Raw genomic sequence first — 243,793 nt, 5'->3', positions numbered from 1 at the left:
AGGCTGAAATTTCCACGCAGTAAGAACATTTTAATGACATGTGATTCTCAAAATCAGTGAAATTACAGTGAAATATTTCTATTCCTAAGACAAAAGAGGGGAAGGAACTGAACTCTGCACATCACAGGAGGCGCCATCTCAAGCAAATTTCAGGTTATTCCATTTCATTCCCACAAATGCTGAGTAATTAATCCACACTTTTAATCAGAGTAGAATCAAAGAGATCCAGAAATAGAGAAGTACAGTATTCCCAGAGAGAGAGAGAGGATTTTCAGAATTTTATTTTACTCTCTCTGCTTATCCAGTGGCAACCAGAAAACCTCCAAGTTGCGTATACGTTTGTTGAAAGGGAACTTATTCCTGAAGATGACATTTTAGAGGCATAGAGCTGATGAGATGAGTCCTGGCTATGGTGGCCAAAAGACACCTCAAAGCATGCCTAAGGCTGTAATTTCCTCATAAATTAACCCTGCCTGCCTCCTTGCCTCTCTCTTATGCTGGTGTTGGTGCTCATCTGATCCACAATGTACCAGCTCAGGGACTTAATCAAGCAGAAAAAATGTTGGTTTTGTGAACTGGATCTCCCCAGGTTGAGCCATGCAGCAGTAGTAGCACAAGGGAGGGAAAAGGGGTGGGAGGGGTGAAGAGCAAAGAGTTGCAAAATTGTGATGAAACTTCAGCCTAAGTGAAAGTTAAGACAAAAGATTGGTAGTGTCATATTTTGTACTCGCAGTTACAGAATCACAGAATGGCTGAGATTGGAAGGGGCCTCTGGAGTTCATCTGGTCCAACCCCTCTGCTCAAGCAGTGCCACCTACAGCCAGTTGCCCAGGAACATGTCCAGAAGGCTTCTGTATATTTCCAAGGAGGCTTTTCTTCTGTAAGTATGTAAAGAATAATTTTTTTTATTTCCATATTAAGCTTTCTAGGAGTAAAATGAACTCCTGGGAAGCTGACAGATAGATGATATGTTGCCCCCCTGAAAGGAATGAGTATGGCCATTACACGAAATGCTTTGAATGTCTGCCGGAATTTTCAGATTTGGGACTCACAGAAGTTGGGCTTCCCCTTACATGGAAAAGTACTGACAACTGAGTAGACCAATTTCAGTTATGGAAAATTGTCCCCAAGGATCTAGATTTTAATCCAGATGATGATGTCTGGAACCCAAATCAGCCTCCTCTACAGAGAAGGGGGGGTATGCATCAGAGAGGCTTTTTTTAAACTCTTTTTAAAGGTTGTGTGTTATCCAGAGAGCCGTGCAAAATGGATTGTCTGATTACAGCCTGAAAAGGGAACAGTTGGCAGATTTTAACAAAGTGATGGCAGGCCAAGCCATAGATTATAGAATATTTAAGATGATTCTATTGAACAGTTGTCCATCCTACATGAAATATCTTGGCTGAAATTCAGAGATCTCAAAAAATTAAGAATTTGAGTCATGTAAATCATCATCTCATAAACTTGATGACTTTTTAGAAAATTACTGAAAGGGTTAATGATTAAAATACATTAGTAAACCTGACTGCTGAGGATCAGGTCTGAAAAGCTTTTGACGATGTGTAGAAAGAACCTTGAACTTAGGTATTGAAAAGTCAACAGTGAAGGCTTTTTTGTATATGAAAAACAAAGTCCTTCACTAAGTAAAGAAGACTGGGGTAGGGCAGTGACTATGGCCAGAGCATCCCACATGTCAGGATGAGGGCCCTCCCGGCAAGCAAAAAGGAGCACCTCTTGGCAGGAGGATGGAGAGTGAGCACACGATACCCCATTAACCCATATTGTGCCCTGTTTGCCCAAAGATACTGATTCATGTTCCTGACTGCCATTAACTTGTGTGGCAGATTTATTCTAACCTCTCAATGTCTGTGTTCCCCATCTGCTGTGAATCAGTTAATTAAGAAGTCAACTGTAATCTGTTCCATGCTTTAAAAAGCTAATATGATATCTAAATACCAAATAATATGAGAAACTTCCTCTGGGATACTTTATAAAACTTCTCCTAAGATAACAACAGGTTCTTTGTGTCCTGTCAGCTAAAACTTCAGGTTTGTCTCAGCAGAGCAAAGCCTGCCCAGCAGGCAAAATGTCCATACTGAAAAGGTCCCCAGTGTTGGCAATGTCTCCCTATCAGGAAGCTAAGAATGCCCAAACCGGTTGTTTTTAGCGTTAGAGGTAGGTTAGTAGGTAGGCATGGTTTCATTTCATTTCAGACATTAAGGCTGCCTGTGGCTTGCTCCCTCTTTTCCCTCGCAGCAGCTTCCCATGCTGTCGTCATCTGCTGGGCACTGAGGTCTGGCTGTATCTGACTCCATTCAGGTCCCAGTGCTGTCTTCCTTTTGCACTATGGCCTTTCCTTTAAACCAGTCATTTTCATTTCTAAGGCAAAAATGTTTTTGTCAAGGCAAGTGTAAGTAAATCCCAAGGCATCCAATGGATATCATGCTTCTTTGGACAAAATTCTCCTCAAAGTAATTTTCCTGAGTGAAAATCAAAAGAACCAGTCCTCAGATGCTGCTATTCACATTTTCTTCTCCCTTGGTACCAGTTTGAACTATTTTTCAGGAAGTTCTTTTTATCTGAATGTTTTTCATTCTTCTGCTCTGGTGATAAATATATAATCAATGCCACTTTCCTACTCCTCAGATCCCTCCTTTGTGTATATTTGGTTGGTGACTCTTTACTGAAGTGGTTAAAACATTGTTACAGTGCTTCTCTATCACCTACAGCACAGAGCTCACCTTTCTGAAAGAACTTCTAGTGTGTGACCAGAACTCTTTACTGAGGTCCAACCCAGTTAGTTCACCAGGTGAAGTCAGTGAGGGGCATCATGCTGCAGAACTTTTAGTGTCAGAGGTAAGTGGGGAAAAGAAAAGGAATCTTCAAATTGGAGGCTGAGTTCAGAGATTGATCATTACTTTTAAACTTGAGAAATTTTACCTGGAAATCATGGAAGATGTGTCTGCATCTTTATGGACAGCTTTCAGGATGAGATTTTTAAAACTAAAAATTTTCTATTAATGTGGAAATCTGTTATGAAACTCTCCAGGATGGTGGTGAAGCTTTTAGAAACTGGAGCTTTTAACTGGTTCAGCCATCAACCTTAATTCCTTACGCTCATGTTATTTACATGGCTGTAAATTTTCACATGTACCCTATATTCATCTTATATTTAACGTATCTATCCACTTTGTTAGTCTGTTGCCTAAAATTGTTAAAGCATTGTTGTTGAAACAGTTGGGAATAATCTCGGGACTGCAGTACAGAGAAATTACTTTCTCCTATAAATTTTATAGGAGGATCTTTTTATATTTTCAGTGTTTATTATTGCTATATTCATAATCTGTACTTAGGTATTACTGCTATTATTACCTAACAAGTGGTGTGGTATTTGGAAGAATGTTAAGAATTTAGTATATAATTTCCCTGTGCACCAGCTGGGATACTCTAACACTAGACAGCAAGTACTGTCAGGGAACAGTGTCTCAGGAATGGTGTCTGTGATACTCCTAAAACATAATGAAGAGCTGACCAGCGTATCTTTCCATGCATAGGAGAGAGGGAGTCACATTTCCCTCTCCAGCTTGTTAGGGCTAACCACAGCACAGAGCACTCCTTTACCATACACTGTGCTTTCTGACATGTAAGTATTATTTTCTTCATAGAAACCAAATTAAGATGTAAAAGACTACATATATTTTTAAATAGTTCCTCATGCTAAAGATACTCTGACTTGGCTTTTTTCCTGCTTTTCCTTAGAGACTGTTGGAAACAACAAAATTTCAGACTTCTTGGAATGCCTAGAGAAGTACATATTTCTCCTTGAGAGATTTGCTTCAAGCTAATACTACTTTCTGCCAGTAAACATAATGAAGGACAGAGCCAAGAGGAACCTGGTAACTGATCAAAAGCATCCCAGTAATGGATGAGAAAGCAAATTAATAAAATACTGACATGATAAGTCATACAAATTGTTTATTTTCTCTGAGCGAAAGGGGAACCATGACTTGCTATCTGGCAGAGGAGGTCACTTTGATGGCGTACTTCATGACACCTGCTGTCCCAGCAGAAGTTATTTGATTTCATTTATAAGATAATGCTTGTTTCAAAAGAACAATCTCCTTCAGGGTTTCTCTGCTACTCTTTTTTTTTTTTTTTTTTTTTTTAATATCTAATGCATAAACCTCCAAAGTAATTTTCTTGTCATAAAGAGTGTGCAGAAGAGGAGAGAAAACACCCACTGCTTCCTCCCTTGCTCTTCTGAATATTATGTACTTGTCTCTCCTCCATTTCCCTTTTTGTGAGATCTTTCCTGCAAGTCCTTCTTTCCGACTCATGTATTTGTGTGTGTGCCTAGTTGTGCAAGCAATAAATGACAAGGGATAATATTTTCTTGTAGTTTTGTAATGGTGCCTTAACACTATTCTTTGGTGGTCTGATAATGATCCTGAAATATAGATTCTGCCTGACAATTAGTGAAAATAGTTGACCCGTTTGCCATGTGTAAGAATGGCTAAAGTCTCTCCATTGCAATATTCAGCAACAAAAACAATGGAGAAAAGGACACAAAATATCAAGTTACATACTGGAGTTTTCTCTGCTTTGGAAGTAGAAGAGACCCCACAATCTGCCACAGATTTTCTTTCCTTCCCTTCTTTCCCAGCAGGACCTGAACAGAAACCATGTAGTCTGCAAACCATGAGCAGGAGGGAAATAGTTTCTTGCCCCATCACAAATATGTAAGCATGTCTGATTTTTTTTTTTTAATTTTCTGTGAGTAAATATTTGTTCTAAACTGACAAGTAAGGTCTGCAATGATGAGTGTAGTGTTGGTCCAGTGTCACCAATACCCTGGCTCTGTATGCAGCAAAGTCTTTAGGCCTTGGAGCCTTTCTCTTCTGTGCGGTGGTAGTTTAAGATATTTCTTAAATTTGAGCTCAAAACAAACTATAGTTATTCAAGGAACTGGAAAACACACTGGAACACATGAATATTTCATTTGTAGACAGTCTCTGTTTATCTTTGCTTCAAAGCAAAACAAAACGTCTTGGCTTCCTTGTTGTCTTCTTCAACATAGGATGGGAACTCTGCCTGAATTTCTGCAGGACTGTGCAGTACCTAACATCAAAGAGCTGATATTTATATCAATATGAAAACTCCTGCAGCACTGCACTTATTCTGCAGTTTGAAAGCTTCTCAGCTACCTTTTCTGCCTGCCTTGCAGAGGAAATGTGGGTGCAACTTCATCTGCAAGGGTAGAAACAGCGACAGCATAAGAAAGCCGAGGGCCAAATTAGCTGCGGTTTGTGGTGTGTCTTCTGCTTCCATTTGCTGCCACTCTAATCCTACTCACCTCACACACGTAAACCCATATGCTTTAGAGAGAGCTTTGGGCATATATCAGTTGTCCACCTGTGATTTCAATCCTTCCACCCACCCCTACAATGAATCTATTACCAAATCTAGCTAAATCACAGATAAGATGCTGTCCCGGTACTAATCACTGAAGCTTCTTTGACTTTAAAGGAACTATGCTTTTTTTTTTTTTTTTTTTGTGAGAAAAGGAACTAGCTGGGGTTAAGATGTGTTCTGTGCTTACAAAAGGCATTCTTTCTTGCTTATAGTAACTTGCATGGATAATTCTATAGCTGAATTCCTCTGTGTTATGTCAATTGTCAATCCACTCTGCTGGATTGCTGGATTTTGCTCTCATGGAAAATAAATACAAACTGGTTTCTTGAACATTACTAAAAAAAAAGTAAGAAAATAGTTAAACCCAACAAAGAATATACTAATATCCAATTTTAAGCTATTATAAATCACATTACTAGATTGTGTCATTTTAAAATAAAACATGAGTCATATTTTTTGACCATGTTTTTACCACCACCAAAAAATGGGGCAAGTCTACTTTCATTTACTTCTCAAAACAATATTTGCAATGTAAATTGTGCTGGTCCTAGCCCCGGCCATATCTGCCTTCCCAAGTCCTTTACTACATATTGAATATTTTTTGGTAGTGATTTAGCACAATGAATTTGGAGCAAACAAACTGCTCCAACCTAGAATGGCTCTTTTTTCACCATGGGACCACTAGCTTTCTCCAAAGCTGAATTCCTGGAAATTATCATGCTTCCCTAGTGAAACTGAGAGAAGCTAAAACCTGTTAGATCTGATAACAAACCTTGGAGATGTGCTGCTGAAGACTGCTATGAAGTTTTCAGTGATGTTGTATAATGATCAAAGCTTTGTCTGCACACAGGTCACATTGTTTGAACAACACTGATAATCCCTACTAATTAATCTCATACCAGGACTCTGGTTACTGACACCAAGCCACACATGCAGACTGAGCAGTATCTTATCATCCCCATGATCACCAGGAAGTGCCACCTCCACTGCTAAAGCTTACCAGAGAAGAAACCTTGGGCAAAGAGGTACCCCCTCAGCCCTAGAATAGCTGCAATTATTTTGTTTAGCCTACTTTTTAAAACCAGAATAGGCAAAGCACTACGATGTCTGAGGGTAGGAGATGTCATATGTGTAAAAAGGTGCTCTTATGGTGTATCAGCTTCTCCTAAGAACAGGAAATAGCCTACCTTTTCTAGTAAAATTGTTTAGTGCAAACAGCTGCAGCCACCTCTGCACCTGGATTACTATTTACATTAGAAGCAACACTACTCATCTAATGACAAAACATTAAAAACGAAATGTGTAGCTCAGGCCTCATACACAGGTATGTTCAGACATGTTCGAGAGCCAAAAGTTTTAGTGAACTGAACAAAACTGCTACCACAGCCTCACACTGGTGGCCTTGTGGGTTGCAGCTGCTTAATCCTATCAAAGATGAGCTCAAGCACAGGTTTGCAGCACACTGTGATGCACTCAAAACCCTTCCTCTTTATTCAGCTCTGCAGCATTTTATGTGGTTTCTTGGAGATGTCACTAGAATCTTTTGGTCATGTGCCTAAGCAGCTCTTACGCCGATTTTCCCTCTGCTCTCCTGAGAAATCACTTTCATTTTCTCTGAAATCCTTTGAGTTTTATTGAGTAATTACAAAGTAGTTAGATGGAGTTTTTCTTCATATCATTTGCTTTCTCTCCTTTCTTATTCTGGTGTTTACCAAGCTGACTGTTTGCATTTATTATATATAAAATAATATTTTAAATATCTACTGGCATCAGGAAAGTTTTTAGTAGTTAAAAGCAATTTGAAGAATTTACTTCATCTAATTTTCATTTTCTTACAAAGTATTTCTTGGAAAACGCGTATTTGTCATGCAAATCAAAACAATTCTAGACAAGATCGTTAGCTAGGTTAACAATTTCTCTAGCAGAACCACATCACAGTTTACTGAAACCTAAATATTTCAAGTTTTTTTACATTAGAATATAAAATTTCCATAAAAGAGAGACCTGATAGATTCTAACCCTCTAATAGCACATCAGGGTCCCATTTTAATTTTTTAATTGATTGAAATAGTAATATATTACAAAGAAGCCGTAAAGAAAAAATAATGTAAAATTACATCATCTTTGAGAAGGAAAATAAGGAGAATTTGAGACAGTACAGGCCACTCAGCTGAACTGCACTCCCTGGGAATGTTACAGACTGAATCTCCTACAAGCATTTTGAAGTGCAGAAAAGATAAGAAGGTGATTGGGAACAGCCAGCACAAGAATTATCAAGTGTAAATTATACCTGAATAACCTGATTGCCTTCTGTGATGAGATTACTTGCTCTGGGATGAAGGGAGGAGCACTGGATGTTGTGTACTTTGATTCTAGCAAAGCCTTTGATATGGTCTCCCATTATCTCCTCACAGCCAAATTAGTGGGGTATGGACTCTGTAAGTGGGTGATAACACGGGTAGAAAATCAGCTGGACCACTGTGCTGGAAGAGTTGTAATCAACAATATGAAGCAGAACTGGTGACTGGTTGTACAAGTGGCATGCCTCAAGGATTCATAGTGGGGAGAACACTGTTTAATAGCTTTATTCGTGACCTGGGTGGTGGGATGGAGTGCACTCTCAGCAAGTCTGTGGTCAGTATGACATTGGAGGGAGTACCTGCAGCTCAAAGAATCTGTACAGACTGGAGAATGATCTGACAGAAACTCATGAAATTCAAGTGCAAATGGGATCTGGGATCTTGCATCTGGGACAGAATAAATGGGTTGTATTAACCACAGCGTAGCCACTGCATTTATTCCCCTCTCTCTATTCAGCACTTCCGAGGCTGTATCTGGAGTGGCGTGTGAAGTTTGGGGGTACCCAGGAAAAGCAGGGCATTGACATACTGGAGCAAGTGCAGTGGAGAGCCACCAAGATGGTTAAGGGGCTGCATGACGTGCTGTGAGAGAACGGACGAGGTCTGGGTGTGTTTAGCAGTGGGAAATGAAGGCAAAAGAAAGGTCTTACTGCTGCTTCCAGATACCTAATGGGAGAGGAGCACAGAGAAGACAGAATCAGGTTCTTTTCAGAGGAGCCCAGTGACAGGACAAGCAGCAGCAGACACAAGTTTGACCATTTGGAATTCCTATCAGATATACTGAAAGATGTTTCCCTTGTGCAGGTGGCCAAATACTGGAAAGGTCACAGGATTTCCTTCTTTAGAGATTTCAGAACTGGCATGGATGAAGTCTGGATCTAACTGACCCATGACAAAATGGTGATCATGTGATTTCTTTAAATGTACATAGGGCTTTCGTTTAGATACTGTTGGATACATGCGAGACCTGGTTTTCACAAGGTTTGCTACAGCTTTAATATTCAGTTATTGTCAGTGGTCAGGGTCTTGGTATCTGGTGTTTTCTGTCCAAAATGGAGGCACTTAAAATAAAAGGATGTTTTTGTTAACCAAGCTTTGAAAACTTTGGATCTTACTTTTTCCTGACTTTCAGGAGATTTCCCAGGGCTAACCTAGTTGGTATCAGTGTAGCTTTTCAATGGCTCTGGCAGAATAATGCTACACAGTCCTAAAGCAACACTGAAAAATTGCACAAGCATAACCTCCTCTCAAAACGAAACCTGCAGTTCCAGAGGCACCTGTCTAAATTAGAACACATGGGAATGACTGTAGTTCTCTAGCAGCTCTTCAGCTATTGCAGTTCCTGTGATTAACCACAGTAAGCACAAAATCCTAAAATGGCATATGCTAAGGAAGCTGTATTTCTGGGCTACAAATTGAAAAGTCTTCTGAAATTTTGCAAATAATAAAAATAACAGCTAGAGGAAAATGGAACCTACAGTGTGGGGTTTTTTTTTTACAAAATAAGATAAACTCTGCACCAGGCATTTTTTATTAAAGGATGTGCAATTAAAGAATTAAATACTACATCTTATTTCTTAATCTATTATTATGTTGTGTGTCCTTTTATGTTTTAAAGGTTATTAAAAGCAGATAAAGGAAGCTTAAAATCTTTTCAATAAGATAAAGAGCATATTTGGGGGAGAAAAAAGCTTTTATATAGGCATGAGTGCAATCAATAGATAATTCAAAATTATATTTATTACCTGATGTTGAGCAGAACACCTTTCAAGTTGAAGAGTAAAAGAGATGCATGTACAGAATGTCCTTATTAAGCTTACATTTGGTGCCATTTGTAAAATATCATCATTTTAACAGTGAAATCTATTAATTTTGAGGTATTTGCTGGGAAGAAAAAATATTTATATGTTATTTTATATACTGCCCTCTAACCCCCAGCTGGAGTACCAGTGTACAGGAACAGTTCTGCCATTTCCTATCTGACTACACCTGATAAAATAGGAGTTGGATCAACAGAGAGACACTAGAAAAACCCAGTTACTCTCGGAAGCTGCACACAAACAACTCAAAAGGTCGAGCTGTAGGCCCTGTGAACCTACAAAGGGTTAAAAGCCTCCTCTACAGAAAAAGGAAGAGGTTAGCCCTTAAAGACTATATAAGCTGCAAAACCTGGCAGTTGTGGCTTGTTAAACTGCTGGGAGGTGGAACTGGCAGCTGTGCTGCGAAAGTGGGGAAGTCATAAAAGGGAAGCAGAGGGCCCCAGAGGGAGAGGGACAGTTGGGCTTTTGCGTTTCTCTGCCTGTGGAGAATTGACTTTGTTTGAACTAAAATGGACACTGCTCCCGCTGGATGCTGATCGTAGGGAGACTTTTAGTTGGCTTGTTTATGGAGAGCCGAGCCAGGTGAAAATAAGCTGTCCTGGCTTCCACTGTTTTTAGGATTGTGATTACAGGAGCTGCACCTGCCTGCACTAATTTCCCAAGCCTAGACTGAAATGGGATGCCTATTTTTTGACATTTAAAAAAAACAACCAAACAAAAAAAGAAAGCATCACTTATATTAGATGCCTGATTTCAAACTGGGGCTGATAGTCTCTTTGAGGGCTTTGGTTTTGGATTGTGCTTCCTGTTAAGGAACAAAAATAAACTGGTAGTGCTTAAAATGAAATGTCAGAATCGTTTCTGCTTAGGAAATTATTACATTTATCTTCCTAAATTAATTTTAACCTTTTTGAATTTGTATTTTAAATTGTTCCATAGACTGTTTGGAATCTTCTGTAATAACGTGAAATTCTATGAATCCTGTAGCTCTTGATGGCACATCTGAAAAGGGCAGGGGATGCTTTCTGCCTGTAAACATATGTAGCCAGTAATCATTCCCACATACAGATTGTATTTGTTCTTCTGAATACAGAGCAATTAAAGAGTCTGCATTTTAAACAGTTGGTAGATACTCGTTTTCTGTTTCTCCTTTTCTGTTTTGCAAATGAAGGAAAGTATTTGTCTTCAAAATAGTTGGTCTGGTCTTTATGTAATTCCAAAAAAAATGGTAATGGTTAATAATTTGAAATCCTTGTAGGTTTTGTGCTCTTGTAGAATATTATAACTCACTTCAGACATTATTTATTTTCATCATGTTTTTAAGCCACGTTCTTTAAAAAAAGAGGCAGCATTTTAGAACTACAGGGTAGATTTAAAGTAACCCAGTTTGGCTTGAAGTGACATGTGCCCAGACCAATTTATGGAGTAATGGAACAATTTATGAGTCTGCCTTAGCTGAAATTAGTTTCTATGGCAGTTGGCCCAGGGAAACTCTGTGAGCCTTCTGTTCTTTGCAGCTGCAGAAAATAATTGTAAAGGGAAATATCACCTTCCAGTAGCCAGGCAAAGCTTCACTTACAAACTTTGTCATATCCCTTTCCTTCCAATTGGAGACCCTAACTCACCAGCAGAATTGCTCTTGGTGACCAATGAGAGAAAAAGCAAGTTATTCATATATTTTTCATAGTGGAATAAAGTAACAAATTAGTGTTATGTTTAAACAACAATGCTAAACAAAACTTTGTGGCAAGCATCCAAAAGAGCAAATAGATTTTAGAAGTGAGCTTGCTAAGTCATGGTTAATCCCATGCTTTTCTTAAAATTCAAGGTGAGAGCTCACACTCTTTTTCAAATTTATTCTAACTGTTGCTGGCGTCACTCAAGGACAGCCATTTATTAGCACAGTCTTGCTAGATCATCTTTGATTCTTCTCTGTCCCTTGTTCACCAGTTTCCAGCTGAGAGCATCTTGCAGCAGAAGTGGGACAAAGAAGAAATTTTAGTACCAATGGCAGAAAAAAATGGAGCAGACTGGGCAACACAAAATCAATAGTTTTCCCCAAGCCTACCTTGGTCTCGTGAATTCTAGTCCAAGGCTCAACCTTTGCTTGGGTTTATTGATACAGTTGTGTGGTGGGTTGACCTTGCCTGGATGCCAGGTGCCCATCAAGTTACGCTGTTACTCCCATCCTCAACTGGACAGGGGGAGAAAAATATGGTGAAAGGCTTGTGGGTCAATGTAACGACAGGGAGAGATCATTCACCAGTTACTGTCATGGGCAAAACAGACTTAACTTGGAGAAATTAATTTAATTTATTGCCAATCAAATCAGAGTAGGATAATGTGATGCAGGAACAAATCTAAAAACACCTTCCCCCACTTCTCCCTTCTTCCTGGGCTCAACTTCTCTCTCAATTTTATCTACCCCCCTCCCTACAGTGGTGCAGGGAATCTGTGGTCAGTTCATCACACACTGTCTCTGCTGCTCCTTTCTCCTTCTTCATTTAGAGGTCTCCTCACACTCCTCCCCTGCTCCACTGTGGGGTCCCTCCTGTGGGAGGCAGTTCTCCATGAACCTCTCTATTGTAAGACTTTCCCATAGGCTGCAGTTCTTCACAAATTCCCTCAGCATGGTACACTTCCACAGGGTGCAAGTCCTTCAGGAACAGACTGCTCCAGTGTGGGTCACCCACAGGGTCACTAGTCCTGCCAGAAAACATGCTCCAGTGTGGGCTTCTCTTTTCACAGGTTCTGCCAGAAGCCTGCTCCAGTGTGGGCTTCCCATGGGGTCACAATTTCCTTTGGGCATCCATCTGCTCTGATATGGGGTCTTCCACAGGCTGCAGGTGGATCTCCGCTCCACCATGGACCTCCATGGGCTGCAGCAGGACAGCTGCCTCACCATGGGCTGCACCATGGGCTCCAGTGCCTGGAGCATCTCCTCCCCCTCCTCCACTGACCTTGGTGTCAGCAGAGTTGTTCCTCTCACATATTCTCACTCCTCTCTTCCAGCTGCTGTTTTTGCAGATTTTTTTTCCCTTCTTGGACACGTTATTCCAGAGGCATTGCCACCATCACTGATGGGCTCAGCCTTGGCCAGCAGAGGGTTCTTCTTGGAGCTGTCAGGCATTGGCTCTATTGGATATGGGGGAAGCTTTTGTCATGTTCTCACAGAAGCCATGGCTGTTGCCCCTGACTCCTCCACCCCGGCAACTACCGAAACCTTGCCATCCAAATCCAATAGAGACTAATGTTATGGTCAGGGTTAAAAGAAAGAGTCTAGAGCTGCAGTGAGAGTGGGGTTAGAAGGGAGGTGGGCTGCAAGGAGAACTTGGCTAAGATACCATTTTGGTGTGGGTATTAAAAGGGAGACTGCAGCATACAGTTACGTTTACATCAGGATTAGAGTTAGGGCTGGGAGAAAGAGGGAGCCTAGCATTCCAGAAAGAAGGGAGTTAGAGAGGGGCTTTAAAGGGGAACTTTAGTTCAAGGAGAGCTTGGCAAAGCTGCCTGGTCTGAGGCTCAGCCTGCTATGGCTGGAGTTACAGCTGGGATTATTTTTCACAACATGAGAGAGTCTAGTGCTGCCATTAGAACAGGCCTAGGACACATGGGGTGCGGGAAGAACTTTTTGTTTTGAATGTTACTCAGCAGTCCTTGTCTGAGGCTCACCATACAGCCAGTGTGAGGGTTAGGGCTGGTGCTGGGAGTCAAAGAGAGCCTAGAACTCCAGGTGGAGGGAGGCTTGAGAGCAGCTGCTAGTGAAAAGGCTGGGCCACAGGGATATCTTGGCTGCAAAAAGTTGTAGGTGGAGGCACTGGCTGAGGGGCCTAGTCCAAGACTCAGCATAACTTCCAGGTGTAGGGTGAAGTTTGAGGTTATGTTTGACAGAAGGAAAGAGAGAACAGCTGCAGCTGGCTTGGGGCTAGAAAGTGACTGTCTCAGGGAAGTGTAGGCTGCCAGAAGAACTTGGCAGCAAGAACTTCCTGGTGTGGGTACTGGCTGGAAGCCATGTCCGAAACCCAGCATATGGTTTGTTTGAGGCTTAAGGTTTGAGTTGAGTGACACAGAGGACCTGGAGGTGCAGCTGGAATGGAACTAGAATGGAACTTTGAAAACATAGGGTGTGAGGCAGACAAAATGTGGCAGGGACAACATTTTATTGAGGGCACTGGTTGGGGGTCCTGGTCTAAGGATCTGTTTTAGTGTTAAGGTGGGTATTCAGACAGAGAGACCCTAGAGCTGCAGAGAGAGTGAAGTGTAAAAGGGAACATGCCAAAGGAAAGGATAAACTGTGAAGAGAATGTGGCTGTGAGAACGTTTTGGTGTGGCAATGGCTGGGAACCCTGTGTTATGACTCAGCATAAGATTAGGTTTGCTCTCAGTGTCAGGGAGAGAGAGCCCTGGAGCTCCAGCTGGAGGGGAGTTAAATGGGGTATGAAAGGGAATTCTAGGCTGCAAGAACTGGATTGGAGAAATTTTTACTGTGGGCAGTTGTTGGAGGGCCTGGTCCCAGACTCAGCTTCTGTTTCGTTTTATTTTAAGGAATAGGGTTATAACTGAGGGAAAGAGACTCCCCAAGAGGAATGTAGGCTGCAAGGGTAACCAAGTTTTGTCTCTTCAAGCAACCCCTGTGTCCAGCTGCATCTATATCATGGGTTCGGATGAAAACCTGTGCCCACAGTGGTTCCTACAAGAAAGACAGGTACAGGCAACCATCCTGTTCTTGGTACTTAAAATTGGAGAGGACAAATCTTTGCCTCGGACCTTGTCATGAAGATAGCCCAGGCCCTTGGGGTTTTTTTAACTGTGCTGTAATGTAATGGTCAACATCTTCTGTTCCTCTGATAAAAACAACCTTCCTCAGTGAGAATTTGTATCTGCGGGGAAGGGCTCTTTAGAATCTAGGCCATGATGACAAGAAAGTCTCCTAAAAAAAGAGCAACTCCGTTCCTCAGCCTTCCCTATAACAAACCATGAAAATGTTTGTTATTTATTACTCATTTATAAACCAAAAGGCTTCACTATATGCATTTACTCTGGAAAGAAGACGAAAGGCACATATGTGACAGACATTAGCCATGTTGTGTTGCTGTATACAGCATTGTATGATGCTCAGATGTCCTGTTCTAAGCCCAATGTAAGGAATAAAATGGGTACTGAACTCTTCTGAAAGTCTGACTTCAAATCTATATTTAGGCATCTAAGTGACCTGCTTTTATTCAAAGGTGCTGACTGCAGCTGCTTCCATTGACTGCAGCAGAAATATAAGGGATTTTTTTGTTGTTGAATCTATTTTCAAGAACAAAGATTACAGTTTAGTCTCTCTGTAACTCCTAAGTAACTCTGCTCAAAAAAAAAAAAAAGTACAGAAACTGAAATATAACATCTTTATTTTCTGTTTTCTCTCACTCTCCATAAGATGCAGGAAAGAGACCATATAACAAATCCCAGTAACTATTTCTATGCAGGAGAGAGATTAAACACTACTGTTTTGGATTCCAGCATTATAGGTATTTTTGCTCTTGATCACAACAGCAAAAGAGAAGCGGAGAGGTGCAACAAGTTTTTAAATTTATGAGCAGCTGTGTAAGCCTGTGTTGGGGTCCCAGACTGATGTACTGACCTTGGTTGCCCTAACTAACCACACCTGGGAACACCTTTTGCCCAGGGCCTCCATTTTAGCTCAGGTAGGGCGCAATTTAGGTCTTTGCCTAAGCTGTGTTGTAGGTGTATCCATCTCAAGCACTGTGTCCTGGACAGACCTTGGGCCTATCTCGTAAGCAGCTTGCCTGCACCTCTGTTTCTGGCCCTGGATAGACCCTGTGCCTCCATCGTGCCTTCCTGGATGAACCCGCATCATCACCTCAGCTTCTCCAGGACTGCTGGTGTGTGCTGTTGCCAGCACCCTGCCCGCTGAGCGCAGGCCCTGTGGGGCTGTGCCTTGTCACTGAGGGCACTACCTGCACTGGGATGACTTTCAGCGGTGTGTTTGAGGCTCACCCTACGTCCTTGAGGATGACATTCACTCCATGAGGGTTTGTCCAACCTCACGGAGCAACCCTGCTCTTGCTTCTTCCTAAGGATCTGGTCACCTTGCTAAGTGTCAGCTGATGAACAAAGCAAAATGTTCAGCAGGCAGGTCAGGTTGTATAATTCAGGAGCTGATGGCTGACTTGCTGTGAATGCACAGGGGGTGTGTGCTCTGTGTCCCCTGTTTGTACTGACCCCGAGCAGTCAGGGCAGATGTCATGGAGGTTCCTCATTATACACTGGAGAAAGAGTACGTTGTGTTCGATGTTTCTCAGCTGGGCAGAATTGCCTCTGCAGGATGTCACTGACCACATCCTCTCGAGGCAGTCAACAAACATACTCTGCTGGGGGTACAACAGTGCAGCGAGGCCAACGGGGGTGCAATGCCAGCGCAGCACAGCCAGCTCTCCGTACGTGCTGCTCAGCGGCTGGGGGAACCGCCGTGCCCGGGGCGCGGAGCTGGGGCAGCTGGCAAAGCCCTGCCGCAGAGATCGCCCTCGCTCCCACAGATCCCTTCACGGCGGGGGCAACTGGGAACCGGAGTAACCATGACACAAACTGCACAAAGTCACGGTTGTGCGCGGGTAGCTGGGTACAGACCAGGGCGCTGGCAGGCTCTGCTTTCCCGAGGGCTGGAGCTGAGTGTGGGACCGCACAGATCACCCACAGCCGCCGCACAGGGGAACCTCCGCCCGACCCTCTGCCCCTCCGCCGCCCCCGCGCGCAGACGCAGCGCGGCCCGCGCGGACATGCGCAGTGGCGCGGCGGGGCCGGCGCTCGGCGGCTCCGCGCGGCGGGGCGGGGCGGGGCGCGCGCGGTGCGTGGCGGGCGGGCGGGGCCGCTCGGCGGGGGCGGAGCAGGGCGGCCGCGCCGAGCGGGGACATTTCAGCCGCCCGGGCCGGGATGCGCTCGGCGTGCCGCGCCTGCCCGCCCGCCGCCCCACCGCCCGCGGGGCTGCGGCGCTGACCGCCCCTGCCTCCCGCTCCCGCCCGCCGCTCTGCCCCCGCCGCCCTCCGCCTCTGCCGCCGGCAGCGCCATGGCGGCCCCCAGCAGCATCGTGCCCGTCATGGCGAGTAAAACCAAGACCAAGAAAAAACACTTCGTGGCGCAAAAAGTGAAGTTGTTCCGGGCTAGCGACCCGCTGCTCAGCGTCCTCATGTGGGGGGTCAACCACTCGGTAAGCGCCCGCGGCTCGACCCGCGCCGCCCGCCCGCCCCGCCGGGGCATCGCCCCCCGCGGGCTGCGGGGCTCGGGCGGCGCCGGCGGAGGTTCGTGCCGCCGGGAGCCCCCCGCCCGCCGCTGCCGGCTCCCGCCCCGGCGGGGCCAGGACCGCACTACTGGCAGCGGCTGCGATGCCCTGCCCTGCCCGGGCGGGGTGATGCGCTCCCGGCTGCCCGGGGGCGCGGGGCCGTGCCCGGTACCCGCGGTACGCGGGGTGCGCCCCATCGACCCGCGGGACCGCTCGGGGGCGGCGGACGGGAGGTGCCCGGGAGGGGACGGGGCTGCCAGCGGAGCCCGCGCCGCCCCGCTCCTGGCGCCGACCGCGTGCGGGCGTCGCATGGATGTGCTGCGGTCGGGAAAAATCCCGGTTATCAGCGGGAACTGGCCGAGTTCGTCCCGTGTTCGTGCAGTTCGCCTCGGCGGGCGTCCGCTGCCGGTGTGCGCGGGGGAGGGGAGGAAGGAGGGTTTGGTGTGGTAAGGCGGCAGAACTGCACCACTCGCGAAGTGCTCCATCACCCTGCGGGGACGGGCGGCCCGGGCTCCGGGAGAGCCCCCGGCCGGGCGCTGGTCTGCGTTAAAATTAGGAGCCCTGGTAAAGATGTCACATGGTTTGGGCATTATGAGGCTCAAGTCGCAGCTTTGCATCTTTAAATAGCCACAGTGGCAGGTTGAAAGTGTAGAGCCCAAAGATCGCCAAAAATCGGATGTCAGGGCAGTTGAGCCAAAAGTGAAGCGGAGCTCTCTTGGCGGAGCGAAGCCCGTGCGCCCCAGTGTCGGGTTTGCGTGGGTTACTGGTGCTACTGTGTAACGAGCCTGTAAGAATGTCCATGTGCAATTTGAGATTAGACTACAAATTTTGTAACAGCCACATGAAACCGCCAGAGCAGCCTGTAGTATTAACTCGCTATTCCTTTTGTTTCCTACACATCCGTATCCCACTAAGTTTTTATACTTTATGTACATTTCAGTAGTTTCTGCCCAAAACCTGAAGTCTCTGCATCAAGACTGAGCACTGTTAGAGCTGCGTTTAAACATCCCAGTGCCTGAAAGTGATGATCTAGGGCAAATGCTTTGGCTCTGTGTATCAGACAGAGGAGAGGCTCTAGTGAGGTTCAGTAGCCTGGTTAAGGTAGCCCTGGGAGTCGGTAGGAAATGGTGACAAAGGGTTTCAAGTGTTCTGTAGGTCAGTTGTAAGCGGTGACATCCTATGTCGTGGACAGATAAGAAAGTAGTTATCTGTCTACAAAGCAGAAGTATCTCTAATTGTGCATGATACAGTATTTACCAGAATTGGGCTTGAATACACAAGTTTCTTTTGCTCCTTCTTTAGTGGCTAGCATTATTCGTAGAAAAATTCTCAAGGAGGCCTCTAATGAAAGAAAGCAACCTGATAATTACAGGGTGAGAGACTTGTACTGAATGGCAGCGTGTGCTGGCTGTCGGCTGTCTCTCCCTGAGGAGAGAGGGAGAAGATTGCTGACGAAGACTGAGACCTTCCTGTTGCAACAGCTCATTGCTATGTATGTTCATACTGGAAATACCACTACTTTTAGAGGAAAGACCTCTTCAGCATGAATAATAACAAAGTAAACAGTAACAAACACAATACCATAGTGATAATCACCGTCCTGTGATCAATGTGCTGTGGCGTACATAGCTGTTCCAGTAGAAAATGTAATAAAGTGTATTGATTTATGCACGTGAAATTCAAAATTGCAGACAAAAAATCCTTTCCTTGGAGGGCCCAAAGAGCAGCTTCAGCAACAGAGCAGGCTCAGAGAAATGCAGCTTCGTGTTCACATGAAGGTGATGGTTTTAGGTGTGAATCTCTGTTGTGATGACTTGTAACAGCAAAGACTAATTCTGCAGATAGTATTTCATTTCTTTACCCTGCTGCAAGGTATAGGCATGAATAATGCTTGGGGGCCCTGCAGAAGCAAAATCCCTCTGAATGAGAGAGCATGGGGGAAAAAACAAGTTAATTTGATGCATCCAAATTTAAATATCTCTTCTTGGCCAAGAGTGCAGCATTAAAGTGTTGTAGGCTCCTCTGTTAGATGCTTTTTCTGTCATTTCATAATACTTGATGTGGCACTGTCCAGCAAATGAAAATATGTGTGCAGCATGGTTGAACTCTTTTTATCACACAGAATTTCTTGAGGGATAAACTACATGTGTGAATTAATTAAGAACAGGAATTAAGGGTACTTAGGTTTCTTAGCAGAATAAACAGAAATCTGTAAGCAAAGGCTAGACTAGTAGCTGAGCACAGATCATAGTTCATGGTGATCATAATTAAACTCAGAACAAAGTAATCATGTGAAAAATTATATTTAAGACTGCTTGCAGTGCATATCAATTAATGAGACAGTAGAAGCCTCTGAGTCTTACTGTCTTTGGGAATAAGTATATATTGAAATGGTGAAGCTGAGATTAAGTTCCCATGTTTCTGATGTTGCTGTGTATATTGGAAGACAGCACTTCAAAAATATAAAAAGGAAAAAGCAGATTTTTCTGTAGGTTTATTGACTTTTTAATCTTAGGACTGTACTTGATAGTTGAGTTTTGGAGTATTTTCAGAGTTTGTAATTGAATGTGTGAGGAAGCTAAAGAAGAAGTTATAAAAACTGTACTCTTAACTCCTGTCCTAGGAGGAAATATGACTCTCTGAAGGGAAAAGTTGAGCGTTGGTGTCACAAAGCTGAGGGCTTACAGAAGAGGTGTGAATTCTTAATGAGGAAAAAAATCTGCAGAGGGGTGTCTGTTATGCAGGCTTCTTATAAATTACCCCTTCATTCAAGAAACTGTAAGCAACTTGCTTTGGTGATATCAGTTGTTGTTTACATAGGAGTAGAGAGAAACCTAATATAAAATCCTGCTTGGTAATGCAGTAAACTTCAGTAATAACTTTGAAAGGCATGTGAGGGGAAAACATGTTAACATTACCCAAATGTCTTATGAAGTAAGAAAAAATGTGTTCACATTCAGAGCTGTAAATTCATTTCTCGGTATTCTGACATATGCTGTGGAATGAAACTTGCTGCTAAGTGAAAGGGAAAGCAACTGTGTCCCATTTTGTAGATCTGATTATAATACTGATGACTTGTAACAGCAAAGACTAATTGCCAGTGCTTGGATCTTGCAGGCATCTGCATCATTAACGGTTGATTTTATCTTGGTCTTTTACCCTGTGTCAAAGATAATCTGGTTGTATTACTGAAATAAATACTTACTTAAACTGTGGTTAGTGTGACTTAAAGCTATGTTTTTAACTAGTTAACATAATTGTAATATTTCATTTCAACTGATGTCTTTATTTTTACTTCTATATTGTCACTGTTGCCAGATTTCTAGTAATTGTGAGAAGGAGGAGAGGGAAGGTAGATAACATGTAACTTGCTGCCTAGTGCTTTTGAAAGTAATTCTTCCATCTTTGCTTTGTGTACCAAAAAATGAAACCCACAGATTCTGTGTTTTCTGCATCCTGCGGTGATCATCCCAGCCACAATGATGGTGAACCTGCTCTTGCTGGAGTTGGTTGCCTGCTTCTGTTAGGAGCTTGTTAGGAAAGCTGGGAATTTGTAGGATTAGGTCCTTCATGTCACCCTCAAAGATGGAAGAAAACTAATACAAGTGGATTTTTTTTTTTTGCATATCTAATTTCAGTGCAAAGAATAGACTGCTGGAGACCTTGCCTACTGTGTCAACCATTAAATTAAACATATTTAGGAGAAGAGAATGAATGCCTAATGAAGTTATTGAGCATACTGTACAAGTTAAGAAAAACCCACAACCAAAAACAAACAGCTCCCCCCCCCCAGCCCCTGAAATCTGTAATCGCCATCTGTTTCTTGGATGATTACAAGCTGATCTAAAAATTTGACAGTGCCTGACTTCTCAATGGCACTGGCTGCCTAATAAACAAGTGGAACAAGAATACATGGATAAATCCCCACCTCCGACATTCTGTAGAGTACATCAGAGTGTGGTTTTGGTGGGTGAAGAATTCAACACATAATAAACTCCATGACCTTCTTCAACTGCTCACTGTCAGCCTGATGCTACTGTTGCACTCTCGGTTGTAATCTCGCTTGATCTTTTTTTACAAAAATGGAACAACGTTGTGACAGAGTAATAAAAGGAGAGCTGCGGGGCTCCTATCTACAGGTGTACCTCCTGGATTCCTTCAACTTTAGAGTCAGAAGTTGGGAGGGGGTAACAAAAAGGCGTGACAAGTAAATGCATCTTTCCCCCTCCTGCACTAGGATGTTTGATTAAGAAAGCTTCTGTACCTCCACAAAAAGCTGTAAAATGTTTGTGTTATAGTCAGTTTTTAGTTAGGGTATGTTCTTAGCTAGCATCTTTGTCTTACCTGTTACAAACTTTATCCAGACAAATGAGGTTACCTCAGTTGATTAGAGCCTGGTGCTAAACACCAAGTTTGTGGGTTTGATCCCTGTACAGGCTAGGCCATTCACTTGAGAGTTGGACTTGATGATCCTTGTGGGTCCCTCCCAACTCAGAATAATATTCTGTGAAATACACAAATAGTTCACTTATTCATTCCTGTCCTTACATTTTATGGAACCTCTTGGTTGCAGCATAAATCACATTTTCTTAGTCCTGACTTACCCAGCCTCTCTCATAAGAACTTCCTGTCCTGAAACACGGTATGTGTAGGAAAATGACACTGTGAAGAGGTTATTGACTGGTTCCTTAGGAAGATGCGGCCTAAATAATTAAAAACTCTGTTGTACTCTCTGGAATAAAAACTCCATGTTTGATTGGTTTCCTTGAAAGAAGGGGCTGGGTCAATTGACAAAAACAAATGCACAGCGCTTACTGTCAGCAGTATGTCATCATAAGTTTCAGGAGTTGATAACTTCTGGGTCTGTATTTTTAATACTTTCTAGTGATGATGAGACAGGTGACACCCAGAGGTGTCAACCATAATGTTGACTTGTGGCACTGACTGTCAGCACATCTGGTTGATTGGAAATTGTCTTGAGATGGGGAGAGCTAGTCATCACTTGTGTTGTCAGCTACTATTTGTATTTAATGTAGAACATCACTGCTTCAACTGTGCTCTAAGTGGCTTTTCAAAACTGCGGCAAAGTAAAACTGAAGTTACTGATCTTAGAGTTTACTCAAGATTTTAAACTGTGAGCTTGGAGAAAAATTATGAATTGTTTAATGGAGGTGATGTTAAGACAACATGGGAGAAGGCTCTTTCTAAGAAGCAGGAAGAAAATGTATTAAGCATTGATTACATCAGAGCAGATAATAAAGCAATTAAAACTATTTTAAAATAAAGTCATCTGGGCACTGAGCCCAGATGTTTGTATATAGAAGGAAGTAGAACAGGAAGAGCTATTTATTGAAAAGTTGGTTCTTTTTTGGGTGTCAGCTGCTGTCTACTGCAGAAATTAATTTGATACTGCTTTTGCAACTGCATGGATGGACTAGTAAAAATACAAATCGTAAATATTTATTATGGTTAGGCTATGGCTAGTAAACATGCCTGCACGAAATACAAATGGAAGTGATATTTCATGTGTTTTTCTGAACTATTGAAAGGGACACATACAATAGGTTCTGTTAGGTATGAAAGGGGAAGAGCTATGAAAGAGCTTTTACAGCAGTTTCAAAACTGCTTTCTATAGTTTCTTCCACTCTACAAGGTACTGCAAAGGCTAGGGGGCTTTTTGCCTACAGGTTTTTGAAACTGAATTTCATTAACCACAGCAGGGAGGACTGCACAATGTTCCGTGTAGCAAATAAGCGCAACAAATTTGTTTTGCTGACTCAGCTTAGTTGTCTTATTTGAGTATCCTGCACCAGATGCCTTAAGAAGGAGTCTCTAGGGAATTATTTTTGAATTCTTTGCTCATTAAAGCAGACACTTGCATTATGCCTATTGGCCAGAGCCTGGTAGATATTTGTTTTCCTCCTTCAGTTTCAGGGTGGCAAACTTTGTTTAATATAATTGACTCACCCTGTTATGTAGTTCCTGCTGTACAGTCCTGTTCTTCCTTGAAAACACCTTGTGTTGTAGGGATTGGTAGGCTAGCTGTATGTTGGGTGACCTCGTGACAACTTTAGAGTAAGGTGAAACCACCCATTATTTACAGTTCTTCAGTGTAATCTTGCTAGAGCTAAGCACTCAGAGTTGTAGTGCTGTTGGCTTATGAATATAATGACTTGTTAAGAGCTTAGTCATCTTGGCTGTTAACTCTGACGTTTTAGAGGCTTGAAAGAAGAATGCATTTATCTCCTTACTCCAGTATGAATTCACTATTTTATGTTTGCTTCCAAGGCATATTTGCATGTTCTTCCACTTCTTATATGTGATCCTTACTATATAAATGTCTAACGCAAAGTTCTGATTTCTCTTCGTCATTTTCACTGTTGGTAGAGCATGTGTTTGCATTGAGCAAAACAGCTGAAGCAGTGTAAGTAGTTGCTGCCTCGGCTATGGGATGGAAATGACAAACCTTGTTAGTTTTCATGGTCTGCATCCTGGTACATGGTGAAACGAGTTAGCTTTTAATTGTTGAGATGGTGACTTCTTGCATGTGGTTTGCTATGTGATCATCTGTCTTATGATCTTCCTGTAGAGCCTGGGCTGTTCTATAATAAGTTAATTAGTTTTGTGTTGAGAGATTGCTTAACAAGGATGTTGTGCAAATTGTTTTAAGTAGCTGAATGCTGTAGTGATGGATCTCAAACTGAAAAGAAGACATTAGCTTTATCTTCAGAGAGTGGAGTTGAATAGTTTGCAGTAGAAATACTTAATAGTCATACACCTTTTAGAGTACTTATTTTTCATCAGGCTTGGTGAACAGCTACCTTGTGTACTGAGACAAGGTAATTAGTGTAATCCAGCTCTTCTGTGTGCATTGTAAGTTCCCAAGGCAACCGTTAATATTCTTAACACAGTATATGCATGATTCTTCTAGACTGTAAGACAAAACTGAAAAAAATCACATTCCTTATGTGCCATTATTAGCCTGTGGAGCTCCTTGGTGAGGCTGAGACTTACAGAACCACATGGCAGCTGTTTGAGTTAACTGGTTTAGTCTTTCACTTTTCCTCATCTCTCTCCTGATGTCTTAGTCATATGCTGTCTCACAACTCTGCTATACCTGTGTTTGCATTTTATCAATCAACTCTCTGCCATTCAAGTCTTCCTGGTTAACAAGTTCAGCCATGTGTGTTTTTCTTATCAGTAATTACCCAGCTCTACAGTAGTAATCCAGCAAAAATAATACATTTTGAGGAGTTTTTTAGATGGGCCATAATTCAGTGAAGTTCATGGTCCAGCTATGCAAGCAGCTGGGCCAGTAGAAGGAGTGTAGAGTTGATGTAAAAACAGAAGAGATGGAGGAAATAACTTCTTTGTATGGAAATGCCAGTTTAAGCTAACATAAGGTTAGACAAACCACTGTAGTACTGAGGCCTGCTGAAGCTAGAACTGCTGGACTTCTTTCTATTCTTTCTGGTATTGATGTGATCCTGTGGCAAGTTCGTTTGGGGAGATATACTAAAGGAAAAATAATGCAGAAAAGCGAATAGAGTAGGGGTTTTATACTACAAAAGGCCATATTCACAGGTCTAGTTTAAGAGGAGCTGCAAACACTGCAGGGAGTGTGGTGGGAAGAGTTGGATGTATGTGTATTTTAAGGTGAGTTTTTATAGTAGTGTAGGACAGTTGGAGGGACACACATAGCTCTAGTGTCTACTGTCTGACTGGCCAGTGATCTCCTATCTACAGCTCAGTTTCATATGTGGTACCCTTGAGTTAAGCTGTTGTCCATAGTAAAAAAGCCCACTTGAGTAGAGAGCTCTCACTGTGGATTCTGCAATTCCAACAGGGAGGCCTTTCTCAACTATTTTAACCTCTTGAATTTGTTGTGTATTTTGAAAGAGACAGAACTGTCTATTTTGTACCCCTTGGTTTCTGGTCATCTCTTCAGTCTTGGTTTTTGGAACATGCTGAACCATCTAACTTCATAATTTGCATATCCAGAGAGTCAATGTCTTGAAAAAAGTTGTAATGGCTTCTTAGGGGCTGAAGTTTTGGAGGTTGCTTTTAGAGGTAAATACTAACATTTGGAAGACTTTCTGAAAAATAACAACTCTTAAATATTCTCTTGCAGGCTGTCTAGCATGTGGCTGTAGCAGTTACTGAATTTTGGTTTTTTGCTGGAGGAAGAGAGGAAACCAGCAAACTTGGTTAGCCTAAGACCAGTTAAAGAAAGCAGCTTATTAATAATTTTACTATATTGATTTGAAATTGAGCGATATCTGATTAGCTTGTTGTGCCAACCCTCAATAGTTCTGTTATTAAGCTACCAGATCTGTTATAATGCCCTTCATCTGTGACATACCCTGTTGCAAAGTATACTTAAGGCTGGTTTGCTGAGTTTAGTTATGCATTGATCACATTGCCTATGTTTTGTCAGCCTTTGTTAAGATCAAGCTTTTTTGGTACAACAGGTTCTGATGTTACACTGTTGCTGGCTGTGTTTTTTATTTTTTCAGTGTACTTGTTTTCTCTCTTAGCCATGTCTGTAGTCAGTGTTTATTGGTGTTATGGTGTGGTGTGACCTTCATCGTGGGTTGGGCTCTGGTTGATTATAGCAAAACTCTACAGAGGAGCTCAGAGAGAAATACTCTTTTGAGTATGTGATTGTTTGGCCCCTTACAGCGTGCAAATCTCATGCATTATGATTTCCTAGAGCTGAGGAGAAGTCAGAAGATTGACAGAACAAAAGCAAGGTTGCTAATCTCTGGGCTTCCCACTTCTGTCTTTCTGACTTGTTGTATTTTGAGCTGAAACTAGAGCTAGTTTTAGGAGACCAAATTGCAAAATACCAAAAATTGAGAAAGCAGTTGAGTTGAGGAATGGTATATCTATTTTTACTTCTGGAAGAGGAAGGGCTTATCAACACATGCTGTTTCAGCTGGCTATTCAAAAGGGCTGGTTGTCTCTCTGGGAAAGATAGCAGTCTCAGATGAGCTGACTTCACTGGAAAGCCCATACCCAACCTCCTCCTCAGTCACTGCAAACTTGCAGTTAGAGGACTCGGAAATGATTCACTCGAACTGAAATGCAGTGTCAGATGCTCAGTGAGGTGCTGCAGCCCAGCACCACCCTCCTGTGCAGCAGCTTGAGGTTGATGCAAACTAGGAGTCTCCCTGCTGCCCTCAGTGTTTTCCCCCCTCTGTTAGCAGAGGAGAACTGAAAAGAAATTTTTCTGGTAATTATTCTTTTAGGTCTTAAGCAGAATTTTCAGATTAGTGAGTTTCCAGTCTGACTCATGATTCACTTTGCGGCCTGTGATATGTTAACCAGCCTTCTCCTGTGCTTACACAGTGGACAGGACCAAACAAAAAAAGCTTTCTGGATATTCCCTAGACTCACAGAAGACAAGTGGTAAAAGTAATTTAGAGAAAAAAAAACCTTAGTGCTTGACAACAAATCCATGTACCTGCTTGCAGGCAAAAAGCACTGCAACTGCTGATTTTTGGAACCTCTTGCCCATTCTGTTCCTGATATAGCAGTTTCTCTAGCTGTTATTTTGGGCTTCAGCTGATTCAACAATGCTGCTTTCTCTTTCCTACCTACAGCTGCAGGCAGTTGTGGCTGGTTATTTCATTTGAGTGAGCAATGTCCTTTGGGCTATGTTGGCTCAGGGATGTTAATAGGGTTCAGATGTCTCTGGGCTCACAAAATCCTGCACTCCTTGTCCCTCCTCCACTTGGTCTGTTGCAATACATCAAAGCAAAACAGTATTGAAATACTGAGCATCTTGAATCTTGGTAGTGCACTATGCCTTTTTCTTGGTGGGAGCGGGATGGATTTCTTTTCCTTCTCTACATCATCTTTCACCTCTTGTGTTGTTGGGTTTTTTTGCTGTTGTACAGTAATTATCTGTGGTTGGTATTGGTGTTTTTAGTTCACCTTTCAAGCTAATCACTCCTCAGATGTTTTTGTACTGGCTGAATCTTTCAGAGAAGGTATATTGCAAGTTTCTCCTTGGAAGGTGTTATTTGATAGGGTATTTTTAATATTCCTGTCTTGTTAAGGAAATCTCCTAGACTTTCATATTTAAGTCAAGTTTTTCATTTTCCTGTGAATGACTTCCTAAGGTTCCTGGCTGAACATGACTTGCTTCACAATTAAAGGCTGAGTACCTAAGAAGTTTCTGGGAGAGCCTGAAAATGGTTCTTCCTGCATGATGTATCGGTCACCTGAAAGGTGAGGATTCATTGGAGTGTAAAGGGTGATGACTCTTACAATGGGCTTGTTCTTGCTAACTAATCTGAGGTCTTGTTCATGACATTATAAATGCCCTTTAAAACGTAGAGACTCTTGAAAAGCCCTGTTTCTAACTGTTTTACAGTAATATGTATGTAATGATGGGTAGTTTAGAGGGTGTCTTAGTATTGCTGAAGTTGCTAAGCTATCCTTGTGTTATTTGGCATGTAAAAATGCTTGTTTGTCCATGTGTCTCAATTGTTATTAGGGTCACGAAAATATTCCTCTTGTTTGACTTTGTCACAAGATACATACTATTCTTCTGGTAGCACAATGCTGAAAAGTTCAGAAATTAAAAACAGAGAGATGAGGGATATAGAAATGTGTCTAGCTGGCAGACTGTAATTCAGTCATTGAAGTAGCTGTTGCTCTGTGCATGTGATTATCTCAATAGCAAGGCTGAAATTCACTTCAAAACTGCATTCACATCTTAAGAGATCCTTCGTTTCTTTATTGACAAGGTGAAATTGATTTAAACCATCACATTTTAACGTGTGTTACTTTGTGTAGTTGAGTTGGCCGAGGTGTCAGCTGAAACCCCTACACAAGAGTATAGACATCCTTGTACTCAGGTGATGGAAAGTAACACTTGAATTAACCTACTGGCTTTTATTTGTGGTGCCATGGGGCCCCTTTTGAACTGAAGACATCCAGGAGATCTGTGTCACATATAAATACATAACAGATTTCAGGATTTCTTGTTCTTCAGTCACACTTGGATTCTGACCAATAGTGGCCTTTTGATAAGCAAAAGTGAAAGGAACCTGGCTAATCTGTGACTTCTGATAGACTCTTGAAATACATATAGCCTGTTCCTCAAAAAAAAAAAAAGTGGGGGAGTTTAAAATGCTCTGTGAACATTGGACGTACTGGTCAAAGGCTTTGAAAAGTGTTAACTTGGGACACACTCATTTCTGAGATGGGAAGCATTGTATTTTTTAAAAAAATTAAAATCCTAGGCCATGAATTAAAGGAAGATCATAAATTTGGTTGCGTGGAGTTCTCAAGATGACCTTGTGTAGCTGCTCATAAAGACAAGTATTTTTGCTGCAAAGGCTTCTGCAGTTTTCTTCACCTGCTATTGAAAATGGACTCAAATAACGGTGCAAGTTGTCATGGATCATTTGGATGATGAAATTTAATACTATGGCTTCAAGTAGGTGGAAGAAGCAACAGAACTGAGATAGTAAAGCATGATCCTTGAGCTGCATTTTTTCTACTACTTACCATTGCTCCCCTAGTTGACAAGTTAGAGCTCAGAATTGGTTTGTCAGGTTCGTACTAGCTATGTTTTGTGCCATTTCCCCCTTTTTTAATGGATTAAAGAATTGAATCCTGTAAGTTTTTGCCAGAAGTTTCTGTGCAGCCTCCCCTGGCCGGCAGCTTTGCTGAGGGATGCAGACACTCAGCTTTCTGGGTACTGTGCAGTATATCTGAAGCTTTGCTCCATGCTTCTCATGCACCCTGCTTTTCCATATCAGACTGCAATATGGGCTAATAGTAGTTGTCTGGGTGGTCACATTTTTCCCTTTCCTCATGTGCTTGATATGTCAAATACTTGAAGTATAATTCTGCAGGCTGTAGCCATATAGGGTGCTTAGTTTATGGAAGTGATCTCTTGGGTGTTGAAATTTATTTAGTCCAGGAATGCTAAACCTTGTTACAGCATAGTTGTTGATGTAGATATGCCGTACAGCAATCTCTCTACAATTTGTGCTAGACTTCTTAACCACTCTTTGAAAAACATGCCCGTGTCTGACTAAACTAACTGCAGTTAGTTTTATTTAAGTTTTCAGATATGTCTAATGTCTTAGAACTTCGGGTAGGGTGCACAAAAGGGGCCAGACAAACCAGGAGTGAAAATGCTCAGCTTTTAGACTGCTTGAACATAAAATAAACAGTGTGCAGTGAGTCACAGCACTTCCACTGCATAACTGAGGGGAGCTTGCAGTTTATTTTTTTTTGTAGAATGAACTACTCAGAAGATTGGTATTGTTGAATTTTACTGTATATTTCAGGACAGAACAGCTGATTTCCTGTCTAATTAACCTATTACTTTTTGAAGTGTTTCCTAAAGCTTTGAGATCCTGTGCATTTACATATATTTGCATAAGTAATGCACAAAGGAAAGTGCTCTGGAGAATGTGACTGGGGCTTCTGGTGCACTGTTGCACTAGGAACCTGTTTCACAGCTCCCCCAGTGAGCAGACAGCTTTGCAGCTACCTTGGAGGGGCACGTTAAATGGAACAGTGATCGAAGCCCAGTCAAACAAATCCAGCCTGCAGCTCTGCTCCAAGGCTAGTCCTGCTGGCACAGGACACTGAAATCCTCTCTTAAAAGCATACAAGGTGACTGATCAGAGAGATGCTTATGCTGTGGATGTCTGAAGTTTTGGAAAGATAATTGCCACCAAAAATTTGAATGAAACAAAAAATAATGCAAGATTATTTCAAAGCAGAGGTAAGCTAACCACCAATGGAAAACTCCACAACATTGTTAATCATCTTCAACTATCCGGACCGTGATGGCAAAATTATTGCATGCCTATTGGAAATATAAAATATTTCCTGTGTGAATATACATACCTTTTACACAAGTGACACCTTCCTTGTCACTTAGCTCCAACAGTATGAAACCTAGGACATTTAATCCTCTTAATTTTTCTGTAGTGATTTACTAATGAACTATTTAAATTATTTATTAGCTCTTCTCCCCCCCCCCACACACTTCCAAGGTGTACTTAAGGTCAGGAAGCATGAAATAACTACTCCAATACCAGTAATGCTGCAGCGTAAGAGCTTCACTCCTTAAGATTTCCAGAGATGTAAAGCTGGCATTGCACCTTCGTCTCTCCATCTGGAAGGGGAAGAGCATTTCTCACAGGACAGAGGGGAATTTTGTTTGGGGGTTTACGTATTTTTAAACACTTATATTTCTCTGATTTCTGACCAAGTTGTTGTTAAATAAAAGCTTGGCTTCATCATGAGTGTGGGCCTGCCTAAAACCTGTCCTTCCTGTGGCTGAGCCTGGCTGCCAGCAGTGTGTGTGTGTATATCTGGTCAGCCAGGTCAGCTGCTCATCCTGCCGAAAACTAACTCTGTCTAGAAGCAGGCAGGCAGGGAGGGGCAGAAAGGACAGTAGTGGGATGCGAGTTGCTCTTTAAAATAATGATCAAAATGACTTTTTGTGACCTTTTTGAGCACTGCTGGGAACGGTGGGCAAGAGAGCACACTGGTAGTTGGGCTGTGTGATGCTGTGCTGCAGAGGTAAGGCTGTCTTGGTCTGTGCCAGCTGTGAGCCAGATCCTTTTCTGGACTGTGTTGGTTGCCCTGCATGGAGGGTAGTGATTTTGAAACTTGGAAAGTATTAATGGTCATCCTTGAGGGGAGGAGCAGTAGAAGAAAAACTGAAATTTCTTCATCGGCTGCTGCTTTGAGTTTCTGCTCCTATAGGTTTTACCAACAGCCTTATCCTAATAAGCCACTTTATTCTTGAGCTTGTCCTCTAGGAACAGACACCAAGTCTCTTAACACTTAATCAATATTATACTTTCTATGTCATGAAAAGAATCAGTAAAATCTGATGACTGATATTGCCTGTTTAAATAGCAGGCTCTTAGGGGAAATGTTTTTAGATGTATTTGCAGCAAATTCTAGGGAACTAAAATGTAAAGGAGATGAAGGTGTGGTCTCCGTGGGATTTTGTAAAAATCACTGTGGAATACAGGTAGTCCATATCCATGGTGACTTCTGGGGATCTTGAAAATGTTATTGTTTGTCCCAATGGGAGATACTGGCACCAATTTTAGTCTGTTGCTGAACCTAAAAATGAATGTGTTGGACTTAATCCATCTTAGTATTCTGTCTTTAATGTTGTGGGTTTTGCCGTAAGTGATAAGGAAATCTGAGCAAACTATTCCCCTGTGTCTTTGTCAAGAAATGAGAAAATTATTTTACTTCTTTCAATTAGTCCTGTGATGAGGCTCCTTCCTGGCATTATGTGAGACTATGGAAAGTCTTCTTTACAGAAAAGAAATTATATCCTTTTTTCCATGCCTAGAGTCTCTTCACTTCTATTTTTGAATGTGTATCACATCTCTGTGGCTGTGTCCCTTTCCAGTCTAGAGCTGTGTCTTAGTAAATCTTTCCCCTGAGGGACAATTTATGCTTACTCTGAATAACAATTTGCTGGATAGGTAATGCTACATTAGCTTGCTTGCATCTACATGTCTTTAGGGAATCTGACTATATGCTCCTAGGAGGAGTCTTGGAAGGGATAACTTGTGGTTCATTTTTAGATGTTACTTCACTTTCAGCAGCAGATGTTTTTGGTCTTGGTCTTGTTCTTTTCTTTTTTATTTGTTTGGTTTTTGTTTGTTTAGTTTTTGGGTTTGTTTTGTTTGTTTTCCACTCTTCTCAGTATTGTACCTTTAGCCAAGCTGTTTAACTTCCCAATTTAGCAGGAAAAGTATCTTCCTAGGGAGGAAGAGATATTTTTAGGAAATTAGGTGCTTAGTTTCTGGTGGGATCTGACAAGTACCTGAGCCAGTGCAAAAGGGACAGGCAGAGCTGCCTGGCAGGGTGCAGGGGTAGCTGGTCAATGAGTCTGTCCCTTTGTGATGAGAGCAAGCTGTTGGCTTCAGCATCAGGCTTGCATCTCTTCAGTCTCATGCACTTCATTCATATTGAGTCCACTGCTCACTCTCACAACGGTGCTACTCTATAGCTGTCTTGAGCAAGCAGGTATAATATTTACATGGGCAAAAAAGTACAAAAACTCTATTTCAAATTACATACATTTGTGTAGCCATGGAGCACTGCAGTGTATTTTGTATGGTACATCTGGTAGTTAACTGACTTCCTAAAAAAGACCTTCAGCATCTACTGCTGGTCCAACACACTGTTTTAATTTGTCTTTGTTCAGAGACTGATGTCTCTTCTCTCTGCCACATCAATAAGAAACATGCTTCAAATTCAAGTGGTTTCTCTCCTGAGTGACCTGTTTGTGTTTTCTTTCACAGTCTTTCTATTAGACTGTGTCCCATCAGTATGAATTGCAGCAGATCAGCAGTGCTACCTGTGGCTTAAGATACAGGGATAAATAACTCTGATCAAGCCCTTCTCAGCTGTGTCTGTGGCTTTAATAAAAGGAGGCCGAGTTCCTACTGCTTAGTTTATGCTGGCTCTAGTATTTGTCTGATCATCCAGTAAATCAATTCAGTTTGCTAAAAGACCAGAGACTAATCTGGCAAAAAGTGTGTGTTTTGGGCTTTTGTTTTGTTCTCATTTTTGCTGCGTTCATAGTCGGAATCGACTCACTTTATGATCGAAGGGGTTGGTAGAAAGGGGAGAAAGACTATTCCCACTTGCCAGGTGGCAAGTCGTGTAATTCACCTCGGCTGGGAAGCAAAAGGTGGCTGGCCTGAGCTGGTCTTGCTGCTGGCTACTGGCTGAGTAGGTCACCAGCTGAGCTCAACAAAAGGCATGTTGAATGCCAGAGGGGTCAGAGGCTGGATCTGGCTGACAGGCTGGCTCACTCTGCCACGGAGCTGCAGTCAGAGAAGGCGGTGAGCAAAGTTAATGCTGCAATGCTGCACTGTATTGAACAGCAGCCTCCCGAGGCTGAAGGAGCTATTCTGACAATGAGTATTTTCACTTTCTTAGGGTGTTAGGCTTCCATGCATCAAACCTGATACCTGGCAGTAGTTAGGTACTGATGTGCTTTCAAGGGAAGCTTCTAGTCTGTGTGAGTTGTGATATGCTCACTTTGTGCAAATATTCCAGCTATTTCTTTTTCTTTAATGGTGGCAGATCTTGGTGTGAGCTTGGGGAAGTCAGAGCTGAGTTGGCTCTACATAGGACATGATCATCAAATACTTCCAGAGTATTCTGGATCTGCTACCAAACCAGTCTTGTGCTTTGTGGGGTGTTTTCTGCTTCCCTTTCTATCATTGTTTCTTCAAGAGTTTTTAGTCATTACTATCTACCTTGGTTTTTATTTCTTTCTTTTCATAACCTGGATGTTCTCTGATACCTTAAATAAAATGCTATCACATGAAGGTCTCCAGAGAGGATTGTGACTGCATGCATCGGCAGATGTTCTTGGGAGATATTACACTCACCACATTTCTTGGTTTGTGGCCAGACTAACTTATCCTATGTTCATGTTGTATCATAAAGACTTTTAGTTATTGCGATTAGCTTTAATTCTTCCTCCTTTCAATGTTTTCTGCCCAGTGTTATTATAAGAGCAATGTATTAGTGCATGCCATGACTCTAATGAGCAGTAGACTTGAATGGAGCTTTTGGACAATAATTTTGATGCTTGGCTCTAACATACTTGTCAATAGTGCCAGTACACACTTGACAACTTTCATTTCTGTCTCAGTAAATGTAATGCAAATTTTAGGTGCTAGTTATAGTTGGTTCATATTAGGTGTCACTAGTGACTTTCCTATAGCTCATTTGCAAAAAGTACCAAGCATATTTGCAACTTAGGTGGCATTAAGTATATCTGACTGTGCATGTCTGTAATATGCAGGTGTATTGGTGCAGAGGTAGACAGCTACTTTCTATGTGTGCAACAAAATAAAATTGTAAGTACTGTACCAAGAGTGGAGAACACCATATTCAAGTAAATCCTTGTAATTTCAGGGGACTTAAAACACAATCAGTGATCTTGGCAGATGGCCAAGGGCACAGGCGGCTTTTGGAATTCTTCCAGCTGCTAATGGAGTGTGGATTCTGATTAAATTCAGCTGTGACCACTGAGTCTTGGTCTGCTTGTTTCTGTATGTGTTAATGTATGCTTTTCTAACAATATTTAATTTAAAAATGTGCTTTAGTACTCAAAGGCAGCTTTACAGTATCCTCACGATGTGGATCTGTCCTGTATGCAAAGCATAGTAAAGATTGAAGCACCAGCAGTCCCCACTGCATTACACTTTCTAGGGCTCTCCTATGAAAACTAGCCGTTGTAAAAACTTTGAAATATTTGTGCTGGCAGCCTTGCAGCCTCCCAAGAAACACTGCTGCATTAGTTATGTGAAATCTCTTCTATTGTTGACATAATTAACTGGTCACAAAAAGTAAAATCTAGTATAGCAGAACTGTGGTGTGGTTGATGGGGCCCTTGACAAGACTTCAGGCTGGTACTTTGGATTCAAGCCCACTGGATCGATTGCCCAGCCTTTTTACTACAGCTGACATTGTTGGGAAGAAGTAGAATGACAGGGCAATCCGTTATACTTCACATTTACCAGTGAAGGGAGGAACGTATTAAAGCAGGGTGGCAGGATGAGGTTGTTCTAATTTAATTTGGAAGAAATGTAGAATTTCCTAAACTTCAGACCCCAAAGAATAAATATATAAGAATTGTTAGGCTAGTGTCAAAGGTGAGTCTAGTTCTGTTAGAGCACTCTTGTTAAAAGGTTGCAAATGCTTTTTACATTGATACCAGAAATAGTTTGGGAGAAGGGGAAAGTAGATTACTGTAGCATTTATGTGAGTGCTGGTAGGATCCTACAAAGTAGGTGGCTATATATTGGATTATTTCAGCTCTCTACACAGAAGTACGTTAGGATTTTTTTTTTCATTGTGAGTTTGTCAGGTCAAGGAGTCAATCTAATTGAATTCAGCAATAAAATGAGAGGTAATACTTTTCATGGAAAATATTTTAGGCTGTTAAAGCAAGAACATAACTGCATAAGTGTCTATAAAAATGAACAGCTATGCCTGAGTAAACTTCTTTTGAAGAACTGCTGATGAGAAACCTTAAAATGAAGCAGTATCTGTAAGAGAAAATAGAAGTCACCCATCTGAACGATTTGAGAAACTCTTTAGATTCTTGTTTAGGTAGGTTTTGTTCCCATTTATTAATGTATAATTTTACAATACAGTGATGTAACTGCCGTGGTCACATATAGATAGGTTTGTGTCTTTGAATTGCCTTTTTATACCTTTAGTTTTGTTAAATTCTGCAATATTTGCAATGTTGTAGGTTGCTATTACATACAATATGTTATTGAAATCTATGAATTTTAAATAATTATTTTTTTATTTTTGAAAAAAAAAAAAAAAGATCTGTAGCATTGCTGCATTTCTCTCTCCAGTCTCCTGTTTCTTGCACTGGTTAGCTTGCAAACTGTCGGAAATGAACAGACACAGGTTTGTTTGTGTAGAAAGTCTTTGAAGTTCCTGCCAAACTTCTCAGAGTTTCTCATGACACTCCAGCAATATTTACAGCATTGTATCCTTAAGCAAGACTGAAGAGATGAATGAAGACTCTATAGTGAGGAGAGGCTCTTGTGTGCAGAACAGTACCTTGACTCTTAAAAAAAAAAAGGGAATGGTTATTGTGCAGAGGAGCTAGAAAAATTAAATTATTTTGAGACTAAGACTAAATCTAGGGGAAGTGAAACTAGAGAGCTATGTTCTGCCCTTCACTGAAAAAGGTAAAGTTAAGTGACTTGTTAGTTACTATGGTGTGGTGAGCATTAGATACACCTGTTTCAGTGTGTTTTAAAGCCACTGTTCTACTTCTACTCTGAAGGAATACTGAATATTTGGAAGTGACGTATGAATGTCAATTGGATGTTAAATATGCCAAGTACTAAAATCTTATGTTCAGCACTGAGGTTTTGGGGAAAGACTACAGAAATAAAAAATAATTTATTTTTAATATTTCTGAACCTCCATTGTGTCTTCTGGGTAGATAACGGTCCTGCCTTTACACTCTTGAACTTCAAAGCCACCTGTTTTGTAATGCATTAGCCTCATTCTAAGCACCATTATTCTAGAAACTGAGAAAACTGATTCTATAACTAATGCAAATTTAATACTGTGGTGTAAATTATAGCTATTCATGTCTCTTTTGTATAAGAAGTGATGCACAGTCTGCAGTCTGTGGGTGGGAAAACGAACAATTTGTAGTTCTTGTAGCTTTAAACTGTTGTGCAGCGCAAGTTTTGTTTTATAATTTGAATGTAATGTTATTGTTATATATGAATTACTTGTGTGGAAACTGGATTTATTCCAGTGCTGATATTGTGCAATGAGAGAATGAGTTGGGGAACAAATAAAGTTCAGCTACCACTTTATGTAGTTTAAACAAAAGAAAAAATAATCTGGCAGAGATTTAGGAGAGCCATAACTTTATCAAATCCATGTTTATGTCTTTGGATTTTTTTGTGTTCTCCTCCCTGCCCCTGCTTTTCTTTTTTTTTTAGGGTATTGAAACCTAACTTGAGTCAATGGAAGTGTCTCCTTGTGTTACACATACTGTGGTGTGGACTAGCTACATGCTTATCACCACACAGCATGGCTCAAAGAAATGGTAGGTGAGAATAGACTATTTTGCATTCTTTAAAGGAAGATTTAAGCCATTCTAGTCTTTTTTTATGTCATCAAATACATGTTTTAAAGTGTATCTTGTTGAAAAGATGGTATAAAAGTAGGAGGGGAAAAAAAGCTGCTTAAAAAGGAAGTAACCAGACAGCTCTTAAGACTAAATCTTTCAAAGTGACCCAGAGCATAGTGAAGGAGATGATGTGCCATGGAGATCGATTGTGGAGCAGAATGCCAGTGTGTGCCATATAGCAGAATTATAAGAGAGCAGAAAAAAACTGGGTAGTATGAGAGAGACAACTGGAAGCAAGACAACTGCCTTCAAAGCAAACAAAACAAAAAGGCAGAAGGAACATTCAAATATGTTAAAATCATGAGTCTAGTAGTCTAAATGTAGAAACACAGTGAAAAGTTTGTGGTTAACGAAATTCCTCAAAGCTGATAATGCTTTCTTCCTACAGATCAGAATAGTTTCACACTGCCTACAGGAATTGCTGATGATCAGGATGTAAATGGAGCACATACAATAGATACAACTTCTGCAGGGAAATTAAATTGTCTTTGTTCATTAGGGGGAAACTGGAAGTGTTTCAGTTTCTGAACTCTTCTGTGTGGGGGATTCCTTAGCTGATGGGTCTAACACAGTAGAGGCAGGAGAAGAGTTCGTGGATGTAGCAGATAACGTGATCAGCAGCAAAGTATGAGGACAGGGTAGTATTCACTCTGGTTCTAAAAAGTCAAAATGGCAGAATTGCTGATGGCATGTACATTTCTGTATAAGTCTACTGTGATGCCAGGAGTATAGAGAATGGTAGGTATGGTTCCAGAATTTAGGTAAGGGAGACTGTAGCACTTGCAAGTGCTGGAAACAGTCCAGTTGGTAGTGTTATTTATGCAGCTATCCACTACTTTTGTTCTTATAGTCTCTGCCTGGGAAAAGTCAGTGTGACTTCTGTAAGAAAACCTGTCTTGCAAGCTTGTGAAGACTTGCAATGGTCAATAACCATGTGGATAAGACTGATTTAGGTGTATCTAATTTCCAAGTGAATTTTGAGAGGGTCTCTCGCTACCTTTAAAGGAAGTTAGTAAGCCATAGCATAAGATGGGAAGGCTTTTGTGTAGATAAATAGTTTCTTAAATTATAAAGAACATAGGGTAGAAGTAAATGCTTGGCTGAATCAGTAGAAAAATTTACTTCTAGGCAGGACAAATTACTGTGGGAATCTAACCTGTTGCTAAATTACCTGGAAAAACCCTGGTGACCAGTGGGGAAGAAAGCTTGCTGCTGATATTAAATTATTTGGGATAGTAACAGTGAGGTACAGCTGCAAAGAGCCACAGAAGAACTCGTGACTGAATTTCCAGTGTTGTCATTTTTCAGGATGGCTACCTGAGAAGAACAGCCCCAGTCTGCATAAAGTGGTGGATGCTAAACTGGCCATAACCATGCAGTAGTGAGGTCTTAGTATCGTGTCATCCTTCAGGAGGAGTCAAACAAGCAATTGTCCATTTCTAGAAGAGGAATCCAGAGTAAACTAGAAAAGGTTGTTGTGCTATTGTGTAAACCCAGCTTGCATCCACATTTTGAATGCTTTGTATGGTCCCCTTCTGCTAAAAGGCATAGTAGAGCTTAAAGCTCAGTTGAGAGCAAGAGGGATGATCTGAGATATGGGACAACTTTGATGTAGATAGTTGATTAAGTGTCAGAAATTGTCAGGATGGAAAAAAGATGCTTGAAGGAGATGAGAAGTCTCGAAAGTCATGAATAAGCTGAGAACAGGATAGGAAGTGATTTCTGCCATTTTTCATGAAAGATGTAGAAGCCAGGTTCAAAACCACCAAGTAGTTCTTCATGCAGCAAATTTGAGGCTTTAGAAGATTAAGCTAACACTATTTAATCTTTGATCACAAATCATTGTGATATACTGTAGACTTGCTGGCTATGTTGCAAGAGGAGGACTGGATTTTAAACTATCAAGGTGATAGACACCTACTTCGTCAATGACAAATTATTGCTGCTACTCCAGTTCAAAATTAATGCCTGATGTCTGTGTTATTTTTTAAACAATTACAGCACAGTAGAAACTTAATTGAATTTTAATGATTTTACTGTAGTGAATTTGAAACCAATCCAAAGATAATTCTACCTTTGTTTTAAATGTTTTTCTTTTGTTTGCCTTAAAGGCTTTCCTAGCTAATTAGTTAAAATTGGGTTATGTTTTTCATATTTGTTAATCAAATTATTTAAATAAAAATAGTACTGATTGAGAACTGTTGGGATTTGTAGTTACTTGTACAAGTTCACACAGAGGATGCTACTCTGATAAAGCTTAATATTCTCTTCATTGCTTTAGGCTGTGAGACTGGCATTTATGTTAGACACTGTACAAAAGGTTGATCACTCTGAGGGAGGTAAATGATAATCAAGACCTGTATTTATTCTTTACCTTACCATCTAGTCTTGGTGCTTTCAGTTGTCCATCTGCATAATTGAAGTGATGACCCTTCTAAAAGGGACAGATGGAGGAAAAGCTCTGCAAAAGATTTCATTTGTAAGAAGTAAATCTTGCTCTTGTCCTCAACACACCACCTCAGCTAAAATTGAAGATTGCTTCATTAAAGATTGCTTCCTTGATTCAATTCATGTAACCAGCAGCTTGGTTAACTAGCTTTTTTTCAAACATGGGGATTTTACAGTTGATGAGTTTCAAAACTTCACCTGGAGTGCTTTGTCATCCAAGAATGGTGGTGCCTTCTTCCATGGACCACTGGCTTCCTTTGGCATATATGTATTTGTGCTGCTCTTCTACTTTCATCTCATTCAGGTTTTTGGAAATGTGACTAAAATCTGGTCTTGTATGGAGTGGTATCATTTACTTCATGGGTTGAGATGTTTAAGAATGAGATGTAATTTTAATTTTTTCCTACAGCTTTTAGGAGATGAATAAAGTACAAAATTATCAGAAGTGACCTTTTATCAAAGTCAGAAGCTGCCACTTGTTCTGTTTGAATTTTAATGAAAAAATGTAATGATGAAGTGAAATAAAGGAACTACAGTGAGAAGTCAGAGGTGAAAAGTATGTAGTCTTTTTACAGTATCTAACAAAACCAGTAAAACTGCTTTGATGCTTTTACTTGGGCTTTAACAGGATCTAAGCAGTTACTAACATGACTTTATGACATAAAACATCCAAGTATTAAAGGAAATCAATTAATGACTACTTACCTACTTCTCTATAATATGTGATGTGCAGTTAAAGGCTATCTGTTCAGTGTACTCTTATTTATGTGGAAGGCTTTTTAATTATTTAGAATATTTTAATTTGAAAAAGGTTTTCAAATGACAGCGTGAAGTTTAAATGCCTTGCATTCATTATGTTCATGGTGGACTTATAGTTTCTGGATAGTTTGTGATCAGATTCTCTTGCCCTCTTCTGATAAAGCGGATCTTATGTGCTCTGTAAAACTGTAATTTAAATTGCTTAGACTGAGCTTACAGGAAAATATGACTTGAAAACCTAGTAATTGATATTACTGGAAGTTAAAGATACTTCTTGATATAAAACCTCTTAAATCTCATTGATATGGCCATATGCAGTCTCCATTATAAATAAATTTCCATGTATTTTCGGCAGTCTGTCACTCTAGTTGCTATCCCTGAGAGAGAATGAAAATGCACTTGTTTTTTCCTTTGTGTAATAACTTCTCTCTGTTTTCTGTGTTTCTTATTGTTTCATTTGAAATTCAAGCAAGTTGCCTACACACTGCGGCACTGTAATCTGAACATATTCTGTCATCTTTGGTTTGCCCTGTAATTTTGCTTTTTAGAGTCTGTTTCTGTGAGCAAGCATTCTGTGTCAGAAGTTGTACTGATGAGTCTACAAATGGAAATTGAGGCAGTGCTTTTACTTTTCATTAGTCAACTTGAATAATAACGAAATCATCTTGAACATGTAAGTAATCTCAACTTCATTTTCGAGTAGGAAAATTAAGAGTGTGCTAAGAACATAAGGATGCCTTATTTTCTCTAATGAATTTATACTCCCATTTAACATGCATCGACCATTATTGGAGATAAATACAGTAAGAACTGAAATAACAGAAAAATAGTGCTTCTTATGAGAAGGTGTGCTATGACTTCCCTATGGAACAAGACGTGGTTTGACTGAAGCACAGTAGAAAGCATTGCTATAGAATCAGGTATCTAAGGCTTTATCTAGTTTCCAGTTAAATCAATAAGACTAACTGATCCTAATGGAGTTCTGATTCTCACTCTGTCCATTTGCTGATGGCTTTGGGAACACAAGGGACTTGATTTCTCTCCTAACTCAATGTAAAAATTATTTCTGGCACTCCCCTGTCGTCCCAGATCTGACTTTGCTGCCAAACGGACTATTAGCTGCTTTGTCTGGACCCAGAGTTAGAACTGCAAAAGTAAAGTGTGGCTTGGATGCGTGTTTGCTTTATTTAAAGCAGAGATAGGAAGGTACATCTTTGCTTCACGTTCCCCCCCTAGATGCCACCTGCCTTGGGAAGGTGGGTGCTCTATCCAGCTGCTTTAGATCTAGTGCTCATCACATCTCCCCACCTAGGCACAGGAATTTGTCCTAGTACTTCATGAAGTGAAAGATGAAAATAGCAAAAATAGAGATTCTTGCCTAGGGTTTCAAAAATAATGGTTTTTGGAGAAGGCAAACGTCTCTTTAAAAGGAGATGCCAAGGAAGGCATCACCTAATGCCTTCATGTTAGTAAGTTATTCAAGTTATTCAAGCATCTCTTACACAATATGGTTGGAAACCCATTTTAAAATGTTTTTTGTGTGTGGTTTTTTAGTGTTTAATTGACTCAATAAGCAACACTGTCCCAGTCTTTTTCTAAAGTTGAAAGTGCCAGTAGCTACAGTAGTTGAAATTTTAAGTATTAAGGTATTATTTTGTCAGATTTTAAGGATCAGAATATTAAACTGGAATAAAAGCTCATTTGCAGCAAAATACCTTAATTCAACCTTTAGACTATTAAAACTAGCTTTACCTGGCAGAGGCTTATTTCTAGGTGTTGAGAGGTTGGATTTTGGTTTTGGTTTTATTTGGTTTGTTTTGTTTTTTAACTTAAGCTTATTTAGCTCAGTAATTTAAAATTACAAGAGTATTCCTTTCTTGTTGCACATGTGAATAAAACTGAGGTATGAGAGAGTGCAATACGCTATCTCCAAAATCTTGAATTAAAAGTAACCAGGTTCGGTAGCAAAGGACAGATAACTTAAGCAAAGGTACATTTTTAAGTTATTAGTCAGGACTGTTTAAGGAGATATCTTTAGCCAGTTTCCATTTTAAAACTATTTTTCAGTAAGCTATGCAAATTCTGAATTAAAAAGCTGCTTTTTGGTAACAATTGTCAATTGTCATTTTCTAATATACTGAAAAGCCAGGGAAATCTTTTGTTTCTTTGTGTTCTACAGGTTTACATGTGTGTTTGCATGTACCCTGTTACACAGCAAAACAGAAAAAAACAGTACAGCAGAAAGTATATTTAGTCGATGGTAAATGAAAGTAATAGAGCTCAAGCATTAATATGTGTTAATATAATATTATAATATGTATTATATAAATCAAGGGATTTTTGATGCAGCCCTTCATGTTGTACACATTCTGCTTTACACAGCAGTAGTCTTCTGTTCTGAAATATGCTCTTCTTCTGACCTCCTACTGCTTTATTACTGAACAGGCTTCAAGATTACAAGTGGTTAGGTGTGATATCACAAATATGGTTTTCAGCTTGAGATAGTACATATATACTATTGAGGATTTAGATGCAGAAGCAAAAGGAGAAAAACCAAGATGTGTTGTGTTTTGTGTCTCCTTTCTCTAGCAAAACTAGATCACAGAAAGCTTAAAGATGTCTTAGAAACTTAATCCTTTAAGCATATATAGGCATGAACTTTGTGGTATTTTTAAAAAGTAAACATGAAAATGGATCCAAATGCAATATGAAGAGAAGTGTGCATAGCAAGGGTCTTAGAAAACTGCAGAATAAAGGGTTAAAAATGTGGCCTGTGTTGATAACCAAGGGGCATCATTCTTAGCTGTAACATGTCAGGAATGTGCTGTTTATGTCAAGGCAAAGAGGAAGGCCCTAGTGCTTACCAAGACTGAGGTTAGTGATTTTGAGACAAAGGACCACCCAGTATTGATCAGTGACTCCTAAAGAATACAACAAAAATAAGCCTAAAAAAACCCCCACACCACAAAAGAGCACCTGAAATTCATTTTTTTATCACCAGCTGGGGACTCCAAAAATTTCAGGAGGACAAGAAGAGTTGGTTTCCATCTATATCAAAACTTGTGGTGGACACAACATCTCAGTACTTGGGATTATGTGGGAGTGAAAGTGAATGAAATTTGAGAGTGTGAAGGTGTCAACTTGCCTTTTTTTTTTTTTTTTTTCCCCTTTTTATCTTATCCTCCCTGTAGTATGGTACTGGGCTATATGGTGCTAATTTCCCCACAGCAGCTTTCTGGAGGATGATGAATATGTAACTTGCTTCTATTTTATTTATTTTACTATTTTAAACAGCTGGAATTGTCAGGGAAACTTAAGTGTGTTAAAAATGTGTTGAGAGACCCCCCACAGTTGTGAAGGGCAATACAGTATCAAGTATCTTTACTTACAGTCCAACTTTGTGCAGTCAGGGAGTTCAATATATAGGAGTATATCTAACAACTCTGTGGTCTTTATTACACAGAAAAAAAGACGATCTTACATTTTGGGCTCTTTGTCATGCTGATAGTACTTACTCTAGTGAAGTATGTGTCCTATGGGAGAGGCTCAGATTTCCTCTGGGACTTAAGTATTTGTGACCCTTATCATTCATGTTGCATCTTCTCTGCCATTCTCCTCTAGGAATGGGCTATCCTAATGCTCCTGGTGAATATTCTTGAACTTCAAACATTTGTCTTAGCACTTATGAGGAAGAACTGAGGATTAGACTGAGGTTAAGAGCAGCTAGGCCATTGCCTGAGTATGTTAATTCAAAAAGATTTCTGGAGAACAATTTGCAGTTAAACATTTTGAGGCCTCTGTGTGTTCATAGTTGTAGCGTTACACAAGCCTACTGCAAGCAATAAAGAATACCAAGTGGCATAATAAAGATATGCTGGCATGTGAAGCTACCACAATAAACTGTGAACTACTGAAAGTGGATACAGGAATGTGCAAAACCTATCTCCCCCACCACCCCCCCAAAAATGCTCTAATTTCCAAGAGAGGAGGGGTAGTTCTCAATGGACCAATGAGCAAACACTGCCTGTGGATCTGCATTTGCAAGGCACTACATAACCAAATATAAGGACAGGGAGAAAGGGAAGTCCACCTCATTCTAGGAAATAACCTGGGGGTTTTTTCCTTGCTAAAAAGCAAAGACTTAACAGTATTTAATACTTCTGTGGAACCAAAACTACTCATATTACTGTGTAAGTATGTAAAGATAGTTTATTAGCATAGCTAATTATTCATGGTTGATGAACATAGCTACTTCTTACTCGTTTGTCATCACCATGACTGAGAAATGAGAAGGAAAAAAGTAATCCAGAATTCTCTTAACAAAACCATCAGACATTGTTCTGTCCAACACTGTGAAAGTTTTGCTTTTCATTTCCTCATATTAATAAAGCATTTTTATTAAAAAATCTGAAAGACCACAGAGCTGGTTTATCAAACAGCCTGCACCAGGCTCAAGACGTGCTGCCTCTGTTAAAAGAGAATTCTCACTTTTGCAGTGGTTATTCAGTACAGATGTTTGGTCTGCAGGTAAAGCAGGACTTGTGCTGACCACTGCAGGTCAGGTCTACGTGCTGCTGCACAAGCCAGAGTGTAGCCACTTAAATCTAGGGGAAGGAACTGGTGCAAACTGGTTTGTGGTGGGAGGGTTTAATATCTTCAGTTCCCGTCAGCTGTACATTTTAATCCATGTGCATGAGAACCTAAAAAACAGAAGTTCTAAGTTGTTTGTCAGTACTCATAGACCACATGTTTCTGAATAGAAATTTTACATCTTAACACTAGTGTCACAGTCTGTTTTATATTCTTAGCTGAGATTTACTGTAAAATTCTTGTCCATGCAGGGTAGTTGTTATGATAGCATCTGACTCAAGGTTTGAATGGGGGATGGGGGTGTTTCCTGTAAGTAGAGAAGGGTCAGACTGTACCGTGGTTCTATTTAGGATTATAATCACTTTACACTGCAATTTTCCGTTTTGTACTGGAGGATTACAGTTCTGTGTGGTTGCCTTTAAAGCATTTCAATTTTATTTTGTTACTGACTGTTCATAGTGCATGCTTTTGAAGTATTTAAAGGAATTTGATCTTCACATTTTTCTTACAATTTTGATTAAAATAATATTGCAGGACTTTTAAATGGATCATAAATAACAGCTGTAACACCTTTATCATGCCTCTCTTTTTAAAATGCTTTTTGTAAATGTTGAATGTTTAGAAAACCACCCTTCTGTGACAGGAAAATTAGAAGAAATCTAGCTTACAGACCAGCACTTAAATATTTTAACATGTAAATTAGTCTAGATCCTACAGTTGCCTCTGTAGTGGTGGAGAAAGAGAGAAACCAGACAAGCCTGGTGATGTTTATGCAGCCTCAGAGCACTGTGTGTGACAGTTAATGACACCGTGTTCCTCCCGAGATGGGAATAGCTAGTACAGATCCTGCAACAATGAAAAAACATCTTTGTTTGAGGAGGCAATTGAAGGTTTCATGAAAGAAGTCAAACTGACAATAACTTCCATTGAACTCTCATCCTAAACCCTAAATATTGAGGCCCCAGAGGAAACAACAGTGAGCCAGTTGTAGCATAACCTTTACTCAATAAGTTACTTGTTTTTTAGAATACAGTGCTTTGTTTACAAGTTTCTGTGAAAACTTAAAAACATAGGGAATATGAAATTCAGAGTTAAATAGCTCGTAGAAATGGAAGTGGAATAGAACATCAGTTACTGCTTGCTTAGAATGAATGCTGTCCTTCAGGACAGTATGTTTCTGAAGTAAATAGCAAATAACACAGGTTCCTGCAGCAGGAATTGGTGCAGTGTGACCGTGCGTGGGATTTCAGACTTCCCTTAATCAAATAGTCTTTACTCATATGATATACCCCAGTGAACAGGTCAGTTTGCAATCCTAGTAATGGTCTGAATTTCTGCTCTCTATCCTAAACATCTATAATAATAATAGAATAAAAAGAATGGTAATAATTGTTCTGATACCTGGTTGTGTGAATTAGGTGAATGATGAGGGGGTGTTCATCGTTTTATAAGCATCTCTGAGATAAAGATTGCTTAACAGCAAACACCTGAGAATTTTTCTGCATAGCTCTCTTGGTGCTAGAAACAGCACTCAATTACCATTTTTACTGTTTCCGTGGGGGTTGAAAATGTTAGTTAACCAAGTGGTATATCTCAGTAATGATGTTACCTGTGCTGCTTTCTCCTTCCTTGTGAAGGTTTATCATTATAATAGGTTTTGTGTGAAGCTGGGGGGAAAAAATCAGTATGTTAATCTGTTTGTCTGAAGATTATCTACGAGAAAATAATGTATGTTGAGAAAAATAATGTAAATGACAAAGGATATTGTTACCATTACCAGCAGTAGATGTTTAAGGACTGAATTTGCTTTCCCAAGAAGGACCTCACTCATTATTTGTAGTTTGTGTTGTAGCAGGAGTAGGAGGTGTTCCATTGCTTGAGAGCTGAATACTTGTACCTTCATTTGATTAATCCTTTGTAAGGTTTTCTCTTCTTTATATTCTCTGATACATTTGAGATAACATGGTGTTATAATTCATTGCAGGTAGACCTCAGGAGCTTCAAGCTTTTGAGTTTCTTGTTGCCTATTCCTACTCTGCCATACACTTTATCACCATCTGCAAAAGTTGGTTTCTTTATATGATACCATAACCAGTGAAAAGATTTTCCAGTCATCTGGTTGCAGAGAGTAAGTGGAGCCTCCAAAGACAAAATGTAGAATGCTGAAGCATGTTGATACTGCTATAAGCTGCTAGTGGGCTGTAAACTTTAAAAGAAAAACAGGCAAGGCTCCTTAAAGTGTTAATCTTCTGCATTTTTTCCATAGAAGTGTTTGTGTTTGGAAAATGTGATGGTTTGATCAAGCACCAGAACAAACAAAATACAAATACAAAATCTGTTTTTATGGCTTGAAGAAGTACCAGAAATAAGGAATTCAATGAAAAAATCTTACACAAGCAGCATCATCTTCCTAAGAAACATCAAGTCATTCCTGTTGTGGTGTTTTGCTCTTTTAAATTACGTGCATCCTTGTCAGAGCAGCATCTACAGCTGATCTGACAACAAGTGGTTAGCAATTAAATGGATCCTTTGATTTCTACCGTGCTGTCAGCTGATGATAGTTGGCGTGAAACAGAACAGGGATTCTTGTGGTATTGTGTGATCTCTACAGCTCAGGATTGTGCAGAGGGGAAGAAAAATGCTCCTTTTCATTCTGGCATCGTGCAGTATGTGATCAGAGCAGCATAGTCTGCTTCTGTTAGCCTACGCTCGTCTCTGATGCTTTAAACAAAAGTCACTGCATCTTTCTGAGGTAATTTCTGAATATTGTCATTCTCTTTGTCAGGACTCACTTTCTTGCCGTAGCAGGACTAGCTGTAAGAGAGTGGCAAGGCAGGTGGCAGGGGTCCTGATTGTTCCAAAACACTCCCAGCAGCTTGCAGTGCTTGGTGGTGTGGGAGTTAATCTCCCAAAGCTGCACAAGCCAACGCATTTTCCTTGTCATCAATACTGTAGGAGGAACAGCAATCTTATTTGTAGTCAGCTTAGAGGTCTGGGGAATGGTGCTTTCTCACCTAAAATAACAAAAGATGAGTCAGACCGGTGGCCCATAGGCACAGTAAGTGCTGCTGTGTGATGTTGTGCTCACTGGTAAGTCAGCCAGAGGTGGGACGGGTGAGCTCTGAAAAGCCTGGGATACAAGACCACAGCAGTGAGGGTGCTTCAGGAGCGAATAAAGGGATTTCCTCCATGTGGAAGAAATGATTCATGTAATGAACAGTCAGCTTCTTACATTTGATGAGCCTGGTTTCCTTATCAACAGTTACTTGGTAAGACAGGACAAAAAACAAGTCTGTAGTATTTTTTTATATTGCCTGCTCTAAATTTCACAAGCTGCGCTTCAATATGAATGTATTAAAATCTGTAAAATACACCTTTTCTAGATCTTCATTTTCTTATTTATCAGGCACCTAAAAGTTTGAAAGTGTATATTGAGTGAAATATAGTCAAACTCTACAGTCCTGCATTACATCTCTAGTCCTAATCTGTAGTCAAGGACACAGGAATAATATTGTGTGGTATGATTGTACTATTCATATTTTTAGATATATCTTCATTACTTTGAAATCTTTGGGATAATTAGTAAAGCTTGGCACTTCTTCCTTTTTAAGAAAAAGTCCTTAAACCTTTAATTCAGTCAAAGTACATGCTTTGCTGCAGCACCCTGTAGTTCTCAAAATGCACAGTAGGGATGCGTGAAAGTCAGGAGCTGGCAGAGCGTGTGCCAGTATGTTCCAGTAGGTTTGCACAAATGTTATCTTCTCCAGCAATTCTGGGGGAAAAATGCTGATCTTGATTGAATTCATGCTAGCTTTTTCACTGATCTCCAAGAAATTTAATGCAATTTTTATACATGAGAAACTCCTGTTGAAAAGACAAAACAAGACTGATTTAAGTGAGAATAAAAGGATTTGTTAGAAAAGTCTATTCCGAGGTTCTTGCATCTGTTTGCAGTGATAAATATTTATCATGAGAAGAAAACTGTTGTGTAGTTTCAAGTTCTTGAGTTGGAGGGAGTGTTATTGGTGGGGGTTTTTTTAACGTGCTAAAACAATGAAATAACGATAGTTGAAGGCAGACTCAACCCTTCTATTTTTGCCCTCATTCTTTTTGCTTTGAGATTAAGCCATCAGTGGAAGATATCATCCAGCTCAAAGACTTCTCCTCGCTTGGTTCTAACACCCTTACAAACACTGACTATTCTGACTGGCAGCGGTGTTAGTACTTGGACCAATCTGTTGCTACTGCAAGTAGTGCAAGAGCATTACTTGGGTCTGTGCTTCCTAGAAGTGCAAGCTTTGTAGCTGCTGGTGTGGGTTTTGTAGCCAGGGTGAGGCCTCTAAGTGGGCAGGGTTTCACTGCTGTGTGGGTGGTGCCTATTAAATAGAGACCTGTGTGAGCTCCTATTGCTTCTGTCTAGACCTAAGTAAAATTTCAGGTCTGATAAGGTCGAAATTACTTGCGTGTATGTTCCCAGCTTTGCAGCTTGCTTCCCAAGTGCTGCTGGAGGAAACTTGAAAAACTTGCCTTGTGTTTCCATATCTTGTTGAAGATTGATTTGGATTGATTTATAAGATCTGAGCCAGCTGAGGGGGTTTTAATGCATTTTATGTTTTCAAGTTGGGGGTGGGTACTTTTAAACTAATTTTTAAGCTCTCAGAAAGATTAGTGCTATAACTAAATACAGGGTTTCTCATAAGAACCCCTGATTTCATGGTATTTTTTAGAGAAATACAGGTAGCTTACTACTCGAGAGTGTGCAGTTTCACACTGGTGTTAATGCTACCTTTAAACAGACACTGAGACACAAACAAAATGTGATTTTCCTAATACTAATCATGCATTATGGTTGTATGTAGGTAGTACAGTAGCTGTTACTACATGAGTTAATATCAACCAATAAATGTGGTGGTTCATAAAGATTTTTATTTTACATATTTCAAATAAGAAATTATTAAAGAGGTAAAGTAAAAAATTGAATAAACTATAGACCCCATGTACTGCACCAGATACCCCTGTTTAAGCAAGTTATAGAGGGATTTGCTGCAAACATTTGTTTTTGATGGTGCTTTGTCTTGGGGTTTTTTGTGGGTTTTTTTTAATGTTGAGGAAAAGCATCATTGTATTTCTTGGTTAACTGAAGATATCCCACAATAATCAGATACAAGAACCTACTGCTAGCACAGCAATACAGAATAATATGTGAAAAATTAGTTTTATTAATTCAGTCTTTGAAAGCTGTAGATAGATCTTATCAAACTTCTGGAGCTTCAGAAAATTATGTGGCATGTGCTGTGTCATTTGCCTGTTTACAGTTGTGGTCCAACAATTTAGACTGTCACAGTCATGTCCCATCAGTCTCCTGAAAAGTTCCCCTCAGTTTGAGGCAAGACACAGTTGCTTAGATCCAGTTGATAACTTGGCATGAATGAATGAGTGGAAAGCCTTGAAATGGACAGAAGGACTATTGGGAGGTGGTGCTGTGGACTGCTCAGGAGGAAATACTGTACAATAGAATAATATCCTGCTTAATTCACTGCTTGCCATCATGCCATGTATCATCCCATCCATCATCCCAATGTTAGAGTGGTGAACTATTTCAGCCACTTAACCTACTGAAAGGAGAGGGAGGAATCCCAGTCACTGTTCCTGTGGCTCAGCAAGAGCAGAGCACTGGCGGGACACTGGCTGGGGGTAAGGGCAAAGTGAGGGGAGAAGCACAGAGAGGGGATGCACTAGGATTGCCTTGGGCTCTTTGCAGCTCTCCACCAAAAATTGCTTTGATATGAGGTGCAACAAATTATTTGTATGGAAAGTGGGTTTCAGGGAAAAAGGGAATACTGTATTGGGGGGCCTTTTGTAATTTCTTCTTACTGAGGCTTTACAATTTTTGTTGTTCAGCTTATAGAAAAGCAGTTAAATTTAATTCAGAAAGCAGCTGACTTAGCTCTTCCTTGCAATAAGAAGATTTAGGTCAGGAAAGATTGGAACAAGAATAACACTGTTGAATTTGCAGTGCTTTACTTACAATGTAGGATTGCCATTTGACTCCTATTATTGCTTAGTCTTTTGTTTCCCTTCCAAATCACTTTGTATGAAAAGCCAGGTAACCTTCTGTTGGTTTGCTTATTTAGAAACATGCACGACTACAAAGATAGTTGGGCAGATGATTTGTCCAGAACAACTTGTAATTCCAAAAATAGCTGGTTTAGGTTGAGTGTCATGCTGATACCTTGGGGGTTGCCTAGATTTTTTTTTTTTTGCTTTCTTCCTTCCTATCACCAGGTTTTGCTCTCCTTCATTTAGTTTTTTTCTACAGCTCTTGGCTTTTCTTCCCATTAACCTGTCAGTGGCAGTGGGTATTTCCATTAATTTTCTATAGTTCAGATTCTGCAGCCTAGCCCTCAGTCTCTTGGCTGCGTGGGAAGACAAAACACTGAGTGCCTGATTCACCTTTTTATTTCAGTGTATTTGAGGCAGCTCCACAGACATCATTGCAGATATCTTTTATCCACTGGCTTTGGGATAAAAAGTCAAGCCGGAGCTTATAACATGATGACTGTGTGTCCTGTCTGGTGTCAGGAAACACCAGTCTGCTACATTTTGGCTAAGACACTCATGGCTATAATTCTGTCAAACTCAGAAACACTAAGGGTCTCTTCAGCACTGCTTACCTGTCTGAACGCCTGTGGGGGAGCCCAGCTGGTTCTGGGCTCTCAGTAAGCTGAGATACCGAAGATGGAACTTCTTACACCTGGCAGAGGGTTAACCACGGACAGTAGGACTGTGACACAGAGTGGGTTTCCTGTTAGGAATGTTAACCTATTGTGTTAAGACATGTGCCTGTGTGTCCAATCATAAGTTGTTATGATAGTGGTAAACCAATGCTGTGTGTACATGTGTCACCCAGAACTGTATAAAGGTAGCTGTACTGTTGCAATAAAAAAAGCTGGTATCCTGTAACCTATGTCACCTCCCGCCTCGACCATGACAAACGCCTAAGACTCCAATCAAAGGCACCTTTACTTTGAACATCTCGTCTTTAAAGAATCTGTTCTACCTGGTAGGTTCCATACAGCATTAGTCTGTCTTGAAATTGAATATTGACATCAGCATTCATTCTGTTATACAAACAACAGAGGCTGTTTTTCCCCTTTCTAGATGAAAGAATTGTTTTGTTCTTTCTATTTTAAAGGCTTTGTCTTGTTTTGTCATGAATCCAGTGTCTTGGTGTGGCATTTCAGAGAAAGGGGAAAGCTACCCACAAAAAAACTGCTGTTAAACTAGTTTAATCTGTTCTGCTTTCCTTAGTTACTGATGATTCAGCATAAAACCAAGGGATTGTTTTGGAAGAGACCCTGACATGCATTTAAGAAAGGTACCATCGAGATGAGTCCCTATTCTTGACTGCCAAAAAGCATTTGCAAGGCATCTTTCTTCTGATTGTGAACTTTTACACATTTTTCATAATAATTGCTTGCTCATCTTGATTATGTCCACAGCCTTGGATTTTTACCTCAGACTTGGTCAGAGGCTTCCTGCAGAACACAGTTTGAGAAGGAGAAGGAAATCAAGATGTTTGGACTTAAATGCTACTTTACCCAAAGGCAGAGATCTTTACTGGAGCTATAACACTGGGAGGCGAGTGACTGCATTGTGAACAGAGCATCCTCCTGGGATGCAAATCCAACCTGTAATCAATTAATTTTTTACATTACACATAGAAACTATATTTACTATATTTTATCAGTTGCATTCTTCCTTTTCTGATAAGAGAGGTTACTGCTTCTGGAGCTTGAGTGTGTTTTGATTTTTCCAGAAAAAGAGAACAGTGGGTATTTTTAGTGCAGGTTGGTGTTCATCACCATGTTGCTAAATGGCTCCTCACCAATGCAGCAGCAAGTTTTTGCCTCTGTGCTCTTAGGATATGTATGTGTTGCTTTTTTAAAGAGTTGATCTAAGGCCTGTCCAATCCTTCCTAAAGGTATGGTTAAACACCTTCAGTTCATTAACCATTTCTTAGTGCTCCAGCTACAAATATTTTCATTCAGGCAGTGACAGATAAGAAAAGCACAGATTCTCCTTGAATGGCAGCACTCTTCCTTTTCAGTAACTCAGATTTCCTAACTAATGAACAAAAAAATCTCATTAAATCAAAATTGATGTGATTATAGGTTAAACAGTACACTCAGGATTTTGTATTTAAAGTGTTTAGAAGCCTTTCTAAAATTACAGTGAAAGTAGGGGCAAATTACTGCATGAAATAGAAAGATTTCTCATGAAAATTACAGATGGTAATAATTATATACTAATCAAAGAATTAGGCTCACTCCACATGAGGTGGAAAATCTTCTGGTATGGTTAAGACTTCAGAAAAGAGTAAATAGTTTTTGGCAGTATAAATATGTTTGCTAGTTGCTTTTTCCAGTCTAGGATTATTTTGACTAATTATTTTTTTCCCTTTTCCCTACCTGTCTTATTATTAAAAAACAGTTAAAAATCCAGGGCTAGTTGTAAAATACTGTTTTAAGACTTTAGGAAACATAGTATACTTATTTAAAAAGAGAACAGATCTCAAACTAGTTATAGTGTAAATGACTGATAATTCAGAAGTAGACTTGTGGCCAGGAAAATGTTTTTTGTTAATAGCACTGCATATTTCATGTTCAAAGGTGTTGACAGACACATGCTTATGTATAAAAATCGCATTGAACGAAGTTTAAGAAACCAAAACTAAGGCTTTTTACTTTGTCATCTTCTTCCTTCCTTCTCTTCCCCCTCCTCAACCTGCAGTGAGAATTACTGTTAGTTCAAAGCACTTGTACAGGTCTAGTCCTTGCAAAAAGAGCAGCTGCTCACAGGCCTTTTGCTTGTTCTGGTTTGAGTTTTTTCTCCTGACACCTTTGCATGTCCCCTTTGCTGTTTGCTCGTGTGACTATCTGTATTTATATTCTCTGTGAGGTAAAATGTATTTTGCGTTAGAGTCAACAATCTTTATCCTTGGTCTCCAAAAATTGTTCATACTACACAGTAGTTCCCAGTAAGTAGATGCTTTGCAAATATTTGAATAGCAGAGTAGCAAAGGAATGATAAGTGAAATCCTCTGTGTTTCTACAGTAGCAGATGTCTAGAGCTGAACTAGTCACACTTAACTCCACTTAAAATTGAAGCACCCCCTTCTCTGTGCTAAGGGCATAACATCTTATGGCCTGTTTTAAACATTTCACCATGACAATATCATTCTGGACTCAGTTTATTGTTGACTAGATCTCCACCATGATAAGTGCCCTGAGCCTTGCGCCTTATCTCATGTTATTTCCATGGTCAGTTGAATTTTTCTCAATTAATTATTGCAAAAATTGCTTATGACTTTATTATTGCATTGGATCTTAAGGCAGCCTACAGTTAAATCTTTCAATAAGGTAATTTCTGCCTGGGGAAAACCAAAGTTTGTTGAGGGAGGATAGAGGAAGGAGAGTAAAGCAAGTGAGAGATTAGGTAGGTATTTGCTGTAAATCAGGAGTTATTAAAGGCTGATTTTGGATCAGATGAAGAAGAGAGGAGGTTAATAGGATAGTAACAACTTGGTGTGAACACTTCAGGTGCTTCAGGGTCACGATATAGCTGTGAGCTGGTAACAACCTCTGCAGGTTGGATCTTGGATTTCATTTACACTTGTGAATGGGAAATGTTTGATAGCAACTAAAACAGCAACCAGTCTGACCAGTAAGTAGATGCTAGTGAAGTGTCTCGCTGTTGTTTTGGGTGTGGGGAGTTTCTTTTTAGTAAAAGCACACAAATAAACTGCTTTGGAAGTGCCTTCACCCCAGCTAGTGAATGCCAGATTTGCTTTTGGTTTTACTGCTTGCCTGGATGCATTAATGTAAGCAGGGCACTTAAGTGTACTGTTAAAAAGCACTTTGTGGCCAAATTCAGCCTGCTATTCGGATACATTAGTAGCATAAGGAAAGAAGGCAATCTGTAACTCTTAGTAAGGTAAAAAGCAAGTTACATAATTTTCTTTGTTGAAACAATCTACTTAATGTTTTAAATATTATTTTCCTCTTTATTGCACCAACAAAGTGCATGCTTTAAGGATAAATTAAACTTATATTTGTCCCAAGGTTCTATAAAACAACAAAGGCAGTAATTTGTGAGCTCAGAAACATTTTTGCTTTAAGCGCCCTCCTTTCAAAGAATCTGCTACAAAAAATATTAAAATGATCAATTGTATGAAAATGGGATAGATGCCATTAAAGAGCCACATAACCTTTTCAATAATTTTAATGCAAATGCATTTCTTCTCTCTGAGTGGAGCTTTAAGTCCTCCTCGTGGGCTGGACTTCTTGCTTTCTTCAGGGCACTCATTAAAACAGAGCTGAAACGTCTGGTGTGCTGAGATGGTCTCAGGAGCTGAAAGAGAGGTTATTGCAGTGATTCTAGTTTTAAAAAACTGTTCCTTGTTTTCAAAAACAAAGAAAACTTAAAGCTGATGACAGTTTGTGGGTTAGAGGTCCTGAAAGGGAAGTTGGACAACAGTTATTTTCATAACACTCGCTCTAGCATTTGCTCTATCAGGAGATTCTTTAAATAGCAAAATTCATAATTTCTAAAGTTAAAGTTGTTCCTGTTTTATGTCACTGACCTTTATTTACTTTCTTGTGCTGTAAGAGCCATATATTTTATAGAAAAACATGTCTTGTACAGTACCAGTAGTCAACAGTAAATTCATCATTTAATGCTAGCTTATTTATATCTGTTGTGGATTTTTGTTTTGACTATAACTTAGATCTCAATGACAATTAATGCTAATTCAGTTTGAAAAATGAGTTAAATAAATCTCTGCTGATAAGGTTTTTCTTCGTGTTCAAACCTCAGTCAGAAACGTCATCTAGCTAGTTCTTGGAGGCACAGACTTTCCATAATTGAACACAGGTCAGTGGGAGCTGTTTCTACTTGGATGTTTCTGCAGTTCAGACAAGGAGTACTCTAAAGTGGGCAGCTGAAAATCCATGGAAGGCTGGGTACAGAAGACCCAGGTGCACAAGCAGAGCTGATAGACAAGATCTGTTCTGTGTTTTCAATTAGCTTGTGAAACTACTCCTTCCAAAATGGCTTGTACCAATGTCTCTGGCTCTTATGAGATGATATAAGCTACCATGGCAGAAGTGTAACTTTTTGTTGGCATCAGAGTTATTTTGTGGTTTACTGGTGGCACTATCAAGTGCAGAGCTAGCTCTAACTACATTACAACTTGAATAGAACTAATAACTTTCAGATGGTAAACCAATGTAAAATAATATGAGAATACAGTATTCTTTATATACAATTTTCATGTGTACTAAAACTGCAAAAGAAGTAACTTAAATGCCTTCCTGGCTGGTACCGGTCCTTAATTTCACCTTACTGTTGAGGAAATTTGGCTGCTTTGTGGGATTCATTGGAACTAGTCATATTCTCTTTGATGTGTTTGTTCATTAAGGAGTCACTGAGAAGCAAAACCTCTGCTTCTACAGAGAGGGATAGATTATCTCAATTCTTTGTGAATTGCTGTATATTGGTCCCTCTAGAGCCTATTTGCACAGCAGGTGATGCTCAGGGGCCCTTGTGTTGGAGGAGATGGAGGACCTTTCCTCTTAGGCAGTGGAACAAATATGGAACAAAATACTTACTCTTGCTTCTAGATCTTTCAGTCCTGTGTCTGGGAAGCACAATCACTGCTACAGTTGGAGAGATCACAGTGTGACAGCATCTGTTTATCCATCATTCAGTATTTTAAGAGATTAGTAGAGGCTATTCTTAGCACTGGCAGATAGATGGTATGTTATTTTAGAATGTGTATTTATTTAGTGTTTTTTTTGATGGTATCTGTGTTAGTATTTGAGGTCACTTGAACCAGCCAGAGCTGTATGAGTCATCTTTATCCCATTGAGTTTACACACTGTGGTCTGAAACATTTCTTTTTACCTCTCTCTTTTTTTTTTTTTCCCCTGGATTATGACCCCAGAAAAACAACGCATTCTTGTATTCTGCCAAGTGCAGCTCTCCTCAAAATTGGCTTTAGTTGATCTGTCTTGCCTTCTGGGCTTATCTATTACTAGGCAGTAGAAGTGGGAGGGAGACAGTACAGAAAGCCTGAAAACAAGAAGATGTCCTTGCAGTGCTGGCAGCCTTCCTGTGTTTGAAGCCTGCAAAGATGTCTTCAGTGTAAGGAAAACAGAGATGAGAATTGGAAAGATAATCTTCCTAGCTGAAAAGTTGAGCACAGCTTTTGGTTGCACTGCTGCTTGAATTCGAATTTCAGAGTTTGTGATATAAAGTTGTTTGACTGATAAAGAGTTTATTGATGGTCATACATAACTGCAACTGTAATCCTAGGCAGAGATAGTGTGCTTCAATATTTGTTTGTTGCTTCAAACTTTGAAGTTCTACAAATCTAGTCTTGACTTTTTTGTTTTGTACTTTGAGTCACTGCAGTAAATGTATTTTTTTTCTTATAGCTGTATGTCCAAGATAGGATACTTATGGTTTGTATTTGATAAATATATAAAATTTGTTACGAGTTTTCTTTTATATTGAGACAGTAAATTTATCTGGGAAAGATGTGTCAATATTGAAAACCTGTCATACAGACTTAAATTAAAGAAGGAAAATATTTTAAGACAAAAAGAAATCTAATGCTTTTCTTTTAAATAATGTGTACTTTTTCAGTCTTGTTGATGCTTAGGCATGGCAGTTCTTAGCCAAACATTGAGGATTATTCCATTTTCTTGATCACTGCTTAGGAATTGCAGATATCCTTGCTGTGAAAAAATAAAATTCTGTTTGCTTGGAAATTAGAGAAATCTCATCCATTCAGGTTCCAAAAGGTAGTGTGAGATGATAAAAACACATCAAACAAGGCTCTCCTTAAGTGAACTATAGAGCTGAGGCAGAAGACTGTAGTGAGTTTTAAACAGAAGTTTAAATTTAAATGAAACTTACATCGATAAGCAACTGATTTTTGTTAATGTGTATCTGATTTTAATTCTGTTTTGCACTTAATGAAATCAGTACTGTCTTTAAGAAGGAAGGTCCACTGTATGCCTGTCTCTGAAGATTCTTGACAGTGGGCTGGCAGGCAAGGGTTTGTTTTTTAACAGAGATCCTTTTTTAAATCCTCTTTGTCAAGCTCCATCTGATAAATTGCGAAGCAATGCACTAAACCAACATTCTTTTTCCCGAGTTAAATAAAGCAGCCTTAAATATCCTGGATACACAAAGTGGAAAATAAGTTAATCAAACCAAGTTACATATACTTGACATCGTAATATTTTTTTTAAACAAAGGAAATATTATCTGAAGACTATAATCAGTTCAACTCACAAACATGCCTTCAAATTTCCAAAGTAGATCTCATCTTCCGTAACATTTTCTAATTAGAGAGCCAGAAAAGGAAAAGAAGTATTTTTTGCTTTTTTGACTCCTGATTGGTTTCTCAACTCTGAGTGACCTATCTGTTCAACTCTGTGAGCTGAAATGAAGAAAATATTCTGCCTGCACCTGAAAAACAAATTGGTTACCCAAAGCTGGTTATGCAGGTCAGTAAACTCTGGGGTTTTTTAAAGTGCTTAAATGTTGGCAGCAATAAGAAATGTCAAAATTGGTTTGTGAGCAGGAAGTTCGGTCTTTAGTGCTGATTACTGTTATTTCTCATTTTGTGATGTTTTAAAAGCATTGAAGTTAAAGCTTCATTTAAATTTCAAAGTTACTATTTCGGATTAATTTTTATTCACTTTGTAATAATCACATGTGAGACTGCAGGCAGCACTCCCCATTTGAGGGGCTTTAGCTCATAGTCCAAACACTTAAGGAGTTGCAGAAAGTAGCACTTCTCTGCTGCCTTCACTCCCCTGCCACCTTGCAGTGAGCAGGTTTGGCAAGTCATCCAAATGAGCAAAAATCCTTTTTTGGCAGGTTTAGTTTGGGTTTTAGCTTTGGTTTGTCACACAACAGACTACACACCCATGTAGATCAAAAGGGGAAAAATTTTGGTGCCAAAACAGGCAAAAATGGGGAAGATAGAAGTGTTACTTCTGAGGGTGATGATGGCAGTGCTGCCTTGTTTGAAGCATGGGCCTCTGTATGTTTTCTGAAAGCATCTGTTCCTCACTGAACCTGTTTTCCTCTTAAGTCCTTTCTTGTAACTAGATAGAGGTATCTCTTCTAGATTTCCTGGGAAATACCCCAGTATTAACTGTGCATTTTCAGTCAAATTTTTACAAAATCAGAAATGCTTTTATGAATAATGGGAGTGGAGGGGGATCAAGTACAACCCCTGAGCTTACAAACTTGAGGTAGATACTTTTAAATCCATCCTGGGTTTTGTATGTTTCCTGATGGATTAGAAGCAACAAGCACAGTCCTTAACTTGAGCATGTGAACTTCCCTCTGACTCCTGGTGGCTTGGAGGGCCACCACCTCACACCTGACCCTGCAACCACTCCACCTTTCTGCTGCTGTAGAAATTAACTAATAGTAGGAATCAGTGGCTGTCTTGTCATTAGTGCAGTTTACTGTTCCTTCTCATCTTATGATGTATTTTACAAAGTGCAGCAGCTTGTGGTCTCAGTTTCCTAGAGAAAAATTGCAGTAGCTTTTACTGTGAGTTTCTCTTTCAAAAAAAATTAAAATATGTTTTTCAGTTCTTCATATTCAAATGAAAACTAAGGGTAGTATTTCCTTTTTAACACTGTTTTTCAGAAAATATTTCTTAGACTGAAAATGGAAAAATGAGTATGTGTGCACAGAGGAACGTGGAGGGCATGAGGGTGCACATTCCAGATCGCCTGTGCTGGTGCGGTGATGCAAAGCAGCTGTGAGTCAAGTTAACCGGCCCTTGTACTGTGCAGGCAGCCTGCTCCTGCCTCTGGTCCCAAAAATATTGCTTGGCTTGATACCACACGACTTCAACTCTTCAAAAATGCGATGTTGTGCTCACTGTGGGTGCATTATTCAGAACTCCTAATTTTTTTATAGTGGTTTTTGTTTTTTGGTTTTTTTTTAGTTTGCATTGGAGAATTTCTTGTGTTCAGTTTAGCATTAATGGTTGAAAATGTGTGTTGGGAGCTCAGGGCTTTTTTTGTTACATTATTTATGTGTATATGTAAAATATGTATGTATGTATATGAAATTCATGCCTAAGGGATAAATTAAATCTATTAAATGTTTTTAATTCAGATTTCAAGTATGGAAGTAATCAAAAAGCTAGGTTTTCTTTCTCATACTGTTCGTCAGCAGTACATAACCCGAGTCAAATGTCAGTGATGAGAGAGAGTTTCTGTGGACTGCTTCTGCTCTCTGAGTCTTGGAAATGTGATTCCCGAGTCCAGGAGAGGAAATGAGTGGCAGCTGATCAAATACTGGCACCAACTACCTCGTCATGGGAAATGCTTTTTGACTGGATTTTGGAGCAGCGTTACCATGTGTAGCATAGTAAAATCTACTACAGAAAATTTCTTATCATTGCAGTTTGATTTTGTCTTTATCTTCACAGTAAAGCAATGTTTTGTTGTCACTGTGCTTACTGAATGACGAAGTTTGGCAATTTGTGTTTTTCAGAGGCACTGTGACACCAGTGCATGTTCAGATTAACAGCACTAAACCCACTAGAGTTGCTTTTTATTTTTGGGCTATAAGAAATAAAAATAGAAAGCGGATTTATGTCATCTGGTCTATTGAACGTGTCCTATTGTCCCCCTAAGCTCATGAAATCCTCTGGTAGCAAAGTTCTGACCTGTAAACTGAGGAAAAAGGTCGTGCAATTACATTATATTGCTTTTAACAAATTATATTTTATTTGGCATCCGGAGATAAAAAAAGATACTTACCTTGAGTTGTATAATCATTTCAACTCCCAGTTTAATCGGACTAGGAGGGTGGTGGGACTTGGGAGCCAGTGAGCTCCTGGTGGCTCTGCTGCACCCACCCCTTACTCCTCTCTTCTTATGCTGGGTTGGGTAGGCTCTCTGTGGTCATAAAATACTGTACAGTAATTTAAGTACTTGGCCTGCAGCAAAATGAACATTGCAGTTGTTATATCTGGGCAGTTAATATCTCATAAGTAATGATAATAAATTCATGAAATTTTGTATATGGCATTACTGCCAAAATAAATTAGGATTCTGTGAGGAGAGAGGATATCCAGAGCAGAAGCAAAACCTGGCTTATTATAACCACACCAGGATACTGTTCTTTCCCAAACACTGAACGACTGGCACATAAACTCATTGCTTCAGTAGCCAGAATCTGCAGAGTATATGTCTGAATTAATGTGTATTTTAATGTGTAAGAGAAGGGCTGATTAATGTTTGTTTAGAAACTATACCTATGAGAACAAGTAAGGATTCCTGACTCAGTGACCAGGACATGGACAGGAAAGTGCTAAAATAAACCCTAAACAAACCCAGATGTCTTTCCTGAGCCTGCTACCCAGCTCAGGCTCTTTTTGTTTTCCTTGGGACTTAAGGCCTTTCTTGTCCCCTCCCAGGACCTGTCACACTGTCCTGACCAGCAACATCTTCTGCTTCTACTCTTGACAGCATTTTCATAAACAGAGCCCATACGGTGCTTCATGCAGCAAAAACTGTCTGGATGGCATCCTGATAAAACCTGGAAGGCTGGTAACCCTCACAGGTGCCTACAGACCTGTTAGCCTGACCTCAGACATTACACTGCTTGGAAGTAAAAAGTTGTATGGTAAATGCAAGAGGAATATGATGAAACCAAGATGCATGGAGGGATTTCTCTGAACTGAGGAAATGCAGTTTTTACCCATTTGGATTTCTAGTGCTGCATGGTGCTGTGGAGAAGTTATTACTTCTCCTGGATGATAGAGGTTGAGGCTAAAAAAAAAAAAAAAAAAGTTTTTAGCTGCAGGCTAACACTTGCTGTCAGAGCAAGTTCTGTCTCTTGTGCTCTCCAGTTACCCTGTTGGTCCATCTTACCAAGAACTGCTGCGCCACTTTATGGAATGGGCAAATATGTGTAGTATGACCTTTGTGTACTTGCTTCTGGTGTCACTGTTGGTCAGTTAATTAACTTTTAAAATTGGATTTATATAATGCAAATGGCATTGCCACCGTTTCAGAAAATTTGCCTCACAGCTTCAGCCTTCACCTAATGCATAGTCAGAAATTACCAGAAGGAATCATGTTTTAATGTCATCTTTTCACAAGTCAACAGTTTCCTAAATAATAACATACTTGTGAGGTTGAAATGCATAACAGCACATTAAAGCCTGTTCACAAGTTGGTATTTTTTCTTCTGTAGTGCTACTACTACTATTACTAGTAATATTCATAATAATGTGAATTTAATTACCTTCATTATACTGCTGTAAAAATAACCAAGAAATTTTGGCTTTTCTACATTTGTTATTACATCTGAAAAAGAAGCACATTTGATGCCTTAAATTGTTGCTTTAGGACATTTGTTCTACAACCATCCTAGTTTGTTGTTCTTAGCCAGGATACTCTTAAAATCTTTCTCTTTATTAAGAAGCTGAGTGTTATATGCATAATGGTTCCTTCAGTTTCTTTTCCAATTATACTTTGCCTTTCTTTGAAGAAAATTTTTTTTTCTATGGATTTTCATCTTTCATTTATAGTATTCAGGTAAGACTACAGCACCTCTGTATTTGTTCAACTGCTTACTGGATTTTATGTTTAACTACATGGACTAATCTTTCCTGTTCAGAAATGTTATACTTGAAAAATATGTTCTTAAAGCTGTTATTTACTTCTTTATGTTTGTTTTCTGGTTGGTTGTTGGGTTTGGTTTTTCTCCAAATCTGAGTAGCGTGATTCACAGAACATAAGTGTAATTTTATTTCATTTAATTCTTCCTTGTTGAGCTCTACTTCCAAAATCCCCAATAAAGAGATAATTTAGAAAATCAGCAGAACATTTGTCTGTGAGTTGTGTATTACTTTGTGTATAGAATTGAACTTATCTTTGTTAAACCTTTCCCTGTGTAATAAGAAATACCTGGTGTGTTCCAGCATCTTTCTCTCTTTAGTCATTCTCTTGTGAAGCTTTCAGGACAAAGCTCAGTGAACTAAAAGTTTATCTGTTGCCAGATAAGCGTTTTGTTCTTTAATGAGAAAAATCTAGTCCAGATGGCTATTGGGCCTTGTGACAAGTGTGTGTATTTTAAGTCAGTATTTCAAATAGTAATTGAAGATGCCTATTGCTATGAAAGATTGTGTCAAGTCCAGCAAATTCCCAGAACAAATTGAAGTTTCAAGAAGGTATTTCTGCTCAAAAAATAAATTTTTTTTTATCAGTTTTTTGGCAAGCCCACTAGCTAATGGCTTGCAAATTGTTGTCTGAGCTTGTGTGCCTTGCCTTGTTTTCTTCTTAACCATTGCATTAACAAACAAAGATGAGCTCGTGTGTATTGCCTGCATCACAACTCCTCCAAATCTGAAGGATTTCCCTTGCTTTAAAATTTCCTTTTGAACTGAGACTGCACTTTATTTTTCTGTACTATTTGGTACTAAAAATGTTAACAAGTCAAAAATCTCCACTACAAATAAGTCACATTTCTATTATTCTGTTTTTCATTTATGAAATGTACACTAATATATTTGTGCTTAGGATGGTGTTTGACTTAGCTTTTTAGGAGAGCAAGGGATTATCATGGCAGACATTATATCTGAGCTGCTTAATTTATTTTTGGCCTTTGATTATTTGGCAAATTATGAAGTGTTAATTTTTGCACTCATTGGAAGGTGTAAGGAGATTCACAGGAAGTTTAACCAAATCTGTAGAAATGTGACTATATGCTTGTCTGACTGTATGCAGCAGCTGTTCTGGATATTCTAGACTGTGCAAATGTCCAAGAGACTTAAACACTTGCATCCAAACATTTGTGAAGGGAATGTGATTTTGGTGCTTTTGTTACAAGTTCTTTAAACCCTATCACTCCAAACTGTCTGAACAGGACTGATAACCAATCTATAAAACCCTTTGCTTGAATTTTGGACCCTGATATTCCAAATTTTAAAATAAAAAAAAAAAAAACACAAACCTGAATGCTGTCTGAAAACCACTTTTTTTCCCTCTGTTTTGGGACTGTATTTGGTATGTCACAATATCCTGTTCAGAGCTTTCTTGAGTATGTCACAATATCCTGTTTTCCACGTGGGTGCATGTACTGCAGATCTTCCCTGCCCAAACATACCCTTTTACTGTGGAAAACAGCAGCTAAGAAGTCTCACAAAAGTATCTGGGGTTTGCTGTGAGATTTTTTTATTTTGATTTGGGTTTTTTAATTCCAAGGCAGACCATAAGACTCCAGAAAAGTCTTGCTCCTTTTTTGATAAAAAATAAAAGCTGTAATTGGTGTGTTCATTTCTCAACATTTCTAAATCTGTTAAGTGTATCCAATACTTGTGCAGAGTGTTTCAGATATTCTGTGGTTACTACTTTGAGAAAAGTATACATTTAGGCAGTTTGAAACACATTTGGTTTGGTTGGACCTACTTTTCTAGTATTAGGTTATTAAATTTCATTGAAAACCAAAAATCTAATGACAGGCATCACCTGAACTGTAAAAATATGAAGCTGCTCTGGTAATTACTGGTAGATATTATGGGTCATAAAACTTCCAATGCCTATTACTCTGGCAGCGAGGTGGGCTTTTAAGTTGGTTTAATTTTATTTTTTTTTCTCTTCATGCATCTTAAATTGAAATGATCCTAAAGGCTCAGGGAAAGTTAAATGCTTTGCCCTCTTTTTTTCTTAGTCATATAATTGTTTTAATTTCAAGACTTGATTTTGAATAGGTAACTGGAAATTACTTATATAGAAATCTCCTATACCTTTTAAACTCCTAGCGCATTGTAGAGTTAATAAAAAAATAGTCTGGGTAGATATTTTTTTTACCTTTGGGGTGGGGGGGAAAAGAGATGAATTTTTGTGTGATTGAAATGATGAAAACCTCATTTAAAACAAATTAAGGAGTATTTTGCTGAACTGATTTATTTCTCTGCAGCAGAACTTAGCTTAACCTTTTATTTCCCTTGCAAGAATAGCTTTGAGTGCAATTTAAACTGTCAAATGGCATTTATCAAATGATGGTTTTGCCCTGTAACAGGCAAATGTCTTCCACAAAATTGATTAGCTGCTGACCTCATCCACCCTTTTCAGACCCTTCAAGGTAGATTTCAAAGAGTTGTAAAATAATCACTTCACTTTCGGTTTATACTTCAACACAAGGCGTTTACTGTCCTGGTAGCAATACTGCAGTGTGTTCCACATCTGGGAAGGAGAGGATGTAAATGCCTGCCTATAGTTCTGCCTGTCACCACTCGGCCCGTTGTGCTTTAACCTAAACACCTGCTCCTTACAAAGCAGGAACAGCTTTGGACGTGGCTTTTCACAGGACAATAGAATGAATTAGATTAAGAAACTTTATCTGTGTTTTAGTAATCAAGACAATGCTCTGTTTGGTAAGACCTGCAGGGTGTTCAGTTATCAAGAAGGTGCTGGAAGAATGAAGGGTAACAGTCTCTTAAATGTGACATTTTATACTCTAAACAGTTTTCCTCTGTTGTGTTCTTATTCTGCAGCCTTGTTTTGTAAGAGCAATCCATTCGAAGCCCATAGGCTTGCTTTTGTAAGCATTAACCTCACAGTAAATGAATTAACTGTGCCTTTGAGAAAGTTTGTAGCCCACTCAGAATGGTGACTCTGTGTCTGAACGAAAAGTATTGTTTAATATTTTTTCTCTTCAGATTTCTGTGCAAGTTTCTTTGCCAAAGAAGAAACTGTAATGCAGAAAGTAAAACCATGAACATAAAAATCTCAGAACTGCTGGTGATGTTAAAAGTTCAATTCTATTTTTAGACCTCAATAATTTCTTTCTTCCGAAATCTCTACTGCTTCTCCTTCTTCCAAGATCTGTGTTTAAAAATACACAGATACACAAATTTGTTAAAAATGCACTTGACTTTCTCTCAGAGTAACAAAGCCAGTTGTAGCTTGTTTGTCTCAGCAGATCAGACTGCTGTGAATTGACTTTGAGTACAGAAAGAGCTGGAGATAAACAGAGCTGAAAAGAAAGTAGCACTTGCACAACTTCACCTACATCCAGCATTGGGAGCAGCAGGGATTTTCCTGTGTGTGAAACTGCCAAGAGCCGTAGCTGTGATTGAGATGTTTTATCAAGCTGTTCGGTGTGAAAACACCTCATCCCTCCATAGTTTCAGCGAATCTGGCTGGCTGATATGTCAAACTAAGAGGAAGCAGTATCTATGCTATACTGAAGCTGCAATATGAAATGCAAGGAACCCCATACAGAATGAAGGCTTTAAATAGGAAGGGAATTTCAAAAGGAACCACTAGTTATTGCTAAGTAGTCTTAGTGTGCTTTGTGATGTGCTTGGGATGACATTTTGAACATTATGTGTGACTTCTTTGCTTTTTATTTTATGGTTGGTTGGTTGGTTGGTTGGTTTTTAATGAATAATACCAGCTGTGATATGTTACACAGGTTTCTTGCTGTAGCATTGTAGCAATAGGCATCAGCTCGTATCTGTTGGAGAACAGGATCATTGTCCTGAGTCCTAACTAAACATGCAGTATATGCTGTAAATTGCCTTTATTGTATGCTGCCTAAATATCTCATTGTCTGCTTTGCATACAAGCAATTTATTGCTGCTTGTGTTCTGACAGAATGAAAACTAATGCTTAATTAAGCATTGCCCTAGTAATGTGGTGTTTAGGGTGAATGTATCTGAATTAAATAAGGGCCATTAATAATGCCTAACAATTTATGATATATTCATTGCTTGATTTCAAATCATATAAATTAGGGAAGCTTATTTGAAATGTCACCAATATGAAGATGGCTTTGTGGGAACACCTCTCTGTGTGCTAATTTCGGAATCATTACCAGCTGAGTCTTACTATTTATTCAGTGTCCAGTAGGCTTTTATTATTCCCTTATTTGCAGTTTAATTACAACCTCTGTTTTCTTGACAGTGTGAATTCAATCCTAAACCTGCAGGAGCAAAATGAGTTGCAATCAGTTGGGTTTTGCCTGAAAGCTTCCTTTTGCTTCAGCCCCCTCCCACCCACCATGACCAAGCCACTGCTCTGGACAGATCCCTACTGCCACAATTTTTTGTACCATGTGTTTAAAGGGGTGATCCCAGTCTTAAGGCTTTTTAAGTTCTTCTGCCTTAAAGCTTGCAAGTTGTTGTTTCCATCTCGCATAACCACCTGAGTTTATACTGATATCACGGAAGATAATTTGAATTAATTACTTAAAGAGAGGTTTCTGGGTCACTTATTAATATCTTGTGTGCATGCGTTTACAAACGCTATTAATACACATGAGGTATTTATAAATAATATGCATGGTTACTGTGCAACCAAAATCTTAGTCATTCATATTTAAAACAACATTCTCTGAGGCTATTATATGAGATTTAAATTCTTAAAGATACAGCAAGCATTGTCTGTTTCAAATAGCAAGACAAACTTCAGCAAAATATTTCATTAGTGACAATAATTCAAGGCAGTTAAAGGACATAGGTTGCAGGACTAGAGGAACTTTCCTTCTCAATATGATGCGTGTGCGTTTATTATGGAGATGCTATGCATTCGGGTTCTCATATAATTGTTAAATGAATGTTTGATCCTGAGCCCTCAGCAACAAGTCCGTCCTCTGTCCAGTGAGCTCTTTTTGCTTCATTTACGCTTTACCGTTATCTCTTGCAGGAAATTGTTTCTTGCTTATGATTTTATTGCATTCAAAGCACTCCTTGGAGAAAAATGGGTATTTCTTATGTAATTATTATGGCTATTGTAACACAGTTTCTGTTGTAATTGGATGAACTTTCATCCTCACAGACCCATCTCATTTGCTATTGCTAAGGGAGCTGGCTGTATTTAATGGGTAACATGAAGAGATGCACATAGTATCTGTCAAAGGTATCACATGCATCTTAATGCGTTTTCTGTTGTGCTTGACTTTCAAACACAGACGAAAAGAAGCAAAATTTGTGTGTGAGATAAGTTAGGGGGCTCCAAATGTTTTCTTCACGTTTCATATTTAGTGTCTTTCAGATGTGACTGTTACTTTGCACAGTGATGGCAGAGAATTGATCCCTCTGACCTTTCCCTTTTCTTTTAGCATTTCAAGAGCTGTTTGTGGGGGAGTTTTGGATATTGTTTCTTCTCCCTCCCTCCCCCCCAATGTGGTTCCAGTTTCCACCAAGATCTAATGACACGGGTATTCCATTCTGTCTTGTGTGCATTTTCCAGTCTGGCCTCATCAAATCTGTCCAAAAAATGTACTATTGCACAAAGAACCAGACCTTATACTTGAAAGGTTTAAATTAATTAATGACCTATGCCGCTGGGACATGCCGTTACTCAGCTGGTGTGCTGTACCAAAGGTCATTTCTACTGTGTGTTCATCACCTGCTTTTTAATTTTCCTATTCTGCTAGAGAGGAATTCCCTAAAATAGTACAGAAATTACTTTTGCATGTCTCAGAGTTGGATGAATCTCAAAAAATCAAAACCCCACAAAAACAAACAAAACACAAACAAACAAACAAACAAAACACCAAGCCCCAAAAAATCAGAAACCAACACCCCTGGGAAAAACAAACCAAACAAACCCAAATGTTTTGTTATTCTGCGTTTTTCTGCCTGACTGGGGAATGGGGGGAGTGTACATTCACATCTTGTAGGGAACTTCTCAGGAGAAGTATTTTGGAATTTTTGCTTACAATAGATGAATCTCTAAAGTGTGCACATACAAATACATTTGCCTTTGTTATTTTGCTGTGCAGATGATGCTTGTAAGGCCTACAGGTACAAGTAAAACTGTGCCATTATAGCACAAATTTAAGTATTCACAGCATGAAAGCAAATCTATAGATGTACGTAAAGAAACTTTACATCAGCAAATTAAGAAAGGAGATGCACATGAAAATTTGATCAATGCAGTTTTGATAATCTAATATGCAAATTTGCAAGCAAACTTTCTGTTGTTGTAGATAGTTGAAGGTGGTTGAAATCAGCATTTTTGACAGTATTCAGCAGAAGGTGTTCTTGGGATCACTTTTGTCTGGAATGCATATGCATGTAGATTTCTGCTGGCTTTTGTTCCAGTGTGGAATTTGTTGTGTGATCTGGCAATCTAAAAGAGAAGATAATTCTGTATAAGCAAATCTAAAGTTTCATATCTCTGCATAATATATCTACATGTCCCTACTTTTACGTGGTTCAGGGTGAGATTGATATACGGCAGTATCAGCTGCACTAAAGAGCATGGATGTTGGATGTAGTGATTTTCGATCAGTGTTTTGTTATGTTATGTTGTATTTAATGAGGTGTCATCGTGATTTATTAGGTTTGTACAGCTGTGTTTTCAAAAAATACCGGAGTTTCTTCTTTCTTTCCATTTGGAAGAGCATTCTTTCTACAACTACAAGGAGCAGAGCACATTCAGCTCATCCCACGTATCTTTATTTCCTTTATGCACTCTGCTATATAGCTGCCAGGCCTCTATCTAGAGCTTTTCAGGGATTTCCTAAGAAGCATTTTGTAAAGGAATTTCAACAGATTTCATCATTTTTCATGTAGACTGCAGGGATCTGAATAATAAAAATGAGACATGACAGGGAACGTTACTGGGACTCTAAAATACTGAAAAGTAACAAGGGCACCTGACCTGCCTGTGTTAGTTTTTTTCCTCTACTTAAGAGCTAAAAGGCTCCTCGCTGTTTTCTTACTTTGTTTAACTTCAGTTCTGCAGAAGGTCATACTTGCAGGGAGTGCATTTTTTTCCTCCTGTATTTATAACCTATGGCTGCTTCAGTGAAGGTTTCTCCAAAAGCCTCTCTGAAAGAGAATAGCATTTACAGGCAACTAACAGCTTCCTAGTTGGAAAACTGGTGGATAAGCAGTGCTAAGAGCTGAGTGTCCCAGTGTGCATTAGTATTCATATAGAGTGGGATTTCCCTCTAACCCCTGTAGAAAACTGCTGAAGCAGAATGTGCTCTGCATGAGCAAAAACATTTGACTGGGTAAATCAGGATGCATGACCAGGGTGTAGAGTACTGCAAGAACATAGGTAAAATATGTGCTATGAGTATTTGGTGACTGTTGTAATGGGTATCTCATTCCTGGTTTGGAAGCACCACTGCAAGCTAACAATTCTCTGTCTTTTATTTATCATGATTTAGTTAAATTTTACTAAAGTAAGGGTAGATTAATACTCGCAGTAATAAAAACATGCCTACAAACTAAGTCATGATAAGTTGTCTATATTTTATCATAGAGATGTGGATAGAGGTGGATTTCAAATATATGTGAAAAATCCCAATCTGGAGAATACTGGCAATACTAATTTCAAAGCTAAAAAGAGTAGATGGTCCACATAAATACAAGAAAAGAAGGAAAACCTTAGGACTTGCATGCCCATCTATTTCTAAGCAAAAGTTCAGCTATTTAAATACTTTGTCAAACTTGAACAATCAAAAAATGTCTGAATACTGTGACTTAGAAAAACTCATCTGAGTTGTACACTGCTGTAAGAAATAAACCTGTGCTTATTGAGCCCAAAGTGTATGCAATCACATGTATGCAAAATTTCATTTTATTTTCTGTAAATAGTTCAAGATGCAGACATGTAAGACATGTAAGATACAGACAAGACTACCTTGTAAGCTACAAGGGTGAATAGAAATTGTAAATACAGAATTTGAATTATTATTGGAAAGCATCACTCAATTGAAGAAACAAGAACAGTGTGTTGGGATAGAAGACCATTTTGCTGGCATCCTTGTTGACCTTCCATAAAAAGTACACTCCAAGCTTGCTTTGAAGCACTTTTTTTTTTTTTTTCTGAAACAAGTATAAATATGGAATGCACTTTCTTCTCTTCCAAAGTATCAGTCTTGAGATTGATTGCATTTAATCTGGAAAGAAAAAAAACGCTTTTGCATTCTTCTGTTACTTACATTCACTCCCAGGACAGACAGACAAGAAATAGTTGACTGAATGACATTTTCATAATTAAGACACATGCAGCATCTTTGCAAAGACATCAACAAATAAATATATTCTGTTTTCTCTAGATCAATGAACTGAGCCATGTTCAAATCCCTGTTATGTTGATGCCAGATGATTTCAAAGCATACTCAAAGATAAAGGTGGACAATCACCTTTTCAACAAGTAAGTACAAGTAACAATTTTGTGTGGAAGTGGATAGTGGCAGTGATATTTTTATGAAGTACTATGAACTCTGTTATTTTTCAGTGCATGGGACTGAAGTTTTGATGATTAAGTTAATCCTGCGATAAACATAACCATCTGTGCTGTTCTAAAAAGCAACAGCTAAGGATGCTGGGTAGAATTTTTCTTCCATATGGTTTATTATTGCCTTATGAGTATCTTAGATATTGAAGGTGATCCTTTCTTGGTGTGATTATTTATGGCTGATATAAGCTTTTATTTGGATATTTTTAAAAACATAAATTCATGCACAGACACTTTTTATTAAATGTAATATTTGAATAAGAATGAGAATCTAAAGCATATATCAAATGTTAATAGTGTTCAGCTTTTCATATTCCATAATAGAAAGCCATACCAATCATATAGAAGCTTCAAAAGTATTAAGGTCATTTCATGTAATATCTATGTCTTTTAAAAATAAATCTGCCATAAGCAGTGTATACAGACATACAAAACTCTTAATGCTTGTTCATGTATAACCTGAATTGTATTCAAGAATATATTTGGAAAATGGAAGAATTCTGCTACTTTGGGTCAACTGCTCTGTGACAAAGGTCAAAATAACTTTTGTATAAGTCTAAACTTAACACTAGTATATTAATATTAGTTATGTATTGAATGAGTCACATTTGCTTGAAGATTTGGCACTGTCAATACTTACTACACAGATAGTGTAGTAATTCTTGTATAATCCAATCTAAGATTTCACCCTAGAAGTAAGTTTAGGGCAATGGGAAAGCATTCTTTTCTGCTTTTGAGTCAGTGTTTCAAAATTGTCAAAATATGGCTTGTGTTTATTTCATCCTTATGTTGTAACTCCCTAGTGAATAGCTAAGTTAATAAACATGTATACATTTATTAAACATTGTGAAGATGAAAAAATAACACAAGGAGACCCAATCTTATAGAAAAAAAGAAAGCATTAGAAGAGAGATTGTAAATCTCCTTATCCTCTGCTTTCTGTAAACAGAATTGAGACAGAATTCTTTAGAGATACTTGTTACATATGCACATGAATTAAGTTGATTTGTTTTATATTCTTTCAGAGAAAACATGCCAAGTCATTTCAAATTTAAAGAATATTGTCCAATGGTTTTCCGTAATCTAAGAGAGAGGTTTGGAATTGATGATCAAGACTTTCAGGTAAGTTCACTTTGAAAACATCTAAACTGGTGATACAGAGACTTTTAAGGTTAGTGATGATGCAGTTGTGAACAAGCAGGCCAGTGTGCCGAAATAAGCTTTTGTTACTTTTGTGTAAGTTGGAGGAAAACTAAGAGAAAAAGACCGTCTTTCTACATATTCCCCCACCTGCAATCAGAACATTTCTGTTTTACCTCTTAGCCTAGCTGTCTTCTGATTCCTACCCTTTTGCCCTCTTTAGTATTCCAGGTTTCCCATTAGAGTGCCTTGCAGTCATAAACCATGTTATTGAATCTGCAGGATAATACTTCTTTCAACAGAAAGAAGAAATAATGCCTGGACACTACTGACAAGATATGCTATATTCAGCTGAGTCACTTAGATAACAGTTGCTTCAGTGGTCTGTCTGTGTGAGATGTGGTTTCTGAAATGACCACAGCCTTTTTTTTTCTTTTTTCCCCCTCATGCTCTGTTTGGTTAGAAAAGAGTGACCTGTGGCCTACCAGCTTCATCCTGCTTCATCACGTCTCATTTTCCTGTTGTTAAGAGGATCTGGAAACAAATTGCTTGCATAAAGCAGATACAACAAACCAAGAAATTGCTCTGGATTTGACAGAATTGCTCCTTGCAGTCAGAGCTTCTTTCTGTCTTTGCAAAAGAAAGTCCTTGAACTTAGTTTTGGTCTGATTTCCAGTTCTCACTGACAGTTCCCTTTTGCATTAGCAGTTCCTAATTCCCAGTGTTGGGTCACAGGGATAATTCCTTCTGCAGTCACACTGCAAGATGTCCTAAAGAATGCTTGCTGTGTAACCCAGCACCACTTCCTCTCATGCTCTTTCTTAAACTGTTTTGATGTGAGCTGCAGTTGTATTTATAACCTGTCACTAAGGTATATTGAGATAATATTTAATAAATTATTTCAAGTAGCTAAACAAATGGTACAAAATGCATTTGTACAATAACACTCCTATTCTTGCTAATAGAGCAAACTGAGTACTGCAGCTCAAGTCTGCATCTGAGTCCTTCAATGAGGCTCTTTACCAATTTTCTCCTTTTCACTATCAAACAATGTGTTAGAAGCACATAGGTAGGTTAAAACATGCTCAAAGGAGTGTAGATGGAGATTAGTTTATCAGTCTCAGGATGCAGCCACTGTAACCTTGGTAAGACATTTTGCCAGTCAGTGGAGAAGAGGGTTGGGTTGGTTTATTTTGGTACAGCTGTTGTGGTCATATTGCCTGATTTTTCATTATCCTGTTTACTTTAAGAGGAAGTACACTGAGATTCAGGCCAACAGTCAAAACAGTTGCATTCCTGGTTCAATTTTGCTGATGGATCAAGGAGGATCCTATTGTTTGGGAAGTTATTTGATCCCTTTATATGAAGATTTACTTTTTCTTGACAAAGGAAAAGAATGAGTGTCAAAGAAGGACATGTGATTACTCCTAAACTAAAAATTGTGGTGTCAGCTCATGCTTGCTCTTTTTTAGAAGGTGGACTTTTGGCATTACTAGACAATTAAAGTTAAACTTCATTAGATATACATTAGAAGACTTAGGATGCTGTCGTTAGTTAAAACTGGCAAACTTGTCATAATCAAAAATGTTGCATTCCATGACACAGTGAAATGGTTCCATCTGCACTGCTCTTCTGCAACAACAATTCCTGTTCTAACTATGTTATACTGCTGTTTGGATTTACTAATGATAATAATGATAAAACAGTGTTAAGGAACTGTCACTGGACAAACTGTGCATGTTTTCAAATTAAAGCCAAAAATACGTCTTTGTAGCTACGTGTTTTAGGTTTTTTGACAAAGCAACCAAAGAACGATCCAAAATATGAAAATATAACGACATCCTGTTTTTTGATACAACAAAACTATTTATTAGTTAGAAAAAAAATCTCAATGCTGTTTAGTATTTAAAGTATATTTAGTGAAAAACAAAAGATAGTTAATTTTAACCCAAGGGAAGACAGTGTCTGCCTATTGTTTTTTGACTCAGCCCAAGCAATTTATCACTCTGAATTCTTATTCAACTGGACTAGTCTGATTAAAAAGAAAAAAATCTTATGAGCTCAAAATATTAGTGTATTTTGAACACACTTTTAAAATTAAATTTTTCTTATAAAAATACAGATAAAGAAAATTCATGTCACCCCATGTGTAAGATAAGGATTATCCCTATTAAAAGTAGAAGTTACTTTCATTTTAGTGTTACAGTCTCTGTGATTTAAGAAGGAAATTTCATTTGACAAAGGGAGATTCACAGAATATAGTTTTTTTCAGATAATCTTTATCTTCAAAGAAGTTATTCCAATTAATGTTGGTTAAAATGATTGTCTTATACATAGAACAAAACATTAACTTGAAAAATTGTTCGCAGTGTTGAATTAAGGGAAAGCTTATAGGAGAAAGATCAAGTAACTTTCTCTGGACAGCTTTTCTTACTTAACAATTTTCAGGAAGGGAGTCCTAATCAATTGTAAACAATGTCATTCCCATTATTGAGCAAGATAGTATCGGTTTAGATAAATAAACCCAATTACTTTGTTCATTAGTCAGACACATCAGTTTAAATCACAAAGAACATTCATTTTAAATGTTTTTGTTTTCAGAATGTTCTATAGATATCCTTGATGAGTTGTTCCAGAGGGCAAACAGTCTTTCCTTATGAGTAAGCATGAAAAAAAAAACTAAAACATAACCTGTCTCATGGAAAAAAATTAGTAGTGTATGCTCTAATCAGTGGGCTATACTAATTTTAATTCTCTGCTTTGTGTTTATCAATTTGTATGGTAATTTTTTTGGACTGCCTAACACGTACACTTAGTTCATATATGGAATGGTTAATGTATGGAACTTCCTCCTAGTAGTCTGACTTCAGAGTCAGAGGAATTCCTTAAACTGTATATGGTTCATGCCTTACAGGAAGCCATTTCTAGTAATGGCAATTACAATTCATGCCATGGACTCCCTTCCTTCACATGATGAAAACCAACTCATTTTTTTGAGAACGTTTCTGGTAATCTGTCCTGCATCTGTCTGTCTTTCATAGCTAGTTGGGCATCTCCAAGAGACATTTAGTAATAAACTAGAATTAAAGTTTCATGGAGATACAAGTGTGTTGCTAATACTGAGTGGAGTTTCTTTTGTGATTCATTCCTTATTATGGACAGCAGTGTGGAAAATACAGTATGATGTTAGTGAAGCCTTGAGTTTTATTCAAAGGTTGCCCATAGAAACTTGTTATGACAATTAAGTCTTCAATGTAGGTTAAGAAACTTTGTTCTTATGTTAAAAAAAAAAAATCTAAAGTATTTATTGCATCAAATTAAAAACTGGTCTGGCTGTTTTTCCTTAGAAGTGGGAACACAAGTGGTGATCAGTCAGTATGAATCAAAATTTCATTTGAATGATGAAAAAACTTTAAAACCCTTTTAACCACTTACAAAGACTATAAATTATCAAAGGAAAAGAGACTATTGTTTTATTTTGTGCTGTTGGATGTTACAAGTACATATGGATCTCAGATTGAAGATGATTTTTTTAAGTGTCAGAATAATTCCCTAAACCAGAGCATTAAGTAATGACAGATTTTGCCTTGATATCGTAAATTAGGTATTTTTGTTAGTGTTTTCTTAATTGAGAAAGAATCCTTCAAAAATTGACAGAAAAATACCTTAGAGCATTAGCCATTTCTAGTAAAAAAGAAAAAATGGATTAGAAAACAGATGTTGTAAAATAAGTCCTTGACTAGAGTACTAAATTTTTAATTTCTGTGTACCCCCTCAGCTTCAGACATTGGTTCCGTAAAGGTTATTTTACAAAAGGTCTGAATTTTTTTCCAAAATAAATGGGATAACTGTGGACTCTTTGGCATTTCTTTTCAACTCAGTTGACATATTTTATCTTAGAAAAGCCAAGAGTTGCGGTTCTGGCAGAAGAATTACAGGATTAGCATCTGTAAACTGCAAAATTATGGGAGATTAACAGGCAAGCAGCTAGCCTGACGCCCCCCAACAATCTGTAGAAAAATCAGATCTACTACTGTTACAAATGCTTCTGCTGCTGTTGCTCTGGAAAGGGAAACTTGTTTTACTATGCTCCAACACATCTGTTCTTGCTTAAAGTTATTGCTGAATCCTACATCTGGATTCTGCTAGGCAAAAGAGGGAGACCGGGGTCTTGCCCAATAAAGTACAATTGCTCGTACCAGAGGGCACCAACGTCCCAGTGTACCTAATGAGCCTTCTTCTGGGGATGGGGCAGAGCACAACCCATTTCCCTTGAAGTTTTAGTACTTGGTGTAATAGGAGACAGGCTCAGATCTGACTTTTCCTGTCTGCAGGACCAATTTGTAGAGATTCTCTATACAGGACAAAGAATTCATAAAGAACTTCTAGCAGATGGTTTGTCAGTTCTTTTCAATTTAGATATGCTTAATATTTCTCTAAGCATTTTTCCATGTAAAAGATCGAAATCTATGAGAAGAATTGAGAATTGAGAATTTGATTTTGATTTGAGTCTCGATAATTGAGAATTTCCCCTTTTAAGCAATTTTTCCTAATAACAAACCATATTAACTTGGTATTTTTTACTTCTTCTGATAAGGGTGTCAGTGAGACTCTTCAATATCTCTGAGCTTTCTGTGCAAAAGGATTTGTATTCCAGACTCTTAATATGGCATCAGAAAAACAATGCAAATTCTAGGTTAACTTTACAGATTTCAGCCTTTAATATAATTGTAACTGTCTAAGACTCAGATCATCAAAATTCTTGTCAATCTTTAAATATTTTTGTTCATTTTGCATGACTTATCCAGTCCTAAAACATCATCTTAAGCACTTAAAAACTGCTCTGCAATCTAAGATCATATGTTTCTTTGGACAAACAAATATTAATCAGAACGCTCTGCTTCTACACAGAAATTCATGCTTCCACTTAGTGGCCCTTGTTTTGCAAAAGAATAAGTCACCTCTGGCATCAAGCTACAGACAGCAAGGTCAGCAACAAATGCATCAGTAACAACTATGTTAGGAGTTGGATCTTGTTCCTAAGACATGATCTTTTCAATTAATTTAATAAAATGCATTAAAAGTTCTGGAAGCAAGAAGTGTCATGAACAGAAAATTCCTATGCTGGTCAATTTAGCATAGTAACTCTGTCAGTGCATGAAAAATTCTTGGACTCATCTGTTAGATGAGATTCCTGTAGCAGAGTATACAGTATGTGGGTCCCAAATGGGCAATGACACCAAGATGTTCTGAACTGCTGACATCTTCTTTGACCTGGGAATAGGCAGTAGCAGCAGTAAGGTTTTGAACCAGCTACATACAGTATCAAAAACTATGGTGTTTGTGATCTTTCCAGCATGTAAAAAATGAAGTCTGCAATCTGTATCTTATGTTCTAGGATTTGCTGCTTAAAGGATGAACCAAAATAGAGTTTAGTGATGGTAGGACTTAACCTTAGTGTGTATGACAGCAGAAGTCTTAACTTCTGGTCTCTCTTAGTTTTCCCTAGAGAAAAAAATTGAATTTCCCACTTGCTTTTGACTATTCCTTGCCTAAACTAAGTATCATTCACAACTGGGCATTCAAACTAGAAAAGAGTTATTTAGCATGTGCTGGCGACATCAAAAGAACGAGCTGGTAGGCGCTGCCTGAGTTCTTGTGGAGATAACTATTGAAAAGGAGGCATCAAGCCAAGCTTTGCAGGGCTGAAGGGAAAAGGCTCCCAGAAAAAGAGCCCTAACTCTTTCCAAAGCAAGTGTATGCCTTAAGCTGACAGCTCCAAATCTAGATCTACAGTCTCAAAAGAATAATTTGATTTAGGAAAGAATCTCATGTTTTATTCATTAAACTCTCATTCAGCAAAGTCAGGGAACCCATAACCTTTCTCCTGGAAGGATAGCTCAGAGCAAAAAAAGAAAAAGTTGGTGTTTCTCCTTCCTCTGTCAAAGTCTTTCTTCTCAGTAGTCATTCCCTGACTGCAATATGCTTATAAATGTTTATAGGTGTTCAGAGTGTGTGTGTATCCACAAGGTCATGGTAAGGACTCAGTATTTCAGATGGGTGCAGCACAGGACCAGTGGTGTCCTGTTTTCATCTTTTAGAGGTCCCTTGACATTCACCATAGGTCCTTTGGGAGCTGTGCTCATGAGCTGACAAGAAATCATCGTGCAGTGTTGTCCATACATCTGCCAAAGGCAAAAGGGGGATCGTATCCCTGAATGTGCTTGTAACGTGTGTTACTGGTCAGGTATGCTTTGCTCCCTGCCAAACTTCTTAAACACTTTTCAGTGTCAAAAATCAGTGTTTCTGATCATGCTGTCTCATCAGTGTTTCCAGATAAGAACCTGCTTAATAGCAAGAATGCACATTGACAGCATACAAAATAAATCTAAAAGTCTTCCCTACCCATACCTGTATGACAAACCCAGACACCTCTGGGTTTGGTGCTTCTGTTGTTACATTAAAACACTAGTGCTTTGCCTTTCTTCCCTCTAGAAGTCACTGACAAAACACTGTCCTGAACACCATCCCAGAAGTGTGTTGCTTGTTTCAAATTACAGCGAAGAACCTTGGAGCATCTATGATGCTGTCTCTCTCATATGCTTCTTTATCAGTAATCCAGATCTAATTCATCTACATCTGTGATTCCTGAGGTCTTGTAAAACGGAAAAAAGGATGAGGGGAGCTGCAAGCTTGTCTTATTTGGAAGCTCTGCGTGGGCCAGAGAGCACCACTGTAACTGCTGCCACAGGAGAACAGCCAGACCGTGTGTACAGCATTCTCTTACAGCAATGAACAACTGCCAGGCTTTCCCACTGACCTATGATTTCAGTCATCTCAGAGCATCATCTGTGCACTTGTTTTTGCCTGTTTGTTCATGCAAAGCTTGCCCAGAGGCACTCTTAAATAGCCTGGGATGTGATCTGATTTGTCTTTAGGGTGCATTGGGCTTGCGAAGCTTGTTTTAGTGTTCCACGAATTTCGGATGAGATCACAGTACCAGAAACTGTTGTTTGTCTTTGTCCAGACATCGTGAAATGGGAAAGGTTTAAATCAATGAGAAACTGTTAAGCCAGTCAGTTTGAAAGATTACTGTTCTTCCAAAGCTCTCCATGCTTTACCACCAGAATTTTCCTATTGCCCTTTTTCTCTTTTTTAGGAAAAGCTCTGACTCAATGGCAATTTTTATTAGGCTCCCTTTTTAGATTAGTTACACGAAGTATTTGTATTACATCCAACACATAGTTCATGTGTTCAGAGTTTTTAAAATACAATCTTGTCTGCTAAAGTAGCAGTTAGAAAACAATGACATTTACATTAGACGTGCAGGAGATTAGAATGAGCTAATTAAATTGACCTTTAAATCTCTCCACCCTCTTGGAGACTGGGGCTAATCCTTGGCCTCCCACTGTGGAGATAAAAATTCGTGCTGTGAACATTTTAAGCAAAGTGGGCAGAGGAGGAAGAGCTTCACCAGCAGTTTGTCTTTGAAGGGGGGAGGGGGCAATACTCTGCCAGTTATAAATATATCTTGTAATTATGGTATGAGTGGGGGGACAAGTTCTTCCTGTTCTTTAGTGGCTTTGCTCCGTGTGTTTTCCTCACAAAAATGGTTTCAGTTGGAAAAAGTAGCTCCAAACAGCTTAACTTACTCTTAAAAACAATCAAAGGCTCTCTGGAAATTAGTTTAGTATTTTGATACCTGGTATGGTAAAACTAGCATTATGAGTAATATCATTACTGTTATTTAATTACAATAGGCTGCTATTTTTATTGACCAATGTGCAAGGTAAAAATAGACTTCCAAAGGATCAAGTATTAGGTGGTGTTTTAGCTGACTTCTAAGGACTCTTAAGGATGCCTCTTACAAAGTATTTGCCTTGATATTTTGTGTCTTGGATTTTTGATATGCCAATTATTGCAGATCTTTGTAATTAAAAAACATTAAAATAAGAACCGATGATTAAATGATGACAATCAAAATTTAATTGTCAATGAGCAATTGACATTTCATGTAGTGAAAGCTTCCAGAAAATACAAAATCCATCCAAATGTCGAAGTGGGATAAAGACAAGCATTTTGTACAAAGCCCACTTTGATCACCTGGCATTCTGAGCCAGTCCAAATGAGATACCTTTTAATACAGCCAGATGAATATTTACATGGATGAAAAGGAGCGCAGAACTACAGAGGTGAGGACTGTGTTCAGGGAGGTAGTAGCTCTGAGAAGGAACAAGAGGTAAAAAAGGACAAGAATTTAGCACTAGTGTGACCTTCAGAGTAAAGGAGTAACTGCACCCTTGGGTGGATAAATTGAAAGGTATAAAAATAAGATCAGAAAGAGCTCTAACTTCTTTTTGACATCTGTTTATTTACACCTGAAGTTAAGACTATATATAGGTTTGATGCTAACCTTCTTTAAAAAAGGATGTTGAAATTTGGATATAGAAAAAGTAGTGTCAAAGGAATTTAAGGATAGAAAATGTCATGTGGTTGGGAGTGACAGAGTTTGACCTGCTGCACTTGCAAAAATTAGAGTTGAGTAGTAAGCGTTATGTGAGTGTCTTTGCAGAAAAAGAATACTAGGTACTTCAGGAATGACTGGAAAAGGAAATAATTCAAATTCAAAATTAGACTCACCTTTTCAGCAACACAAATTATTAAATACTAGAAAAACTATAATGGTGAATTTTGGTCTTTTGAAGTTGGAAAAACTAAAGACTGCCTTTCTATAGTTTGTATCTTAACTAAAAGCAAATACTGGAGTTCAGTTTAGGAACTACTGTGTGAAATTAAATTAGTTCTGATGGGTAGCACTTGTGTTAGATTCTAGTTTATAAAATTCTGTTAAAGGCTCCAGAAGTTCCTGTGAACTTCAAAATTGTGGATCAGGTCCTAAGAGCACCTGTGGGAAAAAACCTTTTTCCTTATGTAATAGGTATTTACTGTAGGAAATAAAACTCTGTGCAGATTGCTGAGAGTTTGGCACAGAACTGCTGAATGTAGAGACTGGGTCTATACTGAAATTAAAAAACCTGTCAGGTAATTTGCTAATGAATATGCTGTTCTTGGGTGAAATGATGACATGTGATTTAGGTGTGCTGGTTAACTTTTTTAATCAACCACTCTTCAGCAAGTAAAATACAAGTTAAGTGGTGTAGCTTTTAGTAATTTATATTTAAAGCTATACTTTTATTATTTTATCAGAAATTCATTCCATAGCATGGGACAAATTCTTTGTGGTTTTTAACCTCCCAGCACTGAAGGCCAGATGAATATTTGTAGTTGCCTGCTAGATAGTAATAGGTGATACTTTTTGTATTCATTTATGTAAAAGCAGTGAGGCTTGTCAGAGGGAAACTATTTGGAAAAGAGAGGGATGTGCTTAAAAGGGATACTTACCTAGTACAGGTATCTGTGAGCATGGCATGTTAAATGTGTCTTCAGTTGTATAAGTAATTACACAAGTAATTTAGCGTAGTCTTTAAGTGACCTCATGAAAGTATTCACACTTTAAAAGTACAAAACCTTTTCTTTCTCCTGAGACCAAAAAACCAGCAGGCACAAGATTAAAACTTCACAAATGAGAAGTGAATGGGGAATTGGCAGAACACACACACTTGGAGCAAGAGACTTGCAGTGAGTTGCTAAGTGAAGTTGTTAAGTGGAACAGGGTATGCGTGGCTGACAGATGCTTTAATTGTGCCAGAGGACCAAGGCACACCGTGGCTGAGTCGAAGGCTGAGAAATCTGAAGAGGACAGGGCACTCTGACCCTCATTTCTTTGAGTTTTGAGCTCTCTAACACTATCACATAAGTAGATGATTTTTATTACCTTCATAAGACTAGTGCCTCCAATGTTGTACAGCTACCTACACGCTCTCTTGCACAATATGGAAGTGTTACGTTGTAGCAGTAAGTGATGGTAAAGGGGTTGTTAGATCATAAAACCTGTATTTCTTGGAGAGTAAGAGTCAGGCATTTATTTGTCTCTGTCTGAAGGTTATCCTCCCGGTTCTGGCTTTGTGGCTCATGGATCTGTGCTAAGTGAGGAGTGGCTCATTTCCCATCTGTTCAGTTTCCACTTAGTCTTTCCCTAATTAAGAAGCAGAGCCAGAGGGAATTCAATCTGGTATTTGCCATGATCTATCTCTCTCTGTTTCTCCTTTCCCCCTCCCTCAACCCCATTTGTATTTTCCTTTTGGAAAAGGGAGCTGCTTGAGTTTCCTTCCTTCTCCACTATAGACGCCTCACCTAAGAAGGAGGTATTGTTACTGGGGATGGCAATGGGTCTCCCTTAGCCGAGTGCTGAACACAAAGAAGCTGAGGAAAAGCCCTACACTGCTCTGTTTAGGCAGGTTCAATCAGCTTTGCTTCCAAGGAATTTGTGCATGGATGTTTACAGTACAACTGATCTTACTTTTTATACAAATCTTTACTGAAATTTATCTGTGTGTTCTGGCGAAAGTTCTCTGGATCACAGGAGTGTTTTGCCATGTATTGTCTCACAAAACTGCATTCAGCAGTAAGAGAAAAGTTACACAGTGTGTCCAATAGCATTCTGAACAACAGGGCAGTACAATTCAAGTAAATGCAGTTTTTTAGTCTGTCTGGTAGTAACACCAGAATTACTACCCATCGAACTGCATAACTTTCTTACTATTGTCTGCATTAAGATAAAATTGATTGACTTAAAAACTTGAGCTAGATGACCCCAGAATAAGTTAAACTTTTTTACTTATCTAGATAAATCTAAAGTCTAACTTAAAAATGAAATTGGATATTACGTGTGGTGTTACTGTTATTTTTGTTTGGTATTCCTTAATAGTTATAGGTTTACTAGTGGCTGTGCTTCATAGTGGCTTAAGTGTCTTGACTATACAAACTTACAAAGTGGTTTGTGTCTTAACTTACAAACATTTTCTGATGAAGAATCTCTTCAATTCTAATTAATATGTACTATTAACTTATTAACTTGTCTCTACAAGATGTAAAATGCTTTGATATTCTCTCTGAACAGTCTAACAGGTAAGCTAGCTTCACCTTCATCAAAATGGAAGGATATTAGTGTTTAAATAGCCATATTTGGCTCCTTGAAGCCTCTAAAATCATCTAGTTTGATCATTTCAGTTGTTTCTTGATCTTACTTGTTAATGATGATTTTCCAGTGCAGGCCAATTCTTGTCATTCCTCTACTTAAAGAGTCGTTGTTGTCACCAGGCAACAGCAGCAGATGTATTATACTGAAGACAATTTCAGTCTGTAAACAAATGTAACTAGTATAGTTTAGGGGTAGGGTTTTTTGCATGGTACCTGGAAGCTCTACTTTAGAATGAATTTTAACTTTTCTCTATTCACAGAAGTGACAGTTAACCATTACACATAAAACTGTCCACATACAAAACTCAACCATGCATGTATCAGCACAAGAAACTGGCAATTACCAGTAATCTGCACAATACGATGCAATCAGATTTTTCTTTTCTGCTTTTTAAACCATACTAATTTAACAAACATAGGCAAGTCTCAAAAGAAAACACAGAAAATAGTAATATTAAGTATGTTCCATGTTCCGCATGCTTTCAAACTTCAAAGTGACTACATTCTGTATCCTAGAAGCGCGTTATATTGAAAGAGTTATCACAAGAGTGGGGATTTAGTAAAAATAGTATCAAAGAGGTTGTTTAATAAGAGGCTGTTTTTTTATTTAAACATGTTTAATGTTTAAACAACTGATCTTAATTTAGTACTGGAGTCAGAATATTGTAGAGAGGCCGCTCAGGTTATCTGTAGCTGTATGGAAAGATGCTGCTTAGCATGAAGTTTGTTGGTTTATTCTAACAAATTAATATGCATGTGGTAAAATGATAGCTGTGTGCTTTCTTAATTAATCTTGATATAGATAGCTAATAATAAAATAGCCATCTACTAAAAAATAAATGCATCACCATTTATAACCCATTAAAGCATTAAGAAAATCTAAAGTGCAGCTAAATAATTATCTACAGATGTATTATATTCTCTTGTTAGCAACATTTTTGGTATGATAGCTGTATTTGCAAATTAACTTGTCATTATAGTTAGTAATCAGGCAGAATTAATTTCCATTAGGAAAAAAGCTACTGCTGGAAAAGACAAGAATCTGTAAAAAGTCAGTGACTTTTCAAGGTTTTTTCCAGATGACTTAAAATATTACTTTATTAATTTCTATTTGACTCTGACTAGTTTCCGTAATTTTTTTCTGTCTAGCCTGAATTGTAATGAAAGAACCACAATAAACATACTAGTAGTTCATTCATTCTCGTATGTAACAGCTGTCTACATGTTTTTTAAATACCCACAGGGATAGTGACTGAACTGCTTCCCTGGGCAGCCTGTTCCAATGCTCCACAACCCTTTTGGTGAAGAAATATTTCCTAATACTTAACCTAAACCTTCCCTGGTGCAACTTGAGGCCATTTGCTCTTGTCCTATCCCTTGTTACCTGGAAGTAGACACTGACCTCCACTTCACTACAACCCAGCCAAGCCATGTTTCTCCAGGAGATGCCGTGGGAAACAGTGCCAAAGGCTTTACTAAAGTCCAGGTAGACACATCCACAGCCTTTTCCTCATCCACTTAGCAGGTTACCCTGTCACAGAAGGAGATCAGGTTGGTCAAGCAGGACTTGCCTTTCACAAACCCAGGCTGGCTGGGCCTGATCCCCTGGTTGTCCTGCACATGCTGTGTGACGGCACTTAAGATGATCTGCTCCATGACCTTCCCTGGTATCAAGGTCAGACTGACAGGCCTGTGGTTCCCACATCTTCCTTCCAGCCCTTCTTGTAGATGGGCATCAGGTTTTTTAACCTCAGTCAGCTGGGTCCTCCTTTATACCAAATGCTCCCAAGTCTGAATTCCACTCAAATTTGAAAATCTCTTGATAAAGGATATTAAAATACACCTTAAGAGTATTTGAAATTTTGAGTTCAGGTCCTCCTTCACATTTTCCTTCTTTTCCTCCTCGCTCAGAGGTTCGGTAGCAGACTAGCAAGCACACTCCTTTGTGCTTTTTATAGGAAAACAGCTTAGGTCTCCTGCCAGGTTAATTGCTTTCAAGGTTTATACCATATGGATTGCAGTTTGAATACTAGGGTTCTGTGGGAAAGAATACATTCAGAAAACTGTGGTTACTGCTTTATTGCAATAGTTAACCTCAGAATAATGCACCCTTTTCTGTTGGGAACAATAACAAGTAATTACTCAGTAGACTTTATTATTACTAACTGAATTATAGCCTAATAACTTAGCAGTAGTTTAATTCACCACATACATTAATGGTTACCCATGTCTTTGCTTTTTTCAAAATTGAAAATAATTATTATGTTACATCATGTTTTATAATTGTGATGAAGGCAACTGAGTTTGCACCTTTTCTTAGATTTGAACTTCTGTTATCAGTTCTTCATCTTGAACTGTTAAATATAGACCTGGACACAAAACCAAGGTCTGACTGCAGAACAGAAAGGGTTTCTACAGAGTATGACTTCTAACACTGACTCTATTTATCATTCAATTTGAAAATTAATGGAGTACTGGTATCAAGTATGGCATTAAGGAAATTTAATCTATTTATGATACTTGTTCCCTTGAATAGACTTCAGTGGTGGAGTGGTGGGAAATTAATTTAAATATAAAAAAATCTGAAAACAGACAAGAAAAACTGCTGTAATACTTAAATTCTCTTTAATGTTCAATATTGTGTGAAGTGATGGTGTATCAGTACTTAATCTGTTTAAATGTCCAAAAGCCAGTGCAGGGAAGGAACTGCAATTGTTGTCCCTAAAGCTCTGTTCTAGTTAGCCTGGAAAAAATGTTGATTTATAAAGCACCCACCCCCTTTCTTTTGCTAGTGAACAGAGAGGATAATGGAGAAAGATGTCACTTTTTATCATAGACGTTAGTAATTATTCTAGTTCATTATATGAGCTTAGAAATATAGATGAAGATGATTTATTTCTCTTACATGTAATTAAGGTTTTCATTCTAATAAGCCCTTGTAGAACTGTGTGCTTTCAGGTAATTTAGTGTTATTCCTACTACTCCTCAGTATTTCGCTTGAACCTTGTGAGGAAATGGGTTTATTTCATATAAAATTGATTTTGGAAAGCACCCCACAGTTGGGATAAATTTAACTATGCTGAAGGCCTGTTGAAGTCAACGTATCTCCGAAATATGGAGACATAATTGTATATGTTCGAGTGCTATCTTAAATTGGGACTGTAGCTGCCCTTATCTCTTGGTTGAGGTTACTACTTTGTAATAATTACTGACCTTTTGTAACAAGGGTTGAATCTGTATGTCCAGCTCCTGCTGAAGTCCATAGAGCTTATGAACAGGTTTAACAGCGGTTAAAACTCCCAAATAAGACAAAGGTCCTACAAAAACAAAATTTTGTGGGTTTGGTACCTGATTGTGGTAGATGGAGCGTATTGGTAATTAGTACCTAAAAGCATCATTCTTCCAGTGTAAATCTGTTTTGTGACCTGGTTCAGGGTACCTTATTAAATCACACAGACGTCTCATTCTGTAGCCTTTGGAGCTGAACCTTTGCTGTTCAGGGACCTGCAATGTTTACATTTATATATAAAATTTTATTGCAACGTTTTGTGAAAATAAAATGGCTTTTCACCTAGCAGGGAGAATATTATGCTGTGTGAGTGTGGAAAGGGAGGAGGTGTATTTCGATTTAGCAAGAGCTATTTGTGCAGTGTGGTACAATGAGGGACAATAGCAGGAGCTGGGGTATTCTGATACTAGTAGGGATACACCAGATGGTTACTGCAAGTTTGTTTCATAAACATAGAAGTGTTCCAGCAGTTTGTAATTAACTTGTTTAACCTTTTCAGTGAATGTCCATATTTATGGAAGTACACAAGGGGTGTAAGAACATCCTTATTTTCTGCTGTTACTACTTATTAAAACAAAAAAAATGGTGTAATTCAAGTATATAACAAGTGGCATAAGTTCTTACTGGTAAAGAAAGATGTTTCCAACCAAAAGCAAGTTGTTATAATTTGTGTAATTTATTTTTATTGGTTTTTTATAAATACAAAAAAAAATGTACTCTGAATAGTTCTTATTCTTTGCAAAAAAGCAGAAGGCTTCTTTTGCTACTGTTGAAGCACAGATAATCTCAAAATTCAGTCTAAAAATGGTCCCTAACCTCTAGCAGTTTTTCTTCTAACTGCTATATAGTCATTACCTAATCTTCCCTCCTTGAGACTGTATGGAGGTAGGTCTATTTTACAAAAGGAGGTACTGTACAGTACTATTATTTACTTAACTCTAGATTTGAAATCATTGGAATAGCTCTGGTACCAGAACCCAGAAATTTAGCTGTGATCTTGTTTATGTACCGGATGACACTGTCTAAAGAGCAAAATCTTTCTAGTTTTAAAGCAATACAGTGACTGTGGATGACTTCTCTATTTATAATTATTGTGGTGTAACACAGTTTATTTTTTTGATTTTTAATTACTGTATGCTTTCTTCCCAAAAGTTGATATTGCATACATAACAAAGTGCAATAAATTCTCATTGAATGTTGAGAAAGAGTTTTGAACGACTGATGGGCAGTAACTTCCCCCCAAACATGCTTTTGTTCTTGGAATACTTTTGAAGTGTTTTCTCAAGATAATGTAGTCTGTGAATAAGTGCTTTGCAAAATTCAGCTTGGTACAGATGTATTGGAAAAGGTTTTAAAATAAATGTAAATTGTTTGTATTTATTCTAATTAAAAGTTGCATACTTATGCCTGACTTGATGCTCTTTTTGTTTTAAATAATTGACAGAATTCGTTGACAAGAAGTTCACCCCTTGCCAATGATTCCCAAGCACGCAGTGGTGCCCGCTTTCATACATCTTACGACAAAAGATATATCATCAAAACTATAACAAGTGAAGATGTAGCAGAAATGCACAACATACTGAAGAAATACCATCAGGTAATATATGAACTCTATCAGCAGGTAGAATCTCTTCTTATATATTACAATGCCATCTTTTTTTTATGCTCTTAAAAGTTTTAAATGAGTAATTATGGGAAAAGAATCACTTCAGACTTTTTCACTGTTGCATCAGCAATTTATTGTATGTCTTCAATTCACAAGGCTGCACTTCTCTAAATATCTGTGCTAGCTTTATGTACAAAGTTATGTCTACATAATGCAGAGATACTAACATGGAGGCCATAAACTCCTTTGCCTTACTAGCAAGGTGGTCTTTCTTTTGGCTAGTGGAGTTCCAGGCTTGAAGCTACTTAATTCTGGGCTTGCTTGGAGAGAGATATCTGTGTATGTGTGTATGAATAGTGCAGGTGGCCTCTTTCTTTCCGATCTGATCACTGAATGTTCTGTGTGTCACTTAACAACAGATTTCAAATAATTAAAGTTGTATTGTATGAGAAATGAAAAATTGAATGTAATTAATGTAAAATTTCTACTAATAAAAAAATTGGGTTTGGCAATGTGAATTTTTATACATGACAGTAAAGTCACAAGTGAACAGTGGAGATCCATCCTCAAATCAACCTTGATTGCTGCCGTACTGTGCCAGTGTATAATTTGTGTGGATGACATAGAGGGGAGCAGAACTAGGCAAATATGAGAACCCTTAATAAAATAAGCACTAGTTTTCTTAGCCCAAGATCTGTTTGAATAAGTTCTAAAGCTACAGAAGTCAGAAAAGCCTCTAAAATCACCTAAAATATGCTACCCAATAGGAGGGTGGGTTTGTCCTTCTTTCCATATTCCTTCTCACTTCCATAAGTTGGGGTTTCAAGTAAACACTTCAGGACATTAAGGATTGGGCTTTTTTTGTTGTTGATTAGGTGGTTTATTTTTTGTTTTATTATGTTCTTGTTTGTTGCAGTTTTTTTAATACTGTTAGTTTTGTCAAACCAGTTTTAATTCTGAGGTGCAAGGGAGATAAGAGCATTCCTTCATACTTGGGATTGAAGGTATTGCTGGCTATTTTGTGGGTCTCAAAGGGAGTTCTCTGAATGCCCTCCAAGTCCAGGGTAGTTTGGGAAACCTTCAGGAAGTTAGATATGAACTCTTTTTCTCTCTCAACTTGTTTTCCTTCTGTTTAAATAACATGTAGGACCACCATGTTTTTGTTTTAATGTGAATAAATATCACTATCAGAAATAATCCGAAGAAATCTTTTAATTACAGTTTTGCTAAAGAGAAATTTAAAACCATTACTTAATTGTAATTTGAGGCTTATTTTTTATGACTTTTCAAAGTTACAGTTTTAGCTTTGCTCTGAAAGGGTTTGATCTGTGAAGCAGTGCAGCAGAATTAAAGTTTTAGTCTGTTTCATATTTGGCATTAGAAGCTAGTATTAATGATCCAGATTTTGAGACTTAATCCAGCTGAAAAGTCATTTTGCTTTTCAAAACAGTAATCTTCTTTCGAGACTGTGAATGAAGACAGTGCTAAGATGAATGAACTTAATAATTTGAAATCTTTTTTCATTAATGCTTTCCAACATCAGGATTCATAATAGGCTAGGTCACAAGGAATAATGATCTGAAAGTTATCTCTACCACGCATCTAATTTCATATAAAAAAACCTCTCATTGGTGCCTCCAAAAGAGTCATAAACATACAATTTGTATTTCTTTTTGTCTTAGAACTTGAAAGCACTTTACAAAACTGTAAATGCAGAAGCACTCCAGTAGACAGACAGTTTAATAATTGGAGTTCTTAATGAAATGAATTAATTTCAGTATCTTTAGCAATGTACTGAATAAAATCTGAATTAAATCCCACTAGCTATGATGACAGCTCATGCAGTGTCCTCTGCTTTGCTGCTGGAAATTGAATGCTTGGGATCACTGCGTTCAGCAGCTTGTCCTCCCATTTCTCTAGATGTTTTTCAGACAAGTGAAGCTTGTCTTCACCTGCTTTTCAAAGTCTGGAGAACCCATTGCCCTGGTGGAAAGGTATTAATAATTCCCTTGACCAGGTTGTCCCACACAGACTAACCTTAGATTACCTTTCTGGTTGGAAACAGTGCAATGCCAGGTATCATCCACTGGCACTTGAGGTCGTTAATGGTCCCTACTGTGATTTTGCTTTGGACCAGCTTGCTGTCTCCCAAATAATTCTGGGCAAAGATAAAGGTGTTAATTTAGATGAGTTAATATTCCTACTTAAGAGTTGAAATATGAGCATCCTTTTTTAGAGGAGAGCTTAATAACTTCTGTGTGAGTTATTTCATTCCAACTAGAACAAGGCCAGAAGACAGTCCAAGACCTGTCTAATGTATGAATATAACTTTATGGTTCTGTAAGGTGGCATAGTTGCAGTAGTACAAGACCTTTCACATGCTGTATCAGTACTCCTGTAGAAATCTTTGTCGTTAAAACAAATTCTCTTGAGTTCACATTTATTTTGGCATATTCTCTTCTGCCAGTAGAGGAAATGTCAAGTTCCCTCTACTGATTTACATACCTTGCTGTCCAGTATCTTTCTTTATTGTTAATAATTACACACTAAAGTACCAAATACAGGAATTGTAGGGAAAAGTCTGCTTGTTAGCTCTTCTCCAATTTCAGTTCACTGTTTACCAGCAGGACTCACCAGATATGTGAAAATTCCTGGCCCAACTAAGTGTGCTTAGGTGTCTCAGGTGTGGCTGGGACTACTTTGGGACCTGTGGTGGCATACCCTTGCATCATACCCTCTGCCAGTCTGCTCTGAGAACAGAGCTGAATTTGAAAAGGTTCAGCCTTCCAAGAAGGGGAGTGTGCAGACATGTTCAGACCCTATTACATAGTACAGGGCTCATCTTGGGAAGAATAACCTATCTCAGGTGCTTGAAGGCTGGGGAGGTGATTCATGTGAATTTTATAAGATTGTTTCTCCCTTGTTAGAGATCAATTACCCCTAAAGGAACTGAAGTTAGATCGTCTGCCCATTAGGAATAGCGTCTTGTAAACTTTGAGTGTCTTGCACCCTCTTTCACCTGTCCAAGAAGGAGGAAATTATCTTCCATTACTTATGACATGAATATGAGTGAAATTCATACGATTTATGACAGATAATGTCTTCCAGGTTTTGTTTCTTCCTCTGTACAAATTTACTCCAGGTTCTTCCCCAGGTTGAAACTCTGAGTAAGCTTTGTATAAACCATAATATTTACTCAACTGTTTCCTTATTAACGCTAACAGCTCCAAGCTGATAGAATCATTCTAGACCTTGGTAGTACCTCTGTCCTTGCTTAGGGACCAATCAAGCCTTATCAAGTGTTTTCCAAGACTGTTTGAACTGCTTAACCAGAGGACATCTATCTTGAAACAGAGAATACTAGGACCATGACAAGTCAGAAGCGTGAGAGACTGAATATGACCTTCATTTACCAAACCAATTTTCATCCTTGGCATTTCAAAAAGGCTGTCCTTATCCTTACACCTTTTTGAACTACAAAACTACCAATGAGGCATCTGTAGCTTGTGTGGTCAGCCAGGAAATGTAGCATGGCAGCTTTTCCCATGAACCTCCAAAATCTAATGCCAAGTACCAGTGATTTTTTGTGAAGTCCACGAAGGGTTAGAAAGAGACTGTCACTGGAAAGTCAGAATAAAGGTTATTTAATCAGTAACTGGAGATCATGGAGATGTATAGTTCACAAACCCATCTAGTTCTTTCAGGCCTTCCTGTCTCCATCTGTCTGAAGGTGCAATAGCCTAGCCATTCTTTGGAGCTGTGAGGAACTGAGGTTATAGTTATGCAGTCTGTATACTCAGGTGTTTACAGAAGAAGCAGGAATAGTTCATAGCCTGTAGACACTTGTAAGTTTAAAAATCCCAAATCTAGATTGGTATTCTTAAATCGTCAAAGATAATCTGATCAAAGATCAAATTCCAAGCCTAGGGCTACATGCTAGTAATGTGTTAATAGCTAAAAGTGAACTGGGCTTGAAGGCATGTCAGGAGAAGTTACTATAGAATCATCATATAAGTATGTATATCAATTCCAAATAAAAACTGTTGAATTGTAAATAATAGTCCTGACAATTGTGAATTATACTTACAATCCAAAATTATGAGTGGCATTCATTCATTTACCCTGTCTGATGTGATGCCTTGTTTTTTAGTGGCAGTCAGGCCCACAACCTCAGACAGATGGTGAACACTTCAGTCTAAACACTGATGCTTTCTGTCAACTCATCAGATGAGTATGACACTTTTAGTACTGAGTAGAAACACTAGAGATCGTTATTTTCTTTCCCAGAGTTAAAAGAATTCAAAACCAAACCACTAGGCAAACAGGGGAGATAATGCCTTTTTCCATGTCTAAAGTTGCAAAGCATCTAGTTTTTTATGACTAGTCTGTAAAGGCCATCCTACATTGGTCAGCCTTCTATCTGCATTTGAAAGACAAAATGGCCTAGAGCGTGAACCAACTAGGTTACAGAAGTGTTATGGTAAATACAAATATATGTATAAAATGTTAGGTTCTTCTGTGAATCTCTATGCTGGCCAGTTTCTGTATACATTAATATTTTCTGATACATAGTGTGAAATACTGCTTTTAGTCACATTTTAACTATAATTTGCAGTGGGTTTGTATTATTGCTTGTATTATTGGTGTATTATCAGTTATTAGTCTTACTTAGCTGTGGCTCAGCTGAACATCATTTACTTATCCAATGCAGGAGAAGTATTGATATACTCAAATGGGTTAGACTTCTGTATATGAGAAAAGCTGTTGCTGTATGGGCTCACAGATGTAGTTGGACCATTTAAAACTGTGAATGTTAATCAAGCATGTTTATGTTAAATAGTATTTGAGACCAAAATCAAATATTCATTGGAAATACCTCCAAATCTAGTGCAGTTTTGTTTTAAACTTAGACTCCTGACTGCAAGAGCATGGACCAGAAAAAGGGAGTTAAACCTACTGCTCCCTTTGTCATTGCTAAGGGAGAGTTCAGCAAAGTCATCTGTGATAAGTGCATTGCTGGGATTTCACCCTCTGTTTAAAGTTGGGTAGTACCCTGCCTCCTCCTAAAGGAAAACTTTTTATTTCAGCATATATTCAAGCTATGTTTATATATTTCTTTTGGGTATATTGTCCTTTACAAAAAGTTTAATTTATATAAAATACGGAATGTACTATTGTAGATATTACTATATACAGAGATGTTTTCTAAACTACAAATATTCTTTTCAAGGGCAGAAGTCAGTAACAGTTGAGTAAAATTCTGAAGGCAGATGTTATAGTACCTGAAATGTCAGAATCAATGCACGCTGCCCTTTCCAGTGACTTATAAACTTACTTTAAATCTAAATTGGTGTAAAAGTAGAGTCCTGTGCTCTTTGAGAACAGATGATGGGCTGGATAAAAATTTTTTAAAATAAATGAATGCAATTTGAGTGTCTCAGATAAACCAACTCCTTTTCAACACCTTTTTTCTCTTTTTTCATTAAAATGGACTTCAAAAGGGATTTATTATTCCTCAGTGCTGACATCCAAGTAACTAGTAAAGAAAAGAAATTGAGAAGTCATCTCAAAGCAGAGGAACAAGGGGAACAAAGGGGAACCTGGATACCAGGTACCCACTAAAACCACTCTCTGACTCCCCTCTGCAACTGGACAGAGGAGAAGAAATACAACTAAGGGTTCATGAGTTGAGATGAGGACCAGGAGAGATCACTCAGTGATTACCATCACAGGCTTGAAGTAGGGATATTAATTAAATTTATTAATAACAGAATCAGAGCAGGAGAATGAGAAGTAAAATCTTAAAAACACCTTCTTTCACCCCTCCCTCCTTCCAGGTTCTACCTCCTCCCCCCTGGCAGTGCAGGCAGATGTGGAATGGGGATTATGGTCAGTTCAGCACAGGTTGTTTCTGCTGCTGCTCAGAGAGAGGAGTCCTTCCTCTGCTCCCTGTGGGGTCCTCCCATGGGAGACAGTTCTCCATGAACTTCTCCAGCATGAGTCTATCCCATGGGCAACAGTTCTCCATGAACTGCTGCACTGTGGGTCACTCTTCTATAGGGTGCAGTCCTTCAGGCACAGGCTGCTCCACTGTGGGTCCCTCACAGGGCCACAAGTCCTACCAGGAGACCCTGCTCCATGGGGCTGCAGGACGCTGCCAGGACCCTGCTCCAGCTGGGGCCTCCCACAGCGTGGCATCCACCTGCTCCAGGGTGGTCTCTGCACCCCTGTGGTGCTCCATGGCCTGCAGGGGCACAGCTGCCTCACCATGAGCTGCACCATGGGCTGCAGGGGAACCTCAGCTCTTGAGCCTGGAGTGCCTCCTCCCTTTCTTTCTCCACTGACCTTGGTTTCTGCAGAGTTGTTCACATATTCTCATTCTGCTCTTCTCTGGCTGTAGTTTTCATCTATCCAATAACTTTTATTTTTCCTTCTTCACTATGTTATCACAGAGGTGTTACTGTCATTCCTGAGTGGCTTGGCATTGGCTCTGCTGGACATGGGGGAAGCTTCTGGCAGCTTCTCACAGAAGCCACCCCTGTAGCCCCCCCCACTACCAAAGCCTGGCCACACAAACCCAATACAAGTGTACAAACCTTCCAGAATAAAGCTGCTCGTGAGTGCAGGCACCCTTTAGGTTTTCTATTGGCAGTTGTCCCTGTTGACTGCACAGTTCTCTTCCCTACACAGGTAATTGTATGCAGGACTGACACCTATTGCACTGCCTGTTTGTCTCCCTGGCAACCAGCAGAAATAGTGAATAATGGTAAAGGAGAGGGACTGCACATTTACTGGAGGCAGCAAACAGTGGAGTGATGGAGATGGTAAGAAAGGAAAGAACAGAATGAGCAAAAAAGGGAATTAACAGCATAAAAGAGAAAACAAAAGCAGAAAAATATAAGACCTTAGCTGCTGGAGAGGAAAAAAGTATGAAAGAAACAGGAAAACAAATGAAAGGGGGGAAAAACTAGGCAGTAAGGTGAAAAAGGGGGAAATTGCACCAAGATTATCTTCAGGGTTCAGGGCTATGTGGGAATCAAGGAATAGCACAAGGATGTTGTGTGGAAGGTAGGAGAAAAACTAAAATCATAAATAGATAGAAAAACATTACTGTAGGCTAAAACCAACCTAGTCACAGAATTGGTGACAACATAGGCTGGAGAATATCCCAGAAAAGAAAGTGGGGACTGGGTGCCTAGGAATTTGCACTGAGGTGTGCTGATGTCAAGCTGGCAGGTTGCTAAAAACAGAGGTACGTTTACCTTTGTGTCATCCTCCCTCCATGTTATTACCTGCACAGGTTATCAGCAGCTTGCTTCCTCCCAACCCCCACATCCATACGGATCACAAAAAGAAGGGAAAGGGTAGGTAAAAAGGCAAAGCAAGGCCCTATACTGTAATACTGTTTGAGCACAACCATGCACGAAGAAGGATGTGTGCCATGTAATGGTGACCCTGACTTTCTGTATGTCCTAATGTAGTAAGAGGTGATGATTTCTTGGAGGCTTGCAAAGAAACGTAGTTGAACAAAGCCTTTCAGCCAGTTCCTTGTGAGAATCAAGAGGCAGCACAGAACCCAGCCTCTGCCCTGTGCTGAGATAACTGACCTGCAAAGCAGTTTTGATCTGAAAAAAACAGGAGAAGCAGAAAAAATAGAGATGAGAATATATGCATTCTCATCCAAACAGTCTGCATTTCACCTGCATCCAGTGGGCTAACTCTTCCTATAGGAGAGGTAATTGGAAACTCATTGGTGTGGTGGTTAAATGGAACTGCATAAGGGTGATATGCAAAGGGACCACATAGACCGGAACTAAAACCAGAAAACACATCATCAAAAGTCTTCACTGGAAGATGTGCAATTTCATAGGTAAATATCTAACTACACAAAATGTTAGAATTGACTTGGCTATATTGGCTCTATTGAGGCCTGGATTTCACCATCAGGTGTTTTCTGTGTATTTATTGTATTTTCTGTATGTAAGCTATTGCTGCTGTGCACAGCACTTTTCAGAAGAGATCAGTCCACACAGTGACTGGATTGTAGCCATACCAAGTATAATGTTCCTGGTAGGAGATCTGTAGCCTAGATAATCACAGGTGGTGGTAATACTGAGATTAAGCTGCACTTAAAAGTAAAAGTCACACTGGCCCAAGTCTAAAACAACATGAAGTGTTAGGCCCTGTGTGAATCATAGGGCTTGTATATGAAAACCTGTATGTTTATTGCATAGTTCTTTAAATGAAATTACTTTCTTACATGGCTTACTAGAAGAAAACAGCTTTACATGACTTGAAAATCTTTAACTTTCTGTTGTGTGCTGTAGAAAATTGTGAAAATAATATATAAAGGGGTAATGGAGAATGAGCATGGTGTGTATTGCTAAATTAATGTTTGCAAAATAGGGCTAGCTGTGAGAAATAGGAATGTTGAATTTTCACATAGAATGGAGATAGATAAAATTCAGGATTTAGTTATCACTGATGTCAAGTCATTCCACAGACTATCTGCAAGTGGAGAAGGAGAAATTGCAGAAACAGGAATTTTACCCAGTGTTTTTCCAAAAAGAGCCAAAAGTAGTGTAACTTCTTTGCCAGTAAATGGTGTACACTGTGCTATCTTTTAGTCATCCTGATACCTTACTAGCATTGCCGTGGGGAAGCAAGAAGCTAATGAGACAGAAAAGGTTCTGTTCTTATTAAGGAATCTTGAAGCTGTATTTATACAAAAATTAATGAGAACGTAGGAAGAATTTCTTACCAATTTTCAGCTTTAAGCATGAGTTTCCAGAGAGCTCAGAAAATTACTTATTTGAAACTGTGCTGCACAGCTGATAGAATGTCAATATGTTGATGTTACTTTACCTTGTTAATGGTGATAGTGTCCTCGTGCTGTGCACAAAAACTAAAATTGTCTGAAATAACAATAAAATGATAGGGTGTTTATGACAACACTAGTTTTAAAAAAGATGGATTTTGTTGCTGCACATAAGGACTTGCAAATGTATTAGCTAAGTAGTACAGTTTTATTTAGCAAATCTGCTGGTAGAATTGTTTTAATGTTCTTTTTAGAAAACGTTAAAAAGGAGTGAAGGTCTTTTCTTTGACTGAAGTTTAGCAGTCCTGTTAAGCATGTACTGGCTTATTTTCTAGGCTCACTTTTTTTCCAGCTGTGAGTGGGAAACTTCAGGAAATCATTCCTAAAAAGCACCTTGAGGTGACTAAATTGCTACTTCCTTTATATCAAGATGGAAAAATTGAAAATCTGCCAACCACAGTCACCAGTGCAAGTCCTGCTGGACTCCCACCCAAACAGATGACACGTTTTGCCTCCTCTGTGATGCAGATATGGGGGATTGATAGTTTCAAAGGTAGGAAGTTCTAGACCAACCTTGTAGATGCTGAAAGCAAGTGGCATTGTTCCCTCTTTCCTTTGCCTCCCCATCAGGATAAGAAATGCTGTCCTAGGAAACACTGAAATAATTTTAGAGGCTTTTCTTTAGATTACAATGGCATGAGTGTCTGCAGTCAGCAGCAAGTGGGAAACAACTGTGCAGTACATGGTGTGCTTTGAGAGGGTGTCTTAGAAGTCTGCAAGAACGTGGCCACATCCCTTTTAATCAGGTGAAGAGATAGAAGAGCTCCTCATGTCCTGTATTGCGTGCGAGTAACACTGCCCTTTCAGTGGCTTTGTTTGCACAGTATTAAAATGAAATAACAGCATCAGCAAATGGGAAACCCTCACTTACAAATAGGACTTTAGCAATTCTCATTAATGGCCTTTTCGTTCTTGTTACAGAGTAAAGAACAGTTTAGGAGGGGGTTGTATACTGCTAACAAAAGAATTTGGTTTCTGATATTACAGTGGGTACGTAGCTCATGTTATGTTAATGACATTGCCATTTTACAGATTTTACACTCAGGATCAGAAAGGTTAAAATGGGAGAGTTAGCAATAGCTAGGGCTGAAGAGAGAGTTTAAGTGTCAATATTCTTGCATTCACATTTGAGAGGAAGGGCAGGGGGTTATTAGTCAAGGTACCTAGCTGACATTCCTTCACATGGCACAAACTCTCTGTATGATTTCAGATAAAGGTTCTGCATCTCAGATCCCCATCTGGAAAATTATTATTTAAATAATAGTTATTTATTTAAAGTATTCAAAGTCTGTAGTTAAAAACCATATGGTTAGGAATGGCTGAATCCATAAAGAATTGAGTAGCCTGAAATTCTGTGACATTAAACTCTTGTTGAAACGTAGATTAATTTTTATCATCCTTGCAGAATGTAATCATCTTAGAGTAGAAGTCTCTGTAAAGCTTTAGAAAAGTTAGTAACCTTTAGGATATATGCCAAGTACTTGATGTTTATAACAAAATAATCAGTGTGGTTTGACTAAAAGAGATTAGTACTTTAAACAGATTTTCTGTAACCTCAGCATTAATAGTTCTCATTTCACTTTATGATTGGATCTCTGAGAGGAATGACTGATGGTCCAAATGAGCCATGTATCCTGTGATGTGTTATAACTGCATTATGATGTTGGTAACAGCCCTATGACTAAAAATTCTCCAATTTGAGAACTCCAGCTTAAAAATTCTGTATCTGTTAAACAGAAATTTTCTCAGGTGCAAACTGATTGTATCTCTGTGCACTGCTCACAACAGACATTGCTCTTGTGGCCTTTTACTGCCAAACTTTTCGTTGGCATTTTGGGGCATAGAGTCATATTTCCTTCCTAGGATTCTGATTTGTATTCACTGAGCCTCTGCAGGACCTTCGTGTTTCGCCCATTCCTAGGCAGTTTGAGCTTAAAAACACTTTGCTGTAAAGTGTCACAGCTGCATCATGACTACGTGTTCTCTGCTTCCGGGCTTGAACCTCCAGTAGAGCTTTTTGGGGCAGGCAGAAAGGAGCATTACAGCCCAAACTGGGCCAGCAAGATTCAACAGGGCTCATGTATCAAGAGTTGTCATTCAAAATTGGGTTCAATTCACAGTCAACAATTTCTGTCCTTGTTGTTCATTCCATTGTTTCTTGGCGGACAGGATTGTTTTCAGGACTCTTAAATCCTTCTGGTTTTATTTTGCCAATTAAAAAGGAAAGCCTGTCTGTGGTACATGCAGATTCCAATAGAAAGTTAGTGAGAGAAATTCTTTAAAGTTAGCAGAGGAACCCAACATTGCAAAATCTCCAGGATTCCAAGAGCTTTGTTACGTCCTTTGTTACTGAATACTACCTACATTTGTTAAATAATTCAAATGGATTATTATTATTATTAACTTGTTCTAAATTCTTCTAAAGTCTGTATTTCTAATAACCAGGTCACTTCAGCACAAAAGAAAGAGCAGCTTCAGTATTCAATGAATATTTAAAAGCTGTTCTGCTTTAAAAGCCGACTTTGGGTAGATTTCATGTTTCTTGTCTGGGGCTTGAACTTTTAAATTTTGTCCAAGTTCCTCTGTTTGAGACTTGGTACTAACAGAAAGAGGAAAGCTGGTGAGTCCTTTTCTGCTTTGCATCATTGTGGTTTAATGTTTCCTTGGTTCCAAAAAAAAAAAGGATATGTTTGAGTAGGGTTTTAGGATTAATACAGTATGGGCATTTTTATTCTGGGAATAAAAATTCATTCTTCAATACTTCCCTTCAGTCTTCAATGCGTCTCTGCTTTTTCTGCTTCCTCCAGTGGTCTTTCCAATAGAACAATTAGTTTTAAGACAGGTTGCAGGTACAGGTGGCAAATTTTTTTGAGGTTAATAGCCCATTTGTAATGTAATATGATGACCTTAAGGAAATATAATGATTCATAAATAAAAAAATGCAGGGAACTTGCACTTCACTGCTCAGCTCTATTGACCCTGAAAGGCTGCTACCACATAGGAACTAGCAGCAAGTTGGTGATGATAAATAATACCCCTTGCTGGTGACAGCACCGTAAATGTTCATTATAATAAACAAATACTGAGGATAGAGGAATATACAGATTAAATGCAATCTGGGACAACAGAGTATCAATTATAGCAGTGTGGTATTCAACATCAGTACCAAAACGTTATCTGCTTAGGTGGGCTTTTTGGACCAAAACAGTTGAAAGGTCTGTCAAATGGAATCTGTCCTTCCTAGGAGAAGGCAAGAGTTATAAGTTAAGCAGTTCAAGATTTTAATTTTTGAACACTGGCCTGAAAGCAGGGTAACCTCCTGATGAAGGGGTTTGTTTTCACATGATTTTATTGAAAGTTTGTCTCCACACAAATATATATATTCAGCAAATAAATGTGTTATTTCTGGGAATTTTATATCTAAAGTGATATAAATACTTATTTATGTAATGTGTGTCAACCATCATTTCTGTTTTTTATTTTTATTCTGCAGTTTATTGTGGAGTGTCATGGGAATACACTTCTTCCCCAGTTTTTGGGCATGTACCGACTTACTGTTGATGGAGTTGAAGTATATATGGTTGTTACAAGAAATGTCTTCAGCCATCGTTTATCTGTTTATAGAAAATATGATTTAAAGGTGAGAAATAATTGCTGTTGAAATAACTGATGAAGTAGATGAAAATCCTTACCATAAATGTTAGATTATTCTGATGCTTGAATATTGCTCAAAATTTTAATTATATTTAAATCATGTTGTGTAAGAGTCAGCATTAAGTGGTTTAGTTCTACACATAGGTTTAGCAAAACTGAATTATGGTTTTATAGAAATTGTACAGATTTATTTGTTTTGTGCATTTTTAAATGCAGCAATTTAACCAGGTATGTTTGTCAAATGTTATTAATGGTTAAAGGTAAAACACTTCACACTAGTACAACAGTAATTCTGCTTCTTATAGGTTTTTTTCAACATTATGGAAAGCCACAGTTAATCCTGCAGAGGGCTTTTATAAAACAACTAAATATGATAATTTAAACCAATAAATGCTACTCACAAAATACATTGCTATTACAAAAGCTTCACAGTTTATTCAATATTTTAAAAATAATTCAACTGAAAAGCAGAAGGTTCTTATAAAAAAACCAAAATATCTGTTGTCTTTATTATAAGATCTGTTTTGGGTTTTTTTTTTCAGAAGCTTTCTCTGCTCACTGTAATTTTGCCAATAGTTAATATACAGGGATTACAATGAATGCCCAAAATGTCGTCTGTCTTTCTGCCCAAGGGATTGTATTTTAATTTCCTCTCTAAAGTATCCCCTTAGAAACCTACTTCTTTCTAATACATTTAATTCTATGTGCTGAACAACTAAGTGCATCTGCAAGCTTGTTTTAAAGTGTTCATTTATATTTATATATTAAGAGAATTGTACTGTGATGTGCTGCACTGTCCCTTCCTACTGTCAGTTCATTAGGTAGTTGACTGAACTTGACTTTTAAGAACTGATTTCTGGATTGTCAACAATTTACTTTTTGATATTTAGTATTACTGGCAGCAGTTGTTACAAGGAAAAGTTGTTTGGGTTTTTTTAATTTGCAAGAACCGTGTGTGTTTGAGAGCATCATAATGTCCAGATATATTAAAAATGAAACAGTACTTATATACAGAACATTCTTCATATTGGTGTCAGCAGCTCTTGCTGTTGTTTACTTCTGTACTCTATTCAGTTTGTCCAGCTGTAAGCATTGCTTAAACTTCTCATACAATTCAAATTTAACATCAATATCATATCATTCTTCAAAACAAACTCCTTCTCTGAGCAGATTTATAGTGACACTGCATATATTATAAATCACTTTTTGTTTATATTATTTGCTACAGCATCTGCAGTTGTAAATTCAGGGTCCTTTTTTGTATATTAGCATTTTTGATACCAGCTTAGAAGTCACTTGTAGCATGATTCTCTACCTCTGTAGGTACTCAGAAAAAAAGACCACTGATCAGCATAAGATTTCAAAGGTATTTTCCTGGCCACAGAGGCGTTTTGTCAAAATGACTTCAATGTCATTTTTTGCCAAATTTGTCATTTGGCGTTCTCCCTAGTTTTTACTACTGTGAATCTTTTTTTTTTTTTCCCTCTTCAGTTTAGTTTTCAGCTGATCTTTTTTTCTGACCTAATAGTCTGTTGGAGCACAGAATACAATATAAAAGGTGTCTCATCAGTAAATTAAAATGTCAGGCACTTGCCAGGCTTTATTATCAGTTAACAGTATAATGCAATGAAATCCCTACTTGCTGGACCGCACATAATAACTAAGAGATACTGTCCCATATATCTTTTCTCTCCATCTTTCGTATGTTTTTTATGTTTCTTTAAAAAAACAAACAAACAAAAAAACCTAAAAAAACAGAAAAACATGGATGTGATTGAGAATCCTTACATTCTTTAAGGTAGTAGGACTCTACTCCAGCACTTCTTTACACAATGCCCACCTTTCAACAAACTAATTCTTTCGATATCCAGTTGTCATGTTTGTAGTTACTATTTCTTGCAGTGCTATTATGTGGTAAACAAATGCTGGGTACTTAAAAGTGTGGTCCTGCTCCAAGAAATTTTTAAGGAAATATATATGGTCATTTTTTGTCATCTCCAGCTTATTCAGGAAGCACCATATTGCCTACTGGTTTTAAGATAAAAAATAGATTAAAAAAACATACCCAAAATGTCTTTGGCAGGCACTGTACATCTTGCAAATCCTCAGTTGGTCTCATCTCTTCTTTTTACTCCATGTTGCTGTGAGGATGCATGGTTCTTTTTTGTACTTTATGATCTGTTAAATATTTTTTATGTTTATATTGTGTGACATCCTTTTCAAATGTGTATTTTATATGTCTAAACAGTTATGTAGAATAGGCTATTCCATAACCATATGGCTTAATTGGCACAGAAAGATGGGAAGTCTGCCAATCAAACTGAACTTCCAAGATCACAGATTCAAAATGAGGATGAGATGAGGAAGAAGCTCCAGGAATAAGGAGGACAATAGATGTAGAGCATTTAGGATTTAATCCATCTTTCTTCTCTCATGATACATCTTCTTCAAGTGATTGCAGCAGTTCAGCAGTCCTGGGCATTCTACCTACTGTATCACCTTTCTTTAAAACAACTCTCAATTCAGAAGGATACAGTTCATCCACTTTTTGACCTGTTATCGTAACATTTTCAAATTAGTTTCTGACATATGCACATTTTTAGATCCATTTTTTCTGTTTCAGGGCTCTACTGTGGCTCGAGAAGCCAGTGACAAAGAAAAGGTATGGTGCATTTCTGTTTCTTTTTCGATTATCTAACCTGCTAGCTAGTCTTAGAACAAACATAACCAGTGCTGTTCTGCCCCTTTTCTTTTTTTTCTGCTATATTCTTCCCTCTTGAGTTCTACCTTATCCCTCCTTTATCTTTCCTCTATTTTCTGCAGACCTTTAAATAGTGGTTTGCAATGGTGTTGAGATTTCAGAGGTAAGTGAGCCAATCTTCTACCTCCTCCTTTTCCTTTTTTCTCTTCTCTTAGTTTCTTCAGGGCCTGCCCTGTGGTAGGAAGACATCAGGACTTTGTTCTCTTTCCTCCTGCTTCTTCATCTTCTTTCTCTTACTCTTTTAATATTGATATTTATGGAAATCCCATGTCAGTTAATGGAATGTTGTGACGTGGCACCATTTCTAAGATGAATGCAAAGATGAACCAAAGTTTGAATTGTGAGAACGTCTGGGTATGTAAAGCTCATAGAAATGAGCAAGTGACTGACAGGCTTAGATGTACATGTAGCCATAATGAGAGACAGTCATCCTCAAATTCTGGGCTGAAACTTTCCTCTAAAAGGAAATGGATCACTTTCTTTTTCTGCACCTTCAACTTCAGTTCATTTGAGAAATTTAATATTCTCAAAAAATCAGTTTAATATTCTCAAAATCAGTTTTTCTTTGATCTTTTACTGAAATAACCTGATGGCACTTTAGGGGAGGCTTGTCTAAAGATTCTACAGATAATTGAAAGTGGAACATAGTCTCCATCATCTCAGACTTCTTAGATTTCCAATCTGGGTGAAGTCTAATGACCCTGAGATTAGCCCCATTGGTTAGAGCACAGTGCTAGTAATGCCAGAGTTGTGGGTTTAATTCCCATAGGGGCCATTCACTTATGAGTTGGACTTGATGATCCTTGTGGATCTCTTCCAACTCAGAGTATTCTGTGATTTTGTGAACCCATGACCCTTGTTTTCCTAATTTTTCCAAGCACATTCCTTCTGAATTAGCATAAGATCATTGAACAGTTCACTTAAGATACTTCATTTTATATTGTCCTCAAATTCCATTCAGATCTTTTTTTTTTTTTTTCCTGAACATTATTGGTATCATACCTGCCTCTCTCTGTCTTCTACAGATCACACAACTCCACCAAGGAGTAAGGGACAGAGCGGTAGCTGTCAGCCCTACAGTTCTGGCTGTGTGAAAAACTCTGTGCAGAGTTTTTCCATTTTGTCCCAAGGCATGACCGAACAGTTACAATTCTTTGTCCAGCATTAGGTAACTACCATGTCCCAGATGCCAGCTGCAGTTAGGATTGTCAGGATAAGCTCTCTTTTGCTGTACTGGGCCCTCAAGAGCATGTCCTGAATAGCCTCTGTTCTTTTCTTGTCATCTGTTTTTGTTCTTGTTTAGTGCAACTCTAGTGTTTTTAAAGCAGAGGGATTAACCCTTCATTGTCTTACAAACAGAACCTTATGTCTTTGAAAACCTCTGCTGGTAGTGCTGAAATAGTCTGACAGAAATGAGGAGGGCAGATTATTTGGGTGGGACTACTTCAGGTTGCAACATTAATGCTTGGAATAATAATAATGTAAAATTGAGTGATATTTTGCGTATTCAGCTGTACAGGAGCTGATGCTATACAGATATTTATTAGAGTAGTTTTGAGCAGTTTAATAATAATATAATAATAAATAGATTAGTAATAGTACACACATACTGCAGTTATTACATCAAGTGAGGACCTCAAAGAAACAGTGCCTTTATTTTGTTCCCATGGAAGTTCATGGCAAAATTACTGCTGAACTTGCTTATAGCTAAGTTGAAACTAAATTGTGTAGTTTTGTATAATCATATACAACAATTATTCTCTAAATTGAATTTGAAGTCATAACTTCAGTGAGGCAAATAACAAAAATTCCTATCAACTTCATATCTAGAACTTCCTCTTCGATTCTGAATACTTCTATAAAAGAAATAGTTCTTATTTTGCTATTTTAATAGAGCGATTTCTCAGAGGTGGAACTGCACAAAGCTTATTGATGTTGCAAGCAGACGGTCTGAGGCTTTCAGAATAGCTCTTGGCTCCTCGAGCGCCAGTGCACTGCAGCAGGGAAGCCACAAGCTCACACTCAGAACAAATGTTTCTAAGAAAGGGAATTATTGGGTAAACTTCTAAGTTCATTGAGGGAACAACATTTTACACTTCAAGAAATATTCTTAGGGATTTAAGCACGGGGAAAATATTATTTTCCTTATTACTTGGCTTTTGTTAAGTTTTGGAGTCTGCTGTTTGATTTGAAAGGGTGCGAAGAATACGCTGCACTTGTGGATTGCAGATGTTCAGAACATTCATTGTCATTATGATCTGAATCTGCAATTGGCATGAGCACTGCAGTGGTTTACTCACCTAAGCTACTCAGATGTTTCCAAGGCAGTTTTTAAGCTTAAATAAAAAAAGGTGTTGTATATTCATAAAAATAGGCAAGCAAAGTTTTGTTTTGAAACTCTGAGCAGTTCTAAATGGCTGCTGTCATGAGATGTATTTCTGCATGTGTATCACTGATTCCAGGTCCTTGAAGACTGTGTATGTAAATGGTCTATTACTCATAACTGGCAAGTGAAACCCAGCACCATGTATTATCGCTTCAATTTTCTCTTAAGTAGATGTCGGTGTTTCAAACTTTTTGTTTGTTGTCATCTCTGGAATCTCAAATCAGTCTTAAAGATTTTAAAACAACTGGAAAATTTTGGCTTGAAATGGGGGGGGGAAGGCATTTTAGCAAATTCTCTGAAGATATTTTGGTGTCTCTTATCGTTGAAGAAATTGTCCTGAGTGATTAAATAAAACCAGACAATCTGAGAACCTTAGCTGGTGTAGTAACTTATTAGCTAACTTTTAGCCAGAGGCAAGTTAAATCATCAATGTATTAATATTATTCTGAAATGACATTAATATAATTTCAATTAATGGCAGCATTATTTAATTACTTATTATGAAGGTGTCTGTTGCTATTCACATCTCAGAAACAGTAATAAGACAGGAAGCTTTTGGTGTTAAAATGTGTGGCTAAGATTTCCAGCAATGCTCTAGGTTTTAAACAGGCTTTTAAGTAATTCATATTGAATTTCAGATCCCAATATTGAAGTAATCAAATGGTTTCCAGAACATCAAGAATAATATTTACTTCTGTTAAAGCTGGAGAAGTCAGAAAACAGAAGAGCAAGTCTTTCAGTTACATTCCAATACAGACTGTAAATTTTAGATAAATTACTTTTTAAAGGCAAATTTGGCAAAAATTGTGATGCTCCTGAATCTTTTTCCTATCAAACAGCAAATTATTATTTACTGAGTTAATAAAGAAGAGACAATTATGCGGAAATATTTAGTGGACTATAATATAAGAAATTGGGGGGCAAAGTATGTTTCTACTTCGGTTTGGTAGTCTAAAATAGGTACTAGTATTCAAACAATTCTTTAAATCAGTTTTTAGGATGAAAAGGTGTCTGGATTGACTTTTAAGAATCGTACTTTTCCATCCTTTTTCCAGTTTACCTCCTGTTTGACTGTCTTTAGCTGTTTAATATCCTAACGTATTTATGAGAAGCTCTGAAGCTGACATTTCAGTATCTCATGATAGTCAGTGCAGAGACAAGCTCCATCGCTTAGATTTCACCTTAACACTCAATTCCTTTCATTTGTGTTATAAATGATATTTTTAATAATAAATAAGGCATTGCTTTCTTGGCAACTTGTATCATAACATGCACTGACAGTACAGTTGTCTTGAATTTTAAAGGAATAGTACGTTTCAACAGTTGTCAAATTCTGACAGCTGCTCCTTTTTATTTTTTAGGCTTTAGTTCTCTTTTTATTTTTATTATTTTAATAGTAGGCATTTTCTATTCATTCCTTGGACAATTTTGCCCTCTTAAGTGAAACAAGGATAATGCAGAACTCCCCTGGTGGTCTGCCTGCTCACAATTACACCATATTTGCAGTAGGACATCAAATTAGCAGTAACAGCTGAGTCTACTTGTACTGATAAAAGAACTTATACATGTTGCTTGTGAGTGAGCAGCTCAGAAGGAAATTTGAAGAAGAAAAATAAAACCTAACTGAACTTATGCCCACCATATTTCATCTTTCTTGAGCAATTTCAGAGATTATTACATGTTTTTAAATTAATCTAAAACTGGTTGCATAGCCACCTCTGTGATACAGATTGTTTCATAAATCAGCATAAATGCAGAAAAATTATAGTAAATACAATTGAACAAAGGATTTTGTATTAGATTTTCTTTTTGGAAAAAGATTGCCATAGTTGACAGTTACGTTACATCTTAGTTAAACTATATGCAAAATACATAGCTGTGATAATTAGATTGAAAGATGCCACTAGATGTTAGCTTTGTGTTTTATTTTATATATTACAACATACAGTAATTAACTGATTTCTGAGAGCAAAGTATAACCGAAGGAAGAAGGGGTTTAATATAGGAGCATAGCAACAAGATCAATCAGTCTTGACTTGGTTTGGTTTTCTGGTGTTTTTTCATTTGTTTGTTTTTCGGTGTCATTATGTAAAACTTTATTCAATAGCTCATTCCAAAGTCTGAGCTATTATTTCCTGCTATTTTTAAATTGCTGATTTCAGAACAGTGTGGCTTTACTTATTTCTCTTAGTGATTTCAGTCTGCTTCATGTGCTGATCTTACACAACAGGACTTGTGAAGTGTCTTAGGTTTCTCTGTGAAATGAATCTCAAGGTTACAACATACAGAGACTATAACTTTCAAAACATCACACTGCAAAGATACAAATATTCAGAGTTCTGATTCCTGCTGCAGCATTTAGCCTTCACATGGCATCAACCCCATTATTGTTTTTCAAAACAAATCACTAGTTTGCCTCTGTTTTTTGGTTTTTGTTTTTTTAAAAGTCTGTTTTCCATATGCTAAAAAAAAAAAAATAATAAAAGGGGAGTTTTGTGTTGCATTTTCTATGTTGCATGTTCATTTTGCAGCAGGAAGACATTAACACTAGGAATAATTCTGGGTGCATTTCCCTGAGCATTGAAAAGACAGATAGTTTCTATTTTGGTGCATGCTTGAATATCTAACCCATCTGCAGCGTCCAGCACAATTTTCTTGTCCTACAAAAATGCTTGATTACACAGTTACACAGCTTAAGTCGTTCCAGTGTTCCCCCTCAAGCCCCACTGTGGGGTTACAGCTCTATTTCCATTGCCTTTTATAGACCTGTGATGTCACTGTGTAGCTGCAGACCCTTGTTTGTTTAGAAACTCCGGTCTAGGGCAAGGCAAACTGTACAACACAAGTTTGGACCCAGCTCACAGAAATACTGGAGGGAAGATGCTGCAGTATTCAGCCTCCCAAAGGAAGTTATTCTTCCATATTGTAGATCTAGTGACTCCAGACTTTTGATTCAGTTCAAAACCACCTGTTCCAAATTATTGCAAACTGTATTTAATATTATCTCCTCTTTTTTTCCCCAAATACTGCCTTTCATATATGCTGGTGAACCCTGTATTTAAAAAAAAAAAAATTAAGATGTATATGAGCATTTGCTGTGAAAGAAGCCCAGGGTGTGGATCTTTACTCTTGGCAGATGTTTTATATCATTTTCAAAAGTCATAAATTTTTCCGTGATTAGCTGTGTGAATAATATGACTGGTGTCTAGTTCCAAACAAAAAATAAGTCCACTATGCCACATTTCTGCTACAAGCTAATCTTTGCCTTTGTTAGGTGAGAAATTCTGCCAGGTTGTGAAGACAATTAGTCTTTTTCCTTTTACAGTCCAAAACTGATACTGAAACTTATGTGACCTACAGCTGTTTTAGTAAGCTGCTTTCAAAATGTCAGGATTAGTGTTAGCTATGACCATTATTTTTGATGTCATGATGCACAAAAAATCCTTTTGGGGAAAAATAATTGCTAATATTCATTGCAACGCATTAGGATAGGATGCTGAATTGAGATGTGTTAAGAAATATGCAAAAAACTATTTCCATGTTGGTATAGAAATAAAACTTCACCTGGTACCTACACTCCAAGGTTGTTTTTTGAACCCAAAACAATATCAGTGGGCTCTTACACTATAATTTTAGATTTTGAATAAGGCTTTACGCATTCTGTCATCTTAGTTACTAAGAAATCTCTATTGATCTTCAGCCTTTTGAAAGGCAGTGAAATCTTAGCGCCATTAAAATTCTCTGTGACCATGGCAAACTTTGGAATGCAAACCTGAAGTGTGCAAATAACATGGGTTTTTTTATAAATAAATATTTCATATCTGTAAACCTGTTGTGCCTTTCTTGCATCTTTAAGTAGGGGATTAAAAACAATGGAGGTGGTTCAGAAAGAAAATCTATTATTAATTTATTGGAAGTAGTTAAATGTTCATCTCCTGTGCAGCTCTTAAAATATTTAGTTCTTTAATGACAGTAATATGTTCATTATAATGAATTACATTCTAGGAGAATCTTTTTCCAACAAGGATTTTGCTTCATTGGAATATTTGAGACTTCATAAAAAATTAACCATATCAATTATTTCATTAAAGCAACGTCTCATTTTTTTCATTCAGATAGTGGTTTAAACTGCCACAATGTGATTCTATTTGTGTTTATTTATTTCAGTGCATAAGAAGAAAATGAATGTAGGATTTTTCAACATGAACACATATATTATTAATTTTGCATAGCTATAAGAGCCCCTCCTAGTTGCATATTTCATAGGTCTTAATTCTTAAATTCACAAATCCATTTGAATACAGGAATTTCAGTTAAAGTACTACTGTAGTCACTACTAGTGTTGGCTGTCATTAGTAATATGAGGGACTGCAAGAGTGCCTGGTATCCAACACAACAGTTTCCTAGAACTATTCAGCTTTAAATAAATAGGGAGAATAATATTGCCTAGCACACACTGAAAAAAAATCTTTGTCTAATAACACCTAGAAAGAGGGAAGAGTATAGGCAGGGAGGCATCACGCAAATAATGTGTGGCACATAGCTTTTTAGCTTCAGTTTCTTAGATGGGACCCACTGCTTTTGCTTTTTCCCTTTTTCTTTAAATACTTCAGAACTGTTTCTTAACTGACGTGGTTCTACACTTGCCAAGTCTTCACAGGCATGGGCATTTGGGTGAAGAAAAATGACCTCAGATAAATATCCTTGGGGGATTATCAAGGAGTGGGGAGCCTGCACACAGGCAGTGAAGAATCTGGCTTTTTGGGAGAGCTGACTCACTGCCCTGAGCGTCCTTGGGAGTACCCCTTGGGTCTTGTGATGGCAGGCAGGAAATGCAGCAGTGTCAGCTTTGCTAGCTCACTTTTATTAAAAATAGATCAGGGACAAGGTTAAAGTAGAGTATGGCACCCGCACAACGGGCTTACCAGCTCTACCATCTTCCAAAAAGACATCACTTGTGATTCGAGTTTATTTTTATCAGCGGCAGGACTGTTCGGTGGCAGAGCCGGTTCCCCCTCCCGCCGGTCTGACTGGCTGATGCTGTGCTCTGCGGGAAGTCTGGCAGAGCCTAGAGACGAACATGCATCTCAGCATCTTAACCACAAGCACATCCTTCCTCTCTGCTCATCCCCCAGCTTTAAACAGCATTAGTAAGGGTGGGTTTTTTCAGTTTTAATGAGTTTGTTTCACTTTAACCTCTGTCTAATTTAATAAATAACTTGGATATACTAGGTGGAAAAATAATCTGTTTTTAGTGACTTTGGGCTAGAAACGAAGGGAGCTTGGTTTCCTGCATTCTTTTCATTATTGTTTCATCTTAAATTAATTCATCCAAATCTCCTCTCCATTCTTAAGCATCCCACGCACTGGATTCCATCGTCCGGTGTTGGCAACATCCTTGGATTCACAGTCCCGCCTCTGCAGAATTAACTCTTGTCCATGGGACAGTATGTGTGATTGTGTTTGGTAATCTCTACAGCTGTTAGCCTGGAATGCTTATCTGATGTTTCCCCTACTCGTTTGCATCCTAAACCACTTAACTGACTGGAGTAAGGAGGCCAGAAAGAAAATCGATGCACGCTGTGCAGTCCTACTGCAGTAAACAATTCACTGTGAGCTTCAAAAAGTGTCCAACATCATTCTTAAGTAAACCAGGCGAGTGCTCCAGGATGACTCCTCCACGGAAGTGGAGTCTGGGATGGGTAAATGGTTATAGCTCCATCTCAGCTGCTTGGGTGGTTTTTTTCCTTTTATTATAAATTTAAATAGAGGATCTCTGTTAAAGGGTATTTTAATATATCAGACTGTTTTAGATGCAACACAGTAATAATTCAGAGCAGCCAGACTAGAGTCTTATTTTTCTACAGAGTTAATAGGTGTCAGGATGCAATTTAATTATGGATTCATAACTGTTAAAATGTTACTAATTGTTTAAGTGGTTTTGAGCAGTTATTGGAAGAAAAGAATCACTTTTCTAAACAAAAGCAGCGTTGTGGGATCTCAAGCAATTCACAAGTTCCAGGTCCAAAAAATAAATTTGGACAGTTGGGGAACTGAGTATTTTTGCCACCTCAGTGCGCAGCCCCATAACAAAAGGAACTTTTGGCCATTGTGAAGATCTAAAAGGGCATTTCAGAGTCTGCTGTGATGCTCACATTTTAATGCTATGCTTTCCAATATGTACATTTGGAGCAGAGAAAAGAACCTCTCAGATTCTTTTCCTTACTGTGTCATAGGAAAAAAATAAACTTTATGAAAAATACCATCTTCAGTGAGATTATAAGCAATGTCTGACTAGCTAAACTCACAGAGGACATTCCAGTAGGCTGATGTGAGCTGCCTTTTATCCCTAGCAGAAGGACTTTGGGATTAAGGGGAAATTATTTTATTCAGAGTATTCATTAGTTCATGGCCATTGATAATTGCAGCACTCGTTGTTCTGCAACATTTTCTTTGTAAAGAAAACCTGTTCTTCCCTACTGTTGATTAAAAGTTGGGGGAAGGAAGAAAGGCTGTTCATTGCTCTTAATGGGCTTATTTTTTAAAGGCTTTTGATTGCAGGAGCTACTATTACTTCTAGTTTGCTTGACCAAATACCCTGAAGGAACTGCTCTTTTGTTTGTTGGCTTTCTGGTTTTTTTGAGTAAACTTCAAGTTGCTGCCCTTTAAAAATAGAGGCCATTTGGAGTGTCTTAGTACTAAATCCAGTGGTTACTCTCTCTGTCTTTCCTTAACACTGTTGCAAATCACCTCATGAGAGAGCTGAAGATAATCACCTAATGCTCCAACATCAGGAATATTTAATTACATATTTAAGAGGCAGTAGTCGTCTCTGGCATTTGCCAATTCTAAGCAGCATTTTGTAATTCATGTTCATTTGATGCTTTTCTATAATTATTTTGTATTAGGCACTTGTAAACATTCACAGTAGCTATGTAGAATGCAATCCAGTTTGGCTTCCTCTAAGATCTGATGCAAGCCCTGTGTTATAAGGTATGGACTGTGTTTCGACTTCACTTAGTGTCAGTCACTTTGACAAACCGCGTCTTGGAAGAAGCTCACGCAAATCAAATATTGAGGTAGAGATTTGGTCCTGTTTACATTTGCTGCATGCCCAGCCAACATATACATTCTAGGCCATTTCAGGAGGGATAAACTAAGGAAAGAGCTCCACGGGTACAGTTGTGGAGAGCTGCGTACCATGGAGAAGAGGCGGCTCAGTGGTGCCCCTTTGGGCACAGGGGATCTCCAGAGGTGCTGCTGCCAGCAGCGGGGCTGCCCTGGGCCAACAGCTTCATCACACTCCTCTTTGCAACCCCACCCTTACAGGAGTTTTGGTTTATTTTAGGCCAAAGAGCTGCCGACATTCAAAGACAATGATTTTATTAACGATGGCCAAAAGATTCATATTGATGAGAATGACAAAAAGATGTTCCTTGAGAAACTCAAAAAGGATGTTGAGGTAAGAATGTGCCTGTTCACTTCAATGTGATTAAAATGTGTGGCAAATTACAGATATCCTGGGAAATAATACCTGTAATTCATTAACGAAAACTCTTGTTTATAAGATTGTAAACATAACTGTTTTAAATGAAACACAATTTAAACTTTCAGGAGTTGATCACTGCTTTTGCTGATGTCATAAATGCCTTGCTGCCATAGCTGATTGCCATACATTGTTCCTGCCTTGATGATGTGATGTTAAAATGATGGTACTGCTTAGTACTTAAGCGCTTTACAAGCCTAATACTTCCAAATGCTCCCGAGAGAGGTGAGTGTTGTTAGTTGTATTTTACAGGTGGAGGTGCTCCGGAGCTGAGGCCGTACACACACTGTTGTCCACAACAGAGGAAGGGCGTCTCCTTCACTCACAGCCATGCGTGTCCTATTTCATATTAAAAATCCAGTTTTAAATCATTCTTAGTATCACAACATTAGAGTGCTTCAGTAATTTGTGTACAGCAGTTGGACTCATTATCATAACATGGTCACTTTCATACGAATTTATAATTGGCTGAATATAGTAAATACTTAATAGAAAAGTGTTACTGTTATTATGAATTTAATATAACTGATTTACTTCAGCTAATAAAAGAAAAATAAATATCAGACTAACTTGTTCACCCAAGTTGCCTTTAGTTTGCATAGCTGAAAATATTTTGTGTATTTTTGTACTAAACACAGTATTTTACAGCTTTATACTGAAAGCCTAAAGTTTGTTTTCAAGGAAAAGGCACAGACTGGGAAGAGGCTTGATAGCAAAATGTGTTTTTGAGTTAATAAGACTTTCAGCTATTTCTATCAAAAGGGCTCTGGGAATTGACTTGTCTGGTTCTTCAGATATGCATCTCATTAGCTGCACAAAACAAAATACTGTTACTTCAGAATCTATCCAATGATTTTCTTTTGAGTAAGTCTAACTTTCCAACATAGTAACTGAGAAATTTGTGGTGGTGGTGATGATGAAAATAGAAATCTTTTGTGAATATCAATGTGTCTTTAATTTGTATTTAAAATATTGTGCTGGAAAACTGTCTACAGATGTACAGCTCCAGAGATAAGTTTATTTGGGTTAAAATTTTCGCTCTTTTAACATGACCTGCTGTTGCTGACTAATGCTTTTACATTAAGTAGATTGCAGATAATATCTTAAGAGTGTGCAAGGAATGTGGAAGATACTTTCTTACCCCAGGAACTGGATTGTGTGTGTTATCTCCTACACCATTTACTAGATTGGGAATATAATGGCAGATTCCAGGTCATGTCTTGAGGGGCTGTTTTTTATGGGTTTAAAATTTATACAGAGAATTGTTTAATATCCATGTAAACCACTAGTGTGAAGTGGCTCCTGATTTTAACAATGGCAAGCTGTTCTTTAACCTTGTTTTGCTTTTACTGATTCTTCTCCTTTGTTAGATGTACACGCTGATATACACACTTTGTACCTAATGTGTAAACACTCACATTTCACTACAATGAGAAGAAATGCACAACACTTAGGATATGATTATCTTATCACATAGTATTTATAGTTAAACATATTATGGAGTAGTATTCTGAGCTGTATTACTTTATATCTGGTTTTATTTGACATTAAGTTTTGTTTCTACATTTCTCTATGTATTGCTTCTATATTTCTCTCATAATCAAGTCATAATGTCCCCTTCTCGTGTTCAAACACAAATACCTATTGCTGCTGGTTTGATGTCCCCTTGTCTATTTTCCCACCTCCTGTGTGGTGTCTCAAGTGTCCTAAGAAAAGGCATGTATTTTTTCCCTTTTAAATCAGATTATCTTTTCTTTGTGCTGATCTCCCTAAGTCTTTTTGCTGTTAGCAGTAGCAGACTATTTTACAAGAGCCATTCTCTTCTAATTTACAGTTTTTTTCCCAAAAGAGTCTGTTCTCTTTTGTGCTGTTCTGTATGATTATTGGTAGAATTTTTTCCTCTGTTTACCAAGTGCCTAGTGATACGCCTGGAGTTCTTCCACATCATTGCCTCCAGTCTCATCCATTCATGTTGCATATTGTTTTACATCATCTCTTCAAACTTAGATCTCTTCTAGTGTTCTGAAGAGTCTTTTGCTTTATTACATTGAAATAATTAAAAACCAGTTTCTTCTTCCTTCTTAAAACCTCAATCTCACAATGTTTCTGCTGGTACTTGAATTTAGAGTCACTTTGATATCTCTGGGTTGTCTCTTTTTCTCAGAATCAGGATTTCAACAAACTGTAGTTTGTAATTACCTGGTAATTTATACTCCTCTTTCATCACCATCACTGTCGCTGTTCCAAAGCCTGGCTTAAATCCCCTCTTCCCTGGTCAGCTCCAGTTTCCTTTTTATAATCATTTAGAGTTTCTAAAAACTGAAATAACTTTTATTTTCAGCCACTTTCTCTGTATATCATAAGCATGGACTCCACAAGTTTATACAGCATCATTTCATGTCTTCGTGATGTAAAACTTCATGGTTTTCCACTTCAAGAATATTTGAGCACTTTTTTGTGATTCTTTAATGAGGCTTAAAAGGGAGTAAGGGGTCAGATTCGGCCCCAGATCAAAGCACACTGTACACCTGATAGCACAGAGGTTGGTCTGGAAATTGAGTGCTGGGTGCGGTTTTGGGCACCACAATATAAGAAAGGTAGAACACTGTTAGGGAGCATCCAAAGGGCTACAAAAATGGTGAAGGGTCTAGAGGGGAAGCCATACCAGGAGAAGCTGAGGTCACTTGGTCTGTTCAGCCTGGAGAAGAGGAGGCAGAGGGGAGACCTCTTTGCAGTTACACCTTCCTCGTGATGGGAAGTGGAGGGGCAGGCACTGATCTTTTTGTTTGTTTTGGATATTATATCCAAGTATCCCAGAGGGTGGTTGGGCACTGGAACAGGGTCCCCAGGGAAGTGGTCACAGTTCTAAGCCTGACAGAGTTCAATAAGCATTTGAACAATGCTCTTGGACACATGGTGTGACTCTTGGGGTGGTCCTGTGTAGGGCCAGGAACTGGACTCAGTGGTCCTTGTGGGTCACTTCCAGCCCAGTGTATTCGATGATTCTAATTGAAACACGAGACAGGAGTGACTGTCATCGGCATGCAGGCGCACTGCTCTTCACTACGCAAAAAACTTTTTCCCTAGGATTTTGGGAAAGTGGGCTACAGTATAAGTTTCAACTTATCTGTGTGTTGTTACTATGCCTTAAACAAGCATCTCTTTGATAGCTTTATCCCTTAATCCTCTCTTTTGCTCTCTCTTAGAAGATCAACTGATGGCACCTTTGTGTATCTTCTGTCTGTAAGTGGAGCCTACGTTTTTCAGTGATACTGATAGATTGCTTATTATCACTTTCTAGTTTCTTGCTCAGTTAAAACTCATGGACTACAGCTTGCTGGTTGGAATTCATGATGTTGAAAGAGCTGAACAGGAAGAAGTAGAGTGTGAAGAGAACGATGGAGAAGAGGAGGGTGAAAGTGATGGGACCCACCCCATTGGAACCCCTCCAGACAGTCCAGGAAACACGCTGAACAGCTCACTGCCTTTGGCTCCAGGGGAATTTGATCCAGCTATTGATGTTTATGGAATAAAATCCCATGAAAGTAAGCAGTAATAAATGTTTGTGTGTTAAGATGGTTTGATTCTTGCATCAGAATCCTGAAGTCTTTACAACATGTAAAGGCAAATTTAAACTGCAAAACTTCTAGAAGTTCACTTTGCAGAAAAGGAAATTTGCTCTTTGGCACAGCAGAAAACAGAAGATTCTTATAATGCTTAGGTATTGAGGTTCAGCAGTTCTTCAGCAGTTAGTTCATGGGTTTTTCATCCCTTTTCATCCCTTTCAGGATCTATATTTGTTCCTTTTCTGGCAGATAACACTGTTAAATACAGTCTAGAAAGAATGAGAAAAGCAGCATTCCAAGTTATATTTCACTTCTTTGGTTGCTTTTTGAAAATTTGTACACTTGTACCCAATTTCTGTGTTCCAGCTAAGAAAGTTATCATAAGGAGTGTGTAAGAAGCCTGAAGCTGGTTTTGATATTAGTGTGTGAAACTAAATAAAACTAGTTACTTGTGGCTGTTCAAGACAGGAAAGTTATCTATTTGGTTTTTCATAAGCATTGACATGAATAAATACAAGGGTTTATTCATTAAGAAAATATGATCTTGTTTGTTGACCCAGAAGCATTACCTTTCAGATAAAACTTCATAGTTTTTACACAACGGAAGATGAAATCCACATTACTTTAACTGAGCAATAATTCCTATTTCTGTATGCTGGTGTTTTATTTTACACTCATTTAGGGGGGTTTGCATTATATATGAATGCAGTTAAACTCTCAGTTAAGGACAGCTTGAGCCTGTGGTCTTCACAGATCTTGAATCTGACTGACACTGACCTGTCTTAGATTGAGTCTTAAAGTCTCCTGTGTTAGAGGGAGGACTTGTTATTAAGATGCCCTGTGTTTGCTGCCATTTGCAGATGCACCTAGGAAGGAAGTATACTTTATGGCCATTATTGACATTCTTACTCATTATGATGCAAAAAAGAAAGCTGCCCATGCTGCAAAAACGGTAAAGCACGGGGTAAGTATCTGGTTGTCTTTTTCCTCTTACTCCATTTATATTCATGCATTTTTGTTGCTTGGTGTCCTGATATAGAACAGTTCAGTAGATCTGGGGAAAGGGGAAATAGATCAGGATTATTTTCTAGTTTGATGTGCAATAAGAAAGTAAGAGTAACTGCTACAGATTACATACTGAGAGTGGAACTCCTTTTTCAGCCATATGCATAGCTTTCTTATTCATGAAGAGCTCTAGTCAGATGCCTTTCTAGGACTTTGTCCTAAATTTGTGAGATGCAAACAAAGCTGTTCACCACACTATGAAGACTGTTGTAAATCTTATTTCAGATGCAGGACCTTAGTGATTGTTTCATTATTTGGCACAGCCTGTTGAAAGTTCTTCAGCATATAATGCGGCTCACTCTACAAGACTTCTTCAAGAAAAAAAAAATACCATTTGCAAGATTCAACATAAAATGTAGACATTAAATACTCAGATACTGTTCAGTGAAGGCTTCTGTTTGACTGCCTTGAATTTATTTTGACTGAAATTTCTACTTAGCAGCAGACACCAAAGAATCATGGTGAAGCAGCCTAGTTTTCTAAATTTATTATTTATATCTACCTTTATCACTCCTGTGGTGATTTAAGGTTCAACTTTCATGAACTTTTTAAAAGAACATATTCATTCACAAGGCTAAAATCCCTTCTCTAAGTATATAAAGGGTCAAGGCATTGTGAGGAGTTTTAAGCAAAGGGCTTAGGGCTTTTTATTTACAGTAGAGAATGATGTGACCTGCATGGGCCTGTAGAAGGTACTTTTGCCTCTCTAAAACAATGCTCTCATTACTCTCTCTGCTCTTGAGGCAGCTGAAAGTTGATGCAGACCATATGCAGCCATTATCTGGTAATTATTGCTGAACCTTGAATGTAGCAGACTTTAAAAACTCACACTTCTGGCTTAAATAAGGGATAGAAATAGACTGTGAATAACAACCATGATTATTGAAGCTGATTGTGATTAGAACTCACTGCAAAACATTACTTTCATGCAACCATTTTGTTTGTTTTGCTTTCTCCATCCTTAGCCACCTGACACTCAAGTTCATTCATTAATTGCATGCATGCAATTCATCCCTTTTGGCAAACAGGGAAAATATAAATAAAAATGTGGCAAAGGCTCTGTAAACCTCAAATAAAAATATGAATGAAATCCTTACTTCATTGAAGTAGCAATTGTACAGCTTATTCAATTATTTCAGGTTTTAAAGCGTGTATGTTGAAAAAATGTTAATAACTGTTACCATGTACATCAAACCAGATTATTTAACATTCAGATAACAATATGTGTTACACAAATGATGACATGCCAAGATCTTGAGTATGGTAATTCAGTCTTCTCTATATGAAGGCACTGCTGCTCAAAAGACCAGAATCTGGTGGTGAATCAGTGGATAGCATGGTTAATTGTGCAGTAAAAATTCATATAGGAGACTGAAGTACAATGAAAGTAAAGAGAAGTATGGAAAGTAAAGAGAATATGTTTCAGAAAGAATACAGGTGTTACAGTGGTGAGAACCAAAGTATCATTGTGTTCGTGTGAAGCCTAAAAAGGTATCAGTAAGATTCTGCTTGAGGACCATTACCATTTGTATTTCTGGTATTCTGTATTGTCTGGTTCTGAGGTTTCACATGAAATTCATTGTAGCATCCTCGGTGACAAAACATTAAATAAAACACTGGTTCTTCCTTCTTTCCTCTCCCCTCCCTATTCTCTGTATAGGCTGGTGCAGAAATTTCAACTGTTAATCCTGAACAGTATTCAAAGCGATTCTTGGACTTTATTGCCAACATCTTGACGTAACCTATCATGTTACATAGGACAGACACGAGACCTGGGGACAGCAGCAATGGCTACAAGTGTAGGGAAAAAAAGGAACTCAGAGAAGCACTCATCTTGCAGAAAACAACCCCTTTGTTTACATCTGCTGGCAAAGATGACTGAAGTGGGGTGGAGTACTCGCTTTAACAGCTGCCTGATATTCCCAGCATAGTTCTAGCTATTTCTGACTCTTTTGTGTGTGCAAAAAAAAAAAAAATTAAAATAATTTAAATAAATAGAACAGCTTACTCAGAGTGCACTGTGACAGATACTCTGATGCTACCAGCTGAAACGGAATAAATGAGCAAAGACATGTGGGGTGGGGGTGGGGAAGAGTAAATGCATGTTAAATCTACAATATTGATATCAAATTGTAAACTGTGGATCAGTTTATATTTTGAACTAAAAAGATACATGACAGTATTCTTCATGATCATGATGATGATGATGATGATGACAATAATAATAATCTTAACTGCGAATGTTACACTTACACCCTGCACACTGGCACTCCTTAAAAAAACAGCTGCAATAGCCCTTGGTGCCAGAGGCTTTTCCCATTTGGTTCCTAGCAGTTGGTTTTTTTCCTTTTTTTCCCCTCCTTCTCCCATTTGTGTCTTCTTTTCAGCACATTGTGTCAGGAAGTTCAGTCTCTCAGAAGTCTGAGAGTTGGCATCTCTTATCTTACAAAGAGCTAATGTAATACATGCTGTGTACATTTTTGCTATAGTAAACTTATGTTAAGGGAAAACTTTGCTTATTTCACTTTGTTACCTGAAGTTTTCGTTTGTTTTATATTCTTGCAGTATAGAAACTAATAATGTTACAAGTGTAAAAAAAGCTTGTCTGAAGAAGTGCATAGTTTTGGGCAATAGTAGCTTTATCTTTCACCCATCCTGAAAGATGTGCACACTGATAGAAATTCCATTCACTTGTAATTTACTCAGAATTTGAAGTTTAAATGCTTATGTTGTACAATTGAAACAGTGGTATTTTATTATAGCTTATCCCTCAAAAAATGAACCCTGAATTTTACTGTTTACATTATTAGGAAAGCAGGGATATTTCTGAATTTCAGAGCCGTGTACAATATATGACTTTTGAGTTTACATGTAAAGTTATTTTGCAGTACAAATGAAGTAATCTTTGTCATCTTCCAAGAGGTAATGTGCAGTAGTGTACTAAAGTGAATGTCTCGCTCACCTCCGTGATAGACTCTTTTACAATAAAATGAGAAAGGATATTTCAGAGGGATTTTTCCCAGGGTTGTCTTTCAGCATCAAAACTACCTGTCCTACCATTTACTCAAGTTTGATTGTATAGTACATTGCCTGAAACTGTGCTGATCATGTTTAACTTGTTTAAAATTTTTAAACAACCTTGTATTCCTTCTCCTCTTGTATTTTTCCCTGAAAGACTCCATGCTTGAAAGAGACAAATTTACATATGCTTAAAAGTTTATCTACTTATACACTGTGCTGAAGCTGTGCCTTTAAAATTTCTTTATTGAAATTGTTAGATTTTGTAGGCAACGTAAGAGAAGTCAAACCTCCCCGTCGTCGTTCATAACTGGGATCAGGAGTGCCAGCATGCCTTCTCCATAACTAATGTCAGTGCTGTTCAGCCTGCAACCGTGCATAACTTATGTAGTGGTTGACTTCAGAGGAGCCTATACAATAGCAACCCATTACACTCTCTTCAGTGGCCAAAGGCAATACTATCCCTGTTGCTGTGTACTAATTTTTTTCTCCTTTCCCCAACCTTTCCCACGGGATTTTTTGTTCTGTTCGACTTAGTGATGTCTGCAGCACTGTAATGTATGTGTATACTTTTGTATTGTATGTATTTAAATAAGTTGGTACTGTGGCTTGATTTATTTTTTTGTCCTCTCCCTATGCACCCTGGTTGTCTATGTTCTCTCCCAGGTTTCATTTTCTGAAGCACGCTGTGGCCTCTGAAGGTATGAGGCCACAGGGAGACCCTCAAGTGAAAATGAGGTACACGTACTTGGAGTACATATTTAATTGCGGCCAACAAGTGTACATTTTTAGACCATTTTACACATTTATAGTGAAGCATTCTTTTTGTCTGTGTAGCATTTTTGTCACTCATTCTTGTTGATAAACTGTTTATTTGGACAGGGCAAGGAAGACTCATTATTGTGTATGTTAGTGCTTAGATTACACTCCAAACATGAGCAAGGCTTTATAAAATAAAGCACTTTGATGACTCACTAGGTAAATCCTTCGTTCTTGTGTTTCACCTATGGTTTTGATCTCTTACAGATGAATTTTGGATGTTAAATGCCTGTATTGCAAAGGGAAAAATAAGACAAAACTTAAAAAAACTTGAACTAACTTTGCTAACCGTGATCTTATGCTAAAACAGTTATTTAAAGTACTTGGGAATAAGCCCAAACTTTCATGGGAAGGAAGGGGGGCCTCCTAGAATTTCAAGGCTTTGATTGTCAGGGCTTTCAGCACATGATACAGACCGTGCCACACATTGTGGGTAAACGGCAGAAAAGTGTATTTTTTTTCTTTATTCTTTTAATTCTTTTAATACATTTGTCACTTTTCAGTTTATTGCACAGGTGTAGCAAGACAATATTTTCAGCAGTATTTTTTCCTGTAATATAGATGACTGAATTAATGATAAGGTAGATATACCCCAAAGACAAGGGGGCTGAGGAGCTGTTGTGTTAAAAGTAGGTGAAGTGATATAGAGGGGAGAGATTCAGCTTCTTAATTACCCACTTAATGATGTCTCTAGTATTAATCTAAGGCTGCACTTCACACAGCTGCTCCATCTGCTCAGAGTTTAGTGTGAACATGGTGCTCAAGGAATGCTGCTCAAGTTACGTGGACCATTAGCCACGGTGGCAGCAAGCAGCTGCAGGACCTTGTCTTTAGCAGAAGTGTGTACATGGCAATGTATAAGAAAAGAATATCTTTTCTGATGAAGTATTTTCTCTCCATCTCACCTGAAGAAAACCTGAAGGCAGTGATTCCAGGTAGGAGGTCCAGCTGGCTTGTTAATTCAAGGACTGCGACAACAAAAATATGTAAATCAAAAATTCTTGGACACAGTAATTTTTTATGTCAGCTATATAATCTAAATGTATCATCTGAATTTCCAGCTCACTCCCTTGTGCCTGCTTCTTTTCCAAAGTAATACTAGTTAGCAAGTCCCTGCATGGAGTGGGACCATTGCATTCTGATGGCCTCATACCCTGCCTTTACCCAATGTCTGCTCTATATGTTCTGTCCATTTGGTTTCTTTCAAACTCATATATTTAATGGGGAAGAAAATATAAAAGCAGAGAGCAATTAACTTAAAGGAGAAACCTATTTCATCTCTTGCTGTCTGATTTCTCTATGGCAGGAATTGCTTCTGGGTATCGGCATATCCTTCACAATACCAAGTGGCAAAGGTCATTCGTGTGATATTAAGATCAACCAACTAACAATAGCTTCCTTAAAACCGTTAAAAATCAGGTCTGGAAAGGACTTGAAGAAGTAGTTATATCTGTCCCAGAGCAGTTCAGCTATAGATAAACACTGGTGAAAACTGGGTTAATCTTTCCCAACGAGGGTAGTTACATGACTTCCCTGTGCCATCCCTTCTTGTGCCTCACTAGCTCTATCATTAGAAAGATTTTCTTCTAAAATCTTACCTGACTACATTACTACTCTTTAAGCGTATTAATATTTGTTCTATCTACAGTGGACCCTGAGAACAGTTTATTCTCTTCCTTTTTCAGTTTCTCTTAATGTGATCCTGCCTCTGTGTATTGAACAATGTAAATATTAACTTTTGCACATATTAAATTGAATATTCCCTTTTCTTATTTAACAGAATGATCAGAATGGTTTGAGTGAGGCAGAATGGCCTATTCCATTTTTTGTACTGCCTAATTTAGAAAAAAAAAAGTTAAGATGGTACTTCTTGAATTTCTGTTTTGAGAATTTTCTAGCAATCCATTTACCAACTAATAAAAAAATTGTCGTAATTGCCATTTGAAGATAATGCAGTTTCAAAATGAGCACAGCTACTGCTTGGCTGTTGTTGTTGCTGTAACTGCAATGAAATACTTCTTTTCTCTTTTGCCAAAGTAAACAATATCATGATTTTAGCTTTTCTAATGATATTCCCTTTTTGTGGTTTCTAGTCTCATCTCTGTTAGTGATCCAACATAAAATAATTATTTGGTCGTAAGAAGATACAAAAAATATATCTTTGCAAGGTGGCATAAATTCATTTTTACCCAGTGCTCTGAATGTTTCTAAGCATTTTAGTTATTGCCCAATATGCTTTCAATTTATAAAAAGCTCCTACCTTGTTCCAACACAATCTGATTCATTCATAGTGACTCATTTTATTTAGCAATGTGCATCCTATTGGAATAAATGGCGTTTGTGAGAACCTTGTGTTTTGAAGAGGTTTGGCATTTCTGTACAAGCCTGGAAGGTAATTTAACTCATTACATTTCTATATTTCATCTTGCCTCTGTGTATTGGTCTGTGCTTTGGCCCAAGGTCAAGGCACTCCACTTTCTTTTCCGTTTTATGTATTTTTAAGTGGATGCATGAAGCTGTTACAAGAATATCTCAGTCACTCTAATGTCTAGAGTGCATTTGTCATACCAAGGCAGATATGAAGGTCTGGCTGCAGTTGCTGGGCTGACAACAATTCTAGTTTGCCTTCCACCACCTGAGAACAACATGGAGGGTTGTGTTTGAGTCTGGTTAAGAAAAAGTCCCATGTTCCCAAAACATGCCCACTTATCCCAGCAGCTTGGATTCAAGTGATGCGTAAGAATCCTTTATGCCAAGTAGGTCTGATTAATTAGTACCTACTTTAACCAGACCCATAATGCTAAATTGAACTTTACACTCTGGCTCAGGGCCCTATATTCCTTCACACTGTGGAACTGCATAACAAAACAAAATATTTTCTGCCTTGAAGGGCTTTACTCTTTTCTCTTAGTTCAGTAGTAAGTCTTTGACAGAAATTTATTTGTACATCAATTTATTTGCACATCAGCTGCACCAAAGACTTTGTATTTAGGTGTTAAAATATCAAATTGTACTGTGCAGTGATGATCATCTCTTTATAGAGTACAATGGAAAGAATCTGCTTTCAGTTAAGCACAGAGATGTGCACGCTGGCCTGCTTAGTACTGCTCTGGTGCTTCAGTCACAGCTCTGTGTGGAAGGAAGAGCTACGGTATGTGATCTGATTACACTGTAAAGCGCTCTGGAGCAGAAGTTTGCAAGTTGTGTTTCACATGCCACAAGCTGCAGCATCTCTGTGCTGCTCTTTCACTCCAGGATGCAGATGTGGGATGGCACTGGGTCGGTTGGAAGGGGGAAAGCTGAGTATGCATTTGTAGCCTTGAAACTGGACCCAGCAGTACAGTGGTGCTTTTGGAGGTCCTGGTCTGGAGGGAGAAAAACATACTTTTTGTACAACCTAGTGGTACTTCAGGAATTGTGGTGTTTGAAACTGCACCTTGGATTTAATAATGTCCTTAAAAAATACCACTTTTTGTGACACTTCCCCTGTCATCCACTGACCTGAACTTCAGTGGAGCTCCTTGCTGAGCTTCCTGCCTACCCTGACTGTTTGGCTCTGAGACAACCAAAGTGTGGCACAGGGCTGAGGAGACTCCGGGGGCTCCTGGCAAATGCAGCTCCCAGAGCAAGAGAAAGTGGATGAAAATAGATGGTCCTACCTTGTTACCTATTCCAAACATTTTCTCATGCACTGTGTAGCTTGCTGATCTCCCACACCAGTATCCATATCAGACACACTCCTCAAAACCACACTTTAGGAAAATGCACATGCGGGTTATTGCCTGCATTGGTATCCCTCTGTTCCTGCCCCCTTCATTGACAGGTGGACATGTCTTGTTTGCCACCAAACTGCAGGACAAAGTGGATAAAGCCACCCACTTTAGTCCTCTGTTGAAGATTGATTGGGGGTGGACACAGATGCTGCTTCTCCACCCAAATTTGGCAGCTAGGGGCAAGCACAGAGCAGTCAGAAGACTGCTCCAGCACAGTTACACACCTGCCTGCCTGCACAAACCCTCCACAAATGATAGCATCTGACACCTAATAAGGGGAGGGCAGAAACCCAAAAGCTTAACCTTTTCTTAAGCAGCAGAGACAGTACTGAGGCCAGTAGAGGGAATAAAGCTGAGAATGAGAAACAAAATAGAAAGAAGCTACAGGGAACGTACTCCCTGAGTTTGGCACTATCTGCAATTCCTCTAGGGTCAGGGAGGACAGTCCTGTATGGATTTCTCTTGCGGAGCAGAGAGAAATCTCAGACCATAAAGATTATGATGCAGAAGGAAAGGCATAAAATATTGTGTTGGCAACACCATAAAAGCATTTTATAACAGTCCCCTTCTCACCTGAAATAATGGGAAAGGTGCTGTGGTGTAAGATTAGAGCAAATCAGAGAGAACTGATCAGCCTAGAGAGCAGAATGATAGCACTGCATAGAAAAACCCAGCATCTTAAAAAACAATGCAGTAAAAGCTTCAAGGAAATACCCAGGCAAAACATAATTAAACTGCTGGACTTGTGTCTTTCGCGAGCATATTAATACAGCAAAGACTGAGTAGAGGAGGGCCACATGGAACATTTTCATCATCAAAATAAACTCTGGGACCCAAACCAGTCTGTGGAAACACTGTTTGTTTGGATGGGATTTTCTTCTGACAGAAACATTTCCTCATGCATTATGTAGCCTGTATCTCCCACCTTTTTAACTCAGTTTCTTCATCAGATGCAGTCCCCACAAACCTTTTGGCTTCATTCAGAGTACCACCTTGTCTGGCAGACAGACAGATTGTTTTCACAGGTACTTTTAGGCAAGGGGGAGGGCTGATGATAAACAGGCTTTTCAAATGAGAAGATGAATGTGAAAAGATTGTAATTCTCTTAAGGTCCACTATGAAGCAGCCTCTTCCTTCTCAAGCAGTTGGGGTAGGCTTGAACCCTCAGTCCAGCCTTTAGGTTATCAAACAGGACTCTACCTCGCCTTCTTGGGGAAGGTGCATCATCTGTATCACCAATTCATTAGGTGCAGCCAGTGCTGCAGTGGAAGAGCAGATCACAGCTAATATCCAAGAAGTCACCCAGTCTGATGTATATATTGCAATTGCAAGCTCATGCTTTAAACGACTGGCTACTCTGAAATATTAGAACACAAATGTTTTAAATACAAAATTCTTTCCCAAAATGGGCTTCTGTACTTAAAAACCTCCAGAAAAGAGCTGCTGTCCCATACATTCCTGTGCTGGTGAATAGGGCTTGTTATCCAGACCCACACTGAAGGCACAGTGCCCTGCACCACACTGAGCAACTTTTACTACATTTACTAGCAAGATTATTACTAAAACAGGATTTGTTGGGTTCCTGGCAAACATGACTTCAGAGAAGGAGGGAAAGAAGTTACAGAGCTGTTGTTAATAGTCAAATTCTATTACATGCTAAAATTAAAAAATAAGCTTTTTTCAAAAAGGGGAGAAACAAAGCAGGTTTCACCCTAGCAAGGAGGAGAATACATCCCTAATTTAGAGCAAGGGGGTGGGAAGTATTACACAGTGAACCGTGGCCAACCCACAGATGCCCAGAAGACGAAGGCTGAAGAAGATCTTCAAGCAGCCAAGCTTTATGCTGTTAAATGCATTATAACTCAAAACTATCCATTTAAATTAATCCGTGCTTTACAGGCACGGACAATGTAAGGAGTGCAGCTGGAACATAATGGGATCACAGGAACACAAGTCAGGGAGTAAATGGGTTGCACAAGCTGTGAGTAAAACAGAAACCCTGCTGAACCCCTGCTCAGAGAGAACTGTGCTCGCTGAACCTCATGGGCACCAGGGCAGGTGTAGCTCTTCAAGCCACAGCCCACATAAATACAGGGGCTGTGTCTGGGAGAAAGGAGTGGTTGGAAAGAAAACCAATATACTTAAACTGTTGTGATTTCCAAACATACATTCGCTACATGGGGCTACTAAAGAAGAGAGTTTGCAAAAGGGAGTTACAGGACTTGCTTGCTCCTAGAAAATGTAATTTCACAACCAGCCATAACTGGAGGGCTACATTTCACATCTTATCCTGAAAATAAAAGGTGGAAAAGTTCAGATAGTTCAAAGAAACCAGCCAGGGATCACATACAAACAAATCTGGACATTTTCTACGTTTTTTTAATAATGTTTGCATTTAGATCTTTCATATGAAATAGATATTGCCGTGAAGTCTCAGCTAGGAAATAAGTTTTAGATGTTAACAGGTGAACTATTTTTAACTCTAATTGCTGCTTTTTTGCTAAACAAAGTGGTTTTGAAAAGACCTCCTATGTAGCTTAATGTTGTTTTTAAGCAAGCTGCTCACAATAAGTGCTTTAGTCCCTTCATATTTATTCCACAAATCAAAATTTTACCTTCCAAACTAACTCACAGCCCAGAGGCCACTGCTCTGGTTTTTAATCACTGTAGAAGAAAATGGTCTCACCTGCTTCTCTTGTATTGCCCTCTGTATAGTCACAATCAGGTTTGGCTTCAGCTATGACTTTCCTATAGCTAAGATTTACAGTGGTAAAAAGTAAGTTGTACTATTCCTGAAGTTCACTCTGTCAAGCACGTCATTCCTTCGAACCTTCCTTCACTTTGGAACACATTCAACACATCAGAAATCCAGAAGCATTTGAAATATCTTCTAACTTACAAATAATTCAAGTTTGAAATTACAACTTGATCCAAAGCCCAGGAAAGACTCCATCTAAATTCAATAGTTATTGAACCAGGTTCTTCAAGCGTAACCTTTTCAGCATCAGTGACTCACAAAAATTAGTCGCTGTGAAACTAAAAGGTGTTACTTGTTTTAACAATGCCAGCATAAACTCACATTTCCAGTCTTTCTTACCATGGATCTGGATATATCATGGTAAACGTACCAATGTTGTTAGCTCATATCCCAGTATTTATTTAGGGTGCTTACTGAAGCACATTCTGCTTTGTACAGTATGACTGTACCTGTACTAAAAGCTTTACCCCATGAGTGTAGCTGTAAAAGGAGAGTCAAACTTCTCACCAAAAGGTTTAATAAGCATAACTCTGTTAAGTATAATTAGTTAGCAAGACAGATGTTTGAGCAGACCTCCTGAACAGTATCTTTGGTCCCATTTGTCTAATGCTCCTGTAGTACTTAACAGCCAGCTCAAACATCCTTTCAACTGTCAAATAAATTCCCACAGACCAGACGAGAGCAGAACAAATCCAGCTCCAGCACACACGCAGAGTATATGCTAGCTTTCCTACAGTGTAATTAGTACCATACAGCTTCTCTATGCAACAGGAGAACTCTCTATCCTAAACCAAGGGAAGGGAAAGCAAGGTCACACTCTGCGTGTTAGACCTTCTTCTCAATTCCAGAAGAAAGAGGCTTAAATACATAATTTAAAACACAAGCATGACCATTTCAACTCTGAGTGGACTGAAATGGTGTAGTAAGATGATGCTCTTCAGCTTGAATTGCTACAAAACCTTCCATGAGGAGTAAGACATAGCAGAAGCTTAGTTTCCAGCCAGTCACAAAAGTTTTAATGAAATAAAAACACAGAAGCAATACTTCTTTCACAAATGTATACTGTAAAACCAATTTTGCTTAAAGCCTTTTCACTACTACTCATTTTTGATTGAGAAAGAAATACTAGAAAATCAACTCAGAATAATATTATTGAAAAAAAAATTGGAGAGCAGACTTCAGTCTTAACAATGGACATGGTGGTTTGCATCACTGAAGAACCTGTTCCTTTGATAAGTATCTCATCTGTAACGTAGACCTATGTCAATGCACTCCTCCTACATGTTCCGATAAAGCAAGACATGGAAGAGCCCGCCCTCCTACAAGAGGTTGTTCTGCTGACTCTGTGTCTTGCTCTGGTAAAGATGGAAATAGTGCCAGCAGACTAATAATTATGGTTGCATTTATGAAAATAAGTTGAAACAAGAGTTGCAACAATTCTAAGCATCAAACTTTTTCACTCACCAAGTTGCATCATGCAGATGAACAAAGTATGTGGGTGGTGAGCAATAGAGAAATGAAGGGTGACAGCTGTTAATGTACTTGGATGTCACACACCAATGGATGTTGTTAAAGAGCAGAGTGGTGTCAATTCCCATTTTTGCAGCTATGGCACACCCCTTTATTCACGCAACACATGATACACAATTATCCTGCAGAGGTCACAGAGGTCAGCTATCCCTTTCATCTCATTCACATCAATTAGAAAAATATGCCAAGGTTCACAGAGATTGATTTTTTTTTTTTTTACTTTTTTTTTTTTTTACTTTTTATAGCAGTTAAGGGACTAATTCTTGACTCCAGAAGTTCACAGCTTGCTATCCTGTCCTTGGGGTGAGGGTGGGGGCTGCAAACAAATACGCAGCTGTTCATATAACAATATGAAAAAAATACAGATACCTTTGGTGTATGTGCCAAGGAAAGGTTATTAAAGATGCCCCTGGAAGTCACAGTCGTTCTAGAGAGAAAAGATAAGGGCAAAGAAAAAGGATGTTCATGGCCTGACTGGATTTTAAGGCAGCAACTTCACCACCCACAACCAGCTGCTTGTAGGGCAGAAGCACCCATTGTGCTGGTCCTGGGACAGTACCAGCTATTGTTCTCAAAACATCCATCTGCAGAAATAGTATTAGCTGTCTGTGCATATTTCCTAACGTGGTGACATTCCTTCTGCCCTCCTGCTTTTTTCTGGGCTTTAACCTTGGAACCAGTGCAAATCTGTCCACATCAATGCAACAAACAGGAGGAGCCAGAAGCCGCTGTGCAGTAGGAAAACCATGACATATTTGCTGTCACAGAAACATGGTGGGATGGTTCACACAACTGGAGAGCTGCAGTGGATGGCTATAAACTCCTCAGAATGGATAGGCAAGGAAGGAGGGGAGGTGGGGAAGCCCTCTATGTTAGGGAGCGTTTTGATCGTCTCGAGCTTAATGATAGTGCCAATAGGATTGAGTGTTTATGGTTAAGAACCCATCAGATATCATGGTGGAATCTGTTACAGACCTTCCAACCAGGATGAAGAGGCAGATGAAATAGTCTATGAGCAACTGGGAGAAGTCCCACAATCACTAATCATGGTTCTCCTGGGGGACTTCGGCTCATCAGATGTGGAAGTCTTTTCTCCCAAGTAACAAGTGGTATGACAAGAGGAAATGGCCTCAAGTTGCACCAGGGGAGGTATTGGATATTAGGAAGAAAATCTTCACCAAGGGGGTCATTAAGCCTGTTCCAGCACTGAACAGGCTGCCCAGGAAAGTGGTGGAGTCCTCATCCTTGGAGGTATTTGAAAGACATGTAAATGCGGCACTTAGGTTAAGTGATAGACTTGGTAGTGCTGGGTTAATGGTTGGACTTGATGATCTTAAAGGTCTTTTCCAATGTAAACAATTCTATGATCTTCACTGTTTTGTTAGGAGTCCATCCTCAACCCCCCTCCTGTCCTCTGCTGTGCAGCTTTCCCTAGCTGCTTCTCTGGAATGCTTTTTAAGCAATATGTGTATTTCTACATATACAACAAAATTCTGGAAATATGTAACTAGTTGGAGGACCACATGGGATACCAGTATTTCTCTGGCATGTAAGTCATAGTGTAAAGTTCAAAAACATAAATACACATGTGCAAAAAACTGAACATCTTTGGATCTATAAAGTTAACAATTTCTTTTCAAGCTTCCTTTTTCTATTACTGGCTTAACTGTAAAACAGAGCCCCTGAATGAAAACATGCTGCGTTAGATCCTCCTGTGCCATTTTAGGTTATCACCTCATCAGGAGAGAAATCCTCTTAAAATTAAAAATAGCCTCCAGATTCAAGACTAGGCAGCAAAATTATTTCCAATGAAAGGGAAAAAAAAAGAAAAAAAAATCCGTTCTCTAGCTGCTTTATTAAAACAGGCAAAGCACGTGTACATTGTGTACACAGCAGCACACTTTGCTTTCAGAGGAGAACCAACCCGGACGCACACGCTGCCTCTTCGGATGCTCCACATTTTCTACTCCATCACTGCCTCATCACAGCTTATGGAAAGACCATGCAAAGCCATAATGAAAAAAAAATTGGGTTTTTTGGGTTTTTTTCTGGCCTTACACAGCCCTCTTAATCTCTCAACAGGAGCTGAGTACCACGCAATTTTCACTTTAAGGAACAACAAGCCTAAGATAAAGCCTGAAATCTTCCTGCAACAATCTGCACTGAGCTGCCCTAGCCTAGGTTTCCCCAAACATGTCCCCTTTTCCAGCTACTTGTCATGTGGAAATGCAGTGCGTTTTCTGAAGTTCTTGTCCAGATGAACTGTGATAGGACAAGGGGTGCTGGCTTAAAACTGAAGAGAGGACAGTGAGATTAGGTATGAAGAAGAAATTTTTTACAATGAGGGTGGTCAGACACTGGAACAGGTTGTCTAGAGAAGTTGTGGGTGCTCCATCCCTGGAAGTGTTCAAGGCCAGGCTGGATGGGGCTCTGAACAGCCTGGTCTGGTGAAAGGTGTTGCTGCCCATGACAGCGCCGTTGGACTGAAAGGTCTTCAAAAGTCCCTTCCAACCCAAACCAACCTGTGATTCTAACTGTACATTCACACACCATAGGTCAGACCATGCCTGGAAGCTTGATTTGCCATTAATAGACCGCACAACTGATTCACACATTCACAGTAAGCCTGAAATACTTCCCGAGTGCCAAATTTATTGCACATTTACAGTAAAACCGACTCTTCCCAGAAGCTTCGAGCTCACTGCACAGGCTAAGCGCAGTAAAAGTGGAGCAATTTCTGTCTGGGAAATCCCCTGCCCACAAGGCATGGAGTGGCATGGCAGTCTTTAAAATGAAACACATCATGGCAGCTGCATTGCTGATGGTGTCGGGCCTGCAAGACACAAGGAGACTAACCTGTATTCCATAACGTAATATGAAGCAAATACAGGAATAAACCCTCCCTCCACTTCTCTAGATGCTGCACAGGAAGGTGCATCAACTGAAATCACTTTTCACTGGCAGTTGCACTTTGACTTCTATCAGCAAACAAAGAATCACAGAATATCCTGATTTGAAAGGGACCCACGAGTCCAACTCCTGGCTCTGCACAGGACAGCCCCAGGAATCACATCATGTGCCTGAGACCACTGTTCAAATGCTTCTGGAACTCCGTCAGGCTTGGTGCTGTGACCACTTCCCTGGGGAGCCTGTTCCAGTGCCCAAAAACCCTCTGGGTGAAGAACCTTTTCCTAATATCCAACCTAAATCTCCTCCAACACAGTTTCATGCCATTAATCCCCGAGTTAGGTCTACCAACCTGCCTCATGTTGGTATTCTGCCTGCCTTCCTAGGGGAAAGGATTCTCACTATCTGGCATAAAACCACTGACATTATATACAGTTGTTTAAGTATAGGTGTTTCTTCCACTTATTTATCAAGAATTATATTCTATCATGAAAATATATCTAAGGATTTTTATTTTAATATAATTGCACTGTTAATATAATGTATATTGTTGTAACCAGTGGCAATAGGACATCAGCCATCGAGGTTTTGCTCACATTTGAGATTATCCACTTCTGCAGTTACACAAAACCCACTTTTGAAGGTGCACTCTTAACACTGTCACGATAAATGGAGCATGTTAGTGAAGCAGCTCATGATTTCAGTTTAAAAAACAATATATAATTAAAGCAAAAAGTTTCTTTGCACAACAGAGACTGAAATTCCTAACATCTGGAAAATGAAAAAATTCTCAATTGCTAAACTATGAAATCTCAGCAATTACTAAAAATTATCTAGATATTCAATACTGTGTAGCATTTCTGAAGCTTCAGTGCAATAGTTTATGAAACATGTCCTTCCTCCACTTTGTATATAAAGCAGTTTGTTTCAGGTAGTATCTGCACTGATCATATCTAAATTATTTTCCAAAAGGTATGTCTCAACATAGCTTATCACATGCAACAGTAAGTAGATTTTGAAGCTGTCTGGCAAGCACTTTTCTTAAAGTCTTAGTTTTGTGAAAATAGATCAAAACTGGTTTAAAAGCTGAACTGTGACCTAAGATTATACTGCTTGTCCTGTAAGGACATATTTTGCAATCTACATAATTTAAAGAAAGGCCTTTCAGACTACCGTGGTGTTTCATTCTTTTTTTCTCAGAATTTCCATTATGGGGAAAAAATAGAATACAGAGATAAAAATATTTTCATTGACTCCCACAAGTCTTTTATTAGACTCAAGAGGCAAAGGAAACATGTAACACCTGGAAGTCTGATGGTAAGAGGAAACAGGAATTATTTTTATCTATTTCCCCTCTACACCTCCGCTACATTTCTTCAGCCCCTCATTAAGTTATATGTCATCTTGAGAAGATACTCTTTTTTCTCCAAAATCCCTCTGACAATGCATTCATTCTCCAGCCCATTTCTGCAGCATAGTGTTTTTCTTTCACGTTTAACCTTCTTAGAGAAGGATTTCACCTTTTTGCCCAAAGTAATATGTTGGCACACCCCCCTTTGTTTTTTAATTCATCATTAAAATGGTATTCTGTGCTTCCACCAGGTTAATCTCAAGTGTGCACCAGAGACATTACCTCATCTGTGCAGCATATGCAGCTCAGTACATGCAATCTCCTTTATGTGACAATCTCTTCAAGATTGCAAATTATCATTTCCCTATCAGAAACATGAAAGCATTTTCCACATTATGAAGAGAACGATGGCACATAAAGGTACCATCAAAACTTGCATTATCTTTAAAAGACAGTGAATGCAGAGAAAAAAAAAACACCACATGTTCTTGTTCACATGGAGTCAAAAACAGAGTAATTTGGTTTTATAAAGAAATTAAGATTTTTTTTGTATCCATGCAGTTTATTTTTTTCTTCTATAATGTTAAAGGCTTCAAACTTTTTTCTGTGTCCTAGCCGATAGATACTTCACTATACCACAAAAGAAAAAAACAATTTAAAAAATTAGGCAACCTATGCACATAGCAGTTGTGCAGTTGTGCAAACTTAGCTGCTTCATCCAATACTAGAACAGTCAAACCTGCACTGAAGAAATATTTTTAGTGCTTCTTGTGCATTTTGGCACAAATTATTTATGACCCAGGATAGCTGGAAAATGATTTCCATAAGCAGCTTTCTTTTCTTCTTTCTTTTCATCATTTTTCCTCTAAACTCTGAAGCTCACCATAATCCATATGTACACTCCTTTACATGTTCTCCTAGTGATCTTTCTGTTACTGTGTGTAATTTGTGGTAGCTAAACTGCATGTATTTAGCATTGCTAATTTTAAGCATTTAAGGTTGAATCCTATTCATGCTGGTAAAATTCTACTGGATTTCCAAAAAGAACAAACAAAACCCTCAGCAACAAGTGTTGTGTAGCATTCCCAAATTTTAAGTTATTATACCCTCCTATGTGTTATATTATTTAAAGGAAGCCACATAAAGGTTACATTTTCTCTTCTATCTCTGAGAAATAAACCCCCCGATACATCTTCAACACTCATACATGATTTTGTTATCTAGAAAACAGACACATACTAAATAAAAATATCTCCAAACCCACATATATAATACTTCAAAATCTTCTGGTCTAACCAAAGATTTTGCATTTAGAGTCCACATCTCCACTAACACCACAGTTGCATCTGGACCATTACATTTAACAGCCCTCAGCGGACCTACCCCTCCCTGAACCCTTTAATACCTTTGGCCTCCACAAGTGCTGCACGTATTCTTGTGCTTTTCTCTCACTGCAGTCCTATGAGCCTGCATTAGCTGCATTGGCAAAAACCTCCAGGAGGTTTCAATAGTGTGTTTAGAGGATTAAAACAGTCAATACCCCAGAGCAGAATAAAATATCCCTGCAACAGAAAAAAAAAAATGGAAGAAAGCACTATCTCAAAAAAAAAAAAAAAAAAAAGAAAAAAAAGAGAAAGAATTTCTGTCTTTACAATTTACATTAATAAGGCTTTTCGATCACTTTAAACATAAATTGAAAAAAAGTCTGGATAAAAAAAGCCTGCACCTCCTCATCTCACTGATTCTACTCTTTCCTTCACACTGCTCCCTGCAAACTCCAAAGACAACAAAGAACTGACCTTAAGGTTGATCTCCATCAAATGTCTTCTGTGATGCTTTTAAGTTTGACTAAATCTAGACAGCATGTAATATACAGCACCAAAGCTCAAGGAAAGAAAGAAATTTCTACATTAAACACAGATAATGTCTATATTACTTATTAGGAGACATAAACTACATCCCTGATAGTAAAGAGAAGTCACTCAGTATTTCCAGGACTATGCACTGAAAAAGTCAATGGAAGGATACAAAACATAGAAATGTTTATTTAAATAATAAAAAGTAGCTGAGAAGAGAGTCTGGCAATGTATGTAAGCTCTAGCATTCATTAAATCTCACATTTCACCGAGGACAAAGAGAGGAGAGCAAGTACTGGGCTGTGGGGATGTTAAGGAAACACCCCTCCCAACAAATACCAGGGAATTACAATAACATTGCACCACTACATTTTCCAACATAAAACTGCTCCTGAACTCTGTATTCCTCAGCCTGAGAGAAGATGAATAACACAAGAATTTTCTGTCAAGCCTGTTCAGATGCACAGATACTGTCTGCACAAACTCAGCAGACACAAGAGAAACATGCAAGTAATTGTAACCAAGACACAAATTCTGCACAGTATAAAATATTTATCATCGCCACAGGTGGTGTAACAGTTTGCTGTGCAGATGCTCACAAGCCTGTCTATTAAACCTATAAAAGGAACAGGTTTGCCAGCTTTACCTGGATTCAGAGCAGTGACTGAAATACAAAACCCTTTGGTAGAGAAGAGTCCCCCGAATCTCTTCTCTATAGGTGATTGTCCTTTGCCAAACTTTTCATAAAACAGACACCTGTTTCTGGACACCTGTGTTACCAGAAGGTTGATAAGATCTGACAGGGATCTAAAAACTCATGGCTGTGAATGTTGCAATTGGAGTTGCCATCAAAGTAATTCCACTGTCTGTGCCTTGAACTCATACAGTGTGTAGTCCCATGCCCAGAACAAAGTCAGGTATGCTGGGGAATACTTTGGGGCACCTACTTAAAAACAGAAAGGCCAGATCTGATTGCAAAGACCCTAGAGTACTAAATCAACCAACAACCAGAGCTCCAGCCCAGACTCAAGTCTCCAGATGCTCTTCCTCTTTTCATTTCCTCTCTGAATTGCTCTCTAACATCTGTGTTTCCTTTTAAATACCATGCTACGATCCAAAAGCATTTGTAAAATACGTTGGTTTATACCAGGATAGGTAGAGTGATACTAGATAAATACAGGGATTATGTGTAAGTATATACAGAAAATACAGCAGAGCTAATGTCCAGAAGGAAGCATCTCCCATCCATGGTCCCTTCAGGCAGGATCTCCCAGCTCATACACATGCTCACCTCTGGTGATTGTTTTCCTTGACTGTTGCAGTTTCCTATTTTCCCACCTTCAGCAGCAAGGCAGCCTGGAGAGCGACACATCTGCTGAGGAAACGAGATTTCTAAAAGCTTGCTATTCAGTTACATAGGGGTTTTTTCAAAGCAAGTCTCCTCACCTTTAAATTCATTTTCAGAGTCAAGGAGTTTTCAATTGCGTGTTTACATAGTGCGGAGCCCTTGGAAGGCAGAGTTAACCAGAAACACAACAACCAGGGGCTGCCTCAGCGAACTAACAGTTTTAAAACCCAAGAAGAGACACGAAAAGTGATGGAGGAACGGCACAAAAGCCTGCTGTTCCTGCCTATAGCGGTATCTGCTCCTACTCCCACCTCATTAATTGCTAGTTTTCCTGATTATAGAAACAGCTTTTTCTGCTGCTGAAATGTATGGCGCCGTGCCATTTGCATATGCAAACTGACATACGAACAATGAACCAGTTGCACAGTTCCTTAGAGAGCAACAATGTAGAGGATTTACGACGTGTATATGGCAACAGGCAGGGAGGGAGTATGGGAAGATGGACACACAAAACAGCTTGTGATGTTATTTAAATTGTTTTTCTGATAAATAATCTTTCCGGCAGTCTATTGAAATAAAATATTTAACACATTAGTGAATTGCTAAGACTGGATTTGGGAAAATAATAGACCTAAAGATCTGTGTGACTTTGATTTTGCCTCCAGTTGCATATCTGCTTATCAGATTTTAATGTATGATCTCTGATTACATGATCACACACTGCTCAGCCACAAGGTCTCCGTTATTGCATGCAGAGAGGACAGTGCTAATTTAACAAACAGAAGCCTAGCATTCTGGTTTATCCCTGTTATTCAAGGTACAATCCAATACTTTTTTTGTACATGCTATTGAAACTCTGCTGTCCTAACGAAATGACTCATTACCTTAGGGACATTCATCACTTATCAAATGTATCACCTCTCTAATTTTGTATTGCTTTTCTCCTAGGTTAGATGTGCGACACTATTATTACTCCTATTTTACAGACCATGAACTGGAAACATATTAGGGTAAAAAAATAAATAGCAATTTTGAGATGCCAGTAGCTTATTTTTCAAAGCATTGGACATTATACAGAACTTCACAGATTCAAAGCACAGCTCTCATCATGCCAACTCCACCTTTGAGTGTCTAACATTTCCACAGGTCTGATTTCACAAACATGAAAACAGTGATTGCCTACAGAAGATAGGGCTTCAGTGATCTGACCAGGAAAATGTAGAGCCCTGTAGCAATAGCAAGGGTAGGCTGCAGTTCTCCAGACCACCATTCGACTACCTTAATAATTAAACAATAGTTTTACCACCTCCATGACAAATGAAAATATTTTACTGAAGGCAAACTCCCCAAAAACCCAGAAATTGTATCCCGTGGAAGGGAACATGAGGCACAACTCACCAGAAAACTTCTCAGCTATTTCGTGATTGCAAAAGAAGACCGAGATTTAGAAACCATAGATCCCATTCCTGCTTTAATAATCAACACAGACTTCCAGTCTTCTTCCTCAGGCTTGGCCCCTTTCTGCCTCATTCTCCGCTGTGTGACTCAGGCCCACCCACAGCCCTTAGTCTTATGCCAAGTTTCTTACCTTAAAACTCTGCCTGGACAGCCCCAGTTCCCTGAAAAGTATCAGAAAATGCCAAAGTGTGACTCCTTATTTTAAAACACAGAAAAATGTCTCATAAGGTATGGGCCATTTTGGCTGACATCAGTGGACAGCTGAGTAGAAGGCAGAAGACAGCTGTGCCATTACAGTACAGCTGGATCTCTTCCACGTGCCTGACTTGGAACCACACAACTGGTGAAACTCCCTTTATATGAAGATAATAAGGCACATATAGATCAAAAACCACCTTGAAGAATATCAAAATGTAAGATGTGTAATGAGAAAATATTTGAAAGGTACTCTCCTGGAATAGCCTTCTGGCAGTAGTTCTCAGCCTTCTCATCTATTCATCGAGGGTTTAGTCAAAGTTGTAAGATCTTGGTCAGTAGAGCTTGTACATGGCACTAAAACCAAGGTCTGCAGAAAGCAATGAAGGGAACGTGTTATTATGAGCTCTGCTAAATGGACACAGCTCCACAGGACATTTCAGAAAAATCAAATGGAAATCAGAAATGCAGGGGATGCTGGAAGGACAGAAGACTACTTTGAAAATCAGTTTCTTGGAGGGAAGCTGAAAAGCCCATCCAGAACACAGTCCTGTGGCATAAGGTGCAAATGGAAATATTGAGTGAAAGGAATTGATTTTGTTGCTGTACAATTCACTCCCAAGACCACTACTATGTGCAGTCCTGACACACACTTTTCCAAATCTCTCATCTTCCTTATAGACAGCTGTAGAAAATTGATAAAAATTTGGAAAACAAGTCATAAAAGTGTGAGCCAAGGAACAACTGCATGCCTAGGCTGGGCTGGATAGCTGTTGTCCTTTCTGACTCTCAAACTCCTTTTCAACCCAACTCTTTTATGGACGTTGGCCAGGCCTGTAAGCTTTGGAATCTCCCATGAAGTCAACTATTATTTTTTTCAAGTTTTGCATTTAAACTTTCTGCCATTAAGTACAGGAGTCAAAGAAAGGATTTCCCCATGAACACAGATGTAGTAATTTGGCTTCTGATCTTAGGAAAAGATACAGATGTCCTTTTTAACTTTGTTTCCTAAGAAAACCGAGATGCAAAGGCACCATGTGTCTCTGTATGTGTATGATCCAGTAATCAACCAAATTCTCTGGCCAGCTTTAACTAAATTTGACAGAGGAGTACAGATTGCTCTGAGCTAGAAAGTTCCTATGCATCTTCATAGAAGTTCAGGTAGAAAATGGGGACTTGGTAAGCACCCTGCACAAGGGAAAGAGAAGTAAAATCCCTCAAGATAACAGGCACTAAATGAGACACCATGTGAATATCTACTCACAGCAAAATTCAACTTGGAGCTCAGAACCAATCACAAACCACAAATCTGGAGGAAGTGCTGGAAGGGGTGAAGGCAGATTAGCAGAATTATTTGTTCTGGTTCTCCTCAGAAATAGCAGAACTTGGCCCCAGATGCAGAAGAGTGCTGAGAGGACAGAAGCAGAGGGAGGGGCTCTGCCTGGCACAACTGCCCCAGGATCATCAGGACAGAGCAGCCCAGGTCAAGGAGAGGTAGAAACTGCGGGGAAGGGTTTCTCTTCCCTGCAGTTGAGCAGTGCTTCACCTGCAGGAATCATCAGCCTGTATCTCCTCTGATGAGTTCCCTGTCGCCACACAAACCTGCTGAGTTGAAAAACAGATTATAAGTAACTCCATGTATGAAAAGTATTCAGCAGATTCTTCTGCATTTGACTCAGTTACTAGCTAAAAATGCAGGCATGTAAATATAGGTGAAATCTCTACCAGGTTAAATGTATCCTTCTATTGTTAAATGTATATAGAAGTACTAGATACATGGAAAAATCCCACTTGGTTTTCTTTTTTTTTACTAGTAGGATGTTTGATCCAATTCACTGTACTTTTATGAACAGTATTTCTTGGATAATATTTAATAAACTTCCTTAATTAACTAGCTTTGTAGTAAAGTATCTGAATAAATCCTAATACTTTATTTGACTGGTAATCTGCAAATAACACTGGTATCAAATAAACACAAAATATGGAAATTAACTCTGTATTAATACTTTTGTTGAAATTCTAAGAACTACAAGAAATTCTAATAATCTATTAAGAGTGCTTCCTGGCAGTTCTGGAAACAACATTTCCCCAGTCACTCTTTCTTTTCTTCTTTATTCCTAAAGATTAAGTTTACATAAGAGAAAGCAATCCTTATATTTTTATTCAAATTTGTTTGTAGTTTTCTCTTTTCAACTGTCATTTTCATTGACATAATTTGAAAAAAACTGTATTTTCTGTTCTGATCCCTTCAGACAAATATTAGAGTTGAAAAGTTTACAAAATCTGACATTATCACAAGTGTATAGAAAAAGCAAGTGCTCAAGCAGTATCAAACTCCTTATTTACCCATCTGTACTTCACAGAGATGACACACCAAAGAAAGAAATGTTTCTAGAGTTAATTTATCAGTTCTAAGACCACAGAACAGTCACTTCACACACTTGTGTTTAATATCAGAGCATGTTTTCACATAAATAAAAGAAATGGTTTTGCTTAGACAATTATAGCATTTTCAGCTGGTAAAGAGTTATTGATCTGCAGGCAAAACCTTTTGGGTTTTAATTGTGGGAAAATAATTACTAAATTATTGAACTTCAGCATTACTATTATCTGACAGTATTTCTAAAACAGACCTATGTCACAGGAAGTATATATTCCTTTAAATATTTTAAGTGGAAAAATCCTCCCGGTGAATAAGTAGGACAAACATGTTTACGATTATTCAGCACCGTAGATTGCTGAACTGGTGATGTCAGCTGTGCAAGGCATTTCTGCAGGGGAAAAAAACAACCCACCAGATACTGTTCGAAGGGCAGCACCTCTGCCTCCACACTGAAAGCAAATGCCTCATCCTGATGACCCAGAAGAGGTGAGAGTGGTCTGTGCCTCACAGCTGCATGAAGAGAAAATACACCAAAAGTAACACTGAACGTATTTCGCTTCCAAACTCATATATTTCAAAGATTCATGTATTAGCAGAAAATATGCTATTAACAGAGTTCTTTTACATTCAGTGCTTTTTAACATTTTTGAAAAGGTGAAGCAAACCTGTTCCCTGAAATTCTCAGTGCCGGGTGTTTAGCACATCCCCCTGCACCGCGCCCCTTTTGCTGAGGGCAGGAGCAAATGTTGTGTCACAGGATGACACGGGCTGTGCACCCTGAGTGACACGGGGCTTCTTGACAGGCCCTTCTGCCACCGTGCAGCCGTGCCGTGGAGCTGCCTCTGGGTTCGGCAGCGGCTTCAGCGTTGTGCTGCCTTGGCATCACACCACAGCACCTGTGCGGGGGTAAGTAATCAAAGTCGGCGCTTCATTTTCTGCCACTAACAGTCCCACCTCAGCTTGTGGTTAGGGGAGGCAAGTTTTTACAGCCTCTAATTATCCCATCCCTCTAGTAATGACACTGTGCCCCCTGCAGTTTCCATAGGATACGGTCCCTCTCCTGCCTTCCTCTCCTAAGCGGCGGGGCACAAGGCTTGCTTACCAAAATCAGATGTTTTTTCGGCACAAAGACAATCTGGGTTGAGACTATGCTAGCACACCTAGCAAGGGCTGGAGCCTGGCAAGGAGCACACTATGAGAACTTGGGCAAAGAGCACCTCTGCATCTCATTAACTGCTGTTCATTGCTGTGAAGGTACTCAGCAGATATTCTTCAACAGCACAAAAATATATTTTCAGGAAAAGTGTCCTCTTTCCTCTGGAAGCTCACCCTCACACCTTCCTCCACTACCAGTCAGCCCAGAGATATCTGAGTGCTATTTCCTTGCTGTCAGTCCAACTCCAGGCACAGCAAAGCCAGCATGACTCCTCCAGGATCCCTCCTGCAGGTCCTGCTTGCCCGTCAGTGTGGGATGCTGCTCCCAGGGCAAAGCTCAAACTGAGGGCAAGGGCAGTTATACTTGCATAGTGGCTTTCCAACAAAACCTGCTAATAAATAACAACTGCAGATTCACAGATGGTATGTTACTGGCTGTGCAAGTACCATCCCAAATAATTTTCCTGCACACGGTTCAGCACAAGTTCACAGCAATCCTATATTATTAATATTTCAAACGATGTTATTAAAACTATTGCAAATAATGTGCAAAGCAAGTACAATACACGGCAGAATTATGGAGAATTAGCAATAGCACAAGTTTCACTGACCATCCCTGTTCCTAAAAGACTAAGATTTAATCTAAAACTTCCCTTCTAAACAAACTATGGTTTCTGTTACATAAACAAAACTCTTTTCTGGCTCAAGCCCAGGCAGCATGTTGACCCATTTACACCATCTTGGTTTCCTGCTCATAGGTGGTAATTATCACATCTGTGTTTGCTTCTAAAATTGGAACTTAGAACACAATTTGGTTTACCTCAAACAGGGACAGTATCTGCAGCCTCAAGAAAAGAGCTTTCTGTAACACTTAGGGCTCACCAAATCTGCACTGACCTTGGCTGAATTTAAGGAGGCAAAGGAATGCAAAATTTTTCCACCATGGGAAACACTAACTCTCATGAGCCAGGGGTTAATTCCCATTGACTTCAATAGCCAGAACAGGTTCACCTCTGCCACCTAAACCCCTTCGGCAAGTAAAATTTTGGAAGGAAGCGAGTATAGGCCATGGACTGAAAAATATTACAGAATGCAATACTGTTTTCAGATTTAGAGAACAGCTAACATGTCTTGTGACTTTCAAAGGACCTTTTAATTTCTAAGCGATTTAGCTGCTCAAGACAACACAGAGTAAAATGAGTATCCAGTTCTTCACTCCCACATGGTTTCTTTAAGATGGGAGCTGCTGTTGCCATGTTCCAGTGGGGGTTCTCCAGCCTCTCCCTTTGCCAGCAGTTTCTCTGTGGGGCTTTCTCTGGCCTTCCCACTTTGCTAGCTCATTTCATCAGAAACACTAATTTATTTGCACTACATCAATGTGAGGCAAGGTGGCATTATTCTCTTAGTTCTATATATGCAAGACAAAATTCAAAAATTACAGCTGAAATTTTAGATGTCTTGACTAGTTTTTGTCAGGGAGTAACAAGGGCTTGCTGCTCCCTTAGGGCCAGCAGGGCAGGGGCTACGTTGTCCTACAGCATCACTGGGCAGGGACTGACAGCCATCAGCTGGGCTGGCATGGGCTCCTGGGCTATGGGCAGGGTTGGGGAGGCCCCAGGTGAGGCTGGGCCGGCACAGTGACATGTTAGTGCCCTCAGGTTTGGATCTCTGGGAGCTGGGTCTTGTGACATCTTCATGTTCTGTAGCACTTCATGGATTCACAGCGTAGGTCTCAACGACTTGAACAGAAGCTTTTCCCAAACCAGCCCAGGTGTCAGCTGCTCTTTGAGGACCAGAAAAGTTTGTGGTAGGGGCCAGCCCAGATGACAGATGAGTTGTCTCATCAGAGGCAAAGCCGCTGCCTTCAGGGTTTCCCCTCACTTACTGGCTGCTCCTGCTGCCCACACAACACCACAGCCAGGGAAGGACAGGGATTAAAAACAATCCAGACTCACTTTCAGGGCATGAGGCATCTTTTGCACTAAATGAGTCTTGCAGCAAAGATGATGTAAAATCTCAAAATTTAGATGGACCAAGAGCCCTTTACAGCAAGGCCAGATTAACTTGTAGGGGAAAGTTTCATCCTGTCATTTCCTCCAATTCATGTACTTTTGATGGTATTTTATTGTGTGAATTTCTTACTCAGAAAAAAACCAAACAAACCCTCCCACTGAGAAGATTAAGCATTGAGAAAAGTAAACTTTTCATTGATTGTAATTCCATCTATGCTTCACTCCATCACCTGGCCTGGAAAAATCAGAAACTACAGGTGAGTCCTGTGTGACCTGTGATAATGAAGGCACAGTGTAGGAGAGTGCCTAGGGAAGGGAGATGCACAATTTCCTAGTAAAATTATTAGAGTGGAGAGGGAAATAAAAAAATAGCCATAACAATTCTTTAGTCTTCATCACTCAGGGCAGCACAAATAGCTCTGCAAGCCCAGCACAACCAGCAGCACAAGGGTAGGAAAAGAATAAACTGGAGATAAGAGGGGAAGAGCTCCTTACACAGCCTTGGCACCAAATGTGAGAGTGCAGCCAGAGCCAGAGGCATCTCCTGTCTGGCTGATGGCACAGCACACTCACACGGCTCATGCACCTAGTGCTGTGGTAGAGTACTTCACAAGCACTAATTTACAAACTTATGGTTTTAAGCAGTTTTCTGAAACCTTGATGCCGTGTTTGATTATTAGTTATCACGCTTTCAGCTTGGAAGGCAGGATTTAAGACTCTCAAACAGTAGCACTAGCAGACCACATGCAAGTGGACAACTCTAGCGTTTGACATAAAGGCTGCTTATGCGTTTTGTATGAGCATTACTGCATGAAGTGCATAAAGCTCGCAGGGGACAGAGACCCAGGCTCCCTCCATCCTGGCAGAAGGTCCTCAGCACAGACTTTAGGCTCCCTTCTTACTTGCTGTCTTGCTGGCCTAATACTCCTTTCTGCACAGCACCTCAGATTCATCCAGAATGACGCACGTCCTTCAGCAGGAATAATGTCCTCAGCTACCACCAAACCGGGGAGAAAGACAAGCTTATCTCATGAGCCCGAAGAAGGACCTAGGTGCCAGTTCCTTGGCAAGGGCTGCAGCACTCAGCACTCAGTGCACTGCTCAGACGGCACGTTGAGGGAAGAGGCAGGACTACAACACGATATCTGCACACCTCGGCGCTGCTCTGTGCCCTCCGGCAGCCTCACCTCTGCCTCGGCGACGCAGTGCCAGGCTACTCAAGGGACTTCTGATAAAGATCGGCTCATTCTCTCACTCCCAAAAGATAATGGGAACAGACCCGAGTCTAGGCAGCACCTGCAGACGGCACCGGCGCTGGACGCTGGCCCCGGTTCAACACCCAGCTGAGGAACTGGCGCTGCCCCAGCCCGTCCTGCCTGGCTCGGAGAGCCCACCCCGGGCCCCGCGGGGCCTGAGCACAGCCGGAGCGCCCTTCCGAGCCCCCCAACAAAGGCTCCCGGGGCGGGCAGGGGGAGCGGGCTCGTCGGGAGGTCAGTGCTCAGAGAGGATTTCCCGACGGCCGCGGGGTACACGGAGCCGCGGCCCCGCATCGCCCCCGCTGCTGGACGCCGTTCTCCCGGCCGGCAGACCCGACGGGGCTCCACGAGGGCTGCCCGGCTCCCCACGGACACCCTGCCTCCATCCGAGCCCTTCCCCGGGAGCGGCGACGGGGGAGCGGCTTGTCCCGGCGGTGGGGCTTCCCGAGCAGCGCGGCACAGCATATGGTTTACATGTTGCACTATTGCATACAAGGACTAACATTCAGCCTAGGGATTCACTTGACATAAAAAAAGCCCTAATTACAATAATTTAGAGGTGCCTGAATGACAGCAGGCTCAATTTTTGGTTGAATTTGCAATTAAGGGGAGATAATTATGCCTCGCACTAGCGCAGAGTATTAATATTTATGGTAGGAGCCAGAGGCTCCTTTGGCAGGGAGGATGCGGCAGAGCAAAGGTTGAAGCCCCGCGGTACCGGGAGAGGTAAAGTTCGGAGCCCCATAAACTACGGAGACGGCGGCTGCCTCCATCGCGCCGATGGAATCCAGACCCCGACAGAGCAAGCAAAGATTTATACACATCCTTTTATATATATTTATATCGCCCGAGATACGGATACTTCCTCTATAAACCTTTTACCATTCAGCAGGCACCCCCTTCACCTACTTCGTTTTTACTCCCGACTATCGATCCCGGGGGCTTTCCATGCCTCATTAACAGATTGGTGACTAAATGAGTAGAATTAATTTTTAAAACCCTTTAATTTACTTTATTAATTACACACATGCGCCCTTGCCTACCCTGTGTGTCCGGCTCGCTCGGCACGCAGTGTGTCGGGAAAGCAGCCACGACAGGGTGGGAAGGGGATGAAATGGGGAAAGAAAGGTGTTTGAAACCTCCCCATCACGCCTCTTGTGTCCCAGCGCAAGGCGCTGGCCGCCCCTCGCCGGAGGCTCGCCAGGGACCGGGCATCGCCCGCCAGCGCCTTTTAAAGACAATTTACCATTCATTTAGCGGCGCCTTCGCCTGTGCCGGGCTCAGCACAACAAAGGCGAGAGCCCCGGCGCGGGGGCGGGGGCGCTTCCCTGACAATTTCGGCCGCCTGATTTCGGGGAGAGAAAAAGGCAGAAGGCTGCTAAAATTAGCGGGAGCGCCCCGAAAGCCCGCTTTCCCCCCGCGCAGAGGGCGGCCCGCGGCGGGCACAGCCTCCCGCGGTGCGCGGTGCCCGGCCCCGGGGGCGACCAGCGCCGGTCCCATGGCAACCGGGCGGGCGAGCCCGCACCCCGCCCGCCGGGCCGGCCGGGCGGGAGGGGAGCGCCCCGCGCAGTCAGCCCCCGCACCGCAGCCCCCGCACCGCAGCCCCCGCACCGCAGCCCCCGCACCGCAGCCCCCGCGGGCCGCGCACGGACCCGCCCCGGCGGGGCGGGCTGTGGGTGTCGGGAAAGCCGAGGCAAAAAGCCCGCGGTGCGGGGGTGGCTCCGCGTCCCGAGATGTGGCTCCGCGGCAGCGGACGAGGCAGCGCAGCGTGAGCGGCTCCGCCGGGCGCACGGGCCACCCCCCGGCACGAACGCCTGGTGCCGACGCGTGAATGACTCAAACGCAAATGGTCCCCTGTATTTATAGATGTCAAATTCCTGTTGCCGCCGGGAAAGGCTCATGTGTCTTTCCCTAGGACAACCCCCACCAATTAAAGTGGAATATTGGGAGTCAGCAGCCATAATTTGTTTGGTTTTCCCTCTCTGAGGACTGCTACTTGCTCGCAGTATAGCCTTTAAACAGCTACATTGTTCACGTGCGAGTAAATGAAACCATCTTTATTTACCTATGTTTATCCTTTAAAAAAAATTCTTTAAAAATCCTGGCAGATTTAGTAATCATGTTGAGATTCTGTGTTTTATTTTCATGAACTAGGTAAGAATTACAGTGTAAAGTACAGCTCTGAATAGTTACATTATTTATGATGAGAGTCAGTCACCACTGGCTTTATACAACTTGTATCCCTTTGTACGCCTCGTCATTTACTGACTAAGCTGCTGTTTTCAACCAGGGGAGGGGGGAGAAGAAAAAATGCAGATCAGGTTTTTGGGTGATTGGAACATGAGTATATATACTTTTGTACACACATACACAACCATGCAAATACATTGTCTTGCTAGTAGATCTGGCTGTGCCATTCAAACAGCTTATACCAACAGGATGATTTATTAATGGAGTTTGCATGACATTTCCCTGCAGAAAGGCATCACAACATCATTGTAAACTCATCAACACTTCATGGAGAAAAACAAGAAGATGCTGAAACTGTGACTCGATGGGAGAGAGGAATCTAACTAGAGAGACTTAAAGCATCTTTCAGGGAGAACAAATCCTGCCCCACAGATTTCCAGATTTTTAAACGCTACAGTCCAAAGGACTAACAGAAACCTTTGCAGCTTTCAAGCCTAACACTGAAAATCTGTGGGATTTAAGTGATTCAGTGACTTTGTACCTGTCTTTCTACACAGAATTTAGGATGAATTTTATCCGTGGCTAATCCCATTGACTTCAAAGGGAATGCCTGCATGAGTGAAGTGGTTGGTGTTTATTTAAGTGAGATCTTAAATATGTTTTTTAAATATTGAACAGCTTTGCCATTTAGTTTCTAAAGTTAATTCTGCTTTGATTCTGTTTCTCAGAAGGTTCAATTTTTGATTTCTCTGTAGCAAGAGCATTTCTCGGCAAGTCCCCAATTTTTGGACAAGCAGAAAGACTTCATATTGTTCAGAATCCACTTAAAAATGAAATATGATATAGTCTAGTCTGAACTCAATCTAAGAGACCCAGGGACAAAACATATATTGGTTGTTTCGGCTCTTGAAAGCACAACTTAAACATGGAGAAAACAGCATGGTGAGGTTTCACTTGCTGCAATAGTGTTTGAAACCATGGAAAGAAGAGATGCATAAATCTGTTCTTGTTTGGTTTTCCTTTTCACTGGTAATTTCAAGGAAATCTCTAATTGTGCTTCATCCTCTACTAATCCAAATGTTCTTCAAGACAATATCTAATGCAGATTCCCATTCCTGGTAGCTGGATTAAGTCAAGTCTTTGATGTCTCTTCTGGTAAGTTTCCTGTTTTTCGAAGGTCCTCACATGTTAATTGATTAGTTTTTTGTTGGTGTTTGATTGCAGTGCCGTTCTCAACACCCCTAGTCAGCAACTTTTTCCAAAATAACTACGAATTCCAAAAAGTTAGACCTGTCACCTTGTTGAAACCAAATAGCAACCAACTCAGTGACTGAGAAGGCTGAGTAAAATAATCCCCAGGTTTGCCCATAGGTAAATAGATTGTGTAGGGATGTAACATCCTTTGGAATAACATCCTGGAAACTCTGATGATTCAGAAGCGCATGAAACAAAAACTATGCCATTACCATAAAATGTAAGTATAAAATGCACAAAACTACAGGTTTAAAATAAAAACCAACCTCTTTCCCTCCAGAGAGGAATATCCTTCACCTTCTATGGATTACCATTTTTTCAAGACAAGTGGGCAAGCTGCAGAGTTTATCTGATGAATGCTGTCCTCATATGAGGACCTGTTTGGTCTTTATCTCTTAAGCAGAGAGTGACTTCAATTGCAGTTAATATAAAGATTTATTAACTTGAGAAGTAAATATTGACCAAGGTGAAGCCAAGGTCAATGTTTACCTAGAGGACTAATAAATCTTTGCATTAACCTAAATATGGAAGCTGATGGGCAATATTTTGCTCTCAAATCAGTATTTACCCTAAGTTAGCCCTACTAAAATATCTTGGTATTTGCACAAAATGTGCTCAAACTGCTCAATACAAACTGTAGAAAAATACATTCTGTATGAATTTATCAGAAATAGGAGAATTTGGCTTTTTTCCCCCCAGGATAACTGGTTATTTCTTCACATCTGAAAATCCAACGAATACATAACAGTAGATGGCTACAACTATTCTTTGCTTGAGGGTGAACAGTTATTTAAGTGAATAAGGGTGCAGGTGAGGGTTTTGTTTTATTTTATGCTCTGATAAATATTATAAATTATCATGGAGATAAAATGATACTGATTTGACATGACGAAGAAATCACAGTGTTTTACCCCCTTATTTATAGCAATAATAGAGACAGCCCCTTCTTTAGAATATGAGAGCTGCCTGTTCTAGGTAAAACAAGTAAAATATTCATCAAATCTTCTAGCCTGCCTTTCTGCAGAGCCTCTTGAAATAATTTCAGTGTTACAAAGGTTAAGTGCTTTTGTCTTTCTGACATTTAATTTCTAAGCCACAGAGCTGTTCTGTTTCATTGGCTCTCACAGATTTAGAATTTTAGCTTATTTCATAGGCCTTTCCAGGCCTTTAACTTGTAAAGAAATTACCAGTCCTTTTGACCTACCTCAAATATTCTACTATAGCCATGTCTACGTGCCTTAGAAGAATATCACCTTTATAAATCTCTCAGGATGCTTCGTGAGTTTTGACAGAATTAGTATAAGTGCTTTTCTCCTTTGTTATCTCTTTAATAGATTTTTTTTTCCCTGGGTTCTCTGTCTCAGTTGTCTGGTTGAAATGCCGCTTTCTCTATTCTCAGGAACAAAGAAATGGCTCCTGTTTAACTTAATCAAATACTCTGGTCTCTTTCTGATAGAAAGAATAGTGGCCAATTTACCTCTAGCACTATTAAGTCCCCAACAGTTTTCCTGTGTTTGATTTCTGTATGTGCTTTCAGTACAGCCTTTTTTTCCCCTACCCATTTTCCTTTGTCTCCCTCTCTTTAGGAAGACTGACACAAAAGAATATCTTACCCATAACATATTCTTGTTGCAAAATTTAGTACTATTTCATTAATCTATTTCTTGACATTTATTTGCAATTAAATTAATTCTACCTTCTGCATGCATGAGGTCTTAGTAAATGAAAGTATTACAGCTCCAAGCACCAGATCTTTCTATCTTTGCTTTGCTTAGCCTTTGTGCAGCAGAAATCCTGTTGGCTGTAATGGAAAAGCGAAGTATTACTGACTTTAACAGTCTTGCCTGTGTGAGAAATGAGTCTCGAGTTTTGTCTGTTAGTAAATGTGTTCTGGATCATATTTCACAATCAGACTTTCATACGCTCTCTGCTAACATTAGGTTTCTAGGCTCAATTTTTTAGTTGCACTTCCCATTCATCATGCAGAATAACTGATCCTAGAAAATGAATCTGTGTTGGATGAAACAATAAAACGAGCATCCAGTCTCTGCTGCTCACTTTTCTCATGCAAGTGGACCCCTTGAAATCAATAGAATCATTCAGGGGATTCAGACAAGCAAGAGCTAACTCAAAACAGGTACTCTGTGCTGCCCAGAAACAAACTGCTTCTGTCCTCTCTGCCTCTATGAAATAAAGGTGTCTCAGGTTGTATCAAAATTATGAAAGAAAACTAATTTTTAAAAGAACTGTAGGGGGAAGTGTGTTTAAACCCTGATGGCTGGCTTTTGCACACAAAGAGCACAGTTTGGCAGATGAGTAAAAGATGCTATGGTCTGGAAATGTAAAGTGATTGGGTTTTTTATGGAACTGTACAGCAGTAAGTAACCCACAGCGAAGTTTCTCTCACTTGTTTGGCACACCAAATGCAACCTCTAAATTGTTCTTTTCTTAAATGATGATTGTTAAGGCAGAAGGCTGAGAATGCCTTAGAATGATACTACAAAACAGTAGCTCTTTAATTAATTTGCTTTCAGTCTGTTTGCATTCCTTTTGTATCCAGTGTTTTCAGATGTGCTTCAGAGGGACAGAATATTGTCCAGTTTTGGTGAGACTGTCACTGATAGCCATTTTTAACCAAAAATGAGACAATATTCACAGAAGGGGAATCTGGAATTTACTGAAGTGCATGGTGGAAAGTCAGGTTTCCAGGGCTGTGTTTCATGGAAAGAAACATTCCTTGAGGTCCAATCGAAATACCTCAGATATCTACATGCTTATCAGAAATGTACAAGGAAACTGTACACTAAGATTTACTTGCTTATATATTTTAAAATAACAAATATATTCAGATGTCTCAATATGCATTCACAGTTGACATTCAAATAGGAAAAGAGATTAATTTTGTTTATATAATTGATGGAATTCAAATTGTATTTATGGGATTAATGGAATACACGTTGTACTACATACCACATTTCTGTGGGAATGAAAACCTGGCCAGGCTGATGGTGTTTTATCTCTTAAGACCTGAATCTGCAGTTATTTTTAGATTTTTTTTTTTAAGTGTGCACTGCTTCTCTAAGTAAAGCTATCTACACGTTGAGGCTGCTCTAGTTTTACTGTATTAATCACGCTGATCTAAACAGTTACAAATTGCCTTCTAATTTCTACTATATCATAATAATTAGAATCCTTACAAATACTACCGTGAAGTCAAAAGCCTGGCTAAAACATCAGTTAAAACCTTAAGTTATGTTACTGTCAATAAGTGGTCATTAGGGGCATGTGAGGGCAACCAGCGTTTTTGTAGAATCACATTCTTAGGGCTTGGTCTCTAAATCAAATGTTTTTCATTTTTATTTCTTTTTCAATGGCTTATGAAATCCTGAGACAACCATAAGAATCGTGAAGATTTTTTGTATATCAACAATGCATTCTGAATGCAGAGCTAGGATTTTAAACACTAGACTTTATTACTGACGATGAAGGAATAATCCCTGATCTGTGACGAGAGTATCGCAATAATATTGATGATTTAGGAGAATGTTCACTACATTTTAATGGAAAGAAGAGGAATTAGTTGCTTTCTCTAGTGTGACAATTTCCCAGCAACGTGAGAAAGTAATTTCTTCAAATATAACAAAAGATCAGAATACGATTTCTTCACACATTACAATTCTTCCTACGTATTGGGAGGATACTACTAATTTTCAATAAATTCTATGAAAAGGTAGATTTTTAAATCTGTTCAATAGGATTTTTTCTTTTAATATGTCATTCATAGTCAAAATGGAAGTATTTTCTGATGAGCTTTCTGATGAGCTTGTGTTTTTCTGCATGACCTGTGAAGTGCACTATTTACCCAAAAAGAAGTATTACTGCTATAACACAGTCCCAGACCACCACTTCCAAATGAAAATAGTTAATTAAACAAACCTCAGAGTAGATGAAAACTGTTAATTTCACTTGCTTTCTTATTCCCGTATCACATTGCCCCCCTAATTAATTTAATCTTCACTGAAAATGAAGTATAAACTCTTGTTTGGGAAGTAATAATCACAGCATGTAACAGGCTGAAATACCGTTCTTAGTCAACACCAGCTGTTTGGCTTGAGGTAGTTTGTGGTGTTGAAAAAGCATTTAAATTATACAGCAGCAGTGGACTTTTAATGGAATATCTGTTTCCACTAAGTAGAAACCTCTCTGTTGAATATAAACATGAAACAAAGACAGACTCTCACCTATTTTATATTTTTTTGTCAGATTTCAGCATGAAGTAGATGAAAGTATAGGGATTTAGTTATAAAGCTCAATAATGTAAGGATAAAATAGTGTCCTTCCTGCACATGCAATAAACAAGATTCTGAGCACAATTACTTTGTAAGGTAAACCACAAAATAAACAGAAGTCAGTGGTAGGTTAATGCCCAACAAAGTAACTGGGCAATTTAACATGTCTTGTGATACCTTCAGTGTACAGCACAGAATGTTTCCTTTCTCCAAAACCATTTTCATCTCAACTCAAAAACTGCGGAGTTAATGGAATGGAAAATTCAGGCAACCTCATGCTCCTGATTTATGCATGACAAGAGAAACAGTTCCCATATATTTCTATGATAAAACACTCTCTTTTTATTACAATCAATTTCTTTGCAGTCTGTTTGCTTTTTGTGGGTGTGGATATTCCCCGTCACAAGTTAGACAGGACACAAGTACTTTTGAGATACTCCAGAGTTCTGCTGGCATAGGCATGTAGGTCATGGTGGCTAATCCCCTAATATAAATGCAGCTTTACTAGCCTGATTTTGCTTTTTTTGGTCACAGTACCTAATCCCCTAACATAGATGCAATTTTACTAGCCTAATTTTGCCCTTTTTTTTTTTTTTTTTTTTTTTTAACTGCTGCAGTCTGTGGAAAGCAATCCTGTAGCTGGTGGTGGGCATTTACAGCTGTAGTGCTTCACTGGTGTGTTACACCACTCTCCCTATTTTGGTAGTATCTTCCTAGCCTAGTCATGACAAAAATATCCACCACAGCACTGCCAATGTAAGCACGAGCAGCTCGAGCAGGTATAAGTCAGGCATCATATAGAACTATTTGTACATGCAAACCCCGACCCACAGTGTGTTATTTGCAGCCCTCCACCAGATATCTACATTTGACCCTTCAATGTCAACAGAAATATCTGCCTACCAGAACCGGGTTGTCATCTCCTTTCATTATCACAGGATTTTCTTGGGCCTTTTTCTGTTCTTCATATTCACAATGCTAAGCTTCCATATTAATTAAATGTCAACATTCACTAGTCTGAGACTATGCTATCCAATAAATACCTGCCTGAAGCCAACTACATGAAGGGTGGAACTCGCAGGATTTTTAATACAAATTATTTGTTCACAATGTTTGATCAAATTAATCAGTAGCAGAATAAATGGGAGCTGTAACCACGGCTGAAAAGGATGTGAAAAAAGTATTAATGCTGCTGTTGTAACTCATCTCTCCACTTTGCCTCTGACAGCCTTCATTTTGGGGGTCTTTATCTTCCTCTGGGTTGTTGCCTGTCTGCAAAACAGAAGAGTTACTGGAAAGCCTCACACAAATAGAGCCTTATTTAGATCCTGTGGGGTTCTTTTTCTTTTCCAGGTGTCTCACTTTCAGTTCACTTAGCTTTTTATCAATCAAAAGTAGAAAAAAACCAGATCTTGATGGGAAGCCTAACAATGCACATCCCTTTTCTCTCACTTGGTTTGACAATTTCAGCCACTGGCTGTAAGTGATGAAGCTCCCAATGCAGATATCATTATCCTGATCCCCGAGGTGAGGAAGTTGAGTCATGGAAGGGAGGGGAGGGTGCTGCCTGCCCGCCCCAGCCCCATGGAGTGGCCTGCTTCCAGGAGAGCCCCACGCTGGGGCTGCCCTTAATCTGCACAAATAGGCAGCACTTTTGGGCAGGTCAGAAATGGCGTGTGGTGACACAGACCTGCCCGCTCTCCTCAGCACCTTCTTACCAGGCAGTGACTTAGATTCTGCCCCATACCGGATCAGTCTCCTGCAGCTGGGAATTAATGGCTTCCGTGCAGGAGGAACGATACTTTCCTCATCAGTGCTGCAGATGGAGCTCCAAGCAACGGCCAAGGCGCGGGGACTTCCACCTCCTGCTAACCGGAGGCAAATCGAAGCCGGTGCCCTACACACAGAGAACTCGGCAGCGACTTCCCGAGGCTCTGTGCCATCCAGCTGCACTGCCAGCACCTGGGAATCTCAGTAGCCATCCAGGTGATCACAGGAACGGTGAGCCCAGGGTGTGCTGCAGGGCTGGAGGTCTTACCTCTTTATCCGGCTCTTAGGGCTATTTCCCGCCCTCCACATGCTAGATTGCCTTCGTTTCGATGGGGTTTGCTGGGATTCGTGGGAGAAGCAGCCCCAACCAGCACCTGCTGCCCCTGAAGCCCCCAAAGCACGAGGTGAACGGATTCTGCCATGCTGGGATCCTGCGCCATTCATAGCCCTGAGCCTTCACTGCATCCCAACCGAGAGAAATTCGTTTAATTGTTTGTTGTTGCCTTTTCTTCAGGGGCATCAGGGAAGGACAAGGCAGCCCCGAGGCTGAGGTGTGTGTCTGAGTTCAATGCTGCCCCTGAGTCTGCCTGACACGTTCCTTGTTCCTGTGCACTATTCCCATCCTGCCTTATTGCTGCCTGCTGCCGTGCTCCAAGCTATGGCAGAGTTGAATGCAGAAGGGTGGCAGCATCTCATAAACGGTGCTTCAAAAGTCCTCGGAAAGGACCTGGGATTTCAAAACAAAATGCTGCCACTAGCAGCGCCGCAGCATTTTAATTACAATTCCACAGTATCTGTATCACAAAACCCGGCAATTTTAATGACAAAGTATTGCGATGCCACAAAGTATTTTTAGAACTAATAAGCCCTCTGCAGAATATTTCCCTGGAATGTATTAAGATCCAATTTCTGCATTCATTAGTAATATCAAATAGCATGTGGTAGATGGTTGTTTGGAAAAAATGCATTCAATGTAAATTGATTTTGTATTATCAGGAATAATGTGGAGAGGGGCTTTTCCAGCATCTTGAAGCTTCAGCCATTCCACTGCCTGCTGCAGTTTATGCCCTAATCTTGTGAGATTTACATAGCATTTTAATTTTCAGTCTTGCCCGCGTTCGCCAGCTGAGGGATTCTTATTATACTTTAGATTAATTCCAAATTCACACCACAACAATAGCAAAAAATAGACTACTGACAAAGCGAGAGGCCAAACATGACTCCATTAAAATAATATGTATCACTATTAATCACCTCTGCCTGTCCGTCTACATTCCCGCCGCGGTGCCTCCCTCTGCAGCAGCAGCAGCAGCAGCAGCATCTATGAGTAAAGCCAGCTCTCATCCCTCGGCTCCTCCCTCCTCCCGCCGCCTTCCCGAGAGATGATGAGGAGCCGGGGAGAGTGGGAAGGAGCTCAAAGGGGAGAAGCCGAGGCTGAAGAGGAGCCAGGCCAGTGCCGTTGTGTGCTGGGCTGCCCTTCCCACCTCCCCTGCTGCCTCATCGGAAAGAGTCCGCTCGTGTCGGCCGCCAAACCGAGCGCTCCGTGTGTCCGGCCGCCCGCCGTGGCAGCGAGCAGCCTTGTGCCAGCAGCCCTGTTGTCCTCGGATTTGTGCAGAGCTCAGCTGGTTGCCAAAGCTTAACGCTTCACATTGTTATTAACAGTTAATGCACATAAAAAATAAGGCAGGACTGATGACAAAGAACAAAAGCAGAGCAATAATAACCACGCTCCGCAAAATAAACCCCCCTGGCTAAGTGAGCCAAAGAGGGCAGGGCTCCTGCACAATTTGCCACCAGCCAGCCATCAGTTTAATCGGAGACCGGGCAGGGACCGGCAGTGTCCCCACGGGACACTGGGGGCTGAGGCAGGAGGGCTGGCCCTGGCTGTCACCTCCTCAGTCCCTACCATGGTCCGTGATGCAGAAAGGGAGCTGAGATGCAGAAACAGGGCCTCGGCCCAGGGCAGCTGCTGGCAGCTGGAAAACAGGGCGATGAGTTGGGAGCTGTTCCTCTCGGAAGCAGCCAACAGACTGACAAGCCCAAAATCTGCTCAGTGCACAGCCTTGCCTGGCCCTGACCATCATGTAGTCCAGGTTTAACACAGACCACTTGGATCAGTCTCTCCCCTTTTCTGTGCTCTACGCAATTACTGCCGTTTGCTCCAGGTGGGAACATAGGGCTGCTGGATCCAGTCAACAGCAGCCCTGTGCCTACAGGGATGGTGGGAGCCCTGCTGCAAGGGAAAGCCCTCTCACAGCAGTGGAGAGCAGGGCTGGCACGTCTCTTCATGACAGCAAAAACAGAGCCCCACACACTGCAGACTTGCCCAAATGTGATTTTGAAGGTCATAATATGAGGCTGGAATTCTAATGCCTGGTTGTGAAATTATGAGGCTTTAGAAGAACAATCTCACTGCTCTCCTGCAACTGTGTAGCCAAAGGCAGGTTCTGTCATCCCCCAAATCATTAAAATATGATGCAGGAAGCTTCTCGTGGAAGGAGTTTTGGCAAGGTCTCAACCTTTGATAGAAATGGCCAGGACAGTGTGTGGAGGAAGTGATGCTGTCTTCTGCTCCCCTCTCTTTTTCCAGACAAGTCCTCTATGTGTCAGTGTTAGCTGGAGCCTATAGCACGGAGGCAGCAGTCACCAGAAACCACAGACATCTTGGTTCAAAGGAGAGCAAGGAAAACCACGCGAGGTTTACAGTGAGCATACGTGTTTGATCTGGCCGTGCTAGCTGCTCACAAAGTACCCGAGCCCAGTGCTTATGGGCTCCATTTCATTTGAATAAAAACACTTTGGGTAGCCATGGAGGAAAAGAAACAACTCGCGAGAAGCGCCTGCTAGTTTCACATGAGTAATCACTCATCTGAAACTGGTAACAAGAAAATGCCCCTGTAGCCAAGCACATCAGACTTACAGCTTGACTAATTTGTGACTGGTTATCTCTTTGTGAATGGTATGTTGAATCAAATCTGGGGAAAAGTGGGTAATTAATGAATCAGTCAATGACACCAGCTCAGTTAGAGACAAAGCTCATCATCTCTTTCAGCTTGGGACTGTCATCTGTTGAAAATGAACAAACACCTAAAGAACAAACATATTTGCTGAAAAACGTACTGAGCCAGGCAGATCCTGAAGCGTTTGCAACACAGCTGGGCTTGGCTGCTTCCCTGGGTTACTGCTATACCACAGCTTTCCTCTACTGAAACAGCAACATGAGATGACGCACCAGGCAGGTTCGTAGTAAAAAATTATTTTTCTCTCAGTTCTCATTGCTGAAACGGCTGGGAGAGGCATTTCCGATTTCCTTCTGCAGTAGCAGCTCTGGCCATCATGTAGTTTATCTGACCTTTGGCTACGCCACACCATGAAATCAGACACCAGTAGGAGGGGGGCCAGAACAAAGCCTGGAGAGATTAATAAGAGCATTATTTGCGATGTGGCACAGGGCCATGAGTCACCGTGCAGCCAGGCTGCTGCACCTTCTGGCTACAGGAACAGCCCAAGTTCTGCATCAAGCTTTCTGCTTAGGAAAAAAAAAAAAAGAAAAAAAAAAAAAAAACAAACAAACCAAAAACCCCAAGCAAAAACAAACAAATGGGAAAAAAAACCAAACAAGCACCAAACTCCCCGAACTTCACTTCTGTTCTTTTACACCAAAACCTGACCAAATGAATGAATCGGAGAAGAAGGAAAAAACCCACTCAACTGGTGTGGAAGCAAAATATAAAACATAAAGTTAATGTGTGACTTTCATTCCAAAGAGTCTATTCTTTGCATGATTGTTTGGGGCTTTGGGGGATTAACCAATAAAGAAAAAAATTCTGCTTGTTCAGCCCAGTGTTAATGTTGGTGCAGTACTTTCATTAGCACAAAGATTTGCTCACACGCCCCTCTCATACCTTCCACCTTCACAGCTGTAGCTTACTAGGGTGCAAATGCAGCTCTCTATGGCAAATGGAATTTCATCTTCTGATGTCATCATGTGCAGATGGCTTGACTTGAAGAACACTAAATTCTGTGCAGGTCAGGTTCAAAGAGCTTGAGGATAAAGAAATATATGTAATTATTATTATTAAAGTTCTATACCAAGCCCAGATAATAAGAAAAGGAATTAGATTTATCTTTGACTGCATTTGACTGTAAGGTTAGAGATCAGTGACATCTTGATTAGGAAACAAGGATGATATGAATCAAGAGATTCAAAATTAATAAAGATGATGTGAATCATGGTGAATTGAACTTGAATATGAGCTGTGCTCTGTGTTAAGAAGTTCCCTGACTACCAAGGTCCAACAGGAAAGACAAGACCAGGAGGAAGTCTGGATGAGGAGCAGAGGGGACAGATCTGCTGGAAACAAGGCAGCCTTTCACAGTACACCCAGCCAGGAGGAGCCTGTAAACAGGGCTTCCTACAGGCAACTGGCAGAAGTGTCCTTCTAACCCACCCTGATCCTTAGGGAGCATTTCAACCATCCACGCATCTACTCAAAGGGCAACACAGCACTGAGCAGGCAACCCAGGGGCTCTTCATACTGCACAAGTGATATTATATCATGTGAATGCTGGAGGGGACAGCTGGAGGTTACCCTTGACTTGACTTCCAGTGGTGAATGTGGTCACATTATCAGCCTGCTTTTATCTTCTGTCACCATAATTAAATTCAGAATGCAGAAGAAGGCTGGGAAGGTAAGCTTCAGAGTTATGACTGAATATCAGAAGAAACTTCAGTTTACTCACAGAGTTGCTAAATAAAATCCCTTGGGATGCAACCATGAAGTGGAAATGTGGCCAGAAGATCCAAATGATGTTTAAAGACAACTTACTGAGAGCTCAGCAAAAACAATCCTGTTGTGCAGAAAGATGGAATTTCAGCAGAATACTTAATTGGCTACAGAAGCATCTTCCTGACAAAAACAGATGCAAAAAGGGAACATACAAGCAATGGACATGAGGGACAGTACCCATTTCCGAAAGAACTGGCCAGTGGGATTGTAAGACTGCTGTCTGTGACAGCTGTAGTGACTGGGGAAGTCCCTGATGGTTGGAAAAAGTCTGACACTTCATCTGTCTTTAAAAAGGCAAGAAAGGAAACTGAGGCATTATCTGCTGATCACCATCATCTCAGTCACTAGATCAGGGAGTGTGTCCCTCTTGGCATCCAGTTCTAAGGCCATAAAGGACAAGAAGGTATTTGGGAGTAGGTAGTATGGATTTTCTGATGGCAAACCAAACTTTACAACCAGCCTGCTTTCTAAAGATGAAATTACTGAATGTGAGAAAATTAATGTGCTGGGTGTAATGTACCCTGATGTTAGTAAGGCTTCGACACCAACCCACATAACATCATTTGGAAGCCTAGAGGGTGTGGGCTAGAAAGACAGGTTGTGTGAGGAGCTGAAAACTGGCTGGTCATGTCTGGCAGATCGCCAGAAAGCAGAGGTGCACCAAGGGGTCAGTACCAAGATCCACACTGTTCAGTATCTTCATCAAATACCTTGATTTGTTGATTACTTAAACTGTCTGGACTGGCAAATGGCAAAGCTTCAATGCAGAGGCTCCTTTGTACACTTCAGATCTGGGCCAACAGACACCTCATGAGGTTCAGCAAGGAAACATGATCTGTTCCAGGTTGGGAAGCACCTCACTGAGGAGTCATCCTGGTTAAAAGGAGCTGTGGATTAGAGAGGACACGAGGCCAAATGTGTCAAACTGGAAAAGGTCCAATGAAGCACTGCTGAGATCTGAGGCCTAGAGCAATGTGAGAGGGGCTGAGGGAGCTGTGTCTGTCTAATCTGATCAAGAGGAGGGTAAGGGCTGCTGGAACAGCTGCCCACAGCTCTTTGAAGGGTGGTGTGAGGAAAGAGTCAAACTTGTCTTCTCAGTGCTAAAGGCTGTAAAAGCGGCCACACGCTGAGGTCTGGACACGAGAAGACATGCTGACCAGGAGAACAGTGTAACCCTGAAACAGGTTGCCCAGAGAGGTGTGGAGCTTCTGCTTCTGGAGGTGTTTCAAGATTTAGCTGGAGTGTGGCTGACCTCTTCCACTGTTGATCGCTGACCCATTTCAAGTAGGATGTTGGAATAGATAAACTCCAGAGGTCCCTTGATTCTACAAGTAACTAATTAAAATTACAACTATATGAAATCATAACAAAATATTATTATAAATAAGATCAAGTGTATTCATTTCCAATTTACAAAAGTTAGCTGAATATGCACTATTTCATATTTTTGCATTGCACCAGAAGCAACTATGCATTCCTGAGTAATGTTTTAAAAAACTACAAAACCAGGGGAAGAGTAAGTAACAACGAGGAAAGATTGTACCCCAAAGAGTCAACTTGATAGTTTGCATGGGAACACTGAAATCATAAGCTTTCCAATGTTGCCAAAAGCAAGCTCAGACATACAGAAGGATGAAAGATTTACAGCGGAAGAGAGCCCATGCTGATGAGCAAAGATTAGGGAAAAGGCTTGGAGAATGCAGTAAATGAATTTGAATTTGCAGAACATACTGTTGTCACAAACGGAGCTAATATACAAAGATGGGTGCACACCAACATGGATAAAAGGAAATGCCAAGTATGATGCAGTAGGTTATGTCACCTCTGACATCGGCATCCATGGGCTGTTCTGGTGGCCACCTCCTGAGTGGAATATAAATGAACTGGAGAGAGTCCTAGAGGGTACAAAATGTCTTAAAGTGAGAGATGGAAACATTTCAGTATGGTAGCTTTCCGAAGGTGAACATACTGGGGATTTCTGCACTGGTTCAAAGAGACAATTCTACATTTCTCAGCAACACAGGGGCAAAACTCGAGTTTTGCTGCTTCCTATTTGAAAGAAAAAGAGCTTTTACAGGAACTTTGGTGTTTTTCTCCACCTCCTGCAGAAAGGCAGAGCTGCAAGCCCATGTGAAGCCCACCATGCCCGTAGCAAGCCCTGCAAACTCCTGCTCCTGCCTCTGCCCCAGCACTGGGTGGCAAACTCGAAGTGGGACTGGACATGGGCAGCAGGGACATGGTTTTCCTTCTGCAGAACTGTTTTGCTGCTTCCTGGGGCATCAGCCTGTTCTACCCTCACCCGGCACAGAGTTTGGTCTCTGCATATTTAGACAAGGAACAAAAACCCAGCATCTCTTAAAGCCTTTCCAAAGGTTGGAAGTTGAAGCTAGATCAGCTGAAACAAGAAAAAAGCCACAGTTATGTACCCAACATATATATGAAATAAATAACGGTCGTTAACTATAGAAATAAATTACTGATGATTGATGAGAAAACGCTATTAAATTAAATGCATGTTTGTCCCAAAAGCCAGTATTTTCTGCAGCTATTAGGCTTGAAACATGACTTATCCCTGGGTTGGCTAGGCAGGAGGTCAGCTAGATGTGCATGCTGGGTCTTTCCGGCCTCAAATTCTGTGACTCTGTGGAAATTATGTGTCAGAGGGTTTTTCTCATCGTAGCCAGACTGAGAGCTTGAAATCCACATGGTTACTGACAACTCCCAACTGTCAGTAAAGCTGTTTTACAGAAAGTGTTACATGACTGATGTCTCTACAACTGCACTTTTCCAAACAGATGGGGGAAAAAAAAGGCACCGGTCTCAAATCAAATTAGTCTTGATGGATTACGCAAAAGAAACTTAACACATGCTCCACATTTTGAGAAACTTCTAAATATAACATCTCCATTGAAAACACGGTATATGACGGTGCTAAAAATATGTAAATACACACCCATAAAACTATTTTCACATTACAGAAGGAGGAACACTATTAGGGGCTCGAAAAAGGGCATTTTCTTTATGCAGGAGCCCCATGTCAGGGTTACCACACCTTGTTCAGCCTGAGACATAAGCTCATTTTTGAAAGCTCACTCTTCAACTTCTAGAGGTTTGTCTCTACAGAACACAGGGCAAACATAAAAATGTTCCCATTGTAACTGATGTCATCATTGCATTTAGATATAATAAATCTGTGACATTATGGAAAAAATGAAAATAACCCACAAGAGAAAATATTACATTTAAACTCAGTTGCAGTTGGAAACATACTGTAATAAAGAATTAACTAGTGAGTCTTGGTCTACACCCTGGTTTTCGTTCATTATAATTAGGCAGGGTATAATCTTATTTTACCAAAGTAGTTATACTGGTAAAACATTCATTGCACATGCAATTTTACTCACATAAAGGTATGATGCATGAGTATATGTGAGGCCATCACCATTTCAGGAAAGTGAAACAGCAATGTAAGAATAATATACTAGTATACCTATATATCTCCAAGCAATTGAACTGGTTTAAAGGGAGTCACGTAGTTACAGGAGTACACTGTGTATGTTTAAATGGGTTCTTGAAAAATTAGAGTTATATTCTGAAGATAATAAGTCTTTTACAATTACTTACAGGAATTAATAATAGTAAAAAAACAGTCTCAGACATAGGATTTGCAGAATAAAAATGCAGAATTGAAATCTGTAAGAACAAAAAAGACAGGGTTTTTTTTCTGAATAATTTCAAATTACACAGGTAAAACAGGCCCTGAGAAGTATAGCAAAAAGGGTGTGTATAACAGAGGAATGATTTTCTCAAGAAAATTACATTTGGATTCATTTATAGCCATTTCAGTACTCCAAGTCATAAAAAGCAAATCACATCTCTAGGTTCTTTACTCCATGTAGAACCTGCTTTGGAAAAAAAAAAAAAAAAGAACAATGACAGCTTCCTAATTATTATTTTGAAGGTAATTTTTAAAATAAGAAAAAAAAGTCTCCAGTGTAATTCTCAAAAAGAATTCATATCCTTTCAGGAACAGCACCAAAAAAATTGTACTGTAGCCTCCTACCTGGTACAGGGCCTGGGACTTTTCTTTGGTAAGACTGTGGCAGGCAGAAGGGGCATAAAAACCATTGGAGCAGTAGACATTAAGAACATTAGCATGAGGGACAATTTTGGTCCTCTTGTCAGTGAACATATACAAGATCATCTTATCTAAGTCAATAAAGACCACAGTGTGGCTCTTTGTGAGTGGCACAAGAACATCCATTTCTCCATGAGAAGCACCCAGAGTACCACTGCAGGGAAAGGCACTTGCAGCTCTTGCAACAACAGAATTATAACTGGGGGCGTTGAAAAAATATTAACTAGTGCCTAAGCAACGCCTTTTTTTTTTTTGTCTTCAGTATGTTTTACAAACATTAATTTTGATTCAGTGATGGATTATGCCAGCTTGCAGCAGCAGCCAGATGGGGCTCACTGCCACACCAGGCACCTACATGGCTTTGCAGGGACTTTTATACAGTGGGAGGTGCTGCCTGGGAAAGGACCTTGTTCAGGCATGTGCTGAGTCAATGTATTTCTCTGGCAGCCTGCAATGGCAGAACAATTATAGCGGCCAAAGAGTTATTTATAACTGTCCTCCTGCAACAGGATTCTTGAGGGAGGATGTTGGTATGAACATTACTATTCCATGTACACACACAGCTACACACACCGCAGCTGTACCACTATTTAATGCATGCACAGTACTCCTCTGACATGAGTCCTGGGGTTTATTTTCCAAGGAGGTCACTTATAGATGGGGAAAAAAGAATGCAGCTCCAACCACAGTCAGTCCACACCTCTTGCAAAAGCCTGGAGGCCTCCCCGCAAATTGCTGTAAGTTCTTCATGAACTCATCAGGACTGACAGCTTGGGTAAGCCTCTGACCATACAAACAAACCTGAATGCTAATGTGGCTTCACTCACTTTGGCTTACCTCAGTCTCACCTCCTCTTAGAAAGCAGCCACCACACAGCTTCTGAAGCTTATATAAGAGTAGGGAAAAGGAAACTTATCCTTGAAAAACCCAGGGCTCCAAACTTGTCACCCTGCAGGAAAGCCACCCCCACTGGATGCAGCCAAGCCTCAATCCTTGCTGGCTGCAGCACCTCCCGCTTGCTCATGTGGAACAACTTACAAAATAAGATCAGCGCTTAACCAGTTTAACTAGTAATCTACCACAGATGAAGAATTACTTTCACAGTATTCTTACTTTGTAGTATTCTAGAATATGGATGAACCAGGTAGAAAAATGAAACGATCTGAATGGCAAATGCCTCACGTGCAAAATGCAGTCGTGTGTATGGGGCCTTCACACAGCAGCACCTTTGTTATTGTCCTGACTGTGAGCAGGTTAGCAAGAAACAGAAATAGTCCTTGGGCGCTCCAGAATGTGTGCCTGCGAGTATATTTTCTTTGTTTTGCAATTTCCAATGCGAGTGTGCAGCCTGCCTGTCTGCTGCAAGAAGGCTCTGCAGTGGAGGAGACGCTGCTTCTCGCACTCAGGTTTTGTACATTTTCCTTTCCTGGCATTTCCCTGTGCAGGGGGAAAAAATGTACATTTTGCGTTTTGTGCACAGAAAATGTGAAGAAACTGGGAAAACATGACAGGGTGTTTTACTAACTCCCTCCATGAGCCAACATAATTGTAAAGAAAAACCAAAAGCAAAATCTCCATGAGAGAGAAAACAAAGCCTGTCTCTCTTTAGTCTTGAATCTCAGGGTCCTGCCTCATGCTTCACACATTTAAAGATGCAAAGCACATAATAGGAGCTATATCATAGGGGAAATAAATATGTCTGCATGCATTTCAAAGAAGCTAGGCCAAGCACGACCCTTTCTCCACCATTTTCCTTGGATACACAGATCTGTTTTGTTATGAACTACCACAATGATAGAAGGAGTTGTAAAAAAAAAAAAACTGTTTCAAAACCTGGGATTTAAAACCTCTTGCACAGAGACTGGAGATGTAATCTTTTGTACTGATGGTGCTGAAATAAGAAGGTTTCATTCATGGTCTTTCTATATTTATTTCATCTAAATAAACCCTGGTTCCCTTCAGGGGCTCAGAGAAGCTGGAAAGATTTCATAACTCTACTGTGTCAGAGTTTGATGGCTGGTTTTCATTGCAGACAACATAAGGGATGTACAGCAGCTATCAAAGTGCCAGTGTCAAAGAATGTTGCCCTTTACAATTATTTTTATTCTAAGACTCATGTGTTTTGTTATATTTTTTTTAAAAAGAAAAAGGGGTGAAAATCCCTCTCCTTAGAGACACTAAAATTAGCAATGCCAAAAATAGATACCAAAATTGTCTTCTTCCCCATTTATTTTGCTCAGATGTGAATGACACTGCGTCAAGCACAGAAAAGGAGTATATTAGTCTCATGCTGCCGGAAAAACAAGCACATTACATGGCTGAAATGTCAAGTTTCCACCATGCATTTGATAATAGATTGTGTGCTCAGTTTCTTGCATCCGTTGTAGCAGCTCACTGAAGATTTGCTCTGCATCCACCAGCAACCAGCCTGCCCTTTGGACTGCAGTGCTTCAGCCAACTGGGGCTTTACCAGTCGCCCTTTCAGGTGTCACCTGCCCTGTCAGATGGCTGGGTATTTAAAAAATAGTTAATACTTTCTTAACAACAGAATCCTACACGTGATTGATCTTGTTTTATTTTATTATCCCATAATCTGCCACCACGCACTCTTCCCACAAAGATTTTTGGCTACCATGACAGGTGAAAGGTCACACCTGGACATCATCCATCACAGGGGAATTTTGTCTGCACTGCAATTGAATGGGTGGTTGTTTGTTTTGCAGGCTGTGGTAAGCAGGTAGGAACAACTCCAGTGAGAAGAGTTGTACGCTGCCAATGCAGATCCCCAGATGACTTCTATCATAATTTTAAGGCTCTGCATGTCATGAAATGTCCTAACTTTAAGTTTCAGTCTGTTTCAAATTATACCAAATGCACATAAATCTCATTTGAAGCGCTCCTCCTCAGACACAGGCTGTGACAGGGTCAGGGTAAAGAGAGCTACATAATTAGGAAGGATTGCTATATCTTAGTTATCATATGGGGAAAAAAAAAAGTACTTAGACTACCTTTCTTCAACTCACTTACCAAAAACTGAGACTGGAAAGCATCAGTGATCATACACATCTCTGAAAACTCTGGAGAGGAACTGGCTTCTAGAAATACTTTTCCTTAAGCTGCAGCCTTGTGAAACCTGCTTGTCTTCAAAATCTTACAGCGGTAGTTGAGCTCATGAGTTGTGCTGTCAGCCACCTAGTTTTAGACACACTGCTGCTGCAGGCTAGGAAACAAAAGTGGGGCCAGTACCCAAGGGATGGGTGAAGAGAGAGAGCCATAAGAGGAGAGGAAAGAGCCTGTATCTATGAGAAGTGATCTGCTTAAACAACCTCTAATCACTGCCTGTTTTTCTCCCCACCCCTTGCCCACTCCTCGAGCAGTGTGGGATGCCACATTGTTGAAAGATGAACTGAAAACTAGTGAAAGAGGAAGACTAACACACCTCCAGGCACTGGAAAGTAAGTAGTCAGCATCTTCAGAAACAGGAAGGGCTTAAAGTAGTAGTGGGCACAGAGAAGATGCTACCATCTTGATGAAGGTAAGAAGCACTGTAAGAATACAAAAAAGGCAAGTGAACAAATGAGCTGAATAAATTTTCTGGTGAAAACAGCTGGATGAGCATCTCTGGAGACTAAGAAAAACTAGAAACAGAATGGAGAGATCATCATCATCTGTCCATGCTTATAATGATGACAGATATGACAGCCCATCCAATCCAAGAATTCCCATCCTTCTGTGGCACTTTCTCTTCCCAGAACAAAGATCCTCAGCAGTCACATCGAGGCCAACAAAAATTTGACATTTTACTGCAGCCTCCTGTGTTTTTATTTACTGTTTGCTATTTTGCTTTTGTATTTTCCTTTCCTTGTGATGAACAGTAATGATCATTGCCTGCAAAACTGTGTTGCTTGTGAGCAGGCACAAGAAACATCTTTGTAGCCTCTTTCACGAGCTGGATCCTCTAAGACGCTCCTTAGCAGCATTTGTCCCTCATCAGATGTCATACAAGAAATATCTTTTTTAATAGTTGAGCCAAAAACTTTTCATTGTGGTGTTTCTCTAGCCCAAAGGCTCTGTACTTAGCTATGTTATTCACTTCTGTGCTCATTGCCTCCCAATAAATCCTGATGTATATGATTTCAGAGTATAGCTACAGTCTCTCCCTTCCCTCTTTACTCCAATAAACTGCCAATGTAGATATTTCTGTCACACTGTAGGGAATATGCCACCAATTAGTAATTATATAGCAGGTATGAGACCTATGACAGAAACTGTATTATCACCTAATCTCTACACATCCTCTCTGCGTTTTGCTGACCACTGTATGAGGAGCCACGTAAAATGCCTTGTCCCTGTGGAGGGAAGAGGGGGAAAGAATAACTGGTACCTAAGTACGTATTTCAGAAGTTGAGCAAATGTGTTTTGAAATTAAAACAAATGAGTTACTGACATTTCTCTGGATGGTGGTTTCCACTCCTGAGTAAAGCTCCACTCTGTCCCTGAGTATTATTCATCTTCACTCCTCAGTCTCAGGCTGCCCGGATGGGGAGGGTAGCCCAGCATGGCAAACACCAGGCTGCCAAGGGGCTGGCAAGCTGCCATCGCAACTCACAGGCACAAAAAGGACTTTAGAAGGGGCCCTGGGAATCGCAGGCCAGGAAGTTTGCCATCCATCCTTACTAATGGCAGTAGGGTCTAAAAAAAATAAAGTCACCATAGAGAAGGACAAACATGGTCTATTGGGAACGAGGCATGTGGCTTCTGCAGATTGAAACTGGGTCTCACCAACCTACCACAGTCCTTGGACTGCATCAGTAAAGATGGGGTGCAACTGTAACAGAACAGTCCAATTTTGAAAAAACTTCTGATAAGGTTCTGTACCAAAGGTTATCAGAGAAACTAAGTCACCACAGGATGGGAGGAAAGACTCTTTACAGAGTCAAAATTGAAGGTAGGACATGAAGCATAAGATAAGGCTTAACAGCCACTTTTCAAGTTGGAGGACAGGCATCATCAAGATCTCCCCACTGTGGGACTGATGGCGGGACTGGCTTTATTCAACATTTTCAGTACCTGAACATGGGGGTGTACAGTGAAGTCCTTGAATTTCCATGTGACCCTAAGGTCTTTCAGGTAAGACACTCTAGGAAGATTTCATAAAATTGAGTGAGTTGGCGATGGGTCTATAAGCAGACACTAGAAGGATTAGCCTCTAACATCCAAATCCAACCACTGGGGATGGTAGGGGAGTAGACAGAGGACGGGCTGCAGAACATGACCAGGCTCACCTGCTCTCTGTAGGTAGCACTGCGTCCTGTCAGACTCAGCCTGGATGGACCATTAATCTGATGTGGCAGTTGGTGTCTTATGTTCTTAAATGTACTTCTGCACACCATTCCAAGACACTTCACAGTTCCAGTGCACACTGTGATGGGGCAAATTCCCAGCCTGGCACTAAACTTGAGATGTAAAAACCCACGGAATCCCTTTGCTTTAGTCCCCAAAGCCAATACTGCCTATTCCCTCCATGTTTTCATAGTAGCTGCCCAGATGGCAGGCTGACCTGCTAGGCACACTAAATATAAACCCTTCAAGGACCACGGGACAGTTAAAGAGAGAAGGAAACAGACCTTGCAGATGTGCTTTCGCACACGTGCACTCTCTCACTTCCTCCTTCCCTTTTAGCAGCCCCTGCAGAGTTAAGGTCTGTGCAAAAGTGACAAACACTTGACTGAAAATCCCTAAGTTCACCTCCTCACTGTTCCCTGGATTTCTCTGGGATTTGGTGAGCAGCCTTTTAAGATCCAGGATCACTCGGATTTCCATTTTCCTCTTCAGCCTGCTGATGCAGGAATGCCCGTCTCTGGCCTGAGGGAAGGGCCATCCTTTCCGTGGGCAGGGGCTGCTGAAGCTCTGCCCATTTTCTCTACTGCCCGGCCGCAGAGCAGGCGGCTGGTAGACGGCAGTGGCTCGATCAGTTCCATAGCCACACTTGGCAGCCAAAACCGGCCAGATTCAATTCCAAAGCCCAGTCTGCCCTCGATCACGCCAGGAATTCCTGAACCCACGCAGCACGTCCCTGTCAGAAATGCCACTACCGACAGGAGTGGAGCGGGGCAGCCGCGCTCCCGCTGCGCGCTGAGCCCAAGTGCTGGGGAAGCGGGATCAGGGAAGTGGAATCAGGGAAGCGAGATGTAGCAGCTTGTGTACTCTGTCAGCCCTTCGTGCTGTGCGGCTTCTGCAGCGATAAAGGGTGAGTTCTGTCTCTCCCAGCTCCTTCCGCTTCCCCGTTTGTTTGGGCCATCCTCCGAAGCCTTGCGTCCCCTTTTCCAGTGCCCAGATGCACGATCTCGGAGATTCCCGAGCTCCCTTTACCGAGGGAGGACTCATGAGCGCAGCCCGAAGGGAGACCTCTGCTACCACTTAGAGGAGCTGCATCCCAGCTCCCCTCCCCCAGTCCCTTCAACACCACCCACACAGCAATCCATCAGCATCACCCTTGGAGCATCTGGGGGCAACATGTAATTAGGAATGATGCTGTCTGCCATTTATAGACATACTACTGCAAGGAAAGGCTGGTGAAAGTAATACCCACCGACAGACATACCTTAGAGCGTGCATCGAACATTAATGGGGAAAAGTGAGAGAAGAATGAAGGCAGCAGTGTACTCCACACAGCTTTAAACCAAAGCTGTCATTAAAATACGCTCTCAGTGTGATTGTGACATAATTGTCTGATAAAATTTTTTTTTAAGAAATAAATTAATTCCATAAAATAAGAACACCCTGTCTCACTGGGTAAGGAGGGATGCATTTGCTCTGTGATCCTTTTACTCAGATACAACCCAGCAGAAACTGTGCAGGCATCCATACACTGCATTACCTATGCACAGGACATCATGGGGCCCATGCTGCTTTTCTCTCAAAGCCTTTTACTGCAAGAGATCTTATTTGAGATTTTGTTCACAGATGATATAGTGTGTCTCATCTCAAGCATGCCTGCTCCTCAGTTTGGGGATGTTTCTTTTCAGTTATTTCATATTTTGAATCTTCACCTTAATTTTTTCTTTAAGAACTTGGTTGTGCTTGTCACGACACTATAAGTATTTAATATGCAGGTTGTACATTCCTTTTGGAGCACACATCAGGCTATTTTCACAGCAAAAAAACAGCTGTTTGTGAGATGCTGCAACAATCCTACCAAGACTCAGTAACTAGCCTTGGAAAAAGCAAAGTCAAAATAAAAGAAGTGTGAACCATAGCAAGCAATGTGTGGAGTGGTAATTTAGAAGGGATGAAGGAGATGTGAAATTAGCCAAATAAAACAAAAAAAAAAACAGAGGACAAATTATTTAAGTGCATCATGACCTGAAATCACAGAACAGAGGGAGTATCCAAGGTCTGGAAAAGCACTGGAAGGAGCTAAAGTAGAGATTCCTGCATTTCTCAAACAGATAAAATCATGTGGGAGATTCATTTGTTTTAACTGAAACTCACTGATGCATGTAAGGGGGTAGAAAAAAAAGAGAGAGAAGGTGAAGGAAATCTGGAAGACAGTGACTGAACAACTATTTTGCTCAGCAGAAGAAATGGAAGGAAGCAAATGGATGAGCTGCCCACTTAGGGCATAGCAATACACCAACAGACAGCAAAGACCTCAGTTCTGTGCTTTTGGGGCTATGGCAAATGCTCCTCTAATGGAGAGTTTTTCAATTGCATTACAAAGCCAGATCAAATCTCTCCATTGCTTTGTTCTTTCGCTTGGTATGCTCATCTGCAGCAGTAGAACTGGTGGTAGTTAAACAGGATGGAATTTATATCAGGCTTAGAAATTGTACTTGCTGCCTGCAGTTTCCCTGCAGAACAGCTTCAAATTATACCGCACTTGTGTGAAGTTGCAGAGTTTTGTCATCTACTCATCCCACAGTCCAGAGCACATCATGGGAGCTGCGCCATTGTCATCTGACTGCCATATGCCCAGGCCCAGAATCTTCCCTCAGTGCACAGTCACTCTCACAACAACAAAAGCTTTTGCCTGGCTGAGGGTTTTCAGGCCCAGCTCCCCAGACAAGTAGGATGGCCTGTCTGCAGCACTAGTTAACTAACAACCATCTTTTATCTATTCTTCATGTGTCTATCACCACAGGATTCCAACACACTAGCACCACATTTCGTTCATCTGCCACAGATTGGAATGAACATTCAGCTGAAATTTTATCAGCTGACTTGTAGATTTTCACCAATTACCTTTTAGTTTTGTGGATTTTTGCAGCTCCTTCAATAGCTATTGCTTAGGAGGTTTCACACTTATGATCCCGACAGGTGACTTAGCTCTGTACAAAAGGATCTCTGCCTCTGGTCCTCTGGACTGCTCACATTGAGGGAAAGGGAGAGATATATCCCTCTTTCAAGATTCAAATAATTTTCATCAATATTACAGAAAATTACTTGTGGTCCCTGTGAAGAAGGGAAAATCCAGATTTTAGATTGCTTTTGTAGTTCTGTGTCCTTCCTTTAGGTGTGCAATGATGTAGCTCTGCCTATTTTCAAACAGAAGGAATCCAGCTGAGAGCATGTTTTATTATAACTCCAGATGATGTTCAAGAGGATGAAAAACTCATTTTTCTCAGGTGGTCAGAGAAAATTCCCAGTAAGCTGACATTCTTTCGTCTCTCATCTGAATTCTGCAGAGGAATTCAAAATGTTTATAAAGCCATTTCAAAGACGTTTAAAAAAAAAGAAAAAGAGGGCAGTCCTGGAGTTTTTCATATTTGCAATTGCTTTTCAATCTCTTAAGAACAGTCATTTAGGTCAGAGTAGTTTAACTGCTATAAAACAGCTGCTAAAGCAGTCTTCTATTGTAAATTAAACAGCAATTTTACCAAACATTCCCATTGCACGACTACATTAGCATAAACACAAATCAGGGTTTTAAAAAACACTTAGAAGGGGGAGGGCTGGGCCTAATGTAGTGATTCATGACCTCATAATTCAACTCCATGGTAAAAATGTTATCAGATTTTGCTACTAGTAGGTCATCTGATACAAAAAGGATACAAAAATAAGGGGAGATGGTCCAAACTGGAACTCCACACCTCAGGGTAAAGCCAGATTTCCCTTGCTGTTGGTCAGGGTGATATATCACAGGCACAGCTATAGCTTCTGAGATGGCATCTTCTTAAAACACTGTCATCAAACCAGTTCATTTTCTTCAGTTTAACCAAGGGAATTATCACAGGAAAATGAGTTACGGTCAGCTACACATTGATGGCATTAACAAGTAGTAGTAACAACAGTTAGCACTCACAGCAGTTTTCAACTTCAAAGCATTAATGAACAACACCCCTGAGACACCCTGAGGAAGTGGAAGTCCTCACTGTGCCAGAGCCAGCGAGGTAAGGTTGGTGCACTGCTGTCAAGAGGACATGGGATGCAGGCAAAGAGAAGAGTCTGTAACCTCTCAGCCCTGTAGGTATATGCTCTGGGTATGAGTATACTGGGTCTTTTCCAAGGCAGGGGGTCTTAATCCAAACAATTAAGGAGAGACTGATTTCAGCCCCACCTCTTTGGTTGTGACAACATACAAGCAGCACAGGTACAAGGCCTGCTCTCCTTGAACCCCTGTCCAGCCTTCTACCACCAGATTTCCCTGTGTCTCGTGTGCTCCAAGACCTTGTAGCTTTCACAGATAAACTGTTAGAGGGTTTGCTTTGTAGTGACTGAAAGCAAGAAAGTTTCATATTGTTAAACTGCTTGTAGAATCACTTAAGTTATCCTCCTTTCCATTTCCATAAAATAAAAACATCTGTAGGAATCACGATCCAATCCTAGGATGGCATGAGCAGCACTGCCACTATGTCCCCAGAACAGGAGGCAGAGACAAGCAGCCCCATGACCAAACTCAGACAGCTACAGCGAGGAGGTGTTATCCGTGAAAGGAGATGGGAAACTTGAAGCTTCCTTAATATCCATTTCCCAAAGCAGGTAAGACTTGCAACACCAGTATGTTACTGATTCTTCTAAACTCCCATTCTATCTCACACCCTGCATGGCTGGGAACTAGATCTCCAACACAGAACATGATCCATTCCCAAAAAGCTCTAGAAAGACTTTCCTACCATTCCCTCATTTGAAGCACTGTTGGAGAAGAAAGTAAGAAAATGTTTTAAATCACCTCTGCTTTGTTTCCAGCAAGAAGCAGAGCTGTTCAGAGCACAAGTGATACAGACCCAGTGTCTGATTCTCACTGCAGTGGAAATCAGGGGGTGGTTCTGACCTTGACAGAAATTAGTACCAAAAAGCTGGCATAAGTGAGCAGAGGAGCTGCCAATGACCTGCCCTCCTCCAGCCCCTACTGACACTTTAGAGGCAAGTCTTGTGAAAGCAGACTTTTTTGATTACATTTTGGTTGTCTATGCTTGCAAGTGTGTAGTGTATATAGGGAGGGGTTACATAAAGATCAGGGCAGAGCACAAATGGGAGCTGTTCTTTCCAAATTTTATAAGTTGCTTGAGTAACAAAAAATTAACTGCACCCAACTTGGTAAACTCCTTTCCCTCTTTGTTCATATTCACTCCAGTATATCCATCATTTTTGATCCTCTACTGATTTCCATTGTTGGGGCTTATTTTCTGTGACTTGAGAACCTGAAATTACACTATATATCTTTGTAGTTCATTGAACTAACCGGCATTTATTTTAATTTAGTACAGGAAACATTTGGCTGGGTGTAACCAAATAAATACTGTGTCTAAACCAACACAAATATACTTTGCACAAGGCTATAAACCTGTCTCAGAGCTCTAATGATATTGCAAGTCAATGAAGCTTCAGTGTTCTCATTAACATGATTCCATCAGACTCTATGTTGCATATTATTAATTTTTAACAATAGATTGTAATATAATTTATAGCACTGTGGGGCAACAAAGGCTGGATCCTGGTAGCAATCCAACCTTTTAGGTTGATAATGGCTTTAACACTGACCTCATATTGAAAGAAGAGCATGTACAGAGGCCATCAGATCTAATTATAAATAAGACAATAGGGATAAAACTCGTCACTAGTCTGTATCTTTGAAAACAAAACTTTCCTTGAAAGAAAGGGCACAGATCTTGTCACAAGATTATGAAGAGTTTTGCTGCTGATTTTGATACAAAAAAGTAATCAAAAACTTTGTTTTAAAGAAATACATTAACACGCTATTCCTGGAAAGAATAGCTGATGTTAATCTGTGTACCTATTCTTTAACTCAATTTGGAAGTAAGAACAAGCATATTTTTATTAAGAAAAAGCAAGCCTTTCAAAATCTCTGTGAAAATATGCTAAGCTGATGACATTAGTACCTTTGCATTGTTCCTCTTCACAAGTTGCTGATGCACGATAGTGAACACAACTGGTTTCTGCTACAGATTGTGGTCCCTCAGCACTTCACTGAGCACCCAGCGAGCCTTGTGATGGGATCTCCGGGTGGGAAGGAACACATCCATGAAACGTGTTTAACCCAAGTAAGAGTAACTTCTTGTGAAAGGCAGCACAAAACCATTTCCTGGTTAAACAGCATTCTCATCATCAAAATATGCTTTAGTATTGCTTATACGTATTTTCTAATTCAGTCTTTTGTGCTGTATCTAGAAATACAGTACAGCAGTAATAATGTAATTAGTATTCTCAGTAGCTAAATTATAGAGTTGGCTGCAGCATAAAGCATAGTAGCATCAATATTATCAGTTAAGTATTATACAAAAACGACATCAATAGTTTTAGTATAGTCAGGAGACATAATAATTTCCTCTTTCTCCACGATCCCTTTAAATTGTGTCAGATAAGGAAACTCACAAAATACACTGGCTTTTGGTTCAACTCCAATTCTAAAAATCAGCATCTCCAAGATTTCTTAAGTAAATTTTTTTATGTTCTTGAACGATATTCCTTTCTGAATATGGTATTAGTTATAAAGAACTTAAGTTCTGCTGCATCGATCTCTCATATGAATTTAATTTTCCCAGCACTTCTGTAAGTTAACAAAGGAGTATAACAGATACTTCACAGATGAAGATGATGAATCATAGGGATTTGTAATAATTATCCAAGACCATAAAAGCAATCCTATGTCAGTGCAAGAAGTGGAACCACTGGCTTTGCAATCCACTCCTACTCCATATTTCCTTTCTACCCTGGCCACATAGGGAGATCTAAAACTCCAACAACCACGATACTGGAAACCAAGCAGCCATTAAGGAAGATATTGAGGCAAGCATTCCTTCATAGATTCCTCACCTGGTGAGTCAACAGTCCAGCACTCCTACATACCCAGAAATCAGAGGACTCCAGTTTATACCAAAGTATAAAAGGCTATCCCGTGGCATCCTCCATGCATAAAACTCCCCTTTGGCCAAGCTAATTCATAACCCCCTAGACCGAATCAAGAACACTGAAGATCTACTCACACTCTATCCACTTCCTAATTACAGTAACTTTATGCTTTACTTCACAAAATGAGATTCATTTCTTCTTCCACCAGTTCCATTCAGCTCCTTCAACATTTTGTTCATTTGTTTGTTAAGATGCAGATCTCCAGCAGATTGATCGCTTCAGATGAGACAAAGCAATCCCTTGGTAAATCCCTCTGGAAATGCAGAACATATTATATACACAAGAGTTGAACTCCTTGAATTTCCCCTTTTCAGATCCTCTAGGTTTCCAGTCATTCAGATAAAGAATGGAGCTTTTGTAGGCTAGTTAATCCATCCACTGAATGAAATATGGTAAAAGTTTTACACATCCACATGTTCTTTCAAGGCCCTGGTTTACATCTGTAGATATAATAATAACTGTAGTAATGTAGACAAAAATCATGGCTCAGGCCCCCAGAGAAGATCTTTGGGTTGAAAAGTCCCAACGCTGCAATCAAAGGAACCGGCAACATGATTTAAGGGCTGTCTCCGCTTACATTTATTTCTGCCAAAGCAGTGGCTTAATTTTCTTTGTGTGTCTTAATAAGCCACCTCTGTGAGAGGGACTCTTACTTGAAATGCTTGTATATCCTAAGCTCAGAAGTAGGCACCATTGAGTGGTAAGCTGAGAAAAACATCCAAAGCGGGTGTGAGGCCCAAGCTGCAAAATGAGCCTGTTGTTCATCTTCTCTAGCATCACAGTCACAAACTAGCCATGAAAACAGCATTTGAATGAATTAAAATGCAAATTTACATTTTATTATATGAAATTGAGACAAATGATACACACTTGAAGGCTGCTAGGGTATCTATTACATAGTTTTAGATGATGACTTAAGCCAAATGAAGGAATGGAAGAGAAACACCGCAGAAACACTTTGAGAAACACTACAGTAAAAAAGCAACTCTTGCCATAGTTACATCGGTAAGCCTAAAATACAAATTAGCAATAATTCTGCTATAAAGGGCTAGATCTGCCTTGTGCAGACATGGAAGCCTCCAGCCACAAGGTGTATGTGCAATGCAGGGAAGCTGCCTGCCAGCAAGGGACAACTGAGGGGGTCTCAAACTACACAGGAGAGGACTTTGCACAGCCTAATGGGATGTGGCATTGTCCAGGAGTCCTGTGACAAGAGGCCAAACAGCCACTGGCCTAGGACAGAACTGCCTAGCCACTGTAAAGATGTATTTATGCTAGGTCTGATTTAGATTGTGCTCTACACAATCAGATAGCTTTGAAGGTTTGCCTTGTGCAATCATTTCCTTTGTCAGGAATCAGAAAAAGACTGTGAAAAGACTGTGAACAAATTGTTTAGGCATTGAAATTTAACCCTGTGGAATCCTTACAGTGTAGCACAGTGTGACACAGCAGGAGCACATTTGTCAGGGGACTGAAGCCTCTTTGCTCTCTCTGCACAAAACATATACATTAGCATTGTGTGGTGTGGGTGTGCTCCCGAGCACACCAGGCAGCTACGGGTACACACAGCTCCATGCCTCTGCTGCCTCCCATCTGCACTCAGCTCCCTGCACCCTTTCTGCTCTGCTAGGGAAAATAAAGGCCTCAGATCCTTCAAGACTGTCTGGAAACCCTTCTATCACATTTTCTTTCAGGGATTGGGCAAGATTTAATTTTTAAATATCCATAATGCATGTGAGAAAATTATTGAGTATTACAACAATCTTTTCTACTAGTGTCCTAGCGTTAATAATGTCAAAAACAAAAAGGCATTTGGTAGAAGCTAGTCAGTTCCAAGGCTCTTCACTTGATGTGGGCTAAAGAAAGAACCCAGTTGGTGTGGTTTCTGTACCAGCATTCATGCCACCAGCAGTTTCTGTCTGTTAGGCTCCATACAGCAAGGTACTGTCCATCTCCTGCTCCTCCTGAAGAGCAAAGTCTGAGAGCACCAAGTACCTCCCAGCACCAAGTACCTCCCAGCTGGAACACATACATTTCTACATTTCTGTAGAAATAAACCTTAACACCAGGTAGCCCACCAATGTTTCTGTGAACTGCTGAAAAATACGCTGACAAGAATAAAAGAAAATAGACACTTGGAAATTGGCAAAGAAAAGCCATTGTAAATAATTTTCAACTCAATAAGTTGAAAAATAAGTCTTGGCAATAAGTCTTTGCTCCTGTTTCACAAGAAGAGACTATCTCTGTTTTATAAACTCATTCAGTTATATGTTTAAGAAAGTAGACAAGTTGCTCTCATGCAGAAGTTTTCAAATATTGTCTTTCCTTGTGGTTGCCAGTATTTCAACATCCAATTCCAGAAACACTGTTTATTACTTTATGGGGAAAAAAAAGGAAAGAAAAAAAAAGACAAAACACACACACAAAATTGTTGCATACAAGGAAAAAAAGTGGTTAGAACAAAAAATGGTAAATGACAGTTACATACTAGGGAAGACTACAGGGTTGTTTGCTGCTCCCTCCTACTGCAATACACCAGAGGAGTAAGTAAAATGTAAAAGTCTGTTCACTCTTCACAAGAAGGTAAAAATGATTCCAGGATGTTCTACAGACAGGCAAGACCTCGTACCTCCATGTCAATGTGATCTGCAGCTTCAAGACTAAGTTCCAAGTATGTTTCAACTCAATTCTGCAGCAATTTCAGCTCTTGAAGGATAAATGCTAAGCCACCTTAGTCCCATCACTCAAATCAGTGGGACTCAAGTGTCCTCAGATTTCCTCTGAATGTGCTCAGAACTTTGGAACAGTGTTCCTGCAGCACAGCAATTCTTCTGAGCCACACAAATGTGCTATGACCCACAAAGAGCCGAAGCTCCCAGGGTCCTTCCCTTTGTGTGCACAAAAGTTCTAAGTTTACTCTGTCCTTTTCGAGAGGAACGACGACACACACACCAAACAGTGTATTGCTACTTTCCTCTAAAGTGAATCTTGCCTTAATTAGGGGGATTTTTGCAGAAGATGTACTACCTGCCATGCCAGGACCCCCACACTATCATATCATGCAGAATTCAGCCCTTGCGTCATCATCAGATCTGATTATTTATTTATTTTGCTGCTACAAAGATGTTTGGAGGTGCAAAATCATATCACTTTACTTTCTCAAAAGTAGAGCAGGAAATATGTCAGTGCAGAAAGAATTCTCTAATTAGAAAAAGCACAGAGGCCAGCTTTTTTCCCCTCATCAAGATTGGGAAGCTTTAAACAACATGCAAAAGCAAAAGGGGAAATGGTAATAGTACTGAGAAGGCTAAAATTTGAATGAGATAACAAACCTTTCTTGTGGAAGGAAAAGGAAATGACTGATTCTAAAAAAGCTTCTGTGATAAATCATCACCCCTGCATGAAATTCCATTCATATATGCAGCAATATCTGGTAGTAATGTTAAACAAAAAGGAACAAAAACTTAGCAACAAACAAGCTTATAAAGAACAAAATATAGTTTGCTGGAATTGCTGAGCTCTTCCAGTAGTTCAAACAGTGGAAGGAGATTTCAGAATCAAGCAAGACTTTCAACAGCTGTATTTGTAGTATTACAGTCATAAAGGCATAAATGTGAAATGCAGATCTAATAAAACACTGAAGTTTATAAAACCGGTTGGTAACTTTCCACCCTTTCCAGAAGTATCTCAGAATATCCAGGGGAATAATACCTGAAAGAGAAACATTTTGTTTGTGTGTTAGACTACAAGGCATGTTCTGTCTGGAAAAGTAATGAAACACTATGCATATTTCTACTGATCAGGAAAAAATCCTAGCATTAAACACTGGTCAAGGAATTCTATAGTTACTCCCCCACAATGTTTCAAGACTCTGCTTTTCAACTTATATTACCATTTATACTCAGAAGTTAGGTTTTCAGAAATAAGTTTAGCTTCTTTAAGGGCATGTGGGTAAGTGGCTAGGCTTTAGGTGGGTTCAGCTGCCATAAGCGTTGTCTTTACTAAGGAATGTAGATGTTAAGTTCTTTTTAAATTATGGCCTTTAATAAAAAAGCAGAAGTTTACACAGAACTGTAGGTTGCCAGATGACAACAGTCTGATGCTGTTCATCAAACATAAGCTCACATCCCAAAGCTAATGGGAAGTCTACATCCATGTGTGTGAGAGACATTGATTGTGGAACAAAAAAATTTATCACAATGACCCTCTCTCTCTCTAATGCCAACTCAAGGGTGGGGATTATCCAATAGGTTTTCATTAGAGTGGGACTCTATGGTGCCATTATTGTCCTGTCATCCAGCTGTTTTTCCAGAATGGACCGACCACATGCTTCCAATATGCAAGCATCAAAGTTGCATTTATTTCTTGTTTCCCAGGTTAAGAGTATCTGAAATTTATTACTGTATTATTCTAAAAACATACATCTCAGTTTATTTCTGGTTTTGCAGGCATGTAAATTGCCACCTCTGAGCCCTGAAAGCTTCAGCTATAAAGAGAGATGAACACACCTCCATGTAATGCATGCCTAAAATATATTCAAGTAAAAATCCCCAGTGTTTTCCATTGAGGGAAGATTCATTTACCCTGTTGATTTTCATTTTCTGGATGGTTTCAACATAATTTATCTCTTTTCAAAACTCATATTAGTTCTCCCATTGTAAAGCTAACTTTCCAATGCAATACTATATTCACTCTGCAAACAGCCTAAAATAACAGGTCTGCAGGACAAACCCTGAGCTGGAGTCTATCGTAGCTGCTGTGCCTCAGGCAGCACGACCAACATCAGGCAGTGGCACAGAAAGGCAAGCAGGAGATGCTCAAAGGGGCCTTTTTCTTAATTATATACCAGCCTAGATGACGTTTTTCCATTTACAGGGGGAAAAATAGCTGTAACAAAGAAACATTAATGATATCCAGAAAAACATAAGCAAATGTCCTCTTTCCCTCTGAAGTACCAGCTGCAGAATAAAGTTTCTTTATGATTTTGCCTTTACCCATTTGACATCCACTGGCTCTTCCTTGTGGAGACAAACAGGGCTTCATTTTGTGTGACTTAGTTTGTAGTGACTATTAGCTGAAGAACTCTGCTGCTATAATTAAAATTGATGATGCTGATTTTCAGAGCCTGTAGAGGGAGTGCACGAGTACAACATCCTTTTGATGTGTTGATGGAGTGAACGACTGGTAAATGGATATCTAGAATCTAGGAGGGCATTTCTCTCATTATTACAATTTAGGATGGTGACATTTTGACTGTAAGCTATTTAATAGTGTTTCTGTATTCATTAAGGGCAAAGTTCAACCTGGTGCAGACAGCTGGTGTATGGTCCTTTTATATAACACTTAAGCCTCGTGATGAGGCTGGGGGAGGAAGGGCAGCTGTGGGCAGACCAACTGTGCAGGAGAGCCTCTGGACCCTCTGTACATCAGAGGCAGTTTCAAAGGAGCCTCTGAATACACTAGTTCAGACACACAATTAGGAAAGTCAAGGATGCAACCAAAGGTTCACCAATACCTGTATTTTGGAGCCTAAGTAATGTATAAATAAGTCACCAAAATAAACTTCCCACAACATTCATTACTACGAGAGTGGTTGTACTGAAGTAGGATTCAGAGTTCATCTGGATAGTGCAGGACTGACTTTTCTTTCCACTTTCCTGCAAGAGCCTGATTATTTGGGCTTTGTTTACAGACAAAGAAATTTGATTCCAAATACAATCCAAAAAGGAGAAAGCGTTCTAATGTATGTATCTAGTGGTTCTGTTACCATTGGGGTAATCAACCAAATGTTACACTGTTCTAATAAAAAAAAAAAACATATAAAAGTTACTATTTAAAATCCTTCCTTTGTGTTGTTCCTGTGAAAAACATTTAATAAGTATGAATTTTTTAATTTCATTTTCCCTACCTTACTATTTCCTCTGGATAGCAATTGTTAATAGCATTGATATATTCCTGAAGAAGTGACCCAGGTTCTGCTTTTATTTCTTGAACCTTTTTAAGTCCACCAGTTGTTACAAAGAGACGACGTGCTTTGCTGTCATGTGGTAACACCTACACACAGAATAGCACATTAAAAAAGAGAGTATTTTCTTTTAAATGAATCTGTATGCTACCAGGCTCAAATATTGCTAATGTGTTTTTAATTCAGAGGACCGATAAAATGGAAAATCAGAGATACAACATCTGTAATGACTACTGTATTATAACACCCAGTTGTACGGGGAAAAAAAATAATACACCAGCCCTTTACAGTTACAACATAATTTAACATGTACTTTAATACATAACATATATAAAATAATGAATTGAATATTTATCCTTACATAAATAATATTTCTTGAATTATTCCTACAGAGACAATAAGATCGTGGAGATTAAATAGATAATAAAACCAGAATACTAACATGGAATAACAACAGCATCTGTTCCACTTAAACCAAGTTATTCAGGTCTTTTATGTCAATTCCCACAGTTTAATTGTAGAGCTGAATTTTATATCATTATAATGATCTAGTATAGATTAGTGCATGAAAACAATACTGAGAATTGTTGCAAGTGAACAATGCAGCCTTGAAGCATTACATGCTACTATTAAACTCCTAGATATTAAAATCCTTTAACACACTGTGTAGCCATGGAAGCCTTTTACAAACACACACACACAAAGCAAAAACGTGAAGTTTCTGCAGCCAAAGGGGATGAGAAGCAGAAATGATCAGACAATAAGATTCTGTGCTCCCTCAGTGATGCCAATATGCAGCTCTGTCCAAAGGACTAGAGGGAGGGAGGGAAGGAGGAAGGTGGGGGCTGGGCCAGGCAAGGGAGAATGACAGCATGTAGTCCATAGGCCCACAGGGCTGCAATAATATTAAAAAAAAAAAAAAAAAAAAAAAAAAAAGGGGAAAAAAAACCCCACAAAAAAAAAAACAACCTGAAAACTGAAAAAAAAGACAGAAAGATAATGCAAGACGGCAGCTGCATCTACAGTAAAACCAGACGGGTTTAAAACCAACTCTGAGAGTTACAGACTATGAGGGCAAAAGCATGTGTGAGCTTTAACACTGGTCAGACAAATTAGGCCATAAATTTGACTGTATTTCAGAGTAAAACAAGAGCCTCAAATGAGGAAAGGATTGCCTAAAAGGATAAACGAAAAGGACAAGATTTCTTCCATGCATACAGGCAAGCAGCCTTTATTTCTCCGATCCCTCCAGGCCGTACAAAATCAACAGACAGGTAAAGAAAAAACAGGAGAGCACAGACTTCTCCCTAATATATGCTCCATAGAAGTGTCAGGAACAACTATGATCTTTCTATCGTGGGAACTCAACAGACGTCTGTTTTCACATATCTCCCACAACAAGAACTGCCAAGGAGGAGCTAGCAAGGAGACAGGATATGGCCCTTTCCCTGCCTTCCTCCTCCACACTGTGACTCTGAGGCTGGATAAGACAGCAGAAAACTCTTGAAAGAGGCCCTGAAGACAGACAGCACCTCTGAGACACAGTCCCTTCCCCCAGTCCAAACTGAGGCAGCACAGAATAGCACAGATCCTGAAAACTCTAGCAGTCCAGCACCAAGAATGGATAGCATCCCACTCTGAAGCACAGCTTGGAAATAAGGTTTTTACTGTGCTATAAATAAACCCACAGAATATACCACAGCTCTAAGAATAGGAAATTCCCAAGCTATGGTACAGGAGAGAAAAATGCTTTTACTGCAGAGAACTTGATTTTAAAAGTATGCTTCAGAAAAGTAAACAAGCACAGTTTGTTTAATAACATATAGACAAAGAAGAAAAACAAAACAAAGCATCTGTTGATATGAAGGGCACAAAACCACTTCAACAGCAAGCAACATTCAAATATACCCTGAATAACCAATTGCTAGGCACTTGGCTCATTAATAGCTCCAGTCAGCATGCAAAAGTGAAATTCTGCAAATCTCCAGTCTTCATATAGACTTAGCAAGAAGACAGGACAAACCCAACTGTGGCAAGGCAATGTAATCACAAACTGCACTGCCAACTGCAGTGCTTCTAGATCTGTAATATTTAGAACCAAGTATCAAGGAAGTTTTACCTGGCCATTTTGCACAAAAGGTATTCCATAGCTGAGCAAGATTCCCAACAGCAGCATACATTGCAAATCTCCTGATTAGTTAGCAATTACTTAGATAATTTTAAGTATTTTTATTAAATTGTATTGCTTTCTACATGCTGCATTCAAATCAACAATGTAATAACAACTCATTTTCAAACTTGAGAGAGATGAGAAAAAATTGGGGATTTTTACACTTATTTGAGACTGAAAATTAATGAGGATAAAACTAGCGAAGCCTTTATATTATTGTAAAATACCTGACTTAAGTCACTCCTGTAAAGACAGCTTGTTCTTTATCTAAAACAGATGTGACTAGGATTTATGTGATACATTGGCTCAGTGAAAATATTTGCACGTGAGTTAATATTCCACTTAATCTCAAGAGGCAAGGAAGAAAAAACCACCTTGCTTATAAGGACTTATACTGTTTTCCCACTCATAGAATGAATTATGGCAGATTCCAGATGAAACAGTATCCAGCTGTATCAGACAAAAGAACAGGATGCTCCAAACTGCTTTTGAAGGGAATGCTTGAGAATCCTTAAAGAAAACAACTGTTAAAGAAAACAACTGGTAACTTTAGAGACTTCATCTTTGGAAAAAAGGTTCCTTGCTAAATGGGGAAAAATTAACATATTATTCATCCAGCAGAGCCTTTTCTTACCTTACTAAACTGCCCAATAATATGTTTCATAATACTGGGAGGAGCATCATGCAGCAATGGTTCAAGTGCTGGAAGATGCGTGCATTTCTGAAGAATGTTCTTTAAGGCTTTTTTAGCCTATTGAAATGCAAAATAAAATTTCTCTAGTAAGACATCAACGAAAACAACAAGAATTCATGTTATACATCACTGAAGTCTGATCAAAAAAGCAAATTGATCAGAATTTTCAATGAGCATTTTCTGAATAAAAACTATTATATCTATCAGGTCACTTAATGAATAATCAATTTTCTACTTAGATTTATTAAGCCTCAAACCCCACAGTGCATCATATTATGTTATCTATGGTCAAAGTAATGGCAATTTTCCTTTGACTATAATGAAAGCTGGAGTAGACCCTTTAAGTAAATTGAAGTAATGTAATATAATAAGAAAGTTAAATCAAAATACATTTTAAAAGATTGTATTTTAGAAGTGGCTTACTATGAGAGGCTGCTGGTCTGGGATAGCACAGTGCCGTACTGTCCAGGCAAGGAGGGAAAGAGAGAGTGAAACAATTGTGCATTGGTGCTTAGTTTCTGAAAACAGACTCAGTGTTCACTGCTACAAGCAGTAGTGACCTTCTTGGGCAGGATTACAGGTACAGCTAATTTGGCCTCAATATTTTTGGGACCACTGAAAATTACTACAGAAAAGTTATTTTACATATCTGGAATGTAATATTTCAGTGGAATGTACAGAAGCACAGTGCAACACGGGAGAGCATATCCCGTCGTATTTATACTCTTCATTGGTTCACTTACTGTTGCTCAAAAATACACCACTGAACTACAACTCTACTAGCTACCACACAACGAAGGCCCTAACCATGAACAGTTGCATATTTTCAAGAGCAGGGCTTTTGATTAGCTGTTACAGTTTTATTATAATTACAATAATAAAAATGTAAGAAAAACCACTACAGCAACTATAATATTTTCTACAAGAGTTTATACTTGCAAAAAAGAAGTAGATAATTAGAAACAAGTCACAAGAAATTATAGCATTTATGGGTGTATGCAACTCTGATCTAAACTGGGAAAAAAATAAGGCACTAGACTGCAGTGGCTGTACCGTATGATTTGGTATGAACCATATGCACACCCATTAGGAACCAGCCAGTCCTAATAAATGACACACAGCCTTCAGATACTCTGCACCCAGGAAATCTGTGACTCGATGAACATCAATAAAAACACGTAGCATTTAGTAGTTTTTAAGCACTTAAACCTCTTAATTACAATTAATTAATCACACTGCAAATACTACAAATATACTTGCTTTCATTTTAAGATCTTCTGAACTGCGTGTGTCCACATAGATATCAAGCAGTGTGGGTAGCACGTTTGCTCCTGCAACATGACGTGCATGCTCAGCAGTGTGTCTTCCAATCTGTCCCAAGGCCCAAGCAGCTGCTGCCTTAATATGATCTTCATGTTCTTCTATCAAGCAGGCACACAGTGGTGGTATTCCCTGTAGCATTAATCAAAAGCACAACCTTTACAAATGTAAACCATGGAAGGACAATGTGAAACCGATACAGCTGGTTAGAAAATGTTTCTCTATTTACACTCTTCTTGTAAAAAACCCTGTAAGATAATGCATGCTAGTGGTGTAACATTTTTACATCATGAAGACTATCAAGAATTTTTAATAAATCTTAATAAATACAGTTAAAGAAAGAGAAACAGATTCAATGTTCTAAGTCAGAAGGCAGTTTGAACAAACATGCAAATGTAAGGGATAAAAGGAATGCATGACACAATTCAGGCTGTACTGAGTAAAAGTTGCAGTTTTGTCAAACTGAAATAAAATAATTTGAGTGCTATGAAAGCAGTTTAAGACCATAAGGGCTCAATCACTGAGGTGTTTTTTTTTTTTATTATTATCCACAGAAATAAATTTCAACTTATCAACCTCTTCTTGAGTCCAGTAGTTCATGGTTGACTCATCCAGTCATTTTCAGAAAGATTTCAACTCTTGATTTGAAGATATCAGGAGATGAAGAATGCCATCACACATCCAGTTGTTACTAAAGTTCTTCTGGTTCAGATCACAGTCTTTATCCTTTCTCCACAGCTACTTACTTTATGCCAAGATGCTTCAACAGGAAGCATTTCATGATACTTCAGGTAAGGCAAGGCTACTAAAACTCTATCCTAAAAACCTTGTCCTCCATCCCATGAATCTTTTTTAGCGTTTTCTGCACACTTTTCTGGTTTTGATTTGGTTTGGGATTTTTTTGCAAGTCCTTTTCAAATACAGAGAGCAGAACTATATCCACTGACAGATTAACTTCTCTTTTCCAATAATGCTTTATCTTCTACTCTAATACCACTACAGCAGAAGAACACAATGAAGTGTTTGTCCCGTATGACCCCAAAAATCATTTTTCAAAATTCATCCTTTCCAGATTAGAGTACAGCAGAATAGAGCTATCACTTTACATCATAACATCATCAGTGTGTAACTGCATGTGGTTATGCCACAGTGCATTTCTTTTAAATGGTTCCAGTTTACCAAGCCCTGTCCTCAGCACTGTGTACCACTACACAAGCTTAGTTTCCCCTGAAGCAGGGTTTTTTAATGGGCTCTGGGTTTATTATTATTGCTTTTGTGGACCATTCATTAACATATTTAATTTCATGAAAGTTTGCACGGATCCCTACAAAAGCCCTCGCTGTGGTTCCATACTGTTATGATAGGAATCATTACTACTCTTCAAAAATTTAACACTTAAAGGCTTCCCCTGGAACTTAATTTCTGGATTCATCCCACTTAATGACAAGCACTCAACAGCAGGAGCGTATTTGCTCTAGGCATCCCTGAAAGTGGAGAGACAGACACATCCAGAGAAGGGCCTCCAGAGAGGGCAAAAAAAAGTGTGTATTTCTTTAGTTTTAAAATACAGAAGAGCATTTTTTGATCCCTCCTACCCTCCCTGCATACTAAATGTTATGTTGTAGTGATTTTCAATTTTTAATTTGCATTCCTACTAGAAGACATTTCTGTTCTTCCATTTTTATTGTTTTGTTGTTTCCACTCATACATTTTAAGTGACTGACATAGTGTGAAAATGAGCCAAAAATGTCAGTGAAATTATCTCCTTCTGTCATTAGTTAGCATTATTTACATCAGACTATTATATCAGGCACTAATTTCACCTATTGCAAATATTGCAAATTCTCTCCCTTGTATATCATGGCCCAGCAGATTTTATTTAAACCTGAAAATGTATAGTTTAAGTCATTTGAAATGTTACTTGCACAACTGAATCAAACACTAGAAACTGAAGTCTTTTCAAGTCTGAAGATTTCTGTTGCAAGATACCCTAGTGGTACTAGCAGAGTCAAGTTAGTGCAATGCAGAATATGCCATTAAACATACTTGTTTAAAAAAGGGTTTTGATGTAGCCACAAATATTCATTGTAAGAGGAAGCAGACTATAGAAATTCACTGACTTATTATCTGTACCCATGCAATTGCAACACAGAAAAATCATGCACTGTAATACAAACTAATCCAGGATATTTTATAAAAGGTTCAACGTTGTAAGGACACACTTTGATCAGGTTACCACATCATTTCGGTCATAGCAAGTGGCAATATTAGGAGAAAGTGCATTCGTCGAGAGCAAGTATATAATCCTGTCACAAAATACATCCTCTGCCAATGTTAATTCGTATCTCTACCTCAGAATACTGCTGAAGAATTATACCAAGACAACAAAGTGATAGCTAACCTTGGAGACAATCACTGCCATTGACAGGTTCTCCGAATGAGCTGCTACATAACCAAGCATCATGATGCCAGGCAGTCTGACAGTCCCTCTGCAGCTGCCAATACAATCAATCACAGCAGCAACTCCGCCTGAATTTACTATAAGCTGTGAAAGCTGAAAAGATAAACAAAAGAGATTAGATACTGTGAAATATCAACAGGCATAAAGCACTACATTAGAAAAGTCTTTTAATGTATTGCTCCTAATTTACAAAATAAAGCTGGAATAAGAGCAATGTATCATTCAGACTGTTGGCAACTAAGTGCAGCATGAAGTTTTCAGGAATGAAGCTGATTTGCTACGGTGTTTTTGATTGACTTTACTGCAAGGAAATCAGGATTCTGAATTCGTTATGCTGTATAGCATGAATGACATTATCAACTCCATTACCATACACAGAAGTGTGCAAATGACAGCCTAATACATGAATGATCATGAAGATGCACCTACTGAGCCAGTTCCATACTAGTGCCCACTCATTCTCCAGCTAATATCATGTGTTCTGTGCAGCAACAGAGGGAAAGGTCCACTCCTCCTCTGACCTGCATTCTCTGCAGCACAAAATCCTTTGTGAATCCTCCCACTGAGGCATGAAGCCAAGGACAACTGTTCTGGATGTGCAAAACTGACCTGGGCTGCACCATTCTGCCATGTTGGAGTACTCTGAGGGAAGCGTCCAGGGAACACACTTGATGGGCAGTGGAGTCTGTCCCAGAATGCCAAATTATATAGCCTTACTTATAAATAATAATCAAGCTATGCAACTTGGTTTTTTCTGAACAGTATCACTTCCCACATCATTTGAGGGACAGTAGTAGAGTATGTATGATATCAACAGTGCATAGAAATTATTTCATATTATGATTATTTTTTCCATATTGTTAAGTATATCTCATTTTCCCGACAGATTCCAAAGCAAAAGAAACATGTTTTTAAAAGTCAAAATTAAATTAACAAAACTGAGGCACATAAATGTCCAATCCAGTTGATTTCTATAAACATGAAATTCACCTTTTCCCTGGAGCCTTTAAAAGAGGATTGTTTCATTCATGAAACAGCCAGATGAAATTTGCAGTTATTACTTAGGAAAAAATGTTCACATGATTGTGAACTGCAGCCAGTGGCAACCAAGCCTTATGTCTGGACGCAGCCATGTTAATTTGGTACACAGAGCACACTCCCCACTGCTCTGTCCCTCAGCCCTCGCTGTAGTGACGACCTTCACATGAATTGTACCGCATATGCAGATTGAGAGCCGAGTCTCAAATGACACAGCCAAGTCCTCTAGAAAGATCATTTGCCAGCGTGCCTCTGCTGCAACATGTGTTGCTTGAACGGAGTTGCTCAGAGATGGACAGTGGTCACTGTCACTGAAGTCAAACAAAGATTGTGACTTTCCACTGGGAGTCACTTCCTACAGCTCCTTTGGAGAGCTGCTAGCATGGTCAGTTCCCCTTGCACGGAGGATCCGGTGCTAGCAGCTCTTCTGACTCTACCTGCAGTCTTGTGAGTTTGGTCTCTGGCTTCTGACTCCAGTGTCCCCCTTTGATAATGATAATTTCTTCACTTTTTTGAGGAAGTGAAGTTGCATTGCCCATGAGGTAGAGAGAAAAAGCAGGAAGTGTGCCAGGACTGTACCCTTTAATCACCAGCTTAAAGAGTGGCAGGCTGAAGAAACAGCACAATATTCATGTTTAAACACTTCTCAATTGTTAAGCTGATATCATGATATTGAAATGACTGTGTTCAGCTTTAGTGTGTCCTACAAATACATTGCTTGTATTTCATTCCAAAGTCATATTTAGAGCCTTTTAATTATCTCTGTGGTCTGACAGATTAACATAGTTACAATTATTTGGTTTTCCTATTTATTTTGTATTGATTTTGCCAAACATCCCCACCTTCCTGTATCAGCTATTGGCAAAAATACCGCAAACGCTGAGACTCAAATTACAAACTCAAGCTAATAACATAAACTACCATCAGTTTAATAATAAATGAGAGAATTTTTGACCTTCACTGTCATTGAAAAAATAATTAAAATGTGATCCCAACACCCCAGAAGATTTTTAAAAAGACACACACCATCTATTATTGTTACAGGATGATCATGCAGTTTATTAGCTGGTATCATGACTTCTGTGAGGCTTTTCTCATGATATTTTTAATATCTAGGACTGACAATACTGTCAGCCTAGAACTCCCTCTCTGTGCAGATATCTCATACAATGAAGTAGCTAGGTATACATTTTATGATTCCCAGTTTCCTAACCCAATTCATATTCAATACACATCTCATAATATCAGCAAGCATTTCCATATTTTCCAATGAACATGCCAAACAGCTATTTGCCCTCCCTTTCGAAAAGCAAATGACAGAATAATCCTGTATTTTATTTAAAGTGTAAAATCTAATGATATGACCTTGTATTTGCATTTTCAAGGTTTTACCTCAGGCGAATGCTTTGCTATCTCTCTAATTAAAGTTGCACCATTTTTCTTGACATATTCATCTGAGTCCTTCAGGCATGTGAGCACAACTGGGAAAATTTCTGCTTCAACCACCAACTCTGCAAGATCCACTGAATGCTTTGCTATTTGGCTTAGAGCTGACAGCACCTGACGCTAGTAAATAAAAATTGTTATAAAATCAATAGTATACAAACATCCCACAACACACACTCCCCCTGCACACAAAAATCTATCGCATCAAGGAAAACAAAGCAGGATAGGGAAAACAATTACAGCTATTTTACAATTCACTGAGTCAATTCATGCACGAATATAATGGCAGAGAACATTCGCTGGTTCCTGAATAAAAGTTTCTTTTTTGTTTTATCCCATTCAAGCCTGTTATGTGTTAAAAAAGAAAAAATATATATGCCATTTAACACTTTCATTTAAAATTTAATAAAATCTACAGAAAATATCTTTATTTGCATAAGTTGGATCTGTCAAATCTTATATTAAAGATTTTTTATCTATTTGTTTGAAGTGGTAAAGTGTTGTCTTCTGTTCCTGTTAGACTAAGACAGAAAATTTATATTAAGAAACAATTTTTTTGTCCATTAAACTCTAGTGATTAAATCTTTGACTATTCACTTTGGATAGTACATTCTAAAATACAATAAATTTACTATTAACTGGTTTATTGTATAATCTTAAGTATGCAAAACCTTTTCTGTATAACTGAAATGTGCAAATTTTATCTATTAAAGTATCTGTTGCATTCTTTATATACTATATATTTCTAAAAAAATCCATACTATTCACTTTAAAGATTACTTTAGCTGTTCCTTACAGAGCTGCAGTTTTTATCCTGTAGTTAAATTTGTGAATATAACCAGAACTCTTTGTCACTAACTACGTAGTTACATGTTGTTACCACCCAAACCAAGAGCTTCTAAACAAATATGCACATCAGTGTCTTTGATTCAGTATCGAGTAATGATTGGTAGAATGGAGATTTAAAAAAAAAAAATTAAATGTACCTTCAGTTTAGCATCAGGGTTCGGGATCATCTGAGCTAAGTGAGCGATAGCTCCTGCATCCACTACTGTCTGTGCTAACTCTGGAGAATGCTTTGAAATATCACTGAGAGTTGAAGCAGCAATCCTTTTCAAAGCAATTTCTGGCTCCTGGATACAGAGCACTAAAAGAGGAACAGCGCCTGCATCCACCACAGCTTGTGACAGTTCTGTAGGTCCAAGGAAAGTAATTAAGTGAGTATGGGTGACTGACCCTTGTGCAAGCCATTTTTCACCCTGACAGATACAGCAAAGGAAAAAGGGGAGGGTGTAGTTCACTGTCTCGACATCTGCATTTCAAATCAGCCCTCCTGGTTTCATAAACCGTGTGGACCAATCCACAACTGAAAAGAATGCAGGTCAATAGATGGACCCCCATTTACATGCACACATTTGAGGTAGATTAGGCTGAAATGGTTTGTTATTCTGTTTTCTTTTTCTTTTTTTAAAGTAAGCAGATGTCAGCTGTTTAAACCCTGGCTATTCTACACTGATCAATAGGAAAGCATTTTATGCATGGCTAACAACAACACAGAAAGCCAAAGTACCAAAATTTTACCAACCACCTAATTAGAGAGCATTTTACCCTCTTTAAATGATAAGCAGATATTAGCATAGATCAAATGCCAAAAACAAAAATACAAAAAAACATACATAAAAGATTTATCTTACATAAAAGATTGGGAAAATGGAACTTGCTGATCAAAACTAGTCTTTGCTACCATACATGGGATGAGACAGAATTTATACTTTAATGACATGAAAATGTTACCATACACAATTAGACAAATGAGAAATATCATCAGTGAGATATTGTGTGTCTAAGATTAGCACAATATCCTTAACTAACTGCACCTTATATTAAAAAAAAAAAAAAAAAAAAAAAATCTGAGCATATGATTAGCTGACATGGACAAAAATTACACTATTAGAAATTCATTAGCTCTCTCTGTGTATGCAGCATTAATCACAGTCCTAAAATGAGAATTACTGAATATCAGAAGCAAAATTTATATTATAACCAAGCTGTGCTATTTTAAAATAGTGTTGAAAAAGTGGTAAAAATCATAGGGGATTCAATAATCTATTAGGTTCTCTGTTCAGTTTTGCTACACCTTATTATGCATATCCATTATTATCTTTAACATTTATCTTGACTTACAGTACCATGGCAACATACGGCTGTTGTATTTCAAGACTCTAACTTAGCTTTTGATTTATAGTCCATCCATAAAGAGATTTTCATACTAAGAAAAATACAGCATACTTCATTAAATATACATAGACTAATATAGTTTTTCATGAAATCTGTAAGTCATGTCATCATTACATTAATATCCAAATAACGTTCCAGATCGGATTTGTTTTCAATTAGTGAGTTATAGCCACACATTGCAACACATGTGATAAGTCAAATATTTACACTATGTTATTTTATGATATAATATTTTAAAGAAAATATAAATATTACATCACAAAATTATATTAAATAATGCAGTACTTTTTAGACTAATAAAAATTAACCCCACAAGGTTCACTTTTCAAATATCTATTGGACTGAAAATTAAACATATGCATCCTCAAAATACATACAAATCATAAGATTTAAACAAAACTCAAATGCTGTATCTTCAGTTTACAAATTTGAAGTTAATTGTACCTGAAATGTATCTAAAAACAAATCTGAAAACTAGCTACAGTCAGCTTTTCATGGAAAAAAGCCATACTCAGTTTCTTCAGATTGTGTTTTGATGTGTTTTGGTACGCTGACCAAGTGGAATATATCGTTATCTACTGATCAACAGTCCAGATTAATCCCTCTGACTGTGCCTCAGAAGCAACTTCAGACCAACCAACTCAGCTGCCTACGGTCTGCTAGGAGATGCTAATATCAAGAATATAAGGTCAAGAGGGACACAGTACTAATTAGAAGAATGGGTGTCTTTGATGCCTTATGAGCTAAAATCATGAAGTTCAAGAAGGGAGAGAAAGAGCAATATTTTAAGGTCACAGCTACACCCAGGCATGAAAAAGTTGCCATAAAAGTTGTTTGAAAAGAGTAAACTAAATCTGATTCAATTTAGATCAGCTCTTGCTGTTAGAAGTCTGATATAATTTAAATACTGATGGTTACTGTTGGTCATGGGTAATTAAATGGTTGTTCTTCCAGTGGTGTTTATAAGGTTCATGGCTAATAACTTACCACATGGAGGGCTGGACCATGTGTCAGAAGACAAGTTGTAAATGGACTGTCAGAAAAACAGAAAAGCTACAGAAAAAAGAAAATACAGAACTTCCCATGACATTTCCCTGAAAACTCAATTCAAAATTACATAACTTAAGTATTAGTGATTCTATTATAAACTGTAGTTCTTTTTTTTCCTCAAGAAAAGGCTCAATTAACCTTCCTACTTGGTAGAACATTTTTAATGCAGACTATACACCAAAGGATTTATGGAACTTTGCCACAAACACACGCAAAGGTGAGGGAAAAAAGTGAAGGCTGAGAAGGAGTTGGAGAACAAAGTTGTCAACAAGAAATTTGTTAAAACAAATATTCAGTCAAAAAATTAAATTTTTGTAATTTGGAACAAATTACAAAAAAGTTTTTCAAATACTATGCCAAGGCTGCATTGTAAGGGCAAAGGCAAGACTGATAGCTGAAGAGGAAAAAGGCAGCAGAGAAAAACTAATGTATGAACCTCATTTAATTCCACAGGTTTTGAAAACCCTAGGCTTGGAACTTCACCTTGGACTACAGCTCAAGGAACCTGTCCAACTATATGATGATCAAGTTCAACTCCCTCCATGAGTGAAAGTAGGAAATCTAATTCTACATGTGCTCAGAAACAAGACAATTAAGGCTCAAAACCGACCATAAATTAATTGCTTTTGCCCAGATCAACATGAGGAATATTTTAGCAAACGGAGATACAAGACTGAAATGGATGCAGAAGAAAGACTGATAAAACAGTCTTTAGAGTTTAAGATGTCATCAGTTCAATTAGAAATTGTACTGGGGTGCACTGATTTGTCTCAATGTAAAAGTACTCATCAGGGACGAAGAAATTAATTTAAAGTAAGTTGAGGCCTCGTCATGATTTTATGTGATCAGGAAGAATGGAAAGCTAACAAAGAGGAGTGAAGATCCTAACTACATACACACTGAAATCAATGCAAAATCCTACAGGATTATTCTAAACTGTTTTAAGGTGTTAAAAAAAATATACTAACTTTAACTAATGTTCATGTGTTGGCAACAGTAGTATGGAAAAAGTAAAAAAGATTAGGGAAAAAAGATGAGGGTAAGAAAGTGAATGTGCAGGTAGTCCCATAGAAGGAAAAACTGGCTCCGAACAATATCACATTCACATAGTGGAGCAGCAGCAAAACCTTTGGTTGGGAGCAAATGCAAGTTTCAGTTCAGACCAGGGTTCTCAAACAGACCCTGCTGTGGTAGCAGGTGTATCCACAGAAACAACATGTTGTGACCAAATCAACCACCAGTACTGTACTTTTCTGAGGACTGTGTGACCATGTAATGGCCACATAGGAAGACCCTAATCTCCACAAGTAGCCCAAAGGCTGCACTTCAAAATCACAGGTTTATGCAGTTCACTACAACCACAGTGCTAAAGATTCCACTGGAACCAGTGGGGAAACCTTTCAGCAGGAGAAGGATGGAGGTTAGGCTCAAATCGCTGAAGAGCTGAGCAACCTGGCCTAATCTTGTAGCAGACGCTGCTTAGAGCAGGAAGCTGGACTAGAGACCTCCCAAGGTCTCTTCCAAGCTGAGCTATACTGTGATCCAAAGTGTACCACTGTGTGACAGAAAATAAGCAAAACTCTGCTCTCAGCAATATGCTTGAGTATAAATAGTGGAGTCTTTTTGGTTTCCTACCAATTTACAATATACTGAAACAGGTATGAGACAATTAATAAATGCCACCTATAATGTAAGCAAAGAAAATGGAAAGCCAAATTATTTGCTTACTTCAAACAAAAGAATTTTGCATTTTAGAAGTAACTGAATATGGTATAAGTAAATTTTACAAAATATTTTTCATGGACTTTATGATATTTTTGGTATTTCAAACACTTTACGCTTCTTTTTAAACACAAATATTAGAAATAATGAATGGCAAAATTACAGCACACTGATCTGTACACTTTGGAGTAAGATCAGCATCTGAAATTAATCTCAAAGGAATCTTCAAGAAAGAAGAGAACTGCAAGAGCAGTTCCTTCATTTTGGAATCTGACCTGGCAGGATTTCTAGTGTCTTGAAATCTCATGAGATACTTGTCTTGACCTAAAATCTCACAAGCCTTCGGGAGACATCTGTTCACAGAAACTAAGAGATTGTTGTATGAAGTCAGTTCAGAACTTGCTAAGCAGAGAATGTTTCCATCATGAAAAATAAAAAAAAAAAAGAAAAGCCTTGATTTCTCAAAATGCAAGTCTTTTCATGGAACATACAATGCAGTTCTTAAACAGCAGATTTACCAGATTTACCAGATCATGGAATTCCTGATTAAAAACAGAGAGACCCTGACCACTGCAAACTGTTATCACTGAATGCAGGGAGCCTTTGACTGCACTCAGGAAGACAGAGGTCCACATCCTACATAACACACATTAGGACTTTAATCTGTCTTCCACATACATCCCAGAGATATGCTGTAATTATTAAACTTTTCTTGCTGGGGCAAATAAACCTCCCTACCCCCCAGCTTTTTCAAGAGAGAGAAAAAAAAGTCTCAATATTATCCCACTTTGGAACTGAAACAATTTTTGAAACTGAAAAACCTTTTGTGGGTGGGGAAAACCATTTCATACCCAGCTCTGTCTTTAGAGTTAAAGTTGCATTATATGTCCACAGTCAATGACAGAAAATTATAACGGCCAAATTTTGTAAACACAAGCATGTGAGCCGAATCCAGAGTTTCTTGAACATTAAACACCAGATGTTGATAAGAACAAGTTCACTTATCTCTGTATCCCATCTCCAACAATATCCTGTTGCAAAGGCATGCTTGTAGGAGTGTAAGAAACATACCATGCAGAGAGTGATCTTTTCTCAGTATAACACCTCTACTTTGAATAATTATTTTAGAGACTTCCTGTGTTATAAAGGAAGGTAAATCCCCCAAATTAGCTGTAGTTGGGCAGAGGAAAAACAATTTTTCCAGGGATATTTCGGTGGGGTTTTTTGGGGCTTCGTTTGTTGTTTTTTGGTGGTTTTTTTACTGATTCCATCTAGTGATCTGTCTATGTTCTCATGCTTGCAGCTTTGCAGCACATTTTCAACCTTATTTCTGAAAATGCTGTTCTTATTGCTGTCGTAAATTGACACAAGGTATGCACCCATTCACCATCACTGAATAAATTATTCATACCCATGGAATAAAAATTTGTACGAAGAATTTGTTGTCTTCAATACCCCCACATCACCTCCGTCTTTGCAAACAATGCTGTCACAGAGTGAACTGGATCACCCTAAAGATCCATCAGCATTCATGCAGTGAATAGCATGAAGGGCAATTGAAGTGAGTCAATATTGATTTACTGACATAACAAAACTGCAGAAATGTTTATGTTAAGAGTAACACAGACACACTACACACATATACACAAATGAACGCTTATGATATTTAAATAAATATATTTCAGTTGGAAAGAACAATTATTTTCCACTGAGGGTGGGATTCAATCCTGGTGACCAAAAGACAAATAGATCTTTACCAGAGAGGTGCCCCAAGAATTAATTTGTTCCCCAGAAAATACCGTCTGTTAGAAAGGTACTAACAGCTTTGGAGACTGTCCCAGTACATTAACCCTCTAAGTGGGAAGCGGGAATCTCTCATGCCTTCTGCAGTCCAACATTCTGTATTGATTAAAGACTAAAATCACTTTCACAGTCTGTGTACATTTTAGAGCCAAATACAAAACCATGAGTTAATGTTATGAGCCTAGAATTAGTTTAATTTTCAACAATATGAACCCTAGCCATTTCTCCCACCCCTTCCAGACAGAAGTTTCTTCCCTCAGTTTTTTGATTCATAGCTCTAAACTTTTACTTGAACTATATAAATAGTTGGTAAAAGAATTATCAACCACGTGGATCAGCTTTTAAATAGGAACATGACCCGCCAGTGAGTTATACAACTGCCTGTGAGATAGCAGTGAAATGCTTAATATTGGATTCCCAGGATCTATTCTTGACTCTCAGAGAGGAGTGTGCTCTACTGGCTAATGATAATATAGTCACTGCAATGAATTTGGCCTGTTTATCCTGCAAACACTGCTGTAAGCTGAATGAAACTTGCTTCTCCCTAGGTTTGTCCATTCCACTTTGTATATAAAGAACTAATGTCAAGCAAAAGAACCTTTGTTCTGCAGTAACACTCACACAATACATAAAGATTCAGAAATCTCTTCCTGAAGAGGAATAAAGCAGTGTCCTTTCTTGGCCATAGGCCAAACACATCTCCTCTTGGAGCACTTACCACAACCAAGCACTCCTGGTGTCAGGTATGCTAGTTTCCCACAAAAGGTACAGCGTTGTTGGAATGGTACAGTTACATTCAGGTTTTATCCCAAATTTAGAATTTTATAACAGTAAAGAAGAAAAAGCATCTTATTCTATTTATCAAAATAATGCAATTTATTATAATTATCACCTAACATTAGGCTGAAAGACAATGCATGAAACTTGTTACCTGGATTGTGTCGGGCGATATAATCAAATGCCCAAGATGCACCTTCTTTGACTCCTGGGTCAAAGTCTTCCAAGCAAATCACCAGTGCTTCCAGTGCTCCACACTGAACTACTGCCTGAGCTAGCTGTGGAGAATGTTTAGCAATTGCTCTTAGCACAAATGCAGCTGTTTTCTTGTAGTAACGCTAGACAAATCAGAAAAAAACAAAACAAACAAACTTTCACTAACGTTAAGTAGTTCAAAGCACAATACAGTACAGACGTGCCTAAATTAGACTTTTTTAGCAGCAGCAGTATCTCATACCGATCCAAATCAGGACCACTAGACATCACACAAACAACAAACCTACTGTTCTTTGAGACAGTTCACGATCTAAAATCTACAGTAAGTGCATAAACAAACAGAAAAAATGAGAGGGCTAAGAGGATATGGGGAAAAGATAATAGTCTAGATAAGTCTGTTTGTTCAAGTGAGTAGTGAACGACAAGAGCTGCAAAAACAATAGCTCTTAACATATTTAACCAGATTACACAGGTTATGCAGGGCAAGTTCCTAAAATAATTCTACCCATCTGTGATACTAGCAAGGTTTTACAATTTCTAATGTAGATACCCTCACAACATCTCTATGAGAAAACATTGTTTACATTTACAAACAGGAAACCAAGATCATTAGATCCAATAAAAGGCTTTAGGATCTGAATCCTGAAATGCCTAAATACTGCCTAAAGCCCACAGTTAAGATCCTGAAACCCATCCCTCCAACACCCAATACTGAATGACCCTACATTTTGACCAAGCAGCCTGCAATTTTACTCCTGCGTGTGTGCAGAAACAGCTCACTTTGTACAGGACTAAGCACTTTGGCACCTCTGTCATAAGTGCAAGCAAGTCTAAGCTCTTGTCTCAGTTCTGTCCATATTCCTCAGTGCTGGACTAATAAATGTTTTGAGCATGGACATATAATATATGACACTGCACAATCACGGGGTTCCCATGTAAACTGCAGCAATAGTTGTAGTTTCTTCTAAAAGCATAGGAAAAGTCTTCCCCAAAAAAGTCACATTTCAGTCTCCTCCTGCAGTTTCTTAACTCTCATTGGGGTGTGGAAGCTGAACGTTAAGTTTCTTCCCCTGCCTTATAGTTTCAAAATTTAGAGCACAGTTAATGTACTCCAGCCAGAGAAAACCGTGTTGTGAGACAGTTCCCTTCCCTCATAGGGGACATAGTAACCTACTGCTAAGTCCATGTTCCCAGAGTACACTCTCCAGCCTGGTCATTGGCAGATCATCCTATGGGAAAGCTTTAGAGGACTCTTCTTCCATGTACCACCTGGCTTTGATCTCATCCCAAGATGATTGATTCTCCCCTGCTCTGCACAGGGAGCCTGGGCACTTTACAGTGCTAGATTCCTACTGTCAAGGTACCCAAAGTTTAAACAATGCAAAGCCCACATCCCTTTTGGATCAAGTCCAGAAAAACAAAGAACCACGTGAGTGCTTTTGTGCATCCTGTAAAGTGCCCAAACACCTTCAAAAGTCTGATCTAAAGCACTAAGGTACGGCAACCAAGAAGTACCTGCAATGGCCCCACAGGAAGCAAAATGGACCCAGGCCACTCCCTGGCCCTGAAGGAAGGTGACACAGCATATCCCATTCATCCACCTGAACTCCTCCTTCCTCAAAGCACAATGGCCTCATCTATGCTACTGGAAACTATCCCTGCCTTGTGTTACCTTTAAACCATGTCCAGGCATTGTTGAGTAGTCTGATGGCTGGCATTGGCTAAAACCACATCAGAGAGCATGTTAACGATTAACAAGCACAGTCATCTTCCAGTGCTCAAACACATGCCCTTACCTTCCTTAGTTTACCAGTACTGATATAATTCCTTAATGCCAAAAATCCAGTCTTCTAAGGTAAGGCCTACAAGCAGGTACATTAAATATAATTTACAAGCAAAGCATTAAACCTCATTTAGGGGAAACAGAACAGACAAATGGTCAAATCCTCAGATAATTTAAGTTACCCTAAGTTTTGATGAACTCAACGGAGCTATAGTTGTTTATATCAGTCTATGTCTGTGCAAATATGGGTATGTTATTTCTGTTAAGTAATTATGCTCCTGGCAAAGAAAAACACTTATTTGTTTTTATTATTCAAAACACATTATTTACAAACAAATCATATGCACAGGCAACAGTCAAAACATGCTGTAAAACTGGACTTTGCTCTGTTTAATTGATAAAACACTGATCTGGGATTGACCCTGTAACTGTTCTCCATAAATCAGTAGAAATAGTATTCATCGTGTACTCAAAGAATCTCATCATTAAATATAGATGTTGATACATTAACAGTGAGTGGAATGGAAATGTGGGGTTTTGCCTAAGAGAAGTAGCAAACTGTATGCATTGCTAAACTCTGCATGAACTGGATAATGAGTTTCACTTGCTCTCAGTCACCAAGGCATATTAGGCTTTCCATGACCTCAAACTAGTCTTACTGCTGCCCCAAGTAATTCTAAATTACAGCTGAGTGTAATGACAGCATGGACAGTAACATGGAAGAGATAAATCAGGGCACTCCAGCCAATTTAGTGAGAGGTTTGAGTTGTAGCAGAGGGATAGTTTCCAAACCAACACAGAGGGTAGTTGTGTTCCACTTCTTCCCTTAAAAACAGAAATAAAATAACCAAAATGCTTATAAACTTGTCTAATTAAAACCTTAAATTTCTTTCCATGCTACACCAGTATCTTGCCATCAAAGTTTTTTGCACAAAAAATATGCAATGAGTACTTACATCTATGTTTCCCTCAAAAGATTGAAAATTAAAATATATAGTTTCCTAAACTGTATTTCCATTGAAAACCTATTTCTTCTAAATCAAAAGTGCAACCTTTAGTATGGCCATGATATCAGTGCACTTGACTCTCAGCTGTCTCACTCCAGTTTTTAGGAACCTTACTAGTAAGTATTTCAGTTAATCTAGGTTAGCATCACTGGAAAATCAAAGCTGGAGGAGACATGGAGCTTGAAGAAAAATGTGTAAAAGGGAGTAAAAGAGACCACCAGATGTATTTGGATTGCAATTGTGACTATACTTTGGTTTTGACAAATATGAAAATGAAAACCTTTCAGTATATTTTCCTATGCCGGTGGTTTGATATTTCTCATGCTAGAGATTTCCAAAAGCCTATGTTTGGAGATATTAAATATTTCATTACAGAAGTTCGGGGGTTTATATGTATTTTACAAGTGTCTGGTATTACTGACAAATCCTAGTCACTTATCACCCCAGCTTTCAAATTGTCTCAGTTTTAAAGAGGGAGCTTTTACAAAGCATCACCCAACATTTTAAAAACATTTCAGTGCAATGAATGTATTGCCTATAGTGCATTAAACAGTTACACGACATTTTAAAGTCAAGCTTATTTGAAGTCAAACTTAAGCACACAGTGATCTCGCAGAGTTTCAAACACACACATGCTGCTCTGACTTCAGCACATTTAATGTCATATTAGAATAACAACAGATGCTGATACAGAAAGATTTCCCCTTCCCTGTGCAATAGTTAAAAAAAAATATTACTTAAGAAAACAATCATGCCTTACATTCTCCTCAGGCAATGAACACACGAGCTGTGGAAGAATGCCTGCCTTCACAATTGCCTCTGCCAAGTCCACATTATAATCAGCAAGTCTCCCGAGACCCAAGGCAGCAGTCTGTCGAACACTTGGGACAACATCCAGCAAAAGAGGTCTCAGCAAAGACACTACACCTGAGTTACAGCAGGAAGAGAAAATCCCATTTGGTAAGCAGACATTTTTCTAAACATTTGCCTTTATTCATAAAAACCTACTCTTCCAGGTAATAAGAATATGTAGGAAATCCAGGTGTTCCGCTGAAATGAAGTTGGCACTTGGATAGCACTGTTGTTTCTGACCATTTTTCATAGGTACAACACAATTCTGAAATATAAAAAAGTCACACGTAGAAATAAGATGTATTCAAATATCTGTAAAATACATGTCTTAAAGTTTACACAAGAAAATAAGGTATATTCAAACATATATAAAATGCATGTGTTTACATATTCATGGAAAACTCCATCCAGAGGTTCTAGTGAGAAGACATTGTCTTGTCACTCATTTATCATGCCAGCAGAACCTCTACACTGAATTACACCAAATTACATTTCATCTGTTATAAGCAATTACTTGATTTGGAGACCAAAACCCACACTATTACACTCCAGATAGAAGAGTTGAAGATTTTCTTATCATGTTATTATTTATGATGTGTGTCCACTTCTGCCTTCACAGTGTATCAGTTAAGCATAAAGAATATGAAAGTACCAGAGAGGGGAACTATAAGGAACTAGAAACTGAATGACTGGATAACAAAATGGCAAGTGAAATGGAACTCAAACAGGAAACCCAACCCCAACCTTTTATATGCAGTGATGGACCCCAAACAGATTACTAACAATCAGAAGAAAGATCTCATTGTGAGAACAGACAGTTCTGTGGAGATACCAGCTCTTGCTCAGTAGCAGAGAAGAAACTTTACCCACAGAAGTACACAGGGTGTTCAGGATTATTTGGAAAGGGGTAGAGGCCAAAGCAGAGACCATCACTGTCCTACATTTAATACCCTCCAGTAGAGTGGAACTGAAAAATGTACAGTGAAAGGCAACAGGGATGATCCAGGATGACCAACCTGTATCTGGAAGCTCCTTCTACAGTTAAAGTAAGACTCTTCAATAAGGATAGAAATGAGATTCACTTGGTTACATAAAAAATGTGATTTGTAAGGTCTGGGAAGGGAAAATCACTTGTATTGTGATTCTTGAAATGTGCTTTCCCTCTACCAGCCAGCTGCATGAATTAACACTTTAGAGCTTTATACCTCAGCCAGAAAGCAGAGCTCTCTGAAAATGCAGATGTGCTACAACAGAATACTGAACTCTCAGAGCTACACAGATTACCTTCATATCAGCTCTCTCAGTCCTTTCCACTACATTTTTTTTGGTAACGAAAGGAAAGATTTAGTTGAGTGACTGTGGAAGAAAGCAAGACTGCCCTCCCCAAGGGCTCCTGTGGTTATTAGCAGTGAGCAAAGGTCTTTTGGTGTGACAGTCCCACAACAGGGGACCACTGCCTAATGGAAAGTAACACCCAGGCGTTCAACAGGCACACCATGACAAAGAAAAGCTGAGGACCTCAGAGCAGGGAATAGTCCAAACGGATGGAGGCTGTAACAGTTATACCCATAGCATACTTCCGTATAGAAGGACACTGAAAAGAAAAAAAAAAAAAAAGTTGAGTAGCAATATAATTCTCACCTTTATTTTACATCAAAACCAATTGCTCCAAGAAAGAAGAAAATAACCTAATAATCTATACATGGCTCTGAAGGAGCTGGGAGTGCAGAGGCAGAAAAACTAACCATGGAGGCCACACTGCCCACTAATGAATTGGAAGGAAGGTCAATACTGCAGACAAAAGCTGCACTGTCATGAGAGGTACAGCCTCCCAGCATGTTCACGAGTCAGAATAAAACAGATCTCAGGGGGGCACACAGTAAAAGGAGAAAAGAGAAAAGTAAAATGAAATTGTGATTTCTAACAGCACTACAGAAGCACCAAAAATGGCTCTGTAATATGCATTAATTGAACATGGACGTGTAGGACCTATGGAACAGGTCTGCAACGTGCTGGTGCCTGCTCACACTTCTGTCAAAGCCACTGGGAGCTAAAGAGGCCTCCTGTGTACAGCTGACAAAAGATAGATCCTCCAGTATTGTAAGATCAACGTGAATTCATTTAGCACTTTGCAGAAGTCACTACTCAGAAATGTGGTCATCATATTGACATCTTCTCACAAACTCCCAAATAGCAGGTTTGTTCTCATTAGCAAGTTATGCTTCATATAAAAAATTGCACTAAGTACTTCATATGACAAATTAAAAGTAAAAATAAATGAGTTGGGGCCAACACTATATATCATCTGTTATCTTCTAGTAAGTCATCTGCACCCTCTGTGGGAGGGCATTTCTTGTCCTTCCCTCTAACATCAGTTGCATGGTCAAACAGCTGCTGAAATTCCTGAGGGGACCTCATGCTGTTCTGACTCTGTCTACATTGAAGGTATTTCAGTGAAGTAGGAACAGTTAGAAGTAGTTCACTTGCATTTAGTGTACACATATTACATTTGACTTGAGATAATATGAAATAAGATTATGTAATAAATTTAAAAAAGGACAAAAAATTTAGTTTTATTGATACAAAAGAGACTGTTAGAAGTGATTGAGGGAGAGGGAAAGGAACACTTCACAGTGCAGTGTCCTGACCCTAAAAAAGCCAAGACCTGATGACTGGGACATTGAACTAGGATATGTCCAACTGGTAACGTCAGTTCTGGTGATGGTCTCGAAATTCAGTGAAATTTAAACAGACTAGAATCACTTTACCCAGGAGCTAGATTCGGACCATGTGACACATTTCTAGTCTTTGTGACATACCTACACACTGCAAAATGTAAAACCACATACAAGAAAGTTGCACATACATATGCTTTGAGTTGTCCCAAATATGAGATTTATATAATTTGTATTTTCAAGATTAGCTGATATGGATTTCACTTTTTAGAACAGGGTATAAAGCCTTGAATCTGAAAATATTTCCATGCAGCATGCCTCCCTATGACCAACACCATTCATTTCATGGCAGTCTAAACTTTGTAAAGTTAGGTAATAACATTTAAGCATCAGCAGAAAATGTTCTACTGCAAATTATTTTAGTTGGTGCAGCTTAAAGTGAGGAAAAAGATGAAATGTGAAATGGGAGTTATTGTTTGAAGAAAGGGCACAAGATGCTACAACAGGGTTAGAAAAAGAAACAGGTTTAGAAATAATAGCAACTGTGTTCATTCTCAAGGAGACTATATTTTCTTAAAGTGATGTCTGAATGTAAGAAGAGACAGTGAACAAATAATTATCATAGAGAGAATTTTCAAGGAACAAGACAAAGAAAAATCAATTCCTGTTGCTGTACAAGCCTTATATTGACATCAAATTGAGAGAATTGAGAGAAGTGCATAGGCCTAGATTACGCCTGCGCTTTGAACATAATTAAAAGCTTTTACCTTTACTTTCCACCTTCTCTTAAAATCACTTTCTTTCTTTGTGTTGAAATGCTATCCATCATCTCCAACTACTCTGTAAGACCAAAGGCTTGAGCAGTTTTCACCATTGTCATGATTTTTACATCTTCAGAAAACCTAGTACTTCTTTGTTTACAGCATTAAAAAAAAAAAAATTAATTCTGACAGCATGGAAACAGCTACACAGATTCTATAGTCTCCACTAAAACACCTATATATGGAAAGCCAAGATATCCACCTTCTCTTCTATGACTTTTGAAGATAGTGCTGAAAAGGGCAGATGTGCCTGAAACAGGATGAAGCTTTCCAGCACTGTCCCCTGCCCAGCTCTTTCTCCCAGAGTCAGCTGTGTTTGGTGAGCTCCTCTATCTGATCTCTTCCTTTCAGCTATCCTGTCTACAGCTAAGTCTACCCCTCTTCTCTAAAGAGATCCAAGCCAGGAATCCTATCAGCATTTTTAATTAAATTCAAATGTATCTAACATTATCTTAGAGCGGGAAAATAGGCAAGAACTTTTCAACAATTTCCTCTTACTTTACCATTCACTCAAGTGAACAAGGCTGTACAGATCAGGGAGTAACAGTGTCTTGCTGCTGAAACTTTAGAACTCTTAGGTCTTCTTCCAAATAAGTCTGTTGTGACAGAAGTAGGAAATTCATTAACTCTAATTCAAAGGCAACCACACACAAAGTAAACTACAAAATAAGGCATTTAGACCATTGGACTAGATTTGTTTTGGAAGAGTTCCCACTAGCACTCAGAAACAGAGTAACAAAGAATTACTGCCAAATATTCTCTCTTGCATCACAGAACCTTGACTGACCTTGGGCAAGGAATGATTCCCCTTTCTATCCTCAGTTTCCCACTCAGATTTGTTTTAAATAATGACACACTTTAGAAGCTGAATCACACACACTTCTCAAGTGGAGCTGTTATGTACAGGCCTGATGTACTTTCTTTTAGCAAGCAAGTGCTGGCTGCTGCTTATCTGGGGAAAAAAAAAATCACTCAGGGCAGCAGCAGGTTCCAAATTCTTTTCTTTTCTTTCCCTCCAAGTTTCTGTAGCTAAACAAATACTCACTATTCTGGAGATAGCAATCTCTGCTTAGTCATTTTGATTTCTTGGGGAAAACCACCTGGAATCTATGCAGAATACTTCTACCCTCCTCCCATCCCCATCAAATCCTTGTCAAACTTGACTAATCACAAATCAGAGAAACATCACTACATTGGAAATTCTTTCCATTTCTGCACCTGAAGATGACCACTCCTACCCTATTCTCCCTCCTTAAAGGAAAGTTTATTTGTGTTTTAAAATGTGGGGTAAAGTCATTCTACACTACTGCTGTTTCTGGACTCCCTCTTATCTTGAAGAGTCTGTCCTTTGGATCAAAGATAACATCTCATTTCTGTGTGCTACCTCTTACATTAAGAACATTTACTGAGCTAACACTGGCACTCACACATTTATCATATCAGCTTCATTTTCCAGAGCTCCTCATGTCAAATTCAGCTGACTTAACAAGGAAATACAATGGACATTTATTTCTGCCTCACCCCAACTCCCTATCTTCAACTGCCCTTTGTTAGAAGCAGCATAGCAGTGAGTTTAAAGTCTCCTCCTTAAAACAAATTTCTCAGAAGAGTAGTGAGAGAGAATTTTCACACTCACTCATCTTGACACAGCCTCTTCCAGAGACAACATAGTATGCATGTCTCAAGGACAGACTCCTCAAGTGTGACTCGCCATGAGAAAGGACTCCTCACTGCGACAGTTCCATGCACAGCACAACTACAATCCTTCAAAGATCAAAGGGAACATGAATACAGTTTGGTAACAGAGACTCTGGGTAATCAAGTAATTCGTACAGCAATTACCAGATGGTGTGGGATATAATGCAGATTCAGTTTGACAGTATGACTGGAGATTTCTGAAGGACTGAGGAGCAGTAAGTTTCTCTTCCTTAGATGCCAGACCCTGTTTCTGCATTAATGGAGCATAACTAATCCTCTTCCAAGAGGATGAATTTTTGAAAATACCTCTCAAAGGGATATTAGTGGCTACCACATAATCCTACAGACACACCAAAACCAAGGTGGTCACAAGGAGCTGCTTTTCTTTAATGGCCACTTGTTAAGATGAGACTGAAGTTTCTAATGAATTCCGGTTTTGGCATTTTACTTGCAAATCTCCAAACAGGCCAGGAGGCTGAGAAGAGGAAGAATCCTGGAGCAGGTGAGCTTCCATTTGATTGAGTTACAGAAAAAGTCAAGTCCTCCAGATTCAGCTGCATTTACTTTCTCCTTTCATCTCTCTCGTACTTTCCTTAGTATGAAGCCTCCTTCCTCTCTTCACAAGGTACCACCATGTCATCAAGCCTTGGGGAAAGCCACTCTCCACACTTGATCTGCTACAACTCCCAAGACAACCTTTTGCCTTTCATGCCACATGGCATACTTCTCTCCCATTTCTCCTGCCACCAATGCTCAGCAAAACTTTTACCTCAAAATAAAATAAAATAAAATAAAATAAAAAAGCATCCCTCTCAAGAGAGGACACAAACCCCAGTGTTGAAACTGGCTACATGGGGGCACTGGAGTCCGTTCATGCATATCCACTTTCAAGCTCCAAATGCTTCCAGTAAGCTTTCTATAAAGCACTGTGCTATCAAAGCACGTTCTTTAACATTATGCAAAATGTGGAACTATATCGTAAAATTGCTTCCCAAAGTCTGATCTTAATTACACGGCCAAGTGTTTAACTATCACATTTAAAAACGGTACATTTAAGATACGTACACTAGAAAGAAAAGTTGATGGGCAGAAAGACTCAGTTGGAGGAGAGAAATAGATTTGAATAGCCTTTCCTCAATAATAAAGGCTCCTAAAACGACTCCAAAGATGTGGAAATATAGCTCCTAAAACCTGTCACCAGTTAGCTCTGAAGGTGAGAGAGACCTAACACTGATGACAATCACCCTTTACTTACATAAAAACAGACCACAAAGTAGGGGAAAATCTGCCATGCCCCAAGGGTTTGTGGTGGAGCCCCAGTCTGATTCAGATGAGCCCTGCACCCAAGCCATAGCCTCTTGCTAACGTGAATTGTGAGGAACAGATACAGGAGAAAATGCCAAGAGGTAAAAGGGGAGGAGAGGGCTCAGTCCTGGAGCATAAGACCTCAAAAGCAGCTTGATATCAGGTGTAATGGAGAGGAGACCTGGGCTCAGGGTCGTGGGCTGATAGAGTGGGAGGACTGTTGAAAGAGACTCACTGGGAAAGGATCTTCCTTTACACTGACATTTTGGAACTTTCTTGGAACCCTGCAGACTGCCCAGCATGTAGGTAAGGCAGAGGAACAGCGGCTGAAGTTATCTGTCCTAGATGATAAAAACACTGCAGCAGCAAAGAGAAGGGAACCCAGGTGTGTAGGGCCCCAGCACACAGGCTGCTGTACCACACAGCTTCAGTGTTTTTTCTACATTCCATACTCAGTTTTCCGTATGACTTCCACAGCCATTATGCTTAAGAATGTGATTAGCCCCAAGAAAGGGGTTAAAGAGCTGATCTTGTAATATCTTTAAAGTCAACGGCTAAATTGCAAGACTAAACTGTTTCTTAATCACCATGATGGCCTTAAATAACTTACATATCAAAAGCAACACTCATCACCATATGTTCTAATGCAAAATAAATAAATAAAAACAATATGGTCAGATAATTCAAAAATGAATACCCAGATGTTAGTCAAGTCATACGCTGATATAAGTACTAAATATGAATTGTAAATGCCTCTAAAATAAAAAAATTAAAACAAAATTCTATTTCAGTGGATTTCACTGCATTTCACACAGTAAAAAATATTAGACCCTCAGTGATTACCACTCATAGAAATATATTAGTACCACCTCAGGGTTTCTCCTACCTCTATCAAAAGACAGACAGCTGCCTAAATCTCAGTGCAAGAAAGAGAACTCAAATTCTCCCAGGTTCTGCCACTATAATTGAAAATAGTCTGTTTCTAGGATTTTAAATTTTGGAAGGATGAGGGGGTGTGGAGCTGAATAATGCATTCTGGTACCAAACTTCATGAGCAGTAGCTGCCAAACTAATAGATTTATTTTTAAAGAGTATGTTTAAAACTGCTACTACCAAAGTAGCTTCTCCCATTAGTCACCACGCCTCCAGAAACAAGATTGTCATTGTTTCACATGTATATTTACTAAATGGAAAAGTTTTTAGTTTGGAGGAGTTTTTTTTTCAAAGTATCCACTAATAAAATGTTCAAATTACAAACCCTGCAATTATTATTCACAGTAGGATTTAATAATAAGAAACAACTTTATCAAAGCCAACCAGAGAGTTGGAAAACATATAGGAATGAGTTCTGAGACAAAGGAATTTCTCTGATCATTCCTTGCACACCCCTGCCACCAGAAAGCTGTTAAGCTCCCAGGCACTAACCCCCCAGGACATTCCTGACCAGGACAGAGCCAGCGCCATGTAAATGTGTCAAAGTCCAGGGACAGATTCCAGTTCCCTGGTTACAACAACTTTGAGGATTTCTGCTCAGTGAGAAAAACAGCTCCAGAACTTGATGAGCTACAGAAGTCTCAGAAGAGAGACGCCCTGAGAAAAGGTGGGTTTCCTGTTGGCCGTCTCTGACCTTCATTCCAGCTTCTCAGCAGTTTTCCTTACAGGTCATACAAGAATGGCACCTTAAGGTTTCTCAGTAGCCAAGCCAGCACAAGGAACTCCTGCCTCTGATCCCAGTTGCTTGCTCCCTCCAGGCTGCAGTCTCCAAATTTGCAATAATACCACTGCTTGTACCTGGTCTAATACCACAGATGCAGGGCTTATAGCATAATAGAGAATTTCCTTTGCAACTACGTTTTCAATACACTTCCATCTTTCCTGATGTTAACATGGTGTCCGGAAACACCTCCATAAAGAGTAAGGTCTCAAACTAGTATTTATTTTCCTTATAAGATTTTAAGCATTTATAAGGAGGACTTCTAAAATGGGATCAGATGCTTTATTCCTTGAGCACTGATCTTTCACTGCTGCCAGTCTGAATTCTTAAGGGCTCAATTTTGTTCCAATTCAAGTCACTGTAATCTTGCCTTCTGTGCCAGCCAGCAAAATACTAAGCCCTGACAACTTTTGAGATCCAACAAAAGAACCCTGCAAGGTGCCCCTGACTCCTATAGCTAATATAAAATTACAGCAGACAAAGACTTTCCTCATCTTCTTAAAACAGTGTTCTCCATAAGGGATGGCTAGAAATCCTATTCACCAGAATAAGAAACAAGCCCCCTCAATCACTTTATGTATGGATTTATACAGAGATACACGTATAGACAGACATCTTTCTTAAATCATTGCTTCAGTGCTCAAGACCATAAAAGATACATCAGTGATGTGCTAGAGAGCTATGTCTCAAAATATAAGGGTTTTAACAGAAGGACCAAATTTTATTTAGTGGGAGAGTTTTAAAAAAATACTTAATCACGTTTGACTTAGGAGGAGGTTTTTAAACCCGTGTCTAGAACATCCAGAAAAGATGAAAATGAACAGCTATCATTTCAGTTATATAACCACTATGTATTTTTAAAGGCACAGGTGAGAAAGACAACAAAATATTTATGGGCCATTCAAACAAACTGTAATAGGAAACACTATATTTGCAGACATTCCCCTCTTTTCCACCAGCTGAAAAACTAAAGCCTGTGGAAAAGCAGCTCAGCACCAGAAAGAGCCAAGAAGGATAACCTACACAAACTTACATTTCCACATTACTACACAGAGCCTGATCCCTGTAAAATTAACCTTCAGACCAGCACCAGCTATGTGCAGAAGGAAGTTTCGGGCCTCTGAACTGATTATTTGTTTTGCACAAGTAAGAAATCAGTTTTGAGCTAGTTACCAACCAGATTACATCAAATAATTATTTTAAGAAGAAGTGCAATGCATTTGAAATAATGAAAGTTAGCTTGGCACTTTGACTGCTTCCTTTAATATTTTTTAATGTGCTGCATTTTTTAATATGCTGAGCTGCAAGAAGCCTGCCTAAATGGGATCTCTCTCTGTGAGCTGCTAAAACCAGAACCGTAAAGGGACACAGAAGGACCTCTTCATACAAAGACATAAATTATTCCTATAGCCAAGATGTCCCTTTGGTAAACAGGGATCACTTGTGTAAACTACAGCAGTGGGATTAACTCACTGGAAGATTAAAAACAAGACAAAACCAAAAAAAAAATCAAGAGCCACAGCAAGGTAATACAAAAGGCTTCGTGTCAACATGCCACTCCCATAATCAAAACAAATGTTTCTTTAGCAAGAATTGAAATGACAGATATTCAATAAAACAATTTTAATAAAGTTGCAAATACAATAACAGAAAGTTGTAAATATTTACCCCAGTGGCTTTCATTTTTTGTTTGCTTTTTTGATACCATTGTATTTGAGAAAAGACTGGCAGCTTTACAAAACCTGGGAAACAAGTATTAAAAACAAAATCTGGATAAAACAAAACATAATCGATTCATTAATACCACATGGCAAACCAACAATTGATCTGCACCACATTTTCAAGTTGTCATTCAGGTAATCGATTACCAAGCACTTCTTTTTCCTCTTTCAAGCTCAGGAACTCTGGCCGAGCAGAGTGGCAGAGTGTGCCAGATGCCAGCAGCACAACAGCTGGTAGAAGTGCTCCTGCAGCTCCTCTTTCTAAAAATGTTCAATTTGGTTCACGACATCCCATGACAAGAATGTAACAAAAGCAAATCCCTCCCAAACTGAACAAATCTGCTGACAGAAAGCATCGAAGAATTTAGTAACAACTTTTAAAGCCAGTATAAAAATAGTTTATTCAAAAGTAAGACTTCCTTGGCAACTCAGCACTGGTTTCATCGGGAAGTCCAATTTCTGTACTTAAAGCTACAGTGGAAGCTAGAGGAAGTAAATGAAGAAACGGGTTATAGTGAGAAATTTTCCTTGAAGTTAACACGAGGTCACAGACGGAGTCACCCCACTCCGCACAGACCCGCGGGACACCCGCCCGCCGCTGAGCAGCGCAATCACCTTCCCCCGCGCCGCGGGCGACTCGGCAAAAATAAATTCTGGAAAATAAATCCTCGGTAACTGAGTGGCCAACGGGGGAGGAAGGGGAGAAAGAAAAGAAGATCAGGGAAAGGCCCCGGTGGCCCCGCGGGACCTCGCAAACCCCCGCGGCCGCCCCGCCCGGCCCCGCCGGCCCCCGCGTACCTGCGCTCTGCAGGGTCTCGATGCTCTGCGGGCGGGCGGCGAGGTCGGCCACCCCCTGCACGAACTGCGTCCGGGCGCGCTGGTACTGCTCGAACACTGCGGGCGGCAGCGCCGGGGCACCGGGTCAGCGGGCGGGCGGGGACCACGCCGGCCCCGGCCCCGGCCCCGCAGCCCCGACCCTGGCCCCGGCCCCGGCCCCGGCCCCGCAGCCCCGGCCCCGGCCTACCTTGCAGGACCTGGCGCTGGCTCATGGCGGCGCCGGGCGGGCTCCGCGCCCGCGGGGATTTCCGCGCCGCGGACGCGTCTCCCCGGCAACCGGGCGGAAGCGGAGCCGCGAGGGGCGGAGCCTCGCCCGTGACGCCACCGCGCCCTCCCGCTGCCGCTGCCGCCCCGCCCCGCGGGCTCCGCGCGGTGCCCCGGCCGGGCCTGATCGCGGCGGGACGGGAGGAGATGGGGTGGGGTGGGCTGCGGGGCCCCGGGCTGTACCCGGCTGGCGGCGGGTCGCACACGCTGGTCACAGGCTTAGGTTACGGTGCAGGTGCGGGCATCGGCACCTCCGGAGGTGCGCGGGGCCGTGCGGACCGACAGCCCCTCGGAGAGGGCACCGCCACTGTGCCACGCACACGCAGCACCCGTGGGGGGCGCGAACACGACGTGACATCAAAACGTGTGCAGGAGCCGTGTGCGCTCACCTCTCACCGGGAGCTGCTGCCCCGGGAGCGCCGGGAAAGGACGGGCACGGGCAGGGAAGGCGCAACGCCCGCAGGATCAGAGTGCCGGGATCAGAGCAGGGACGTGTCCGGGCGCAGCCGAGGCGCGGCCCCGGGTCCCGCCCGACGGAGGCTCGGGGGTGTCGGACTGCCGGCCTGGGGCCTGCCCACTCCCGCTGACATTGGGTGCGCCCCGGTGGGACGCGCTTCTCCGCCGGGAGCGAGTCCCTTGTCCCGCTCCGCTGCTGCGCAACTTGCCAAGGGCCCGGTGGGCAGGCAGGGAGAGCCCCACCGCTCCGGCGGAGTCCAGCGCATCGCCCGGCAGCTGCTCTGGGGTTCGCCTGCCGGGCTCCCGCTCCCCTCCGCTCCTTGGGTGGGGGAGAAATAAAAAGAAAAATAAGAAAAATAAAAAAAATAAGGGCACTCCAGAGCTGCGCGACCCCGCCGCGCCTTTATTCTTCTGGGAGGCGGGTTGTTTTAGTTTTTTCTTTCCTTTCTCACCACTGATGCTATTGCTCCTCGGGGATCTCCGCTCTTGCCCGACGCCGCCGCGCCGGCCCACGCAGGGGGTTTTCGCGCCGCACGAGGAATGAACTTGTCCTGCTTGGGGCCGCGGAGCCCCCGTCCATCCGCGGCCGGGGCGGTGCGGACAGTGCGGACGCCCAGAGGCGAGCCCGTGGGCTGCGGCCACCGCCTCCGCCGGGAGCAGCGGGGGAAGAACAGCGGAAGAAGCGCCGTCCCTCGCTGGAAGGGAAGGCTCCTCTCAGTCTGTACCCGGCGAGGTTAATGATCAGCCCGAGCGCACCCACCCGCGCAAGAGATCCGCGCAGCGCCAGCACCCCGCCCCGCTCAGCCGCGGTGGCCGTGGGCAGCATCCGCTCTCTCCGTGCAGGGGGAGCAGGGGGGGAAGGGGCACGGCGATGAGAGATGGTCCGGCAGCAGCCCTCTGACTGCCAAGCACAGGTATTGGTTATTCCTGTGTACCATAACAGTATTTTTTAATTTTTTTTTTTTCCAACAGCGTATGATTCTGGTAGATAAGTTGGGCACTGTCTTCCACTTTTCCCATCTTGGTGCCCGGCCATAAGGACTAATTAGAAATAATTCTCTTCAAAACCAGGCGGCAAAGACATGGTTTCATCTATCAGTAAACACAACCTTGGAGGGCTGTATAGCAACTAATGCAAACGGTGGGACGGGAAAGTTAAATCAGTGTTCTCAGGGTTTGAATAGAAATAGACTCTACATCACGTCCAGTATTTTTTGAGAGCGATTCCCAAGACGCGGGATGCTTGTGAACCAAGGTAATAGTTAACTCTGCTATCGATCAGGCTGCTCCAAGTGAAATTGTAATCCACAACAGAAAATCAGAGGTAATATTCCCTAAAAAAGTCTCTTTCTGTAGTCACTCTATATCGCACAGTGGCTTCAAGATTTCATAGGCTAGTAATTTGTCCTCCAAAACTCAAAATATAAAAAATCAGACGGCTGACACTATACAAACATGGTATTTGATAGGTAGTATAAAGTTTTGTCTCATACGATAAAGTTGGAACGCTGAAGTTACTTCAACCACATCTTAAAAGTTTGGAAAAGTGTAAGAAAGACATTAATTTTTTTTTTAATCATCTATGTGTTTGCTCAGCTGAAAAGAGAGGGGCTAACACAATATTGTGGTTTAAAATGAACTATGCGTTTCTAGGGGTATTTAGTGCAAAAAAAAATCTCTTTAACCAAACAAATTAAACAGGGGGTGTGCTATTCTTTACAAATAAAGGAGACAAATAAAATCAGATTGGTGAGAAGGTCGTTTGCCACAGAAAATATTTTGGGAAATTATCACCATGTGTACTTGAGAAAGGAACAGCTGTTAAACACATTTCTTTATACTTATTTCTGTTCTTAAGTTAAATAAAAAATAAACAAATGGTGATGAATTACTTCCAGAGGTTTAAAAAGAAAAAAAAAAAAAAGCAGATGTGTCGATTACAGATAAATTGATTTATCTGTGTAATTAAGTCTAATGTTTGGATAAGGAACAACACAAACGCACCCTGAGTACCACCACGATTTGCTGTCACACTTCGTTGCTTGCTAGTGAGAGTCTATTCACATGGTTAATAATAATAATGAGGAATAAACACCATGCAAATGCGGTCTACGGAAATGTCACCGGTTCTCGCAAAAGTACTGAAGACGGAAAATCATTTATGGAAATGACGTAGTTGTGAGACTTCATTGCCTACTGCTGGGGTGCTCATTAGTGGGAAACCTGTATCCTTAAGCGGGTGGTGTTAGTAATGACTGTGTTACCGTACACGTCACCTTAAAAAATAAACCGGACCCCAGGGGAATAGGCAACAGTTATCCAAATGAATAATGTACCTTCACTTTCTGGTGGGTGTTCTTTAATCTCAGCCTTTGATTCACTCGGAAACATGCCCAAAGTGGGGCGGATAAGCATCGTTTTCCCCAAGATGGGGAAGGGCGAAGTTGCTCCTGGAGTTTTTGGGGTATGGGTTTTCTCGGCTTGCTCTCGTCCCCACGGGTGCCAGGCAACAGGTGACTCAGCGTCAGCACGGGAGAAGCCGAGTGCTCCGCAGGACCCCCCGGCTGGAAAGGCACTGGGTGGCAGGTCCAGGGTCGGGCTCGCTGCCCCCCGACGGCTCATGCCCTGCGGTGCCTCGGCTGGTCCAGCCGTGGATGCTCCACTACGGCTTGAAACGGCACGACGCCCATTAAAAGGTGAGGTCTTCCCGCGCCTTAATGCAGCGCCTTCCCGGCTTCGGGACGCCCCTGGGACAGCCCACCGGAGCTGCGGGTCAGCTGGAGCTGGAGCTGCCCCCGGCCGCCTCCCGCGCCCGTCGGCAGGGTCGCCCGATCTGCCTCTGGAGGGTCTCCTCTGCTTGCCAGTAAATTGTTCAAGGCGTTGAGGAGATATTTACAGGGTTACTGAAATTAGAGGGTTTAATTCTGTGTTTGCACGACTAAGTGCATCTGGTGGGAAGAGCAACGTGCAAACTCTTCCGCTCGCTCCCGCGGATCCGAATTGGAAACATTGGGTTTTTGAAAGCCAGGAGGTTGCAAGTGGAGAGGTTAGTGGGAGTAAATGGGATGTAGGAAACTGAAGCGCTCTCTCGAAGAGAGTACACTGAGTGAAGAATCTTCAACTCCACATATAGCATCTAATAAAATAAATTTGAATCCTTGAATAATTTAATTTTCAAATTTAATTTGGGCTTTGCCGTTACCTGATTTTAGCAAAGACTCTATCAGAGAGACCATAGCAGTGGAGAGTTCCCTTTCACACACACCCCTCCCCGAGCTTTGGCTCTGGGGCTTCGGGGGCTCACGCCATTCTGGGGTCCCCTCTCCGGATTTTCGGTGGTGAGTTTAGTTTGTGAGACCTTCCTATAGAGTAAATTAGTTCTATGAGGCGAAGACAGAAACGTCGAGGCACTTCAAACGCTCTAGAAAGAGGACTTCTCCTTTTTCTTCACTTAAGAGGACGACGCTGGCATTTGAACAGATATTTTTTACTGTAAATATGTAAAAGGTACAGATTTTGTTAGTAGAGATTGGTGCGTGGCCATTACAGTAGGCAAAGACTGAATAAAAATTTTAAGGTATAAATAAACCGGAAAAGTGCAAAACATGTCAGGTTGACTTGCAGGATGGGACCAGGAAATATTAGCTGGTAGGGCTGAGTCCTTTTTACCACGTGCATATGGTTACACCTCTGGTTTCCTGCGGAACCGCCAGCTCTTGTGCAGTGCCATTAAAAAAAAAAAAAAAAAAAAAAATTTTTTTTGGACGTTCCAAAACTGAAAGCCGAAGCTTAATTTATTCTTGGGACTTGAAAGGAGCGAGGTCTTCCTTTGTGTCTGATGCTCCGGGGGAGGGTGTGTGTCGGCTTGGCGCTGAACGCTGCCCACATCTACATATGTAAACCCAGCAGCGCTTCTTTCCTTCCCCCCTCCCCGCCCCGCGCCGGTCGGATTGCGGGCTCTGGCAGCTCAACAATGCTGCCACACAATGCGAAATGCGCGGAGCCTGCGCGGCTGCGGCTGAATGCTGGCCAGTATTTAGTTCTTGATCTGGAAGGACCAAACCTGCGCGGTGCCCAGCGGAGCCCGCAGCTCGCCCCGCGGCCGTCCCATCCTCCTGCACCATCATTGTCCCTGGCTGCTGCGGTTAAAGGGGTGGGGACAAGCAGCAGCCAGACGATATCCCGGTTTGCAGAAGAAGGTGTAACGAGAGGCGCTGGCAGCAGCAAAGGCTGCAAATCGCTGTCGTGTGGTTGCTATTAGCAACAAATCAGCTGAACAGCCTGCAAACCCCGAGCACCTAGGGCGGAGGTGGCAGGGAGAGCGCCAGGGCTGGGAAGGCTGGCTCTGGTGGGCGCTTTCCCGAGGGGACCTCTCGTGCAGCCCTGAGTTGCCTCCCTGGAGGACGGCCGAGGAGGGGCAGGGCAAGAGGAGGCGATGCTGCCACCGCCACGCACTGCGCTGCAGGAGAGGGGAAAAGCAACCCTCTAAAAGAGACAAAATGGCAGCTCATGGCTCGTAGGCATCCCTCTCGGGGCTGAGCGCCTTTCTCGCCTCCATCGGTACCCCCTGCTGCCAGCTCCTCGGTGCTTGGGGGCTCTCCCTTCGCGCCCGCCTGCCCGGCAGCAGAGCCCCGGCCAGGGGAGCAACAGCGCGGTGTCCCCCGGGGCTCCAGCCGCAGCCCTTCGCAGCCAGCCTACCCCAACCTAGAAATCGAAGTGCCATCCCTCCGGATGGGACACGTCCCGACTGGCTGCACCGGAGCACCCGTTGGTCGGTCAGAGCTGCCGGCGCCGGGAACATGCGGAGGGTGTGCGCAGGTTCCGCACCCCGCGCAGTAAGAGCTGCCTCGTAGGGGCGTCACTCAGTCAGCACCCTGCACCTTGGACATGCCAACACCTTCCCTTCAGCACCCTGTTTTTGGGTTTCTTGGGTTTGGTTGTTTGGGCTTTCTTTTGGGTTTTATCTTGTTTTTTGCTCTGTTGGGTTTTCCCCCCTCATTTCCCCTTTAAAGTTTTGGGGTTGTGAATGCGGGTTGGTTTAGGTTTCTTTGGTGGAGTGTGGGGTTTTCTTGTTATTGTATTCACAGTCTTCTGGGGTTTTTTTGTGTGTTGCTTTTTTTTTGGGGGGGGGGGTGTTTTGTTTTGGATTTTTGTGGGGATTTGTCTTTTTTTTGATTTTGTTTTTGGTTGGTTGGTTGGTTGGTTTTGGTGAGGGATTTTTTTTGGGTTTTATTGGTTTGGTTTGGTTTTTTGTTGTTTTTATTTATTTATTTTATTTTTTCTAGACTCAGCCCATTTCAGAGGCCTCCATCAGCTTGTAGCTGATCTTTGGCACGATGTTGTCTCACAGATCAGAAAGTGCCTCGTCGAGGAGGCAACTCTCGAGCATCCTTAGCACATGGAAAGGGAGGAGTAAGAAATGCCACCGCTGGCAGCAGTGCCTGGGAGATTTGCGGTCAGCAGAGGCTCCAGAATGCGGGGCGGCGTCTCCCGGCCTCGGCCTCCTCCACCGGGGATGCGGCGGGACGGAGATACCGCCGGTATCCTCGTCAGCGGAGCCCGGCGGCGGGCGCGGAGGGGGAAGGGCTGCTGGCTGCCTCTGCTGTTGGAAAATGCCTCCCTGCCACGGGGGAGATCTCACCCAGTCGCTCTCCAGAAAATGTACCCCCGCCGCACTGCTGAGAGCATCGGCGCGGGGAAGGCATCTTGCCTGTCCTCGGCGATGGGAACATACAGCCCTTTGTCTCTGTAGACGAGGTGCGATATCCAGGTGCGGGCCACGAAAATAGATGCGCCAAATGGCTACCGCGGCCCCCTCCCCTCCGTGGGGGAGGTCGGGGCGCCCCGGGGAGGGCTGGTCCCGGCACCGGCGGGAGGCCGTGTGCCTGCGGCAGGGCCGGCGGGGACATGGGACAGCGGCGCCCTGCAGCTGGGAGAGCGGGAATGCTCCCGTCCCGGTGCGCGCACATCCCTAAACGTCCGGGCAGGCTGGAGCACCCCTAAGGGCAGGAGGGCGGGGAAGGCAGACGAGGAGGCAAGGACGGGCGCGGGGGCTGCGGCTGCACCTCTCGGCGGCGGGAGGCTGCGGCCCGGGGGGTGCCGCCCGCCCGCCGTGCCCGCCGCCCCCTGGCCGTGCCTCCGGGACGGTGGCAAAGCGCGACGGCGCGGCCGCCAGCGGAGGCCTTTGGGGCGCCGCTGTCAGGGCCCCGTCGCGGCGGTCGCGGCCCGGAGCCCCCGGCGGGTTCCCCTCAGCGGGTCCCGCTCCGCGCCCCGCGCAGCCCCGTCCGAATCTGGCGGCGCCGGGGGGTTGCGGGGGGGTGGAAGTTCCGCGGGCGCAGCGGTGCGCAGGCGCAAGATGGCCTCTGCCCGGCGCGGGGGGCGCGGAGCGGGGCGGACCGGCGGGACAGGGGGGTCCGGCCGTGCCCGCGGTTCCCGCAGGCCGAGGGGACGCGGAGCGAAGCGCGGTCGACCCGCAGCTCCGGGCCGGGCTCCTGGGGCGGGCAGCAGCAGCCCCCTCGGCGGCGGGGGCCCGCGGGCTCCGCGCACCCCGGGGTGCGCGGAGCCCGCGGGCCCCCGCCGCCGAGGGCTGCTGCTGCCCGCCCGCGGCCTTTCCGCGACTCCCGTTGTCGTGTCCGTCGCGGCTGCGGCTCCCTTTGCCGCGGGTGTTACGTGTCCTTCGTGCTGTACCCGTTACCGACGCTGTTGATTTTTTTTTTTATTTTTCCTTTGGCCCACACCATCACGCTGTTAAATAAATATAAATATCCCATCCCCCGAAGGGGCGGTGCGGCCGAGAGAGTTGCACGGTCCAATACCGGGCTTTACAAGTTTTTCTGTTGTTGTCCTGGCGGGACTCCTCTGCTGGTCGTGGGGAAAAGGAGTGAGGGAGCCAAAGCTGGGGAAAAAAAAAAAAAAAAATCCTCGCTGCCAGAACCCTTGCCATTCTTGAGTTAACAAAACACAAATCAACCATGGGTCGGAGCTCCTGGAGCGGGGAAACGACTTTGAGCTGCGGGAAGCAGAGATCCGCAGACCCTGGGACGGGAGCGCAGGTTCTTCTCCAGGCGTTCAACGGGTAGGAGACGCGCAGAAAAGATGAAAAAGAAACTGTTTATAGTAAAATAAAGGAAATCCGTTTCAAGTACCCAGAGTAGGAGCAAGAACGTTAAAAATTAACAGCGGAAACAGGAAACACTTATCTGAGTAAACATTGTCTCAGAATTTCGCCGTATTAAAATTGGGAGGGCTCGAGGAGCCCTGCGGGGTCGTTGCCACCCGCCTCCCGCTGCGGTACCTGCGGCGGGGGCCGCCGCCGCCCTCCCCGTGTCGGGGACAGAAACTGGAGCCCGGCATGGCCAGACAAACCGATCCTCGTCAGCCGCTTTGGTGGCAAAGATGGGAACTGCAGGAGTTCCTGCGTGGGGAGAGATGAACAGTCCAGAAGTGATGTTCGGAAGTCAGGAGCACAGATCTCTGATGGTCCCTTCGCCCCGGCGGTCCGGGGTCGCGGCGAAGAAGAAAAGAGGCGCAGGGCTGGCGGAGGCGAAAGGAAGAAGGGTCCGTCCCGGTATCGGTCCCGGGACCGATTTGGCCGCGCTTTGAAAATCCCCAACGAAACGAGGCCACTCCTGGGGCAGCGGTGCGGCGGAGTGGGTGACGGCGGTGCATCCCCGGCGGCCGTGGGGAGAGGACCAAAGGCACCGCCTCGTCGCGCAGGGTGCCTGACGATGCCTCCGCCGTCGAGTTTCTGTGCCCCATCCGAAAATCGGGGAACGTCGTCTTTGCGTCGCGTTTTCTGAGGCTCCCCCGGTGCTGCCTGAGCCCCTGGAGCCGCGGTGGTGCCGCCCGCCGCTCTCCTCTCCTGCCCATGGGAGCCGCCCGGCACTCTCTTGTCCTGCCCACGGGACGCTGCCGGTGTCGGGAATTTGCCGGCGGTTCCCGCATCGACCTGCTGGAAGGCAACGGTACAGGCTGGTGAGAGGAATGCTCGGTACTGGGGGACAACCATTCGGCTCAGGAAGCTTGTCATGCTCCTTCTCTTTCTTTCCCTGAATATTTCTGCGTTCCTTCTCCCTGTTTCTGCCTGTCTTCTCCAGAAGTCTGGGGAGATCTTCATGCTCCCTCTCCGTTGCTTCCCCCGAGGCTGGATTCCCATTCCGGCCGGGCACAAAAGCGCTGCTTGCAGCTGCAGGCAGCTGAACCAGGGCGGAAAATTTGGTCGGACGAAGACAGGAAAACATCCTTTTCTGGCGGGCGCAGACCACCCCTGCCTCTGCCCTTGATGAGATTGATTGTTGAACAAGCTCAGGAAAACGCCGCAGACTTTGGCTTTATCCCTCCATCTCTATAAACGCAACGTCGGGTAATGAAAAGATTAACCTTACATGTACCGAACGGAGATTTCTTTCCAAACAGGGAGAGTTAAGGTACATTTTAGGGAAACCCGGTCACTATGTATCTGCAAAGGAAAATATTGTGAAACCGGGAAGGCTGACATAGCAGCTTCACAAGTAGAACACCAAGATGCTATCTTTGATCGCCCTCCCAGTTGTGCTTAGCAGTATATACGCATCGCAGTGCCATCTGCGCAGGGCCAGCAGCAAAACAAAAGTTTCACATAGCAGCACAAACATCCTCGGCAGCTTCTGCAGCTCAGCAAGAGAGCTACTGAGAGCGTTTGTTCTTGTTCAGACGGGAGATGTCGAAAGTGCTGCAAGAGCTTAGTAAACCTCGAAGGGAAACATCCAACTCCTGTTTGCTGAGTACTTCACAAAGACCGAGAACAGTTCCGTATTGATGCTGGAAGTTGTTATTAACTGCTACTTCCAGTATAAATAAGCGCGATTTTATCAGTGTGCTAATGTACAAGCCTCTGCTGCAGGTTCAGTGCTGGGTTTTGGGTGAAATAGTTCAACCAGTACAGCGTGATTTACTCATTTAGTTGAGGGAATAGTGCCAAGATAGACATTAGGTCACACTGAGAGATATCTTTATATTAAAACGTTTTTAGTTCCACTGAGGCTTGAAAAAGTAATCCAGGGCAGCACAGGTAGAACATGGCACTCACCATCACAAAAATCAAATCCTTCCCTTCCCAGTCAATGCAGTTTAACAGGGGCGAGGTTTGAACAGATAGGAGGTAAAACCTGTGGCTGACCACGATGTGAGAATGCACCATTTGCTTATTTTCAAGAATAAATCAGGGTCAAATAAAGAACAGCAAATGTTTTTGAGGCAGGCAACCAAAACAGATCACTGCAATTTCTAGGCTTTTCTTTGTTATTTTAGTACACTATAGCATTCTGTTCACTAAAATCTTTGGTACACCCAGAAACACATCCCATGAGAAAAAGATGGTTTTCCCTTAACACCACATTATCAACAGAGGTAATTTGCTACTTTTCAATGAATTATCCCTTTTATTTGTTTATTTCTTTGATCAGCTATAAATGAAAGTTATTCGTGTATATAAAACTGAAGTTTTTACTGTTGAAATTGAACTGTACATGTTTACTACAGGAAAAAATATCAACTCTTGTTTAACAAGACATATACATCAATAAGCGATAACCTTGTGGAGGATTTGCAATCACCTGATCTATAAAAACAAGCAGGACAAATAACAGCAATTTATATGCAAAAGTAATGATTTAATGACTATAAGCAAGACAAAGCAATTAAGAATTGTGCTTCTTTTGCAGACTGGAGACAATGAAATGTTTAACTACAATTTTTCCGTACAAACATGAAACAATATCCATATAGAATAAACACCCTCACAAATGTATAACTGATGGGTGATGAACACACACAAAGTTCGACCAAAGCAAAGCACAAACTGAAAAGTGTCTGGGCTGTTTATATTTTATGGTGGAAAAGTTCCTTCTACTGCAAAAATCCCACTCTTAGAAGCCTGAAATAAAATGCACCTACTTGCAGGCCATTAAAGAGAAGGCATTCTCCACAATTTATTGAAAAGTACCTGTTAAATTTTAATGAAGTTAGTACTGTACCATATACATATATATTAAAACAAATTTAGATAAAATGCCTTCATCCAGCCACTTGCTGGTTCCTTAAAGTTTATACCAAATAGTTTATGGCTTCTATAATGATTCCATGTGCTTTTAAAAACACAGTCCCACCACACCAAATAATAAAAAGGTTATCAAACAGGTCAAAGACTTCCATTTTTTTTTTTCCTTCACTGTATCACTTCAACATTTGGTAAAGTAAAAATATTTCACTTGAAAAAAAAAAGACAAAGCCAGTAAAATCCTTTTAAGATTGCCAATTGCCTCTGGGTTATCAGAGACTTGAATGTGCTTTCCCAATACTGTAGCTCTCACACACAAAGTGTTTCTTGCAGTACAAGCAAAGCTCAAACAGGCGGCATCTGCAAGGGTCGAACCAGTTTAGAAATTTAACAACCATATCATGAGTGCATGAAACACAATATTTTCTTTATAGTATTTATAAATATATCATACAATACTGTTTCCTGTTATGTCATATACCAATATGGCATTGTACAATAAGCATAATGCCATCTGATTCTTACAAAAGCGAATCATTTAAACAAGTCAGTAAATAAAACGGTAATACCCGCTTTTAGGCATACAGATTGTAAAACTGAAGTTTACTTTTCTTTTGATCGGTTCTGCGCAGCAACAGAGAAGTAAAAGATGCAACATAAGAATCAAAATGGCTAATACGCAAAAATTGTTATTCACAGTGACATGGCTACATATATGCATTTCTCTATGCATATTCTTTCAATTTTGTTGGATTTCAAGATGAAAAAGCACTTGCTTTCTACAGGTTCACAAAACAGCATAAGAACAATAACAATCAAAGAGAATGCAATGGAGGAGTTAGTCTGGATTAACAAACTACTTCCCAGGATTTGTATTGACTTCTGGAGACTCCTGACTCCAGATGATGGGGACAGAAACAACTCCACATCACTCAGAACAGGTGAAGATGTAACTTTTGTTTGCTTCCCAGTCCTCTGAAAACAATTTACATTTCAATCTTGCGTTTCCATTAACGTCCATCCTGAATGTGCCTAGTCCGGCCTTTTATAGCCAAGTTCAGTGTTACTACAAAAGAAAGCAATTTGGATGATAGTCACATGGATTAGCATCTATAAAGCTGTAATGGCATGGAGAGATCTATATAAAGGAGGGAAGAGGGTGTTAGCCTGGTTGGCACATCAACCAGATGAAGTGGCTGAGGAGCCATTTATTGATGTTTTCCGAGCTCTGTTGGTAAAGGAGGACTGGTGGTTACTGCTGGGGCTGCTGCTGGTGCCATTCATGGTGCTGGAGATGTGGGGGAACTGGGGGTGAGGAGACTGGACCGGGGTGCTGGGGCTGGGCAAACAGGAGGAGGTGGAAGGGATGCCTCCTGCTGGGCTGCTCGCCTTGTCGCTCCCAGAGTCACTTTCCAGCTCCCCACTGTTATTCAAGCCTTCCCTCTGGTGACTGATCTTCATCCTCTTGCAAGTAGGTCGGACCCGGTATTTCAGGGGCAGAGGCCCATTCTGTAAAGCAAAAGGGAGACCCTGATAAGTGCCGTCCCCAGGCCACAACCTGCACCTCCCCTCCCCTCCCCCTAAGGAGACACACTGGGGATACTCACTCGCCTCCAGGTATAGATGTAGGCAATATCCATTAGGGTGTAGTAGTCCTTCAGAGGCTCCTCTTCATACATCACATCGATCTGTTCAAGATATGAATCCTTGCATTAAGGAGCATCCAGGCATTCACCCCTAGCACATGACTGCTCTGAGGTGAAAGTAGCCCTGCTGTTATAAATCTCACAAAATTGGAAAAAAATAAACAAAAAAGGCTATACCAAACTCAGCAAGAAGTAGGGATTTTTCATTCTATTGGATATGTTTTAAATACATCAAGAAGCAATTTCTTAATGCTTTGATATTTACAGCATTTAAAAAAAAATACAGAGTGTCACCAAACTCTACAGATAGATATTTTAAAAATAAGCCCAGCACACACCATAAATACTTGGCAGTTAGCATTTGCTGGAACAGCCTGTAATGAGAAAACAAGTCCTAAAAAAAAAAAAACAAACTTAAAAAAAAATCACTCCTTCCCCATAGGTACCTGGAAAGTGTTAGGTATATCCATTTTACTCCGCAGGAACTTTCTTAGATGCATCACTGTCATTGCTGCTGGGCAGCGCAAGTATCTTTTGTCATTCACCTGAGAGCATAGTAAAGAAAATCAGTCTACTGAGAACAAGTAATTAGTCCCACCAGTGTTGTATTCTAATGTTTCATGTTAAAAAAAATGTACCTTATTAAATGATGAACATAATATAACAATGTCCACTGCCTTAGAAGGCACGTCAGAAATAAATGGTAAATAGCAGTTCTAAAGTAGTTAAAAAATGTAACTAAATTTATACATAAATATTTGTATTGTATTAAATCTGGTTTTAGGTTATAATACAGTAATAAATAAATTATTAAATATTTGTTAAAAATTTTACAAAATATCAGATTCTGATTTATAAGTAACACTGCAGGCATTTTTAATTTTAAAAAGTTGTTTACATATACAGCTGTATAAAAATATTTTACCTTTTCTGTACCTCATGCCATAATAGCTGTGCCTCCTTTGTTCTAGATACACATACCTATATATTTTTCTCAGCTACAGACCTGTCCCAAAGTTGTGTATGTGTGTGATATGCTTCTTCTGGAGTAAAGGAAAGTTATTTACCTCTTCCTTTGATTTTTCTTTCTCCTTATTTCCTTTTCGTTCCAGTCTGTGAGAAGAAATAACATGATTACAACAAATAATAAATATAGCTGCTATCAATCAGGTAAATATAAAATATTGCAATTCTGGAACTTGCCTATTCTGGTCAAAGAATTCAATGGATAAGCTTATTATCTCGTCGTCTGTTATAATTCTTTTGTCTTCATCAGCCACTTCTCCCCTGTCTTCATTAGAGCCATTGGCAGCTGCGCAGAAATTTCCACAATAATTTACATTTTGAAATTCAAATCAGGAAGAATGGCAATTCTCAGTTAAAAAAAAAAAAAAAAAGAAATCTTCACGGTAAGATAATGAATGAAAGCTACCTGACTGTTAAAACAATAAACTTTTATTATGCTGACTTTACTTCTTAAAATTCTGTGACGGTAATATATCACTTGTAAGTTAAAAAGGAAACAGTAAAACATCTAGGTCAATGCTACATTTATCAAAGTTGCGAATGAGAAGCTTTTACCATCAGCCGACGGATGAGCAGCATAAAAATCCCTTCTTCTTTTCATTTCATCTAGATGGAAAAGCATATAATTTTCTTTTAGTATTTACTCTGTAACTCCTGGTATTGATACAGGATAGCAGCTCTGCTTTGGTTTTTCTGCTCTTAACAAAATGCCTAATTTAACTACTTACTTTTGAAAAGGCCTGGTACTAGCTTGTATACAATATCTTGGAGAGTTTTATCTGACCTGGAAAAAAGAACAACCCCAAAACATGAAATTAAGCAGGTAAGTAATATTTTAATCCCCACTTATAATCTTTCACAACAACAACAAGGTATCTTCTACAAAGTGGGAGGCCAGTCATAAAAAGTTAATTTACAGGACCTTGTAATCAAACTAACCCTGCTCTAAATACTGCTCTGAACCAAAACCCATTTGTGGTACCTCAACTGAAGGTTCTCTCAGACTGAAGGAAGGCCTTAAAAACTACACATCCTCCCTACAAAGTAAAGAGAGCAAAATGCAGTACTGACAAGAAAAATGTTTCTGAAAGGCAAATGATGCTTTAAAGGCTTTTGCCTCTAAGCTTGGAAAGTCGCAGCAAGAGTTTTCATGACTAGGAATTGTCCTAGAGTTATGCATGTCTGGGAGATACAGAAAGCAGAGGTAAGAACTGTCCGGTGGTACACGTGAGAACTGGGCAGAGGGAAAAGGCATTACATCAATGACTGGCTTATGCTAAAAAAGACAAACAAAAACTTTCTGTCTCCCAGGCAGAGAAATCTTCAGTTTCAATCAGTGATGAAACTCCAAAGAGAGCGCATACACACCAGTTAGCTTGTAAATTAACAAGCCCTTTCAGATTTAAATCGCAGACCAAGAGATAACATTGACACCGACTACTGCTGGTCTCCCTATATAAAGCAAAATAAGAGATGCAGGGTCCACTTTGTAACTTTCTCCTACCTTATATTCAAAAGCGGTCGAGTTTTGTGAACTTGGACATCACAGATAGGACAATACTTGCTGGTCTCCAAGTAACGCACGATACAGGTCTTACAGACTGTAAGTCAAACACGACAGGCTTTCAGTGATGTTCGAAGGTGCCACTCAGATACGCATAGATAAAGGTGCGATTTTCTAAACTATGCAAGCTAGAGCAAATCGTCCATTGTCAGCAGCGAGCTGCTTAAGTTAAACAAATACCCAAATAAGCTGCAATTACCATGAAAAGGAGACGCTTATAGTACATATATTATTACTTTTAACAAAGACCGTAGGGCTGTCCTCAGAAAATCTGCACCGCGGCCGGAACATCTACTTCCCCACCCGTCGGGGAGGTAGAGGGCGGTGGCCCCGAGCCCCTCGGGGGGTTTGGGCTTGGGAGGATTTTTTGTTTCTCTTCCCGGGATGCCGGGAAAGGAGGGAAGCGGCGAGGGAACAACGCGGAGCGCCCAGTCGTACTTACAGGAGTGGAGGCACTCTATGATGGTTGTTGCATCAATGAAGTACCCGCCGCAGAGCACGCACATGAGATGGGGGTTTAGCTCGGTTATTTTGATTCTGGTTGTTCGGTGCATTTTGGCGTGGCGAGGAGCGGCTCTGAAAGACACACACACGGAGGACCGGTCAGCGGGGACGAGCGCGGCTGCGTCCCAGGTGCCGCGGTCCGACGCGTCCCCTTCCCCCGTGCATCGCATCGCATCCCCCGGCGCAGGGGCAGCTCAGGCGCGGAAGGCGAAGGCGGTGGTGGCGGCGCGGGGGCGGGCGAGGGCCGGTCCCGAGGCCGGCGGGGCGTCCCCGCACCGCACCGCCCCGGGCCGGCCTGGGCGCAGCCCCGCCGTCGCTCCGCGGCACCCACCGCGCCGTCCCTCGGCGGGCACGGGCCGTTCCCGCGGCGCGGCGGCACCGGCCGGCTCGGCGGCGATGCGGCGGGAGCTCCGGGGGCGACACGGCGGGCACCGGGCTGCCGGCGAGCAGCACAAAGGGGAACCAGCGCCTCCCGGTGCGGCTGCCCTGGCATTTCCGGAGCGCGGGGAGGGGCGGCGGGGAGGGACGGGGGGGACACGCGCACCTCGGAGCGGGCCGGGCACCAGGGCGGCGAGGCCGGCCCGCCGGGGGTCCGGGCGGCTGCCGCTGCGGCTCGGTGCCGATCCGGATCTGCTCCGCTCTCCGAGGGGTTGCTATAGCAACTTACACTTACGCTGGCATCCTGCCACCGCTGGGAACACACGAGAGCCGGGCGGGGGCGGCCGGGGAGCAGGCCGGGCCGGGCCGGGCCGGGCCAGGGGTGGGACGCAGGGCCCGGGGGCTGGCGGAGGGGGTGGAGGAGCCAAGGAGCCCGCGGGGGTCTGAGAGCCCGGCTGCGAAGGGAGGGCAGAAGGAGGGCGGGAGCGGCCCGGGCGGGGTCGGGTGGCACAGCCCGGAGGGTACCCGGGCGCAGTGCGGGGCAGTCCGGGCGGCGGGGGCGGCCCCGGGCTGCGGGGTCTCAGCCTGGCGGAGGCGAGTGCCAGAGGCTCCTCCCGAGCCTCGGCCATTTCGGATCCTCTCAGGGGCCTCTCTCCACGTCGACTCGGTGCGAGAAGCTGGTCTGAGATCGCTCCTCTCCCCCCCCGCTCCCTCCCTCCACTGAGTTGAACCACGCCGCGCTCCCGGGGACCGAGCCCCCCGCACCGCCAGCGGGGTGCCGAGTCCCAGCTCCCGCTCCACCGCGCCGGCATCCCCGATCCCTCCTTCTCCTTTTTCCTCATTTCTCTCCTTCCTTCCTTTCTCTCCCCCCTGACTCTTTTCCTCTCTCTTTCTTTCCTTCCCCCCATAATCCTGCCGCGGACTAAGCGAGCACGGTGCAAAGTTTTGCAAAAGGTGTAAAGAGATTTGCAGCACCAGGGTAAGATGCTTGGATGGGAAAATACAAGTCTCCGAATCCTTAGGCAAACCCCCTTTTCATCAATAAAGCACATCGGGAGGGGGGAAAAGCCCAAACCGACTTTAAGCGGTGCATTAGTGACAACATGCGAAGGACCATGTGACCAGATCATTCCTAAAGCTAAATCAACACCTTGTCAACACAATGCAGCGACAAGAGTGAAAAACAAATGTCATTTTCACAGTCTGAAACCCATAAACCCCCATCGGATGCACTGGCACCAACGTTAGATGCACACATACTGTTTAAAATGAGAGGGAATAAGAGAGAAAGGGGAAAGTACACAAGAGGAAAAAAAACCTGTCAGCCATGTCAATTGCAGAGTAAATTATTTTCTGTCAGTCAGATCCTGAAAAATGTAATATAACAACGTGGTTCCAATGCAAGCCATTAATTTCCCCAGGTCACTGCCCCCAGCACACCAGCTCCTGTCCTCGGTCTCCGCTCCTCCCGAGGCAGAGTTTGCGAGCCACCTCTCACCGCAGCACCCTATACTCAAGATGCCAGGTTCCCCCCAGCCACTCGCAAACTTCGCTGTTAGGCAGCGAAAAAAAAAAAAAAAAAGGCAACACACCAAGCTTTCTAAAAGCTTTGAACGTCGGCCAAACTGCCCAGGACAGGGGTACAATATTCTTCAGAAGTGTGCACAGCGCCAACGAGCGACCCCGGCCAGAAAACTTCTCTGCTGCAGGAGAACCCTTGAGTGAGCAGCAGATAAAACTCCCCAGCATCAAACCATTGTCGGCCAGCACTCAGAAAACCAAAATACCAGAAGCACCATGCCAGACCAGGTCCCCAAAGCTGTTCCCAGCTCCGTGAGGGAAAGCAAGACCGCCGCTGCATTGAACTGCGGTTTAAATGTCGCTTCCAGGGTCCCTGACCCTCTGCTTCTTACTTTTAAACCGATACCGAGGTTTTGCTTTTCCCAGAAAAGGCGGAGACGGGGCTTCTGCACTCCCCTCTGAAGAGTCCTGAAGTCGGCGGCTCTGAGGTCCCTTTAGGTACTTACACATGGACAGGCTGCTTTCACGGTTCTGTGTTTTATTTGTTCAAGTCACTACCTTATAATTCATAAATATCTGAACTAAAAAAAACAGCAGTGACCGAGGTCATGCAAGTCGGCTGACCAAGAATTCCTTCCCAGCCCTGACAGACTGGGACAAACCTTTCAAGACATTAACGCGTTTATTTCACGCAGGCGTAGCCCCTTCCTAAATGGAGGGGGATTAAATTCAACCGTGAAACCTGTTTTGTCGAAGCAACTCCTAAACGCGGATTATTTATTGCCCAAAGTTAGCACATTTTCAACGTACTATGAGCTATCTTGAAAATCAGTGATTTTCTCCAGCGAACTGAATAAGGCGCCTAATTTCTCCCCAAAAGCCACCCGCACAGGCACAGGCACACGCGTGTCTGTGCCTGCGGGGTTGTAACACGAACACAGCACATTTTACTACAGCAGCCTGAGCTTAACATTTTGGTACGAGGGAAACACTTTCAGATTTTTTTTCTGCTCCTGCTGATCGCACGGTGAATGCCAATACTTCACACAAATACAAACAGCCTCTTACCCAGGACAATATATATTTACACATTGACACATGGAACAACTAAACGTAAAATATACGTATATAATACTCACTAGAAGTAAACACTGCCAGCCAACCGATTATTTAGAGGCCTTAAACATGTTATGTCAAAATGAAGAAAAACAGAAGTACATTCTCCTGCTAAGAACCAGCTACATTATTAAAAATCTATAAAGGCAATAAGCTATCAAACCTTGCTCGACAGGTCTCTAACAGAAAATACATACATAAAAAATAGAAGCATCGCTCCCATAGGTTTGTGTACTTTGCACCCATCTCCTCTCGGAAAACTCTCTCATCAGGAATAAAGCAGCCGTCATTCTACATCTTCACTCATTATCAGCCAGAGCCACTTGTACTATCGAGCCTGTTATTACTCTTTCACTTAAGAATGGCCGCAAACGTTTTAAAGGACAGGACGGTGCTTCTTTCAGAGAAGGCACACGAAGCTCAAATATCTCTGCCCAACTTGCTGCACCGAGGAAAGACCTGGATATTGGCAACAGAGTGCAGAAGGACTCTAGTTCTTCAAAATCACCTCCCTGGGACTAGGCATAGGACATAACAGGTCTACTTAAAAAATACACTAAAATGCTAATTTTGTGATATCTAAGAGACCAGGTAGGTCAAGACTTCGTGTCTCTGGGAAACTGCAATACAAGTCTGTCTTAGTTTCCAGGACGGGCTGCTCAGAGTAACTCAAAGTAGTTTTACTGGACTGTATTTCCAGGATGTCCCTGGTTTTAGGGACAGTCCCATAAAAGAAGCAGCTCCGACCACTACAGACTACGCAAAAAGAAAAAAAATCCTTCTAGCGCCAAGCTTGCAAATGGGCACACACGCCCAGGTTTTCTTCGACTTTTCTGGAGACTGGGGGAGTGAATCAAACTTTATAGAGGTTGAAAAGTTACTATCTCACTTTTACAGAAATGCGATTTTTTTTCTGTTTATTTTTACCTGATTATTTGCAAATGTTTACAGCAAACACAGATAAACATCCCGCGTTATATATTGCCAAGGCCATTCAATTATAAAAACAGAACACCAGCAACTTTCAAGTGCTGCCCATAAGCAGCACGAGGAGCCCACTCGCGACATCTCTAAGATCTAACAAAGGATTTCATGTAAATTTACCCTTCCCGGGCTCAGGAGAAAAAAAAAAATACCAACCAGGGAAAAGAAATTCACACACACCACCCCCCCTCCGCGTCCCGCAGACACATCACCTTTGCTCCAAAGGCTCTAGCAAACCGCATGCCCCAGCTCCCCAAGATCGCAGGCAAACTGCTATCCTCGCCCCCCAAAAAAGTTATTTCTCGGCGTTGGTCACCCCTTGCCTCTCCCAGTAGGCAAAAACCCCTAAAGTTTAGCATTTAGAGCAGAAATGTAAGAGGAGACATTGGAAACAACTGGGAACCGCCATCTTACAACCCATCCAATTTCACACAAGTACTTGTCCAACTTAAGTTAATAACATTTTCTGCTGGGTACCCCGGCGCCTAACAACCCCCCCAGGAGGATCGCTACCCCCCGCTGGCTCCGTCTCTATAAAATGGGTGCGTTATCTGACATTTTAACCTCCCCCAGACACATTTCTTTCGGGGAGGACTGAAATCACTTGACCCAGGCAGCTCCAGATTTCACGAACGTCCCTGTTTAATCAAAATCTGCCTTTAAACAAAGGGCGCCCGGGCCGGGCTGGCAGCAGGGTCGGGAAATATAAATATTCTCCTCGGGGGCCATGTGCACAGAAAGGTTTTAGGGGGCGTCTGGAGAAAGAAAGGAACTAAAATTTGCAAATGTGGGTGCGTAACGCGAGCGAGTGCACAGGCTGCTGCTGCTGCTGCTGCGTGTCTGTATGTGTGTGTGTGGCTGGAGCAGCCTGTCAGCGCTTTTCCCATACGGAGAGCTCGGGGGACACCTAGGCGCCCCTTTGCAGCCCCCAAACCGGCCGAAAACCGCCGCCGAGCCCCCTTCGCCCCCCGCCCTTGGTAAGGCGACACCTCGCTTCATACGTACCCGGAAAACGGAGCCGGTGGGTGATGATCGGAGCGGCCAAAAAAGACAATGAAAGTTAAAAGTCGTTCAGCAGAAAATGAATGTGAGCCAAGCGGCCATCTTGAAATGAACTGCAGACGCTGTCAATTGCAATAAGCTTATTGCCGCCGCCGCCGCTGCGCTCCGCTCATTTTAGTTACAGAACGCCCGGGTCTCCGCCGCTCCTCGCGGGCCCTTCTCGCTCGCTCCCTCGCTCTCTCGCTCCCTCCGAGTTGGCCGCCCGGGCGGCTCAGGCGCTGGGAGCGCACAGTCTCCCCGGTCCGGATGGGTCCTCTCTCCACCAGCCCATTGTCTCTCCCTCTGCCCCCCGCTCCGCCTCGCGGCCTCGCTCGCGTTCCTTCTTTTATTATTATTGTTATTATTACGAGTATTATTGTTGTTGTTATTTCATAGTTGGTGGCGGGGACCCGGGGAGGGAAGGAGGGCGGGCGGGCGGGCGGGCGGGAGGAGGGCGGAGGAGGGAAGAATGCAACGCTGAAGGCACACAGTGGAAACTGACACCGTCCCCAAAATGGCTCGGAGTTCGCCCGCCCCGCCAGCGTCACGTGGGGCGCCTCATTCCTTAAGGGCGGCCTGGGAATTAGCGGCGCTGCCGCCGGGGCCCGGCAGCCTCCCCGTGACCCAATCCCGCAACCCGGCCGCCTCCTCCCCCTCCGCCTCCCCCTTCCTCGCTCCCTCCCTCCTCCTCCCCGCCTGCCACCCCCTCCCTCCCTCTCTCCCTCCTCCCTTCTCCTTCCCTCCCTCCCCTCCCCCGGCCCTGCACGCGCTCGCCCGCGCGCCGCCGATGCCTCCTTTTCCTCCTTTTCCTCACCGCCCGCCCCGACCCCCGGCCCGCTCCGCGGCTCTCGCCCGCCTCCCCCGCCCGCCGCAGCCTCGATGCCTCCTCCCTCTTTCCCCGCGCCCCCTCCGCCCGCGCCTCGGCTCCCCTTCATCCCCTCCATCCCCACTCTCTCCCCGCGCCCTCGTCGCCCCCGCGCCCCCGACCCGACTCCCTCCCGTTCTCAAGGACCCCGCCCGGCGTTGCCCTCTCCATCCTGCCCGCGCCCCTTCCCCCCTGCCCGCACACCCGCCGGCCCCACACGCCTCCCGTCGGCTGCCTCCGCAGCCCTCGCCTCCCTCCCCGCACTTGTTGCGCGCTCCCACCCGCGGCCGCCCCGCACGCCCCGTCCCGCCGCGGAGCGACCCCCGGGGGGACGCGCAGGGCGGCCTCGCGCCCCCGCCCCCGCGTGCGCGCTGCCGAGCGCCCCTCGCCCGCCCGCGGCCGCGCGGAGCCGCCGCCGTCGAGGCGGCGCGTCCCCTCGGGGGCTGCGCGGCCGCTTTTCCGCCCCGAGAGGCGGCGGGAGCGGGTGTCGCGGGGACCCGCGGTGTCCCCGCACCCCGCGGGGGGAACATGGGCCAGCTGGGAGGGAGGGAAGCGGGGAAACCCTCGCGGTCTCTCGCCGCCTGCGAGGACAAGACGCCTCCCGCAGCTCGGGCGTGGAGGAGCCGAGAGGAAAAATTCTGGCTCCGCAGTAAAGGACCGGCGGCCGCCGCGCATCCTCCGCGGGGTCGCTCTTTCTCGCCGGCAGGTGCGGACGGACCGCGCCGCGGAGACCACCGGTGCCGGGAGCGGCCCAAGGCGGCCGAGAGAGCCGCGGAGCAGCCCTGCCGTCGAGCCGGACCCGCCACCCGGCTCCGCTCCGTGCCGCGGACCCTCGCCTTTTCTCGAGGCGCCCCGAGTCCATATGATTAAACAGAATCCTTTCTTGCCACCCGCGCCGGGGTCCAACCTTTACTCGTAGGGGAGATGTAAGATCGGCTGGAGTGAAATGACAAAGCGCGGCGGGCGATTTAAGCAAACGCGCCGCAACCGCGGCACGGGAGGAAGGGACTTTCGCCTCACTGAGCTGATCTAACGTTTAGCATCTTACTTTTAGGTACAGCTAAATTCACCCATTGAATTGCAGAACAGACGCGAATAAACTTTTATTAGATCACAGAGAAAAATAAGCAGCAAGAAACGTAAAAATATACAAAATAAGATAGAAGGAATGCTTCGATGACACGACAGTTAAGCAAATATTTAACAAGAGTTAATTAAAAAAAAATTACACGAGCAAGGAATACCAAATGCGAATGTAAAAAAGTTGTTTAATTCACATCCAAGGAGTTAAAAAAAAAAAAAAAAAAAGAACAGTTTGCATCAAGAGATGAAAGACATTTGTCATTTAGAAGACACTCTTAGGAATGAGAGTACTTCAGCTCAGCAGGCTGACACCTTCCTTCAATCACATCTGAGTTGCTCTTTCTAGACTTTTTGCAGCATCTTTTAGTTTTCCAACTAAATCCTAAGAGATGAAATAGTGTCTTAGAATAAACATATTTTTTAAAAGGTCAGCTAGAGGAACAGAGTATCTTTTTTATACAGAGAGGCAAGGGAAACCAGCACCTTATAAGCACAAAGAAATGTTGCAACTGATGAACAATGCCAGCGAGTAATTAAACAGCTCTGTATTTTACTGTGTAGTCAGAAAAGCGGGAACTGAAGGAAAACACTTTTTTAAATGTATTTTGCTCCTAAACCGGGTTGCTACTATTAATATGTAGATTTTATCAGTATTGCCACGATGGCTAACACTGACATCCGCTCCAGGCTTTGAAGTACTACATGCATTTCTAAAACACTGAAAATATTTTGAGTGCAATTTTCTACCAGGACCATTCTCTTAGCCAAACACATCAGATTTTGCAACGTCAGCAAACTGACTAGAAACACTCATTAGTGAGAAAAGGACAACTTTCAAGACACACATTTAAAACCTAAAGTTTTAATATCTTGCTTTTCCTCTCTCCACAACCCCTCTTCCCGATCCTCCACAGTTTGGCCACTTCCAAGCATTACAATACCTCTATTGTTCAGTTACACATTTAAATCGCTAAACAAAGATCAACGTTTGTTTCAGTACATTTCTTACATGTCATTAACACCACTGAAGAGCCTTCAGTTTGCTCTCTATTTTTAATCATGACGTATTTAAATAACTTCTCTAAAGCATGGGAAATCAGAGCTTCAGAAAATGATGAATTTCCTCCCAAATACATATATAGATTACAGTTATGAAAACAGACAAAATATTTATGCACGTTCTAAAACACTCCCCACGCAACTAAAATCAGTTACTTTGCAACTTTATTTGAAAAGACAGTAAAAATACACTCAGATAATTTCTATGGAAGATTCTCTTGTATCCTCCCAGTACAGATTTATTATTTTTTGAAAAATAATAGTATATATGATTTAATTTTGATTGTTGAGTTGTTAAAAACATTTACATCCATAACTGGAGCTAAGCACAGAATGATGAAGGAAACAAGTACCTGTAATTGCTCCATCGTACAACTAAAACTAACATCTGGGTGTGATCCTGAATCACTGTTCTGAAGGGAAACAAACAAACAAACAACAGTGTATATTTTATTTAAAAGAATCACGAAATTGCATTTTTTTTCCTTTCAGGGTGCTGGGAGTACAGTACCTCTAGGTTTAAGGTCACCAAGTAGGAAGGCTGATAAGTTTTATGAAGTTGATTGTTCTAAATTAAAAAACAAAGAACACATAAAATAGTCAAGTCTTAGCACTAAGACAGACTAAAGAAACATCTTAGTGTATTAAAATTACCTTGATCTGGTATTCCAAGCGCCAAGACACATCAGTTATATGGAGAGGAGATCTGCCTATGCTGAAAGACACAACAGTTACAAGTTTCCTACACTAAAAGAAAAGGTCATTTTCTGAAGCTGTCCATCAATAAAGAACTTCTTCATGATCCTTATAATACTTCTTGAAAAACTCAAAAAGGTTTTTTTAGAGTAGAATTCCAAATGAAGAAAAGTTTCTACAGCTGTTTTCTAGAGTTTGTTAAAAACATACTTTTTAAATGGAACAATATTTCTTACTTAAATTACCTAAACTATGCAAAAGTCTTTTCCAGAACAATTTCAAAGTAACTGTAAGTGAAATTATGTCTCTGCTGACTGATTGACCTACCTTCCCAATAGGACTTCCAATGCATCCTTGTTTTTCTGGGGAAGAAGGGAAAAAAGAAAGTTTACTATGTTCAATAAATTCCTATGATAGGAAAAAAAATTAATATGTTAAATTTTTTTTAAAAAACCTGATATTCGGTGCAAAATTGTTCTATTCTCTCTTTATCCAGTTTACAGTCTTCTAGACATGTGCTACAGAGAAAAAAAAATTTATTAGTTTTCTGTTACCATTAACTCAGCAGTACACTTTTAAGTAACAACCGCTAGAAAACTGGTGAAGCTTCCAACTATGAGTACCTTATAGCAGATATGTCAGCTTTCTGCTTCCCTGCCTCCAGAATACACGTTGCAGCCGCAGCATGGCAATGTTTTAATATTGTAGGGTCAATATCTTTCAGGTCTGGATCGTCTAAAATAAATGAATTACTGATGACACACGTACTTGCCAAACACCAGCACACGGTACCAAGGGCTGCTGCTCGCCCTTTGAAGGCTATCTTTCCCACAAAAACTTCAAAATGAAACACATTTGGTGTTTCAGAGCGACAGGACGGAGCAAGTAGGCAAGGTGTGAGGAGGTGGAGGAGGAGGTGAGGGGCTGAAGCATTGGCTGGGGCGAGCCGTACCAGGCGGGGCTGTGCGGCGCTGCGCGCCCCGCCGCCTCTGCATCTCCTTCCCATTAAAAAAAAAAAAAAAAGGGGAGGGGAAAAAAAAAAAGAAAAAGAAATAAGGAGAACCTCAATTTCCTCTCCAAGCCCCGTCCGCGGTCCCAGCAGCCTGCTAACGGCGAGGAGCGGAGCTGGAGCCCCCGGCCGGGCCGGACACCGGGGCCACCCGCCGGCTCCCTCCGCCCGTCATTAACACCGCAAAATTAATTGCACGGCCGTAACACCCTCACGCCAGGGTTGCCGCAGGACGTGTCCACACGCGAAAAAAACCCCACACGGTGACAGCGGGGAAACACCGCCGCTCTGCCCCCCTCCCGCGGACACGAACGCGCGGGGCGACCCGCCCGGGCCCCCCCTCTGCTCTTGACGGGTCGGCGCTCTGATGAAGCAGTCGCGCATTAGCGGTGACACCCCGCGCAGCGGCACCCTGGAGCCGTCCGCGGGCGAGGACGCGCGGGAACAGCCGCCCGGCCCCGCGGGGACACGCGTGTCCATACGCGGGGGGCGGGCGGGGCGCGGCGCCCCCTCTGCGCGTCCCGCGGAGCGGCGCGGCGCGGCCCGGCCCGGCCCGCACCTCCCCCGCGCCTCGCCCTTACCCAGCGCGGCCTGAGGGTCGTCGAGGAGGCTGCGGAAGGCGGCGCGGAGCAGCGCGGCGAAGGGGCGGCGGGGGAAGCGGCGGGGGTCGCCCAGCAGGCGCCACCCGCCCTGCGCGTACGGCGACAGCTCCATTGTGGGCGCCGTGACCTTCGACACGCGCCCACGTGACGCGCGCGCAGCTGATCGCGGGGGCGGGGGCCGGGGCGGGGCGGGGGCGGGGCCGGTGCGCGGCCGCGGAGCCCCCGCGGGAAGGGCAGAGCCCCCCCCGCCCACCTGCGCAGTCCCGCCCACCGCGAGCGGGTGTGGGGCGGGAGGGGATGCTGTGCCGTGCAAGATGCGCCGCGCGGGCGGGTTTTGGGGTGTAGTTAGCTCTTACGTGACTCTTAAAAGGGCTCGATTCTCACGAAATCTCTTAACTATCCCCGATCCCTTGTATCTAAATACACCTCTGTTGGTGTGGAACTTTACAGCCCGCGAGTTTAAAGGCGCGCTGCCTGCTAACTCAAAATGTCAGGGACAGAGTCTTAGCCCTTTCTCTGTATGGAATCATAGAGTCATTGAGGTTGGAAGAGCTGAAGACCACCATGGCCTCTCCACCATATCACAAAGTGCCACAATCTACTCGGGGTTTTTTGACATTTTCAGGGATGATGACTCTATCACTTCCCTCAGGAGCCTGTTTCTGTGCTTAACCACTCTCTCAGTGAAGAATGTTATTTTTCTTCTGAAATGTCTCTGTGTATCACCAGATATTCCAACACCCCCCCATGGTTATAGATCTTCATTTCAAACTGCATGTTTTTTACCTATGGTTATGGCCAGCTGAAATGTGAGCTTACAATAAAATTAATTTTCTAACCAAGACTGTTGTCATATTTTAGTAAAGGCTTTGCATGTTTTGACATACAAAGAATTGTGACCCATAATACAGCCTTCGCTAGTGATTTAGTAAAAGCGTACAACTGCTATCCAAAAACATCTAATAAATTCCTCATGTGAGGCATTAACCTCTTGTGTTACTATTTTATTCTTTACATACTGAAACTTTGCCATAGTCCTTAAAAAATACTAAAGTTAATAATTTACAAGTAAATGATGAAATGTTGCATGGTTATATCTCAACTAAGGACCAAATTAGGACTGATGGAATAAAACAAAAGTAAAGGCCTTTCTATATCACATGAATCACGATGCATGCAAACTTTGGAGTTCAAGTATGCAAAATGTTTTAGATCTCACTTTTTCTTTGTGCGTATCTGTTCTGAATGGACAAGAATGGTACTGCATTGACCTTCTTTATTGAGCAAATATTTCTGCTGAACATTTCTTAAATCCAAGTCCAATGTTGAAAGCTGTTCAGCCTAAAAAAATATGATGAAAAGCTAGAGGCCTCTCCAGATTCATGATTTCAAAATAATGTATATATAATGTCAAAAAGAACAAACACATTTAATTTCATCTGGGCTATTCATAGTAATTGACTGGCAGCTGATTTAATAAAAAAGCTGTTTTGAATTTTGTATCCATCACTCTCACTAATTACAATCAGTCATCTAAGAGCTCAGTCCGGCTTTGGAGGTCGGTTCAAGCTTTGCTGCAGTAAGAGCAGTACGATTAGACTTTTATCACATCTCACCACATCACATTTTATGTTTATTTGAATCATGCTACATTTGACATCATCACTCCACTTTTTTCTTTTTCACTTTTTTATATTAATATTTCTGTGATATTAATTAATCTTTTATGCAAACACAGCCACCCACTTCGTAGAGCACGGCTATCAAGTGATTCTGCCTCCAGTTTTCTGGCACTGTGGGTTGTCTGGTCACTGTGTTGAAAAACACGTGTTTGTAAACCTAGGTTTTAATAGTGCCCAAGTTAAAGTGAAAAGGAAAAAATCATACCACTTGCAGGATCAGACTCTTAATTCTAACTCCCTATGTACAATATTAGGCCTCATGACATTGTGGAGAATGAACTCTGAGAGCTTTGGAGTGTGATCTGAAGTACTACCACTGACCTAATACTTTGGCATAACGATTAACACCACTGAATTGACAAACTCCAAGCTTCAGAGTTCTGGCTGATAGAAGTCCTGGTCATTTTTATTTTGCCAGAAACAAGAAAGGGATGGTGACAAGCAGAGGGGCTGACAATATAAGCCTTCCCTCTTTTTTGGTATGGTTGCCAAACATAGACATGATACCCAAGGAGAGGCAGGAAAAAATGGAAGAGGAGAAAAACCATAACATGGAGGAAAGGACAGAGCTCTGGGCTGCAGAATTACAAAGGTAAAGAGATCAAAGGCTATAAAAAATGATAGTCACCAAAAAATGTTAGAAATATACACATAGGGTATGATCTCACATAACAGAAATTTCCTCCTCAACATCTCCTTATCATTTATAGTGTATTGAAATCTATAAATTAATATCTAGCTTTAAAGGCAAAATAACTGGCAAAGATTCATTGCAAGATTACGTAGTACATGTAGGTTTCATCATAATTTTCATTACAAAATTTGTATTATCAGTTCCTCTACACATCTCCTCAGTCTGACTTTTTTTCTTTCTCTCTTTTTCTCTCCATGAAATGGATTCAGACTATCAGATTTATATCAGATTTTACTACTTTTGCAGAATACATATATACATTTTAAAGCCCTGTTCATTAAAATTTCCAGGAGAAATCTAAGCTGTATATTGAATAAAGGAATTATTAAGGAAATGCATTAATACTTGTTTATTAATGAATCAGGGAAACAAACTACCTCAGCCCATGCAGGTTAGTAATTTTTGCAGCTTGCACATTGTAAGTCAAAACAAAATAATGCAACTGTTCTAAATGAAGGGAAATCACTTAGTGTGTCCAGAAGAATTTAAGGACTGGCATAAGTATTTCTGAAAAGTCTCAGATTAGCATTTTTTTGTTTGTGTATTGCTCCTTCACAAAGTTAAGAGACAGTAATATAATATGATATTCTAACATCAATTCTCTACAAAATCATTAGTGAATTCCTGGAGTTTCCTCCACACAGTAATGGAATTCCTGTAGAACTTTTCAGATCTGGAAAACAGAAATTGGAATAAAATGTTTTAGCTGCATAAAACCAGTAAAAAATAAGTAACTATTTTCTACAAAATTTGTTTCTTGCTAGATTGATACCTTAAGACAAAACATGGTATTCATATATCAGTCATTGACATGATCACAGAATCAAAAGAAAGGATACCCCAGAAAGCCCAGGAAAATTTCTCTCATAATCACAGGGGACAAAGTGCAATACAATAAATAAAATACTGCCTTGAACCAGGTGATTATGTAGATTATATAATTGGTATGATTACTGTAGACAGTCCTCATATCTGCTGAAAGTGCAGTACTTATCATATATTAAAAAATAATATTTACTTTCAGAATTTTTTTGTATGTATTAATATCAATAAATGTATTGTTTGGCTAGAGACAAGGACTATTCAATAAAACATGCTCTTTTTGCTTACAAATAGTTCTGATTAACAGTTCAGGAAATTAGCCTTTTATTTAAATATGTGAAAGCACTTGATTTATTTCAGTAAATATTAAACCTATAGTAGCTTAATACATTTTTTTACTAGGTATTTAGTATTTTTTGTTCTGTTTAACCTAAAAACCATTTTTACTACTAGGTAGCAAAAGAGATTAATTTATTAACAAAGAAGTAGGACTTTATAATTTACCTTTTGATTTATTTTATTTACCTAGCTTTATTCAAGTTACTTTTAGCTACTATTTGTCAAAACTTAAAGTCTTCTGATTTTCCCTTCATACATGAAAAGAGCCTGTATTCTTAGGCTGTAAAAAAGGGGGAAAATATAGAACTTTCACATTTTAATTACACACTTTCATCTATTTGGTTCCTGATTTAAGCACTCAGGAATAGAGGCAACCAGAGAAGTACCACTGTTTAAAACATCATAGTTCCTCTGATTTCTAACAATTCAGGAAAATCTTACATATTATAAAAATTCCATCACCCCCTTATTTTATGAAAATATATATGAGATCAAGACTCTAAGAAATTCATTTGAATTTAGATGTTATAATTTCTTGTCAAATGAAAAGAAATCACAGGGAAAATTTGAATAATTTATGTCTAAGATCACACAAAACTGAGTAATAAAAGGATGTAAGGATTTGGGAGTGTGAGCTAAGGGTCACTGAGATGTATCAGACAGTACAACTTCCAGGATAGCAACTTTGTCATGTTATGTATTTTAACTTACTTTAAAGTCGTCCCAATTAAGTTAAAGTCTGTATTTACTGACTTTTCAGTCATTTTCTTT

At 40.6% G+C, this 243,793-nt stretch overlaps 4 protein-coding genes across 8 annotated transcripts; 1 reads left to right on the top strand and 3 right to left on the bottom strand.

Moving 5' to 3' along the window:
• The first annotated feature begins 16,468 nt into the window (after positions 1-16,468).
• Positions 16,469-121,695, top strand: PIP4K2A (phosphatidylinositol-5-phosphate 4-kinase type 2 alpha). Of its 3 annotated transcripts, none has more exons than XM_050325737.1 (10): positions 16,469-16,802; positions 70,528-70,625; positions 71,735-71,831; positions 87,683-87,835; positions 100,216-100,362; positions 103,000-103,038; positions 112,872-112,985; positions 116,371-116,614; positions 117,496-117,599; positions 119,361-121,695. In XM_050325737.1, exons 1-10 carry the CDS (start codon positions 16,662-16,664, stop codon positions 119,439-119,441), a joined length of 1,218 nt encoding a protein of 405 aa, XP_050181694.1. In that variant the 5' UTR covers positions 16,469-16,661; the 3' UTR covers positions 119,442-121,695. The 3 variants fall into 3 exon arrangements, with proteins under 3 accessions (XP_050181694.1, XP_050181702.1, XP_050181711.1); XM_050325754.1 differs by lacking the exon at positions 16,469-16,802 and adding an exon at positions 36,372-36,504; XM_050325745.1 differs by lacking the exon at positions 103,000-103,038 and having other exon boundaries at positions 16,594-16,802.
• A 55,444-nt stretch (positions 121,696-177,139) lies between these two features.
• SPAG6 (sperm associated antigen 6) lies at positions 177,140-213,919 on the bottom strand. The gene is made up of 11 exons (XM_050325713.1): positions 213,823-213,919; positions 213,597-213,692; positions 202,773-202,939; positions 199,161-199,344; positions 192,403-192,608; positions 191,363-191,536; positions 188,873-189,025; positions 186,412-186,603; positions 185,092-185,208; positions 182,231-182,376; positions 177,140-180,033 (listed from the first exon to the last, which is right to left on the bottom strand). Exons 1-11 carry the CDS (start codon positions 213,845-213,847, stop codon positions 179,967-179,969), a joined length of 1,527 nt encoding a protein of 508 aa, XP_050181670.1. The 5' UTR covers positions 213,848-213,919; the 3' UTR covers positions 177,140-179,966.
• A 10,065-nt stretch (positions 213,920-223,984) lies between these two features.
• On the bottom strand, positions 223,985-234,658 carry BMI1 (BMI1 proto-oncogene, polycomb ring finger). Its single transcript, XM_050325766.1, has 10 exons — positions 234,136-234,658; positions 229,070-229,203; positions 228,568-228,664; positions 227,792-227,847; positions 227,619-227,669; positions 227,241-227,349; positions 227,105-227,150; positions 226,484-226,582; positions 225,999-226,079; positions 223,985-225,900 (listed from the first exon to the last, which is right to left on the bottom strand). Exons 2-10 carry the CDS (start codon positions 229,179-229,181, stop codon positions 225,571-225,573), a joined length of 981 nt encoding a protein of 326 aa, XP_050181723.1. The 5' UTR covers positions 229,182-229,203; positions 234,136-234,658; the 3' UTR covers positions 223,985-225,570.
• A 1,456-nt stretch (positions 234,659-236,114) lies between these two features.
• On the bottom strand, positions 236,115-239,624 carry COMMD3 (COMM domain containing 3). 3 transcript variants are annotated; one of them, XM_050325796.1, is made up of 8 exons: positions 239,465-239,624; positions 238,498-238,609; positions 238,329-238,392; positions 238,202-238,236; positions 237,833-237,893; positions 237,690-237,746; positions 237,532-237,591; positions 236,115-236,501 (listed from the first exon to the last, which is right to left on the bottom strand). In XM_050325796.1, exons 1-8 carry the CDS (start codon positions 239,595-239,597, stop codon positions 236,442-236,444), a joined length of 582 nt encoding a protein of 193 aa, XP_050181753.1. In that variant the 5' UTR covers positions 239,598-239,624; the 3' UTR covers positions 236,115-236,441. The 3 variants fall into 3 exon arrangements, with proteins under 3 accessions (XP_050181753.1, XP_050181737.1, XP_050181745.1); XM_050325780.1 differs by lacking the exon at positions 239,465-239,624 and having other exon boundaries at positions 238,498-239,184; XM_050325788.1 differs by lacking the exon at positions 236,115-236,501 and having other exon boundaries at positions 236,511-237,591.
• Between the last annotated feature and the right edge of the window lie 4,169 nt (positions 239,625-243,793).

The sequence above is a fragment of the Myiozetetes cayanensis genome, unplaced genomic scaffold (assembly GCF_022539395.1).
Source record: "Myiozetetes cayanensis isolate MyiCay16 unplaced genomic scaffold, myiCay2020 scf1, whole genome shotgun sequence".
Taxonomy (NCBI): domain Eukaryota; kingdom Metazoa; phylum Chordata; class Aves; order Passeriformes; family Tyrannidae; genus Myiozetetes; species Myiozetetes cayanensis.
This window is presented reverse-complemented; position numbering and strand designations above follow the sequence as displayed.

Coding starts and splice junctions, on each gene's coding strand:
- PIP4K2A (XM_050325737.1), top strand. CDS start 16,662: ATGGCGGCCCCCAGCAGCATCGTGCCCGTCATGGCGAGTAAAACCAAG. Junction 112,986..116,370: donor AACTCAAAAAGGATGTTGAG/GTAAGAATGTGC, acceptor ATCACTTTCTAG/TTTCTTGCTCAGTTAAAACT. Junction 117,600..119,360: donor CAAAAACGGTAAAGCACGGG/GTAAGTATCTGG, acceptor TTCTCTGTATAG/GCTGGTGCAGAAATTTCAAC.
- SPAG6 (XM_050325713.1), bottom strand. CDS start 213,847: ATGAGCCAGCGCCAGGTCCTGCAAG. Junction 199,345..202,772: donor GTTCATTGCCTGAGGAGAAT/GTAAGGCATGAT, acceptor TGATTTGTCTAG/CGTTACTACAAGAAAACAGC. Junction 191,537..192,402: donor ACCCTGATGCTAAACTGAAG/GTACATTTAATT, acceptor TTTATTTACTAG/CGTCAGGTGCTGTCAGCTCT.
- BMI1 (XM_050325766.1), bottom strand. CDS start 229,181: ATGCACCGAACAACCAGAATCAAAATAACCGAGCTAAACCCCCATCTC. Junction 226,080..226,483: donor ATATACCTAACACTTTCCAG/GTACCTATGGGG, acceptor TATCTTGAACAG/ATCGATGTGATGTATGAAGA. Junction 225,901..225,998: donor ACATCTATACCTGGAGGCGA/GTGAGTATCCCC, acceptor TTTGCTTTACAG/AATGGGCCTCTGCCCCTGAA.
- COMMD3 (XM_050325780.1), bottom strand. CDS start 238,880: ATGGGAAGGAGATGCAGAGGCGGCGGGGCGCGCAGCGCCGCACAGCCC. Junction 238,393..238,497: donor GCTGACATATCTGCTATAAG/GTACTCATAGTT, acceptor TTTTCTCTGTAG/CACATGTCTAGAAGACTGTA. Junction 237,747..237,832: donor GCTTGGAATACCAGATCAAG/GTAATTTTAATA, acceptor TTTTTAATTTAG/AACAATCAACTTCATAAAAC.